Source organism: Emydura macquarii, unplaced genomic scaffold (genome assembly GCF_026122565.2).
Source record: "Emydura macquarii macquarii isolate MOO-44397 ecotype Brisbane River unplaced genomic scaffold, CSIRO-AGI_Emac_v2 contig_3517, whole genome shotgun sequence".
Lineage (NCBI taxonomy): Eukaryota > Metazoa > Chordata > Testudines > Chelidae > Emydura > Emydura macquarii.
In genome coordinates, this window is record NW_027133654.1 from 10,546,173 (window position 1) to 10,834,530 (window position 288,358).

A 288,358-nucleotide genomic window follows, 5' to 3' on the forward strand; every position below is an offset into this window, starting at 1 on the left:
CTGATCCGGGGCAAGTCCAGGGTCCATGTGAGGAACAGCTTGGCTCTTATCTGCCCCACATGCACCAGACTGGGGCTGCTCATCAACGAGCAGAAGTCCACTCTTACCCCGGTGCAGCGCATAGAGTTCATAGGGGCCACATTGGATGCCATCCAGGCCAGAGCTTTCCTCTCTCAGACTCGGTTTGAGACAATGACCGCCATAATCAACGATCTGCACAAGTCTCCCACGACGACAGCCAGGCACTGCCTTCAGCTGTTGGGACACATGGCGGCATGTACTTATGTGGTGAGGCTGGCTTGCCTCAAGCTCAGGCCTTTCCAAGGGTGGCTGGCCATAGTCTATGCACCGGCCAGACACCGGCTGAACAAGGTGGTCACAGTTCCCACCCAGGTACTGTCCTCCCTGGACTGGTGGAGGGACCCCGGGGAGGTTCTGAGGGGCGTCCCTTTCAGAGACTTGGCCCCCTCTCAGTGACCCTGATAATGGACACCTCAGACGAGGGTTGAGGGGCCCACATCAGCAAGGACCTGAGCACCCAAGGGCTATGGTCACCAGATGAGAGGACTCTCCATATAAATGTCAGAGAGCTCAGGGCAGTCCGCTTGGCCTGCAAGGTCTTCATCAAATTTCTGAAGGGCAGGATGGTCCAGGTCCTTATAGACAACACGGCGGCCATGTTTTATATAAACAGACAGGGGGGAGTGCGCTCCTCGGCTCTTTGCCAGGAGGCTACTCTTCTTTGGGACCTGGTGGTGAGACACAATTTTCACATATCTGCCTCTCACCTCCCGGGGGTCAGGAACGACGAGGCGGACCGCCTCAGCAGGTCGTTCTTACTCTGCCACGACTGGTCACTACACCCGGAGGTGGTGACTTGAATCTTCCGAAAGTGGGGGGTTCCCCAACTGGACCTGTTTGCGTCGTCCTGGAACAGGAAGTGCCCGAGGTGCTGGTCGCTCCTGGGTCGCAAGCCGGGCTCCCTCTCCGACGCGTTCCTCATAGACTGGAAGGGGACCCTTCAATATGCGTTTCCCCCCATTCCACTCCTGCCCAGGGTCCTTTTGAAAATAAAAAGGGACAGGGCGGACATGATACTGATTGCACCAGCCTGGCCGCGGCAGCACTGGTACAGTATGCTGCTCGACCTGTCCATCGACACACTGATCCCGCTCCCGAGGCGTTAAGACCTGCTCTCACAGGACCAGGGTTGCCTGCTGCACCTAGACCTGGACTCCCTCCACCTGACGGCATGAAGACTCTGTGGCTGACGGAGGGAGAGAGAGCCTGCTCGACGCAGGTCCAACAGATTCTGCTGGGCAGCAGAAAACCTTCCACTCAGGTTGTGTACCGGGCCAAGTGGAAGCGTTTTACCTGTTGGGCGGAGTCCTGGGGTATCCCACCGTCCGGATCGCCCATACAGGCGATCTTGGAGTACCTGCTCCACCTGAAGCTTCAGGGTTTATCACTGGCTTCCATAAAAGTGCACCTGGCAGCTATCTAGGCTTTTCACCAGCCGATGGAAGGGCATTCCCTGTTCTCCCACCCCATGTCAGCTAGGTTCCTCAAGGGGGTGGAGAGGCTGAATCCCCAGGTCCATCACCCAGTGCCTCCCTGGGATCTAAACCTGGTCCTCGGCATGTTGACAGGACCCCCCTTCAAGCCCATGGCCACATACCCGCTGCTCATCCTCTCCTGGAAGGTAGCCTTCCTGGTGGCCATTACATCGGCTAGGAGGGTCTCTGAGATAAGAGTTTTGACCTTGGAGCCCTCCTACATGGTCTTCTACAAAGATAAGGTCCGACTGAGACCCCACCCGGCTTTCCTGCCTAAGGTGGTGTCTCAGTTTCATTATAACCAGGATATCTTCCTCCCTGTGTTTTTTCCTAAACCGCACAGTTCGGAGGAGGAGTGGAGATGGCACTCCCTGGATGTCAGACGAGGACTGGCCTACTGCATCGAGCGGACCAGGCCATTCCGAAAGTCAACACAGCTGTTCGTGGCAGTGGCAGACCGGATGAAGGGCTCACCTGTCTCCACCCAGTGCATATCCACCTGGATCACTGCCTGCATCAGGACCTGTTACGAGTGGGCGAAGGTGCCGCTTCCAGGAGCTGTGACAGCGCACTCAACAAGAGCCCAGGCCTCATCGGCGGCCTACCTGGGAAGAGTGCCCCTGCAGGACATCTGCAGAGCAGCGACCTGGTCGTCGGTCCACACCTTCACATCCCACTACGCCATAGTGCAGCAGGCGAGAGAGGACACGGGCCTAATCTCGCTTTCATCGTGTGACCAATTTAGTGTACTGAGAGAAATGTTTCCATCATACGCAATGTATAGCTTTGACCAGTATAAAGCTGTGACATCCACGTTCTCATCAATGAATGATTGTTTTGACTGCATCAAGTTCTTTCCTCTTGGTTTTTCTTCTTTCTTTACTGCCTTTACCATCTGTTGAGCATTTACATAAAAGAATCAAAACGAAGTTTCTTCCGTTTATCCCCCATTCCAAGTGACCTTTTCAATATTATCCTTTAACATCTTCGTACAAGGAGGATGTTATCTTCAAAATCAGTGGCTGAAAGTTCAGGCACAAGAGGACAAACAAGTTTCCTCTAAGTCACAACTGGGAGCTCACAGACAGAACTCGGGGGCTAACTTGAATTTTGGGCACCTCTGGTCTCCTTTCAATATCCTAATGTGAGTTCATTTCCATTTTTGCAATTCTTTCATTTTTCAGTGCTTCTGCAGTTCCCTTATAACTAAAGTCTAGAATGTTCTCATTAGCGCCTTTTTTAAAAAAAGATTCCTTGATTTCCAAGGTTGTGTTATATTTTTTCCATTCAATTTTTCTAATTGTAATCATCAGTAGGATTTTCTGTTTTTCTTGAAATGTCTGAGGTTTTAATTTTCCAAAAAATACATAAAATTTTTGAAGGAAGCAGAAATATGCAATTAAAATTTTAATTTAGTTGAAAACCACTGAATTTTCCACTGAAAAAAGGTTGACAAAATTTCTTTGGCCAGCCCTAATGAAGAGGGGTAGGACTCAGAACTGCACAAAAACTGGCAGCTACCTTTGGGCAGGTAAGGGCTAGAGCTGCCTAAGGGTGCTGGTGTTGGCGGGTACTTGTGCTGGTGGACACTAGAAATTCAAAGATGAAAAAGGACAAAAAAGAGTTAAGTAAACTGACACATATTCTCAACCAAAAGTATGAGTTACACTTGATCTCTCTGCTTAAATTTCTCCAGCACTCCAAAGCTTCTTGGTTACTTTAAAATGTAGATTTATTTCTAGGCTGAAGAGTATTGATATTTGGTACTGAACCGTAATATACAAACAATATACAAAGGCACTTCAACTTTCTATTTTGACTTTTTGCTAGGTTGTCATAATAGATGCTTCTGTAATAAGCAAGCGCTATACATCCTTTAGGGCTAAAAACGCTTGTCCCCGAGTCCAAGCAGCACAAAGATACAGTTTCTCTTTATTAGGAGTTTTTACATCCTTCCCCCCTTCTGCTTTGAGCTGCATATTCAGCTGACAGGAGGAATTCACCTGCAAAACTCTTCTTTGCTGTTTACTGTCCACCCCTCACGGCCAAAGTCTTTTGTCTTCTTTAGTGTTCCACTCTAGTCTGTCTGGTGTTGATGGGCCTTCCGTGTCAGGCAGGACATAACACCTTCTGTTAGAGATCAACATGTCAGACCAGTTAATCTCTCTCTTGTCTGGTGATTTACACAGTTAAAGAGGCTTACATTACAAACACTAATATTACCTTACCGCATGGGATACAGATTCCACAAGTAAGATCAGTGCAGGCAGCAACTCAACAAGCATTCCATAATATGCCTTGATACACTTACGGAAAATTAGCAGATTACTGCATTTGTGCTATCAGATTGGATTTACAAACTTTTACTCACCTATTACTGTATTTTACCTACTTTAACCTCTCAGTAAATCATTTCTTAGCTAATAAATCTTTAGTTAGTTTACTAGAGAAATTGTCTGTCAGCATTGTCTTTGGTGTGAGATCCAGAGTATCCATTGACCTGGGGTAAGTGACTGACCCTTTGGGGTTGTGAGTAACCTAATGTAAGATGATTTTTGGTTTTAAATAACCTTACATCAGAGAGTCTAGTTTGTCTGTGTGACAAAATGGGCTAGAGAACCTAAGGGGACTGTTTGACTACATGGTAAAGCTAATACAGTAATCCAGGAGTACACATCTCTTACTGGCTTGGTGAACTTTAAGTATAGAGTATACCACCACTTGGGGTATCTGCCCTGTTTTCTGACAGTCTGACCTGATATTGGCACACTCATTTATGAGCTACTCTAGACAGCGTGACTGGAGGATCCTTGAGCTCCACCTTTTCTTCCCTTGGCTACTTCCAAAGCTTTTAGCTCCAGAATAGGGGCTTTCATTTGACAGAACATTCCCCTCTGCAAACAAACTTTCAAGATCTTTTCTCACAAGACCATCATACAACTGGTTCACTCTGTGTCTATTCTTTGAACTTTAAAACTACCAATATCAAGTTTAAACTTTTAACAGCTTTATGATCTATAAACTTAATTGACCTGGTATGTGAAGCCTGCCAATTACACCAGTGTTGAGCTGCTCTGCAGTGGCTCAAGCACGTGAGCAGGAACTTCAGGGCAAACTGTAGGAAAGGGCACAAACCGCAAATTGGTGGTGAGTTCTATATTTACATTTCACCAGCCAATCATCAAGTGTAAACTCCTCAGACACGGTAACAGCCTTAACACGGGTCACAGACTGTCCCTTTGGATACTCTGATACATCATGCCACCCTGGTAAGCCTGCCTTTTTTGACAGCTGGTGCCTTACACCAAAGATCACAGCAATATTCTGGTTACTCCCAGTCCCGAAGCATCAATCACTTACCCCAGGGTCAGTTGCACTTTAAATCTCACACCAAAGAATGCTTGTAGCCCATCCTATAATAAACTATTTAACGATTTATTATATAGAAGGAAACAGTTATTTATAAGATTAAAGCAGGTAAACATGCATACACGAGTTCCAATCTTAAGCTTCAAAAAGTAATAGAAGCATCTATAATAAGCAAGTGCTATACATATGTCCTTTAGGGCTAACACAAGCTAAGCATTGGGGATCTTCAGCTTATGCCTAGAGATCCTTATTCCCCTGAGTCCAAGCAGCATAAAGATACAGTTCCTCCTTGTTTGGGTCTTTTATACTCTGCCCTCCTTTTGCTTTGAGTTGCAAACTCAGCTGTTGGGAGGAGTTCACTTGCAAGACTCATTCATGGGGGGTGAGATGAATAAATTTTGTTGTCCTCTTAATGGTCAGCTCTAGTCCAACTGATGTCGATGGGCCTTCATTGTCAGGAAGGACATAACACCTTTTGCCAGAGATCAGTATGTCAGACCAGTTAATGTCTCTCTCCTGCCTGTAATTTACATAGTTAGAGGCTTATATTGCAAACATTACTCAAATAGTACCTTATAATATGGGATACAGATGTTATAAATCAGATTAATGCAGGCAGCCACTTACAAGCATTCAATAAAATCTAAACACTCAATTTTAATACCTATAACAATAATAGTAATACAGAGGTGAGCTTAACAGATTCCAGCTGTGTATTTGTCAGTATTCAACTGAGGCCTAGGAACCTTGGCATGAGCTGGCATCTGATCTCCCAGAATCACAGTTACTAATAGCTAAATCTTTCCAGGAACAACACCACTGCATTAACAGGTTTGTCTAATCACGTGGTTAACACATGCTATGCCATAGAGGGTTCACTACTGAATAACTGGCACCTTTTAATGAATACATTTTTTTCAATGTTATACTAAACGCTTCTTTTCACCTCAAGGAGGGGTAGTGTTGATTTTCCAAACAGTTATTTTAGGAACATTTGCTGAATATGGAAGTTGTCTCTTCATTTTGGCAATGAGACAAGCCTGTGGTTATGTCCTCTCATTGCTCTTGTTTTTGCCCTAAATTTTTGGAAGTAGTCTAAAGATTTCTTACCAAAAAACACCATGGCACACGTGCTATTTGGTAGGCAAACTACTGCATGAACTAACCTCTCTCAGTGCAATTCTGTAAGAAAAAGGAAGCTGGTGGGTGGCAAGAAAGAAATAGTTTTATAAAATTACATGTTAGAAGTATCTTTTTTAAGATAAGGAATTTAGCATGGCTAGGCAGAGACTTCTGCTCATTTTACCATTAGCTTGTTTCTCCTACTCTGCTTAATCGACCTGTTGTTTCATGTCTTTTCTAATGAGACTAGCACCATGTTTAATTGCTATGATTACTAAATGAAATAGGATTTATAGATTCCAAGGTCAGAAGGGACCATTGTGATGATCTAGTCTGACCTTCGGTATAACACAGACCTTAGACCTTCCCCAAATCTTTTTCGGAGTTATTGCTTCCCAGGACAAAGTCCCCCATCCTTTAAGTCTGGTTTATGTCCTTTGTCCTTAGGTGTATACGTTTACATTTTGTCATATTAAAACACACTGTTTGCTTACACTTAAGTTATCAAGCGACCCATATGGCTCTGTATCAGTGACCTGGCCTATATTGTTTACCACTCTCTCAGTTTTTGTGTCATCTGCAAACTGTGATGAAGTGAGGAAAAAGGTTAAACTTAATTATTTCTGAAAGGTAGAGATAAGTAAAATTGTCTAAAGCTTTGCATGGTGCTCCTGTAAGACATCATGCAACCTTCTTTGTAATAATTTTCATAGACTTTAAGGCCATAAGAAACTATTATGATCTAATCTTACCTCCTGCATAACACAGGCCAAAGAACCTCACCCAATAACTCTGTTTGAGTTAGATCATAGCTTTAAGAAAGATATCCAGTCTTGATTTCAAAGTTTAAATGAAAGAGAACCACATCCAACCACATCCTTTGGTAAGTTATTCCAATGGTAAATTTACCCTCTCTGTTAACAGTTTGTGCCTTGTTTCCAGTCTGAGTTTGTCTAGCTTCAACTTTCAACCACTGGATTTCATTATTCCTTTTTCTGCTAAAGTGTCATCTAATATCAGAAACCTCTTCCCTATGTAGGTACTTGTAGACTATGATCAAATCACCTCTTCTCTTGGATAAACTAATAAATTGAGCTTCTTAACTCTCTCACTGCTTGTTTTTATTCTTGTAGCCCTTTTCTGAAGACTTTCAGAAGTGTGGATGCCAGAGTTGGACATGTATTCCAGTAAGGGGCCTCACTAATGGCGTATACAGAGGTAATGTCTTTCTACTCCAATACTCTGCTTATATACATCGAAGATTGTGTTCATCCTCAACACACTGCAAGCTCATGTTGAGGTGGTTATCTACCATGACCCCTAAATCCTTTTCACAATGTCACTGCATTGAAGGTTAGTGTCTCCGATCTTATAACTGCAATCCCCATTCTTTGTCCCCAGATGTATGACTTTCCATTTAGATGTATTAAGATATGTCATTCACCTTACCACCAATTTAAGTCAATCTTTATAACTGACCTGTCCATACCATTTACCACCTCACCAATTTGTATGTCAACTTCCAATTTTTCCAGTAATGATTTTACATTTTTGGTCACAAGATTATTGATAAAAATATTAAATAGCATTAGGCCAAGAACAAATCCTGTGGGATTACATTAGAATCAACCTCTTTGGAGGATTCCCCATTTAAAATTACTTTTTGGGATCTATCAGTTAACCAGTATTTATTCTATTTAATGTGGGCTACAATGATTTTGTATATACTCTTTTTTTTTTTTTTAAACAAGGAATGTATCCATTCTTTGAATGCCTGTAAGGTAACTGTACAACAATAAAGATTATTAGTAATGTATGGTATGAAAGTGTTATTAATATAGCATTAAATAAAATGCACTTAAATACAAAAAGGTCTATAAAACACACATTAAATACAATACAAAGTTTATTAAAAATAGGTTGCAAGTGAAATACAGTAGAAATGGGAAACTACAGCAGTTTTGATGTTTTTCCATAATAATGCACAGACAAATATGAAAAGCACTTTTACTCATATTCACACTTGACCGGAATGCCCAATAGCGGCCAAATCCACTCAACTGAAGGTTATATGTATTTTTTTGCTAAGCCTTTTCAGATTCTAGCAGCAACAGTATTCCAGCCACAGTATACTTTTTTTTCTTAAAAAACAATATTTTGTCACTGTAAGGCTGCTAGTGTTCTCAAGGTAAATTGGGAGAGGCTTGCTTTTCCTGATTAACAGACACAGCAAGCATGCAAATCCTTCATTAACACTTTGAATTAGTTTAATCGCCTACTTCATATTTAACAGGTGAAAAGGTAAAAGCACACTTTCAAATAAGAAACCTGAAATATGTAAAAAAACAAATATTTACACTCCAATTTTCATTAACTTGCATTTATTTATCATACAACTCTTATTAAAAGTGATTTCTTTTCTAAGGCAGTGAAAGTCTACCCCTCTGTATTTGGAAGTGTGCGTAATTCCCTAAATATATATTTATAAGAGAACAATATGATACAGAAAAATCATCTAAAGCCCAATTTAGGGCTTTGCAAATAGAAAATTTGTTTGGAATCACAATAATATATTTTGTCTTAACGTCACACAAACAGAAAAACTCTGAGGAGGTCCTTATCCCCGACATCAGCCATATATGCACAGCTGAAGAAACAACAATGGGAGGGACAAAAAAAGAATACAACATTTTAAAATTAAATAAGGCTATTATAGTGTGTAAAAATAGCTTGAACTGCCGAGAAGATTCTCTACAGTATATAACAATATAAGAGGATGCAAGTAAAGCCAGATAGATTGAAGGACAGCTTGACTAGTATTACTTTATCAATATAAATAATGATGATGATGTGCTGCCAGGACAATAAGTCAAGCCATCTCACTGTCAAATTCCTATTCACAGCCAGCAATACTGAATTTGATATGTCAAACATCAGTCTTACTCCATTTTTCTTCAAAAGCCACATGTAGCTCAGCTGCTATTACGAACTCCATGAATGATGCTCCATGGCTAGTTGCTTAATACTATCTATACTATACTCCATGGAAAATGCATGCCTTAGTTCTGCTAGCTTTGGAATTGGAATCATTTCCATCTTGAACATTTAACATTTTGGTCCTAGCTATGATTGGGCCACTAAGGTAGCCTATTATCTATTGCTTGTTGCATTCTGGTATTTCCATACAGTGTTAAACAAAACAAAACCCTAAAGTTTTTCATCTCCACAGTTTTGTTATTTTTTAAAGGAGGTTTGTAAACCAGACACTTCATTTACAAGAGAGATGTATATATGTCTATGCATTTCCATGATTATGGATTAAACAAGTTTCTGTTATGCATCCATTTTAGACCCAAACAAAACACCTATAGAATTAAAATTGTTTCATTCAAAGACTTTTTCCAGGCAAACCCCATTACTGTAATACTAGGTAATGATAAGAGGTTTGTACTGATATGCTAATAGTCTGTATGAACAGCATACAGTATATCATGAACTTGTATATATAAACTTAGACCTTTGCAAAACAGCCCAGAGATGGCTTCTACATCAAACAACCCCTATAGATATCAACAGCTAGTGCACAGATTGATTTAGGCAGTTCAAGCTATTCTCACTCTCTCTGCTCAGCAGCTAAAACAAAGTGTGTCTGTAAAAGACCAGGAAACAGAACTTATCTTTGACAAGCACTACATGGTCTATTGCAGAAAAAGTTAACCCCCAAAACAAAAGAAAAAAGTGACCTTCACGTGATTCATATCATTACAATTTTACAGTGCTTCAATTGTATAAACCACAAACTCTTGGTAAAGTAATCAGTTTTCTTGCTATTGCAACATCTCTAAATCTCAATTAACAGTCTTAGATACAGAGGACTTGAACTCAATCTTTACAGACAATACACTCTTTCTAGTCTTGAACAGCCCCATCCCATTCCCTTGATTTAGAGATCTTTCAGTAACATTTGATAAGGTGCTTTTATCTTATTTTGTGTTCAACTCATTTTCCAGTTCCATTAATTTCCTAGAAGCCTTTACTTTATTGGATACATCCTGGCCCTGGGAAAAAAGTCGTTGGCGCTCCCTGAATGTCAAGTTCTCTGGTGCTCCAGGTAAATCTGAATCTTGACTGGAAGAAAAAAAGGGTTGTTACAAAACCTAATTTTAAAATCCTTGTATATAAAAGCTTTGCATCTATATAAGCCTGTCTGGTATCCTCTTGCCTTCTAATTGGAAGATCTGGGTTCAAGTCCTGAAAGGCTCTTTCTTAATGATGACAGTACAGGGTTGTCATTCACATGAGCCACTAAACAGAGATAATTTATGACAATCTCTGGTAACTGAACACCTAAATGAGATTACCTGGCACTTTTCAAAAAGGAGTCAAGGGGTGACTAAGGCCTTTGCTGATATAGCTATACTGGTAAGCTCTCCTTATATACTGCCAAAAAAAAACTTTTTGGATTATAGTTCATACTGGTTTTGAGTGAAATAAGATATACCAGCAAAAGCACTTTTATTCATTTCAACTCTATCTGCACTAGGGCTTTTGCTGGTATGGAAATGTCACCAAAATTAAAAAACCAACCAACCAAATTTAAAAAACCCAAAAACTAAACAAAAAAAAAAAAAAAAAATCAAACCCAGGATGACATTGATATACTGGCGAAAGTTTCTAGTGTAGATGTGGCCGAAGTACTTCGGCTGTCTTCGTCTTCATCCTTGCTGCCACCTACTTCTTTGGTTAACTATTCCCACCACACCAAGAGAAGACTCAATTCTCTGTGTCCTCCTGCCACACCACCTTGTGTGTCTAGAACTCTGTCTCTTACCCAATCAGACTTGGCTTCACTTAAGGCTCACCAGAGTGGGTCTCTATGTGAACCTTACCAAGTGCACAGTGGCCATCACATTTTTGCACCGTATGAAGTGCATGAATTAAGTTAAAGGCTCCTATAGTATCCTTGCCTCAGCCAGTATGTATGCACCTTCAATGCACTATGGAGCTAAAATAGCCACACATGCATGTGCAATGCAGTTTTTGTTAGCTGCCCACTTTACAAAAACACCCATGTAAAGTGTACTGTGCTTGCAGAACTCTGGTTGAGGTAGTGAAAAAACCAAAACTATCTTACTGCTGTTTACTCACACAATCATAACACTAATTGACTTTAAAATACTGTATATGAAAAAGCATCATATAAAACCAAATTATATTTTGTGATAATCTAAAATATCCCAGAACCAACTGTAAAATTGTTTTATGCTGTTTTGCATATTCTTAGCACTGTTTGAAAATATCTTTTCTGTGCTTAAATAAGAGCTTTTGGAATTCACTATTGGGAAAGATTTACATAGATTTTTTGTATGAAATGGTATTATCAGAAGAACTGAAAATATTCCAGAGATCATCAGCTAGTTAGTATGAATAGAGGTTAATATTTCATGAGTCTCTTTCATTTCACCTTTTAGATCTTTTCTCTCTTGGATCCTGATAAACTTCATGGGCTCCAACAATTGCTCCTGTTGATCCAGTGTAAGAATTTGGTCCTTATGCAAAAGAATATACAAGTTACAGTTGAAGGATAGCAGTTGTAATACAAAGAAGTTTGCTTATTTTTCAAAAGATGCAGTGCTCTTTGCGAAAGTAAAACTCTCAAACTATGATTTCTAAACTTCATAAAAGGAATAAAAATCCTGTTTTGGAGGGTTTCCTAAATGCCAAATAATGATTTCAGTTAAGAGCAGTCAGTCTCTTCCCAAACTGCAACTTTGCTTGATAAATAATAAAATTAGGGGAAAGAAAGCAAGTTATATTTGGAACAAACTGTGACATGTATCAAATCATGATAAAGTTATTTATCTTGTGGCTTATTATAATACAGAAATGAAATCAAATATTCAATGGCTAGAAGGATATAGTTAAGTGCAGCATACAATTTTTCTGTGCAACTCTGTCACAAGCCTTTATTGAAGCAAGTAAGAATATCAACTCCAGCTAAGTTAACTAGGATAAATATTACTAGCATTAGTATGTGCCAGTATGACAATTCCAATGTTCCTAAATGGTAAAATTTAGAGCATTTCTGTAGCTATCTGTCTTGTTTCATACAAACAGCTTACAGCACTGCAACTTTAATTTTAGTTCATATAAAATACACAGTTCTATATAATATATTCATCCTCTCCAGAGGTCACAAGACTAAACACAGGTTTCCAAGGTTTAAAAAAAGTTTTATCATCATAGTCAGCTTAACTATGTTTCTTAATCATCAGTATTGTTAGGACAGTCAAAATTAACTGTCATGATTCTCAAATTTGTTTTCAGATATTTTTGGTCTCCTGACATGGTATGTGTCATGTCTTGTGAGCTTTTCTCCAAACAGAAGGAAATGTTTGCTTCTTCCACTGGTGAATTTTGAACCTCAGATAATTAGAAGGTTAAATGTCAGTAAAAGAAAAGAGCTTGTTTGGATATTTGTATATTGTACTCATTTAATAATTTAATACTGTACATTACAATAGTTAGCTAAGGAGTAGCTGAAATCATATTTAAAGAAATAAATACATAAGTAATATGAAGAATTAATTACCTTTTTTCAGACCTAAAGCCCATATATCTGACCACTACCATCCCCTCCAACTTTGAAAAAGTCTAGGTCTGAACACTGTCTCTCAAATCCATATCTAATTTTGTTAAAACTGGTCAGATTTTATGTCCCAATTTGATGGAGCCAGTGTTTTAAATCAGTTCCTTAAGTAACGCAGTGGAAGAAGCTGGGAGAATGCAGTTTGCAGAAGCGTGTTTTACCAGTGTTAATATTTATAGCAGGAAAGAGTTGTAAAGAACAGTAATGTGACAGTGCTAGTGAGATGGACAGATGGCAAACTGCACAGCAAATTCTGCATTTTGTGCAAACGGCTTTGTACTTTACGCAGGCAGTCTTTACAGAAGCTTGAGCAATCAGGTGGAGTTTTTAGCCTGTTCCTACAGGTTATTTTAAAAGTATGAAATAAAATAATCAGAATTACCGTATTTCCCCATGTATAAGATGCACCTTTTTTTGAAAAATTTGGGGTCTAAAAACTGGGTGCGTCTTATACAGTGGTTTTAGATTTTTTTACCGTAATACATTTTTTTTCAAATTTCAGGCCCCAAAATTAAGGTGCGTCTTATACATGGGAGCATCTTATACATGGGGAAATACGGTAGTTGTATGTCTTATGTATTAAAGTTATTAAAGGTGAAGTATCATACTACAATGTTCCTCAGTTGTTACCAGAACCCATATAAATGTATCTGACTTGGAAATGGTCCTGATTGTTTACTGAAAAACAAATGCTACTGGATGTCTCGTGAGAATCCAGGGTTGGAAAATTTAATTAAAAGGCAAAGTCTTTATTGGTTGGAGGATGAGTGGGAGTGGATGGAGAGTGAATAGTGGTTCCCGAGTTACAACTTAAACAACTTAAACTTTGAAGTACCAAATCAGAAAGAAGTAACAGCATCTATATTACGACAGAAGGCATGTTTTACATTTAATCTCAAAATGAGTGTAGTTGAGAATTTCAAGTGTAGAGAAAAGGAAAATATTTTGAAAGGATAAAAATATAGTACTAATTTATTAATTTTGTAAGAGGCTTTAAGGGCTGGGTCCTGTTCCAGCAAACTATATAGAATAAACATATTGACTCATTGATTGCATTTCTGATATTTAAGGAGAATGTTTATTACAGGCATCTTTTCTTTCAGATTAAGAGTCCCAAACATTCAGCAGCTCAAGTCCAAACACTTTTGATGTGGAACTATGCTTTGAAAAAGAATGGTTACTTACCCTACAGTAAATGTGATTTTTTGAGATGTCATTAGTATGGATCTCACTATAGGTGCGCATGCACCTCATGCATACAAGATTGAATTTTTTGAATAGCAGCACGTCTGGGCTGTGCAGGCACCCTGTGCCTCCTTGGGCTCCCCTGCAAGGGTGTAAAAGGCACAGCGGTCACATTCTCCTTTTCCCTAGCAACTCAAACTCTCATGTCATCTGAGGTCTCAGTGAGGGGACAGAGGGCAGATCATGAGATCCACACCAACTAGAATATCTCAAAGAACCACAGTAACTGTAGGATAAATGCTTCTTCGGGTATTTTGTTGGTGTGGATTTCATTGGAGGTGACTGGCAAGAAGCATCCCCTCAGAATGGTGGGAACGAGGTCTGCCAGCTGTATCAATTGAACAGCTATTGCAGTACTGCACTTTTGAACTTCACATCTGAGCTGCCAACTAAGTCCAAGGCAGGCATAGTCTTTGAAAAAAGTCAGTTTGTTATTCCACATTGCTGCCTTACATATTTCTGAGATTGGTACATCACTGAAGCATGCAGGGAATGTTGTTTGCACTCTGGTGCAGTGAGCCTTGAGGTCTGGTGGGAGATGTATACCAGCCAGCCAGCAACACGAGATGCATTGTGTTACCCATTTCAGTATCCTTTACAATGAGACAACTTGACATTAAGAATACCCTGCTAAAGCTAGAAATAGAGAGGGCAATAGCCTGAATGGCTTTAGTCCTGTCAATGTGATCAAGTGCTGGATACGTCCAGTGAGTGTAATTTCTTTTTCCATAGTACAGCGTGGCTTGGAAGACAACAGACAGGATGGCTGATTTGTTTAAACTAAATTCCAAGACCACTTTAGGAATGAACCTGGGGTATTGTAGGGTCCCAGCACCACCATGTCCCTATAGAAAATCATATAGGGAGGTTTGGCCATAAGAGCCTGAACTTCATTCATTCTTCTGACTACAGTTATAGCTATTAGGAAGAATGTCTAGTGAGAGGTGATGCAAGAAGCATTCAGAGAGCTTCCAATGGAGGCGCCATGAGTCTTGGGAGGAATATACTGAGGTCTCAGGCAAGGGTAATTCTCTCACCAGTGGGGCCTTGAGAAACTTCAGTACTGTTCTGTTTAGGTGTGTTCTTATCCATGACTGAACAGGATGGTAAGATGTTGCCACAAAATGGACCTTAATTGAGGTCAAGGTAAGGCCATCTGATTTTAAACTCAATAGGCAGTCAAGCATCCTATGGTCAGGGGCCTGGATTGGATTCAGACCATGTTGAGCTACCCATATCAAGAGCCTCAGTACATGGCTTCCTGCTCTGTAACAAGATCTATTCTTGTAGGGAACAGTATCTGTCAGTGGTACTCAGCCAGCCAACAGCCACACTGTCAAGTACAGTGACGGGATCCGGAGGGAGCATTTGACTGTGGTGCTAGGAGATCAGATCCAGAATAGGTAGATGAATGGACATCTGTAATAGGTCTGTTAGCCAAAATTGCTTTGGCCAACATGGAGCTATGAGAACTACCATGGCCATGTCCTTTTTGTTCTTGGAAATCACCCTGGGAATACAGAGAATTGTTAGAAAGGCATAGGAGCAGTCCTCTGTTCTACTGCAGGAGAAAGGCATCCAGCAATGATCCTGGACTCAGACCCCCTCTGAAGCAGAAGTTCTGACACATGACATTGTCCCTGGTGGCTAACAAGTCTATTATGGGGGACTTCCCATGATGGAATATCATTCCTCTGATTAATTTGTGCAGGGACCATTATTGGTCACAGATTGCCTGCTTAGGAAGCCTGCTAAATTGGCACCGACTCCTGGGAGGAGTCTATTCTGATGGCAACAGAATTTGATTGCCTTCATGCAAAGGGGTGAGGATCAGGTGCCCTATTTATATAGTTCATGGCTGTCATGCTGTGTGAGAAAATCTGTACTACTGAGCATGAGGACAGGCAGGAATGCCAGACAGGTTAGTTTGATGGCTCGGAGCTCCAGCACATTCATAGATAAACTCATATTGCGTAAAGATCAGGTGCCTCTAATTTGTATTTGGTCCAAATGAGTCCCCAAATCTGTTCCTGATCTGTTCCATGATCGGTGTCTTTGTCAGGGATGGGTACTGAGAAGCGTATCCATTTCTGTGTTTTTATGGGTTTTAGCCACCAAACGAATTCTGCAGTAATATGATGATACAGAGATCTTCCTTTCATCTCATGTCTCAGAGAGTACACTGTCCTGAACCAGAGCTGAAGGGACCACAGGTGAAGTCTGTCAAGTGGTGTTACTTACATACATGCCAACTTGTGGCCTAACACGGCAAGACTTATTTGTAGTCAGCCATGTTTGATGTTAGCTGAAGTACAAGTGCTTGTAATGACTAGGACCTGTCTTTAAGCAGGTATGTACTTTGTGATGAGTCCTTCACGTTGTTCACAAGGAGGCCTAGTTTGCAAATGGAGTAGTGCATTCCAGGCTTGCTCATGCCTTCTAGTGGGATCTGCCTTTGATCAGCCAGTCATCCAGCCTTGCCTTCTCACAGGCACCACTGCCACTGGTAGGCATCCCATGGATATTTTCGGTGCTACAAAGAATCTGAATAGCAGATCCTTGTACTGGTAAGAATTTGGTACAACTGTAAATCTCAGGTAGTTTCTGTGGGCTGGAAGTATGCATCTTGCAGGCTGAGAACATGAAAGCAATCTTGAGCCTGAAGAGACAGGAAGTTTGGGGGCAAGACTTATCCTGAACCTGAGGTGGTGTACGTATTTGTTGTCATCTAGAGCATAAAATATAAAACACCCTTTCTATTACTGATACTTCCTTATCCAGAAGAAGAAAGGCTCTTGCTCTGTAATCCTGATGAACATCTGTGGCTTCCAGATGAAAGAAAGCAACTTTTTATAACAGGCTCTGGTAAGAAGGGTTCCTTAAGACGGACAGGAAAGAATTGATGGAGGATGGGAATGAATGGAATAGCTGTAGGCAACTGCCAATACCCATTTGATGGAGGTGATATTGGACCAAGACCAATGGAGCAGAGCAAGGCTGCTCCAAAGACTGCTGATGTCACCTGATGTGGCTCCTCACGGTCCCATCAAATGTGCTGCCTAATTGATGGGATGGGTCACAGAAAAGGCAGAAGGTACTGATACTCTGGGAGATGACCATCATTTTCGTGGTGGGTACTCTGGTTGCCTATCCTGAGAATAAGAATGAGCCCACCGTCTTTGCTGAGGCTATTTGTATGGCATCTTCAAGACATTTGTATATAAATCTCCAGTGATCTCAGGTGGACCATGAGTCTTAAGAAGTGAACCACTTAATCCGTTCCTCTGCTGAAGAGCTTCATTCCCTCGAACAGGAGGTCTTTTATGGTCTCTCAGCTCTCTCTTAGTATCCCAGATGCTAACAGCCAAGAGACCTGCCTCATGTGTCTCAGCCTTGTTATCAACCTCACAGATGTATCAGAGGCATTCATGGATAGCTGTAGGACTATTCTGACAACCTTAAGGAATGATTTTTAATTCCTCGGTGTCCTGAGATACTTTTGACAAGAAGAGGGAGTCACCTTTTCCCACATTAGGAAGTCAACTGGCAAACGCCACTTTAATTTACCACATGGAGCTGCAGTGAGGTGGATGAGTAGGCTTTGCATTCAAACAGGTCTAGCTTTTTGGGATTTTTAATCTTTGGGTTCATTGCCTTCATCAATTTAGACATTTCCTACATTACTGAAACTACCAACAATCAATCACTTCCACCAAATCCAAGAAAGTAGCCAAAGCTTTTTGGGAGCACCTGATAACACTTCTCCACCCACTTAGATGTGGACTGAATGGTAGCTGGAGTTTGTCAGAGCTCCTTAGATGGCGAGTGCAATCCTAGGTGACAAGTCAAAATGTTAAGTTTATGGATTTTTTTGTATGACTGTTTCAAGCTCTATGATACAATACAAGCTAAGAAATCCTCCAAGGCTTTAAAATAGTCAACTGCTGGGGCAGAGGCTGTTGTCTCATCGAGCAACAAATGATGATTCTTTCAGTGGAGACTGGGGATTTTGCTGCTCACACCCTTGGGTGCTGGCACTGTGATCTGTTGGTGGCCTGGATAGTGATGCCACTTGGCTGCCTAATCGCTTCCTGGACATACAGAAGGGGGATATGCTGCAAGACACCTCAGATGATGGTCCCCACATGGCCAGGGTGGCATGTTATATCAGTACTGACCTGGTTGCAACTGTTTGGCTCATTGCCACTACCATCTCATTTGTGTTGACACCTTGTGAGAAGGCTCTCCATACAGGTTTCTCGAGTTGCTCTCAAAAAGCAGAGGAGAGGCATGATTGCTTGATACAAGGAAGAGGGCATAATCTGACATTGGGGAAGACAAGTAATGCTCTTCAAATGGTGTTTTGGAGTAGTATCTCAAAGCCAGCTCCAGTGCCAGGTGCCACTCTTATCGACAGTGTCAATGGAGGGATCTCGATGCTTCTTTCAGAGCATCTCTTTGGCCACTAACTGGCACTGGTTGCCAATGCCAACTTCCTGTGCATCACTCCTGATTTAGCAGAGGTATTAGACATCCTGTCCTTGGGAAGAATGGTACTTCTCCTGATTACAGGACGGAATCAAAGTCTGAAGTCATATGTGGACTCCGCCTTTTGATTTTGTCCTTGTGTTGGGGTACCAGTTTCAGCTCTGAATCTGCCAGTCTGACGATGAGCTTATTGGAAGTGGTGGTGGAGCGGCAACCTGAACCGAAGGCCTCAGTGCCAAGGCACTGTGTGATGTGACTGGTGCTGATTTTCATGACGTCTTTTCCTGCTTTTCTTTCACTGCTGGACCCTAGGCTGTACTGTCAGATTAAGGGAACAATAGCCAACAATGACCCTTTTGGTACCTTGGAAGTGGTAGTTTCCTTCAGGTCTGAAGAGACACTCATAGATCATTCAAGTAGGTGTAGTTTTAGCCACGTCTTTTGACTTGTGGAGTCCTCGAGGAGCACTTGCACACTGAATACTCATGGCATTGCCTCAGACAAACCAGGCAGATTGTGCCCATTGACCAAGAGGATGGGGAGTCTGTTGCATGCTGGACAGTGTTTAAACCCTGAAGATTTAGAGTCCACCATGATGGTTGATGTGAGAGGCACTACCCCACCGTACAGTTTTGGAGTATTTTTTAACCACCCAAATTAAAGAAAATAAAGGACAAGGGGGATGAAGATAGATTTTATTTACCAAAACGAGTTGAGAAAAGGACAAATATAAATAGCAGAAAGTCAGATACTCATTGGATTCCACTTGCTGCCATGGGCCGTTCCCTGTGCCAAGTGGTCACTCCACTTCCATGTCCTCACACAGGAACACAAAGGCACAGGATGCATGTGCAGCCCTGCTTGACAGGATTTTAAAAAATCCTGTGCCTGATGCACACGCACACCTACAATGAGATCCACAACAAACATACTCAAAGACTCAAGTTTCGTGAACTTTCTCCTATTTAGCAATGGTATCAAAAAATCTAGCATTGAACGTCAGTCTGTGATAGGGTACAGTTGGAAGGAAAACTGTAGTGCCCTGCAGGCAATAGATGGTGCTAAAATTAATACAACTGAATTGCTAATAAAGCTCTAATTACCAGTGTAGCTGTGGGCTTGCAGTGTAAAGGGAAAGAGGAGGAGACAAAGGAACATAAGACAGGCTGGGGAGAGAGAAGGAGCAGAAAGAAAAGCACTTTATGATGGAAAAATAGGTTCTAGCCCCCAGGCATAAAGTAAACTGCACTATAAAGCAGAAATACGACTACTACGTGCTGCCTAAAAATTGTTTTTATTACATCAATAAGTCCAAAATACCTTTAATTTTGAATATATAAGATTTTAAAATGTACGAGGGTCCTTTTAAAGCCATTTGCACACTGTATTTACATCAATAAGAGTCCCCCCTTGTGCCAAGTAGTGAAAGTACAAGAAAACCCCCTCCACCCCAATTAATTGATCAGAAAAGATTTTATATTTGCATGGAAAACGTATGGAAGCATTAAGAGCACAATCAACAAAAGAAAGAAAGAAACCATTACTGAGAAAGTGCAGAATGAAAGCCAAAACCAACAGTACTTGGAGCTGGTAGAGCAACAGTGAAAATGATTATTTTTCCTTCACTGTGTGAAAGATGGGATTTTTAGAGAGTTTGGTAAGGAATAAGAAAATTTGACAGATTAAAATATTTAAAAATAGGAGCATTCACATTGATTTCAGGATTGAAGTTAGATCACACAGAGAATAGTGACCAACTGGGAAAAAAACTGATCAGAGTAAGTGATTATATCTACAGCACCACAGTGGGAAATATGCAGATAGTTTTGTAACAAAAGATTGATTTCATTTTTTGTGTCTACCTTTTGAGCTGCTGGGATAGAAGAAACTTGGTTTGTTTGATGGGGGAGAGGGATGGCTTGTTTTGAAAGCAGTACTGTTGGCATTGACCAAGGGTAGCTGGAATGAGTTGGAAAGAAAGATGCCATCTGAGACTGGGCGCGGCTGGCGGAAGAGCTGTGGTGGCTTAAGGGTGGTAGGAGGAAGATCACCATAAGAATTTCTTGTGCTGGAGTAATTATCCTGACCTGCCAGAGTGGAATCCTCCTCATCATCATTGTATGCAACAAACTTGGCAGTATAAACCGTGTCAGGGGAGAGGACCTGTGTTTTGAGGTAAGAGGTGTTTCGCTGAGGTGGGGGAGGAGGAGCATTAGATGAAGGGGATGGGGGTGGGAGCTCATATTCCCGTGGAAGCGGAGGTCTGTACAGACCAGGCTCATCAGGTTCCAGTAATCTTCGTTCTGCCTCATCATGCTGTCTGCGCCTTTCAGCTTCCAAACGGTTGTAATATTCCTCTTCCTGTCGCCTCTGTAGGCCCATGGGAAAGAAAAGTGCAGTGATCAGAACAAGAGAAACATTTAAATATAGAATGGATTCAAAAATTTTCCTCCACAAGAGCACTGAACAGATCCCTCATCTCCCTTCCCCTGCAATGAGTAATGAAGCCACACCAAATCAATATACAAAGAGTATATTTACTAGTGTGAAAATGACAGAATTGTCCTGTAATACAACATTAATTCTGAGTTATTTCTGGAGTTGCTGCATGCCCTATGCTGACAACATACTTGTGTTAAAAGAAATAAAGCTGTATTGACTAATGGAATTCCCTGCACTGATCTTTTAAAAAAAGTTAGAGTTGATAAAGTAAGGATTTAGTAAAGCTGCAAAGTATTTAAGAAAGAATGAAAGACAAATAAGATGGGTCATCAGCTAAGAAAGGATTTTTGGAAGAGAGGACAACTCTGCCTTATCCCTGCTGAATAGCAGGTCATCAAAAGAGCTTTGGAACTCACTGATTCTACAAGCCTGCTGTAGACATTAGAAAAATAACTTTTCAATCAAGGACAAATGGCGAGTTCTGCAGTTTAACTCGTCTTTAAAAAATGCTTTCTTTACTAAATCTCTGGAAGTGTCTTCTACAAGTTCATGAAGAAAATCCTATGCACATGATGTTTCTATAGGGCCATAATAAAGAATCTGCACTGAAGGCTTAGGTGAAGCTGACAAAAATAGGTGTGTGAGATGTTAGGAGCTACCATATGACTCTACCATATGTGAACAAATTTTTCTATATGTTTCCAGTTTAAAGGGTTTTTGTTCTGTGGAATAAAACCACTTAATTTTCATCAACACCTGTCAGAACTTTATTGTGAACTAATAGATACATATCTATTTTGGACTTTCAGTACAAACTGTGAAGGTCAATTCTATCATTTCTTGATTAACTGACTAGTGAATGTATTTTGTAATCAGACGTGTAAAACATTATTTCTTGTTAAATTAAGGGGATATAGTATTGCTTCTTGTAATTTGTGACAGGGTGCCTAGAGTTTTGGATATACATTTCTCTTGACTATAAATACAAAAAAACCAAAAACAAACAAACAAAACCCTTTTTACACAGCATGAGAATCTTTTTAACTAAAGAAATCAGAGCCTGTCACCCTTGTATTGGCTATGCATAAAATACTGTTTTCCCTTTTGAAGGCTCTAAAGTATTTAGGTGGCACTAAATTTGTAATTACCTCTGCAACTGATGTGGAACTGTCTCAGGGATGGATCAGATTTGCCAGTCATAAAAGCCTTTCAACTGTAGGTGACTCAAATATTAGGATGTACCACATCTCTGAAGTTAGAGATGGAGAAGATCTATTACTGATTAATCTGATCCACCCTCCACCTCTTACTTCCCTATGATATGAACTCCAGTACTTTGCGGAATCCAGTTGTGTGTGTGTGACCCCAGTGATGGGGTTGTTACCACTTCTCTTGGAAAAAAGTGTTCTAGATTTTCTTTTGCTCATTGTCAGCCCATTACTCCTAGATCACTGAAAAATAGGGCTTAGAGCATTTAAACTTTTTTCCCCCACTTCATCTTCTCAGCAGAAGCTTCTCCTACCATTAAAACATCCTTCTCTATTCTGAAATCACAGTTTTACTACAATCCAAGGTTTGATTCTGAAGAAACCTGACTGTCACTGCTCAAGTGAAATCTTACAGTGGGTAGGATAGTTCTACATCTACCACATACACTGAGAGTCAAGTAAAATGATCCATCTCTGAATTCCATACAATATATTCTTTTTGTATAAAAAGTCTTTCTAAAGCTTACTAGATAAATCAAACTTGGCAATTTTTTTGTTTTTGCTTTTAAGAGAGGGTTACTCACCTTATGCAGTCACTGAGGTTCTTTGAGATGTTAGTTCCTGTGGGTGGTTCCACTTTAGGTGATTGTGTGCCCCTGCACCTCCAGTTGAGGAATCACCTGTGTGCTGGGTGTATGGTGATGTCAAAACATGCATCTTGAAGGTCGAGGGCTGCAAACCAATCCCCCCATTCCAGCGTAAAGTGGACACCCACAGGGATTCCACTCAAAGAAGAGAGGGTTACTTACCTTATGCAGTCACTGAGGTTCTTTGAGATGCGAGTCCCTGTGGGTGTCCACTTTTGACTGGAACAAGGGAATTGGTTTGCAGCCCTCAACCAGCATGACGCCTATTTTCACATCACCAGCACATAGGCAATTCCTCGACTAGAGGCACAGGGGCGCGCAATCACCTAAAGTGGATCACCACAGGAACGCCACTCAAAGAAGAACAGTGAATTATAATAAAGTATCCAACTAAGACAATGCAAGGCTCTTTTACTGAGTCACCAATGGTCTCAGGTGCTAAAACTCTGCACTGAGTTCCAGGATGATTACTACTGTGATATGCTGGCAGGTCAGTCCAGTCTAGTCAGCTCCAACCCAGACAAAAGTAGTGTGGGAATGTCTCTTTGGGGCAGAGGAAACTAGAAAGCCAAGGTAGAGAAGGCTCTGAAGGTAAAGTTTAGCAGCAACAATCAAGCTCAGGGAGAATGCTTAGCTTTAGATTTCTGCTGTGTTATTGAGAGTTACCAATAAATTCCAAACCCAGGAATGACATGAGTCTGAACATTAACTCAGGGTCTATATGTTCTATTTTGGATGGTATAGGGACTCAGCCCATGAATATCACCATCATGTTAATATATTCACTTCCCCCCAACAGGAAAACCAAATTGTTAATGGTCAGGCTAAGTAGGTGAAGCCTACAAAGAATTTGTGCTGCACTCAGATAACCTTTTCTTCAGCCTCTCTCTTGGTCCGCTCCTCCTCCTGGCGCCGGCGCTCTTCTTCTTGCCTGGCCCTGTCTTCTGCTTCTCGTTTACGCATCTCTTCTAACTGTTGCTGCCGTCGGCGCTCTTCATCCTGTAACTAACAAAGACTCGTCTTTAATTGTTTATTAAATCACCTCCCCTTGGATAAGTCCGAGAGCACATACCTGGAGCATTCATTTTAAAAACTGATAAGTTTAATGCAAAAAACACTACACTATTGTCACTGGAACAGACCAATAATGCCTTCTCTGTCCCACTGTGATTTACTACATTATATTAATCCCTGGAAGTCCCTAAAAAATACACAGAACTTCTAATAACTGTGGCACAAAGGATGAGAAATGTATAGGAGGGAATTCACTGCTGAATTTTACAACAGCTGTACACAACTAGATAGACTTTTGGGGACACAGGTGATTTATTTCCACCTACATTTTGGCGTTATGGGAAATTCTACATACTGTTAACTAAAATGAATCAGCAGAACTCCATTAAATGCAACCTACCTTGCTAGCATGATTGTATATATGCATACTGGACCCCTACAGAGGTACAGTTTGACTTTCATTCCAGACTGCTTCAGTAACAAGAGTCTCACAGGTACAGTGAACTGAAATTAAATACTTGGAATCAATAGTCCACTGCTCCTACAGCCAATTGCATGTTCATTTTGGATTAGGATTTAAGCACTGGAAAAATCAGGACTTTTTAGTTAAAGGTCAATCCATTTAAAGTAAGAGGCTCATGTGGCAAGTCTACAAATACCCTCAAAAGATAAATAAAAAGTCTCACTGTGTATCTGCAACAGTTGCCCACTAGAAAAATGGACAACAAAGCAAGTCTTTGGCTACTTGAATCTAACATTGCTAATACATGAACCTTAAATAAGTGTAATGTCTATCAAACATTATAAACAGTGCACCGATCAGACAAATTAGCACCACTACAAAAATACTTTTGCATAGTTCACTGAAGCTGTTCAGGAACTGGTGTCTATGACAGAGAGTTTATTCATTGGGATACATCATCTCTCTAAAATACAGAAATTATCTGCCATCTAAGGTGAGTTATGTTTCTTATTGCTATGAGCTTATGTTTTTACATGAAGTTGTCATAATGTTTACATGTGGTTTTCTGCTAAATATATTCAATCTGCTCTTGTTCATAGTCAAGTGGTTTATAGACATACACGGTATATGTCGACACTGCAATTAGACACTCGCTGTTGGCCTGTACCAGCTGACTTGGGCCAAGGGACTGGTTAATTGCAGTGTAGACACTGGAGCTTGGGCTCCAGCCCAAGCTCTGGGACCCTCCCACCAGGGTCCTAGAGCACAGGCCAACTGCAGGTTTTAATTGCAGTACAGACATGCCCTGAGAGAACACAGCAATAGTGGAAAAGCAGAACTTTTGAGAGAATAGTACTTCTGCAGGGAATCTTCATGTAAGGGATCTAAATTTTTTCCCTATTTCCCATCTCTTTGAGCATGTAACTCCCAACACCACCAACAAAAGGGAGGATATGCATTTGAAGACAGAAGACCCTTTAAACTTTTACTTTGATATCCAGTCTGTCAAATATTGACTGAAGGCTTCCTAATGTTGCAATGGAATTTTTTTTAACTGAATCTAAACTATTCTGTTGTTCCATGAAAGGATTGCCATCAGATTTATAACTACACAAGTTCTTGCTAAAATATTTAACCTAACCATTGAAATACCTAGGTCAAATTCTGTAAAAACAGACCTTTTAAAAATCATTCAGTTTCTCATTTATCTAATTAATCTGTCCTTAGCTAGCAGTTTCTTCACTAATGCTGTCAAAACTGGAATTTATTTATATGTATCTGGTGTGGTCTGATAGGTCTCTATAGAACACTGTTGTCTTATATGCCCTTCTTACATGCACAACCAAGTCAGCTGATTATTAAGCATGCATTTCAAAGCTGAGAATTCCTCTGATTAGATGGTCAAAGTTACAAACATCTAAGTGCGCAAATCTTTCAACACCAGTCCATGGTCAACAAAGTGATGGGAGATTTTTTTTTTTTTTTTTTAAATAAAAACTCATTAGCATTCACATGGGCAGGTATTTCGTGAATATGTATCAGAGGATGCTACCTCTGAACTCCAGTTACAGGAAAGTAAGTAGCTTTTATAGTTCCTGTCTCTATACTATACAAAGGTAGAGGGAAGGCTCAAATATACACTCAGTACAATAGGAAAAGCAATTAAACAAGTTTTTATAAGATTTCTGTAGTAAAAGAATAGATCTATTAATAAATAAAAAACCTATAACAATTAAAAGCCTATTGGAATGATCTCTTCCCCTCCCTCTTTTACAAAAAAAACCCAATTCACTAATTTAGCATCAGAATAAATCTTATGATACCAAATAATGCTATGGAAAGACAGGAGAGATGAAAAATTCAGAAAAAATGTCCCCAAAGAAAATATTTATCTTCTACTCAAGAAAAAATTGACAAAAAAGTCTTAATGAGAGAATAAAGGAGAATTTTTGACTTTATCCCAAACACTTAAAGATAAATATTATTTGTATTACTGGAGCACCAAAATAGGAAGAAAAAAATCCAACGCAATGTGCCAATTTTGGAGTGGATGTCAATGTGTTGACCACAATAATTTTGGAAGGACAGCTGCATCATGTTGGAATGTGCCAGCAAGATCAGAGGCTATTCTAGACCTAAATCCTAGGAAACAGGCCAAGAATGATAAATAAGGCTGAAGTGGAAGAGGATTGAGTGACCACTATAAGATGACACATCATTTCTGTATGACCTAAATAACTAGCTTCTATTTAGCAGTAGTCACAGACCAAGAAAGGACTGCTGAGATGGCAAGGCACTCCATACTGCTTGAAGCAATTAGTTTTTGTTACTGTATACAACAATATACTAAAACCTACAAGTGGTGAGTGACGTGCATTTAACTCCTACATTTTCAAAACAGGAAAATTTACCCACAGGTCCCATTTACATCAGTAGGACTCTTGCAATTAGATTCCCATGAACTAGTTTGAATATTTAGAGCCATGTCTTTTCTAAACCATTTTTTTTTTAATTTACACATCAGTCTGGTCTCACATTCGGTTAAAGGGACACTTGTCAACGTAACTTCTCAAGTCCCACAGTACAGCTCAAGACCCTTAGTACTGCTTAAGTGAAGAGAGACATGTTACATGTAATATGAAAACAAGTTCATTTGCTTTATTTTCACTGCCTTCCCTGAAGTATTTTATGTTTAAGTAGTAAAGGATAGAAAAGAGTAGTATATACAGACATCCAAGAGTAACTGTAATAGAAGCATCACCCGTCTCTTCTCTATCCTGGGTAGGTTAGTCTAGCATATAAGAATGTCAAGAGTTCATCTGGTCCCATCATCCTTTGTTTCCTGTGTGGCCAGCCTGGACTTCCAACACTCTCTATCTCAGGATGGGAGTCAGTTGCTCCCTCTAATAGGGGACTATATCATGACATTGCTAATTCTTCTCCTATGGTACTGCTGTGATGTGCTAAGTGTGTATTAGCCCAGACTGCACAAGTACCAATTATGTCCCAGTTCTCTCAGGGCAGCATGATGGGCCTCTGCTCAAAACTTAATACACAGCATTAATAAATGGAATATCTGATCTTTAATTAGATAGCCTATTTCCCTTACCTGACAACTCAAAGGGCAAAAAAAGAAATCAGTGCTAGAATATTAGGAGCTGTTGAGCTTGATTCATTGGAATGGCTTGTGCGCACTGGGCTTCAAAACTTACAAAATAAAGATGGGTTGTTAGAAACAGGAACTTTAAAGTTATAAAAATATTTTAAATTCATCTTTATATAGTTGTTTAAAACAGGGGATGCTCAGAATCAATAATGGCCCCACAGAATTTAAAAGGAAAAACTTAGTTTTCATGATGCGTGCTTCAAATTTTTCATTAACTGCTTTATGGCCTTCTTAAACATTCAAGTTACACTGCTCATTCTACAGGTCTAAATACACAGTGACTGTCCTTTCAACTTCATTTTCCTGTAGAAAGCAAAGAATCTTGGGTACTAGATGCAACAAAAATGTATGGGGTATTATCACTAAAGTTCAATACTGCCATCCCCAACCATTCAAAAATCATTAAACAGGATTTAAAAAACTCATGAGATTGGCTTAAAAATGATGACATTTTTAAAATAAAACATTTGGTACTCTATCTGTCTTCTGCTTTTTCACCTTTAAGGTTCACATTTTTGAGCTTTTCACTAGAACAAGGGCTAAAACCTTGCTTTGTAAAAGTGAAAACTGAGATTCTCAACGACAATGACTCCAGGAACTTGGGTTTAAGAAAAAACACCAAATATTGCAAGATGTGCGATAAAAACCTTGAGAGAGATAACACCGAAAGCTGGAAAATCCATTACTTTTCTGAATGTACTCTTCTCATTCAGAAAAAAGCTGAGAAAGCTCACCTGTTTTGTTGCTGCCAGAGAACTTTGAGATGGTTATAATAATAATAATCTGGCACCCAGATAATACAATAGTGAGTGTTATAAATACATGTTATAAGTTATCTGAAGCATACATTTTATAAATTGGTTTTATATAAAGCAGTGTTCGCACTCCAATACCAAAATTGGACAACATTTTGAACAGTCACTTTTTATCTTTTGAGTGGTACAGATAATCTGTATTTACTGGATCTGTCTCAAGCATTGCTTCAGATTATAACCAATTATACAGTAACTCATTTTAAAGGTGAGATTTTTTTCTCTAATGACCTATAGGAAACTATTTTAATTCTCTGCCTATTCTCAATGTTGGCAATAGGTAAACCTTTATGTACTGGTTTAGCAATTACTGCCCCAGTTAAAACAATCACTTAAACAAGAGATTTTCCATCTTAATTTTAAATGTAAACGAATGGTATTGATCCAAATGAGCAGGCAGCTTAGGGAAAGAAAGAAAAAGAAAGAAAGAAAGCAAAGTTTTCTCAGTGTGTGAGAATTAGTTGGACATACTAGTTCAGGAGCTGTTGCCCAGAGTTAGTGTTTCATTCTATTATAGAAAAATGTAAGACACTAATAAAATGTAGTTTACTGCCAATTAATGGAGAAACTAAACTGGTATGCAAAGCCATCATGAGGAAGGATAGGGAACGTGACTTCTTAAAGAAGTAGGTCATGTATGTTTATGGTGTCAATTTAAAAATCTTGTGTATTTAAGCTGCTAAAACAAGTTCATTTACATCTCTGAAGAATGGCAGGGCAAGAGGTTTTCTATGGCTCAGAACTTAAACTGAGAAAAATCTCATCCACAATTTGTTCCTTCCAACTGCTTAATAAGATTTTATAAATATATAGTTACATAGAAATATCAAATACACACAGTTTTATATTAGATCACAGCTGCAAACAATTCAAAGCCACAGGCAAAACACAACATTTAAAGAAGAGAAGCAGAGGGAGAGCAATAAGAACAGATTTAGAAACATCCAAAATGCATGCTTACAGTTAGCTTTCTGTATCACACCCTGATTCAGAACACTCCAGAGATGGCAAAGACAACACCTAATGCATATTGGATCATTATTAATAAAGAAAACAAAACAAAAATATCAAGGCAGGGGAAGAGGTATTGAAGAGAAAGAAACAAGAACATACCAAATCTAGAACAGAGATTGCTGGCACAGCAGTCTGCTGCAGGTAATAAGAGAAGGGAAAAAAGAAAGATGCACAGTGAAAATAAAGGTAATTTTAGATTTGCACTATGCCAAAAGCATTTTCCTTTGATTTGCTACTTCAGCTGTTTTAAAAAGGTATTAAAAAACCAAAAAAGAACTGAAGAATTTTGGACACTATTGCTGAACTCTATGAACAGTGAAAATCCCAGTGCCCTAATTATGATAATTTTCAAGTCAACTATTCAGACACTCAAAAGACAAAGCTAATGATGATCTTCCTTAGAGATACCATTTTTATTTGTATCTCTGGCATTAGAGATAATGACATACAACAGAAATGCAGACATTATCTTTAAAAAAAAGAGCAAGCAAACAGCTAACTTTAGTCACTGTAGATAATTTTTTACATGTTATAATTCAGGCTAGGACTGTATAAAACCATTAGAGTTCTAAAATTGTGGAAAACCTCACTAACAATTAATATTTAAAATCCAGCCCTTATGGAGAAGAACAATCTAATATGTTATACAATACAGTTGGCTATACGACTTATTAATTATGTGGCTTTTTAAATCAAGCGTTAATAAAAATGTTACCACCAAGATTTTTTTGTGCAAATGGCAGTTTTATATGGAATTTAATGTCCCTAGGTAACTTATGTGTTACAGTCACAAAGTTAGCAACACAATCAGTTTGCCAAGGATATACTTAGCCTTTCCTTTTCTCAGTTTGTAAGTGTGGGGTATCTATTGCTTCAAACAGTAATAAAGTTAGCCACAGGGTAAAACAAAAGCAACACAGACTATGGCAGGGCACAAAGATTAAGTTCAGGAATTCAACTAGCAAGGCTTTCCTATGTCATTAGTGCCAATGGAGGTAATACAAAACCAAAAGCTGCCAAAAAAGAATCCGGAAGTCAAATACTGCTCTTAATCTGACAGTCATTCTATAATGTCAAACAAATGTACACAAATATTTCTTAGCGTGCGGCATTTGCTATGGAATTGATTAGGTCATCTCTTAGAAAGACAAGTAGCAGTAAAGATGCTCAACAGACTAAGGAGATAGTTTATAAGCACTTCAAAGCAAAACTGTCAACTTGCAAATTTGGTATCAGTTCCTGGGGTTATGATTCATAAGAAAAAAATTAGTTTCTACATGGAAACAGTCTCTCAGTGAAGACAGAAAGGGCAGAATCATTTTAACAGATAGTATACAGTTGCTTTATCTTTTTTCATTTACCAGCTGTAAATACCACAGGCTTTCACCAGTAAAGAAGTCAAGTAAGAGCTATTAGAGTTAATAAAGACACTGTCTGTTTTTGTACCCTCCCCAAAGACCTTCATAATTTATTTTACCCACCATAGGTAAAATTTCCAGAGCAAACACCAGGCAACCACTTGTGTATGTTACTTAGAGGAAATTACAGTTAATGACTATCTCTCCCTCTTACCCTATCTACACAGAGAACACCAGAGAATCTCTGAAGGAAAAGTTTTACAGCCAGGGAAAGAGATTCCGTGCTCATCTTGGGCTTTGCAGTTAATAGCTTCATACTTTTATAATACATCACTTAACTGGCCAAACCAAGGTAGTTTACATTTTTCTTTAGCATTTTCTATATAATGAAAGACAGGGACATTAAGACAGTCCAGTCCTCCTTTATCCTGTGACAATTTCAAATTTAACCAGTCTACTAGAGAACACAAGTTAAAATAAACGTTTGCTATACTTGTGCCTAGAAAGGATTACCCCCTTTTACCCTTGCTCTTCTTTCAGCCTCCAGTCGCTGCATAATTAGCATGGTATCCACATCGTCGTCTTCTTCCTCATCATCATCCTCATCCTTTTGCTTTGACTCTTGGAGTCGTTTCTGGAACTGCCACTCGAGCATAAGTTTGCGTAGACGGTCGTTCTCTTCTGCTGTACGATCGGGCTTGTTCTGAAGTTCCTGAATCTCTTTACTCAGCATGTCCACAATGTGCATCTGTTGTTGCTTCTCTAGCTTCTCCTTAGCATCCCGTTTCCAGGGATCAGGAGACAAACTATCACTGGAGGACAGCTCTTCTTTGCTGATGGTGATGTACTGCAGATCTCTTCGTTCAATGGTTCGGGGTTGCTGTTGGGGCTGTAGCTCTCGAATGACAGTTTCCTGGGACCTCTGCAACGTTGAAGGCTTTTCCGGTTTCACTGGCTGCACAGAAACAGGAGGAAGCATGGGCTGAGCAGGAATTAGTGGCTGAGTACGCATCTGGCCCAATTTCCTTTCCTGCTCACGACGCTTCCTCTCTCGCTCTTCCTCTAGACGGGCTTTTTCCTTTTCATACCACCGCTGATGCTCCTCTCTCTTTTTACGCTCTGCAGCAGCTACATGGGAAGATACCTGCATTCCTAGCTGGTGTGGAGGGGGAGGTGGAGGCAGAGGCAAAGGCAAATCCATTTGCAGTCCATCAAAATCAGCTGCATAGTGCACTGGGGGAGGAGGGGGAGGTGGAGGAAGGTCTGTTCTGATGGGCTGGGAAACTGCCACTGGGGTTGGCTGGCTGATAGCTGGCGTTTTCCAACGGCCAGGTCCACTTTTGTTTAAACAAGAACCAGGGGAAATAGATTTGGAGGAATGGTTCAGATGCTCTTGGCTAGACGTGCTGGAATCCACAGATGAATTCATCCAAGGATCACTGTCTGCCTTTCGATCAATGTACTCTACATCCTTCCTTATAACCACCTCCAGACGACTCCTTTCTGGTTGGAAAACTTTATCATCTCGCAGTTCTTCCTGGGAATGAGCTGCACGCTGGAAGAAATAAAATAAAGTATGTCTATTAGTTAATCTGCATGTAATAACATTTATATCCAACAAAAAAAACTAATGGACATCAAAAAATGCATTTCTACAAAACAAAATGCCTTCCTATCAATAAGGTTTAAATCTTTTTGGTAGAGAACTTCCACAACTAGCAAGCTTCCCAAGAGTTTAATATCCACACCACAAAATTACTAAGCCATTTAAATCATGCAAGCCCAGGAAGACTTTGTAAGCTCTGAAGCAGAGTTGTCAAGCTACACTGAGAGAATGATGAAAACAAAGCAGAGTTCATGCCAACAAATTCCCCATCTCACACAAGTTCTCAGGGCTCTCTCTAAAAGCTCCCCCCTGCTTACTTTTGCAGGCTGCCTGTGTGTTTGTAACTCAAGTGCAATAACTCTCCAATTCAGCCTATTGCTGGGCTGGCAAACATTTTTCTTTCAAGAACACGGACACACACAAACATTAGGCGTGCCAAAGGAAGTGGGGAATCATTTACCCACCCTATTGGGTGCATTTGCCCCTTTCTTGTCACTGTGGGAATCATTTGGGGTAGAGGATTTGTGTGCTTAGATGTCCCACCTTTACCCACCTATCTCACAGAGATATTAAGCATTTAGTAATTTGTACACTTAAAGCATTTTACAGATGTCAAGCACTAATTACTATTACTGCATAGAAAGTGGGAATGCAATTTTATTACAAGACATCTTGGGTATGAAAAATATTCAAACATGATTAGGATGATGAAGTCTATAAAGTAAACATTTTATTTTTTCTTGAAGCAAATATTCATATTTTTGAGCATTAGAAAATTTTTAGCATTGACAAAGAACATACCAACTTGCAACAAGTGACATTGGAGGAGACTAACAAGGCAAAATTCTCCATATTTCCCCACCAATGACCTTAACTATGAACTAGAAAGAACGCCTTGTTTGGGATGAAAGGGTGTATTTTTTATGCTCTATTAGTTCTGCAGCTCTGAACACAAAGCTACTTGTGTCAAAAATACTGGGTAGATGCGATGACTTATGCATTTAGATAATAAAACAGGCATTTTAAGTCAGCCATTAGTTACTGCAACTTTCATGACTATGGCTCCAAATGTAATTTAAATGAAACTGCTCCTTAAAAGTGAATAACTAGTTAATTTGACAAAAAAATAACCAGTAGAGATCATTCACTAAAATATAATTTTACAATAATGAAAGTCTTCTGAAACTGTGACAAAAATAAAGCTTTTTAAAATAAAAATAAAACCCTCTAAGAACAGCAGCATATGGATTTCGTTAAAAAGTAATCAATGCTGAGAGATTTTTAAAGCTGGTTTTATAACACTGAAATTAAAAAGAGCCATATATATGGTGTGAAAACCTAATATTGATTTTTCAAGTACTTGTGAAAAACAAACTCCCACCAATTTGCTTTTTTCCTGGCAGAACCAGGGTTTTAAAATGGCAAGTTCAAGTCTATACCTATCATCAGGGGGTAGTTAGGTGTTGATGTTTAGCTAATATTTTCATGGCAATTAGCTATTAATGATGCATTAATTTCCATCTTAAAGCCTCAAATAAAGTTAAATGAACACTAGGACTGCGTTCTAAATTCTTAACAGGTGTGAAAACAGAAATGCATTATAGGCACCAACTACATATCAGCACAATCACACTAGACTTTTACCCGCAATCCTTACTCAAGTGATTATTCTCACCAACTTCAGTGGCACTACTGGCATTAGTGAGGATTACTCTCAGGTAAGGTTTCCAGTGTCAGTTTCCTACTTTGCTTGTAGGATTGCTACCTCAAGAATTGAGAAAGAACAGCTGTTCTAACAGCAGAGTAGGTTTTAGCACCCACTTCTGAACCTTTTCTGTGCTTATTATGAATGCTGATGGACTCTGTATGGTGGTTTTACAGAGGCAGATGGTGGGTGGGCACTAGGCTATGAGATGGGAGACCCTGGTCCACAACAAATTTCTTTTGATGCTTTGGGCAAGTCTGTGCCTCAGTTTCCCCATCTGCAAAATGGAGATAACTGTACTTGGAGAATTGTGAGGACAAATACATTAAAGATTGGGAGGATGTCAGACTCTGTGGTAGATGGGGACCATAACAATATAACTGATACAATGCTATTATAACCGGAGGCACAATTTACAAGTGACTAAAGTAAATACATTTCACTGTAGATCTTGGGTTGGTCTCCAAAAAAAAAAAAAAAGCCATCTAACGAAGCTCCATGCAGACGCGGGTTTAAAACTTCTTATGAACCTGGGTCCTTATTTAATATTTTGGTAAAAAGCATACTGTTTTGAAAGAGAAACCCTGATATTTAGTATTACTTTGTCTTCAGCAACCTGCAAGTGGAAGAGAAAGGTTTTTAAATTCTTGAGAGATTATTTCTAACCTGCACTGCAGCACTAATTGAGTGATTACTCTCTGCCTGGATCTGTGGTTTGTCTTCATAATTTGGCCACTGATTCTGAGCAGGACCCATTCGATCCTGGGATTTTGAAGCTGGGAATGTGAAATATTCTCTGGTATAGGTTTGCGTTGGGATAGGATAAGCTTCAGGTCTTGGTGGCAGTGTCTGCTCCTATAAAAGGCAGAGAGGACAGATTAAATTTTACCTATCATACACAGATTTCTGCAGATTTTATTTTAACCTCTAATTTCTTTTTTTTTAAATTTATTTTCTAGACACTATTTTTAATTTCAGCTTCATCCAAATAAATATGATTCTAAGGTTTTCTAAGAACACTCAAATATAAACTAAAAATTATGGTTCATGGTATGAGTGCTCTGGAATACAATGTTTATTGCATAAATTTACTTGTAACAATCAAAAATTTGAATAGCAATGCAATAACCAAAATTGTGACAATTTTTGTTGCTGACCGAGCAACAATATCAAATTAAGCAACAGTGAAGAAGAATACACACACATCAGGAAACAGTGGCATTCTATTAAAAACCTTCAGTAAAACCTCTGCTTAACCCAAGCACACTACTTCTATTGAAATTTAAGTGATGTTAACAGCCAATCCTTTTCATGTCACTTCTGACCTCTGTACAAAGATTTCCAGTAGAGACCGAAGTTATCTTGGTGGTAGTTCCAGCAGCATAAGCGTTCTTCCCTCCAGGACTTGGTGGCTGATCTATTAGAGGTTAAAGTAAGTACTGTTAAACATTAGTAACAGGAATTTATCATTTTAATAGAACAAACCAATTAAACTTCCTAATGTGGCAATAATAAAGCATTCATTAAATTAGCTGTAATATCTCTTTAATGAATGACATTCCCCACATTTTGTTGCCTTTTTTACTGTCAGTATTTCAAATGTATTCCACATTTTAATAAAATTTTCTTCCTATTTTTAGATTTCAAAGACAACTAATAATTTGTATGAAAAATATTCTTAAAAAGAAGAACAGAAGTGAAGTTTAGCTTACTTGCTACATTGGGACTGGAGCGGTGATCAGCTCGATTCTTCATCAGTCTGTCATCTCCGGACAGCTTCTTTGGTTCATTATACTCTGTCCAAGGCAGCTGAGGGCTCTCAGGTGACCCATTTTGAGCAGAATTATTATATAGCTCAAAACCTTCACTCTTTGGTCGGGGTTTACCTGAGCCACGGCGGTCTGAAACTACCACAGATTAAAACCTTTAAATTTTTGTTCTTGTCCACTTGAACAACTGTTTCCTATTTTATTTCTTTAAAAAAAAGCTACTTAACTTTTATAGCTAAAATGAATCTTCTAGTAAAACATACCCTGGATTTTAAAAGTTAGAATTCTTCAGATACACAATCCCATTCTGTAGTGCTGACAGTTCAAGATTCCTTTGATTTACAAGCTTCAAAAAGGTTTTTGAAACAAAGACACCACAATATTTAGCAAAGCCAGATGCACTTTTACTGAAAGAAGTCTCTTGATTAATCTGAAAGGCTTATGGTGTCTCGAGTGGCGATGTAAACTGTGGTAATAAGGGTTTATTGTTTTAACTCTTTCCTTCCTATATTGCAGCATTCTTTATTAATATTTAGAAAGCTCTCATACCATAATAAATCAAAATTTATATAAAGTTGCTACATGATCATTAAAATATCACCTCTGAAACAAAATTTTAATTTATATTGGGGGAAAGCAATTATTTGGAAAAAAATACCAAAGAACCCTAGTTTTTAAAGGATCAGATATAGAAAATTAAGAAATTTCAACAGGATTCTCAGTTGAAAATCAATGACCAAACACGGCCCAATGATTTCTGTTTTAAATTTGTTTTACTAGTAGTCACAAATATTACAGCCTCTTTACAATCAGTGGTCTTTTGGAGAGGGAAGAAAAGTGTACTGAATTCCTGGTCCCTTTGTGAATTTTGTGTATTCCATTTATTTAGATTGTAAATTCCTCTTACACTTGAATAAATTATATAGTATTTCTACTTAAGTACAGATAAAACATTTACTTATGATTACAATTGTGTCTATAATATAAAACTTTAAACAATGTTTAAAACTGAGCTGACTCCTTGGTAAGAGAAGTTGCATTTCCATTCCATGGATTCTACATCTGTTTAAAATATAAAATTTTGGGTATAAAATGCTAACCCACTATCAACAGGATGTATATGTATATATTTTCTTCCACCTCTCCATCCTACTGCTAAAAGCATGTGTGCAACTCTTTATGAGATGAATTATGCAACTAATGTAAATTAAAGGAGTAAAATGCTACATTTCCTAATTGTTCATATTCAGTGTGGAATTGAGGGGTTATTTCTCTCTTTCACTAATGTGGAGGGATAAAGGGCCTACAATTTTTCTAGGGCCCCAATTCAGGTAAGCGTTCCTATTTAGAACAGCACTTAAGTACGTAGTTAAAAGTTAAACATGGGCTTCGTTGCTTTCCAGAACCAGAGTTTAGGGGAAGAGAAGAGGTTACATAGCTAGTATTTCTAAATTCTACCTTCCACACTTGAATTTATAAAAAATTCATAAGCATCACTTCTGTAGTACAAACTACTAGCAAATTACTACATTTTCTACATTCACAGCATGGTCTTACAAAAATATTAAATTGGTTATTTATTTTACCTCTTTGCATCATTGGGGACGGTTGGTTAAGCAGGGTTGCCAGACCATGGTAAATTGCTCCTTGTTTTGCTACTTCTAGGGTCACTACAGAACCTGTTCTTGTCATGAGCTCCGCTGCCCTGTGACAAAAGTCAAACAAACAGAAGAGAACTAAGCATAGTGTTATTTAGTTTGTACCTTTCTATACAATTCTTTTTATGTCATTGTTGCTAAACCAAGCATTCAACAATATTTTCTGTCTCCCCATAGCACTCCCTTTTTATTATTCAAGCTTCCCACTTAAGTCATTTATCCTCTTTGGACAACTAGAAAATAGCACCTAGAGGACTTATGAATATAAAATGGGCAATGTACGCAGGCAGCTACTATTCCTAATTTCCACAGTCCAATGCCAGATGCCAAAATGTTCAAGATAAAAGCTAGGGCCCGTTTGCTTAACAAACTTTACAGTGTGAATGAGAGTATACACTTTAAGAATTTAATACAATAATATTTCTATATAGATACCTGTATTACAACTATAGGAATATTTGTTCTGAACATAATAAAATAATGGAGAGTGACCTCTTGGAATCACTATAAACCAACATAGATTTAAGGATATTTCTCTCACAAAACTAACCAAGCTCTTTGTTCACTGCAATCTCTCTCTCTCTATTTTTACAAAGAATATTCGCTTCCTCAACTCACATCACATGAAAGCAATACTGTACCTTTCTTGGGACAGACCCACCAAACTTCGACCATCCACGCTGAGCAACTGATCCCCTGCAGCTAGCCGGCCATCCTAATTACACATTCAAGAAATAAAAAAACTTTAGATACACAACCCTTTCATGGGCTTAAATCAGATAAATATAAATACATTTTATTAGTCCAATAAAGAGAATTGCAAAATGTTTTTATTGAAGGAATTGCTACATTTGGCTTTTTGATATTTTAACCACTTTAATATTTACAAACATTACTAACCACATCTGCAGCGCCTCCTTTTACAACAGACTTGACATAGATTCCAAGTTTATCTTGACCTGCACCCTGCAGATAAAAAGATTTACGAGGTTACATTTAAATCTACTCTTTTGTAAGAAACTGCTCTGTGAATCTGAATCAGACTGCTACATTAATGTATCAACTCTGAAGTCTCACTATTTTTAAACTTCCCCAATTTAGGAAGCCAGGGATATAGAAATGGTTCACATCTTCGTGACACCAAAGAAAGAAAGAAAAGAGGTTAATATAAGGCCTCTTGAAACTGTAGCAACTACAGTACAGGCAAAGGTTATTTGGTTCCAGGACAAACAAAAGACTGAATAATCCAACAAGAAAAACGACTTATTATATCCATGCTTAACAGTGAGATTTTAATCCTTTTTTAATGAAAGAATTTGTAGTTTTACAGGTATATTTATTAATCCAGTACAAGGGACTGGTTGTATCCTCAACATCCCATGGCACACCAAAACATTAAAAACGGCTCCTCTGGCCATCTTGCTGGTCAAACAGAGGGTTGTTTGGAGGTGACTTATTTAACCTTGAAATGACACAAAGGAAAGGGAGAAAAGTGCATTGTAAGTTCTGTGGGGCAGAATATGACTCCTACCACATATCTGTGAAGCAACTAGCACAATGGGGCCCAGATATGAATGGGGTCTGTAGGTGCTAATGTAACAAATAATGAATACAGAAGAAAGGAAATGCAATAAAAAAATCCACTTTCATAGTTAAGTCCAAAATTTAAATCTACTGTAAAATGTACATTTTTATTCAGAATGCCTCCTTCTTGGTCTATAAATGTATCCATAACAAACCTAGGGAAGATGTGTGTAAGCATACATTCAAGTTATGCTGTTGCACAATCATGCACCTGCAAACTACCATGCAGTGGCTTAATCCAATGTTGTGGCTACCAGCTTCAAAAGTATCACACTAAGTGATTGTGACATTATTATTTACCAAAGTGATCTTAAGCCGCTCTATCACTTGAAATCTACCAAGGGCATTGCTAAAGAAATAACGTATTTTCAGCTGAGATAATGCATATACAAAATGTTCCTCCTCAGAACAGAATCCCACTTTGTTATAGCACAGAGCAGCGGTTCTCAACCTTTTTTTCCCCCCGAGTACCACTCGGGGGGAAAAAAAAGGGGGGGGAGGGGGGTGGGGGCTTTCGGCGGCGGTGGGGTTTTGCGCCAGGAACAATGCCCTCCGCCGAAACCCTTCCACCGTTTGCCCCTTTTCGGCGGCAGAGTTTCGCGAGGGTGGGCGGGAGGGCACTTCCGACGGCAAATTCGGCAGCGCGGTATAGCTCACGTACCACCCAGCCTTCTTCGGCGTACCACCGGTTGAGAACCGCTGGCACAGAGGATCTCAAACTGGGAGGCGCGCAGAACATATTTTGAGGGGTGGGAGAGAAGCTTTAGGAAAGCAGTGGCTGCTGGCTGGGCGCCCAGTTCTGAAGGCAGCACCACCGCTGCCTTCAGAGCTGGGCGCCCAGCCAGTAGGCAGCACCACCGCTGCCTTCAGAGCTGGGCGCCCAGCCAGTAGGCACCAGTCTCTACTCTGCCTCCAGAGCTGGGCGCCAGTATATGTACGTGTGTGGCAGAAGTGGGGTAGGAAGGAGGGGCAGGGAAATGATTACAGACACAAAGAAGGGGGCATGATCAAATAAGTTTGAGAATCACTGTATAGGGAATGCACCTATACTACTTACCAGCAGAAACTCATCTCTACATTTTTATTTATGTATTTGTGATATTTTGGTAGCAGTACTATTTGTGGTATTTCCCGCTTAAGCATGATAAGATCTCCCTTTATAAGCCACTTCCATTTTAATTTCAAGCCAATCATGCTAAAAACTGAATGTAACAGTTTTTTGGAGGGGTGGAGGAAGTCTGGATATGTATTAATGAAAACAATAAGATGGAATTTACACAAGTTAACCCAGGTGTCTCTTATTCTAGGTTTCAAAAATTCTCAAACACAAACAAGATAATTCTTCTGAGCTCTAAAATACTCAAATGACTAGCTGATCATCATGGAATCAGAGTTGGAAGGGACCTCAGGAGATCATCTAGTCCAACCCCCTGCTCAAAGCAGGACTAACCTCAGCTATATCATCCCAGCCAGGGCTTGTCAAGCCGCAGCTTAAGAACCTCCAAAGATGGAAATTCCATCACCTCCCTAGGTAACCCATTCCAGTGCTTCACCACCCTCCTAGTGAAAAACTTTTTCCTAGTGTCCAACCTAGACCTCCCGCCCTGCAACTTCAGACCGTTGCTCCTTGTTTTGTCATCTACTGCCACTGAGAGCAGCCTAGCTCCATCCTCCCTGGAACCCCCTTTCAGGTAGTTAAAGGCTGCTATCAAATCCCCCCTCATTCTTCTCTTCTGCAGACTAAACAAGCCTAGTTCCCTCAGCCTCTCCTCATAAATCTTGTGCTCCAGTCCCTAATCATTCTTGTTGCCCTCCGCTGGACTCTCTCCAACTTCTCCACATCCTTTTTGTAGCGGGGGGCCCAAAACTGGACACAATACTCCAAATGCGGCCTCACCAATGCCGAATAGAGGAGAATAAGCACACTTCTCGCGATCTGCTGGCAATGCTCCTATTAATGCAGCCCAATATGCTATTAGCCTTCTTGGCAACCAGGGCACACTGCTGACTCATATCCAGCTTCTTATCCACTGTAACCCCCAGGTCCTTTTCTGCAGAACTGCTGCTTAGCTCATCGGTCCCCAGTCTGTAACTGTGCATGGGATTCTTCTGTCCTAAGTGCAGGACTCTACACTTGTCCTTGTTGAACCTCATTAGATTTCTTTTGTCCCAATCCTCCAGTTTGTTTAGGTCCTTCTGTATCCTATCCCTACTTTCCAGGGTATCTACCACTCCCCCCCCAGCTTAGTGTCATCTGCAAACTTGCTGAGGGTGCAATCTACCCCATCCTCCAGATCATTAATGAAAATGTTGAACAAAACCGGCCCCAGGACCGACGCCTGGGGCACTCTGCTTGTGACCGGCTGCCAGCTAGACATGGAGCCATTGATCACTACTCGTTGAGCCCTATGCTCTAGCCAGTTCTCTATCCATTTTATAGTCCATTCATCCAACCCATACTTCTTTAACTTGCTGATAAGAATACTGTGAGATCGTATCAAAAGCTTTGCTAAAGTCAAGGTATATCACATCCACCGCTTTCCCCACATCCTCCACATCATGATTTCTTCAAGTTTATTTTGATTCTTACTCCCAATAATGCTTTTTCAAAACATCTGGAATGAGTAATAAAATACAGAAAGCAATAAATCCAATCATTCAAACAAGATATTACAAATATTTTCTATATACTACCTACAGCCATATAAATATTCACTTTAAAACCAGTCAAATATACAGCTTTATGCAAGAGTAACCTTTAAAGTTTAAAAAGCAATCACTTGCTCAACTGCACTAAGCTCACTGCCCCTTCCCTGAAACATCTTTTTGCAATCTACACAGTTGGGCAATTACAAAGCTGCACTGCCAGGTATCCTCCTCAACTATAAGTCAGCACACTTACAGAATGCTATTGAATGTTAAGAGTACCAAAGAAAAATTACATTTTTAAACGGCTTCTACTCATTCAGACCCTTTCACAACCTATCCTCACCCATCCCCTCATGTGCAATTGAGATGTCAACTCCCACCTCTGCTCTGCCAATGATGCCATCCTTAACGGCCTACTTGTTAAATTTTTCCAACAAGCACTTTTGTGTTGTCTCCCATGCTGCACTTCATGCACTGGAAGAGCTCCTAGTAAAGATGCTCAAAGCCACCTCATTGTCCTTCAAAAAACTTGACAATATTTAGGGCAGCTACTGTGTTGAGACTGCTGCCCATCAAACTGACCAATATTATCACACTGTTTCCCAGTGTACCAATTCTGTCTGTATCCGCTAGCTGCCTCTTTTCTTATACTTAGATAGTATGCTCTTTGGGGAAAGGACTATCTTTTTGTTGCATACTTTGTACAGTGCCTATCACGATGGGTCCCTGGAGCATGACTGGGGCTTCTAGGCACTATCATAAAACTTATAATATGAAGCAACATCCTTCCAAATGCATGGATATCAACATCCAGGACCTACATTTTGAATACTTTTACACAGTCCAGAACAAATAAGTGACAAGAGGCACTAGTAGCTTAGGATTTGGGAAACACAGGTTCAGATCCCTTCTGAGCCACAGACTTCCTGTATGACCTTGGGCACTTAGCCTCTCTGTGCCTCAGTTCCTCATCTGTAAAATGGAGATAAATAGCACTGCCTATCTCACAGGGGTATTGTATGGAAAAATATCTTAAAAATTGAGACATATTCAGACACCACAGTGATGGGTGCTATCAAGGTACTTAAGATACAGAGACACTTGTCATTATGCCCAAAGAACACCTTTTAAAACACTGGTTCCCAACCTGTGGCCCGCAGGGGTTTTCAAAGCAGCCCGCTGCCCCTCTCCCGCTGGCTGAAGAAGGGAGCCGCTGCCTAAGGACCCAGGCGGAGCGCACTGCCGCAGGGCTAAAAGACCGGTGCAGGCTCCTTGCTGCAGCCAACGGGACAGATCATCAGTGCTCGCCTCCCCGTGACTGTAGAAGGGAGCACGGCAAAGCACTCTGCCTGGGTCCCTAGGTGCTGGTGTCCCTGCTGGAGTCAGAAAGAGGGGAGCACTGATCTCCCATCCCATGGGGCTACAGGATGCATGCCGTTTCCCTGCTGCAGCCAGGGGACGGGACAGCCTCCTCCCTGAACTCCATCTGCCTGCGGGCAGGGATGGTGGACTGCTGGAAGAGACTGGTAGCCCTTCAGGGTAGTAAAAATTATATCTGTGGCCCTCAAGCCAAAAAGGTTGGGAACCACTGTTTTAAAATGTGACTGACTATGAAAACATACTGTATCACCCGTATGTTATTTCCCTGAGTATCATTTAAGGAAGATACACTACACTAATATTTGGTCCTCTGTGGACAGGATATATTGTAATACTTTTACCCCAAGTGAAGAACAACATGGTAAAGTATTCCCTTAAATACAAACTGTGTACACTAGTATAAATTTGTCAATCAGCTATTGCTAAATTGGAAGTTAATATTTAGACAACTTTCTAAAAGAATTCTTTCCAATGGCAGAAGCTTAACATTTTTCCTCCGATCAAAAAAACTACTGCACATTTATCTATGAAAATGGTGAATATGCCCAAAAAGTAGAATTGCAGTATTAAAATATATTTGTTGATAGAAAGTGAGGCAGTTTAACATGGGGGGGGAAAAAACAGGATTGGGAAAACCAGGTCTCCCAGGAGCATACTACAGGCAAAAATTCAAAATTATTTAGAGCTACATGGGTATCAAAAGGTATATAAAAGAGCAGGACAAAACAAGAACGTCTACAATACTCATTTGTAGACCAAAATTTTTCACTTCTGTAACCATAATTTCATCTGCAGAAGCTAACTTGGGAGTTTTAGACAGTTTCCTCTGTCTTTCCTCCCACTCAAAATATAATTTTTCAATATCCTTGCATGTGAAAGAATGAAATTTTCCAAGGAAAACAAGAATACTAAGAGGTCCCCCACTTCCAAAACTTCTGTTAAATAGTATTTACATTTGTCTAAAACTAAAAAAAACATACCAAAATATCACTGACAAAATACTAGCTAGTTTTTAGCATTAATTAAAAAAAAAAATCTTATTTTCAACGAAGGGATTGTCTGTGGGAAGTGCCCAATTAACTGAGGGAAGCCTATTTCACAACTCCGTAACAAAATAGAAGGAACAATCTTATTAGTTATTTAAACTTCACAATATTCTGGATTTATATTAAATGCACCACGTGTAAGGAATATTAATTACTGTTACTATTTCTCTCTATAAAGACAGCAACAACAAAAGGGAAACATATGGATCCCGTTAATAAATCTGTAAGTTCAAGTTCTCTGGTAGGAGTCCTGCAAGAAAAAAGGAAAAGCAAAAAACAGCAAAAATATTAATATGACATGCAAATAGACTACAAGCAGCAGTTTCACTGAATTATGTATAATAGTTCAAACCTCTTCAGAGCTCACAAGTTTTGGGCAGTTCTATTCCATGTGTTATGTTTTAAGAAATTTTGTATATTACACAAAAACTTATATTAAAAGAAAATTAAGGTTGCCAAGTAAAGCACTTAAAATTGGTGGTATTACCCATTTTATAGATAGGGAACTGAGGCACAGATTAGTGAAAACTTTCACCTTAATTTTGAGTGCCCAATCTGAGATAACGAGTGCCTGATTTTTCAACTAGTTAGCATTAAACTGCAATTTACATGTTCAAGCACAGCTCCCACTGATTTCAGTTGCAGCTGAGAGTGCTCAGCACCACTGTAAATCAGACCCTTTATGTCAGACGTCCAGAAAATGAGGAACACACAATTAATGGCCACTTGGGAAATGTGTGGTTTAAGTTACTCGACCAACATCACACAGGAACTCTGTGGGTAGAGGATGGGATAAAATCCAACTCGCTAAGGCAGCATTCAACTGCCTTAACCATCCTCTCTCTCTTTCTCCCATCCCCTGCCTCATTGACTACACACCTTCCAACTCTTGCAACAAACAGGCGTCCTAAAAAGTGTCCTTCTTAATGAAAAAGCTTTATTCATCCCCTGAGCAGGTCTATGCTGTGTGCTGAATGAGGCAGGGGTCCTGTGGGGAAAAGAAGCAGCGTGTGCTTTAATAAAAGACCATTTCGTAATACATATGCAAGTGGTTGGGGGGGGGGGGGGGGGGCAAATTAAGTTTGCAGAGGCAACAGTCTAAGAAGTCTCTATTGAGCATGTCTGAATTGCATTTTTTCAAAGGCTTATAACTTGGCCAAATTAGGGCAGATTTTCACAGGGATGGCAAAAGGTACATCTTTGATACAAAAGCCACCTTCCAACAAATTTCAAGTCCGTGCTCCAAAGAATAGGGGTGCTTAGAGCTTTTTAAGGGTTGCTACAAGGGCACATGTATTTTTTCCTAGTCTCCTTCTAAGAAACAGCAGAACCATTATGGCTGGATTTTTCCAAGCAAATTCAGCCTGGAGCAGAATTTCCCGACATGGAAAATTTCAGCACAAAGACTTAACATTTGGCAAAGTAACTGTAAACAGGGTCTTATTAACAAGAGTGTGGTAGATAAGATATGAGAGGTAATTGTTTTGCTCTACTCAGCACCGGCAAAGCCTCAGCTGGAGTACTGTGTCCAGCTTTGGGTGCTCCATGTTAAGAAAGATGGGGACAAACTGGAGAGAGTACAAAGAAAAGCAACAAAAACTATAAAAGGTTTAGACAACCTGATCTATAAGAAAAGGTTTAAAGAACTGGGTGGGCAAGGTTTGTCTTGAGAAAAGAGGACTATTGGGGGGACCTGATAACAGTCTTCAAATATATTAAGGGCTATTATAAAGAGGACAGTGATCAACTGTTCTCCATGTCCACTGAAGGTAGAACAAGAAGCAATGGCTTAATCTGCAGCAAGGGAGATTTAGGTTCAGTATTAGGAAAATTTTTCTAAACCATAAGGATACTGGAATAGATTACCAAAGGAGGTTGTAGAATCCCCATCTTTGGAGGTTTTAAAGAACAGGTTGGACAACTACCTATAAAGGAATGGTCTTGGTACATTTGGTCTTGCCTCTTAAGGTCTCTTCCAGCCCTACGTCTGTGATTCTATAATGGGAAGTGTCAGGAAACCTTAATAGCCTAATGAGTAAACTGTGCCAGCGTGCCTTTAAACGTCCAAATGCACATTCTACAACCATTCCGCACTTGCTGAGCCTATTATTGAACCTCTCCTTCTCGCTGTCCAGACTGCTACCGGTCAGTTGGGAATCAATTTGGAGTCAAATAAATCCACCATGGGAGCTGGTGTTAGTGAGTGTTCCTGCGTTTCAGGGCTGGGGAGAGCTCGCTGCAAAGTTCCAAGAAAGTGGCCTTTCACATACGGAAGTTCTGCAGCCACTGCTCATCATCCCACATCTTCATAACTATATGATCCCACCAATCAGTGCTTGTTTCGTGGGACCAGAAGCAGCACTCCACCAACTGCAGATGGTGCCTGGCAGCCAGCAACAAATGGGGATTGTTTCGTTCTATGGCTTGTAGCAGGGCGTCTTGAGTAACATCGCAATTTTCAGCGCTGCGGCCCGTCTTGCCCTTGAAAATACTGCAGGATAAGAGGTGAAGTGTTTGTGATGTACACAATGATAGTGCAGAGCTGAGCGGGCTCCATGCCTCTCTGGCAATGGCGTACGTGCAGCACAGATTGAAGAGTTTAGAAAGATGGTGCAAAAAAGCATTAGTTTGTTTGTTTGGGACAAGAAGGGAAGGGGAGGAAGAACGTTGCATCATAAGAGGATGACAAGCTTCCCAAAAGCCTCTGCGGCTAGTTGCACTGTGGGATAGCTACCCACAGTGCACTGCTTTGATTGTCAACCCAAGCACAGCTATTGGGGACGCAATCCCCTGACAGAATGAGTATGGTGTGATCACACTCCTGTGTCTTCTAAAATTTGGCGGGTGAAGGTCGATTTAAAATAAATTGACTTCACTCCGCAGGGTAGACATACCTTAAGGTTTGCAGGTAATGCTACAATGGAATAATTTGTACCACTGAGAATAGAGAAATACAAGTGATCTAGAGAGATTAGAAAATGAACACAGACTACAAGACTCAACTTGGAAGAATACAAGCTAATAGAAGAGAGCAAAATCATTCAACACAAATATTTAATGAGAGAAAACTAGAAATTAGCTCTGCTGAGAGTTTTATGGTTGACAGTGACAGCAAATTAGATGTAATGACTTTGTATATGCAGTACAAAATTACATCAGCCCTTTTTACTACCAACACATAGAGAAACTCATGTCATGTGAGTTGCAATGTTCTAGCCTTCACTACAAAGTTAGCAAGTTAAAACAACCATGAAGAGTTTTGTTAGCTAACAATGCTAAACATGACTCTGCAGTCAATGTAGATAAGGACAAGTCACATTCAGCATCATTCCAGCTATTCAGTTAAGCCCTTCTGTCTTGTATCACATTAGTTAACATGATTTCAAAGTTGTGTTTTAACATAACGTGATTTGGAAGCCCTCTATTGCCGTGATGTGACTAACTAGAATACAGCACTTATTTCTGAGAAACTCATTACTAAATATGGACAAATTGGATGGGGTGCAAAAATGCTACAGAAACTTTTAGGGGAGAAACAGACTGATTTATGAAGGGAAAATATTAATAGATTAACCAGTTAATGGGGATTTGGGAGAAAACTAACATAACAGTCCTGAGATATCTGAAGAATCTAAACCAAAGAAGGAGAAGAATATAGTAATAACAAGCAAGTAAAAGCTAGGAATAATAGTGTTAATCTAAAGGAATATTTAAGCAGAAGAGCAAAAAATACAGTGAGATTGATTAATAAAACTGTAAATTAGACTCCAAAGTGAAGTCACAGAAGTTGCACCACTTGGGATACTTTAAATTAGACTGGCCACAGAACTAGAAGATATACCATATGGAACAATTCAGTCTGGTTTTGAAGCTGGGAGAATGGCAGTGGGTTACCATTTCCCTACTGGTTATAGTAATGGTGACTGGACTATGATTAGCTAACCAATTACCAAGAAGATCTTAAAGGTAGGTACAAGATAGAGGTCTCAACCTCTTTCCTGCCCTATGCTGCTGGATTAAATATCAAGAAGAGTAGGGTGAGGATCAAGGGTTCCAACTTCTAGTGGGAGTCACTGTTCCCATAGCTTCCAAAGCGGACCATTTGAGGTGATGGATACTTAGGCAGGGAGGAGCTGAAACTGTCACTATGAGGAATGGATTTGTTTAAACATTGGTGTGCAAAGTGGTTGACCCAGGAAGCCACAATAGTGCCCCAGTCCAGTGCATCAAAGTGGGATTGCACAGTCTATGTTCAGTTAAGAAGATGGTAGTGAGGGCAAGTGCCCACCCCTAAGTCATTTGCAAGGACTCTCTCTACTCTTCTGGCACTAGCAATTTGTTTTAATAAAGCTGTGCAATGGCATAGACTGGCCATAAAACACTTGGTGAGCATCTCACTGGGCCCACAGCACTCATGCATTGTCAGTAGATAGGCTAGATGACTTAACAGAGTTTTCCCATCTTTAATTTCTATGGTTAAAACTAAACTTTATAAAAACTGTTTTGGAAGCGTTTTTCCAGAGGTCAGGAGAAATGTACCAAAAGTTAACATTAGACAGTCTCAGACGTGAACTTAGGCATCTGTATAATACATTTCTATATGCAGGTACTGCAGCTAAACCTGTAATTCTGCAGGTAATTACTGGTAATGCCTCATCACTACAAGTTTTAGACAACTATTTTTTGCCTATACCTGTTCAGCTTCACACACCTTGTTTTCTATTCAGTTAAAAAAATCCAATAAAACTGGTAAAGCTAAGAATCAGGCTTGACTACAGGGTGCAAAAATTAATACACACATGCATTATGTTATTACAGTCAGTTAACTCTATTAACATCTATTTTAGGTTATAGGAAATATATTCAAGTTTTACAAGGGATGTGAGTGAGGACTTGAAGATTTCTGTTTTAACTCCGTGGTATCTTTCAGTGGTTTGAGAATTCACTTTCTTAGCACTCTGGGGAAACAGCTTTAAAATAAAAGATACTACATTTTCCTGTTATAATATAACTGAAACAGCTAGAATTTTTGAAGTTGTATTGGGCTCAGTTCCCCAATCATTCTATGAATAGTATTCCCACTAAAATGGTTTCAAAGATCAGGCCTACATATCAAGCCAGAAGTCTAGAATGAAAAAAAAACTTTGTTAATCGGAAGTCAGATTAACCCTGCCTTTTTGTTAATGACAATCATGAATGTTATGTACAGGAAATATATATTTCGGAGAACATAAGAAAGAGCTGAGCTCAAAAAAAAAAACAAAAAAAACCCACCACCACCATTTTAAAAAGTAAATGGAATAATTGGTATGTACTGTTCACACCATTCAGCCATGGGAATAATATCATGTTTGTTCTTGTCATGGATAATTTTTTTATACAACCTATTTGGGAAGGAAGGAGGGAATCATACAGAAAGGAATGTAGATACAAGAGCATAAGACATTGGTTTGATCAATTTTTTATATTGAAAAAACATGCTATCTGAAATGGATTTCTGAAAAGATTAAGCACAAAACTTTTGCTTGGAATAAGCATGGTCCTAAAACAAGTGATCCGAAGAATAGCTTAAAACTAACATTATTTTATTACATTTATTTTAGATTAATCCAAAATATTGTTAGATGATCAGTCCACGCAACTGAACTGATAATAAAAATCTCACTTCCTTCCATGCTGCTTCATAAGTGAGGATACCATAATATAGGGCAAAAGAAAAAACAAAACAGAAAACTCCGTATGTGTATATTTGGATAAGGTGGTTTATTTTTGTGCATCGTACTAATTGAGAATATTTTCAGGGATACAAACTAATCTGTGTAACTAGAACATTTTAGCAAACCCATGTAACGTCTGCTCCATGGTAAGAGTGTCCAGGCTTGATAGCCAGATTTTTACTCCACTCTTCCCCATCCCTCAAAATGGTAGTAATTCACTAGTTTCATCAAGGATAATTCTCATTTTCCAGTCTCTGTAAGTTTACGCAGATCATCAGAAGTTTTATAAACACCCTTAAAGGCAAGTTTATGCAATAGAATCAGTCTCAGCTTGACTTGTCAGGCAAGTAGTAAGTCTACAAATATTTAAATAAGCTACATTTATAAGCATTCTAAGAGTATGCCAGGTTTACTAAAATACTCCAGCTGGTTTACATATGCACTCAGTGTAAAGAAAAGGCTTCTGAAAAACAAAACCATATTCCCCAAAAGTTGTATGATTTCACAGGTCAGCCCTGGTCAAGAATAAGCATGTAAATCTGCTTATCGATGTACAGAATATGTGACCCTGATTAATTTTTTAATTTGCCATCAGTTCAGGAGAATGGGGGGAGACTATAACTCAGTAGCTACTGGTTATGCATTTAAAATGAGGACAGAAAACTGTTGGATTTGAAGGTCAAAAACTCTTTGGCAGAGAAGTTCAATCCCCCCCAAGTTTAATTTCAAATTTGGAAATCTATCATCATTAGACAAAATACTCTAAACCACACTCCACATAATCTCCCAATATAAATGAGAGGAACCAGCTTGCTTTATGTAAAACTGCTTCCTTTAATTGTGGCTACAGCTGCTTTGTTTCATGTGGTGCTCTTTAAAAAAAAAAAAAAAAAAAAAAAAAGCATACTGATTTTTTTAAACTGACTCATGCTCAATATGCAAACTTTTGTTTCCCACTCTCTTCCATCCTTCCTTAAAAAAAAAAAAACATTTTAGGAATTAAAGGAAGTACAGCTGTAAGCAAAGAAAACCCCTCCAATAAAATGAAGGCATATTCAAACACTAGCATCAAACAACATCACCAGGTGGAACAGACACTTAATGCACCTTAATGATGGTGAGCATATGAACATAATTTTGTTGAAGTACTAAGTAGCGTGGGGTTGGAAGACAGACATATTCAAACACCTAAAGAGCTGGAAAAATGCCACACTTCATACATGCACAATTTTTTAGAGTTCAAAAAGCATCCAATGGATCTATTCGAACATATTAAATATTTACAAACAACCCCAAGGAGAAGGGAATAAAAACCAGGGCTAATTCAGAGTGAATTTGGTCACTGATTTTAACAGAACCAGGATTTCACATTAGGTATTTATGAATGTTATAAAAAATTTTCCAGTGAAAACACTATAGGCTCAAGCACAACAAAATAATAAGTTAACTGGACAACACCTATATTTTCATAAGACTTGCTTCTCAAAGTAGATTGAAAGGAAAAGAATAATCATCACATCTCAAAAAATGATGCTTTTCTTCTATTAAAAACAGTATCAAACCTATCTTATGTTCCTTCATTCGTAGCTTTATTTTTACGTGGTTTTGGACTCCATCTGGTTTAACTGCCTTGCTATTATTTCTAATATGGTAGTTAGATTCTGGCAAGTAATATCTATTGATCTAGACAAATGTACATTGACTTTAGATGCCAAATCATCTTTGTCTCAACACTAAGTCGCACCCATCTAGAAACCAATCTGTTCTGAATAATCTTTCTTTACTGATAAAAAGACAACACCACTATTTCTCTCTAATTGCTAAGGAATCTGGATTTCAGAAATTAAAATTCAGTATGAAACCGTTTTTTACCTACTTGAATTTTACTCTTATTTTAAAAGACATTGGAAAAACAAGAAAAAATGAGAAGAGAAAATACTTCAGTGGACTTAATCTTTCCTTAACTTGACAGTCCCGAGAAGGTTCAGGTATATTATTCAGTATTCCCCAGCTTTTGTAAACAGAAACCTAAAACTTAATTCTGCATGGAACACTTAACTTACCTCCAAATTATGAACTTTCAAAATACAAAAATCCGATTTTTTGTTGAGACCTTCTGAGCTCAAAGTTTACTAAATGAGGACTTTTTAACAAACACTTTCAACTAATATTCAGATCTGTAAAGCACAGAGATATTTGGAGTCATGTCATTTACCCGAAGTGATACTACTATTGATTCAGTGGCACGGCACTCTTCTCTTGTGAGTCAGGTCTGACCTGAAATAATGCCTCAGTCAGAATGAGTGGCTGATGGTGCTGCTTTTTGGGTGAGACATTAATTGGGGAAGACCCGTTTTACAATCAAAATATCTAGTGCACCTTTTTGCAAAAGATTTGTCTTAGCCTCTCGTGTTGAAATTGAAAAAATTACATTCTGCGTCTCTCAATTTACCCTGCAGTTCAGGTGGACAGAGCTGAAAGTCACATGTAAAGTTGCTGGGTCCTGTTAAACTGTCTAGCAGAATTACGAATTTAAGTTACCAGACTCATCTTTTGAAGGTGTTGTGCAGGTTTCCTTTGAGGACAAGGACTGAGACTTCAAATATGGAGTGATCATTTTGTGAAAATGAATTGGGTGACTTGGTGTTTTTGTGGTCTATAATTTTTCTGTGCAAGTTCATTCGAGAATGTAGTGATTGTTTGGTTTCACCCACATAGTTGCTGGAGCATTTAGTGCACTGGAGGAGGTACACTACATGTTGTAACAGGCATGTGTAGACCCCATGGATTTTGATAGGTCCAATAAAGTTATCCAAAAGAAGCTGGCCCAATTAAACCCACCTTGTCTCTATTATTTACTACGTGTATCTAAAAGGCGTTTATACAATAAATTTCTTTAGTGCCAGAGTTAATCAAAGTCTGGTAGATGAGTACCAGTTAAACCTTCTACACTTATTACTCTTTTCTCCACCATCCCAGCTTAATCAACAGGAAAAACATTTGAATGCTGTTCTTGTTGTTTACTAAATTGAACAGGTTCCTCACACACGTATCATTCTGTACTTATAACAGATATAATCTGTTTGTTACCGTCTTAATTATAAAAACAGAACATCTTAGATAGATGCAGAGGGGTAGCTGTGTTAGCCTGTATACAGCAAAAACAACAGAGTCCTGTAGCATTTTAAAGACTAACAAATTTAAGCTTTCGTGGGCTGTAACCCACTTCGTCTGACATCTGAAGAAGTGGGTTACAGCCCACGAAAGCTTATGCCTGCAGAAATTAAATTTGTTAGTCTTTAAAGTGCTACAGGTCTTGTGTTTTTTTTCTTAAATAGATGGTAATTCTTGGATTCTTCCTTTGTGGTTTTCCTCCTTCCAACACGCTGCAGTCTTTGGAGTGGACAGAGAAAGGAAGCAATCAGAATAAAATCAAATCTTTTGTAATATGCTAGGAAGTGCCTGAGTACTGGAGCTATAATGGCACAAGTACAATTGGCATATCCACCTTATTTTGCAAGGAGCTTAGCTCCAGGGAAAATGCTTTCCCAGCAGACGATATTAAAACAAACATGTGGGTGACCCATTTGCAATGTATAGTCTAAACTAACATTGAAAAAATCTTACTTGTCCACCTGAGTCAGATCTGTGGCCTCTGATAAAGAGAAGGAAGAGAGAGAACATGGAACTTCCCTCAGTACCAGAAGCTACAAAAACTGCTGAAAATGATGGGTTGGCAGGAAGCAAGTCACTTACCACCATGTTAGCTGCTTATTTGTTTGTCCCATGGGCATGAGTTAAACTGGCAGCTTCCATGCTTGCTTACTTACTTCTGAGGCATGAAAAAGCCTGTGGTGACAATGCTAACTAAACGTTCTTAGTTCTAAGAGATTACTAAGAAGCATAGGTAGTTGAGGTGCCTGATCTGAAATAATATTAGGCACCAGAAAAACACTCTTTGCTCCAAAACCTCAAATAATGCATACTAGAAGAAGGGGCAACAAGATTTGCTTTACGCATGTAAAATAATGTTCAGACTGATCAAGTACAAATTTATCCACATCCAGAGGATGTCAAAACCCTAGAATTCTACCACAAAAGATGCTTGTATGTCAACAACGAAATACTGAACTGTACAAAAGTATATCAATGCTTTGCAGTTTGTTAACTCATGGTAAATGTATTCATACGTATTTGTCAACATATACTGGTGAAGGTAAGATCTTAAAAGTACTACTGGTGACAGAAGAATCAGATTTTAAAGTTTTTCTGGTAAGTCAGTTAATTCTTGATTGCCTAACGAGCAGGTTCTCTACACCCACACCCTATGTGAAATCTCAGAGAAATCCCAGATTTGCATAGATATCCCACAATAAAGTCAAAATACCTGATATTAAAATCAATCCCATTCTCAGCCCCTTTTTACAACACCAGGTTATATTGATGTAAATTGCTGGCTAACCAACAGCCAGTAGCTCTTAGTACAAGTAATTTATCAGTTAAAACAATTATTAATACACTCTAGACTAGAAAATAACTTATTCCACATTCTGATTAATTCATCCTTTTTTAAAAACAAAGTTACATAATCAAAATCATCTGTTTTAGAAAGGCATGCCTTTTTCTACATTATCTAAGGGCAAGACTTGTCATGTTCAGATTCTGAAATGCTTGTAATTTTTTTTAAAAGCTTGTATATATCATCAGGTTATCACTTTATTTCAGTAAATTCAATGGAAATACTTTGTCCAATTACCGTATTTTTACCAAAAAAACCCCCACTTTATTTGTGTTTGCATTTTGAAAGAAATGTTTTTCCCAACTCAGTTTTGTTGACTAACTTTTTCCCTTGTGGTTGTAGCAAATGACTAATTTTAATAAATGGAAGAGAAAGGTCCCATATGCTTCAAAGTACAAAATCATAACATGTTTAAGTCAACTAGTCTTCACACACTAGAAGAAGCTGCTGATTAATGAACACAACTGAACAATTTGTGCCCTACTGTGCTTGCAGAAGACTCTGAAACCCTACCTTGTTTTGTATAGTATCAATCTAAATGGAATTTAAATTTTTCCATGCTGTAAATATACCTTAAATTAAAGAAATAATTTGACTCACTGGAGCAAATTTTCTAGGTCTGTTAGTTATTCTATTCACAGACCAGGTCCACAAAATATTAAAATATCTTAAAAGTATTGTTTAGGACGTCAATTTTAATTATTCTTATAACACTTTATAAATGGAAAACAGGGACGTCTACAGGAATCTGGATTAAAGCCAGTTAATATGACAAGCAGGCATATCACAAGTCATACTATTCATGCTCTTTTTATGTAAAATAGTAGCAACCAATGCTGATATTTAAACAGTAAAAAGCTAAAAACTATCACTACCACCAGTCTCTCTTTTGAGAAGTACATAAAAAGAAAGGATTTAAAATTAATGTATAGGGTTTTTTTCCCCTTCTAATTTTTGAAAAGTTAGCCACTAACCCAACTGTATAATTGGATGCTACATGAAATAGCTGCTATAAGAATAAATAGCTACTGACAGGTTTAAACAAGCAAGAGTACCAGGAAAACATTTAAAACTTTACAGCAAAACAGTCCCAAATAGAGCCCTGAACAAACTTACCATGGACTCTGCTCTTCCAACAACAGAAAACCACATTTTGATCTCCGGGACTACAGATCCTTGGAGAAGGGGGGGAAAAAACCCAACGAACAATTCTCCACTTCTCTCTCTCAGCCCTCAACAGCAACCAACACTACAGTCTGCTGGATTTTCCAAGACACTCATCAAGATAGTTCTGAGCTGGATGCTATGATACTGTATGGCATTTATCAACACTAGCTATAACCAATACAATATTCAGACTCTTACGTAATCAGTTATGTGGCTCTGACTTTCATTTACTTTAGGAGCTTTATTAAACTTTGAAAACTGCTAGAAAAATAAAAAGGGGACCTCCTGTACAAAAGACAAAAAACTCCAAATTAAACAGGAAGCAATGTGCTGGCCCACAGATGGGTAAGAAGTCACATGCTAACCCCCCCCAAAGTGATATATTTTTAAAGTCAACTGCATGCACATACTGCTTCCAAATCATCTGGATTTCATAAAATGTAACCGCAATGTGGTTGAGAGTCAGGGTGCTTTTAACATCAAAACATCTTTCAGGGTTAGAACAACCAAATTCTGCACTCAACCTCAAAAATCAGTACTGCCACTGATGCCCAACCACTCCCATCTCCCTAAAAATCAATGCCCCTATGATGCTATTCAAGGCACAATTACAAAAGGCTTTACTACACAAAAATATGCAACATTACAATAGCAGTGGAGCAGCAGTTAGACTTTCTGGATAACAATACTGGACAATCTGTATAACAAGCTTTTTAATCTGAATACAACTATTCATAGTTTTAAAAAGATATTGCAAGGTATTTTTCCTAACTCTTAAAATTATTTTAATAATCTTAATCTCAAAACAGGTGTTTCGTTACTAAAATTTGTTTTTAATTCTCTGCACATGGCACACTCGTTTGTCGAATGGTTTCTCAAAAGCTGTGTTGCTTAAACATACCATTGATTTATATGCAAAATAACAAACAAGTTAGTTGAAGGGTAGGGCAAATTCTGAACCATATTTACAACCTTTTTGTCACAATAATGTACCAGTTAAAACATTAACATTGGAATTAAAAGAGAAGCTGTTAATATTGTAGACTCTAAGTGGAAAGAGGACCAAATACACTGCTGCTCAGTGACCGAATAAATGTTTCATTCTTACATTATATCCCTGCTTCCCTCCTTCTTAATTTAACATTTGGGTTTGCTATCCCATCTACTACAAATGGAACTCCTCTACCATAAGGACAAGCAGTTGCAGCAAATTTCAGTGAAAATTCTGTTATTTCTTTTCTTACAACTTTAAATTTGACCAGGCCAGACTACCCTTTGAGACTGCAGATAATTCTTTCTGTAGGAGGAAATTACAGTGGACAGTGTCACTGGAGTCTTTGTTCTTAATTAGCAGAAGTTTCACAAGTTTTCCATTATGACTCAACTTTCTGGGATTTTAATTCCTTGAAACAGGAAGTTTTGAATACATGAGCCCAGAAAAGAATTTTAACATTTTAAAAATACAAACTACTTCATATGTCATTTAAATTTTGCTGTGATTTGAGAACAAAGTAACTAAAACTTTGGATTTTGGGAAGAGATGAAAGGGAAAAAGAAAGAGTGAAAATGATGGCATTTTCTTTATCAGTCTGAGAATCTGCCCACTTCCGTCTCGCTTCCAAAAATGCCTGTGACCGTGCATTACAGTCATGTTCCTACTGGCAAATCTTGACTAGACAGGAGTCCATCCAGAGCTAATCAGTTTCACTCACTAGGTGAAAGAGATCAGCCTTGAGATGACAAAGCACTCCCTTCCTCCTTTATGGCCTGGTATGAGTGCAATCCTTTTGTCATTTAAGTCAGAAACAGGAGTTGCATTCATAATTTAAACTTTAGCACTGGAAGTATGAAAGATCTCCGGCAAAGTAAATTGATACCTGCATTATCCGGAACAGTGCCATCTACTGACCAAATCTTGTAATTTTCAGTTTTTTATTGCAGTTTTTGAAGCACGCCTATCACATAATGGCCCAAGAGTTCCCTATATGACAGCAGTAAGTGCTTCCTTCCACCTCTGGCACAGAGACAAGTCTTCACTTCTTACAATAAAATATAATTTTACATAATTATTTGAAAGTTATTGATTATTTGCTTTTTCGATTTGCAAGAGAAATGCTACAAAAACAATTTGCAAAATATTAACTATGGTGTGCAAGAGCAACCGCCAAATTAATTCCACTCTCACAACGTGACATTTCAGATTTTTTGGATACTCCATACATTTGAGTTTAAGAACTTCATTTCACAGCTTAATTATTTCTTGCAGACATGGCAAATTTCAATCAATATTATCTCGGTTCTCCTTGTTTTTTGCAGGGAAAAAACCAACAAACCAATACCACCTCTCCCACTCCCCAATTTCAGAATATCAATTTCTGTATCAATATAACATTTTTGATTGAAATCCACTGGGAAAAAAAACCCCAAAATCAATAGATAAGGGAAGTAACAAAAAATGAAAAAGTACATTCACTGTTACCGCTTCTCAAAAACCATTTACCTGTTCCGAATCGCTCTTTTCTGCGCAGCCTTGGAAAATGCACTGCCTGTGCACTTTCTTGCACCTTTTATTACAATACATGAAAACTGAAACAGCAGTTCTCTCTAATAAGCAATTCTCTGTTCTAAGCAACCACTTGAAAAATATCCCCATTTTATTTCTAGGACAATTTAATTCAGCTTTAAATGAAATACCACCTCTTTTATGCAACCAATAGTCTACTGGTTTCTTAAGTAGTCACATAACAAGTTTCACTATTTTACTTTGCTATTTCAAATATGCATTAGCTGAGCAAAAGAGATTTTCTACATCTCCATAGATTATTAAAAATATCAGGATAAGTAGTCAACTTCTGCTTCTTACTAATTTTTACACATCGGAGAATTTTTTTTTAAGCGTCAATTTTTAAAAATTTATTTTGACCCTACCCAGTAGCACAGTTGTGTACTGCTGCTGTAAATTAGGAGTATGCTGCCAGCTAAAACTGTGTGCCTGAAAGGTAAGTCAGTTCTAGTGGAAACTGCAATTTCCCTCATCTCATATTCCTGCTCCTTCTTACATGAGAAAGTTTTTTCATGCTTAATTATGACTTCCCGTTGATTTAATAAACCAGTTCCACTTCACATTTCCAAGTCCATCTACAGCAAATACTAAACTAAACTATAGTTGGCAGTCAGAAGTCTGATGTACAAATAAACTGGGGTACTCTCAATGCTCATGTACTTAGTCTTTCAGTCTAATGTCTTACTGCAATACATGTCAATAGCACAAAAATAAATTTTTATAGTCACCAATTTATCAGATTTTGAACGTATTTTCTTGCAGTCACAAGATGATCATTAGCTGTATACTCCTGAAACCTCCCACCCCTTTACAGGTGGCAGGAACAGAACATTAAAAATAGATACAAAACAACTAAATCAACACCACCACATCAAGCAGGAACACATTCTGAAATATGCAAAAGTTGCATCAAAAAGAAAAACCTTGAGAAGTACTCAACCACGTCTGATAGTTTAAAAGCAGTCAAGTAACATCTTTAGGATGTAAACTCGTTGGGACCGGCAACTTAATTGTTTTGATACAGGCATCCATTGCACAGCAAAAAGGCACTATAAAGGATTGTCTTCATCTGTTTGTACATGGCCTACTCATGATTGGGGCTTTTGGGCACGAATTACACTAATATTAAGCTGAAAACCAAGAGAATGTTATGTCTGCTATGTAAATCCCATATAACAGACAGACCTAACCAATAGGTAGAGTCCTCCATCTGGTGGCTGGAGTCATATGTGCATTCTTTATGTTACCACAGTCTAGGGTGACCAGATGTCCCACTTTTATAGGGAGAGTCCCGATATTTAAGGCTTTTTCTTATACAGGCGCCTATTACTTCCCCATCCCTCGCCCCGATTTTTCACACTTACTATCTGGTCTCCCTACCATAGCCAAGACTACTCCGTCTATAGCACCAGGACCCCCTATAAGGCAAACTTTCAAAAGGGAACCTCCTCTTGGCCAAGCTACTCTGCATATAGTATTTTAAAGATCAATAAGATGAAAAAACAAAGCTAAACTAAACTAAAAATCACACAAGCACCTAAGTTCAGTGCACAGAAAAATAAGGTCTTATCTTCCTTACAGAGTAGCTAGAAACTTCCATTTACATACTTGAATCTTCTTTTTCTATGAACTCATTTTTAAATTTTAATGCATATAAAAAATATAACACTTCCATAAAAATTCTCTTCGTTTATTACTCTCTCTTCTAAAGCGTTTCTGCTACTTTTTAGCAGTGAATCGGTTTTAAGTATTTTTTCATACTCAGATCAAAACCAAAATATCCAAATACAAAGGGTTTGTGGCATCAATTTTTAACTTTCTTAAAAAATTGAAGTATGTATGTAACATATTAACAATTACTGTGATATGGTTAAATATTAGGAGTGCCAAATTACAAAATTAGTCCAAAAATTCATTATAGGTCACAACTTCAGTATTAACATTTTCTGATTTAACTTGTTTCTCTTACTTTGTTCACATTCTGTGCATTTTGTAGACCAGCATTTCATAGCCAGGACTCTGGTAGGCTAAATATGGTATGCAACATATATACTTCCCAGGACATGTTTAAGGAAATAATATGATTTTTCCAAAACTAAGTGTTGCTTGATCATTTTACTGCAATGTGTTTTCATACCTTAGCAGCAACAATGCTTAGACCCATTCCATTTTGTTTCTTTAATGTTACTGTGATGATTTCAGGTTCTTTCCTCAAAGGCTGAGCCTATCAAATGGGAAAAAAACCAGACAAATATACAAATTTGCATTAACAGAAAAACTAAGGAGAAAGATTACTGCAAAAAATAGTCTAAATCAATAAAATAAATAATGAATGATTGGATGGAATACCTGTTGACACACAAAAGTTCCTTTTACAAATCATTTTCACTTTAACACCTGTAACTCTTGATTAGTATTAGTTTAGAAAGAGCAGTTACATTTGTGCTCAAAGCACTGCCAAAGAAAAAAGTCAAGTTATTAAGTTACCTACAAACTTGTTTTTTTTGGGTGGCCTGATTCAATAATCAAGTTACAATAAAGATTGAGTTTATAAACAGTTCCCAAATTGAGGTCTGAGTTCTAAAATCATTTTATTTTTTTTAAAGCTGAAAACTAGTTAAACCATTTTGTGATACCTGTGCTCTTTGAACCTGGTTTCAAAATGTTTTAACTCAACCTCTAGAAAATAAAATGAATGTGCAATAATACTGTCAATTTTTAAGAGCAGATTAAAACCTTTAAATACTTTTTAAAAAGTAAGCAAGATATTTAAGTTTGAAAAAAAATCACTAGTGGATATTTGCAGTGGGTAATTTTCATGGTATTTTGTGATGGTGCCAATTCTCTCCATTAGTCAATGGATGTGATATTACAATAGTAAGTATATGAAGCCCATGCTGGTGTCCAAATTAAGCAAAACTCTGTCACCACAAGTTTCATAAGACAAAAGTTACAGTTTCAAAAAAAGAACCACCACTGTGGTTAAGTTAAAACATTTTTACAAAGCAAGGAAATTCTAAGCTAAGTTGACCCCACTACTCTTGTGCCAAAGACTGCAACAAAACAGTAGCCTGCTCCCAATTTGTTTGACAGGCATTTTCCATTCATTTAAGTGGGAACACAATCAAGCTTCAAGTCCATTAAAATCCCACAGGAGAAGAGACTCCTTCAAAAATACTGTGTCAAGGAAAAAGCAATAAGACCCTAAAGAACATTTAGCTGTCACTGCTTCCATCTTTCAGTTTCTTTTCAAACCAAGGATAAAAAGCTAAGTCAATGTAAAGCAAATCTTAAGAAGTATTTAATTTTTATAATTTTACAGACTTCCACTAGGAGTAAAACTCAATTTTAACTCTAAAAAAATTGATGTCTCAAAAAGATGATTTCATCACCTGCTCTAGAATGAAATGATCCACTGCATGATGGATTTCACCAAGTGCAATTATTGTCAAAAAAATAACTAAAAATAGCACTTTCTTTCTTTCTCATGAGATCTACTTCTTGTGTGTAATTCAGGATGATATCTTATATTAGTGACAAATGGATAATGTGTTATTTGATTACTTTCATTTTGGGACTGATCTCTAGTTAGTCTAAGACATCTGGGTTATTGGCCCTCTGTTTCCAAATACTGGAGGCAGTTCAGATTTGTTCACTTTTTAACTGTAAAATCTTATTCCACTATGTCAATTATATATTGGAAGGCATTTCTAACTTTTTGCTTGGCTAGACACATTGCCCCAAGGAGCCTCAATACCATTAGACTTGGATGAGCCTGCATTTATGGCATTATTTAATGAGGAGACATGAGGTATAATGGGCAGAGGTCTTAGGCCTTTTTATAAAAAATCCCAAAGAGCTGGAAAACACTTTGTTTGTTTGTTATTTCTTTTTGTCCACACTGCTGTATAGTTGGAGATGGTGGAATGCCTGCATGTGGCCCGAAGAATTCTTTACCTTGTAGGAGCATCTTATGTTTTTTTAGGACTTATCATTGAATAGCCAATCAATCAGACAAAGTTCAGTAGAACCTCAAAGATACGAAAATCAGAGTTACCAACTGACCGGTCAACCGAACACCCTGTGAAACTGGAAGTACTGTAAGCAATCAGGTAGAGGGTGGGTGGGTGTGTGTGTGTGTGTGTGTGTGTGTGTGTGTGTGTGTGTGTGTAATACTGTGCCTGTATTGCAAGGTCGGCATGGAGAGCAGAAACAGTTCAGGGTCTGTACTGTTCCTATAAGCTAAGGGCGCAGGTGCATCCCTCTCCCACCTCACCCCACTGGGAGGGGGGAGTTATTTTCTCCACCAACCACCTCCAGAGCCTGGGAAAGAAAGCTCCCGGCTGATGCTGCTGCAAGAAACGGAAGGTTGCAGCCAAAGCCTGGTCTGGAGATAGAGTGGGAGTCAGCTGTGCGCTCTGGAGGAGTTTTAAAGGGCCACAGCCTGTGCACGGATGAGGCCCAAGCTTTACCCATGGCTCCACTCCTGGATCTGCCAGCACCTCTGGGAGTGCAAAAGGCAAGGGAGGGAGGGGCGTTGGCAGCTAGCTGGCACCAACTGCCTGCCAAATGCTGCCTCTGGAGTGTGAGTGCACTGAGTCCAGTGAGCCCTGGGGAGAGGTGGCTGAGGGCTTGGGGCTTGTATTGCCAAGGGTGTGGGGCAGGCCCCCCTAGTTCAGCCCAAAGGCAAGAAACAGGAATAAGGCAGGGAGCTGCCTGTAAGCCAGGCAGTGCTTCCAGATACCACCTTTGCAGAGATATCTCCCATCCTCAGCTGGAAGGCACTGACTGCAGGGTATTGTATCATAATGTTTCGTTCAGAGCTAGGAACGTTTCAGAGTTATGAACAACCTCCATTCCTGAGGTATTCGTATCTTTGAGTTTCTACTATAGTATGAATTGGGATACATAAGCAAACTATCTATCCCATCTATTCAGAAGATGGAGAGCAGACCCTTGCAATAACTCCATTAGTGTTAACTGTGTCATGAAGAGATATACCATCTAATAACTAGTACAAACAAGTTCCTAGACAAGTCATCTAGGCTATTATTATTATTATTATTATTTATTATTATTATTATTACCTTTGTGAACACTCTTGGAAGGGAAGTCAGATCAAAGAGTAATGTTTTGTATCAGTAACAACAACTGCCATGGGTGAATTGAAAACCTGACTGATGAAAGGGTCATAGTATATTCTCTGACAGGTTCCCTGGAGAGAACAGGTTCCCCTTATAGCAACAGACAAAGACAGTCTCCATCCTTATTTTTATTTTTTTTATCGACCCATTCAGCCTTTTGACTGTACAGCCCAGACCCCTACAGAGCTTTTTCTTACTATGAGGAATATAGAGTAAAACTCTTGTTTTCTTGAGGGACAAGTTCTACCGCCCCTAGCTCTAAGGCATACAAGATTTTCTTCAGGATGAGTTGATATTTTTTCGTCACTGCTTGAGATGAAGAGATGAAAAGATGGTGTGGAAGAACCTGAAGCCCCAGAGAGTATCTCAGCTGCACTAACTACCTCTTGTACCCACTTTTCTGATGCCTATTAGCACCAGATGTCTTACGTGAGATATCATTGCCTCAAAGCCATTTTAGGACCAAGGCAGAATTGATCTCAGTAATAGTGACTGTCTGAATTGGAAGATTTTCTTCTTTACTATTCACTTGAAGGGGCCAAGCTTCTTTATGCTATTGCACCCAGGATATTGTGGTTTTAACAAAACAGAATTGTCAGTCAGGCTCTTAAAGACAGTTTTGGAAATCCTATCTAATGATGATTTCTATCTTCCTGTCTGTAGGGTCTTTTGGGAAGGAATCCCTTTGGGCAGAAATTGCCATTTTCTTTGTCAGGGATACCACTGCTGCACTGGCTTTAGAAAGGATGAAGAAAAAAATCTTTATGTTCAGGACTTGTTGAGACCCCACCCCTCAGTTACTTCGAAGAAGTTCTGTAGGGGGATGGCAAGTCCTACTTTAGCTCTGGTTCTCTTGATTTCATCATATTATATTTTTGGTAAACCAATGCAATTTTAACAAATATTAAATGTCAATTCCAAAGAAATGAAAAAGAATCGAGAATACATTTGCCTGAAGATTTGGCGAAAACAAAAGCAAGTATTAGATTACTGAATATTCAATACTAATATTTAATTGCTGACTGCTGGTTTACATAGCCCAAAGTAGAAAAAAAATACACAAGAAAAATAAACAGGAAGCCCTGTACACAAATTAAAAATATACTTTCCAAATCTTTTAATAGTATTTTTGAGGAAAATCCCTTTGTCTTCTGCTCCTCCTTGAAAAATTATTTACATTATAATAGGCATTATATGACAAAGATTGGGAAACACTGATATAAGCCGATCTTGAAACATTTCCACAATTTGTTATTTTTCTTTGCTAAGAAGCCACGTATTAAACAGCAACGAAATCTATTCTTTGGAATAAGGATGAAGACTGGGTACAAACAAAATATGGTTTACTGCACGTTAATGCTTGTAGACTCACTCTGAATTACCCCAAAATGAATACCTACTAGCTCAGCATTCTCACGTAACAGGTGACTTTCATAGTCTGCACCTTCAAAATATATTGTCCAAGTGCCTGGTGAACGTGGATGAGGTGTCAGCCTGCAAAAGCCTACAGGGGAAAAAAGCACAAGTGAACATTGCCTCTTACTTGAAGAATCAGCTGGTGAAACAGCTAAAAATAAGTTGTGCTGGTGCACTAATACCATACAGCAATATTTATCCTTATCTGTTTAAATGTTTTGAACTGTATATGCTGAACAAAAGATTACAGGCATGTAAAAATTACACAGTGACAACAAGCACAAGCTAACAGTTCTTTATAGCATCTTCCACCCAATGCACTCTGCAAACATTAAAGAATCATTTATGACTTATGAGCTTGAGCAGTTCCACAGAGGGAAGACTGGCTGTACTCAAGCAGCAGTTCTTGGAAGTACTGTGCCTTTGAAAGACCTGGTGGAACACAGAAGTGGCACTCAGCACTATCCTTATGCACAGCCATCAGACTTGCACTTCTGGTCAATTTCCTCTTCTTGCATATCCAGTAGCGGGATCTAGATTATGTCTGGTTTCTGAATAGATGAGCTAGGAAGCCAGGCTTCCTGATATTTCTTCCCTCTTTTAGTGCACCCATGCGACTGAAAGCCTAACTGGAGCATTAAAGATTATTCAATCTCCCTGGGAGGATGCAAGGAACAATTTTTTTTTTTTTTTTTTTTTAAAAGAAGATGCAACTGAAGCAGAGAGATTAAGTGACTTGCTAAAGGTCACAATTAAAAAAAAAATCTATGGCAGAGAGGGGAACTAAGCACTAAGATCTTCTGTCAGTCCTATGCTTTTGCCCATCGAGTGTTCTCACCCTAATCATGGCTAGTGAAAACCTAAGTTATAGGTCAAACTGCAGATCAATAAAAAATACACCATAAATGCCAACCACTACCTTACAGAAGTATAGCTTTTACTGCTCGCACAAAAAGAAACTTTCAGCAATTTATTTCATTTTAAGTTTATTTTAAACCAATCATTCAGAATTAACCTAATTGGAGTTCTGTTAGAGAGAATTTTGCAGAATATCTAAACAAAGAAAAAATTACTTAAATAATGGCTTACATATGCTGCTTTAAGAATGGATTAGTTTAATCAGTTAAGACACTTTTTACTCTCAAATCTACGCATACTTTACAATTCACTTAATCTTAACAGTAAACAAACTTCCTCTTGCTAAAAAATATCACTTCACTCCTAGAAATTAAGCAGCTAGAAGAGGAAATTTCAAACCTCTTCCATAATATAGACTGCATCATAACAGAAAGATTTGTCTTGTGAACCACCTCCACTTTCCTATCAATTTACAATCATATAATATCCTTGAGAAAACTATAATTGTTTACATGAGAAAATAATATTAGGAAAATATATAATGCATTTTAGCTGTCTTTTAAGGCAATTTTATGTGATATTTTCAGCTGTTACTATTTTAATACAGATTTACTGAAAAATAAATATTGCTCATGGAATAATTTAATATCTTATAGGAATGGGCATTTCTTATATCAGCATTAAATCAGCAAACATGAATTTTCATATACCCATTAACATACTGCTCTCACCAAAAATCAGTCAAAGAAATTTTTGTCTAAAGTACAAAATGGATTTTCCCCATAAATATAGCTTAATATGCCAGGAACTAGCAAGGAATAAAGATGAACAGGAGGTAGAGTTGTGCCAGGTAGCTCAGGTGTTTCTGTAAAGCCACTGGGTGACAAAATAAACCTTTCGCCTCCTACATGATGCTTACACCTTCTCTTCCCAACTGCACTGTTTACATACAGCCTCCTGCCTCTGCTGCCAACAGATGCTATGTGTCCACTCCACTTTTGTTCTCCAGCTCAAGATGTGCCTACGGAACAAAATGGCACACAAATCTGCTCTCTCCCCTTTCCCTCTCCTCTTCTAGTTTATGCATTTTCTCCCAATTTTCTTTCATGCCATGTTTTTCTGTCTTTCTTGTTATTTTTCATTTCTGGAGGATCAGAAGTGGTACAAAAGGAAGGGCCACACAGGGAATGTTTCTCTCTGTCTACAGGTCCATGTATAAAGACTTTGATGTAGGTGGTTACTAAATACACGCTGCCAACACATAGAAGCTCATTTCAATTATATAAAAGCCTGAAATCAACAAGTACTACGCCAAGGGGATTCACAATGTCATAAGAAAGTAAAATTCAGAAAAGTATATAGAAGATTTACATACCATTAAGTGGGGTAAATCTAAATAGTTTAATGAAAGTGTAATGCAAAGGATAATGAAATGAGGATTGAACAATATTGTGATAAGAGGAGGAAAAATTAAAAATTAATAAATACCTCTAAACATACCTTGAGTTCTGTGCTTACTATACTAGAGAAAAACAAATTAGTATACAGTTTAACAGTAGCAGGACTGACCTCTCTGGCATAGTGGATCTAAAAATTCTTGTAAACCATTTGGAATGTTTCTGACCACATCACATGAATAGCCATCTTCTGGCAAAAGAAAAGGAAGCTGTAGATCAGGATCCTCTTCCAGCTGGACTTCTCTGCCATCACTACGAGCTAATTCATCAGCTGTATTTTCTGCAACAGCCACTACATTCTCTATCAACTCCTGGACATAAGACAAAAGGATATTGTTATGTTTAAAGGGCTTCATTAATTACACTACTAAAATACATGTTATCAGAACTTCATGGTTAACTATCCAAAATTCAGGAAATTACAAAGCTAAAATTGCACAATGTACAACCACAACTCTGCCCCCATGCATGGGTCTGTATATTTCGATATAATCTTTATCAAATTCAATATCGTTCAACTTCATTCTCCAACCTTGTGTAGCATCTTCTAATATTTTCTCTTTTTTAACATAAAAGTCAATATACCAATGAACATGTATTAGATATTTTACATGAGGGCTGTATTTTGAGAAATAGTACGTAATCATGTAATTAGAAACAATACTGTAACGCATATGCATGAACAACCAAGTTAAAGTGCACATGCAATCTTACTTTTGATATTTCCTGTCTTGGGTGTAACAAAGTCCAGGATAATTTTTGTACAAGATAGTCTCATTTTATACAAAAAAGATAGGGAAAAAATGCATTAAAATGGGTTGCTTATTCCAGGACATAAAACGTCTGGTGGCTCACTAAAAAATTGATAGTGTAATTCCATAATTTGGGATTAGTTAGCTATTTACCACCAGTATGCCCTGTTCCACACTTCTTAGAAGATTCACTTGAGGAAGAGCCCTTACCCTGCACTATAGTAAATAAATCCACAAGAACCCATATCATAAAAACGTTTGGAATAACCAAAGGTGCAGAGTGAGGCTACCACCTCAACATACTATATAGTGCAAAGCAGCCCTTCATATCTCTCAAAGTTTCATGTACAATTTCAGAACATTTTTCATTGTGCAACTAAATTGGCAACATATGTGTACACAGTGAGGTCTTCCTTAATTGAGCTATTTATGAGCTTAGCTAAAGAAATTCAAAAGCTAACAACTGTCACATCAAGGTCACTTTTCACTGAAATATTCAAAGGGAGGACCATCTCTATGCCATCATTCTCTCTCTGGTTCTTTCCACTCTAATGCTATTCAACCACCACCACATTTTTAAAAATAAATAAGACATTTTGTGTGTCTCTTCTTGTATTCAACCTGCTGAACCATTTTTACTCAAATCTTCTAAAAATGTCACTGCTGGTCAGAGAAAGCCAGGAAAATTTTAACCTGAAATGTGAAAGTTCTGATGCTCCTGAAATACAGCGTTTAAGAAGCAGATATAAAAGACCCCGCCATCCTAACCGTGCCTCAGTTCCTCTCCAAATCAGAAGAAATTAATGTAACACTCCACAGTAGAACAGAGGGAGGGTTAAATAAGGATATACAGAAGCAAAACATTTGTTACTGACATTTGTTACTTTTCTTATGACTGCCTCTGCAGATCCCCTCTGCAATAGACTAACTTGCTAGCAGTGATAATCCTCAAGAGAATTGCTGAGAAGTATGGATGACAGGTACCATCAGCACATGAAAATGCTTTCTTTCACTTCCAGCTTCTTAGCAAATGAGATCCTTTCTACAATGCTCCATGCATTTGTCACCCCCAGGATGAATTACTGTAACTCTTTGTATCTGAAGGTGAATGTCAAGATGATGTACAGGTTTCAGCTGGTACAGAAAGTGGTTCCTGCCTTCTCCATGATTTAGGTCACCATGAGCACATCAGACTGCTGTTTGAGTCCCTCCACTGGCTTCCAGTCAGTTTCCAATGCCAGTTTAAGAATTTGGTCCTAATCTTCAAAGCAATTAATGGATCAAACCCCAGCTCTAAATTACAGCCCAAATTTTGATCTATGAACCATTTTGACAGCTGTGCAGATCTGGAACAACACAGATCACAATGCCCAAGACAAAGTACATGAGAACAGGGATACAGGATTCTCAGTTGAGGGGATCCAGCTACGGAACAAACTTCTAGAAGAGATCAAGCAAATCCAGAGTGACTGTCTTTAGGTAATAATACAAAACCTCTTTGCCATAAGAATGACAGACAAAACAATTAAACACTCCCCATGAAAAAAAAAACCCAATAAAAAAAGTTGAACTAAATCAACCTTAAAAAACAAATAAAATCGAAAAGAAATCGAAACCAAAACCCCACCTTATGCATATTTTCACCCCTAAAAGGGAAAAATGCCAGAGACTCCGTGAAGTCCATTAGGGACTTTGCTATTGCTATGATTTTACATGGAAGACATTCAGATACAACAGTGATACACGACTGTATAAAACTAAGATAGATGGTACCATTAGATAAGAGTCTAAAGTACTGCTCTCTCAAACTAATGTCTGGTCAACATTAAAAAGTTAGATTGACCCAACTACATTGCCTAGGGGTGTGAGAAGTCCATACACACCATGAGCGGAATAGTTAAGCAGATCTAATTCCAAGATGCAGATATCATTAAGTTGACCTCCATCAATCTAGCTGCCACCTCTTTGGATTACCTATGCTGATGGGAGAACCCCTACCCTATTGGTGTAGGCAGCATCTACACTGAAGAGCTACAGCAGCGCTGCTGTAGCATTTCAAGCGTAGGCAAACCCTAAGCATCTGTTCTGTATTGATAATTTAGAGAACAGAGCTTCATGAAAGTATGAATTGAAATCTAGGCAGCAGCTGCAATTTTCAAGCATGCCACAGGAGCTTTAGAGAGTGAGGAGGATTCAGGATCAAAGACTGATGTGCATCACTCAGTACCTCACAGTGCAGAGCCTGGAAAGACCTCAAAGTAAGGCCCCAAAAGAGATGTTGGTTCAAGAACATAAGCAACTAAAAAATCTTGGATCTGAAAAAAATCCCAACTCCCTCAGGTCTCCCAAGTATCCAATGTGGGTGAGTTCAGAGCAACTTGGATCCTTTTCTGTTAGAATCTAGGGCAGTGGTCCCCAAACTGTGGGGCATGCCCCCCTAGGGAGGTATGGAGGCACATTTGGGGGGGGGGGGGGGGAAGGAGCACCCTCCAGCCCAGTTCTGGCCCCAGAGGCAGCTCCACTCCACCCCCAGACCAGTTCTGCCTCTAGCCGCAGCTCTTCTTCCATCCCCAGTTCTGCCCCCCAGCTCCCCCTTCAGCCCGAGTCCCTCTGCTGAGCCAACTGTGCAAATAATGGGGGGTGGGGGGAAGATGGTGGGCAGAATAGATGGGGGAGCGCAGACAGATTCCACTACTAGTAAGGGGGAACATGACAGGAAAAAGTTTGGGCACCACTGATCTAGGGTCCTCTTTTCAGACTTTAAAAATCCCTTTCAGGCTATAACTGACACCTTGCTCTTCATTAAAAAGGAGGTCTTCATGGATTTTAAGGCTTTTAAGAACATCTTGAAGATAAAAAAAGCCACAGGCTGAGAGCTCTTTTAAGGTTCAAGGTGCAAATGCTTCATGTGCTAAACTGCCACCTTGCCTAACTGTTTGAACAGCAGGGGTACTTGCCTAATATTGACATTTTAGTAGAGCAAAAAGCTAATTCTTTGATGCCAGACCTTTTCTCCTCTGAAGCCTTGATAGAGGATAAACCAGCAAAACAAAACAAAAAAGTCCTGCCACACATTATCAAAACTACTATCATAGCTACGTACAATGCATTCATAAAAAAAACCCTCCAAATCTAATTTGAAACCTGCAAAGAATTCAGACTGTTTTCATGAATTAAGCGCTAGCAGAAAGAGGAACAGAAGGACAGTTAATGGGTGGGATCTTTTATGCCCTATGTTCTAGAAATTTTCATCCAAATTGAATGTACGTTCAAGCTGTAATGACTTCACTGCTTTGAACAGTCCCATGGCTGGATGTGCAAATCCTACCTATGAAATAGATCTGCTGAAGAAGTGAGACAGGAGAAAAAATTCATTCTGTAAGTATCAGAGGGGTAGCCGTGTTAGTCTGTGTACAGCAAAAACAACGCGAGTCCTGTAGCACTTTAAAGACTAACAGATTTAATTTCTGCAGGCATAAGCTTCTGGATGTGACATCTGATGAAGTGGGTTACAGCCCACGAAAGCTTATGCCTGCAGAAATTAAATTTGTTAGTCTTTAAAGTGCTACAGGACTCGCGTTTTTATTCTGTAAGTAAATATTTTAGGAACAGAGTTACAAGGAACATTTTAGGAACAGAGTTACAAGGGAGAAAAGTTCTTGATTCAAAAACGCACAGCTCCTTCAGCGATTAATAATAGCACAAGTTACAACATGATAAATTACTTTTTATACTCTCAGGTTTGCACCAGCATGAAAATTACTCCTTCAAGTATTTATGAAGGAGTAAGTAGGAGAAAAAAAATGTATGCAGGATCCTTTCTAGAATAAGATTTAATGCTGTGCTACAATGTATTGTATGTAAAGGTGTATTTACAGGTAGCCCACTGATTCTTTCTAGAATATTTCAATGGGGCAACAGCTCTATTAAGTATTTGCGTCTTCAATTTTTTTTAAGCAGACAATTTAAACTCAAGCCTTCCTCACTGTTGTCTAATTCTTTTATAAATACATGAAGATCAACAGCATTAAATTTATTTATAATCCTTTCATAATGCAGCAAGTATCTCACAGTCTTCTAAAGTTTCAATAGCATATTTGGGGTATTTCCAGATGTACTGAGTTTTCTCTAGTATAAAATGAATTCTGGTATCCTGAATACCACTATGAAGTAACTACCGATACAGGCTGTTGCCTTTTTTTTTTTTTTTTTTTAAGCAAACAGCAAACACTTATTACTGCAAAGAAGATAATTTAATAAATTTTTCCAGGTTTCTAGCAGCACATGAATGAATAAAAAAAACGATGGGTGAATCTTGCCTGTAAACTGGCAGTTTAAATGAAGCTATGTTTCGTAGTAAAGAAGGGAGTATGGGAAATTGTGTTTATTTTCAAGTCTAGGCCATATTCGCAGAATTTCAGTTGGTAGAGTCAGCTCTACCCAAGTTATGACAACTTCACAAACGGTTCAGAGCAGGAACACTTCTAAACAACAAGCGCTTGCATGTGTACACTAACATATTTGTTGCCGCTATTAAAATCAAGTGTTTAGAACACTAAAAACATTGCTTAAACTTTTACCTTTTTAATATGAAAAAATTCCTCTGAGAACGAGAAAAAGCTATCCTGTGACTTATGGCTTACTCCAAGACTTTAGGGTATGTCTAAATTGCAGGTGGGAGATGTGATTCCCAGCACAGGCAGACAGACTTCGGCTAGCTCAGCTGGAGTTAGCACACTAAAAATAGCAATACAAACCTTATGCCACGCATGGCTGGCAGACTGGGCTAGCCACCGCCAGCACGACTGCTATTTTTTAACTATTTCCCTGCTACTTTTAGCGCACTAGCTCACACAGAGCTAGCTCAAGGCTGTCTACCGGTGCTGGAAATCAAACTTCACAGATGCAATGTGGACATACCCTTAGTGTGCTTAAACCCCAGCTGCAATTCTGCACACACAAAAATCCACTGGCTTTTGCACCAAAAAAATTTCCAGACTTCTTGTTATTGGGCAAGATTTATAGTATTAGACATTATTCAAGTAATTGTTTGGCCTTAACCTTCGAACCTTCAGCAGACCAAAGACATAGGTATGTATCCATTTGTTTACCTAAAGATGTTTCCAACAGCCTGTTTTGACTCAGATGAAGAATTTGCACCTACTCTTTAGAGAAAATGAAATATCTGATCCTTTCATTTAATTTCTACATGTTCTCACTACAACAGCTATAAAGGTGATGCTATTCAATCAATATATTTATTATTTTACAGGCAAATGGTAATTAAATTCTTTAGACAAAATATTTTCCCCAGAAATGTTGAACAATGCATTAAATGCCAAGATTGACTTACTGTTGGGATAAATGGTTCATCTGGAGCACAGTGATAATTCTGCAACAATGCCTGTAGCTGTAGAGAATTCAACTTAAAACAGGTACTGTTAATATTTGGAATATCATCATGTGAGTACTTATCCATGGTAAGTAGTGTAGTTGCCTGAAAAAAAAAAATCGGCAGAGACTTAATTATAATTTAAGAATGGAATATAAAATCATAGCCCTTATTAATTTCACAGTTTCCTTTCATCTAGAGGTAAGGCAGAGCAAAGGACACCATGCAGCAAGAAGCCAGAATTGCAGAATAAGTGATGTAAATTTCATTTTCAAAGTTTCTCTCCTCTTCTGCAACACAAATACTCTGTCTCTTAGTTCAGGAACCAAGGGAACCCGAAATGAGGTAACAGTTTAATTTCCCAGCTACTATATCTGTGCAAACTAACCAAACTCAATGTATCAGGGAGAAACAAATTTGATTCTGTTGGGAAAAAAACATACATCCAGATATTCATTTTCAGTAAATGGCACACTAATATTCTAGGAGAGGTTTTACAACTCTATACACCAAAGCAGGGTTCTAGAATACATTTACACAATTACACTGTGTTGTATTCCAGAAGGAAAAAACCTTAAGGAGTACATGTTTCACTGAGAACCAAGAACACAAATTCTCACCTGCACTATCCTGCTTAGGTGGCAATCAGCAGCCAGCTCTAGGCCCTGTTTTTCTGCCCAGGCCTCAATATGTCCCAACTGCTGACGGATGATGGCTCCCCAGTAATGTGAACACAATCCTGAATCTGGGTCAGTAACCAATCTATTAAAAAGCCACATGTTGATAAAGTGAAAGAGCTGGGAGAAGAGCTGTATAGTCAGTGCAGCATTCACTCTACATCGTCGCAAAAGGGACATAGCTCCAGTTAGTGTATGCAAGACATCATCTACAGAGACAAAGAATGTTTTAGTACAAATTAGTATTTATGGTTTAACAGAACAGTAGGTTGAGGCACCCAACCTGAATTTAATATTGATATTAGGTACTACTACATGAATTATGAAAGACAAATTAGACCACTGTTCCAGAACACCTACCTACTTGACATTTATTCCATAATATATTTCAAGAACTTAGCTGATAAATATCTATTTTAAAAATAGAAAGCTAAGTGTATAAAACTGAATCTTCATAGCTTTTTTTAAAGCTATGCAAGTACAACCACCAACTAATTATACTTTTTAGATTCCAACACAAAATGCATTAAAAAATTCTTGTAAGTTAGAGTTCCTACGCATACAACATATTTTAGCTGTTTCATACTAGTAATAAGCAGCATGCATTTTGGCAGAAGACGAATAAGTATTGTTTTTCCTCTTCTAATGGAATATAGCCAAGGATTGAATTTGTAAGCCCAAATTAATATATGGCACATAAAGTAGTTAAAATTGCATAAAATGTCCTCTTGCTCACAAATGCTTCCGTTTTTTAAAATTCTAATTCCTCCTTTCTACCACTACATTATATAACAGACACTTTGCACTTCTACGAGCTTTAACTCAAGCAGGTAACTAAAAAAACTGATAGAAATTTCCTGACAGGGAAGTTTATTAATAGTCTATAGAGCACGTTTAGCTTTTCAGATAAAAAACACTATCACTAATGCCCAAAGATGATGGTGGTTGTTGGGGCGGGGGATGTTTTGTTTTGTTTTTTTAAAACATATATATGGAATTATTAGCACTAGAAGTTCTTATTAAATAAATCAGCCATATTTTCACCTTTGCTCAAAAATATAAAAGAAATGTGGTTAACAAAAATAATCTCCTAAATGTTTCAGTGCTAAAACCTAAAAAGTTACTTGAAAATACTTAGTACCTAGACAGTGAATACCAGGATAGACTTTAATGTGAAAAATGTAAATCGAGTCACATCTGAATGTGTAGAGCAGATTCACATTATTACCTACTCAGCTTTATATGAATTCAGATCTCAGAAAGAAGTAAACATATCCTTTTGCTCCACAGTGCAGGTCACCATGTGAGAGCACAGTACATTTTTCAGTCAAATCAGAATATTGTATCTTTCGTTGCATACAATATTATAATTATGACGACAGACATTTTTCCTGAGATTTTAAGGTATTTGCCAGCAAATTTGCGAGCAAAAGATCAAAATGAAGGTTGAATACTTTTTAAATTGTAAAGAAGGGGTTTCACACTTGAACAAGCTTTAATATGTACTAAAAAAAGCCTTTTCCTAGTTTCTCATTTTTCTTCATATATGCTAGTTTGTAAAACTATTTTTTAAATAAGAGTTTTTTCTAGAGTAGCCCTTCTTTCTGCCCCCACTTGATCCTACAGTTAAAACATAATGCTAAATTTTTTTTTATTTCCATACAACCATTTGTAATATTAAATGTAAACTTATGACTATCTATATATATGGTACCCATCACCATAGCAAATGACTATTTCAGGATCATGCAAGAGAGGAAGCTAGACAATGACACAAACTCTTACTCAAGCCAAATACCTGAGGTAAGAGTAAACTACAAGGTGAAAAACTGCTTTTTAGTCAATATTTTTGTATTTTTTAAAAAATTCCTTAACACAGAAAACTTCTAATTTCAGAATGACTTTCAATCTTCCTATCCAAAAGAGTTAAACTTTATATTTTATTTTTAGACTAACGTAAATGTTTTACCTAAAAGTATATTATTTAATAATTTTGGCAGTGAAAGACATACTAGTAAATGCTAATCACCTAGAATTCCAGCTATTACGTGGATATACTCCCCACTTTCCAAAAGCAATTTCTTAATCTAAAACACTGACTAGACAAACATTTCAAGTGTTCTTCCCAAGACACTGGCTAATGTGAGTGTCTTTTTAAAATAAAGAATATTGTTCATGTAAATTCCAACCCTAAGAGCCTAGTCTATTATCCAATAGTGGATTTACACACCACTAAGGTGTTAGTAAGAAAATGTAAATTTCACATCAATGGTAAAATATACCTCAACTAAATCCATTAACAGTGGCTGTTAATAGCAAGAGGAAAAAAAAAACACAAATGAGTCTAACCTATTTTAGGCCTTTGAGGATTATTTTCGTCTGGATCATCAAGGAATGCTGGCATGTAATTATTAAGCTCTGACTGAAGACAGTGAACTAAATATCTGAAAAAGAACACAATTTTGATTATTCAATACAAGATAAATTGCTCCATGTCTAGCTGGCAGCCGGTAACAAGCGGAGTGCCCCAGGGGTCGGTCCTGGGGCCGGTTTTGTTCAACATCTTCATTAATGATCTGGAGGATGGGGTAGATTGCACCCTCAGCAAGTTTGCAGATGACACTAAGCTAGGGGGAGTGGTAGATACTCTGGAAGGTAGGGATAGGATACAGAGTGACCTAGACAAATTGGAAGATTGTGCCAAAAGAAATCTGATGAGGTTCAACAAGGACAAGTGTAGAGTCCTGCACTTAGGACAGAAGAATCCCATGCACAGATACAGACTGGGGACGGACGGGCTAGGAAGCAGTTCTGCAAAAAAGGACCTGGGGGTTACAGCGGATAAGCAGCTGGATATGAGTTAGCAGTGTGCCCTTGTTGCCAAGAAGGCTAAAAGCATATTGGGCTGCATTAATAGGAGCATTGCCAGCAGATCGCGGGAAGTGATTATTCCCCTCTATTCGGCATTGGTGAGGCCGCATTTGGAGTATTGTGTCCAGTTTTGGGCCCCCCCCTACAAAAAGGATTTGGAGAAGTTGGAGAGAGTCCAGCGGAGGGCAACGAAAATGATTAAGGGGCTGGAGCACAAGACTTATGAGGAGAGACTGAGGGAAGGAGGCTTGTTTAGTCTGCAAAAGTGAAGAATGGGGGGAGGGGGGGGGATTTGATTGCAACCTTTAACTACCTTAAAGGTGGTTCCAGGGAGGATGGAGCTAGGCTGTCCTCAAATGGTAGTAGATGACAGACTAAGAAGCAATGGTCTCAAGTTGCAATGGGGGAGGTCTAGGTTGGATATTAGGAAAAAGTTTTTCACTAGGAGGGTGGTGAAGCACTGAAATGGTTACCTGGGGAGGTGCTGGAATCTCCATCTTTAGAGGTTTTTAAGCTGTGGCTTGACAAGCCCTGGCTGGGATGATTTAGCTGAGGTTAGTCCTGCTTTGAGCAGGGGGTTGGACTAGATGACCTCAAGAGGTCTCTTTCAACTCTAATCGTCTATGATTCTATGATACTTGAAAACTCATTAAAAATCTTATGTACATGTCAAGGTTTTCTGAGCAACTATCTTAGAAAAACCCTCAACATCAGATGGCCAGAAAGGAGAAAAAAAATCACAAATGAAAAGCTTTGGTGGAGGATCAAACAAAAATTCATAGTACAGCAAATTATGGAATGAAACTGGAGACAGCTAAGACACATACAGAGGAAAGAACTGAACAACGTAACAAGACAGACACTGGACCAGAATCCCCAGAACAAGAAGCAGACCAATGACAACTTGGAATCACAACAGAAGCAGAACTGAAAAGCATCAGAATGACATGGGAAGAAGTGAAGACTGCAGCAAGAAACTGCCAATGGAAGATGGTGATGAAGGCCCTGTGATCCGTTTGGAAAAAAGAGTTAAGTCTAGTAAGTCTATCTTGCCAACGCCTGTTATTTGCTTATTATGACTTTTTCTTTTAGTCGGTTAAGTGATGTTTTGAATTTTTATTCAAATTTTCTTTACCAAAAATTAAAGAAAAATAATGGAGGAAACCTTCCAGCTTCAGAGGGCAGGAGAGGTGAGTGTGGATCTACACATAATACTGAGGTCTAAAAGAATTCTGCTTTCATACGTCATTATTCTGAGATCATGAAGTTACAGCTGTCTTTTCCAATAAAAACCCCTCAATACCAGAAATGATTATGAAAATGTGTGTTTACAGAACAAAACATAACTCCACCTAAATCACTTCATTAGAACATTTGAAAATGACAGACCATAAACATATTGCAAAGACATCCCAATACTAAAAACCAGAATTTGGAACAGCTGGTTTACCTTCATGAAACACAAGAGGGGCAGTATGCAACCATTTAAACTAAACAATAAAAGAGAAATTAGTGCTGAACAATGCCTTCATGTTACAAAAACTGAGCATTAAATTGCATCCTCTTAAACTATGGTAATACTCGATCCAAAAATTACAACACAGAAAAACATTTGAAGGCACAGTCAGGTTTCACAGCAATCAGCTTGAGGAAAAGGAATTATCAGGATTACAATGATTTGTTAACACAGTATATACTCTAAGGGTAGGTTATGTACATCTTACAAGGTTTGACTTGTCTGGATAGTTCCATGAACACCGTTAGTGCCATATAATTTATATAAATAAGTATAAAAATAAAGTTAACCAACCTATTTCCACCCCTAAAGACAAAAATATATAGATTTTATAGTAAGAAAGGATTAAATACAAACTAAAATAAAAAAGGAAACCTTTATTATTGCCATTTTTATGAATAGCTCCAACTATTATTATGGGCTAGTACAATGCTACAGATAACTATTGATTAATCCACAAACCACCTAACTGGGGATATTAAGCTACATGGCGGCAGATGCTGACCAAAATGTCAGAAACAATATGTAGTTAATAGCAACTTTGACTGGTATTTCAATATTTTCATGATCAGAGGTGTAAAAATAATTGGCTAGCTACTGTTCACAATTATAAAAAGGTATGTATACTGATTTAAGCAAATATAGCTAGCACCTAACCACCAAGAAAGATAGGATCTCTGTCGAATTTGCTTAGCAAAGAACATGAGGAAGTGATGCAGTTTACATTCTCACTATAGCCCAAATGATCCATCTCCATGAAATAATTAAGGGAATGGAATTCTTATCCACTCCCCATGTATTAAAACCACTTTGTAAAGAAACACAATTAAAGAATCATGACATGTACAACTTAGAAAAATGCACAGTACTTTTCAAAATTATAGCAATAAAGCCTAATACTTCCACATGGCAAATACACAAAAGAAACAAAATTCTGATGTCCTTACTTGAAAGCCATTTGAACCAAATGTGCCAAAACGTCTTGTGCATCTAAAGTAATTCGGCTAAGGTCTCGGTCTTGCTTAATGAAGTTCAGCAATTCAGATGCATTTGCCATCCAAAAGGCAAGTGCCCCAGCAATATTCTTCTGCTTCTGTAAGTAGAAAGAAAAGTAGCAAACAATACAAGGCAGGTCCTTTCTGATCAGAAATTATTAGATTAGAAGAGCTCCAAAGATAGACCAGTACCTTTCCCATCTCAGATACCAGATATTTGCAAAATATTTTTCTATATATATAATAAATGATAATACTGCAATTGTGCCAACAAAAGTTATGTTTTAAATATATACAGTATGTACAAAATTCTGTCCTGTTGCCAACAGTGAAATCAATGGAACAATGGTATTAGCATCTAGTCAGTCAATGCTGAAAGCTTAGCTATATGCATTATCTGGTAATCTGTGTGCACATAGGCACGTATTTGCGGTTACCCACTGCCACCCTGATACTGCTAGTCACTGGCTTTGACACCAGGCAACTCAGTATCAAGTACTGATCTATCTCACCATCTCCCGACCACAAATGCCAGGTTAGGCAACCTCAGATGAGATCCAAAGAATAGGAACCACAGACAAAAAAAATAAATAAAGGGAAGAAAAAGAACTTTGGTCATTTCATATCCACACTGAAGTGCGTTAAGCAGAAATTATGGAATGCCGATAAAGGTTGCGCAGTCAAAAAAGAATTTTAGTACTGCATGTTCCAGTTGCTGAATGAGTGTTATGAACTGTTCAGTCCAGCTGTTTGAGTATTGTATTTTAACATGGAAGCAGCATGAGAAACTGAGCTAAGCCAACATAGCTAGGATCAGTTCCCAGCAGTATATCCTACCTGATCAACCTGGTCTACCTCCTGGAGAAAAACGGACGAAGGAAATCAAACAGAATAGAAGAAAGAAACTTGTGAACAATCATGGTAGTTTTAGAAATCAAACACTAAATATGAAGGTATAACACTTATGTTCACAAATATATCTAAAATCATTTAATCAGTGGCTGTGATACAACTGAGACCATTTATATTTTAGGTGGACCCAGTAATATGACAGTAAAGAACCAAAGTGCCAATCTGGGATATTTAATTCAAGGAATGCCCTTGAACTTCGGGCTGTTCCAGAGTCAATGCATCACAGATATTCTGTAGCGCATCCTTCAAATCACTCTGTAGCAGCATGAATACAAACACCAGACAACTACTTGCCCACAGTACTGAAATGAAGATAATGTACAAACACAAACAGGGACAAAAGGAAAAATTAAAAAATAAAATACAAAGGGGGAACAGATTAATACATGGTTTTCAATTTTAAACAATGGTTTGGGTTTTTTAAACACAATGAAAAATACTGAGTCAAATAAAATACAGTGCCGACAACTTCCAAAGTTCTACAATGCTCAACCTACGCTAACTATGAATTAAAGCAGAAGGCAAAATATAGAGATGCCTAATATGTATTAAGATAATTGACTATTAACAACAAAGCTCTTACCTTACTATTTCCTTATTATTTTGTATTTCTAAGGTATTGACTGACATTGCCAATTCTAACTCTTTAAACTCTACTGGAAATTGTCCCCCCACAGAACTCTGAACTGACCTATGACCAGTAGTTTATTACCTACAAAGGAGATACTCTGAAAGCAGACATTTGGAAATCTTGGTGGGTCAGTGACACATATAATGATTTAAGATCAGCAAAACACAAAACCAGGTTTGTTTATAAAATAATGAAAATAGGTTGCCATGTTGCTATTCAATAAACATATTTTACTTCATTACTCAGCTTTTTCAAATCCCTCTATACAATTACTCCCTATCACATGAAATCTTAACCTTCTGTGCTGTTGATCATTCCTACCACGAAAGATTGTGAAAATACTTCAAAAAATAATTTTAAGAGTAGCTTTTGGAAATTATGCTAGAAGTATCAAGTCTCTTTATAATTCTGATAGGCAAAATCAGAATTTTGACAATTTCCTCCCAGTCCCTGGCACAGATGTTTGTGTGCCTTCCTCCTCTAGCTCCTCCATCCGGCTCCAGTGACTTCATCCTATCTACTGGTCTCTCTTGCCCCTCTCATCAGTTCCATTTATCCTTTTCCTCAACCTCTCCCTCACCTCAGGATCTTCCTCTCAAAATACAAGCATGGTTTTAGTCTCTCATCCTAAAAACCGCCACCCTTGACTCCATTTGCCTCATCAACAACTGTCCTATCTCCTTTCTTCACTTCATTTCTTAGCTCACTGTACATACACTATCTAGAGCTCCTCTCTTCCAACTGCATCCTGTATGTCCCTCCAAAATAGCTTCCACCAATAGCTCTCAAAGTCTCCAATAACCTCTTCCTGGCCAAAACTAAGAATTAGTATACTCTGTCTTTATCCTCAACCTGCCAGCCACCTTCAGTACAAGTAACCATGCTCCTCCTGAAATCTTTGCTTCCATGACTGTCCTTTTCTGGTTCTTCTCTTAGCTCTCTAATCACTCATTCTCCTCATCCTCCCTCTTCTGCAGTGGGTTCCCCAGGGTTCAGTCCTTGATTCTCTCTTCTCCCTTCGTACCTGTCTCAGAATGATCTCATTCACAAATATAAATTCAACTATCATCTCTATGCTGATGTGTCTCAGATCTACCTCTCCACTCCTGACTTGTCTCCTTACATCAAAACTGAAGTATCAACCTCTCTGACATCTCCTCATTGATGTCCAGCCATCAGCTTAAGCTCAACACGGCCTCAACAGTGGAAAACAATACCATCTTCCCTGTCATTCATCTTTCACTCATGCTTCTCTCTAGATGTTCACACCCAGACCATATCTAAAGCCTGCCACTTCATCCTGCATAACATTTGTAAGATCAGACCTTTTCCTCTCCATTCATACAGCTAAGCCTCTTATCTTGGACCTCATTTCATATCTTGACATCCTCTTCAATGACCAACATGAATTCCCTCTTGCTCCACCTACCTCCATTCAAATTTCTGTTGCAAAGATAATCTTCCTAGCTTGCCACCTCAGTCATCATCACTCTTTAAATCCCTCCATTTGCTACCTCTTCTCCACCACATCAAACTCAAACTAATTGTCTTCACTTTTAGGGCTCCTCAGGGTCTATGAGTGCCCCACTTATTATCTCGAGACATGAGCCTCTGCTCTCATTCTTCAAATGTCAAGTCTTGATTTCCCGTTTATAAAAATTCTTACAAACACCATTGCACTTTCTCCATTGCCACCTTATGCATGGAGGAGTACTTTGTAAATGTCTGCAAAGCCACCTCATTGTTCTTCTTAAAACTCTTCTCCACTGTAATGCCTATGAAAAGTTTAACAGTTGGTTTGCTGTGATCACAGTTCTTCATGCTGACCAGCACAATTTCATTGTTTCCCTATCCTCCACCCATCTATTTGTTTTATCCACATGTTGTTTATAGTTTTAAATTTAGATTGCAAATTCTTTTGGGGACAAGGATTGTGTCTCTGTTATATATGTGTACAATGCCTATCACAATGAGGCCCTTAGCCCCTAGGCATCAATGAAAACAAATGATAATACACAAATTTAAGTATAATGGTCATTGATTTCTTGATAATTTTTAAGAGAACACTTATGTAATCTTATGTTGTATGTATTATGAAGAATATGGACTTTAATGCTCGTGCTGAGAAAAAAACCTGCAACTGCCGAGTTAGTGCTATTAGTAATAAAACACATGAAATATAACTACTTTCTCAAGATATTGTGGGAAAATTAAATACAGTAGAAGCAAATTTTAACAACAGTGAAGAGATAGTACAAGATATTCCTTTCTAGATTTCAAAGACAAGGCTGTGGACCTGATCCTTAGAACAGCAAAAATGTCATAGGCTTCAGTGGTATTTTTGTATATGCAAGATCAGGTTTCTTATTATATACTAAAACTTTTATCCTGATATCTTAAATTTCTCTTTGTGCAAGACTGGTGTCGATATCAAATAGGTCAAGAAAAAAAAAATTCTGAATGTTGTAATATCTTTATGTGTACACAGTAAAAGGAACAGGGCCAAAACATTCCTTTTTTAAATTAAGTATTTTCAATACGCCACTCCACTGATCAACAAATACCTGTATTTATCAGGCTTTACTAAAAAAAACAATTACAATACGCTTCAGAATTGGTTAAGGATCAGAAATATTTCAAGGAAAAAAGACTGCTTTCAGAATTGTTTGGGGTGTGATGGATTTTTTTTGGTGGGGAGGCTTTGCTATGAGGAATGGGGAAACGTAATGTGGAGGTGGAAAAAATAACCCTTACTCTTGTCCTATCGGTATCCATCAAAGCCACAAATTTCTCCTGGGGAAATGTAGCTTACTATCTCTCAAGAAAAAAAAAAAAATCTTTACAAGAAAAATAAATAAATACTTTACAGGCTGAAACTCAGCAACCTTTTGAGTGAAGCCCTAGCAGGGAAAGGGAAGGGAAGAAAAAAAAAAAAAAAAAAAAAAAAAGACTTTTCTGCAGAAATTTTAGTTACAGTCTGCAATGTATATATTTTCCTCTGACTTGTCTGCACATCAAAACTCACCTGTATAACTCCTTCCATCATGCTCACCATCTTGTTGACAATTGCAATGACTTTGTGAGTACGCTCAGTAGGACTGATGTCAGGTCTGTACTGGTTTGACAATACATACCGACATGTCATGTACAAAACATAAGTGGGTGATAATTTAAAATGAACTGTCGAGCTGTTGGTATAATTAATAATGGCAGATAAGAAGGCATCTTCAGCTGTGGAAACACAAAAAAAAAAGTCACCCAAGGATGGGAAGAATAAAATAAAACTTCATACTTCAATGAAATAAGGTGGGTTTCTATTGTTTTGTGTTTGTTTTATTTAGCTCATATGTTCCTAATTGTCTAAATTATGTACTGCAACTACTGAGATAGGACAATAAAGCATCAGGATATATGCTAGGAGACTTTATGAATGAGGAAATGGCTCTACATTATTTCCCATTTATGTACCAAGTCAACTGCTCCAGGGACAGTACTGTTTATTAAAAAAAAAAAAAAAAAAAAAAATTCCTTTTCACTCTGCCCCTCCAAAAGCTCTTTTATAGTACATTTTAGCCAGAACAGTTTCTCTTGCTCACCAAATGTCCTAGTTACAGCTTTCTAATAATGGTAGGTTTCAGACAATCACTGGCCTGAACTTTTCTTATACAATTGATAGAAGTTTTAAAAAATCCATAACAATGTGGCACAGCCCAGAGTCTATAATTTTTTTTTTGACAGTAAAAAAACCTATCATCATCTTCGCAAAAGTTTTAATTGATACTCTTTATGGAATATAAACTGAACTAACCATCTAACCAAGATCTAGTTTATTAACAACTTACTAGCCAGTATATGGAGAACTTTTATTAAAAGTCTCCATCTGATATATCTTTTCAGATAACTAATTCTAAATTAATTAATTTTGGAGACAAGGGATTCCAATGTGGTTGCAAGAAAATACACATGGGCCCATTTAGTACTTGAATCATTTTTCTCTCCTCTCCACCAAGCCAGTCATACTGGTAAAATAAACTTATTTTTTAAAGTAATTTCCAAATTTTATTGATAAGTTTCCTTTTGAGTTTTCGAAGTGATTGACTAACCAAAAAGTTAACTTTTTTTTACTCTAATATTATATTTACTATTTTATTTTAAATGGTAGTCAAAGCTTTGTGGAATACTCACAACTTTCCTTGAATTCGATGCTTGCAGGTAGTATCAGTTCTGGCCCAACCACATCCTGAGGTCTAAAGGAAGAGGGTAGATATTAAAAAAAACAATTCACATAGATAAAGTTAATTCAACTGTCAAATGATGTGGAATTCTCCACAAGGCTTTGTTTTTGAATCTCTAATACAAAGTTTTCCAAAAACTTGTACACTACAAATATACTTTGCTTTTATATTCAACTGTTTTAGATTCACTCCTGAGTTGTCCTTGCTTGCAAGAAAACAGATCACTGTAAAACTGAATGGTGGAGTATATTATTAATGAATGTCCTCCTTTGCACTGTATGCCATAACGTTCAAGTCAGCCTGCCATCTGCCATTGACATGACTCAAATTTCACAATTAAAAATACCTCAGGGATACATGGGGGAAAAAGTAATCAAATTCAGCCTAAAGAGCCAGCCTACTTGTAAAGATTTACTATACGAGCTATTATGAAGCAACTACACTAGCTATTTCAGAAGCAGCTTGGGACTCCATTTCCTATTTCTAAGAGTGATGAAACAAGTTCCCCTTAATCTTCATCTAATTTAAATTACAGTGCTTTCCTGCAAAGTGACTCTAAAGTTGGCATTATGGGGTTCAGTGTTCACTGCCTTAATGATTTCTTTATTGTCTATGTCATGTTCACAATTAAACGTTTTTGCCCTCCCTCAACTGTCAGCCTTACAAATGTAGCCTAGGATCTGAAAGTCACTAGGTACTTTTCTACTCATGCATCATAATAAAAAATGTTCTCTCATGCTGTCAGTGACAACTATGTAACCCTTTAGCCTCTGATGGTTCACACAGATTTAACTGTTTGGAGCTCAGTAAACGCTTCTGTTAATGATGCACAAGATAGGAGAGAATCCAGTTCACATGGTCATACGTGTGATGACTCTGCAGGGCTAACAGAAGTAAAGAATAGCAAGCTACTAAAGCAAACAAACAGATGGAATTATGCATGCATATTGGAAACAAATCCATTGGGTAAGACAAGATGACATTTTTACATAGTCACTTTTCAAAGAAGAACCACATTTTATTATTGACTTTAAGAGACAGAATCGATGCTGGCAGGTCTACAGTTAGATAGACTAGCTACAACTTGCTTTGAGAACACATGAACAATCCTTCTACTTTTCTACATTAAAATATTTTGCCAGTTCGCTAAAGTAGACACACATGATTTCATGCCCTCTATTTAATGTTTTATCATGAGGTTGCTCAACAAAGTCATTTCAACTTTAAGATAGTTACAGGACAAGGCTAAGACAGATTTGCAGACAGAGGTAGGCAGTACATATAGAAATATTTAAGTTCCGTTAAATTTTGAATCAAATCAGCATAACCATGATACCTATATAAAGGACTTTTAATGGTGTTTAAGACTCTACCTCCCCCCATCATTCACAATCTGTTAAAACATGACACTAAAATGTCTGACTAATCTCCCCCTTTCACATTATGAAATATATGGCTATATTTCAATTACTGTTAAGACAGACAGGTTCAGGAAATATCAGTAGTCCAGGTTCAAGGAAGAAGAAAGGGGCTGGCCACCAAGGAGCTGGGGAGAAAGGAAATCAGAGAAGTGCTATGGAAGTTCTTAGCCACCAGAGGCAAAAGGTCACAGCGGCATTGTACATAGCTGGAGATAGACAAGGATAGGCAGGCTTTAGCCACCAGAGTGAAGAGGACAGGAGGAATTCCATATAGCTAGAAGTTTCCTTTTGATACTAGGTCCTCAACATGGAAATTGTGGAAGATATATCACAAGATCAAGCTAGTCCAAGAGAATGAAGAGATGTACAGGACACATCTATAGATTGCAGTGTGGCCCAACCTGTAAGAAAAAAGTCAAGCTTGTCCACTAAGTGTTTTCCAATCACTCAAGGAAGACAGATGATCCTTGCTGGCGATTCAATACTCAGAAGAATCTAAAGAACATTTTGCAAGGGCTACATGGACAACAGGACAGTGTGCTGCCTTCCTAGAGCCAAGACATGACATATTACTAAGACTGGATGGGCTTCTGAAGTCGATGGGCAAGGATCCATTGGCCATGATCCATATCGGCACGAATGACACAGCATGACAAGATATCTCACAGATCATGGATGAGTTCAGGGAAATTGGAAGTGTGCTGAAGAAGAATGTCCAAACAATCTTCACTGAGATCCTTCCTATCACACGAGTGAAGAAAGACAGAAGGCAGCTGATTCTGAAAGTTAACCACTGGCTAGGTAAAGTGGGATAGGGTGGAGAGTTTTGGTTTTTGTGGAACATTGGTCCACCTTCTATGGGGATAGGAGACTGTATACTTAGGATGGATCCCTTGCAGAACGGCCTCCACCTCAGTAGAAGGGGAACCAATATCTTCAGAGACAGGTTGGCTAGAGTAGTCAGGAAGGTATTCAACTATTAACAAAAGGAGAGGGTAAAAAAAAAAAAGAGGGAAGAAATGAGCATTCATTAAGCATAGAAATCGAGATGTTGAGAACAAAATTAGTCAAGGAACCAAAGAACATGGAGAAAAAATTCATGAATTGTCTACACACCAATGCTAGGTGTCTGGGTAACAAACAAGAGGAACTGGAACTGCTCATTTAGAAGCATAAATTCAGTATAGTTGGTATTACTGAAACCTGGCAGGATGATTTGCATGACTGGAATGTTATAATCAATGGTTAAAACCTATTTAGGAAGGAACAAGTGGGCAAAAGGGGAGAGGGAGTGGCACTGTCAAAAATGTCATGACCTGTTATCAATTCAGTCATAACTTGGAAAAAAATGATCTTGAATGCTTATGGATCAATGTCCTAACAGATAAAGCATAAGATGGGGTACTAGATGGCATCTGTAACAGACCACCAAATCACACCAGGCAACATGTGTAGGAAAGAAAGCTGCGGAATCATGAGGGACTTCAATTAGAGTGACATATGCTGGAGATCTTATGTTGCCAGTACTAAAACATCCTTGGAATTTCTAAATATTACAGAAGACAACTTCCTAACTCGAAAAGTGTTGCCGCCAACACAGAGGAATTCTATATTAGACCTCATTTTGACAGAAAAAGAGGAACTGATCACAGAACTAACAATTAATGATAACTTAGGTACACGTGACCAAGACTTGATCACATTTTTAACATGCAAACAAAATCAAGTCCAGACCACGGATATATACACTTGGCCCTTTTAAAGCACCATTTTTACAAAGATTTTCAATAAGTCTTGGAACATCAAATGGGTGTGTTTCTAGTGAGGTCCTTTCTTGGCCCTATTCTATTTAATGGTTTTATTAATTACCTGGAAGAAAACAAAACCATCATCATCATCAGGTTGGCAGATGACACAAAAATTGGGGGAGTGGTTAATAATGAAGAGGACAGGTCACTAACAGAGAGTTATCTGAATCACATGGTAAACTGGGTGCAAGGAAACAACATGCATTTTAATATGGCAAAATGTAAATGTATTCATTTAGAAACAAAGAATGCAGGTCATCCTTACAGAATGGGGGACTCTATCCTGAACAGCAGTGACTCTGAAAAAGATTTGAGGGTCACTGTGGATAACCATCTGAACATAAGATCCCAGTGCAATGTTCTGGCCAAAAGAGCTAATGCAATCTTGGATGCATAAATAAGGGAAGCTTCAGTAGGGAGATTATGTTACCTCTGTATTTGGCACTGCTGTTGACTGGTACTGGAATACTGCATCTAGTTCTGGTGTCCACACTTCAAGAAGGATGTTGATAAGTTGGAGAGATTCTGAGAAGGGCTACAAGAATGATTAAAGGAGCAGAAAGCCTGCCTTACAGTGATAGACTCAAGGAGCTCAATCTACTTAGCTTAACAAAGAGAAAGTTGTGACTTGATTACAGTCTATAAGTACCAACATGGTGAACAAATATTTGATAATGGCTCTTCAGTCTAGCAGAGAAAGGTATAATATGATCCAATGACAGCATATTGAAGACAGTTTCAGACTGGAAATAAGATGTAATTTTTTTTAAACAATGGAGTAATTAATCATTGGAACAACTTACCAAGGGTAGTGGTAGATTCTCCATCATTGACAATTTCTAACTCAAGATTAGATTTTTTTTTTTAAAGATATGCTCTAGGAATTATTTTGGGGAAGTACTATTATCTGTGTTATACATAAGGTCAGACTAGATGATCACAATGGTCCATTCTGGCCTCAAAATCTATGAAAGACAGCATTTGACTGAGACAAACAGTTTTCTATTACATATTTGTTTTCTGTGAGGTGGTAGTACACATTACATATAGAATTGAACCACTTTAATCTATAAGCTATATTATCCCCATCACAGAGAAATTAACCACTAACAATATCATTTCCCTACAAATGCTCATTAACAAACCTGTAAAAACAGGAGACAATATCTGCCCATTTCATGGGGTTAAAAAAAAGCTTATGACTCAATATGTCACCAACAATCTTTAATTGCTAAAGATGGAACTAGAGGGAAGACATAGGATCTAATTAATTCTATGGACCATTCCATCAAATGCAGGATAAAAAAACAAACAATATGCAAATCAGTCTTCAAGTAAGGAAGGAGAATACAACGGGAATGTAACTACGTGCCAAACTTCAACCCATATAGCAACGGCCTACCAGCTTTACTGGAAAAATCCTCAAAACCTAGGACCTCCTGCTATACAACCAATAAAATGCCTGCTTTATGCTGCTGATCTTCTCATGTCATCACCTACTTAAGATGGTTTCAAGGGCAATTAACACCTGCTAGAAATCTACTGCACTGCATAGCACTATGGGTCAATCTTAAAAAAAGAAAGGCTATTTCAGAAAAAGCCCCAAAATAAGGAAAACTGAGTAAAATTTTCTTACAAAGACAAAGGAATTGACCACAAACTTAAATTATACATATTTTGGCCTCATACTAAATGAGTCTGAGCATCAGACTGGCTGTCAAAGCATCATGAGGAAAATTGTGTGCCTTCTACACTATGAAGAAGCCACTGGAGATATACAACTCTCCAATAAAAAACAGTATTAAAACTTTACCATCATAACTCAAACTTTATAATTAAAACTCCCTATATATGGGAGTTAAACCTGGGGCAATCCCAACAGAAACTCTACTTCCACAGGTGTGTAAACAAACACTCCATATGCACTGCCTGCAGAGCACAGCTGTATTGATACGTCCTGCAAATCAATATACAGAAAAAACTTCCAATACAACCTCACCCAAAGTAGTAAATTGTCGCTCCACTGCAAACACTAGAGAATCAAAAATTAAAATCCAAATGGAAGCACAATCTGTTCCCTTATAGCGTGATGCTGTGCACACATCTCTTTCCTTTTCCTCAGTGTCACACACAGGTTTTTCTCTTTTTGACTGCTTTACTGGAGTGGGTTTACAGCTTGGAAGGTCAAGAATACGACTCTGGAGAAGGCTGTATGGATATGCATTTCATTATACAATGCAATAGGACATGAGTGGACACCCTCATCTCTCTGAAAAGGAGAGACCTACACTTATTAAAACTTTTTGTAATGTTACAGTAAAATTTGATATCCCTTCAGATATACAAGTTGTCACATTGTCTCAGACTTTTCTAGCCCAGGGCTTGTGAAAAGCTGGGAAGGCAGATCCCTTAGCTAAGGTGGAAAACAGAGACTACTTTTGGGAGAACACTGGTACTAAGCGTTCCAGATGAGTTTAAAGTTAAAAGTTGAGTTTGGACAAGGTATTGATTGGTTGCCCAGAACCTTATGGAAGCCAACTAAGGAAGGAAAAAAATGTCATCTAAGTAAAAGACACCAATGCTTTCTTTCAGTGAGGCAGAGACCAAAAGAAGAAGTTTATTTGCAGTGAGTGGAAAATCATATTCTGGGCTTGGAAAAAAGATTTATCCAGATTGGCTAACAGACCAAGACAACACAATCCACCATCTATGCTCTCAGAAGGGGGTCCCTTCCAACCCTAATCTTCTATGATTCTAGGACAGTCACATCACTGAAAAGAAACTTAGAGAGACATCAACCGGAGTTATTTGAGACGTGTGATCCCTATCTGTACATCACCACAGGTGAACATGAGCTCCAGGTGCCTGATACCAAAAGATTTTTGCTAGCAGTATCCATTGGTCCCTGCCTGTGCCCTTTTTCTTGTGCTCTGAACCAAAGACAGAAAGCATGGTGTAGACCAACCATCTCTCCAGTTATCCTTCTGCCCAGCACAGCCCTAATATATAGCTCCGCAGAAGAGGGGAAGGAGAGCAGATAGTGGAATACAGATATGGACCACAGATCTCAGAGAACTCAAGTTATGGTACCAGTGGGTAGAAGACCAATGGCATAACATCCCTGATCCAAAAGTATCGGTGACTGAGTCCATGTAATTTGTAATGTTCTCCAAGGCAGTGTACCTAGCTCCTGATACTGGAAAATGGATGTGGATTCTGTCCCTTGGTAACACCAATGGTACCTATTTCAGGTGGGTCAAGGTCTTTGGTACTGATGACGACTCCTCTCCGCATTGCCAGCAAGCATATAGGAGGCATCCACTGTCTTCTTTTCCTCACCAGTACTTAGGATGATCCTGCCCCTGCAGCTAGTACCAATTTTGGGGCACTCCTGCCCTTCAAGGCTGGGAAACTAGTACTATGCTCCTTGTAAGCTCCTGACACTTTGGCCCCAGGGCACAGAGTCTCACCTGACTTCGAGGGTGCGAGGCAGGAGGTGCTCTTTTTGGATGAGGGCTTGAAAGAGGATTTCTCACAATTTCTTGTGAACATGTTTGCTCTTACCCCCTCATAATTTTCTTTGGAACAGTCTTTAGCCCTGGTCTGATTATCCCCAGAGCTGAAGATCACTGAGCTTGAAGAGATGCTTCTTGGTGCCTCTGCCTGATGCGTGCGTGCGATGGGCCGAAATCAGACTGAGGCCTCATTACATCTTCCATCAGGAATCTTCTATAACTGACCTGTACATGAGGACTTGATGGGTTCAGCTAGAAAAGGACTTGCAGATAGGATACGAACTTCCCCAGGGCAACAGAGGCATGTGTCATGTTTGTTGCTAATCAGGAGAGCCTGGCTGCAGGCCACACACATCTTGAGTTCTGGAATCCTGGACATACTAGGCACCCCACACACAGGTGGCTATGTCTGGGTAGGGGGGACTCCCCCCAAAGCTCCTAAGACTACAAAACTACTCTAACTGTAAAGTAGCTAAAAACAGGTTTCGTGAACTATTTACAACTAACTACACTTTTTGATGAATGCTAACTAATGCTGCAGACACTGAAGTGGTTCTGTCTCAGATCATGAGTGGTAGAAAGGAACTGGAGAGGTCGTCACTCCACATCACCCCTTCTATTTGGTGCTTGAGGAGGAAAAAGGTGCAGGCACAGACCAGTGAACACTGCTAGCAAGCATCTTCCGGTTTTAATTGCATGGAGTGCATATGCACCTCAAGTACTATATATATATAGGGATCATCACTAAAAGAACTTAAGAATAGGTTTTATGAAGATTCAGAGACAAACAGCATACTTTGATTATTTTATCAGGTTGTGATAAATGTTTTACAAATTAGAAAAGAATTAAATAAATAACTAGAGGCTGAAACTGCCTCTCCACAAGCTTTGCCAACTGCATTGCTACAAGGAATAAAAACAGCTTACAGCTGTGTTTTTCTGTCTGACTATCGGGCACATCAACCCACCCTTGACAAATGTGGAAGCCCAACCATTAGATGTCAAGAAATTAAAATACTCCATTAGATGTGTGTTTAAATTACCTCCACCCCCCACCCACAAATCAACAGCGGTCTAACAAATTCAGAAAATAGCAATTTCTCTGGAAAAACCAGATACACAAATTAAAGAAAAATTAAAACTAACAGAAAAATAAGATATTTTAATATTCTCTTAATTTCATCCTTTATCTTGGAAAGGATTAGGGTGGATCTCTTCACGAAACATTTCTTTTCCCAGGCAAAAACCAGGCACATACCTACTCTTGTAATAGAACTTGGTTGAAACCTCGCTTCATGTTTCAAGAAAAATGTCTGTTTATTAATATTAGAAATGATAGAATCTGTATTTCCTACCTGCCATCCTGTCTGCGATAATCTTGCTGATGTTCTACTCTGATCATTGGTTTCACCATTCCTCGTTCAGCTGTGCTGGATGCTGATGAAGTTCTGTCACCATCCAGTCTGTTGGTGCTCTAACTCAAACAGGAAGACAGATCTTTAATATGCATGCATTGGTCCAGCCAAGACTTATGTTCATCACTTGTTAAGTCAAGGCTGCCAGAAGGGGATAGGGAGCACAAAAGACTACAAAACAGAGGAGAGCAACGCAGCAGGTTCTCACCAAATTTTCAATAGCACACTAGCCATTCAAACATCAAAATAGCCAGCTAGAAACAAATTTTTAGCAAAGTACTGGCAGGAATTTTAAAGCCAACAAACTTAACATTAACTAAAAGCCAATAAAAGTGCTTATAATAATGCAAAGATTCTACAGATCCTTGCTTAAACAGCTTTAATATATAATAATTCTAAAACTAGGAATAACAGGCTGCCTTTCTCCAAAATGTTAGTTATTGAGATCATCTAAAACCTCAGTAATAAAATAAAATAAAAAGTTTTAAAAAACAGCCTGATTAAAAAGCCTTTTCCCTCTCAATTGCTCAGTGTTCATAATACTGACTTATGCTGTTATTTCACTAGTCTTCCAGTACTTAGTCCCCTACCTCAAGCTAAATGGGACCTGAATTTCTAATGTTTAAAAAAAGGGAACACTCCTATTTTTGAAAACTTTTGCTGTTCTTATTCATACATCATAAAGAAGCATAAAAGGGCACACAAATCAATTTTTTCCTTTTTATAGGTCAACTACAGTCAGTATTATGGGCATCCGTCTTACAGGCAGCTATACAATTCATTCTTCCCAACTTCATTTCATTATCTTTCTTGTGGTGATGTAAGGATAAGTACTGTGCAAGATCTAAAAAGCACAATTGTGCTGTACTTTCCTACTATATACATTGAAAAAATATCATGAAGTATAATATGTTAACCTCCAAGAAACCTTAAAGTGTCACGAATTGTATTTCTATAAAAAGCTTTCAATATTAATCTACATTTTTTCCACTGTTCAAGCAAGCAATTTAGTGCCTATGGAATAGACTTGCAAAGATTAGCCGTTTAAAGAAGCCCAGTTCGTCAAACTCATGGTTCAACATAAATGATCCTCTCATGCACTGTAAAAAGCACATCTCATCCAGTATGCAAATTAAAATATACCCAACTTCAATCTAATAAAATATTTAAATAGATATAATTAAGTACATTTTTGCTAGTATGTTTTGAAAGGATATTAGAGTATGTGATGTAGTAACGGCAGCACTTACATGTCTCTGAGCAGTTTTGGAACATTGTCTTAATTTACTTACATGTTTCTCTCAGATTCATTTTTTCAGTTTTCATATTGTAAGATGAAAGCATCCAACCAAGAGACATGAAACTATTGCCACTGACAGCCATAAGGCAAGGTGGCGGCAAGAGGAAATGTAATTTTTTTGGATAAACCATGGTCACGTTATATGGTACTGATACATAAAAGTTACTGACAGACTAAGATATTTAACAGAAATCTATCAGTCACTATTGCAGGAGCAATGCCACTAATGAATTACTGCCTTTCAGATTGCTGAAATAATTAAATCAGGTTCACAGAATTCAGCTGAAGTGTATGATACCACCACCAAGAAAGGCATTAACAGTTGTATCATTTTACTCAATCTCTTGGCATCAAGAAAATGTGACTCCTGATGCAAAATATATTATAAGAAACATCAGAGAAAGCCACCGGCACAAAAGGATTACCAGCTCATAAGATGTCAACAGCTTCTTTTGCAAAAGACAATATTTTTGTGCATGGAAAATTTGTGCATAGCAATTTTATTTAAGCCAAGTAAAGCTACCTTTAAAAACTTAAAATCCCATTTAGAATTTTTAAATCAGTTAGTCATTCAAATTTTACAGAAACACCCCCATATCTGTTGGCAATATTTATATGATAAATGTAGAATCATGATTAATTCATTTGCTCATGCACCTTTAACTGTGTAACCTGTCCTTTACCCAGTAAACCATTCCTTCCAGAACTTATGTTAATACTCCAAATCTCCGACATTTCAAAATATTGTTAAAAATTGATTTTTTTTTTTGGGGGGGGGAAGAAAAATGTTTTTTTCCCCATAAACAATAAGTATGCTGGATGCTATACAGACATAAAAAATAGTCACTCCCTGAAAAACTTACTTAGTACCACTCGAGAACCACACTCAGTTGGTGAGAATTAGGAACAAACTGGGAATATAAACTATGAATTTAATCCTTTTTGACCAGTCTAGTAGTAGTCTGATACCTTGCTTGCTGGTAATGCTGTTCCACTGTGAACATCTCCCTCCAAATCAAACGTCGTTTCCTGAACAATCCTGAGAAGATTAAGACCAAAAAAAAAAATCGCTAGTAACTTTCAACAAGAAATTACAAATACGTGGCATGAACAAGCGATAATACAGGATAACTAAGCAAACACACCGCAAACCAACAGCTTTGCCATGCCACTTTATTTTTAATATTTGCATTTAAAATACTGTATTTACAAAAGCGTGGCAGAATTCAATTTTTATTTTTTATAATTTTGATGTTTCAATATTAATGTTTATTTTTAAGCATTTGTTCTGTTTTTATTGATTTAAATTTTCACAGTTGTGCAAAATGGTGTTTTAAGCTTTTTTTTTTCTTTTTTTTTTAACAATTTATCATTTATTTAAATTTTCACAATTGTGGGAAACTATGGGGGGGGGATAAGAAAAATAATTTAATGACAGACATTGAAATTCAAGAAGTGAAAGCTTTATAACCATTAAAACAAAAATTGGATATTTTGACATGTGATGTTGACAAAGTAAATATCCTTAAACAGAACTCTAACAAGTTCTTAAGCAGCACTTTTCTTACTTTGCCAATCTGTAAATTTCAGTTATTGAAATATTTTTCCTTGGTTTGTGTGTGTATGGTGAAACTGATTTTTTACTGACATTTACAGATAAAAATCTACAACTTCCAAGTCTCTTTACATATATGAAGCAATGCAATATTTACAGATGATATTCCCCTACATTTACTGTACAAGGGCCTTACAAAGCTAAGTGCAAATAGGCAGAACACTATTAAGGCACTTAGAAAGTACCATTTTTATTACAACATATTAGTATAAGGGTTTGGTCCAGACTTCAATACAGAACTATCATTTAAATGAGGTGTGAATCAGAACACGTGCGATTCTCCTCTCATTTATGTCAAAGTAAACCATTTTTAATGATTTGATCCATCTCATTTTGATACCACCATCTCGGAGATTCCGCAATATAGTATACATTAGTGGTAGGAGCAGCCTACCATTGAGCAGCCTGCATTGAGCTTCTTCAGTCCCTGGTAGGTAGACTAATTTGAACAACGAACCTGAACACACATACATTTATTTTTAGTGAAGTGCAATCCTTTTTGCCTACTGATAGATAAAAAAGGCTACACGCTTAAAACACCTGTACATGATAGGGAACAGGTAAATTATCCTGGGTTTTGAGAACACCATTATAAAACATTAATTCTTCAATGAAGATATCATCCATAAACTAAGAAAGATCTGATTAGCACCTAAGACAGGGCCCTTCTTTGTATCGCCTTATCCTATTCCCTGACAACAAACTTCTCTAGTATGTGAAATTTGAAGCAATTAGACACTCCTACAAGCAATGGGAGTTTGCAGGATGACAAAACGAGGGAGTTTGAAACCAAATCCCAGAACAAGGTGAAAGTCAATGAAAATATAACCTTGTTTGTGTTTTTGGTACCCCCATTGCATACAAAGGTTTCTTTTGCAGCAGTATTACAACATCCACTCTATAAGGACAGACATTGGAGATTAATTGTAACAAACAATTTATATTTCTGAACCAGAGCACAGCTACCCAAGTCACAAAGAGAAGTCCTACTTTCTAATTACTGCAATAGCCCTGAGTCCTGTAGAGAAAAAAGCAGCATCTCAATTATAAAACTATCAATTTTACAGACTTGATCTGATATGAATTGAGAAAAAATAGGCATGGCAACAGATCTCAACTAAAACTTGAAGTGAGTATATCCTTTTTGCAAAAGAAACTACGAGTTTCAAATATTACAATAGACTGTTAATATCACTCAGATCATAATTTAAAATGATCATTAAACAGTAGTTTTTACCCGCGGGACAGAAATCTCCTTCCCTTTAAGTTCTCAGCCTTCTGTTTATTTAGCTGAATAATATATAATAGTTTTAACTGCATAAGTTAAACAAGGCATACAAGTTTTACAAAGGAGACATTTTCTCTTTGCTCTGTTAGGATTACATTTCTGAATGTTGGCCAAGGAGAGGAATTCCTTCTCCACATTCAATGAGCTGGGTCCATCTTTGGACCATTCTTTTTTTTTTTTTTTTTTTTTTTTAAAATGATAAAAATTCACAAGTATGGTACCATCCAAGTGTTGACAGATTGTATTTTGGGACCTTGAAAGGAATGTAACATCTATAATCTGTACTTTAAGAGTTCACCATGACTTCCTCTGATGGGGGGGAGGGGGGAGAGGGGGATATCACAAAAAAAAAAAAAAAAAGGACAGAAACCTGTTGACTGACTGATCCTGGACCAATGACTGAAGGATTAACCTTTCATCCATAAACAAGATCACAAAAAAGTAGCTTTCACAAAATTTTCTTTAACTTCTTATACCAAATGCACACATTTTAAACATCTCTCAAGATGTATTTTGAGTTTTAAACAAAAATTCAGAATAGGAAGAGGACTGTGGTAAAAAATATAGATATTAAAAATGAACTGGCAATTCAATGACAGCATAACAATACCTCCTTCTCACCCAATGTGTTTCACAATGGATAATTTCTTACAGAATCAATTTTTGTGCCTCAATTTCTTCCACCCACATCCTACTCTAGTAGTTTCCTTTCTACACATCAAACAAGACAGCAGATAATCAATATTTTACATCTTCCAAATAGCTCTATTTGGTTCTAATCTTGTGGTTCTCTGTATATTTCTAATACCAAAGAACATGAAACCCTGAGGCCATGCAATATTTGCCCATATATCTAATCTATGTTTTTATACTGCACCCATCAAAACATCTGAGCACAAACAATTTTGTATTGCTGGACCACACACACAGAGAAGTAACTGCTATGCATTTGAAAGACAGGGCCACAACGTAAAATATTGGGCTCCCTATTCTGACATCTCAAATAGAGTTTTGCAGTCATCCATTTCAGTTTCTGAGGGGGAATCTAGATATTTTAATAAAACTCTTGTTACACTGTATCTGGATTTTAAGGGGCAAACAGCAGAGATGCACCCAAAGTACACTGTTTTCTCATTTGCTTATTCACATCCAGCATAATAAAACTTCCAAAGTTACTGTCTAAGGAAAAAGACTAGCATGGGAAATGAGAGAACCAGACTCACTATATAAGGTTAGCAAATTCCTTATGGTCCTGGTGGTTGACTGAGCTGCCATGAAATGTGAGACAATTTTAATTATTTTTCTTTTTTCCATTTTGGACTGGTGAATTGGAGTCATAAGAAAAATATACCTGTATATTTAATAATGAAACAAACATATGCAAGTCCTAAAAACTTCACAAGGTGGCGATAAAGTATTATAGTTATTTCTACTATAAATTTAACTTAGAACAATTAGGAGTAGCTAATCAGCGCCTGATGGTTTTACATATAGTAAGTTATTTTCAAAGCTCTATTATTTCCCCCAAAAAATATGATTGGTGTACTCACCCAGTTTTGTGCCTTGGACCTTTGACCATGAGACCTGCATCTAGAGTTCTTTTAGGAATAGTGTGATCCTGACTAGGATCCACAAATTTAAATACATGAGAAGATCCAAACTGAACTTTCATGCCGCTTTGCAGCATCGTGGTTTCTGAAATACGCTGACCTTCCACATAAGTCTCAGCTTCAATGCTTCTTGGTGTAACAGTAACAACTCCATCCATATTGGTGAGGTCACAGTGATGAGGCTGAATTCCTGGACCAAACAACTGGAAATACAAATATTCAATAGTTCTAAAATTACCTAACTCTCAGGGACAGCGGGTATAATAGGCCAGGGGAGGCTAAGCCTCCATTGGTGCAGCTGCTGCCGACCTGCCACCGGACACCAGGGCCATGGTGGCCCCTCCTCTTCCCCTCATGGGCAGCAGGTAATGGAGGTTGGCGGGCCGGGCCCCAGCAAGTCTCAGTGCTCCTCTGGCCAGATGGGGCTCTGGGTTGCTCTAGGTGCCGCCAGACTGCCTCAGCTTGCCTCAGCTGAAAGGGGCAGGACAGGGGGCTAGCCTCCCCAAAAGGAGGGTTGCACGCACCGCCCATGCTAACTCTGCATCACTGCAGAAACAAAGCATAACTGTGAACTGCGAGTCACCCCAATTGCAGTATACCGATATAGTTTTACTTCTGCTTCTGAATTTTCAACAGAAATTTATCAATTAAAACGTCAGTAATTTAATCTTCATTTAAGATTTGCTCCAAGTAAAGACAACCATAAGTTTTGGCAGCATATTTTAGCTAAATATTTCTGCTCAAAATACACTTTGCACATTAACACATTGTTTTGCTATAAATATGCTGCCCATAATTATGTTACAAAGGGAATGAGGGGCCCAAGTCTGAGTTCTCGGTTACCACTGTGATCCACACAAAACTGCCACTTAGCTGCTGTCTAAACTCATAGGTTCCTTTGGTGCCTAAATTTTTGTTGTAGAAGTTTCTTAGGTGGCTAAAATTCTGCCTCTGGGCATGCACACAGCTGCCTGACACTTCAACCCCAGCACAATTCTCAACCAAGGGGAAGACAGGCACTGACCTACCTAGCTTGCCTGTGGAGTCTGATCTGGTAGGCAAGCTCTGAGCCTGCCTAAAAGACTCAGGTTCAATTCCCTCCTGTCTGATAAGAGATTTGAACATGGGTCTACCAACACCCTATGAGTGTCCTAGTCACTGGACTATAGAGTGATTCTCACTGTTTGTGGCCCAAATAGTATTTAATTAAAGTGGAATGGCTTCAGCAAGAGAGACAGAGAGGCCCACATCAGATTATCCCATAGGCCAGTGATTAGGCACTCACCTGAGATATGGGATATCCCTGCTCAAATGCCTTCCTATGAGGCAGAGGGGGGAATTGAAAAGGGGTCTCCCACATCCTGGTGAGTACCCTAACCACTGGGCTTAGGGAGGTCTCTCCCCCCACAGCCATTTGTGTGGAGTTAGCCTTACTTGCAAGAAACTACTTAATTGCCTAAGCTGCCTGACTCCTGGAGAGGGGTTCCCAGCTGTGGCTCATTAGAAGAGATTGGGCTGCAGGGAAGTGCCTGACTTCACTATGGAACTCCAAAAGAGACGTGGCTCCCCACTGAAGTAAGCAGGCTGGCTTTTGTGGATCCCGTTCTCAGGTGACTATCTCTTCCTATTCATTTTATAGGGAGCTTAGGCACCTCTCTCAGTGTTTGTGGATTCCAGTAATTTTCAAAGCATCAAAAGAAGTAGACCTTGCAACACCTGAGTCCTTTTGTGGATCTAGATCTAAAAGGCTTGAACTTGCAATACATACCAATAAAGTGGATGAGGATGGATGATTCAGTGGTTAGGGGGATATTCTGGGACATGAGAGACTCCTTTGCCAGAAACATCATGAATGACCTAAGGCAAGTTACAGTCTCTCTGTGCCTCAGTTCCCCATCTGTAAAATGAGGATAACAGTACTTTTCTCTAGATGACGAGGTTGTTGTGAGGATAAATATGTTAAAGACTGTGAGGCACTCTGATGCCACAGTAGTTGCAGCCAACCAAGAGCGTATGGTAAGATGAGAAATTTTTCTCAGTAGGACTATTCAATTTTATGCTTAAAGGATCAAGCCTTCAATTTCGTCTTTAAGCAAAACAGGGGGTGGGGGGAATCAAAGCATTCTGATCAACAGGAAATCATTTGTCTTTACATTTAGATTTATCTACCCTTCTGACTTCTAGGGGGTAAGTCAGTTTGGCCAGATGTAGTCAGGATGATGCCAATTGAAATGGACAGAGTGGATTTTTTTTTAAAATGCATTTTGCATTAATGCTTACTAACAAGAAAGCCTGAGGCCCATGCTGAGGGGCTTAAATAATTAAATAGCATGGTCCTCAGTGTACTGAGCTAGTTCCCATGATTACACATGTGACTGGTTGAAGTTTAGATCAGCTCTTTCACTTGAGGCTGTTTTTCCTCACCTGGATGGAACTGTCATCAAATTTTTCTGTTCCAACTTCAGTGACACTTAATTGTAGACGATAGAGCTTTGGCTTATCTCTGGAGTCAGAACCATCTGTAGAGTGAACGTAAAGCACTTAATTTGCAAATATTATTATAGCTTGATTATTTTAATTCATATTACAAAACTCAAAACATTTCATTCTGAATTAACAACATTAACCAAAAGTTCATCTCATTTGTGTCCTTAAACTTCTTTAGAAACACTGAAGAGTTACTTAAGTTTATGTGAAAAAAGTTTATATGGATCGTGAATATTAAAGAGGAAAGCCCATGCAACAGAAAATTGCTTTAGCAACTCCAGAAAGGAAAATAATCTTTCCCTTAGAATTTCCTATTGTTCATATTCTTTTGTATTTTCATTTGTGCTTAAATGGTAGTTTGCAGTATAGAGAAAGTCATTTTCCTCAGGCTCCTGGTTATACTAACAGAAAGAAAAAATATGGATTTCACAAATATCTGTATGAAATGTGTAGATGTCAGTATCACAGACAGAAGGAAGCTTTATATAGGTCTGAGTCTCATCTCTCTCACAGCAATTCTAATGAAATGCATGTTGCCATCAATACCATCACTGTCAGGTAGCCTGTGAGAAACTTTTTTCCCCTTTTATCAGATGCTGAAACACAACAAAAAGCCAAAAAGAAAAAGTTTATTGTAAAAACCCTGTTACTCTACTATACATGTTCCTGTATGTCAGCTTCTTCCTCCTGGATGAGGAATGACCATTAAGATTCATTCTAAGAGGACATGATTGCAGTAAGATTCCATCTGAGCTTATCTTCAGTCCCAGTGATCTATACTTTCTTTGATCTCGCAGAAAATGAAACGGGGGATTAAGAGCAACCGGAGACCCTAAGAATATTACTCTTTATAATGTACACACTAACCCTTACCCTGTCTTTCCCACAAAAGAAAAACAAATGTGCGCACACACTCCTTTTAGTGAGACATATTAAAGAGAAGATAACTTGGCTTCCACCTCCTCAAATCATCTACAATTGATTTTCATGCACACATACCTACCTTAAAATAAGGATATGTATTACAGCTTTTAGTGCTAATGGAAAATTAAGCATCTTACTTTCCCCTCTCAAGAACAAGTGCAGAATCTCTGTCTGATACCTAGAATGGGACAAAGCTGGCCACAAGATACAAAATATTGTTGCCTACAAATAGCATACCTATTACTTTTAGTGTAAGTCTGCACACAAAAGCACTAGAGGAAGTTATTCAAATTACAGCACATGTAGAAATGCTCTATCTTCAACGGAGTACTTGTAAGCTTGTAAGTTAAAATGGAAGCAGATACACATGGGATCTTCACAGGGCTAAAAGCCAGTGGAAATATCCCCAAATTATTGCATTACAACTCAGTATGGGGAACAACTGTATGTCTAGAATGCATGTCATTTAAACAGCCCCATTACAGTTTTTATAGCAAACAAAAATGTATACTTGCTTCAGCATCTAAAAACAAGAGGTATTCATAGTATGTATCCACATTCTTCCACACCCATGATTAATTTGACAATGTTCTGTCATTAGTCAGACATTTAAATTTTATTCACAGTCCAGAACTAAATTCTACAGTTTAGCCCAGATTCCTGAAAGCTCCTTAAAACAGGTATCACTTCTAATTCCTGAGCTTTTGTTAAACTACGTTTTCAGGTCTTCGTCTAGGAACACACGAACTGCCAGACTAGATCAATCAAACTAGATAAACAGCCCATTTAGTCCAGTATCCTGTCTTTGACAGCAACCAACACTTGATGCAGCAGAGAAAGGTGTAAGAAGCCCCCACTGTAGGCAGATTTGGGATTACTTTCCCCTCACCCCCAATCTCTAATTGATATTGGTTTAAGACCTGAAGCATGAAATTATATATCCATTTTAATATTTTTGTTCACATTAGCAAAATTTCAGATATTCTTATTATCCATATGAATCCATATCTAATCCATTTTTGCTATATTCTTGGCTTCAAAAGACATCTTGTGGCAACAAATTCCATAGTCTAATTATGCTTTGTGTAGAGACAGCATTTCCTTTTACCTGTTTTGAATCTGCTACCTTTCAATTTAATTGAACACCCTTTGTTTTTGCATTATGAAATACAGAGAATAGAAATGCCTGATCTACTTTCTCTATACCATTCAATTAATATACCTTTCTGATGTCCCCTCGTAGTCATCTCTTTTTTAAGGTAAACAATCCCATTCTTTTCAAGTTTCTCTAGATATACAAGTTTCTCCTTACCAGCAGATCACTGAATACATGACTGTTTTAGAAGTCATTGTCCTTAAGGGCACTTCACTTGCAGATTCACCTTCTTGTTGATCGCCTCAACCAAGCTGCTTTACTTCCACCACAATACTGCTGTCTGCACTGCCCATAAAGTTCACAAGAATTCAAACACTATATGCCAGTGCTTTATTGTACAGGTACTAATGAACTACACTTAACTGCCAGCACCAGAAGAGCAGGTGATGAGAGCCACATACAGACCAAAAGAGGAAGACATGGGAGAAAGGGGTAAGTGATAATGTAGTAGAAGAGAGAACAAAGAGTGTGAAAGTGGATAAGAGAAAAAGCAGAACAGAAAGAAACAAGACAATGTGCTAAAAATTAGAGAACATTTACCTGACGTGTCCTTCAAATGTGGCATGCCCAAGAGGCAAAAAGCTAACCATACGTTTGATACCAGAGATACATAACTCAAGTCACTGCATTCTACTGAAATTTACTATGTTAACTTTGGTAAATACAGTAGTTCTGAAAGGTGTGCATTTTGTTAATTTAAATGGGTAAAAGTTACAGATCTACAGAAATCTAAACTATCACCATATGAAGTTTAAAGGAAAACTCCAGGCATTTGTTTATAGTATCTTAGACAGCTATTAAACCAGGAATGGGCAAAATACGGCTCACGGACCACATCCAGCCCGCTTAACATCTGCATCCGGCCCACCGTGCAGGAGCACTACCCTGGAGTGTCAGGCAGCTTTTGGCCAGTCACTACCCAAACTTCCGGCTTCTGGTCACAGGACCAGAAGCAGGAAGTTCAGGAAGCAACTGGCTGAGAATCACTAAGCTGTCCGATGCTCCAGTTGCCAAGGTAACTGGAGCATTGGGCAGCTTAGTTTCTCAGCCAGTTACTTTCCGAACTTCCTGCTTCCTGTTATGGGACCAGAAATGGTCCAGGCCCGCAACAACTTACCACAATTCATGGAGTGGCCCCTCTGTGAAAATTATTGCCCACACCTGTATTAAACAATCCTTTACACACACACACAAAATATGCAGAGGCAACATCCATATGATAAATGGCAGACGTGATGATTTTTCATATACACTCTTTGACCGTCTCACCTGCCCTTTAATCTGTCTCCCCCAGACCTATTTTTACTTTCCAAAATTCAAACAGCAAAGTTTTGTTTTTAAACCTATATGTGTTTCCACCTCCTCCTACTAAATACATAATCCTCACCTCCCCAGCTCCAAATTACACCTGACTGAGGCCCTTAAGATGAAAGATTCAGGCCCTCACTATTGGCAGCTATTCCACATCTAAAAATACCACTACTTTAAAGACCAATAACTCAAGACTCTGCAGTGCTAGTTTACTTAAATGTTTTTATAGCTCCCTCAGTTTTCTCTGAGTTGGACTCCAGATGAAATCCTGGCCCCCTTGAAGTTAATGAAAGTTTTGCTACGGACTTCATCTGGGGCCAGGATTTCAATCATGCTAACAAAGACACCTATGTTTTAATGGAGAGATAAACAAAAATTGGGGTCCTTTTTCCTAAAAACCCCTCTAAAATGTTCCCAAAAAAGTTCTTCTGTAATGTATGCAAGAGTAAACGAATGGCATAAATGTAGGCACTTGCTTGGGATGAGATCTGCATCTCTCATTCATGACAATCTCTTGTGAGTAGTGCACCCATATCAAACTCTTACTATTAAAACCTTATATCATACTATCAGGTATTCCCTAAACAGAATATAAACTATAAAACATGTAATCGCACACACAAGTACAAAATATGGTGTCACAATTTTTTTTGTTTATCTAAATTAGATGGTCTTCATTGCTCATTGAGCGTCCAAGCCAAAAAACCTTTATGTCAAACAAAATCACCATGTATATGCCACATATTTTATAGTTCCTCAAATTGGTTCTTCTTTTAATCCATCCACCAATAAAGTCAGGTGCCATAGTTACGAGGACAATTTTACAGACTGCACAGGGAGAGAAAACTAAAATGAATAAAATTTAAAAAAAAACATTTGACGAGTACTTTTCCATTCATCACAATTCCACCACTTTAAGGTCTGTAACTCAGGATTTTCGATAGACAGAAGCAAACACCGCATTTCTCATTGGAAAGCTCATAACACTCCCATTCCAATGGTGTTAATTATTACAATGGGTTAGGTCTTGTTCACATATATAAAATACAATCCCTGTCCCCAAAATCTTAGTCTAAGAAAGCTGTTCCTTTCCCTAATTGGTCAAAGGTATCAAACTTTAAACCTGTCACTATTACAGAATGAAAATATTTTTCATCTTGGACCTCAGACCCACCCCATCTTTTTTCAGGGGGAGAAAATGATTGTGTGTCAAGGGGGAATTATATATTTGGGATTAAAAGGAAATAAAACTTTTTTTTTTTTAAGCTTAGAACTTTGAAATGTAAAACTCCTAGGGAGATGTGCATTATTGGGCACAGTGTATGTAAAGTAGTAAAAGGTGCATAATAAAAGACTTGTATTACGCTGATCTGTGTTTTATTTTGTACACATACAAATAAATGATAGTATAGTCTAAAGTGTTTACTGGGGTAAACATATGAACAGTCTGGTAAAGATGCCTGAATCTCATCTGTACTACAGCTGCCACTATTGGCAGCATTAGCAGAGATGAACAGGTTCAGAAGAATGATTACAGATTCTCACTGTACCCACAACTGGTTAGAGCTACATCACAGGCATCATAAACCAATATGAAAGTATAAACTTTAGGGAGATCAAATGAGCCTTGACTGTGTATTTTAAACTTGGTTATTCATGTGGCTCAGACCTTTCTAGATCACTATGTAGGGGGTGAGCTGTATCTTTTCTAACTTGGCATTTTACACATTTCAAATGTCTTGATATTTTCTCTACAGCTTCCTTAAAAAGTATGGATTTCTTCAAGGATTTGTATTTGCATGCACATATTCCTATAGTGCCTGCTAGCACCTGAAAAGTTAGTATTATGTGAAGTAATAAAAACCTGACACTATTCAGTGAATAGTTATTTATGAAGATTTCTGATTTACCAATATACTGCCTAACAAGACTACATTGTCATTAGAGCTGGCTGGAAATTTGATCAGCTCTAGTCATAAAAAACACATACTGCACAGTAAAAAAACATAATGCCCACCACAGATACTTTGTTATTAAAATACAGCAACAATCTGCTAACATAGGAGGAACTATTCACTTTCATACTGTTCTGCCTTTGATCTTTTAGCTTAAAAATGCAAAATGAAAAAATTTCATACTATATTTGCTTTGCAAAACCAGTTTTGATTTAAATTTTCGTATTTTATTTGTTTAATCATGCTACAAAAAAATTGGTGCAATGCAACAGCAATATATAGCAACTTTCATAACTGCACAATTCAAAGATATTACAAATTCAATTTATAATTTTGAGGAAGGTAGATTCTTGAAAGTATTCTATCCTCCAGTATTACATCATCTGGATAGATAAATTATTTAGTTAGCTACGCACAGTAGCACCAGTTTAACTAAAGGTGCAATTTCAAACAGATTTAGTTAAACCTGTATAGAAGGCAATGTTGGACATGCACATCTGTTTAAACCAGGTAGGCTTACTTCATATATTCCAAAACCAGAAGGGACTATTGTGATCACCTAAGTCTGACCTCCTATGTAACACAAGCCATAGAACTTCCCCAAAATAATTCCTAGAGTATATCTTTTAGAAAAACATCTAACCTTGATTTAAAAATAATCAATGACAGAGAAACCACCATGACCCTCGGTAAGGTCTTTTATTTTTATTTTTTTTTAAACCGATATGGCCTTCTTACTCGATTGTGGCATTGTGGCTTTTTGGGCAATCGTTCTGTGGATCTAGCTGCTTCTACACCAGGGGTTATGTTGACCTAAAAGTATGGTGCTCATAGTGTGAAATTTTTCACAGCCCTCAGCAACACAGCTAGGTTGACCTAAAGTTTTAGGTATAAACCAGGCCCCATTTTTTTGTTTTTTGTTTTTTTAATGAGAATACAAGTTTGGCTGATAAAGTTAATAGTGTTGATGTAATATATTTAGACTTCTGTAAGTTGTTTTGACTTGGTGTGTCAAAGTATTTTGATAAAAAATAGAATGATATAAATTAACATCGCTCATATTAAATGGATTAAACACTGGCTAACTGATAGGTCTCAAAATGTAATTGTAAAAACAGAGAATCACCGCTGAGCTGAGGTGTTGATAGTAGGGTCCCTGGATATCTCTGCAGCTCTTCTCAGACTCTATAAGTCCTTTCCTCCGTAGTTGTACCTCCTGCTTCTGTTTCCCTGTGTTGCCAATTCTCACAATATTTCATGTTTTTTTTAAAAGCTTGAACTCCTGGAGTTAAATTATTGTATAAGTCATGAGCTTTTATTTAAAAATAAGTTTCTAGACCTCTGGATGCAGAGCAAATCTTGAAAACAAGAGTTCTAATGGCTCCACACCACCAAGCATATTCACAACTGGGAAGTTTGTTCTGAAACCAGCCTGGTCAGGAGCCCTGAACCCAAGCAGCAATCAGATGCCTTTTCTCCTCTTATTTTGCTGTTTCTGACCGGACCAGCAGCAGGTCAAACAACGCTACCATAGCTCTCCTCAGTTCACCATTACAAGGTGTTTAATTACCAGATAAATGGTGCTGGTAAATTGAGACGAGTTATGGCAGAATTCTGAAGAGCAATGATGTTGCCTGGACGACTTGTGCCCATCAATCCAACCGTGGGTTTGTGAGGGAGTCCTATGAGCTGGAGGGCCAGCTGCAAATTCTTTCTTTGGGTAGAAGGAATTATTTAAAACCGGGATTGTGATTGTGCCAGAGCATATACTGTAGCCTCCTATATACATCAGTCATTCTGCATCTCCAGCTGTAGCAGCTCACAACCTCTCCCCTCGTAATTTGGTCACTGGGCCCTTACCCTTAATAACTTCCCACTGTTTATGTGAGAACTAAACTTCAGAAACATCCAGCAGAAACAAAGCAAGGGATAGTACCGAAGAGAAATTAATGTACTATTTTTGCATCCCAACTGATTAATCAACTGCTCTTATGAATGCAACAACCTGTAAGGCTAACAAGGTTATACACTAGACAGAGCATGAGGGGTGCATCTGGCAGCAAAATGCGCAACTATCAAGCGGCAGTTGCAATTTTGGCATGAATCTAGTCAGTATAAAGTCTACCAGGCCCTTATAGCAAGACAGCCTAGACTGTCAAGATTTTGACAACAGTACATATCCAGTGATGAAGTAACTTCTACTATAAACAGAAGACCTAAAAAGTTGGTAAACAACTTACTGAAGATGGATGTACCAGACATCAATATATGAAGAGATACTACGTTAGGAAACTCCTCTCCTTGGATGTAATTGATGAAAATTTCATTACAAAATATATTTTCAGAAACAAAAACGACGTTAGTGGAAAACCTGCAATTGTAATAGGCGTTATTCCTCCAGAATGAAATCTACTCTCTTCAATCAACCACAATTTCACAAGGATTTTAAATTCTATGGGATGATGCTCTTTGTGATATTACAGTAAGTTCCATAAAACATTGGGGCCAGATGCCAAATGTCTGGAGAGGAGTTTATTATTTCACCAAGCAAAGATACTACAGTCATACATTATAATAGCACCGCTAATAAAAAACTACTGCGGCCTTAGAAGTACCTTGTGGAATAAAGACAGAAGATAACTAAATAAATTGGGAAACGATGTACTGGGAAAGGTTTTACCATAGTAATTCCTTAAGTAGTAAGGAAGCTGCTTTGCACTCTTCTCCTGTTTGCCAAAATAGGGTGTGTGACTGCAGATTATGTTACATTACCAAGAGAATCAAACAACACTGCAATGATTTATAAAGTAGGTTAGGTTACGAACAGAGCTTTAAAATTGGAAACATTTAACTGAGTGCAGCCCTGCTGTGACTTCTCATCTTATTCCCTATGGAATTTTACATTAATTAGATTTTTTTTTTTTTTTTTTTTTGGTAAAAATATTTTGGCAATAACCGAGAAGGCCTATGTTTAGATACATTTCCATTGGCTCAGAATGGGGGATTCTGTCCTAGGAAGCAGTGACTCTGAAAAAAAAATTTGGAGGCAATCAGATGAACATGAGCTCCCAGAGTGACATTGTGGCCAAAAGGGCTAATGTGATCCCTGGGTGCATAGACAGAGGAATCTCTAGTAGGAGTAGAGAGGTTATTTTAGCTGTATATGTGGCACTGGTGAGACCACTGCTGTAATACTGTGTCCAGTTCTGGTGTCCACAATTCAAGGAAGATGTTGATAAATTGGAGAGGTCCAGAGATTAGCCATGAGAATGATTAAAGGATTAGACAACATGCCTTCTAGCAATAGGCTCAAGGAGCTCAGTCTATTTAACTTAAAGAGAAAGTTAAGGGGTTACTTGATTACAGTTTAAAAGTACCTACATGAGGAACAAATATTTGATAATGGGTTCTTCAATCTAGCAGAGGAAGATATAACAAGACCCACTAGCCGGAAGTTGAAGCTAGATATACTCAGACTGAAAATAAGGCCTAATTTTTAAACAGTCCGAGGGGTAATTAACCATTGGAACATTTTACCAAGGCAATGGTGGATTTTCCATCACTGGGAATTTTTACATCAAATCAAATGTTTAAATTAAGACTGGACGCTTTTATAAAAAGATATGCTCTAGGGATTATTTTTGGGACGTTTTATGGCTTGTGTAACAACAGGAAGTCAGACTAGATGATCAAAATGGTCCCTTCTGGCCGTGGAATCTATGTGGCTGAGTCCCTCTGATCAATGCTCTGCTTACTAAATGTATCATGCAGAGCAGGGAGTAGAACATCCAGCTTATGAGAGAAATACTGAAGAATGCCACTGGGACTCTAAGGAAGACAGAAGAGACGGTTCATCCTGTGGTCCAAGCACCCACCTAAGCAGCAAAGATTATTGAATACTTCATCCCCCACTCAAACAGCCAAGAGAGAGCATTAAGAAAAACTCCTTTACCTCTACAGTCAGGGAGAGAGAAGTTAAAAAAATCACTCCCATGTGTTCTGCAACAAGGTGGATAAGGGACTGTTTTCATTCACAGAAGATTCCTGCTCTTTAACCACAGGGAAAGGCCTTACTTCACCAGTAAGTAGATTATTTAATATTAATCTGATATATCCAAGAAAATAAGTGCTTCAAATAATAAACAGCCCTTTTCAAAAACAAGGATGGTGTTTCATTCATTGGGGAAAAATTTTTTTTTGCTAGCACTGTTTTTAGTGAATGGTGAGAAAGAACAGTATTAAATATAGCATTACCTTCGTAAGTGTGATAGTTGTAGTAGGCAAAGTGATTCCTTCTCCCTGGGGTTAGAAACACATGCACAGGACCCAGGTGAAGGCAGCACCAGCAGGACAGATACCATGCAGAACATGCGGAAGAAGACAGAAAAAGAAGACAGGAAAGGGTGAAACTGTAACCAGACACCGCTTATTCAATTTAAAAGGATGCAGTGCATTTAACTCTTTCAACTTTAAAACCTACACAGACATTAATCCTGCAAAGCAAGTGGATGGATTAATTTCTATTATTTAAGAAGCCAACAACGAGCTGTTAGAAGAAAGCACATAAACAGATCAGTGTCCAAGCAATGTGCAAAGGCTGTAGTTAGTTAACTGTATACAGAGTTGCCACCCATCTCATTTTAAGGTTTTTTGTTTTGTTTTTTTAATTATTAGATGTCTCATTCCTCTGGTTAGATACACAGTGTTTTAATACTAAAACAATTAGGCTCCATAAGCAGAAAATTTAGACCGGAACCAAAAAAGATGAAATTACTAAAGAAATTTAAAGGCTTATAAAAACACAAAGGCAAATCTCACTAACTTTAGTCTCCCCAAAAACATAAAAAATATTTCTGGCATATACCACATGTTCTGCTGACCTCACCAGCCATGATCTGAATTTTTACTGATTTAAATACAACCATGGATTTAAAAGAGCAGCACAGGGTACAAAAAGTTAACTGATTCAAAATAACTTAATACAAAGAGTGTCCCATCCTTGTATCATGAAAGTTAACAGATCACTACAACTTTCAAATTCCAGAACAAATACACCAAATTACATCTACTGAAAGAACCAATCTATGTACAAAAAACACTACAGCCAAATTACATAACCAATAAAATATACATTGGAAAAAACAAATTATACATTTGTTTAATAAAACCAAAACAAACAAAAAACCCTGATATGCTATAAAGAGGTTACTCACTCAGTGCAGTAACTGTACTTCAAGATGTGTGCCCCTATGGGTGCTCCATTTCAGGTGCTCATGCGCTGTATGCACCTTGATCAGAGATTTTCAGTAGCAATGTCCCTTCAGCCTGCCCATGTACTGTTGATATCCTCATGCCTCACACGTAGGCTACAAACAGGCTGCATGGGCAAACTGTCCTCAGTCCTCTTCCATTGCGGAGTCTCCGAAGGAAATGCCAAAGCAAAGGAGGAGAGTGGGTAGGCAGCATTCCCATTGGGATACACATCTCAAAGAACTTGAGTTATTGCACTGGGTGAGTAACCTCTCTTCTTTCTTCGAGTAGTGCCCCTACTGGTTGGCTCCACCTCAGGTGACACTGGAGTAGTACCCCTGTCAGGAGGAGGGAGCTTCAGAGTTGAGTCCATTACAGAGGAAAGGACTGCACTGCCAACTGCTGCATCAAATCTGGAGCGCACAGTGTCTGGAGAAATTAGGTACCGAAGACCATGTAGCAGCTCTGCTGATCTCAGCAACATCAACATTTTTAAGTAGAGCCACAGATGTAGATTGGGACCTCATCCTGTGAGCTGACACACACTCAGGAGCTGAAATGCTAGCAACACTGTAACAAGCTGAAATCCATTTTGATAACCTCTGGATAGAAATGGCAGAGCCCTTTGATCAGTCTGGAAACAAAACTAACAGTCTAAGGGATTTATGAAATGGTTTAGTTCTATGTAGGTAGAACGATAAATGCCCTTCTGACATCTAACATGCAGAGCACAGTCTCCACGCTGCTCTCATGCAGTTTCAGAAAGAAAACTGGCAGGTAAATTATCTGATTTTAAGCTGCGGCTTGACAAAACCCTCGCTGGGATTATTTAGCTGAGGACAGTCCTGCTTTGAGCAGGGGGTTGGACTAGTTGACCTCATGAGGTCCCTTCCAACTCTACGATTCTATGAAACTCAGAAGACACTTTAGGAATGAACCTGGCATGCAGATGTAAGAAAACCTTATCTTGGTAGAAAACTGAAAGGAGGGTCCACCATTAAGGCCCCGATCTCTCCATCTCCATGGGCTGAGGTACAGTCACTAGGAAGGCTGGTTTCACAGACAAATTCAATAAGGAGCTAGTCACCATCGGTTCAAAGGGAAGTTTCATGAGACTTTTAAGAACCAGATTAAAGTCCCAAACAGGAGCAAGGACTTTCACAGGTGGAAAGATTTTCCAAGCCTTTCATGAACCTTGCGGTTGCAGGGTGAGCAAATGCATGTAACACCTCAATAGTGTCATGAAAGGCTGTTCGGGCTGCCAGATGAACCTTGAGAGAACTAAATGAAAGTCCTGTTTTCACTGAATGCAATGGGTATTCCAGAATGAGTGGAAAAAAGGGGCAGAATGCGGGAAAGTGTTCTAAAGTTCCCACCAGTAAACAAATCTCCATTTCTGAAGGTAAGTATTTCTGGTACAGTTTTTCCTACTATATAATAGCATGTGCCATACCTCAGGATGGACTTGAGCCCTGCGACCCATCAAGGAGCCAAGCCTTGAGGCGGAGAATGTTCAGATTGGGATGCAGCAGTTGACCAGCATCCTGGAAGAGGAGAGGAGTGACTGGGAGTGACTGGGAGATTTATTGGTGGACAGAGCTAGGTGGAACAGGCAAGGAAACCACCCTTGCCTCAGTGCATCAGTGAATGTGAAAGGTCAAGGTGTGTCCCCCCATCCTAAAAAGAGATGCATCTGTAGTTAGGGTTACTGCTGGAGTTAATTAAAGATAAGGAACCCTTGCCCCTACTTTGCAATGAACCGTCCACCAGTCTAGCGAATGCTTCACCTGCTGGGGAACTGACAGCCAAGACAAGCAGATGTTTGTTTGGTGAGCAAATTCATATGAGCCACCTCTGGAAACAAAAAAGGCCCTGGCTGCTAAATAATCCAGGCATGCCCCTATAAATTGTATATTCTGACTGGGAGTCAGTGTGGATTTTTTCCACAGTCAACTGCAGACCCAAGTCTAAGAACAGGGAAAGCATTTCTGCTGTGGCATGACACCTCTTGGTATGATTGATCCTTGAGCAGTTGAGGTATGGGAATACTATGATTGCCTGATGATGCAGGTAGGCAGCCATCACCAACAGAACCTTTCAAAACACTCTTGTAGCTGAAGAGAGACCAAATGGGATCATCTGATACAAACAATGATCCTGGCCTATGACAAAATGCAGGAAAATTCTGTGAGACAGATGTATCACTATAATGGAAGTATGTGTCTTGAAATCAATCAAAAATCAATCTCTGCATTTAAAGAAAGAATTATAGCTTCCAGAGTCATCATCCTGAACTTCTGAGGCTTCATGAATTTGTTTAGGAGTCTTAGATCTAAGATTGATCTCTACCCTCTGTTTTTCTTTGGTACGAGGAAATAACTCTAGAAGAAGCCTCCCCCCCATGTACGGAGTAGAGAGACTGATTTTCTCACTCCTAAACAAAGAAGAGAGTTTATTTCCTGTCTTAACAGGGATTCATGAAAGGCATTGCTGGAGAGGATAGGGAAGAGAAATGAGGCAGAGGGAGGGAGGTGAAATGGACAGGTAGTCTGATATTACTTCCATCACCCATTTGTCCAAGACGATACGCTCCCATGCTTGTTGGAAATGGGAGAGATGGTTTCCAGATGAGGAGAGATGGGCAAAACATTGAAGTTGGCAAGCTAACGGAAGTGGGGGGTTTGAACCTTTGACCATCCTATCAAAACCGATGATTTCATAATGAAGGCTGCTACGTAGATGCATTAAGTGGGTTAAAAGGTCTCTTTCTCTGGAAGCTCTCTTTTTTCTAGGAGGTTCCATCAGTCTTTGAAACCCAGAGAATTGCATCAGATTGGATCTTTGAACCATCTGTGATCTACTAAACTTCCATTTGTTTACAGGAGTGTAGATACCCAAAGAGTGTAATGTGGCCCTGGAATCCTTAAGGATATGGAATGACTCATCACTATTTTCTGCATACAGCTTCAGCCCATCTAAGCAGAAAGTCTTCTACCATATTCCAGACTTCCCTGGGAGAACAGATACCTGTGACCAAGAAGCCCAGCACATCACCACTGCCATAGAGATGGAGCAGCCCATGATATCTGCAGTATTCAGTGCTGCCTGAAAAGATGTTCTGGCTGATAATTATCCCTCAGTAGTAGTGGCCTGAAATTGTTCCTTTTGGTCCAGAGGAAGGTGTTCAATGAACAATCCAAACTTTGTATAGTTTATATAGCTGTACTTTGCCATCAGCACCTGGCATTTTGCAGTATGGAACTGTAGGGTTGCCAATGAACAGGCTTTTCTCCCTGGCAGGTCCAGGTGCTTCTGGGAATCCGTTGTCTGAGATGGAATCATAACATTGTTATTTGCCCCATCCGTTAAGCACATCAACCACCAGAATTAGGAGGAGAGAGGGAGAATACGAACTCGGAGTTCTTAGTGGGTATATAATATAATCAGCCCTCTTACATGTGGATGTTACTATAGTCAGGATTTGGTTTTCACAGATTCCAGGAGAGCTTCATTGATAAGAAGGGCAATTCTGGATGGCGTTGCAGAGTTCAGAATATCCAGCAGCTTGTCTTGGGATTCTCTGACCTCTTCAAGAAGTATCTGTAGGGATTCTGCCACCCGCCTAACGAGATGATGGTACTGTCGAAAGTCATCACCGATAGATGGATGAAGCTGTCATGCCACCTCCTCCAGTGAGAATGACGAAATGGCAGTTTAAGAAATGGATTCTTCACCTGCCCTAGTTTCCTGGGCTTCAAATGTTTCCTACTACTGCTGGGGAGGAGTTGCCCTATCTTCTCAATGGTAGAGGGTTGGAGCCCAGGAAAAGTGTCTGTGATAAGTTACCCAGAAATACCAATATGGCCATTGAGAACCATACAGGGAAGGGAACAGCATCCCAGGCTGCTCCCATCAGAAGTGGTGAGACCCTTGAGTATCATCCCATCCTTCCAAGAAAGCGGATTCCTAGATAGATACTTGGAAACATGAACAGAAATCAATGATACTGAACGAAAATCCTCCTCCTATTCTTCTTCTACTGGTGGAGTTCCAACCAAAAAGGGCGGTGATAGTACCGGGGATGTATAGAGCTCTGAAAACCGAGCAGCTCTCTGTATCAAAAGGAGCTTGGTCCCCGCCAGCAATGGGAACTCTGGTTCTATAGTCACCGGTAAGTCCCGTGTGTATCTAAAATCTTGTGGCACCAAATGACGTTGTGGCACCGAAATTTGTTACGGCCCTGAAAGGTACTGTGGTACCTACAGATGCTGTGGCATTAACGAATCAGTATGCTGGTCCTTACCGGTCTGTACTGATTGCTTAGGGCACTTCACAGATGGAACTTATATGGCTAGAGGCTTATACATGATACCAAAGAACTCAATGGGGTGCTGGGAGAGAAGGTAAGTCCGACAGTACTGTTCCTCTCTGTTTGCTCTGTCCATCTCCAGTAAACAGTACACCAGGACCTTCTCAGCACCATGCCTAGACTTAGAGCTGCAGGGCTTTTCCACTTCACCAGTACCATAGGAGCTTTTTGCCTCCATGGTACCGAGCTTTGAGGACATGTTCTCTGAGGTTGTTGACCAGGTCAAGGAATCCGGTCTTTCTGGGAAGGGTTCCTTAGGAGGATAATTAAAGCCCCTCTTCTTAGGATGTTTAGAGGAGGACTCAGGATTTCCCCCTTCTGGGAGAGTGATGCGCCAAGGTTGAAGGGGGACTAAGAGCTCCAGAGGAGGGATGCAGAGTTCCCCCCCCCCCCCGATCTCACTCTGAAGTAGGGCAAAGGGAATCCTCCAACATCAGTAGTCCAAGCCCTAGACTCGAGGGCTAAACAGAAGTTACACTCCTGAGGAACATGCAAGTCTCCCAAGCAGCAAATAAACTTTAAGTGTCCACTGCTGATCAGAACAGCCTCTCTACATAAAAGGAACATTTTAACCTTTGTGAACCACGCATGAGCTCCAGTGGGAGGATTTCCTGGGAGGAAAAAAAAAATTAAGAAAAGAAATTACAAACTATTACTAAAAACTAAGAACCAACTAGCTATCTCAGTTGGGATAACAAAGCACAGCAAAAGCCAAGGCACACACCAAGCAGACAAGCTAACCTCAGTCTCAGGCCTGGTCTACACTGGCAATGGAGATCGACGTAATGCCGCTTACATCGACCCCCTAAAGCATGCATCTCTACTGGCACGTAAGTTCCGTCAACATAAAGCGCAACAAAAGTCAACCTAATAAAATCACCTCTGCAAGTGGCTTAGTGCTGAATTCGAATTCCATGGCTCAAATTTACATCAGCGTAGGCAAAAGCGCAATGTAAATATCGACGTCACTGGCCTCCAGGAGTTATCCCATAATGCCCTGTTGTGACCACTCTGGACATTCACGCTCAGCTGTAACGTGGCCATGTACACAGGAAATAGCTCCTCCCCTCAAGCCCTAGGACATTTTGAATTCCCATTTCCAGTTTAGACAGCGTGGAAAGAGCTTTGTAGCTGAACTGCTCATGGTGACTGCATGGCCCAAACACACTCCAGCTTGGAGCTGACCAGAGGTCTTGAATCTCATCAGTCTGTGAAGCGAAGAGATGCAAGGGAAGGCACATCTGATGGGTGTGTGGGGCAAATTTTTTTTGTGGTTATGTCCCCAGTCCAGCTTCTTCAAAGGAGTTTGTGTTTTTGAGGGAAGGGTCTTACTGGGTGTTGGCAAACTTCAGTGGAGGGTTACTCCCACAACAGACTATTTATGTGCAGAGGTATGCTCCATGGATCCTCTGTGGATCTCTCAAGGAAACTTTCATGTAGGTAATCTGTTAGCCTTTGAAAAAAGGTTTTTGGGGAGGGCAGCCTTATTTCTTCCAGCAGGGTAGGATACTTTTCCCTGCCACTCTGCTATTAAATGAACAGGCATCATCGCAATACACAGCATAGCAGCATATGGATCAGGCCTGTACCCCGATGCTTGCAGCAAATCTTCCCTTTCCACCTGTGTTACCCGCAGGAGACTGATATCACACGTGGTCACCTAGGGAAGATGGTGCAAGTTTAAAGTACCCGACCAATACAGTCACTCCATTTTATTCCTCTGCCGTGGATGGGGTCCCTGGGTGCCTCCCCAAGACTAGTCCTAGTACTGTTGCAATGGGCATTATGGGTTGGGACACTGATTGCCCTATGTTTTGTGCCACTACAATTCCACTCGCAGTGTCCTCTAATCTGTTCTGCCCACCTCCTCCCAAACCGGTCTTTGGCATGTTACAGGGGAGCCTGGGGAGCCCTCTCCTTGCTCAAGTGTGGATCGTGTGCTAATGAAGCCTCTCTATAACAAATGCAACGGCCCCTTGCTTACCAAGTCTGTAACGCAAGTCCGACCCGTCCGAGATGTACAGAATGGAATGCAGGTCTGGCTTAGCCTTGTGAACATGAAGGGGAGTACTTTTTACATTGTAACATTTCCTTTACTACTTGGGTCAGCTAACAATGGTAACTTGGTGCTTGGCTTATCTTACAATAGACACCTCAGCCTTTGGCCTCCCTTGCCCAACTCCAGTTGAAATACTTTCCCAGGTTAGAAAGCTGGGGGAAAAAAAATGTGGGGCGACATGTTAAGCGAACTAATGAACACCTCCACGGCTGCTGACACAGAGCCCAGAGCCTGAAGGATGCCCTTGCCTGAAAAACTAGACATGGAATACAGAAGATCTGCACAGAAGCAGGAGTGTGATACCCAACAGGAGATGTTGCGTATTATGAGGGATCAGTCCGACATGAGGCATCTGGTAGAGCTCCAGGAAGAGCAGCGGCAGGACAGATTCTCTCTGCAGCCCCTCCAAAATGCTCCACTGCCTACCGCTTTGTTATGAGCCCCCACCCTCCCAAGCGATCTAGAAGAAGACTGAGCAGGGTGGAGTAAGAGCAGTGGAGATGAGCAGAAGGATGCAACACCCCTTTAACAACTGCACGCAAGCACAGCTGCTTGCACAGTGACACTTTCCAATACTAAGTTATCCTCCTTTCCACCCATTCCAATGGGTCAGAAATAAAACTTTGCAGCATTAAAAAAACATCTGTCTTTATTCATTCATAGTTTGAGTGGGGAGAGAAGGGGAGGGGGCCACTAGAGCGAGGGTAGGGGATGGGAAATAAAGGCACAGCAGAGACATACATTACTGCAGTTCATTGCAAAACTGGTTTTTCAATGCTTCCCAAAGCCGAAGCGCTCCGCAGTTGGCTCTGAGCGTAGCACTGGAATCCGGCTGCTCAAAATTTGCAGCCAGCCTATCAGCCTCCATGGCCCAACCCTGGGGGAACCTCTCCCCCTTTGTTTCACACAAATTATGGAGCACACAGCACGCAGATATAACTAATAGGATGTTCTTTTCACTGATGTAAAGCCTAATAGGCAGACATCTCTATCTGGCTTTTAAACAGCCAAATGCACATTCCACAACCTTTCTGCACTTGCTGGGCCTGTTATTGAAACACTCCATCTCGCTCTCCAGGTGCCCGGTGTACAGCTTCATTGGCCAAGGGGTAGGCAGGATCCCTCAGGATCACTATTGGCTTTTCCACATCCCCAATGTTTATTTTTTGGTCAAGGAAGGAAGTGCCCGCCTGCATCTTATTAAACAGACCTGAGTTCCTAAAGATGCACACATCACGCACCCTTCCACCTGACACTGATGTCGGTGAAAGGTCTCCTGTGATCCACAAGCGCCTGAGAACTATCCCTTCCGGTTTATGTACTCTATGGCAAGGTGGTCAGGTGCTAGATAAGAATATGCATGCCATCTATTGCCCCTCACCTGTTTGGGAACCCCATTGCAGCAAATCCATCCACTATGTCCTCCACGTTTCCCAAAGTCACTACCCTTCTTAGCAGAAGCCTATTAATGGCCCTGCACCCTTGCATCACAGCAGCTCCAAAGGTGGATTTACGGACTCCGAATTGATTCCCAACTGACTGGTAGCAGTCTGGGATGCCAACTTCCACAGAGCGATGGCCACTCGCTTCTTTACTGTCAGAGCTGGTCTCAAGCGAGTATTCACGCGCTTCAGGGCTGGACAGCTCCGCGCAAAGTTCAAAGAAAGTGGCCTTTTGCACACGAAAGTTCTGCAGCCACTGCTCATCATCCCACACCTTCGTAATGATGCAATCCCACCAATCTGTGCTTGTTTCCCGGGACCAGAACCGGCGCTCCATGGACTTAAGATGATGTGTGACAGACTGCAGCAAACATGAGTTGTTCTGCTATATGGCTTGTACGACGGTGGCCTCAGTAACATCACTATTTTCCGTGCTGTGGCTCCTCTCTAGCCTTTGAAAATACTGCAGGATAAGCAGTGAGGTATTTGTGATGCTCACAATGATAGTGCAGAGCTGAGCGGGCTCCATGTCTCTCCTGCAATGGCATGCACGCGGCACAGAAAAACAGCACAAAAAAGCGTTTGCAGTTTGTTTGGGATAAGACAGGAGGGTGAAGGAGCATGTTGCATCATGGGAGGACGACAAGCTTCCAAAAAAGCCTCTGTGGCTAGTTGCACTGTGGGATAGCTACCCATGGTGCACTGCTTTGAAAATCAACCCAAGCATGGTGAGTGGGGATGCAAGAGCCCGGCGCAACGAGCGTGATGTGATCACGCTCCTGCAACTTCTAAAATTCAGCAGGTGAAAGTCAATTTGAAGTAAATCGACTTCAGTCTGCAGTGTAGACATACTCATAGCCAATCATAATGGCCTTGTTGTTATCTTGTGCTCCACCTATCTGTTTGTTTTATCCAGCTATTGGCTCTTGTCTCATAGTTAGGTCCTGATCCTGCAAACACTTATGCATGTGTTTGACTTTACTACCATGAGCAGCCTCCTTGAAATTCATGAGACTAATAATTGTAGCAAAGTTATGTAAGTGTTTGCAGGTTTGGTGCCTTAGACTAATTTGGTGGGCATAAGGGCCATCAATTTTGGTTGGTGTGTATTGTACCAAGTAGAGTGCAGTCCTGGTCCTTGACTGGGGAATCTCGGAGATACCACAATACAAATAAATAATCATTTATAAATCAATAGTACAATTAATTTGGGTGGATGTCTACCTGATCCTTTTTCCAGTTAACTGCAATAACTGAGTCATATTAAGGACAGATGTTACAAGGTTAATGGCAGATAAACAATAACATTGGGCTATTTTATATCAATGGAGGGACTTTTCTAGTCAGTTAATCTGTGGACACTTTGCCCTCTCTGTTCAGCAGCTTCTCTTTTTGTTTTGTTGGTAATTTCATATCTTTTGCTTTTAGAGGAAAGAAAGCAAAATGGGGGGAAACTGTTTTTGATTCAAACAACAAACACCACCGACACCAAACTGGAAAGCCGCTCAGATTAAAAAAATACTTTCTAAACAGAGTGTCCTAGAGAGTTTAGTGTGGAGTTTAGTGCTATCATGCAGTAGCTAAATGGAGCAGGTGCCCTTCAGTGACAACTTTGTGAGAGGTGAGAAAGCTGTTTGCAGAGAGTGAGAAACTATGGATAAAAATAGCAGAGCTTCACCATCAAATGGGGATAAGAAGAACTTACATGTTAACTTCATTCTGTATGGAATTTAGAAGCTGACAGAGAGACAGAAAAAGATAACCACGAACACCTACTAAGTGACCGAAAGTGGGGAAGGAAGTGAAGTATAAGACGATAATGGTTGTACAGTTGGACCACGTTTCCTCAAGGTTTATCAGAGGATACCACTTCTTAAAAGAGAAATATTTTCACGGATAACCTCCCAATCACTATTCTCTTCATGATCCCACCCTATCCCTTTAGACAACTGTACTATTTGGGGCCTGATCCAAAGCCCATTGCAGACAATGGGAGTCTTTTCTTTCACTTCAGGGGGTTTGCCTCAGGCTGTTGATGGTTTTGTACCTGTACAGTTATTACTGTCACTAACAATCAAAGTAGTTTCCTTCCCAAAATTCTAATTCTGATGGCTTCTCTCTCTCAATTTAATCTCCCACTTACTCCCATCAGTCTGCTTCAGTCACCACTGCATCCCAGTGCCTCTGCTATCCCCGCACCTCCTGTCTGAAGTACCTCAGTGAGGAATCATCTGGCTATAGCCTTGCAGGCAATCTTGTTAATGGATTTTTTTCTCACTGGTCTTCAGTCTCCTCCTCTCTATCCTCCTTTTAAGGCTCCTGAAGCCCTTTGTGGAGGCTGCTAGAATGCGCCTTTCTTACAACTGCTTCTGCTGTTGGCCAGACTCTTCACTGAGCCTGGACAACAGAAGAAATAACAGTAAAGGAGGAGGTGCTATGGCCTGCATCCACAAAGGGACTTGGGCATCTAGAAAAACCCAGGGAACACTCTGCGATCTATATAGCCTGAGTTAGGTGCCTAGGATCCCTATACAGTGAATGCAGTGGAGCACCCACAGGGAGACTACTCGAAGAAGCAACAGCAGATACAAGCTCTTCAGGATGTTTCTCATAAAATTATTCATAGATCATGGAGCAGCCTGAAGAATGGCAATAGAATCTGCACAATAAAACCTTATTTTTGCTGATGTTTTGGAGACCCAGTGTAGATTACAGAATTTTTGTATATTAGAAAATTAAAAATTATTTTTAAGAAACTCAGAAATACACTCAAGTATTATAAATGCAGTGATTTTAACAAGTATACTTTTATGTATTATACTCCACAGTACATAGTAATGTTTTAATAAGTATGCTGCAGTATGTGTCAAAGCAATTAGGTAATTCAAATTTTAGCAATAGAAGTTTTTAAAAGAAATAATGTTTACAGTAGAACCAGTTACATGATTCTACTTCAACCAATCTGCTGAAGCGTAAAATACGTACATAATCTATACACTTGTAAAGCACAAAAGAACTAAATTTATATGAAAGCCTCAATTTATTAAGGTGGCAACCCTATGTATAACTACTTTTCCATACTGAGTTGTCGACCGAAAGACATCTATAAAGTGTTAAAAGACGATTTAAGTGTATAAGAAGCCTAAATACAGTGATATAGTTCAGGTTTATGCTTTCTTTTTAATACTGAACACTTCATATGTAACTAAAGACTAAAAATGAAGCATTAAAATTTTCTTCAGACCTATCAAGTACAGTTTGATTGAACTGTTTTTCCCTTTTATAAAATTCTCACTTTCAATACACACTAAGTCCAACAACCTTTTGCAGCAGTATTATACTCTCTCAATTTATCTTGACAAATCCAAATTCCTATTGAAGACAAGCAGTCTAATGTTCTTCCACTGTCAGTTATTAAAATGTCATCTCTCTTCAGTGAGCTTATTTTTAGAGATTAATCTTGAAATATGGAAAATTAAAGAATACTGAACAAAGGTTCTTTTGCTACACTTTGAAGCTCATTTATCTAACTAGCCAGTAAAAATTCAGGAACCATCTGCTGTTGAAGTGATATCCATTAAGTGTTTTAACTACTTTACTCTATATACTCTGAAAGGTAAATACAACAAATCTATAATTCAGTTACAAAAACTCCATCAATTATAAACCAGAACTCTTACCTGGGCTTAATTCCACCAGGTAGGGTAATTTCTCAGGAGGAAGGGAAGAGCCATAGCCAGACCCGTCAACTCTTTCCTTCCCTTTTAATGGCTTTCCATCAGTTTGTTTCTTGAGTTTCTTTGGGATATAGTCAGGAGGCCGTCTTTTCAACTGAAAGACTAGTATTCCTAAAACACAAACACATTTTACATGTCCACAGAGTCCTACTACCAATGTATAAACAAATTTAACATCCATGAAGCTGTAAAATGTTCTTCATATTGAATATATTGCGTTTCTTATTTTTTATTGTTTATTTAAGATAAATTATTTAAGTTTAATGAAACCACAGATTTTTTTTATATTTGTAATATATATTACCTCACTGGTCAATTTTAGGGACTTTAGTAAACTTTTCCACTTAAATACATTCTCAAAAGTACAATGAACAGTAAAGAATGGAAAATAAATACTGTATGCCCTGAAATTCATCCTGGAAAATTCTGGACATGGACTTTTTTTTTTTTTTTTTTTTTTTTTTAAAAGGACAGAACATAAGTACAATACAACTGAACACTATAAAATGGAATTAAAATGAAACTCCTACTTTATACCGTTTCATACTGATGGACTGTAATACCAAATTTCTGTATAATATTTTAAAATGTACCTTTATCACTAGACCATTCCCTGAATATCTGAAGTGGGCACTCATCATCATCAAGGATAATTTCTTTAGCACCTTTATCATCAGAGTGTTGAACACCAGGAGGAAGCATAACCTATAGAAGAAAGTTAACTATGAGTTTCCACTGAACAGTTATCATTGGATTAGTACCGAGGACCTAGGGATGGATTTTCCTCACTACATCTTCTATTTTGTTTATATTATGAGATAGTGAATTATGCCAGTGGTTCTCAACCTTTCCAGACTACTGTACCCCTTTCAGGAGTATGATTTGTCTTGTGTATCCCAAGTTTCACCTCACTTAAAAACTACTTGCTTACAAAATCAGACACAAAAATACAGAAGTGTCACAGCACACTTGCTGAAAAATTGCTTACATTCTCATTTTGTCTGAATGAAATTTTAGTTTGTACTGACTTCGCTAGTGCTTTTTATGTAGCCTGTTGTAAAACTAGGTAAGTATCTAGATGAGCTGATGTACCCCCGGAAGACCTCTGTGTACCCCAGGTGTATACGTACCCCTTGTTGAGAACCATTGAATTAGGTAACTTAAAACAAACTGTGGCAAGCAACACATTAACCTATTTTCTGATTCCCTCCCTTTGCCCTTGGTTGAAGTAGGATCAATTTCACTTTCAAGGCACCAAGGAAAAATAAATTTCACTCAAGATACACTGTCATCCTCTGATAAAGCAATTCATTTTGTCTTCACAGTTTGTAAATCAGAATCAAATGCATGTTTATTATCCCCTACCCCACACACTCTTAATTCTCATTTTATAATTCCCGCTACACATACACCCACCATAAAATTCTTTTGACCAATGGAATTAATATACTGGACTAGATCTCTGGCCCCCTTAATGCAACTGTGTGCCACTCTGGCAATGCAAAGCAATCTTAAAGTTGGCTTGTTAGGCTGGTAGAGGATTACCGTTGCTGGAATCTTCAGAAAATACTGCAAACCTCTAACAAACCACTACTGAGCATGTACTAACTGATTTTTTCAGAGGTGTATAACTTAGTCAAATTTGAGAAGAATTTTCATGGGTGCAGCAAGGGGTGCATCACTGACACCAGGTTATCCCTGCAGCCAAATTGCAAGCCCCCACTTCAAAACAAAGCAGCATTATAGCATTTCAATGAAACTGATGTTTAAAAAAAAAAAAAATTAACATGGACAAAATAGATTTTCCCTAACCTTGTTCTCTGAAATGTCAACCATTTTAGCCAAAACTTCCCAAGAAAATTTCAGCCTGAAGCAGATAACCAGCATGGAAAATTTCAACCTGAACAGTAAAAATTTGACAAAGTTATAAGCTACTGAAAGCAGCGTCTTATAATGGGAAGTGTTAGGCAACTTAAACTACAGGAAAAGCTACCAGCTATACCTCTAACATATGATGCAAAAAAAACCAAACAATGCTACAGTAGAGTTTCCACAAGCTGTGTTTTTGCTGTGGCACTGTCTTTTGTCAACAAACCATTGTTAAAAATTTCATCAACTTGTCAGTTATAATCTTTGTAATATTGTATCATGAAGATCAGCTCAGTGCCAATACATTTTTTCATATCACTTTGATAGAATTAAAGGTCACTGACACTGCTGCTCCGCCCCCCCAAAAAGCTACTAACATTTATGTTAACATACTAGAGAATAAAAAAAATTCATGTCATCTACAAAAAGTTGTAATTTTTCTTTGAATATGATCCTTCAGCATGTGTATGTTTTCATTTTATGTTATAAGGAAAAAAGTTAATTCATCGGAGGATAAGGAATAAAAGAAATAAAGCATCCTAAATTAAGCATTTAATCCTGATACCACCTGAATCTTGTATGCCACACACCATTTTCTAAGTTTTAGGTCACATTGAAATGTACGTGCACACAGCTGTCTAATTAATTTGACATCTTGAGAGATGTACAGTGAACCTCATGATAAGCAATACATGTCAAAATTAACATGCTGAAAAACAAAGAAATATGAGTATCTGGACAAAAACTTGTATTCACCTAATGTTTAGTTAGAATGGCACCATTCTTGTACCTTGTAAAGTTGCAGTATAAAGATATATTTTCTGTTACATAGGCTGAGAGGATAAATGAGGAATACAGATCCACTGAGCCATGCCCAATAAAAGTCAGCACTGGCAAAATATGGATCTTGGTCTTTCAAGTGAAACTTCAGAACAGATGAAGTGAACTGTATTATGGATATTTTATGACGCATTATAAAGGGTCTTGCCTCACTAAAACAATTTCAACCACTTAAATCCTCTCCAAAGATATTTCAACTACTACCAACAAAAAGACAAAGAACCATATTTTCAAGATCCTAACCAACAGGAGAGCAAAGTATGTTACTTTTGTTGAGTTTAATGCAGCCTTTTCAAAGGCTGTTTAAAATGAATAACATAACATGTACAAGATAATTTCAATATAGTACTATCATTTACAAAACTGGAGGAATAGGGGAACTTGTTCCCTGCATGCTGAAAGAGAGCTATGATTCACTAAAGTTCCTGTAAATAATTTTAAAGAAGCTACAATGAAGCCAGAACTATTTAATCTATTTAGCACAGTATTTATTCGCATGTTTTCAATTCAGGAAAATAATGATGTATGTAGGCTAAGCTGAATCAAGGACATTTAAAGAATTCAAGAAATTATTTACAGGAAAGATTAGTTTTATGAAACGTTTAGCTAGAATTAAGTGTTCAAGTTATTTCAGTCCAACAGTAAGTCACTTCCACATTTAAGTCCATATGCTGTGTGGTCAGAAGCACAGCAAATTCAGATCACTTAATGAAGCATACAAGATATTATCCAACTACATTGACTCTGGAGACCCAGAAAAGCAGGTTTGCCACATTTCTGAACATACAGCATAAAACAAGCCTATAACTTCCTATGAAAATCACCAATCAACTCCTTTAAAAAAAAAAACCACACACACATGAAGGCATATTATATATATATATTATACAAAGAAGAGTCAATTCACTGAGTAAAGTTTCCACTTTCCAAACTAAATGCTTTTCCACAATGCTACAAAATTAAAGCAGCAACTTGCTTCTTTGGTAAGACCAGCAAAATCATTGCGAAAATTAATGCAAAATTCCTTAACTACAAGTTCTCTATTTTAGTTAATCATACATGATAAGGCTTGAAAAATTCACCATCGTATAGAATATTTCTCTGGCATGCATACGAGACTTAAGACATTTACTTCTGCAAAATATTTTTTTTTAATTCTTAAAACATTATGATTACCTTTGGTTTACTGTGGAGGGTGACTGATTCAGTGCTATCTATCTTCCTGCATCTGAGGAGGGCTGCAGAATCACTGCAGCTACGCACAGTTCTCTCAAACATCAAGAGAACAAAACTCAAAAATCTCTAGTCAGCTTCCCTGATGCTGCTCTTTAGTCACATGGAGGAAAAACATGAAACTCTCAAAAATCAGTTTCATGCTGATGACAGTATTTAGAGTTATGAGCATCACAGATTTAGATACTTAGGTTACTCATAGCAGGAAAAAACCCCTACAGCAGTGCCCAGAGAAGATTAGGATGGCAGCAACAGCTCCCCACCTGCCCCCTTCACCACAATTAGGAGACTAAAAAAGGAGCAGAGCAGAATGATCCTCTCTGCTTCCCACCAGCAGCTATAAGTCTTAGGGAAGGCAAGAAGAAAGAAGTCTTTACTCCCTCTAGTTGCTGGAAGGGAGAAACAGCTTCAAATTTATCAGACAGGTACTAGCCAGCGACTAATACAATGGCTGGAGCTCACAAGCAAGATCCAGAGGCAGCACCCTCTTTCAAATCCCACCACTCTCTCCTTCCTCAGCAGCTAGCATGGGCAGATGGGCTGTATTTTTAATCAGTGTTTTGCCTGTTGATCTCCCTGGTGAAGCCACACCATTCAGCTAGTAGGCAAATTAAAGACAAATTCTATATTAAAAAGTTAGGTTTCTTTTAATTAATTTGGAAAAAAATCCATGTTAAGTGTCATTGTCATATCATTCAATGAGATGCTTAAGTTTTTTTAATTAGACCTCCTTAAAATATATATTGAGCTTCTGAAAGTTACATACCAAACAAATTCAATCTGAGCTTCAGTAACAGCTTTCTTATTATACATTATTCAACAACTTCTGAAAATATCCCAAAATGTGTACTTTATCAGACTTAGGTCTGATCCTGCAGACACTTACGTCTTGAGTAATCCCATTTAGTTCAGTGGAACCAATCATACATATAGTTACTCACTGATTTAAATGTCGGAAGGACTGGGATATTAATTTAAAACCTTTGCTAAATTTATGTGATATAGTTTCATAAGACCGCAGTATTAATTTAAGTATAAAAATTTATTTCCATCAGTTACACATTGCTATGCAAAGTATAAACTTTGAAAAAAATTCAAATATAGACATCAGGAGTGTTTTGATGTTAGTAGCTTTACTTACACGAGCAATACAGTAATCCTTCGGATTTTCCTTTTCCAGACCATACTTCTCTAGTGCTTCAATAACTGCAAAGTCTGCAGTATCTGTAGTGGACAGCAGGATGGTCTTGTATGGTATATTTGGTTTTAAACTGTCTGCATAAATCCTCAGGGTCCCACCTTGAAAATATATTTAATTACTATTTTATCTGAGCAAGAAAATATGCAACCACAGACTTCAGAATCCTAAACATTTGAACAGACTTCCTTGATAGCTCTTAACACCAAGAATCTACAAATTCCTCCTTTCATAAATTCCATCTCTTGCCCATCCTATATACAAATGCTGTAGTCCCCCCAAATATCAAAAGCTGTATCTTTTACCACATTATATAAAGAGATTTTCATTTGTTACTCTACTCTAAATATTTAATTTCATGTATCTAAAAAAAGACTCGCTTATACAGCTTCTTCCAAATTTCCCTAAGAGCTCCATTTCTCCCTCCTTTTAAAGAAAACGCCGCCTTGGGATAAGAAAGAGCATGCTATCGCTGTATCAAAAGTAAAATAGCTTCCCAGAATCCTTTTCTGAAATGTAAATGACACATGAATGGAAACCACTCATTGTAGCAATAGATCTTACTACTTTCTGACTGTTAAATCCAGTTACACACAGCAGAATTGTGATAAACAGGGACACAGAAGAGCTTAAGTTATCCTACTTTACCTGAATTCCCTAACACTGCCCCACACTGGTACATTGAAGTCCAGGAATTTTACAGAAGAAATGGTTACTGACCTTGCGTAACTGTTGTTCTTCAAGATGTGTTGCTCCTATCCATTCCATGCTAGGTGTGTGCGTCCACATGCACAGCTACCCAAAATCTTTTGTCTTAGCAGAATCCATAGGGCCAGTTCTGGCGCCCTCTGGAGTCCCACACTCATGCGCTGGTATATGAAACACCGCCAGCCCTGCACCCTCTCAGTTTTTTCTTGCCCTCCACTCCGATGATGGGGATGCAAAGTGGATCATAGAATGGACATGAACAACACATCTCAAAGAACAATCGTTATGGAAGGTCAGTAACCATTTTTTCTTCTCTGAGTGCTTGCTCATGTTGATTCCATGCTAGGTGACTGACAAGCAGTGTCTCTGGAGCTGAGTTCATGGAGGTACTGTCTGCAGCACTGCTTTGCTGAAGCTGGCATCGTCCCAAGCCTGCTTGATGATGGTGTAATGGGACGCAAGGGTATGGACTGAGCACCAGGTAGCAGCTCTACAGATGTCTTGGATTGGCACCTGTGCCAGGAAGGCTGCCAATGAGGTTTGCGCTCTGGTAGAATGGAATGCAATAATCTCTGGTGAAGACACCTTTGCCTGCTCATAACAAACTTGATGCAGCAGGTTAATCATGAGGGGATCCTTTGGGAGGAAGCCAGCACACCTTTCATCCTTTCCGTCACTGCAACGAAGAACTGTGTGGGCTTGCAGAAGGGTTTAGTCCTTTCAGTGTAGAAAACCAAAACCTGTCTAACATCCAGGGTGTGCCCTCTACGCTCCTCATTAGATCTGTGTGGTTTCAGGAAGAACACTGGAAGGAATACATCCTGGTTATTATGAAACTGACACCACCTTCAGTAAGAAGGCGGAGTGGGGTCGCAGCTGGACCTTTGTCCTTATAAAACACAGTATATATAGTGGTTTCGAAGTAAGTGCTCTGATCTCAGATTACCTCAGCACAAAGGGTATCTCCAGTAAGAAGGTTACCTTCCAGGAAAGGAGCGGTAGGGAGTGAGGGGCTAAGGGTTCAAAGGAGAGGGGGGGGTGGGGGGACGACCTATGAGCCTTAACAGGATTAGGTTCAGGTCCCATGAAGATATAGGATCCCTGACTTGAGGGTAAAGTCTCTCAAGGCCTTTAAGGAACCTGATTTTCACACTGTGGGGAAAGACCTTGGGCAAAAGGCTGAGATGGCCAGCAGGTGAATCTTTGATGATGAGAGGGCTGGACCTTGATGCTTAAGATGCAACAAGTAGTCTAATGGAGACTGAACTGGAGCCTGGTAAAGTGAGATTTTCTGTCTCAAAGCCCAACAGGAGAATCTTTTCCATTTGGCCAGATATGTCACTCTGGTGGAGTACTTTCTACTGCCCATCAGGATCTTTTGGACCAGAGTCGAGCAAGCCCGCTCGTCAGCATTTAGCCACTCAGCTGCCATGCCATCAGCTACAGGGATGCTAGGTCCAGGTATAGAAGCTGGCCCTGGTTCTGGGAAAGGAGACCAGGCCCTCATTACAGTTCCCGCGGGGGTGTGGTTAATAGTTCCAGTAGCGTGCAAAATCAGTGCTATTATGGCGACGTGGGAGTTATTAGGATCACATTTGCCTTGTCGCTTTTGATCTTTATCAGGACCTTGTGAATCAGTAGTATTGGCGGGAAGGCATACATGAGCGCTCCTGCCCATAGAAGAAGGAAGGCATTAGATAGGGAGTCCTTGTCGAGTCTGCGGATTGAGCAGAACTGGCAGCACTTCTAGTTCTGTTTGTATGCGAAAAAGATGCACTTGGGGAGTCCCCCACTTTCAGAAGATCATGCCAGCAATCTCTGGGTTGAGAGACCACTCATAGCTAGATGAGAAGGACCTACTGAGAAAGTCCACTAGTGCGTTCCTGGTGCCCAGGAGAGGCGAAGCCATGATATGAATGTTGTTTTGTACAGCGAAGTTCCACAAGCGGAGAGCCTCTTGACACAGAGATGATGAACAACTTGCTTGTTGATGTCAAACATCACAGCGGCACTGTCCATTAGAATCTGGACTACTTTGCTCGCCACATAAGGAAGGAACACTTGGCAAGCTACATATATTGCCTTGAGTGCTGTGACATTTGTGTGGAAGTCGTGGTCCTCCTGTAATCAGATTCCTTGTGTGCGGAGGCTGCTGGATGTGGGCTCCCCAAGGCCCACACAAGTCCAAGGCATCGGAGACCAGTGTCACCGAGGGGGATAACCCCTTGAAGGGCATGCCCGCCATCACTGAGCGCTGATTCGTCCACCAGCTCAAGGATGACAGGACATGTGGCAGTAGCACCAGTCCAAGCTGTTTCTACTCAGGGTGTACACTAAGGCCAGCCACAACTGTAGAGGTCTGAGACGTAGACACATGTGGCATACCATGTAAGTGCAGGCTGACATATACCCCAGCAGCTTGAAGCATGTCCATGCTATCGTGAGGGGGGTAGGCTCAAATATTCCTGATGACATCTGACATGGCTCAGACCCGAGGCTTTGGGAGGAAGGCCCTGGCTTGAGTGGAGTCGAGGACCGCACCTATAAACTCTTATCTGCTTGACCAGAAATAGCCTACTTCTGCTCATTTACGATTAAGCCCAGATGCTGGCAGATGGCCCTTACCAGACAGACTGTGTTGGACATGAGTCTGCAACCTGCCCTTGATAAGCCAGTCGTCCAGGTGAGGGTAGATCTGTACTTGCCGATGTCTCAGGTAAGCAGCCACTACCATCATGCACATTGTGAAGACGCTTGGGGCGGATGAAAGGCCAAAGGGCAGTGCCGTAAATTGATAATGGGTTTGATTCACCATGAACCGGAGCAATTTCCTGTGACTGAGGAAAATTGAGATGTGGAAATACACACCTTTTAAGTCGAGGGCAGAGTACCAGTCCCCTAGAACCAAGGAAGGGATGATGGAGGCTAGGGAGACCATGTTGAACTTCAGCCTCTTGAGATACTTGCTGAGGCAGCACAGCTCTAGGATAGGTCTGAGGTCCCCTTTTACTTGGGGGATAAGAAAGTAACAGGGGGAGGGGGCAGGAGCAGAGAGGAAAACCGCAGTCTGTAGCCCATTGATATCGTGTTGAGGACCCAATAGTCTGATGTAATCCAGGCCCATGCAGGGAGGAAGGGCAACAGGCGATTCAGAAATAAAAGGGAGAGTGGATCCTGAGATGAAACTGGAGCATCGTCCTAGGGTGCACCCTCAAAACGGCTGACGTTGCCCACTTGGCTGTGTGAGGGGCCTAGCTGAATCACGGAGGAGGTTGGAGAAGGGCAATGATGCTTAAAGTCTCTGTCTTTCTCTTTCCTCCTGTACCAACCATATTGCAGAGGGCCTGGAAATCTAGGCTGTTGTGGCAAAGAGCGAAACTGTCTCCTAGAGGCCTGTGGCATGTAGAAACCTAGCTAATGCAAGGTGGCCCTAGAATCCTTAAGGCCATGGAGCCTAGCAACAGACCTGAAAAAAGGGCATTGCCCTCAAAAGTCTTGAATTGATTGCTGCACCTCCTGGGATAACCCTGATGACTACAGCCATGAAAGTCTGCTCATAGACACCGCAGATGCCATTAATCTTGCTGCCTGCAGGGTAGACCTGGCTACCACCTTGCCCTCCTCCAAGATAGCGGCAAAGTCCTGTCTGGAATCACGTGGCAATAGGTCCTTAAATTTTGTCAAGGAATCCCAGATATTCTATCTCCCCAGCAGCGCTTGCTGGTTAGATTCTGAACTGAAGGTTGGCTGTGGAATAAATCTTCTTTCTGAACAGATCCAGCTTTGAGTCATTATTCTTCAGGGTCGAGCTTGCCTGATACCGCCTGTCCTGTTTGTTCATGGCCACGACCACTTGGGGCAGGTGTTGGAAAAGATACTCAAATCCCTTGGCTGCAATGTAGTATTTCTTTTTGGCTCTCTGATGTTGGTGGCAGGAAAGATGGTGTTTGCCACAGGGTCTTGACCACTTTAAGCACCTCTGTGCACTGGTAGCATGACCCGAGCTGGCACCGCAGCCATTAGCACATCAAAAGGGTTGTTCATGGGCACCTTGAATTCCACTGCCTCTAGGCCTAAGTTGGAGGCAACCCTTTTGAGGAGCTCCTAGTGGTCCTCAAAGTTATCCAACAGGATTGCGGGGGTCCGTGTCAGCAACCACTCGTCCAGGGATGATGACGATGACAGAGCCAGAGGAAGCAGTGGCATCTCCTCCACTTGTAGGGGGCTGCTATGGCTGCCAGGTCCTGTGATTCAGTGCCCAGGTCGGAAAGGGAACCTTGACCTTCCACCAGGGTCAATGGTATCGCAGATCGTTTCCCAGATAACTGGTAGGAGTAGCAGCCCGGTGCCATAGGAATCCTCCATGGGTTCCAGTATGGCCACTGGACATGCCATTGACCCGGTGGCCAACCTGTAGTTGTGGGTCCCGCATCAAAAACTTTTGTCCCTGATGGCTGGTGTTGATGGGGTCAAGGGCTCAGTTCCCCTTCTGAGTCCAAGGAGGATAGATCTTCCCTCAGGGACCAAGGTGGAGCTGATGGTGCTTTTCTCTCACTGCAATGGGGTACCTGAGAGGAGTGCAATGGGGAGGAAGATCAGCGCCAGGCTGTCCAGGATCCATGCCACTCTGGTGCGGAGAACCAATGATGTGGTGAATGGCGTGGCGTCAAGGAACGAGGTGCTGGGGATTGGTGCCGGGAATCCTGTGCTCAGTACCATGTCATCGGTGACAAGTGTCGAGAATCAGCAACACCCCACTGGAGACGAGTGTCTTGGCGCCATGGAACAGAGTGTCTCCCCTTTGGGACTGGCACCGCAAAGATGGGAACGTTCTCCATCCTGGTGACCGGGGCTGAGGCGATAGAGATCGGCACCAGGATTCCGGGGAGCAGTGCCTGTCTAATGTCCACTGCGGATTTTCCCCTAAAAATCGGTGCTTTCACTGACTCCAGGGCCAGGGGGATGCATAAAAGTGGGAGGTAGTGGTAGGGCCCTCAGGTCCCTGGCCACCTGAAATACCTCTGGCATCGATAGCACCACTAGCTGGAGGGGACCCCTTCTGCTCACGGGAGTCAGGGTGGTTCCCTTGTTGGGCTTGGAGTCCTAGGCAGAGAAGTTGTTTCTTGCTGCCCCAACGTAGGCAACTGGCCCAACAAGGGTCCTGAGCCCAGTCCTGCTTTCTTGTCCTTTTTGCGTGCGGGGGAACACCCTCTATCTGAGCGCTGCTGCTTCTGCCGCTTCTTCAGTGCCGGAGAAGCAGAATTGCATTGAGAGGGGTCCAGAGCTAGTGATGCGCTCTGCACAGACGCTGACATACTCAACACAGAGTCGGAACAAGGTGGTTCCGAGGCTGGTCTCAGTGCCGCCTCCAGGAGCAGAGCTTTCAAACAGATGTCTCTATCCTTTTTGGTTCTTTGCCAGAAGCCCTTGCAGATCCTACACTTATACCTTCTGTATGTCTCCCCTAAGTACTTCAAACAGCTATCATGGGGATCATTGGGCAGGAAGGGCTTGTAGTAGGTAGAACATGGTTTGAAGCCCAGGGAACAGGGCATGCCCCACTCCAAGGCAACATCCCTAATGGGACTAATACTTAATTTCCAACTATATACAAAATTAAAAAACTATATTACAATGACTATGAGAGTAACTCTGAAGCACTTTCAACTGCAAGAGAGAAGGAGTTCCAGTAACCATCACGGTGGGAAAAAGGAATTTAGAGGGCACAGAGCTGGTGGCACCTCATATACCAGCACATGAGCGCGGGTCTCCAGAGGGCACCAGAGCTGGCCCTACAGATACTGCTAAGGCAAAAGATTTCCAGTAGCTATGCACGTGGGCGCACACACACGTAGCATGGAATCAACATGAGCAAGCACTCAAAGAACTAATTTTTACTTACTAGTTTGGCAGTAGATTTTTACAAATTCAAGCTAGATAGTTCTTTTAAACTGTTACTAGCAACAAAATCAAAGTAAACAATTGGTTACCAGATACTGGAACTGGCTTTAGTGTGAGTAAATTAAAAAAGAGGAAAGTTAGATTTCACTGGACTAATTTAATAGACAAACTTTTAAGAATTGTTGGCCATGTGAAAATGGGCTAAGCTTCTTCCCAAGTGGTTTATCATCAAATCAGAAACATACAGAAAGCAAACCTGAATCACTACCTGAGTCTGGCCGGCCATCAGAGCTGCGGAACTCCTGCATTCTCTTTTCTAGCTTCTGCTGTCGCCGTCGTTTCATGACTACCTCAGGATTGGATATTGTGCGAGTGAAGCTAGTCTCAGGCATATCTTTGTACACCTCTGCTGCAAGACGAGAATTCTCACTGTAAAATTAATTTAAGGAAATATATCATTCAATACCTTGAAACATCTAAACACATCCTAAACACCAACACATGAAGTATTAAACAATCAATGAGTTAGAGCACATGACTATTCAAGGATCTTTTCACTCACTTTACGTGTTAGAGTGTTATTCACATGCTTGCATTCACAAACAATAAATAGTAACCAAGTGATTTCTATATTAGTCAGTCATTTTACAAAAGCAAGAGAATAAAAGTCTTTTTCTAGAAAAAAAAACTAAAATTATGAAACGCTAGTCAGATTTTCACATATATTCAATTTTATTCTGGTCTGCAAGTGTTGTAAGATCAACTGGAAGCAACTAGAGTTCATATGTGTTTTGCTACTCAAAATTCATTTTATTTCATTCAACTTGAATCACAAAATCAAGTTCAAGCAAAATTACATTAGGGAAGGCTAACAAGATTATTTTGAATTTGAAGGCAAAACAACAAACCAATATGCAGAAAGTACTCCGGACAAAAAGGAAACGTTTGTATTCTACTAAAAATTCAAATCAACAATTAAATCCACGGACATGTCAGCCAATATTTCTTTTTATTAACGTAAAAACATTAAAATGGTGCCAAAAAAGAAATTCAATTAAGTTAAAACTCCAGCATTAATAGACAAGAACACTGTACTGTGCGCAGCTAAGATTGCTCTATATTTCATATGTTTAACAAATTAAAGGATGTTGATAAATCGGAGAGGATTCAGAGAAGAGCCATGACAATTAAAGGATTAAGAAAAGATGCCTTATATTGATTGACCTTCTTGAGTCAATGTATTTAGATTAACAAAGAAGATTAAGGGGTGACTTTATTACAGTCTAAGAGTACCTACATGGGGAACAAATATTTAATAATGGACTCTTCAATCTAGCAGAGAAAGGCATAACATAATAGAATGGCTGGAAGTTGAAGCTAAACAAACTCAGACAAGAAATAAGGTGTAAATATTTAACAGTAAGTTGTAACAATTTACCAAGGGTTGTGATGGATTCTCCATCATAAGCCATTTTAAAATCAAGACAATGTTTTTACAAAAGATATGCTCTAGGAATCATTTTGGGGAAATTCTATGGCCTGTGTTATATAGGAGGTCAGACTAGATGATCACAATAGTCCCTTCTGGTCTTAAAAATCTATGAAAACCTAAAAAAAAGCAAGGTTTTTAAGGCTACCAACAGTAGTATATTCCCTCACCCTGAGGCATCCCAAACCACCATACACTTCAGAGAATGCACCACAAAACCTTCGCTCTGTCTATGGAAGAATGCCAGCATTCCATCACCTCTTCCCCAAATCCCATCCACATATCCCGCATACACCACACACAGAGCAGGGTCTTCCCTCTAACCCCCATTGTCCCTTTTGCACAATTCCATGAAGTTACATATACTCAGGAAAGTGTCAAAGAACTTGATTGTCATGGAACTGTTCAGCTGCTTCCACCAAAAAAAGCATATCTTCTGTGTCAAAGATCCCGATTGCCATAAAATGCATCAAGATTCTGGTTTTCTGCAAAGTAGCTGCAATTTTGTGAAAGATCTGATGCAATACAAACTACCCTTGACTAGACAAACTCATTCCCCATACACGTTAGCCCCCATATTGGGATACAGGGAACATTACTGGGAACATATGTAAAAGGCAATTGTATAGTCCTCTCCTAAGCCATTTAAAATGGCTTTGCATACAGCACTGGAGAAAGAAAGTAGTTAACTACAATAAAATTAAGTTATGTTTACCAAAAAAAATAGTGTTATATTTTGAAAGTTACAGCCCTATAAAGTAACCAAACATTTACTAGTCATAGTAGTTTCGATTTTTATACTGGGTAGTTTTTCAGCTAGAGGGGCTTGAAAAGTCATGAGACAATGAGATTTTCCCCCCAAAACTTTACCCAGAGATCATATAGTTATTCCTGAAGTTCATAAAGTGCATGTAGAAATTTTCATACCAGATTACACCAAAGGTCCATCTAGTCCAGTATCCTATTTCTGCCAGTGGCCATTACCAGATGTTTCCAAATCAAGTTCAAGAAACCTCACAATGAATAATTATGCAATAACATGCCTACAGGAGAAGTTTCTTGCTAACATCAGACCGTAGTAGCTGGCTTACACCATAAAGCACGAGCGGTTAGATCCTCCTTTTTATCTTATTCTAATTTTTTTGAATTTTTTGAATCCTCATAAGCTCTTTGCTTCAATGATAGCTGTGTAATTCACGTCCACAAAGTGTTATCGATGGTGTAAAAAACTATTTTCTTTTAGCAGTTTTAAATTTGCCTTTCCATTTATACTAATTGTCCATTTGCCCTTGTATTATGAAAAGGGTTAACAGGTGTACCTAATTCACCATCTATATCATTCTTTTTTATTTAGTTCATATATCCTGTTTGACTCCTCTCTAAACAAAGGAGTTATCTTTTCAATCGCTCCTCATGTGGTAGCTTCACCAGGTTTCCATTTTCCCCGCTTATCTCTGGACCTCTTAATTCTGCTCCATCATTCTGTAATAGGATAACCAGAACTGAACATGGTGTTCTGGGTTAAGATGTACTATTATTTATATAAAGGAATATTTCAGTATTTTTTTCTATTCCATTCTTTATACATTTTAATATTTTGCTTCTTCACCAAAGGTGAGCATCGAGAAAATATTTTCATTGAGATGTCCACAATGAGGCTTATGCGCATACAAAAAGTTTCTGTTAAATCTCTGCTGCAAACAAAGCTGCAAAGCAGGAGCGGGAAGAAAACTGGTGTTCTGAAGTCCCACGGCGAGCTACTTCAGGCACCTGCTGGCTGGGGAGAGCTGAGGGAAGAAAACTACCATTATGAAGTGAATGACCCCAAATTTTCTATTCAGATGAAAGTGTTTGTGCCCAATCAAATATCCAAGTCCAAAAACTGGGAAAAAGGAAAGAGGAAGAAAAACCCTGCAGGCAAAAGATTCTGAGGGAACAAAAGAAGAAGATACTTCTGTCCACAGAAGATGTGGAGTGGGGCTCCAAAAAGAAATACAAAGCAATACTAGCATTGTAGCTGGTAACAATGGAAAAGGAATTCTCATAGCTGCCTCTGGACCAGATAAAATGGGCAGCAAGTAAGTAGTCAGTCGTGGATTAGAAAAATGAGAAATGTTATGGCACATCTTTAAAAGAACAACAGGATTTAAAGACATATATGCATGCCATTTGACTGAATTAAAATTACTATGAGAACCTTAACTTTCATTTCATAGCTTGAAAATTCATAAGCTTACGCTAATATAATATTAAGGTTATAAGGGTATGATTTTGTATTTTAAATTTTCCTGTAAACCCCAGATTTATTGTGATTACAAGTTTTCAATCTGCAGAGCTGAAGGCAAATTTTTTTTTAAATGGGTGCCTTTAGGCACCTAAAATCCATATTTAGGCACCTAAATAAGTGGCTTGATTTTCAAAGTAATCAGTACCCATCTGCTGCTTCAACAGGACAGAATGGATGCTCAGCACTTTTGAAAGTCAGGCATCTTATTTAGGTGCCTGAATGAGAGTTCAGAACCCTAACTTCTGGCATTCATTTCTAAAAGAATTGGCCTTAAGTTTACCACATTACCATAAGCTACAATAATTTAGTTCCTTGGTTATCACAGCTCCCAGTATAAGCCAAGACTACAAGTATGCATTTGTGAAACATTCAAATTTACAATACATTTATGTGTGTCTTTAGTTTTTTTAATATTAAATTAGCAAAACAACCACCTCCATGACTGCAAACCTACCTAAACATTTCAATTTTTAAAGTTTAGACATTTGAATAGTGGGGCCAAATCCCATGCATTTTACTAATGCCTTTTAAATATGTATTTCTCTTGAACGCACAATACTAAAGAAATGGACAGAATAAGAAAATAAGATAGTATTCTTATGTTACACTTGAGTTAAATATCAATTGTAAGAGTCCAGTGTATTCCACAGTTCAGCAGAATTCATCCTTAACTGACAATGTGTTTCAAAATCTGAGTTTTTGTAAGTAATGATTCTAGCCTTTACAACTGCAGCGATAACCTTGAAAACAAAATGTGACTCAAGTATAAAACATGAATACTGATTACAAGGCTACAAAAAGTGGCACATTTGCCACGGAATTTAGCACATCCTCCACAGAAATCATCATTTTCCAGCGTTTTTTGTTTTGTTTGTCTCTGAGCTCTACGGAGACCTGCCTACACCTGACTTTTGCTCTCCAGTTTTCCCAACCAAGAGCTATACAAGAATTAATAGTGCATGCTCCCTGAACTGTTCCACTAAACTAGGCAGTAATATATGTGGGAGTTAGAGATGGAGTCCAGTTTGCAATCAGAGAACTGCAGGAGCCAGAATTTATAGGCTGGTGAGTTAAGCAACCCGGGGAACAGTGAATAGCCAAGCCCCAGGGAGCTAAGGAGATGAGCCACTGAAAGCTCACTACAAGCGCCTCCATTTCCTAACAGAAGCACATGTGGAGGAGAGACAGTTCTCAGCTCGGTCGCATGGACAAGATCATAAGAGCCAAGGCCTGGATCCAGGTTAACTGGAGAGCAAAAGGAAAAACACATCTTTGAAAATACTCATTTTAAAAAATAATTTCTCCAAAGTATTTTCACCTACAATCAATAGCTGTGGATGTTTGTATGGGAAGGGAGAGATAGGAGTGAAAGATGTCTCATGACAACAATTTTGCTGTGAAATTTACCAATTGTTGCAGACTTTAGGACCAAATTTTAAGATAGGAATTCCTATTGTGCCAGCCAATTGCTACTTATTTTTAATTATTCCCTCTTCATCCCTTAATGTTAAGTGGATACTTATGCTTTTATGTTGTGTGTGAGATAATCATGATATAAATTAGTTGTATTATTAACTGATCAAAATGAAAATAAACTTACATATCATCTCCATGAAAAGGTCTATCATCTCTATCTGATGTTTGTCGCAATGCCTCTTTCTCTCGCCTCTTCTTTTCTTTTTTTTCTTTCTTTGATAGAGTCCGTTTGAAGTTCTGGATTACTCCCTCTTTTTCTTGTTTCTCAGGCCCATTGCTCTGAGCCTTCTGAAATTAATCAAGTTAAACTGCTTTTGTCACTTGATCAACTGCAAAGTTGCGATGATCTCAAATTACCATCAGAAACTAGATTTAGTAGTTTTAAGTTTGGAAAGCAAAAGCCAAAACACATAGTAACGCCACACTAGAAATAGACACAGGAAAAACAACAAACCCTCCATTACAGAGGGGAAGGTGCCATTAACAATTAAGCATCTGATTTCTAAGTCTAAATGACTAAACACATTCTGAAAAAATGTATGAAGTTATTACAAACCTTGTAGCAAGTGCAGTAACTCACTACCACCTCCCCAACTAACTTACAGTACTTACTGGCACCTTAATTTTACTCCCTTTTGTTATACTTTAATGGAACTATGAAGGTGAATACATTGATTTTTTCGTCGTATAATATGCCCTCCTGTCTTTTTATTTAGAAGGTTCTGACAAAGTTCTTTCCTTCTTTCACCACATGGAATAAGATCAGTCAATGGCTCTTTGCAGCAGAAGCTATATTTCATGCAGCTTCTTTTTCTGGTAAGATTGTCCCAAGTGCATTTTTGGGGAAAACATATAATCAATAAGCAATACTAAACAGTATGTCAGGAGTGTCCAGGAGCCATCAGTAATAAAAGGCTCCCTGACTGCCTCTGATGAGGAGAAACTTGCAGGCTACTGAGAATGGCAGGCTGACTAACTGCTTAGGAACCTTTTCAAAAAACTCTTCAGTTTTTGATAGATCTAGAAAGGGAATCTAGACCCTATAGACTGCTATTCTTGCTAGCAAGTCCAAGCACCTACACAGGGAAGTATTTATTTCCCTTGATTGGGCATCAGTGTGAATGCTGGCTTCCTCTCCTCTCACCACAAGAGGGGATTTGTTGATAGGACAGACCCAGGAGAATGCAGGATGGCCTTTGAGGAGGCCTCCAGTTATTCTATAAAGAGGTTCACCAGGTCCCCAAGCTTCTTCTGGACCTCTTGGAGATGCATAGAGACCTGCAGCCAGAGAAGATATGCAAGGATCTATTCTGAGGCACCATACCAACCAGTGGAAAAAAAAAAATGGGCTATAAAATCCAATTCAAGTTTCACATTACCATTACACAAATGGAATGTGGGCCCTCGATCAGTCTGGGAACTTACTGCCTTTCTTATAGGCAAATCTGAGGTTCCTAGAGAAAAAACACTGAAGAAAGGTATCTTGGAAATGATGCTATGGCCTGTCAGAGAAGATACTGAGAAAGAAGAGTCCAGATAAATAAAAATAAAGATGTCCAGTGCTTAGAGTACTCTGATCCACCACTGATTTCCTGTGAAACCTTGGGGAAATCATTTATCATCTCTGTGCCTCAGTTCCCTATCAATAAAATGGTGAAACAATTCTTCCCTACCTCACAGGAGCATTGTAAATATAAAATAAATTAAAGACTATGCATTACGTATACCGTAGTAACAGGGGCCATATAAGTACCTAAGAAAGCAATGTCCTTTGATCCACACATGTGCAGCAACTCTCATGCTCCTGACCAAAGATATAAGAGGCAGTGCAAGTTGATGCCTCTCCAGTTCCTCTTCTTACCGCAATCCAATTGGAGCCAAAGCATAGGGGATGGAGGGTAGATAGTGGAATACAGATAAGGACCCCACATCTCAGAGAACCTCCAGTTACAGAAGTAACTTCCATTTCTTTTTTGAGTGATGGCCCCTATGTGTATTCCTCACATAGTTGACTACCAAGCAGTGTTCAGACTGGAGGAGGGCGAGAGGAAACTGGAAGCAGAGATTTGTAGTACTGCCATTCCTACAGCTGCATCCGCCATTGCTGTTTGAGTTAGAGCGTAGTGTGGCATGAAAATATGGCCAGAAATCCAAGTCACCACTCTGCAGATGTTCTGCAGCAGAATGTCTGATAAGGATGCCACTGAGGCGGCTTCTGCCCAGATGGAGGGAGGTGTGATATGACCAGGAAGGGGAAGCTTTGCTATTTTATAGTATTCTAAGATGCATCCTGAAACACAGTTTGAAATCCTCTGAAGATATGGCTTGTCCCCACCTTTTCTGCCAAGGTAACAGTCTAGGGGATTTTCTAATGGGTTTGGTTCTCTGAAGGTAGAATGCCAGGGCGTGTCTGATATCAAGGGAGTGAAGTCTCTTCTCAGAAGAAGTGTGGAGTTTTGGGAAGAATTCAGGTAAAGTCTATTGATTATATCTGAGTTCCACAATTAATCAATCTTGGAGAGGAATTTGGGGTGTAACCTGAGGGAAATCTTCTCCCTATGAAATACTGTATAAGGAGGGTCTGCCATCCTGGCTCCCAGTTCACTGACCTTTCTCGCTGAAGCAACAGCTACTACGAATGCTAACTTCATGGACAGGTGGATCATGGTGCATATCGCCAGTGGTTTGAAGAGTGAGCCTTTGAGTGTTAAAAGGACAAGATTAAGATCCCATTGAGACATAAGTTTAATGATTGGTGGGGAGGTTCTGATCAAGCCCTTCATAAATCGAACCATGGTCAAGTCAGGTGTGTGAAGACAGAACATCCTTACACTGGGGGTAGAAAGGCACTGACTGCTGTTAGGTGTACTCACAGTGAATTGAGGGCTAAACCTGAGTTCTTTCAGAAAATAATCTAGGACAGTGGTTCTCAACCTGCGGCCCAATCAGCTCACAGCTGCAGCCCATGTGACATCCTCAGGGCCATTAGATAGTATTGAATGCGGTTCACAACGGTAAATAGGTTGAGAACCACTGGTCTAGGATAACTGCAATGCCCACAGTATCAAGTGCATGCAGATGGGGATGCGCCCAGGCTAAACAGCACTGCCATTTAGCTAGGTAGCAAAGTCTAGCAGAATTGTTCCTGCTTTGGGTCAGGATTTCCTGAACAGCGGCAGAGCATGAGCGTTCTATGTCCGACGCCCATCTAAACACCAGACTGTAAGGTGGAGTGAGCTCGGGTTGGGGTGCTTGACTTTTCTCCGCATCCCAAATTAGGGGATCCTGAAATGCCTGGATCCTGATAGGAGGGCATGTGGACATCATTCAGGAATTCTATAAACCAGAACTGACTGGGTAAGTAGGGTGCTAGGAGGAAGATGGTGGCTTTGTCACACCAGATTTTGCATATAACTTGTGGTAGTAGAGGCATGGGAGGAAAAGAGTGTCTGAGGTTGTCTGTCCAGAAAAGCATCCCCGAGAGTCTTGGTCGATGGCTCCCCTGGAGCAATACATGGAAAGCTTCTTGTTCATCTGGGACACAAAAAGTGGAGTTCCCTATTGAGAGTATATGGTGGTTAGGACTGTCATGGGTCTCCCAATTAGTGGCCTGCAGAAAAGCTTTTGCTTAGTCCATCTGCTAGGGAGTTCTGAACACCTAGGAGGTATGCAGCCTGTATGGTAACATGATTTCTGACACACCAGTTCCAACGTCTGATTGCACTACTCCCCTGTTCGTTTATATAGACCACTGTAGTGATATTGTTTGACATTACTTGTATGTTGAACGAGCATATGTAGGGAAGAAAGGCCTTGCATGCCAGGTGGACCACTCTTGGCTTCAATAAGTTTATATGTAGCCTGGGTTCTCATGGGTTCTAGGTATTCTGAGCAATGTGGCAGTCCAAGTGACTGCCCCATCCTGTAAGGGAGGTAGCCATCAAGATGGTGGCCCATGACATGCGAGGGCTGAAGTGAGTTCCCACCAGGACTTTGTTCAGGTTAGACCACCAAGCAAAGGAGGTGAGAACTCTGGAGGGAATGGTGACTTTGGGGTTGATGTGATCCTTGCCCGGTTGGTAGGTTGAGTGAAGCCAAGCTTGTACGCACCACAAGTGGAGTCTGGAGAAAGGTGTCATGTAGGTGCACGTGGCCTAACAGGGAGAGGCACCAGCACACCGTAGATCGAAGTTTGCATGCAAAGCAAGAGACCAGATAGCTTGTCGCATAAAATCAAAATCATAAAAACAAAAAGCTCTCACAGAGACTGAGTCCAGCTGTATTCCTATAAAATTTATCATCCTCATGAGTGACAAAACAGATTTGTCTTAGTTTACGCAAACACCTAAGGTGTCAAGAAGGCGCCGAAGAAACTCTGTCGCTGATATAAGCTCTTGGATTGGACTACCAGTAGCTTGTTGTTCAGGTATGGAAATAACATATATTCCTGATGTTTCATCTGGGCTGCTACCACTGTAAAAAAAATGTTGTGAACCCCTCGGCTGCTGTCGCGAGTCCAAAGGGAAGGATGAAGAATTGCTAGCACTGCTGGGCAACCATAAAATACAGGAACTTCCTGTCTAATGGGTGAATGCTCATGTGAAAATATGCATCCTTCATGCCAAGAGCTATGAACAATGCTTCCTCCTGAAGGAATGCCAACGTTACCATCCTGGATTTCAGCTTTTGGATAAAGATGTTGAGCTGCTCAAGATCCAGGATTGGGTTCCATGCTCCATCCTTTCAATGAATTAGCAAATATGGGAAGTAGAACCCTCTTCTACAGTACTGTGCAGGGATGCGCTCTATCACTCCTGGAGTAACAGGGATTCTACTTCCTGTTGAAGAATCAATTGGTGAGAGGGATTCCCCAAAGGGGTTCAGGAAGGTAATTTGTGAAGAAGGAAGGAGAGAAACCATGGAGTATCCCTGATGGATCATCTCCAGAACCCAACTGTATCTGGTGATCTTGTCCAACTGTGGGCAAAGAAAGTAAGATGGCCTCCAAAGATGAAGACAGGAGATGTAGCTGGTACCAGTGGTGGAACATGGATCTTGATGTACATATCAAAAATGTCCCCTGGCCTGAGTATGAGAGAACATGGAGAGTGCAGTGGTGGAGGGAACAGAGAAACAGGACCTTAATCCTCTGTCACTTACAAGGAAATTCAGGTGAATGCGAGTAGTATGGGGTATGTAATGGGTTAATCATAGATGAATGGACTGTTTCTGGTGTTTCCTCCTGGGGACTGGAGTGTAAATCCTCAGGGATTGCAGGGTGGATCTCAAGTCCTTGAGAGAATGTAAAGACTTATCTGCATTTTCATTAAAAAGGTTGGACTCATTGAAGGGGGAGAGGGGCGCACCTTGGACAGTATTTTGGACCTCTCTAAGAAAGCCCTACAATCGAAGCTATGAGTCCCTTTGCATAACCAGATCTATGGCTAAAGAGCTGGAAGCTGTACCTGGGGCATCTACCGCAGCTTGGAGAGTCACCTTTGCTACCAACCTCCGCTCATCCAGAGAGGACAGGAACTGGGCTTGGTCTTCCACAGGTAGCTTGTCTTTAAATTCAACAAGCCTAGTGTAAATGTTAAAATCATGTTTTTCTAATAAGGCTTGTTTGAGGAAACAACCTGGACCTGCTTCGGGAGGAAACATTTCTTTTGGACAGTTTGCCACAGAGATCTGTCCTTATGCCCATTCAAGTGTCTCTTACTCTCACTGAAGCTGTGCTGGTTTATACTATTATGGTCCCCACTTTTACAAGACTATGATAAATTTTCTACAAAGTATGCCTTGTGAGATATCATTTGAAAACTGAATCATCTGAATATTGTTGTCCTGGCAAAATGTGTGTACCAACATTTTATGAGAAATTTTATTCTATTATGTACCATTTTTATAACAACATGCTCCAGGTTAAGACAAGTAGGTCTAAACCAATTTTTCAGAGACAAAGACACACTAGCACTCCAAACAGATGTTAAAAAGCAGCCATTCTTCAGCAAGGGGAAGATGTAAACAAGAAATTTACATTGCATCACAGGAAGGTTTCAACCCTCATGTGGACTACATGTTGCCTATACTCCAGTGGGGGGTAATCCTCAAAGAGCGGAAGGGTGGTATAAGAGAGAGACAGTGACCTCCCACTCACCTCTCCTCCTCCCCCCATCTCTCTGCTCAGGACATCAGCGAACACCTGAAGGACTCTGAACTGTGGGAGAAGTCTCTGGCTAAAAGGAAATCCACAGAGATCTGCATATCTGCAGATATCCGCTATATATTTGTGGAGCATTTTTGCAGATCGCGAATCGCAGTGGATACAAATTTTGTATCTGTGCAGGGCTCTAGAAATCCAGCCTGTGAACTATTACAACTTGTGGTGAGAGAAAGACACTTGCTGTAAATCCTATTAACTTGTTAAAGTTTAGGAATTAGCTTGTGTTTTTATCTTTTTATTTTCTTTTGTAATCAATCCTGACTTTTCTACATTATCACTTGCAAATACTTAAAATCCAACTTTCTGTAGCTAATAAACCTCATTGTTTTATCTTAATGTCTGTTTGAATTCAACATGGAAAACTCCATTTGGGAGTGGGAAACTCCATTTGAGATAACAAGATTGGTGCATTATCATTTTCCTTTGATGAAATGATGGACTTTCTATGAGCTTGCATTGTTCAGTAGTGTACTGGACAGTACAAGATACACATTTCTGGGGGAAAATCTGGGACTAGGAATTTGTGGGTGTTGCCCTGTATGTAATTCACGAGTTACTGATCAGCGTGCTCATGTATTTAGCGGAGAGTGAATTTAGATGCTGAAGGCCACGTGAGCAGGCCAAGGGTGGCGGTTCTGGCAGTAAAGCAGTGTAGAAAGCACCCCAGGCTAGAGAATTAAGGGGACACTGCTATTTAAACAGTCCAGTTTGTACCCTGGGGAATGTCACAGAAGCCTTATGTGATGAGCCCTTAGGCCTTGATGTCAATGGCTCTTCTCTGAGGTTCGTGCTTGGAGGGGCAGTACTGGTCAGCTGAGGCAGACGTATAGGATAGCTGCCTGGGCCTCGGTCCAAGTGGGGCCTCATAGCTTCTTCCATCAGGAACTTTTTCAGTCAGAGCTCCCGGGCCTCTCAAGTTCGGGTGGGAAGAATTTGCAGATACTGCACTCAGCAGAAATATGTGCCTTGCCCTAGACAGTACAGGTACCAGTGATGCTCGTGCTTGCTGCTGAGAGAGGAACAATGGCAGGAAACAATTCTTGAATCCCAGGATCCTAGGCATAGTCCTGGGACCGGGGGGGAAGATATTCTATTATGTACTAAATTATATATTAACTAGAAGCTAACTAAGATATACACTATTTTTATTTATTTAAAACAGGTACTGCAATAGCAAAGGAAGACAATTCCAACTTAGGCCATGCAGCAGAAAGGAGGAATTGGAAAGATATTGACCCACACTGCCTCATACTCTTGATCAAGAGCACAAGCAAAGTTTCTGTGCATGTGCGGGTTAATGGACACTGCTCTGAAGAATTTCCAGACTCCAGTGCATGCGTACCCATATGTGGAATACACACAGGGACCATCACTTGAAGAACTAACTTCACCAATAGAAATCAGCGGACCCTTATGAAGTCAAGTTAAAACTGATGTGGGTACTTTCACAAGAAACATGTCAGTCTCATCGTTGCTAATATCAGACACAAACTCAGTTGCCCACAAACACTAGAAATCAGCTTGTGCTCTTCATGGGATACCACCATAGAAGTGCAAGTGCAAAACATGGCAGTCTTCTGGATGCAAGGATATTAAACCCGTTCTCCACAATCTACACTGTCTGCCAGTGGATTTGCATGTAAGGTTTAAGTGGTCGTTTTGACCTGTAAAGCCCTAAGTATGGACACAGCTACCCGAGAAACTCTCTTCTCATGCCGCACTTCCAAAGTTGGGATCAGCAGAAGTGCTCAAACTGGGACACCGAAGTGTAAACCAGCAGGGGTGGCTGGCAAGGCATTCTTTTGAAAAATCTTCTTAGCTTTAGAATTCATTCTCTCTGTACCGACAGTGGGTTAATGTAAGTTGTACTGAAGCACTTAAGCTATTTTTAAGTAATCTCATGGGTACCTACAGCATATGAATAGGCACACTTTTTATAAATTAAAATATTTGTTGAATTTGAACAAGTCATACAAATCACAACAGCACTTTCTTAGAAACTAAAACCATCACCGCCACCTTGCATATTATTTCCTTACCTTTGGAGGAAGTGTATCATTTTCATTCTTGAGAACAAACCTCCCCTCTCGGTCATCTTTATTCCAATTTAATTGTACAACAAGAGGCTTCTCATCTATATCTAATCTTCTTTCCTCTTCAAAATATGAAAGAGAAAATTGAAAACTAATGGTTAATTCAAGCATCTCAAGATTCAACAACAATTGTTACTATGTTACTTTGGCTTAGACCAAGTTGACAATTTAGGATAAAACTGATTCACACTTGAAAGAAAGGTTTGATGTGCAGCAGGAAGTGTGCTTTTGCTTTCCTGCAGCTATGGAGGCAGAACGCAAACTGATGGGTTTCTCAGTGTGGCGAGCTGTGTCTTTTCCTGCTAGTTATTAACAGGTTAATTTTTTCCCCTATAGCTGCACAAATCCATTATAAGCATGTCTGTGAATCCTGTCTGACAGAGACAGTAAAATTTGGGAAGTACAAACTTCCCATGCATAACTATAGGTGGAGCACATAGAAGTAACTACAGTTAAGAATGCCTAAAGCACTGCTGTTTTAAAAGACCTTTTAACTTTTGCTTTTCAACTTTTTAAAATATTCACCTATCAGACTGAAATTAACCAATCTGTATCTACACACACGTGAATGTGTTTGGGAAGGTTGAACAAAAAAAAAAAAAATCAAGCAATTTGAGAGTATGAAAAAAGTGAAAAACCCCACTCTGCACCTATATAAGGGAGCAGAGTTTAAATTGCACATAAAAGCTAAATTCTTGTTATTTCTGGATTTCATTTGCTTTTCTTGGTATTTTGAATGTTCTTTTAACATAGTTTTTGTATGGAATTTTAGTGTGTGTTTTAAAGCGAAAAACAAAAACATAGCAATTCTATTATGTGGATCTATGTGCCAGACAGCAGGGGAAAGATGTGCATCATGATATCTTGGTTCTGTGCACAGTTATGCCTCACTGAATGTGCAATGCTGTACATTGAATGAGGCAGAGCTCCCAGATACTATTCTCATACGTCAGCGTTTACTCCCAAGATCGTACTTTTTACTCATCTGTCCTGGGAATTCAGCCACAGTCATTTGATTTTCTTATGCACACATTCTGTGCCTAAGACAAAGTGGAATTTTTTGTAATATTCTTATGAATCCTATTGTGCCTCAGTTTCCTTTGCATTCCTACCCAGTGGGGGAGGCGGGAATAAGTTTGTTCTCAGGGCAGACTAAGGAGCACAGGTGTGCATGTCATGTCCCTGTCTGAGTAGAAAAGATGATTACTCCCCTTGTAATTGTTGTTCTTCGAGATGTGTTTCTCATCCTTTCCATTCTAGATGTGCATGCCTCCTTACACGGTTACTGGAATATTTTTCCCTTCAGCAGTACCCACAGGGCCGGCTTTGGCACCCCCTGGAGTCCCACGCTGGCCCGACATACACCCCCCCAGTTCCTTCTTGCTGTTAACTCCGACAGCTGGGACGGGGTGCGGGTCATGGAATGGACAAGAGCAAGGCATCTCAAAGAACAGTTACAAGGTGAGTAACTGTCTTTTCCTCTCTGAGTGCTTGCTCAGGTCGATTCCATTCTAGGTGACTTACAAGAAAGACCTTGGAGGTGGGCCCAGAGTTACAGATGAGCTGCCTGCAGTACCACTCTGCTGAAGCTGGCATCATCCCGTGCTTGCTGGACAATAGCATACTGGGACATGAAGGTGTGCACCGATGACCAGGTGACAGTTCTACAGATGTTCTGCACCTGCGTTAGAAAGGCCACCTAGGAATCTTGTGCTCTGGTGGAGTGGGCTGTGACAAACACCCGGTAGAGGCACCATTTCCTGCTTGTAACAAAACTTGATGCAGGAAGTTATCCAGGATGAAATGCGCTGGGCAGAGACAGGTAAGTCTTTCATCCTATCCGCCACTGCAACAAAGAGTTGCACAGTTTTCCGGAAAGACTTAGTGGGTTCAATGTAGAAAGATAACACTCGCCTAATGTTGAGCATGTGCCACCTCCATTCTTCCTCAGAGCCATGCAGCTTGGGAAAGAACACTAGGAGAAATATATCTTCGTTACAATGAAATTGAGACACTACCTTGCGTAAGAAAAAGGGATGAGGCCGCAACTGGACTTTGTCCATATAGCAGTTTGTGTATGGTGGCTCTGAGGTAAGTGCCCTAATCTCAGAGACACTTTTCACCAAGGGAATCGCTACCAGGAAGGATACCTTCCAGGAGAGCAACAGTAATGGACAGGTAGCCAAAGGCTTGAAGGGGGGACCCGTGAGCTGAGACAGAACTAGGTTTAAATCCCAAGGAGGCACCGGGTCTTGAACCTGAGGGTAGAGCCTCTCTATTCCTTTCAGGAACCTAGCCATCATGGAATGGGAAATGACCGATTTCCCATCTAGTGGAGGGTGAAAGGCCGAGATAGCCACCAGGTGAACCTTCAACGAGGCCATAGCTAGGCCTTGCAGCTTAAGGTGCAATAAGTACTCCAGAATAGCCTGGATCGATGACAGCTCGGGTGGAATTCCATGGGACATTGCCAGGCAGGTCAAGCATTTCCACTTAGCCAGGTATGAAGCACGAGTGGAAGACTTTCTACTGCCCAGCAGAATTTGCTGAACCTGAGACGAACAGACCCGTTCATCTGGGTGCAGCCATGGAGTCTCCATGCCATCAGAAGCAAGGACTCTAGACCGGGTGCAATAAGTGGCCTTGGTCCTGGGAGAGGAGAAGGTGAAGAGGCTCCCTTCTGCTCCCAAGGTTGCACTTTAGGTGGCGATCCTCTCTCCTGCAGGCCCTCAATCGGCTGGTCCAGAACAGGTCCTGCACTCGATCTCACTTTCCTGGACTTTTTCAGTGCAGAGGAGTGGCCTCTCTCCACATGTTGCTTCGTTTGTTTCTTCCTTGATAGGTAAGAGGAAAAAGTCTGCTGCTGTGGCGGGGCCGGTGCCGAATGGGCACTTTGCCCCAACACCTTACTCTGCACAGAGGTGGATCATGCCGGTTTGGAGGCCAGTCTTAGCACTGCCTCCATCAGCAAGGCCTTCAGCCGGATTTCCCTCTCCTTCTGAGGCCGCGGTCTGAAAGCCTTACAGATCTTAACATTTCTCCTTCCTGTGATCTTCCCCGAGGCACTTTAGACCATAGTTTCTCAACCTGTGGTTCGTGTACCCCCAGGGGTTCGTGTACCCCCAGGGGTTCGTGAGACACAGGCAGGGGGTACACAGCAAGAAACCCAGTGAAGGGAAGCCAGGTGGCAGCCACCCGTGTCCCGCCTGGTCCCAGCTCCCAGGTGGGAGCCCAGCATCAGCCTCCTGCGCCTTGCGAGCAGGGCTCGCAGATGTGTGGCTGCCACCGTGCCCCGAGTCTGAGTCGAGAGACAGCCTCCCACACCCTGGCTTGACGATGGGCAGCAGCTGCCTGCCACCTGCCCACATCCCTGGGTCCCAGGCTGCACGGAAGCCTCCTCTGCCCCAGCTAAGAGCAGGTGGCTGTCGCCCATCTCCTGAGCTGGCAGCCAGGCGGCAGCCACCTGCAACTTGCCCAAGTGGTAGCTCCCCTCCCCAGCTCAAAGTCTGGTGTCCAGAAAGCCAGGCAGAGCGCCCAGCGACTTGCCCAGTTCTGGAGCCAGGCTCGACCTGCAGGTTTATCTGTCAATTTCACTGCTCTAGCTGAGCACTGAAATTGACAACTATGACAGCCCCAGATTTTACCAGTATACAAATCTTAAGAAGGGACCACACAGTGTGATTTTGCCCCAGGCCTGCACCTCCCCTACGGACGGCCATGGGGAGCGCAGCTATCCACTCTGCTGGACTGCTAGTGCCTGCTCATATCTCACAAGATCCCACATGTGAGGAGAACACCAGGTGACCCTGCCATCACACCATCGTGATTGGCTGGCGTTGACCTTTGCTTCTATATGGAGGAAGGGGAGGAAGAAGGAGGAGAGAAACAGCAGGGGGTTTTGTGATCTGCCACAGCCACACAGTACTGCAGAACTCAGAACTCTCCTGCTTTACGAAAAATACAGTTGTCCAGTAGTAAAGGGGAAAAGATTGTATTTCTCAGAGTGGAAAATTGAGTGTTGGGGTAATTATTAAAATTTTCAGAAGTTAGGGGGTACTTGCTACTTAAAAGGTTGAGAAACACTGCTTTAGACAACTGTTGTGGGGGTCACTAAGAGGGAATGGCTTACTGCAGGAGACGCAGGACTTGAAACCCTAAGACTAGGGCATGCCCCACTCCCAGGCGAGGGCTATTCCTAACTTAACTATCAACTATTAACAACTACTTAACTAACAAAGAACAAAATAATCAACAACTACTGAAGAAGCACTTGTGAAGCAAGTAGAGCAGTTCCAGCAACTGTCACAGGCGAAAAGAAGGAACTGAGGCGGCGCATGTTATACCACGGCATATGCACGGGACGCCAGTGGGTGCTGGAGCCAGCCCTACGGGTCCTGGTGAAGGGAAAAAAAATTCCAGTAGCTGTACACAGAGGTGCACACATGCGTAGAATGGAACTGACATAAGCAAGCCCTCGAAGAAGAATGAATAGTTTCATTAAGAAATTGACTGAAACCGACCCAGATCAACAAGGGGCCCAGAGAGACAACACAAGCTACAATGACTCACAAATTGTCTCTCAACAGAGGAAAGCTCTGGCTAGGGCAGTTGTGAATTCAGGATGACCCTGCCGGGAGAACAAAGGACAGATATGTTCAGCAGGGAATAAAATGTGGGCTCTGAAAGAAGCACATAGTTCTCACCTGGAACTAAAGGACACAGATTCCATCACAGCTTAGCTGACTGCACTTGCTTGACCAAGACCGACTATGCTGTAACTTCTCTCTTTGCTAACCTTAAGCACTAACAAAGCTGTGTTCCAGTGACTAATAAATTTTACTCTGTTTTGAAAATGCTGTTTGGAGTGTCACTGCAAATACCAGCGGGGGTGCTTTGGTCTGAAGAGTGTACAAATCTCTACCAGGAGTCTACCTCATGGTAGACTCTCTGAGCAGAGCTCACCATGTAAACCAGGAATAGGGGCCCCAGTAGCTGAGTTTAGGAGGTGATGAGGCTGGATAGCCAACCCTGAAGGAAAAGTGAGTCCGTCTTGGGAGCGAGGCACACTAAAGGGGTTACTCCAAGAGATCCTGTGGATCTGTGATAGTGCCAACAAAAATTTTTTGAGATGCTTAGTAAAAAGCCAAGCATTTATTAAAAACCTGTGCTCATGAACAACTTTTTTAAACCCTTACAACTCATCCAAATCAAAACATTTCAGTGCACCACCAAAAAGCACATCTCCCTAAAAAATTTCAAGTTTCTACCCCAAACCACACATGTGATTTCAACTGTGGAAAAACTAGACGGAGAAGTTTTACTCTTTTTATACTCCGATGGTTGGACTGGATTTCGCTCATGTTTTCAAAAACCAGATATGGAAAGTTTCAGCCTGGAATAGAAGAGTTAGAAAATTTAGGAGCTGAAACATTTAAGTAACATAAAAGCACCACTGTCTACGTTAAATCCAGTAATTTTCTAGAAGTGCTTCAGGTACTGCTACTCCCCTGAATCTTCCTCCTAGGTTTTTAAATGGCTTTACAACAGGGTGGATAAAATTTGACTTCTTTGAAAAAATTTTCGAGGGGGGGGGGGGCGGCGCGCGCGGCGGAGGAAGAGAGAAGACACTGGCAAAGTCATCACAGCTTTGAGACCTGGCCTCAGACTCGAGGAGACACCAACACGGATCATCCACTGCCCACATGGGTGGTTTCATCCTCCTATTTTATCCTCTCCCTGAGCTCTGATTGGCTCAGTTCTCAAATTATGATTATTTATGACTGCACCCATCTGGGAAATTCTCTGTCCAACTCAGGGAAGACAGTAATCTGACTCATGAGTACCAGCCCTTGCTTCTGGATGGTTTTGGGCACTTCAAGTGAATGGCCTCCATCTGTCTCCTTGCATGTATACACTGACAGAGATACAAACAGAAATCCATTAATTTCTCAACTGCCTCCCTCTCGGTTTCTAAAATAAATAAATATTGCAGGGCTAATACAAAAGCAAAACTCTCAGATTGCTGTTTTTTTATTTTTCTGGGGATAGGGTATGGCTGGGGAGTTATGTAACAAGGGAGAAAGAGTAGACTGTGCAACCAGACAAGAGAAATACTGGGGTCAAGGCAGGACACTGTGGGAAGAAGAGAGACCAACATTCTTCGGAGGGCAGCCTCTAGTACTGATTTCAACACCTGGGAACAGGAAGAAAAAAACTGCCATGGCTGCAGCTCATAATAAAGACCCTATCTGGGAATCTTTCCAAGAAATTCCTATACTTCGGGGTAAAAAAAAAAACAAAAAAAAACAACAACCATGTGCCAAATGTAAACAACGCAACAAAAAGATACAAGGCCTGGCTGTCAGAATGAAATACTATGAAAAAAGCTCCTCAGAACGCAACAACTTTGAAGACTATTATATCGACATGTCTGAACAATCTGGATCAGCTGGTTAATAAACATACTTTGCACCATTCTTATGGATTGCCTACCATGTCTTACTATCCTAGTAAATAACATAACAACTGTGTTGGTCCCAGGATATTAGAGAGACAAGGTGGGTGAGGTAGTATTTTTTAGTGGACCAGCTTCAGGTGTAGCTCAAAATCTTCTCTCTTTTACCTGCAGAAACTGATTTAATAAAAGACATTACTTCACCCACCTTGTGTCTCCAACTTAAATTACTGTCAAATGTGTGTTTTGGGGTGCTTATGAATTTCAAAATGTTTCTGTTCAAAATATAATTGGTATGTATGTTTGTTGTGAGCCCAATTATCAATTATATTTTTCTGTTATTGCTGGACTTTCTGAAATGCTTTCCATTGCTCAGTATAATCAAACATCTTCAGTAAAGATTTCCTGTTTAAAAATTAAAATTTTATTAGGGATTTATGAATTTTAACATTTAGAAAAAGTTTTTCTTTTCCCAAGCTATTTGGTACATTGCTAGAAACAAAGGTTTAAATAGATTTAGATCACCATTATTATTTATTAATTTTTTCCCTATAAAAATGGGTTTAGAATAAATCATCATTACATAGTGGTACAAACCAGCTGCAGGAGGAGTTTTTTCTATTTACAATCCCCTTCTAAAAAAAAAAAAGCAGTGCACTAAGTAATGAATGAGTGTGACTTTTTTACCTTTTTGTTTCAGGGTCCAGCTTAAACATAAGAAGCTACGAACATGCATCATATGCAATGTTTACAAATTCAGACACACCTGCTGGTACCAACAGCGCTGCAACTAAACACACATCACAGTGAATTACCTTATTAAAAAAAAGCCTTCATCGTCATCCACTAAAATCATGGATGATTTCATAACCTGGACCAGCAAATTCCAGCAATATTGCTCAGTTCATTTATGCAACAAATTCTTCCTTTCAGCTTATTCAGAACTAACATTTAATTGATGAGATTCAATCATTATGACCAGGCTGCACTCCACCCAGCAATGCAAAAAGCACTGATGGTAAATTTGTTAATCTGAGTCTTGATGGATGGAGCAATATACGATCTGTGCTTGTGTGACAACAGAAGATGGGGTTATCTATTTCACAGAAACAACTGATATATCAGGAAATGCTTAAAAGAAGTAAAAAAAGCAAAAAAGCAGTAAAAGCTATATCAAACAGTGAACAAAAATTCAAGCGTCAAGTGTGTTGCTGTGTCACAGACAATGATGCAAATGTAGCAAAGATGAGGAGAAAACTAGAAGACAATGAAAGGAATCTGAAACATGGGTGCCATGTTCACATGATGCATCTTTTACCCAAAGACTTAAGTACAACTCGAGGAATAAAAGAAAAGGTTGCTGAAATTGTAAAACTACTTCTGTAACAGCCACTTTGCTTCAAGCTTTGCTGAAAAGTGCAGGAGGATCCAACATAATTATCCCCCAAGATGTACACTGGAATTCAGTGGTTGACTTTTTTTGAGCTACTAAGAACTGACCTATTTTGATGACAATGTGTGAAGAAAATCATGACAAAATAGATGGAGCTATCACACCCAAAGCAGTCAACATCAATGCTGAATAAACTAAAATCTATTTCCATAAAAAACATTCCGAGGCTGACCTGAAATAATCAGTTTAATTCACTGACTACAGTTAATCCTTCTGTTCCTTTAATAAATCATTTATTTGTAAACGTGAAATATGTCTTGATAAGAGAAGTTTACATAACCAAAACATTTAAGGCTGCTGTGTTTAATAAAAATAAAATTGTATATGCTGTTGTGTGTTTATTAAATTCCAGTTACCATCCTAATACAGCTTGATATAAATCATGAGCAGAAAGTTAATTATCTAGTAAATAAGCAGTATTAGTCACCATTTTCTAACATACTTAAAATATACAATTAACATGAATCTAAAAATATTAAGCTATGCAACAGCTTATATAAACATATACAGTTATAGTGTTCCCTCCTAGGTGGCAAAAAGGTGTACCAAATCTAGTGTAAAGGCTCTATTTAGATGTTAATCAACATGTTTTAATAGTTATATCAATCAATAAGAATGCACCTTTCTTTAAAAAGGAACTGAAGTACAAATGGAAAAGTTGATTAAAACGGATTTAAAAAGAGGATTTCCACTTAGTGATTTGAATCACTGATTTAAATTGCCTTGATTAAACCAATCCATCCAGTTTTACAATCAACCTTTCTCTATTTAAAAAAAGTTTTCCTCTTGATAGGTGAAAGAGGCACAACAGGGGAAACTAAATGAATATACAACTGAAAAAGAAAAACTGACTATACACCAAATGCTAACAAATGCACCAACAAACATTATCCCCTCTAATCTTTCAGTCACTGTAAACTTAGATGCTACTTATAAGAGCAGGTTAAAAAACAACCCATTCTGACAGAAATATGTTTTTTAACATGACAGTGATCTTTAACTATAGCTGTGCTGAATACTCCATCTAAGTTAGCTTGGTTGTTTTTGAATGAAGGATTTGTATTTAGAAATGAATATTCCCACACTGTTATCACCCAACTACCGGATAACACGTATAACATTTTCACAAAAGATCATAATATAATCACAATTTACACAAATTGTATCCATGTTATAGCCCCTTGTATTTTGAAATACTACCACCACCAGCTAAGAACCTTTTGCAGTTATATATTTAAGTGACAAAGAAACTGAAGTATATTTAACATCTTTCTGTATTCTTTTAACAAAATAAAATAGGAACAAGACCCAGACAGCATATACTAACCTCCACTGACGTGCACTTCATAAAGTGAGTATTTAGGGGACGACAACATTCGCATGTCTGGCCGAAATTTCTCTGCAAGGGTTTCTATTACATCTTGTGTTGTGGCAGTGCTAGAAACACGAATACATTTTGTAGCAAAGTTTCCAGCTGCTTTGTCTTGAAAATAAAATCTCATTACTCCATGAAACTCCAGATCCTGTAATGAAATAAGAAGTGAATGTAATTCTGATTTTTTTCTTGGAAAAAGGGGGCTGGAGGAAATTATTCCAACCATACACCATTGATTTATGTCTGTATAATTTACTAAATTTCCTGAAGTATTCTGAACACACTACATTTCGTTAACCAGAGGAAAGTAAAGTTGGAAAAGCCTAGGATATTCTATCAATGCAAGTGTTTATTTTTAAATACTCCATAGTGTTAGGAATGGTCTTCTGAGCAAGACACCCAAGAATCATCAGTTTTAACTGAAGAAGAATTAACTCAGCCCTTCATCCATCCAGAGTAGACAGATGAATAGACAGTTTACTCAGTAACATGCTCTTTTAAATGAGATCTTAAATACCAAGATCCTGTCTGTTTTGTATGGACATTAAATATCCCAATGCATTTTCATCACCATTTGTTCCCTGGTGTCCTTGTCCAAAATTTCTGGGATGTTGTTGTCTAAAGTTCTGAGTCAAGAGCCAGTTTATATCCTCCTGAATATTAATCAATTTAATAGAACTGTTGAGTGCACCTTTAGTGTGCAGAGAATTAACAGTAGGTGACCACCAAGACAAACCTAAATGGAGCATTAAACCTCTGTAATAAACTGAGTGGAGCTTCCACTGACACCTTGTTAGAAGCAGAACAGGCATAATCTTGGTAATATTTTCCCTAAACCAGAGATACTGAAATACACATGAACATTGTTTTTACTCTAAGGTGTTAGTGGCAGAGAACGTGTTATACTCTAGCCCTGTAAAAGACAATACTTAAGCCAACAAGGTGTATATGTACCAGTTTTATTGCAAACACTATTCTTCCCATAGCACGTCTCCTTGCTCTCCTCTCCCCCCTTCATTAAATAGACTAAGGTTCTTCAGGTAGGAACCCACCTTCATCTGTCTGTAAAGAACCAGGCACATTTAACACATTACAGAAATTAACAGAAGTACAGTGACTCATAGACCATAAGGTCAGAAGAGACCATTATGATCATCTAGTCTGACCTCCTACACAACGCAGGCCACACAACTTCACCCACCCACTCCTGTAATAGACCCCTAACCTAAGACTGAGTTATTGAAGTCCTCAAATAATGATTTAAAGACTTCAAGGTCAAGAGAATCCACAAGCAAGTGATCGGCGCCTCATACTACAGAGGAAGGCAAAACACCCCCAGGGCCTATGCCAATCTGCCCTGAGGGAAAATTCCTTCCCCAGCCCAAATATGGCGATCAGTTAAACCCTGAGCATGTGGGTAAGACTCACCAGACAGTCAGGAAGAATTCTCTGTAGTAACTCAGAATCCACCCCATCTAACATCCCTTCACAGGCCATTGAGCATATTTACCGCTAGTAGTCAAAGATCAGTCAACTGCCAAATTAGGCTGTCCCATCATACCATCCCTTCCATAAACTTATCAAGCTCAGTCTTGAGGCCAGTTAGGTTTCTTGCCGCCACTGCTCCCCTTGGAAGGCTGTTCCAGAACTTCACTCCCCTGATAGAAACCTCCATCTAATTTCAAGTTTAAACTTCCTGATGGCCAGTTTATATCCATTTGTTCTTGTGTCCACATTGGCACTGAACTTAAATAATTCCTCTCATCCTTGGTATTTATCCCACTGATATATTTATAGAGAGCAATCATATCTCCCCTCAACCTTCTTTTGGTTAGGCTAAACAAACCAAGCTCTTTGAGTCTCCTCCCATAAGGCAAGTAGCCCTTCTCTGCACCTGTTCCAGTTTTGAATTCATCTTTCTTAAACATGGGAGACCAGACCTGCACACAGTATTCCAGATGAGGTCTGACCAATGCCTTATATAACGGTACTAACACCTCCCTATCTCTACTGGAAATACCTCGCCTGATGCATCCTATGACTGCATTAGCTTTTTTCATGGCCACATCACATTGGCGGCTCAGTCATCCTGTGATCAACCAATACGCCCAGGTCCTTCTCTTCCTCTGTCACTTCCAACTGATGCGTCCCCAGCTTATAGCAAAAGTTCTTGTTATTAGTCCTTAAGTGCATGACCTTGCACTTTCCACTGTTAAATTTAATCCTATTTCTATTACTCCAGTTTACATGGTCATCCAGATCTTGTTGTATGATAGCCTGGTCTTTCTCTGTATTAGCAATACCTCCCAACTTTATATCATTTGCAAACTTTATTAGCATACTCCCACTTTGTGCGCCAAGGTCAGTAATAAAAAGGTTAAATAAGATTGGTCCCAAGACCAATCCCTGAGGAACTCCATTAGTAACCTCCCTCCAGCCTGACAGTTCACCTTTCAATATGACTCACTGTAGTCTCCCTGTCCCTTTAACCAGTTCCTTATCCACCTTCCAATTTTCATATAAATCCCCATCTTTTCCAATTTAATAATTCCCCACGTGGAATCATATCAAATGCCTTACAGAAAACTGGGTAAATTAGATCCATTGCATCCCCTTTGTCTAAAAAAATGTTATCTTCTCAAAAAAAGAGATCATGTTGGTCTGGCATGATCTACCTGTTGTAAAGCCATGTTGTATTTTATCCCAATTACCGTTAACCTCAATGTCTTTACTACTTTCTCTTTCAAAAATTTTCCAACACTTTGCATACTACTGAGGTCAAACTAACGACTAACTGTAATTACCCGGATCGCTTTTTTCCCCTTTCTTAAAAATAGGAACTATGTTACCAATTCTCCAGTCATTCAATACAACCCAAGTTTACAGATTCATTAAAAATCCTTGTTAACGGGCTTGCAATTTCACGTGCCAGTTTCTTTAATATCTTTGGATAGAGTTTATCTGGCCCACCCAATTTAGTCCCATTAAGCACTTCGAGTTTGGCTTCTACCTCGGATGTGGTAATTTCTACCTCCATATCCTCAAACCCATTAGTCCCCCTTGCCACTATCCCTAGGCTCTTCATTAGCCTCATTAAAAACTGAGGAAAAATATTTGTTTAGATATTGGGCCATGCCTAGATTATCCTTAACCTCCATCCAATTCTCAGTGCTTAGTGGTCCCATTTTTTTCTTGGTTTTCTTCCTGTTTATATGGCTATAGAACCTTTTAGCATCTGTTTTAATTCCCTTTGCAAGGTCCAACTCCACTAGGCTTTTGGCCTTTCTCACTTTGTCTCTACATGTTCTGACCTCCAAGAGATACCTTTCCTTGCTGCTTCCTCCCATCTTCCACTCCTTGTAGGTTTTCTGCTTTCTCTAAATAACCTGTTTGAGATACTTGCTCATCCAGCTTGGTCTACATCCTTCGCCTATGAATTTTTTTCCACTTCCTTGGGATGCAGGCTTCAGATAGTTCCTGCAACTCTGACCTGAAATAATTCTAAGCCTCCTCCACCTGCCTTTAGATCCATGAGTTCTTCAGTCCAGTCCACTTCCTAATTAATTCCCTTAATTTTTTTAAAGTTAGCCCTTTTGAAATCAAAGACCTATTTTTGTTTATCCTTCCATTTAGTTGACTGAATTAGCTCATGGTCGCTCGAACCAAGGTTGTCCCCTACAACCAGTTCTTCTACGAGATCCTCACCACTCACCCATACCAAATGTAAAATGGCATCCCCTCTTGTTGGTTCAGCACCTATTTGATGAAGGAATCTGTCAGCTATCACATCTAGGAAAATCTGAACCCTATTATTATTAGCACTAATCTTCCAGTCTATATCTAGGAAATTAAAATCTCCCATAATCACGCAGTTCCCAGTAGTATTTACCTCATTAAAAACATTAAGGAGGTCTCTATCTATATCCAAATCGGATCCCGGTGGTCTGTACCATACCTCAAGCACTATCCCAGAGGAAGCTCTAGTAGTTTTCTTCCCCACTGTGATTTTTGCCCAGATAGACACTCTCTTATCCATTGCATCACTTCTAATTTCTTTACAGTCTACTTCATCATTGATATATAATACTACTCCACCACCTTTGGCTTTATATCTGTCTTTCATAAACAGCACATACCCTTCAATACTTGTATACCAGTCGTGACTACTATTCCACCATGTTTCTGTTATCCCTATAACATCTGGTTTCACTTCCTGCACCAGTAGCTCTAGTTCCTCAATTTTGTTACCCCGGTTCCTCACATTGGTATACAAACATTTTAATTTTTGCGGTTTGGCGTCGCTCATATTCCTTACAAGATTCACCACAGTCATTCTACCGCCAGTATCCCCTACTAGACTGGCATCTACACCACCTTTCCTCTTCGTGTCCATTCTCCTACCCACTGCTATACTCTTTCCTATTTCATTTTCCTCCCTCTCAATATCAAAATCAGGCATGGAGATCATCTAGGCATCTCCCAACCATCTCCCCCAAATTCCTAGTTTAAAGCTCTCAATCAGTTGTGCCAACCTCCATCCTAGAAGTCTATTTTCCTGTTCAGGTGAAGTCCATCCCAAGAAAACAGTCCTCTGTCCGTGAAATGCCTCCCAGTGACCATACATCCCAAAGCCCTCCTTATAGCACCACTGCCTGAGCCATCTGTTAATCATCATAATCTTGTCATGCCTTTGTTGTCCTCTTCTAGGGACAGGCAGAATCCCACTGAAGATCGCCCGAGCCTCCATTTCCTTAAGAGTCTTCCCCAGGCTGGCATAGCCTCCCTTGATTTGTTCCAATGAGAAATCTAGCCGTATCATTTGTTCTCACAAAGGACAATCAGTGGATTCTTTCCCGCTCCTGTTAGGATCCTCTCCAGCCTCAGGTCCACATCTCGTATCCTAGCACCAGGCAGATAACACACCATCCTGCTCTCTGGATCAACTCTGGTTACAGGCCTGTCTGTTCTTCTCAGGAGGGAGTCCCCAATCACGTAGACCTGCCTGGTTACTTCTTTATTAGAGATGCACTCTAGGCTAGGTATTCTGTATAAGTAGACAGAATATTATGGTAATGTTATCTAAAGCAAAACAGGAAAGCTTTTGAAGGGGAAGCACTTTAAAGCACCATATTAATTACAATGTAAAAAGGCAGACTTAAAAGGAGAAAAATGGCAGCCCACATTAAAGGAGAGAAGCAGATTAAAACTAAAGGACCCCATCAGCCTACCCATGCATATACACTGGTTTGATAGGATTCCTCTTGAAATACATTTTCCTCTTCCATTATACTAGACTAAAAGTGTAACAGTAAGTGAAAATAGCTGCCACAAAAGGTTGTTTTATTCTTAAAATCAGCAGGATTTTTTTTCATATCCATTTATCTGAGAAAAGCATTGGCTCCAAAGGTGTTAATTCCTGTGCAGACTTTCGGTCTGTGCATTAAGGGTCTCCTCTCCTATTCAGGTTTATCTTTCCAGTTCAAATTTAATCTCTTCCCCTAAATTCTGGGAATTTCAATTTTCTATGCAATGTAAAAGCTTACAGAACTTTTTATTTTCACAATTTGTCATAAAAATCAATGGACACACAGACATCTAATGTGAGTTTTAAACTTGCATTATGTTTTTATTTCCTTCTATTCATATTCATTCACCTAAATTTTAGATTTTGCAGTGCCGTGTAGATGTGCCAGACAATTTCATGAAAAAAAGTTGCAAAGACACTCTAATCAGACCAATTACAATTCTCCAGAAAAATGACCAGTATGTATGTACATGCAGGTACAAATGACCAAAAAAAATTTTTTTTTAAAGGGAGGGATGCAGTATGCCACATTTCCCAGACAAATTTCACTTGGCTACTATGTATTGCTTTATTTGAGAATTCTTATTAATGTGGGCCTTATTCTTTTCAGCAAGATTTCATTGACTATTATGCTCTATTTCTAAATATAAATGCACCATTCTTTGGTAGGAAATGTGGACAACTGAACAGTTTACAATCTAGGACTTAAATTCACTGATCCCAAATTAACAGCAAGTTCCAGAAAGCACTCTTGCCATCAATACAGTAGATCCCCTTAGCAAGAGTCAGGTAAGGACATGCATCAGCAAGAATCTGAACGTACATTGACATTTAGCTGGAAATTTATTTTTTAGTTTTGGATACTACAGAAGACAGTAGTAAGCCACTAAATTCAACTGATAGCAAGGGGGATAAAAAAGTTAAGTAGTTCGTGATTAGCTGTTTGAATGTAAAGGATGCTTAATTTTCCCCAGCCTTCACTCTTTAATAAATAATATGGATTACAAATTGAAAGTCAAATTACTAACTGTCTAACATGGGTTTTATTTTGGGTGTGTGTGAAAGATGGGGGAATGGATGAAGTGTCCTGGGAGCTTTTGTCCCTAAAGCCACCCTCTACTAAGGCATCTGAGAAGAACCCTTAATACTCTTTCACTGTAGCAGTAGGGTTGACAGGAAGAATCAGCCCAATACCACTCTGGAGGACAGCCTCTCCCAAAATAACTGCCAACTGGTGTGTATGAAGGAAGGAATGGTTAGAAGTGAGGGAAAAAAATATGTTCTCTGTTATACAAGGGGCAAAGTACATGTGTTTGGCTGAATTCCTCATTAACTGAAGCACATTAGAAAAGATGTGAAGACAGAACAGATACCACTGATCCTACACCTTTATACTCAGCAGCAATGGAGGGAGCAATCATCCCAATGACACACTAAAATCTGCTTAGTGGAGCTACAAAGGCTGACTGCACTACAAAGTTAAGTTGACTTTAGTTATGTCAACATATGGCCACCGCTATAATTAAACCACTGTTGCATGTCCACACTACGCCCCTTGTCTCGGAAGAATGCATCTACAGTAGCAGCTCTTGCGTCAAAACAGTGAGCAATGCACCCCGGATAGGTATCACATTGTGCAACTGGCCGCAGGGTGTTTTGGGAAGGGTTTGTAATGCCTCATGGGGGCAGGTTCACAGTTACGCAGATTTCTCAATCTGATCGTTCCAAGGCATCTTAACTAGGTTTCCGGCTACTTTTCAACTGCCCTTGTAACCTGCAAGCCAGTCATTTCTGTCAAAGCATGGATCCTACACTGCTCTTCGGTATTGTGTTGTGAACACAAGGCTATAAGAGGAGCTGCAGGAAGGGGATTATTCGACTGAGGGAGGCCTTGAAGGAGCATTTTAACACTGAGCCACAGTAATGAACTCAACTTGGCATTGTTTGTTTGCACTGTGCTACGAACCTTGTAACGATTGCTGTGTGCCCCCGAAAAGTAACACATTTTAAATCACTTTTTAAAGTAGCACTCGGTAATTTGTCCAAACTGACACTGCTGAACAGTAACACAAGAAGCCAAAAGAAATTTGAGTGTGGGCGGTAAGAGGGAGGGGAGAGAGTGAGAGTGTGCATGTGAGAGAGGGTGTTGGCACGCTGTCTCTTTAAGCAGAGCACTCACCAGCCTGAACATTTGTTCAGACAGCAGCTGACAGCAACCACTCCTGAGCCAGAGGCTGGTGTATAATCACCCCACCCCACCTCCACCCCCACCCCCACACACACACCAGCTGGGCGGAGACTAGGTACAACTGCAGATCAGACTGGGACACCTTAACATCAGCCTCCCGCCCCCAGCTCAGCACAGCAGATCAGGGAGCTCCCGACCCAGAGCAGTCTGACTTCTCTTGAGTGAGGCTGCACTGATCTTAGCCCTGCAACCAGCCCTGCCTGTGGGGAGCTGGCATGCTCAGCTGGGCAGTTTTGTGAGCTCTCCACATGGCACAAAACAGGAAGAGCAATTCCAAAACTTCCTAGGGCTTTGAAAGGGGAGGGGCACATGCCTGTTACCTGGCCACAGTGTAGTTCAAAACAATGACCAGAACACTAACTGTGGGATACCTCCTGAAGGCCACTTAAAGAGATGTAAGCAAGGACCCTATGTTGCTCTAATTTCTTTGTAAAAAGCTCCATGTCTCTTGTTGAGGTGGTTTTATGATGTCAATGTAACAGGAGAGTTAAATTGGCAGGAAGAGCATTGCAGAGCATACACCTCCACTGTTTTGTCAACAAAAGCTACCTGGTCTACACTATAGAATTAGATCGATGTAAGGCAACTTACGTCAACCTAACTCTGTAAGCATCTACACTAAAACATAGCTCCCTCCGATGTAACACACCCACTACATTGACTTCATAATTCCCGCTCCACGAGAGGTGCAGCATTTAGGCTGGTGTAGTTAGGTCAACGCATTGTCAGGGTAGACCATTGCTGCCTTTCAAAAACTATCCCACAATGCCCCACATTAGCATTTAAATCAGTGCAAGTGTTCCTGGTGAGAACGCGCACTGCCCACACAAGGAGCGTAGTGTGGATGTGTAAAATCAATTAAATGACTGAAGAGGCTGTATGTAGACATAACTGAGATCAATTTAATTTTGTAGTGTAGATTTGCCCCCCGTTTCCTTGAGAGTGGAGAGAGTTTCTGGTAGCACATCTTCATTAGGAAAAAAGATGTATTCTTACCTAGTTTTACCTAAAATGTGATAAGAGATAAAAACCTAGTGAAGACACAGACAGAGCTTGTAGTTTTTGCATGAGTTAGCATATCAAGGTAAGCCCTAGGCTCCAACACTAACTCATCCTGCTAATGTGTGAAAATGACAAACTGCCTAGTTTTCCTAGGATTTTGACTTACGTTAATTAACAAAAGTTACTAACTTGAGGTAAGAACACACCTTTTTTCCTAATGAAGACAAAGCCTGTGAGACAAACAGACTAGGAGGGGTCCCCAAGAGCTCCTAAAAGAATGCAAGTTGGTTCTGTTCTGTTCCTGTAACTTTCAAGAGAAATGCAATCTAGCTTAGTTTGTACTGAAGCATATGTTTGGATGAGACTAAGGCTTGGTCTACACTACCACTTAGGTCAGTATAACTTATGTCACTCAGGTGTGTGAATAAGCCATCCCTTTGAGTGACACAGACTAAGAACTGGTGTGGACAGTGCTATGTTGGCAGGAGATCTTCACTTGTCGACATAGCTACCACCTCTCACAAACAGGATTTATTATGCTGACAGGAGAGCTCTAGCCACAATTAAACATTCACAGCTGGCCCAGATCAGCTGACTCAGACTCAAGGGGCTCGGCTGCAGGGCTGTAAAATTGCTGGGTAGACATACAGGCTCAGGCTGGAGCCCAAGCTCTGGGACCCTGCAAGGGGGAGGATCCCAGAGCCTGGGCTCCAGCCTGAGCCCAAATGTCCATACAGCAATTTTTAGTTCCACACCTCAAGCCCTGCAAGCCAAATCAGCTGAACTAGGCCAATCATGGTTATGCCATTAGTCATTTATTCCAGTGTAGACGTACTCAGAGAGCGCAGGTGTATCTCAGACGGATTTCCTGTTTCACTGCTAAAAATACTTTCCTTTTCCAAATTTTAGAGGAAGTATGCAACTATAAAATTATGTAAGTTGCAAGCATTCACAGTGCTTAGCTAGAGATAATAAGATATAGTACTACAGATAAAGCAAAGCAAGCTGTCTGCAACACTGTTCCTTCAGAGATTTGCAGAGAATTCTGGATTATACATTAATATGTCAGTGCTCTATGGTCAATTAGAGAGAGCACTTATCACTACCATCCTATTTTCCCCTTAAATTTTCATAGAAATCATAGAAATGTAGGCCTGGAAGGGACCTTGAGAAGTCATCAAGTCCAACCCCCTTTGCTGAGGCAGAACCAAGTAAACTTAGACCACCCCTGAAAGGTATTTGTCCTATCTGTTCTTAAAATCCTCCAGTGACGGGGATTCCACAATCTCCCTTGGAAGCCTATTCCACTGCTTACCTAGCCTTACAGTTAGAAAGCTTTTCCTAATATCAAACCTGAATCTCCCTTGATGAAGATTAAGCCCATTACTTCTTGTCCTATCTTCAGTGGACATGGAGAATAATTGATCTCAGTCCTCTTTATAAACAGCCCTTAACATATCTGAAGGCTTAACAGGTCCCCCATCATTCTTCTTTTCTCAAGACTAACCATGCACAGTTTTTTAAACCTTTCCGCATAGGTCAGGTTTTCTAAACCCTTTATCATTTTAGTTGCTCTCCTCTGGATTCTCTCCAGTTTATTTATTTTATATATATATATATTTACTAAAGTGTGGCACTCAGAATTGACACAGTACTCCAGCTGAGGTCTCACCAGTGCTGAGCAGATCCGGACAAATACCTCCCATGTCTTACACAGGATACTCCTGTTAATATAGCCCAAAATAATATTAGCCTTTTTAAACAACTTCATCACATTGTTGACTCATTCAATTTGTGTTCTACAACCCTCAGATCTTCAGCAGTACTATCATCTTGCCAGTTATTCCTCATTTTGTAGCTATGCTTTTGATTTTTCCTTCTTAGGTGTAGTACTTTGCACTTGTCTTTATTGAATTCCATCTTGCGGATTTCAGGCCAATTATCCAACTTGTCAAGGTCATTTTGTATTCTAATCTCGTCCTTCAACGTACTTGCAACCCTCCCATCTTGGTGTCATGCACAAAATATTATATACTTACTCTCCCCACTCTATTATCCATATTATAAGTGAACATATTGAATAGTACTGGGACCCAAGACTGACCCCTGGAGGACCCCACTAGATATACCCTCCCTCTGACATCAATTAATTGACAACTACACTCAGCAGTCTTTCAACCAGTTGTGCATCCACCTTATAGTAATTTCATCTAGACCCCCATTTCCTTAATTTGCTTATGAGAATGCTATGTGGGACAGTGTCAAATGCCTTTTTTTTTTTTTTTTTTTTTTATAATAAAGAAAGAAAATCAAGATGCATTGACTCTTCTCCTCAACCCTATCTACAAGGCCAGTAACCCTGTTAAAGGAAGCTGGGTTGGTTCGGCATGATTTCTTCTTGATAAATCCATGCTGGCTATTCCTTAGAACCCTATTACCCTCTAGGTGCTTACAAACTTGATTGTTAAACAATCTGTTCCAGCATCTTTCCAGGTACCAAAGTTAGGTGACTAGTCTGCAATTCCTCAGGTCCTCCTTGTTCCTCTTTCAAAAGTAGGCACCATGTTCTTGAAGATATTTGCTAACTGTTCCAAGATTACTTCAGCCAATTCCTTAAGAACTCTAGGATGATTTCATCCAGCCCTGCCATCTTGAACACTTCTAACTTATCTAAATATTTTTTAACTTGTTCTTTCCCTATTTTGGTTTGCTGTCCCTTTCCACCTTGTTAATATTAAATGTCTTGTGTATCTGATCACCATTAACTTTATTAGTGAAGACTGATGCAAAATATGAATTAAACACCTCAGACTTTTTGATGTCCTCAGTTATTAGCTCTCCTTCCCTGCTAAGTAGAGTATCTACAAATCATCTCTCTCTCACTCCTAATGTATTTAAAGAACCTCTTCTTACTGCCTTTTATGTCCCTTGCTACTTGTAACTCATTTTGTGCCTCAGCCTTTCTGATTGTGTGTCTATATACTTGTTCTGGCTTTCTGTAGTCCTCCTTAACAATTCGTCCATGTTTCCACTTTTCGTAGGATTCCTTTTTGATTTTCAGGTCATTAAAGAGGTCTTCATGGACCCATATTGTCTCTTACTATTCTTTTCTTCACATCAAGATGGAGGCCAAAAATAATACTGTTCCCTTGAGAAACTTCCAGCTCTCCTCCATCCCCTAAACTTTCCTCCCAGGGGACCTCACCCACCAGCTCTCTGAGCTAGCCAAAGTCAGCTTTACTGCAATTCATCATCCCCACTCTGCTGCTCACTCTCTCTTTCCCCAGAATCACAAACTCTATTAGTTCATGATCACTTCTGCTCAAATTGCCTTCCACCTTCAGATTCACAACCAATTCCTCCATTAGTCACAGTCAAGTCTAAAATGGCTGTCCCCTGGTAACAGACGCCATTTTCTGAAACAAAAAGTTGACCACAATACATTTCAGCAACATATTTGAAATTATGTTTTGCCATAGTACCTCAAAACAGATGTCCACGCAGTAAGTCTCCCATTACTACTAGTCCCATAACTCAGATATCTGCCATTTATTCTAGAAATGCCTAATCCATCTTCTTTTCATTTAGTTGTCTATAGCAGACCCCCTACTGCGATGTCACCCCCATTCTTTTTCCACTATTTCAGTCTCTCCCACCTCTCCCGTGTGTGCTTTCCCACATGCCAAGATGGCAGAAAAAGACCAGTCAGCACAACTGCATCTATGCTGTCACACATTAACAACTCCTCAACAACAATGGTAAGGGCAGCATAAAACTAACTAGAATGGTATTATTTTAATATGTTTCAAGCTGTTCCTATGGGCACTGCTAGGAGGAAGTATTCCTGTACAGGAGCACACGTGTGGGTATTTGAAGAAAATGTTTCTACAGCAGTCTTCCCACTTCAGGGAAAACCAAAGAGTGAAAGAATGAGACGGGGAGGAGACCCTGGGATGTCAGTGCTTCTGTACTATATTTATGTCCCCAGAATGTACATACTAAAAGGTGCATTTAGTATTCGTGCCATGCGCACCTCTGTCCACAGAACAGGCAGCAATCCCTTAACTTTCACCCCACCATACCAATTCTCTACTGGAGAACCCATTTTTAGAAATAAGTATAGATTAGTCTCCAAACTCAGTAATATCTGAAGTTTTTCCTGGCTGGGATGATTTAGCTGGGATTGGGTCCTGCTTTGAGCAGGGGATTTTGACTAGATGACCTCCTGAGGTCCCTTCCAACCCCAATCTTCTATGATTCTGCTGACACTGTCAACTGGAGTGATAGCACTTGGTAATATGGACTCATTTTTAGAAGCAGAAGAATCAATTAATCTTACATAGGTCAATAAGCAAAGATGGTAAAACACTGAATCACTCCTAATTAATGCTAAATTGCGAGTAAAAGAGGTGAAAGTCTCCAAATACTATTAGTAACGCCCTGAACACTCATGCATCCCACAATTCAAACCTTTAAAAAAGTATTGTTTTTATGGAAGAAACTGAGCACTTCATTTTATTATATATAACACTTTTCATAAATTCAAAATGCTTTACAGATTTTTCAATGATATAGTATGTATGTATGTATGTATGTATATATAATGTTGGTTTACAACTTTTCTTCCAAGAGGAATTAGAGAATGTTTCCTATTTGGAGCCATTCATTTAGCTGACGTATTGTATACTAGAAACAAAGTTAGTTCATTAAACTTCTCCTGTAGCAATGCTTTAGATGGAGAAATAAATAGAAATGATGAATCAGATGTGTATATGGTAACTTTAAAAAAGTTAATTTGCCAAGAGACAAAAGTAGTGTATCATATTGTTCAGCGTATATAGTGAGTAATTTATGGCCTCTTCCACAGATACTCTTGGATATTGAGTTATGCCTTCAAAACAAATACAACTGATTGTCACAAAAATTTCACTTGTGATTAACTGCACTGAACTTTAATCAGTTTATTTGTACCACCTAAACAGTTTAAACTGGCTTACTTTAAACCACTGCAACCCCATACACAATGGACAAAAGAATTTTGCTTTTCCAATAAAGCCAAAATCTGATTTTAAGTATGGCATACATTAAGTACTAATTATCCTCCTTTATGAAGCAGAATAAAACATAGTAATTTGCACAAAATGTTTTACTAACCTCTCCCAAAAAAAGGTTCAAAATTCCACCATAATTTTAACAAAACAATGAAGACATGAATAATGTGAACATAAATGTTGGGGATTTGCAGTTTCCAAGTAAAAATCAAAATAAAGCATATGTCCCCTGTAATGAGCACAAAAGGGTAGGTAACATTAGGCTGCCAAATTTCTTCCTGCTTCCTGTATAATAATGTGACTAACTGATCAATATTGTCTCACACTGCCAATCAGACCTGCCTATCACCACATCCAAAACAATTTCACAGTTTCATTTATGACTTGTTTACTGAAAATTAAAGCAGCAGTAAATACCATGTGCCACAGGAGAAAGTAATTTTTAAAATGTCAATATCTTTATATAGATAAAAGCATGTACAAGTGTCAACAAGAAGGTCATACACAAGCTAGCTACACCACAACAGACAAAAGATTCCAAAATAAAATGACACCTCATGAAAAGCTTTTAAAAATACCTTGTTTTACAACAATTCTGATTGTGCGTCAATGTGTTACTATGGGTATTTGCATGAAAACAGCATCTCCTACTTTAGTCTTCAGTCTTTTCACATCAAATAATTGTGACTTCAAGTAGATAAATAGGAAATAATTAAGCTTTTAAAATATGCATACATGTATATGAATGTATCAAGAATCTCCAGTAGCCATACAAATCACGTTAGCTGTAAATAAAGGAAGGTAACTAAACATGGGACATGGGTTAAATTCTTTCTAATACACAACATTTTTCCTGTGTTTTCTATGAGGAATGAATAAACTGTTTTTAATTTAACCTCACATTTTCTTGACCTTTAATATAGCTCTGGATCCCAGTTATTTATTGTCACACACTGCTAAGTCTTACTTTCAGCAGAAAGGTGAGCGGTACTTTAGGGGACAGCCAATGGCAATCCAGATGTCAAAGAGATCCTACCCAAAAAACTGCAAGACAGACTATAGGTCAACATGGGATGAATATGACACACACAAATTCAGCTAGCTATGATATATGTTCAATATATTCTCCTACTTGAAAACCCGTTGGGAAAAAGGTCCTTGATGGTCTTTTAATTTCCACAGGAAAATATAGGCAAATAGCAAGAAGAAAAGATTCAAGGAGAGAACAGTGCTAATAAACTTCTGCACTCTGAAGCAGGAAGTGAAAGGAGTCTAAACATGATACAGTGGTCTGTGCAGACAAGAGAACCTAGACTTCCCAAAAAGTGGAACAAAAAAGATTCGTGCAGACAGACTGATTGTACTCAGCAGTGCATGTCCATATCTGTGGATGCTCATGTTTGAGAAAACAGAGCGCTCCATTCCAGCAACTGATGTGATAAGGATGTTATCTTTTCTCAACAACTAGACCAGGATAGTGAACAAGGAGACTGGAGTTCATCATTCCAAGGAGCCAAGGGAATGAATGGGGAACAGGCCTATTTTTATTTTAAATGTTTTCTTTCACATTTTAATTACAAAACAATAATGGTATTATTAAATGACATCTGAACTAAGATTAACACATACAAGACCCAATTTTGGACAAAGTTGTATTCCTTTAAAGCATAGCATATATGGGTTTCCTTTTAGGAGACTGCCACTGGAATCTGGCTGAAAGGCCCCTGACGGAACATACTTTTGGCATCAGCCTTGGCTAGCAGAGTTGTTGGTTTTTGGTTTTGGCCCCGTAAGTGATGAAGTATTTTCTAGCCCCAATTGCAGTAGTAAGCATTTTTACTTCCCAATATCCTTCAGACAACAGGTAATCATGCAAGTATTACTGCAATGACAGCATTAATCCCAACTCTATCTGTTATCTATCTGTTCTCCTCCTTCTGGCTCTGCAGAGATCTAAACAGGACAGAACTCAAAGCCAGACTTCTAATCTCTGATGGTATTCAAATAAATACACAAATATTTTCTCCAAATACACTGCAAACTTAATATAAATACCATCATCAAAAACTTTTGAACGTTGAGTGACAATTAGTCTTAATTAATTTAAAATTAATACATATTAATTTCAGGACACACCATACATACAAAACCAGGCATAACAATAGAACTCCAACTGGAGACATTGCTGGGAAAACTCATGGAATGCCTGCACTATAACTGACCTGTAGAAAAATGCTTGATAAATTCCATTGGAATCTGTCCCTCCCTCTCTCCATAACCACAAATATGCATTGATTCAGTCATCTGTTAGTCAACCATTGACAACATAAAGGAAAAGGGAGTAATCCTTACAAGATTTTAAAACTAAAGATGTTTAGCCATCATGCGAGTCAGCATTTATGTCTGAATCATGCATAAAACAGCAAGCAGCTACATCAGACTTTAAAGACAGGCTAGATTTCAGTGTACACCGTCGCTGCACTCAAGTATTTAAATATCCTAATTGGACTGGAAAAGACAGAGATGGTACTATTAGTGTTAGTTTCATTAAACTGCCTTCCATCTACACCTGCATGATTTTTGCCTACCTACAACATTCAGCCAACTTTTTAAAAACTATGCAGCTTTAGGATCAAGTTAACCTTTTGAACAGTTAGCAGTCTCAAAATGTGACTATAAAAGTTCTTACATAGATCTTTCTGAACCCACTCACATGGTTCAAAATATTCAACAGTTGCATGAAAAAAAACCAAGGCAGAGTGATTTTAAAACAAAGTAAATCACTATTTTTAATCATAATTTTAAAAGGACAATAACTTTATTTAAAATAGAATTGTAGTAATTTCTCTCTCTCTTTTTCTTTTCCCCCCGTTTCCTAAAGTACATTCTTTTTGGTTAGTATCAAGGGCAAAACATTTTGGTCATCTATTTGATGTATTAAAAGTGTAGTTATCTATCTACCAGTTCTTTCTGAGGAGACACTGTTAACCTCCTTCCCCTGCAAAAGGCTGATATGTAGTAAAACTAAAAATGTAACAAGCTATTTCTGCAATATTGACATAAAAATAGCCAAGTTATTAAAGAGAAGACCAATTATCTCCACAAAGCTGATTTGCTCCAAAACTGTTCTTTATCATTTACATCACAATAATCACTCCGAGCATATAATGGAAACATACCATGTTCTAGATTTTATCAATACAAAAATATTCTGCAGTAATTACCAAAATGAAAGAAGTAACACTACCACAGACTTTCCTAAGGGTCTGTACTGCACCGTATTTGTGGGCAGACATGGTCACCAAACACACATCACAATAGATTTTGACTTACTCCTCCATAGCCACACGCGCATATCATGTTATAAAAAGTGGTAATGCCTTTTAAACAACATGAAGATTACCTTGACTACAGTGTGAGCAAAGATAGACATGTTAATTGGTCCTGGTTAACTTTAGTATTTAACATTTTTTAGTTAAAAAACATTCACATTTCCTTCACAATGCATTTTTGAAGTATAGACAAGCCCCTATGGGGAAAATTTCTGCCAAGCCCAAACAGGCCTGACAATGGGGGAGCCCCAAGAGTCTGTGGCAGGAGAAAATCCTTCCACAGATCACGAATATAGTCACAGGACTGCAGCAGCAAAAGGCCCCACAACTTTCCTTCCCTCAGCCCAAGTGCCTGGACAGTTCCATCCTAAAAACCATAGTGCAATGCTCAAACAGCTGAGTGAAAAGATTAATGCCATTGTGCAAACGAACTGGATGGAAGACTCAAAAAGGTAGAAACTGTATGGTGCCAAAGGAAGAGATGCAAAGTCAGATACATAAAACACCCACTTCTCTAAACTAAATGATTTTCTTTTTTCATCTATCCTCCTTTCCTCTTTTGTTCTTGGATGTCTGGTCACCAAATATATACCACAATAGAACATAACTGGCTCCCTCACAGCCACACGTAAGATAAGAACTAAAATATACAGAAGGAGGTGGTATTTTTTAAATAGTCATTTTTCTGAAAAGAACTGCACTTTACAAGAACCATTTCTGCTAGTTAGATCTACAGAGGCAGAATCTAGCTCCACTGAAGTCAGTGAGGACATGGTCTACATGGACACAGAGTTTACCTATATAAAAATTCAACTCTGGGACTGGCATATAAGAGTTTGTCTACTCAAAGTTGCACCAGTTTAACTGAAGCTGTGTTCTTAATTCACTTTTGTTATATCAGAGCTCCTGGACAATGGTGTATGAATACTGAGGTGTTTTGATTGTAACTAGGGTCCTGGAAGATAAAAAAGTAATAAACCAATTTAACGGAAACAATTAAAAAGAACAGCTATTCTTCTAAAACAGATTTGATTACCCCTATTAACGCATAAACATTAAATGCAGCTTTTTATTCATGCAGTTCATAAGTGTTATCACTAACAGAAACTGCATACAACACTGATATGAAATAATTACACACATGTAATCTTCCAAGTGTCTATACCTTTTCATGTAACATTTACAATGCAGTAAAACAAGTGTAGCTATTTTAAAGGTACACTTTATTTGTCTTCTCTTCCTCCTCTGTGGAGAACTGATTAGTTGCTCTGTAGGAAAGCTTGCAACATTTAGCACAACAGAATGTAAATTATTGTAATTAAATAAGCATTCATGAGTTCTCTATAAAGCAATCGACAGTGAAGTTACACATTCAATTTCATCTCAGTTTAAAAGCAGTATAAAACTTTACTGGGGTTCTTAATTCCAGGTTCATAACAGAACTGCATAAACTAATTAATTTGTCAAAGATTTCTTATGATTGCTAACACCGTTCAAGCTTCACAATCATTAGTGACACTGGACATATACCTCACATTATATTAAGAATTTATTTCATGATAATACTTTGGCATAAATATTTGTATACAACAGTCAGTAATCACCATCATATTAAGTAACTGAAAATCAAACAGTTTTTGGTTTGAAATTAGTTATTTTTTGAAAATAAGTGTTATATAAGTTACAGCTGAACAAACATCTTCAAACAGAAAATTTCACGACATCAGAAGCAAACAGCACAATAATACAAGATATATTGCCTATTAAACAGAGTACTATATGGGATCTCTTCCATTATTCTCACAGGATTATACCTAACGTTTCTTGACACTCTTCATAAGCAGAGTGTTTTCTATTTCATATCCCTTTAAATCCACTTTATAAAATTATTCTTCCTGATTAAAATTCTTCCTTAAAATATCAAAAGGCATTTACCTTTAAAAAAAAAAAAAAAAAAAAGTGATCCAAGAGAACTACAGACAGACAAAATTCTTTAGCCAAGTCTAGGGGCACTATGGCACATGGTCAGTTTTCACCTTGCATTTTTTGGTGATGTCGCCCATTTAGAAATCAGTCCACAAATATCTGAATTATCTTCCTTGAACAAACAAACAATATTTAATAATGTTTAAACATATAAGGCACTGTATCTTAAGTCAATTGAGGTAATCCTGTTTTAATCAAAGACGGTTTGTTGTAACACGCACAATGATGCATCAATAAAGATGTACTGAACATAAAGATTGACTGCCACCTAGGGGTTGCTCTTCATAAACTACAGTTTTTTCAATAGCAGCAAATCAAAAAACAATAGAGCTTCAACTTCATACTTGTGATAGGAAAAACAGCCTACTACAGGCAAGTGCACAGTGATTACATCTCAGAGTGCACAGCAGAGAAAATTGATTATAGCAGGCAAAAGCATAAAAACGTTGTTTAGAAATCTAGATCTAATCAATTTTTAAATATGAAGTCGTTCTTATTCTGTTCATATGATCAAAAATCTTATCTCAACCAAGTTATTACAGCAGGCACATATCTAGTTATATTTTTGATTGAAAAAACAAAAACAAAAAATACAATACATCGTATGCAATATCCTTTAAAGATAATGATTAGATTAAAGTTAGATTCTGAAGACCTGAGTTAGGAAATCAAAACCCCTGGAGTCAGTATGGAGGCTAAACATACTAAATCAGAGTTACATAAACTTGATGCCTAGATGCCAGTGTGATTGCACAATAGACAGGACAAAAAAGGAAGCAGAAAAGACAAGGAAAATATATAGTTAAGTGGGAAAATAAAGTTTATTCAAACCAATAAGATATTCCTTCAAACCATGGAAATGATGCTAACAGAAAGCAACATACCACAACAGGGTAAAATGCAAGGTGTAAATTAAGAGAAAAAACAAACAAATTCTTTAACTTTATCGGAGATAGAAAGCCTACTAAACAGATCACTTGCTCTCCAGGTCAATGAGTAAAAAGAACATTCAAAGAAGAGTATAATCATTACAGAGAAAAGTTAGACAACTACTACTTCTTTGAATCAAGTCATCACAGAGGGTGATAGAAAGATACCCAGTACAGATGCTACACTTTGCAGCGACGACAGACAGACGGTATTGTCACTAAGCTTGAGGTGTCAGGAAAGTGGTACTGGAACATCAAAAGGGTATGTCTCAAGCAGATCATAAAAGGGAAACTGGCAGAGAAAGCAAAAATTAATTTTGGTACTAAAAATTTGGTCTCTCTTTTGCACTACTGCTTGTCATTCACTTGAAGAGCTGTAACCCTGGTACTCCAAGATATATATATATTTTTTTAAATGAGCAGCACAAGTTAAAATTACATTCTATAAGCATTTGATTAAACATCCCAATAGTAAATCAGAACAAGAAAAGAAATGTCTCGACAACTTGCGTAATGTTTCTGAATCATTTTAATGTCCAACATCTCTCTGAAAAGTCGCCAACTGCTGTCCATTTCACATCTGTTGAATATGCAGCTTTCATCACCACAAAACTTTCACTCTATTTACAAAACCTGAGTGACAAACCAGATTTCTACTTTTTGATGTACCTTGTGTATTTCTGAAGAATTAAAGTACTGTAGTGATGTTTATATTTTTCTTGGCAATTTCATTTTAAGGCTCTATTTTAGTTGCTTACATTTTTTTTCAAACCAACCATCACCTCATTACCTACTGAACAAAGATTTCTAAAGTTTAATATAAGTGAGGATATTTTTGAATTATGATTTTTTTTAAATGGTGTTGGAATTCAATGAAATCTAGCTCAGTCACTTCAGTTACCCAGTACAATGCCAGAGATGAGATTTTAGTCATAACACCTTGGATATCCATGTTATGGTTCCTGTACAGCAACTTTAATTCCAACTCCTTGCATATATGCAAATTATAAAAGGACAGGGACACCATCTTATCATATAATTAAACAGACAAACAAAAACTGCTGGATAATTGCCTCTAAGCCAGGGCTCAACAAGTTTGTTTTAGAGCTAGGAACCAGCCCCAAAATTAAGGAGTCAGACAACGTGGGCTCAGCGGCGGGGCGCCCTGGCCGGAGCGCAGCAGCCACTCTCCCCTCCCGGCCCTGCCCCTTCCTCCCGCCCCTCTCCCACAACGTGGGCCCAGCAGCGGGGCGCCCTGGCTGGAGCACAGCAGCCACATCCCTGCCCTGCCACATTGGCGCAGTGACGCCCTGGCCAGAGTGCGGTGGCCACTCCCCCTGGAGAAATACTAGGCGCCAGACTTAAATTTCTAGGCGCCATGGAGACCTGGCGCCCGGGGTTTGTTGAGCCCTGCACTAAGCAGTGTCATTGTACTGAATCATCTCAAGCAGTTTCCATGGTGGGTGGAATCAAGTCCTAACACTGACTGACAGTTTTGGCTCTGACAAAATGTTGAGCAGAAACTTTAACCCACTGTAGAAGTGGCAGACCTGGATATGAAAAAGCAGTGTTCTAAGCTAACGGATCATTCCCCATCCAAAAAGAAAAAAATATTCATTCATGAATTATACAAGAGATAATCAGCTAATCCTAAAAACTCAGTATATTGTTCCTGGACATGTATATTTTCCCTCATAAATTCTAGAACTCTGACATACTGTCAAAAAAAAAAAAAAAAAAGTACTAACTACAGATGACTTTCTGTAAATTTAAAAAATGTAACAGGTTGGTTAAAATTGTTTTCCACAATGATTAAGTTTTGACAAATTAACCATTAAGAACTCTCTCAAACCTAGGAGTGATGACAGGGAATTAGCATCTTCAGGAACAGTGCTTTTTTTGATTAATTGTCATTAAAGTGGATGAAGGATGGTAATGAAATTAACTACCTCAGCATATGGTGAATCCATTAACAGTTCTACTCTACTGTTCTGGTAGACAGTGAGAAACTGATGTATAAAGACTCATTCTTGAGTTATTTTTAATACTACCTACTGACTTCCTGTATTAACTTAATTTTAATACGCTGTGTGTACTAACAGCAAATCCAATCAATCAAGGTTCATGCTTAAAATAGCCATGCTGTTTTCAAAACCTGATAACTAATTTTAGCAATAAATACTGATATGGAGATAGCAGGAATATTTACTTATAAACTGAAGTTTTAAGAAGCTAAAACTAAGCCAAATTCTGCTCTGTTACACATATGAAACTCACTGAATGCACTGGTCATGTTCATGTATCTTGGATGGCAATATCAGTAATTTCATGATAGTCCCTCAAACATCTTGGTGAGCAGTACATGGACAGACCGGTTTAGAAGGTGTGTTTTGTTTGTAAGAATGCACTCACAGAGAAGTACACCAAACAGTATAGAAAATCTCCATTCTCTCTATCAATTAGCATAAGTGATCTATGCCGAACAAAACTGATGCAAGAATCAGGCACTCCGTCTTTAAAGTCACAAGGGAATAACTTCTAGTAAGTCTACATTATAGTGTAGCTGACCATGAGGAAATGGGGCTTATCACTAATCTGATGTGCCCTCCAACCATTACTCCGGGTTATTTTTAGTTGTAAAAACAAAAATAACCAAGCAGTTAGATGACACTTTAAATAATCCATAATTGTCATCGGTGATCCACACTCAAAACAATTCCAGTTATACTCAGATTTGCAGACCTATTACTGTCTTATGGTAGGAAAAAAAAAAAAAGCAGACTGCACTTTAAAGGAGGTACAGTCACCCAAAAGCAAGGAAATGCAGAAAGTTAGGTTTACACCTAGAAAAACCACCACTGAAAAGTATGGAAATACAAAATTAGTGCATCTTAATTTTGCATCACCAGATATGCACCACCCTGAGTGCTCTTCATGGGAGGAAGGAAAGGGAAGCACAACAGGTTTATGGCAATTATAACCTATTGAATCACAAATACTTAGGCCAGATCTACACTTAAAACTTGTATCAGCATAGCTGTGCGCCAGGGGAGTGAAAAACCACACCCCAGTGACATAGTTATGCTGACAAAAAACAAAAAATAGTGCAGATGCAGCTATGCCGACAGAAGAGTGCTTGTGTTGGCACAGCTAATGTTCTCTAAACTGCTAGGAGTTCCTACACCTGCAGAAAATCTATCAGCATATGCTGTCTACACTAGAAGGTTATGCCAGCATAGGCGCTGTAGTGAAGACACTCTCTCACACACACCAATGTATGCAACAAAACTGCAAAACATTTTAAACTCTGTACATCTCAGGGCTTTGTCTTCATGTACAGTGCAGCTATGCTGATGTAGAGCTTTAGTGAAGACACTACACAGACAGAACTTCTCCAGTCAGCATAATTAAATCACCTCCCCAAGAGACAGTAGCTATTTTGACAGGAGAAGCTCTCTGATAGACATCGCGTTGTCTACCCGGGGGCTAGGGCAGTATAACTACATTGCTGGAGGTGTGTGAATTATTCACACCTCTGAGCAATGTAGTTATACTGTTATAGGTTTGTAGTGTAGACATGGCCTCACTGTTTTGCCTGCAGCTGCAGGCATCAAACCACATTCAGTGAGGTTTACCATGCAGAATACAGGTAACCAGACCACAAAGGCACACAGGCTTTTAGATGTCTGCAACTGCAAGTAACTCTCTGTATAGTAAAGGGTTAAAATAGTTGTAAAATTTCCAACCCTTGATGTGAGGGAAGCTTATTATAAAGGTGACTGGGTCTCGTGTCAGAAGCATACTAATACTTCGTGCTTAATTCCATCTAATGATCTCAACACAGTTTGAAAATATTAATGCAGTAAAGATGCCCCCTGCAATTCATTACCTCATTTTTTCAGATGAGAAAATGGAGTTATAAGACGTTAAGTGACTTAACCAAGGTCACACAAAGTCTGTCAGAGTTAGGAACAGAACCAAGATCTCCTTGAATTACAGCATGCAGCAATACTAGAACTTCATTCATCATGAGTGACTGCAGCTGCTATTACCAGTCTAGCTGTAATTTACAAAGGATTTCTAAAATAGTTCAAATTAACTTAATTTTCCACCACACTTCCAAGTGATCGATCTACTTTATTCCTCAACATTTTAAAGTTACATTTTTAATGTGTGAAATAAATTGAATATCATAGGTTTGACAAAATTAAGAAAACAGTAGTCCTTTAATCCTGCACCACATAGATTAGTTTCTTTGTAATCAGCCCTATGTATTTTTATAGTATTAGCTTCAGAACTACTAGGTTACATGCAACAGTACCATAATAAGATGAAGCACAGATGTAATGTCTAAAGAAAAATAGTGCCCCTTACTCATGAGGACCTCTGGTTACAATCTCACTTATTCTTTTCCACTGAGAATCAGAAAACAGAGTGATTGATCAAAGCTTTAAGTCTACAGTAATATATGAACTTTGTGAACAACATATCTACTTGTGACAGGTTGGACTCTCCATTTCAGGGCATTAAAACGTACAGCAAGACATTCTGCAAGCATTAATGACCTGCAGGGAGGCTGGTACCTCACACACTGGCTGTAAACTCTCTGGCAGCCAGCCCTAATTAGTCAGGAGTTCCACAGAGGAATGCTGACAACCCTAGTAAGAAAAACACCTGACTTTCCAGAGTAGAGAGAACAAACAGCAGCAAGGAGTGAGCTCAAAAAAGTCTGATGGCTTGAAAACACCAGATATACTGAGTCACTCACTCCTTTGGAGTGTGGAGTTGAAAGAAAGATTAATCCCTTCATTATATTTTAATCACAGATTTCATACTTTTGCATACCAAAGTGTATTTTAAGTAAATACATCTGTTCATAAAACCAAGTGTAAACTGTGTCTTATCCTTTTTTCTTTTGTGGCTTTGGCTATAAGGAATCCTAGCCTCCTCTGCTGGAGACTTGAGTCACAGGTAGCCTCTTTCCATCTGATCACCGTCTATGAAATAGACCAGGATTCTAAAGTGCGCAGGTTCTTTTGGAAAAAAAAATTTGGTACCTACCTACCTGTTCACACCGTTCAAGTGCAACACATGCTGTCACAATGGGCCACGAACTTTGTTAGACTATTAGCCAGTTTCATTAAGCCTTATTTACTGATTTAACTATCTAAAGAGGCATTTATGTACAATACTTTGTTCCAATTACAAAACTTATGTGACAGCTGGTCAGAATGCGGTTTTACAATCAGGTATCAGATTCCCATACTTCTGATGACCCAAATGCACCACACTCTGGCTAAAATTCATCTTAGAACTAGTGAAAAAAAGCCAAGTAAAACCTATTTTCAAATACCACTGATAGATACATGTCTCACTGGTAGTTCAATGGACTCCCAAAAGAAATACCACTCCGATATTTTGACTAACAATCCTTAGGGCACAAATTGTGTTGTCAACAGTTACAAAAGAAAACAGATTTTTAGATGTGGAAAGCATTTTTGAATCTCCTTTTGATTTTGTGATTTTCCTTTAAATGTTCATGATAACCACAAAACAAAAGTAGTCTCAATTCAGCATACAAACATGCACTCTGAGACCTGCACTATTAGGTGAAATTCATTAAGACTGATTTATGTTAGTCTATTTCACTCAAACAGTATTTCTAAGCAGATGTTACCCTGAACATTAAATACAAGGAAGCAGCTAGGGGGTGTGGGGGGAGGGGAGGAGGGAGAGGAGAAAGGAGGCAGAGACAGGCATGCCACCTCCTCTCTCAGACATCAAACCGAGAAAAGGAAAAAGGAGGTAGTTCACCCTCTCCAGCTACTGCTGAGATGGGGGAACCAGGTTTATTTTCTCCTGAACGCAATATTCAGTGAAAACATGGTTGGAAGCTCTGATCACTATGTGAACATTTAGAATATAGAGAAAGAGATGCTATTTCCTCCCGTACAATTATTGAAAATGAGGAAAATACCTAGCAAGTACACTTTTAGACTTTTTTAAAACAGTGATCAGATACCATTAGTTAACATCAACTGGAGGAATTTAACATGCTAATTCTATTTGAAGTCAGTCAAGTCACACCCCATGCTCCATAAAATAGTAAATTAATGTCACTCAAATTATTTTCTGGTTGCTGATATCAATACTAGGGTAACTCAGGATAGAGTTACCCTGAAAATTCTTTTATACAGTAGCTGTAACACACCAGCAAATTTTATCTGCTAACAGCCTTCCCTCTATAAATCCTACTTAATCCTGTTGTATAATCATTGGCAACCATTTCTTCAGGCATTATGCATCAACTTGCTTAACACTGTATAGCTTCAGGTAATTATATTTACCCCAAGGAGGGCTCCCATTTTTCACATTTCAACAATTGTTTTAAAACAGTGACTACAAAGGTTTCATGCTGATTTTAAATTCCCAATCCACAGTCCTCTAAAGCATTGTACATTCTATTCTTATTCAAACATGCTAAAACCAAATTCTTCGGTTCCAACGTGGAAACTCATTTCAAGAAAACCAAATTATACTATACATAATCTTACATATCATTTTAAAAGATCTCCCCTTGCATTATGAATTAACGTTTTTATTTAAACAAAAAACATTGAGTTGGTTCTGCTTCTTCTGCCAGACTCTCCAGATAATTAACTGTATAATCTTCAACATACCAGGAGGATACCAGCATTGTGTAGTTGACCTGGGCTTCTTTATTTCATGACCATAAATTAAATATTTTACCCTCCACACCACACCTGAAATTTTTTGTCCTAAAAAGCTATCCACTGGTTGCTTGATTACAATGAGCATCTCAAAATTCTTCAGACAAGGAAAAAGACTCATTAGCTGATTGATGTATCTTATTCATTAACAGGCTTCTTTTGCATTCAGATCTCCACGGCTCCAAATTCTCTCTCCAAACAAATCCCACAGGCTTTGTCCTGTATCTTACTCAGCTATATTTACCAGCAGATTTTATATTAAAGGAGACCTAGAATTCAAACCAAAGCTCATTTTCCTTTTCCAGTTATGTTTGCAACAACAGAGATGACACTTTGCCAATTACTTCAGAACCTTGCATACTGACCTCAAATTTGTTTGTTTGAAAAACAACTGGCAAAGGCACCTAGCCAATAATTCTGCAAACATCTTTTCTCAAAGTTTTTTATTGGCTAAACTTTCAGATTATGCGATTAATTTTGAATAGATCTAATATTTAGCTTTTAGAACTAAAGTACAGATGGAGGATACATCTAAAATCCAGTCATGCTTTCCATTATCTGCTAGTTTCAAGCATATCTTCTGTTCAATAGAAAATTAAAATAGTACTGATAAGCAATTTCAGAAAAAACCTTTGAATGCATCAAAACGCACTGAAGTCAGAGAATACTATTTACTTAATCTATTACATTTAGACATTTCTTCTACAAAAATTGTGTTAAAAATAAGGAAAAATGTAACTTACACTAGTAAATAAACCACAAGAGAACAGTACAATTTATTAATTTAACTTAATGATAACATTCATTTTCATCCAATTTGTATTTAACATGCACTATCTGTATGGGAAGCTATGTGGCCAAGTGTCCAGAGCACTGGACTGGGAGTCAGGCGACCTACATTCTATTCTTACTTCTGAAACTAACCTGCTAGGTGATCTAGGGCAAATAGGGGGTCTCTCCCCACTTAAGTGCCCTAACCACGGGGCTATGGAGTCATTCTCTCTCTCTTTCTCCTCATGAAGCAGAGGGGGAAAATTGAACCTGGGTCTCCCACATCCCAGATAAGTACCCTAATTACTAGGCTAAAGATTATAAGGGAGGCCTCCTCTTCCTCCCCACTCAAAGGCCATTCTGTGTGGAGTCAGGCATGTACCACCACTGTTCTCATAAGAAATCACTTAAGCACCTAGAATGACTGACTTCAAAAGAGGGTTTTCACAGCTGCTGATCCCAAGCAGAGACTGATGCCTAATTTCCTAATGGGCTAGTTCAGGCATCTTGCTACTTACTGTGCTGTCTTTTGTGGATCTCTCGCTCAGGCACCTATCACTTCCATAGCATTGTATAGGGAACCTATGTGCCTACCTCAGGGTTTGCTGATTCCACTAAGTGGCTAGGAGCTTAAGTCCCTTTTTGGATGTAGGCTCTCTCCTCTATGCCTCTGTTTCCTCATTTGTACAATGGGAACAATAATACTGATCTCCCTTGTAAAGCAGTTTGAGATCTAAAAGACTGTTATAAATAATACCACCTAACTACCACATGATTTTATGGGGCACTGATGCTCTTGAAAGTTATTTCATCTTGTACTTTTACCGTATTACCCAGAGTTTAGAGTCATCTGTCACACATCTCAAGGTTCTTCAGAGACTCCCAAAAGGCTCTCTACTCTAGAGGATATTACATTTAAAGAGCACATTTTTAATACTTAGACATTTTCTTTTCAGGTCCAGGCATGTAAAATATTCTGATGCCCACCTTTGTGTGTCCAGCAACATGATGGCAACATTAGGTAGGGCTAGCTCAGTGAGTCATGAAACTCAAAACAAACTCAGGAACTACTTTAGACTCCCCGGTATCTTAGGAGAGACCAATTACATTAGAGGTGATCTGCTGAAAGGAGAAGGAATGAGTGACAATGGCAATGGAGAGGAATGTCATTTTGTTTTATCTGATTTGCAAAACTAAGTTCAGCCTATCAAAAAACCCCACTAATCTTCAAGTGTTCACACTCCAGTATGAATCTGGCCAACTTAAATCAATTTCTGCAAGATGAAGAGGCTTCCTAAAAAAAAAAAAAATGTAGCACCATGTGAAAATGTAATGTGTGCACTGTGGTCTCCAAGACCATTAAAGTGATACTGCCCCTTCTGATTTTGTTTAAGATAAGAGGAAATTACTTTATTGCTCTCTGACAGTAATTAAGCTAGACCCACCTGTTTTGGGGGGTGAAACTGGAGAATGAAAAGGGGGGAGGGGAAATCAATATACCTGAACATGATAGGAAACAGAATTCTTCACAGAACATAACTCACATCACCAACCCATTAACTAGTGATGCAGTTCAACATCCGATTTTTAGTTTCACCTTTTTATTGTCAACCTAGTTACTAACAAGAAAAAACTAGTAATGCCCAGTTTAGGAGACTGAGCAAAAGAAAGTCTAATAAACCAGTAAAATGAAATTACACTTTTTCCCTCACCAAACAGTATTTGCTACAGAGCCACACTCACAGAAACTAGAGCTCCAGTATTGTGTCTATTAAAAACAAAAAGTTAATGCAGTGTCAAGGATGCCCTTTGATGAATACAATCATTCATGTGTTGAGGATTCTAAGGGGTTATTTTGTATTTCAGCACTCATATTGATGTGTCAATATTTAATAGTTTCCTACTAATCTAGAGATAGAAAGCAAGGTTTTGTTTCCCAATCAGCTCCACTAGATGACCATCTAGGCCAAATCCAGTGGGACTGCAAACTTTGCACCATTTGATAAATGGGGAACCAACAACTTTCAATGGAAGGGAGGTTGGTGTCCTGGCTAATTCATAGAATTTTCCTCCTCCAATTAGTATCATTTCTATGTTGCCTGGGTTGAAGTGGAGCTAGCTTTATATCCAGGAGCTGATTTCTTGTCAGTATTATGACATCCTTTTGATGGTGCTGTGAAAACTGAGAGACAGCTGAGTATCATTGGCCTATCATTGGCAAAAGTAGTAATGTCTCACCATCTCCCCAAACAGTCCCATAACAGTACTGGGGGGTGGGGTGGGAGAGACAGAAAGATCCCTGCAAAATTCCATGTGAAAACCTTAGGGAAAGAGAAGCAGTTCTCCAAGAGGGCACAGAGCGTGGTAACAGAGAAGAATAACTGCACTCAATGTAGTACTGCACCATTTAATCCAACAAGGTCAAGAAAACAGATTTTTAGTACTTTGCTTGCAAGTGAGTGGTAAGGTGTGCAGAAGTCAAGAAACATGAGCACTGAGAGATAGCTTTCATCCATTGCTGCTGTGCTGTGTCTTGATCTGAAGCCCAAATGAAAAGCAGCCAGATGTTGGTGTCACAGGTGGTCAGAGATTAGTTGCACTACTTTCCCAATGATTCTGTCTAGTAACAGGAGGCTGGAGACAGGACAGGCTGGAGAAAAGACAGAGGTTACAGTGTTTTTCTGCATCAAGTAGTGGCTTTTTCAAGGTAAGGTAAACTATTGCATTTTCCGAGTGGATGACAGGTTCACTTCTCAAAGCAGAAGCTGATAATTTCTGTTATAAGTGGAGGTCTTTGCTGAGTTTCCCCAATCCAGAATGTCACAGATCTGTTTCACAGCTTAAATATTCCTAAAGATTTCTAAAGCCTCCTATGGGATGGATCCAAATTCACTCAGGAATCTTTTGACAATTTGGGAAGCTAGTAATGAAAAGAAGGAAAAATCCAAAGAAGATACTGGAATGGAACTGAAGGCAGAAAGAAATAAAAGCTAAAGAATTACATGACAAGGACACTGTCCATCTAGCAATAAATAGGAAGAAAACCAAGAACTTTGATACCTTGGAGTCTCTCTGTTAAACACACTTCTGACGAGAAATGGTACAGATCTACTGAAAGCAATGATACTGATTTACACCAGCTGAGAATGTGGCCCTTTAGTCAATCCTTTATCTCACTGAAGTTGATCAATAGCTGGCCAGTTTTCAAAAGGAACGGTCTTAACCTGGATGCGAAATATCCTTCCTTCCACTGTCTAAAACAAGTCACATTCTCCTGTTGATGAAAGACTATCAAACTTCAGACTGACACTTATTCCATCAATCTGAAACTACCTATATAACATTACAGAAGTTAAAGTACATAAATTTGAATCTTGCAATGTAAGAGATCTCTTCTTTCATTCCTATTTGTGGAATTTTATAATCCTGCTCCTTTTAAAAATAGTATGCTACTAAATATTCTTATTTATGTCAAAACAATGGAAAAATAGCATTTGTGAGAATGTAACAGTGGTAGTCTATGATTAATCACCAAAGAGAACAAAAAGGTATAATATACTGGCATTACAGGAAATAAGCTTATCCTTGCATTATTTAAAGATTTAGCTTCATCTACCAGGTAGAAATTTTTAAAATGTTGTGTAACAAGGTGGTTACAAACAGAGGAATATTGTAAAACGTTTTTTATCATAAGAAGTCTTTCTTCATATCTTAAGAACTACAGAAAACAAAGTTGCTATTAACACCTACCCCTACCATCAGCCACTCTCAAACACATTTTTGAAGCCCTATAACAAAAGGGTTTTATTGGAATGAGTTCAAGTAATAGTCAAGCCACAAGTTGTGAAGTAATTACTCCGTGATACCAACAAAACTTTCTAAGATGTCACATCACCATACATTTTGTTTTATGCAATACCTTACATAATTTGCTTTTACTATTTGGATTTATTACATGCATATGATTTTGTATTCCTCTATCTGCAAAGCCAATATATCTTGGTACTAAGAGTCCAACAGAAAATGGAAAGAGGATCATTAGTTAATACATATCATTGCATGCTGAAAGTGATTTGAGGAAAGCAGGACAGAAAAAAGCCTACAAATGAGATGCATCCTGCTGCAAATAATTTGGACTACAACCTATTACATCTGCAGTAAATTAAGTCTGTTAACAGGCCTAGTTTTATAAACATCAAACCTTTCACAAATCAACAAGGATGACTTGAGCTCCCCATAACTACACTAATCAAAACCTTTTATTTTTGTTTTTTTTTAAATCAATAGTTCAGCCATTAACTTCACATCTTCTCTCACCCTTAGTTAAGATACTGTTTAAAAGACTATTTTCCAAACTCAGGGCAACACTGCAAATTTAGTGACTCAGTAATAGCCACTTCTATTCCCTATAGAGGAAACAGCAGTTGACCACTTGATTACACTGGAAACTCCCCATTTCCTGTGCAGTTCTCACCATAACTTGTACAAATAATCAAGAAAAAGATATCATGTGGTGTGCACACACAAACCATTTTTAGTGACTAACTTGTCAAATGACATTTCATCAGAAATTATAACATTAACCTTTTGGTCTGAGCTTTTCAAAACACTGGAGTTCAGATATTTGCACAGCAAATGTTTCAGTGAATAGTGGCCTGAGGTTATTATTTGCAGATCCTGGATTAGAAAGTATTTTTACTGAAAGCCTGTTCAGGTTAAAATCCCCTCAATTTCTATGAAAGACTGAAATGACTTGATTATAAGATGGGAGAAAGAAAATAGCCATGAAAGACACTATCTTTTAAATAGAATCATAGAATATTAGAGTTGGAAGGGACCTCAAGAAATCATCTAGTCCAACCCCCTGCTCAAAGCAGGACTAACCTCAGTTAAATCATCCCAGCCAGGGCTTTGTCAAGTCGCAGCTTAAAAACCTCTAAAGATGGAGATTCCACCACTTCCCTTGGTAAGCCATTCCAGTGCTTCACCACCCTCCTAGTGAAAAACTTTTTCCTAATATCCAACTAGACCTCCCCCATTGCAACTTGAGACCATTGCTCCTTGTTCTGTCATCTACTACCATTGAGAATAGTCTAGCTACATCCTCCCTGGTACCCCCTTTCAGGTAGTTAAAGGCTGTTATCAAATCCCCCCTCATTCTTCGCTTTTGCAGACTAAACAAACCTAGTTCCCTCAACCTCTCCTCATAAGTCTTGTGCTCTAGTCCCCTCTCTCCAACTTCTCCACATCCTTTTTGTAGTGGGGAGCCCAAAACTGGACACACTACTCTAAATGCGGCTTCACCAATGCCGAACAGAGGGGAATAATCACTTCCCGCGACCTGCTGGCAATGCTCCTACTAATGCAGCCCAATATGCTATTAGCCTTCTTGGCAACCAGGGCACACTGCTGACTCATATCCAGCTTCTTATCCACTGTTACTCCCAGGTCCTTTTCTGCAGAACTGCTGTCTAGCCTGTCGGTCCCCAGTCTGTAGCTGTGCATGGGATTCTTCCATCCTAAGTGGAGGACTCTGCACTTGTCCTTATTGAACCTCATCAGATTTCTTTTGGCCCAATCCTCCAATTTGTCTAGGTCCTTCTGTATCCCATCCCTACCTTCCAAGGTATCTACCACTCCCCCTAGCTTAGTGTTATCTGCAAACTTGCTGAGAGTGCAATCTACCCCATCCTCCAGATCATTAATTAAGATGTTGAACAAAACCGGCCCCAGGACCGATCCCTGGGGCACTCTGCCTGTGACCGGCTGCCAGCTAGACATGGAGCAATTTATCTTGTATTGAATAATCAAAATTGTGTTCTTTTTCAGATATACTGGATCTCCAGTTGCTGTTAAATGATCATTGTCACACTGTCTCGAGTGGTTGACAACCATGAGCACCAACCTCAAGGCAGGCTGTCAAAAAGCAGGGCAGACATTCAAAACTGGTTATTTGTTCTATAATGAAATTTCACCAACCCAAAAACAAGTGTGAACTCCTGAAGCAGTAGAACAGTCTTATGGTGGTATCTCAAACTATCAGTCACATGGGGCCCTCCAATTTTTCTCACTACCTAGGTAAGCTGGACTGAGTGATCTTTGGTGTATGGCAACCAACCATCACAGAAGATTCTGGTTCCTTCCAGTCCCAAGAGACCAGTCACTTATTCCAGGTCAATTTGTACCTCGGATCTCACACCAAAGACAATGCTTATAGACAATCTAATAGTAAGATAATTAGGGATGTATTAACTAGAAAAGAGAAATAAAGGTTATTTACAGGTTACACACAAATAAGTTACAGTCTGTGGCTCCAAAAGGTAACAGAGTTGTGATAGTCTGTCAGCAGTGAATGTCTTTTAGGGCTAACCCAGCAGGGTATGTCTACAAAGCAAAGAAAAACCTACAGCTGGCCTATGCCCGCCAAGTCAGGCTCACTGGGCTGTTTCACTGCTGTGTAGACTTCCGGGCTCGGGCTGAAGCCTGTGTTCTAGGACCTGTGAGGTGGGAGGCTCCCGGAGTTCAGACTCGAGTCCAAGCTGGAAAGTCTAGAACACAATTAAACAGCCCCACAGCTGGAGTCCCAGTAGCCTGAGTCACTTGGCACAGGCCAGTCGCAGTGTCTAATTGTAGCATACACATAGCCTCTTTATCCAGGCATATGGGGGAAAAGGCTGGATTGTGAGCAGTCAGGATAGGGATAACTGGCTGAATTCATGTTTTCTTCCTCCTCCATCCACCCCTTGTTTCAGTTTTTAGGAAAGCTGGTGTGTTTTTTGCTTGGTTGGCTTGCTTTTTATTTTGGTAAAGGTGCTTAAGGGCAAATGAGAAGAATCTTCTAATTTTTAGGTTTAAAATCTAATAATTAATCTTCATCTATATGCCAGGTTTTGCTTAAAGTGTGTTTTGGTTTTTTGCTCGCTTGTTTTAGTTTTTTAAATAAATGTCATGTCAATACCTTCCTGGAAAAAGGCACTAAATTTATAATGAAGTCTAAAAGTGCACAACTTTTACAATAATAGTGAAAACATTACTGGTGTAAATATCACCTTTACAACTGAAGATGGTTACGCTAACAAACAGACACTCAATCTTAAGAAGTTACAGTCTGTTGTGGGAATAGTTCTAATTTATAGAATCAATTTCTTCAACACTTCCGTGCTCACATGCAGCAGAACTATATCTTCATACTCAAACTGTACAGAGAGTTTGGAATTCTGCAACCCTGATATAGATCCTTGTGCAACAGCTGAAAAATTCCTAAAAGGCATTCAAACATGGTTCACACAAATTAGGGAGGAAAGCAATAGCTGCTGAGCCCTCTCCAGTCATCTGCCACTTCAAAACTAGAAAAACTAAGGGCACAGCTACACTATTTTATAAAGGGGCAGATGCACTGATGCAGCTGTGACATTGTAAACTCTCTAATACAGTCGCGGTAAACTGATGGGAGAGAGCTCTACTCTTGTCTTAACTACACCGGCCCCTGCAAGCTGCACTATCTATATTGGCATGAGAAGCTCTCCCACCGACATAGCACTGTCCACACCAGCGCTTATATCGATATAACTTTTGTTGTTCGGGGGGGGTGGAGGGGAATGATTTATTCACCCCTCTGAGCAACATAAATTATGCCAACAAACATTTAGGCTATGTCTACACTACAGCTTAATATTCAGGTCTTTAAAATATCTTCACATCAGTGTTTAGCTGTAGTGATATTATTTGTATTATGCTAGCATCTAGGAACTCAAATCAACAATCAGTATCTCATGGTGCTACACGCTAGTTATGGTCTAACTTGAAAACTAAAATCACACTTCCCAGGGATTAAATATTATACTGGTGCAAATCTTGGGGCCCGTGTCTAATCCTTGATGTCTCAGCTTCCCAGTGATTTAAAGCATTTGACTGTAACCTGGCAAGTCAAAGTAGCAGACCTTAAAATCGTGTTCTGATTATCAGTTATTTTCTAACCACTTGAATTCAGCTCTCGTATTGATTGCTGCCTCGGGAATTGCTATCTGAAGGATAAGAATCCCAGTTTTCAAATGGTATAAAGCATTCATTTCTAACACTACTGGTTTGTGAGATACTAGCTAATTATATCTTTTCAAAACTAAAAAGGGGAGTTTAGGAAACAGAAAAACATGGACAGTAGTACAGGATTTTAAGTTATTTCATGGTCTGCTGAGGCTGAAGCATTAAGAGGCCTCTAAAATTTTTCAAAATAGTCCTATACCGCAGCTCAAGAAGAACTTTAATCACGGTCCTTCCCATACTATACAACAGAGATGCACTTGCAGAATTCTATAGCATGACCTGGACATATCTGCAATAACTATGAACAAAATAATTGGGTGGGCCTTTTGTAAATGACATTATCTAGTATGACAGAATATATGGTGAAAGTGAAAGAGCCATATTCATTGAAGGTTAGTATTACTGAGACATAGGAAATTGGTGGGGGAAGTGGAGACAGAGGGGGAAATCGCATTACAACTAAGACTAGAACTGAAAAGAGAATGACCTTCTGTCTAGCATTTCAGCAAAAGAAACGATCCCCCAGAAAGAAAGACTCCTTTTACAATACAATCAGAAATGTACTTTGACCCAAGGAGCAGGCAAAGAAAACATAACTGTTGATCCAACAAGATCAAGGAGCTTTGGAAATGCTAACGGATTTCCAATGTCAAAACTGGGAAAATAACCATAGTAGTAGGCCGCAAATCGGCAAAGCATTTAAGTGTGTGCTTAAATCCACCATTATTCAGTCATGCTCTTAAGCACCTGCTTCTCTTTAAGCACAAGACTTACACACATGCTAAAACGCTTTGCTGAATAAGGGTGAACTGCTGTACTGGATAAAAGAGGGATTTCCCCCTCCCCCACCCATTAAATACGCATATAATAGCCTATTGTACCAGGATAAAGGACACTTTTAAAGCCACTTTTCAAGACATTTCATCTCTGCAAGCCTTATTCCAAGATGCTCATAACCATACTAGCCAGGAAGGCATCATAAACATTCACAAGTTGACACCTGGTCACAAAGTAGTAAGAGGACTAAACGAATAGCAGAGGTTGACACTCCAAGATGACCTAGATGTAATGTGTCATGTAAAGAGGCACGAGTCTCTAATAGCCTGGAGAAACTCTTGAAGTGGCAGCAACATTTCTGATTTCTCTCAATGTGTTTGAACCTATTTAAGGGAGATGAGAGCATCTTAAATCTAGGTATAGTTTTTATGCTATATATCTTGGAGTTGCATTTGATCTTCCAATTTGTCAAAAACTGTTAAGACAAAGATTGTTTCCAAAATAATATGACACAAACCATCCTAAAGAGTAGTAACAAAGTGCGATGTGCGCCTAAGCCACATTCTGATTCTTCATCAATTGCACAGATCAATGGATCCAATTCCATATGAACGATCAGTGCTCTGGCTAGAGTCACATGGAAGCAGAGGATAACCTTAAGATCATGAATCAGATTTGAGAGGCATAGGTGCCAACTAGAAAATCTAATTTTTGCTAGAAAGACTTTTAGTTAACACGATGCATGAAATATTTTAGCACTTGTGATACAAAAAATGAACTGCAAGTCTAAAAATATGGTTCTACAGCAATCAAATATTGTCAGATTTCAATGGCTCAAAGTGAGAAGTCCACTAGTGACTAAAAATGTATAAATGACAAATGGTTAAATGACCCTACCCTTTTATTTTCCTTTGAGGATACAAGGGGACTTTTCATCTGGTCTGCCAGAAGACTTTGGACTGATTACCAACTGTCAAGCACAAACCCTTAAAGTTGCAAGGTTACCTTCAAGTCATTCAAAAATAAATAAATAAATAAAATAAAATGTAACATTTAAAATTGGGGTTTTACAATTGATGCAGTGCTTTCGTTGGTCACATTTTCCTCAGTGTTCCCTCACCATTCATTTAAGTTTTTCTTGGAATCCTCCACAACACTTAGTTGGTGGCTCTAGTAGGCACAGCAACAGAATGAAACTCATGAAATATTGTCAGCTTCGCTGTGCTATTTTTCCAGGGATGCAGGGAAATCTGAATGAAGGAGCAGCAGTGAAAGCTTGATCCTGAAGGAGAGGGAGGAAAGTTGTGTGATAGACAAGAGACAAGCTGGGAAAGCAGGAACAAAGGGATAATGAAGCGGGGTGAGGAAAGAAAAAGGAAGACCCCAGAAAAGAGTAGATTAGCACACACTAGGCTAGTCACTGCATCAGCTGAGTACCAAACTTGCTCTTTCACTTCAGATAGCAACAATTCAAGTGCCCCTGCTAAGGCAGCACATTAAGCACAGAAGGGAAAGATGTTTCTCACATTGTTCTGTAGGGACCTCAGACGAACTGAAAGAGCAAGACCAATCAACCAAGGACCATCATTCCAGAACCAGAGAGAAGATGGCTGCTAGGTGTTGCTTTAAAGGAATGAAAGAATGGGGAGAGAATGGCAGAAATAAATTAAGAAGGGGTATGAGACAATAAATAGCTTTATTTTAAACAGAGAAATGCATTTAAGGTTGATTTACCAATTCCATATCTTGAAATACTAGCCAATCAACTCAACCTTAAAGACTCCCTCTAAATTGTTAAACCTCCATCACCTCAAAGTATTGCAGAAAAGGACAAGTGCCATCTTATTATGTGAAAGTGAAATTAAGCACTTAAAAGTACCAAAGGATGCAGCTAATATTGTTTAAAATGTTAAATACAGCATAACACACATTCAGGAGCAACTGAAACACCATCTGGTCTATAAAACTGTTTCTAAAATTTATATTTCATGTCTTATTTTATAGATGACAAGAATACAATAATGACTACACACTATTTGACAGTTAAAATTGGCATGTCTTCAACACATACTTTCAGCCTTTCTAGATTGCTGTATTTTGTAGGAAAATCTATGGTGAATCAGACATCATGTTAATTAACGTATTTGCTGTAACCAATTCTGCAAACAGCTACAGCAAAGGTGAAGGTAGATGAAAGTAATTTACAGGGAAAAGGAAAATCAAGTAAATGGAACCCTCTTGTGCAGATTAGACCTTTGCACACAATGCAAAGGCTATAACCTTTTAAAAATTCCAAAACCCAAGTGATTTTTATTAATGGGTCTACCTGATAATCTGAGACCCTTTCTATCTTGGACAGTAGTTCCCAAACTGTGGTTCACTGATGGTATACAGACTACATCCACTTGGTCAGTGCATAACAACATTCACAATCACTCAATTAGACACTGTTGAGCAACATCAAACCCAGAACAGCAGCAGGATGAGACAATATTTCGCCAGAGTTCCTGAATCACCTTGGAATCAATGTCCGTCAATTGTTATCCAAATTCCTGAGCAGGTTCTTAGTAAGGGTAACCTACCAAAGATCTGAAGAATGTCTAAAGTGATCATCCTTCTAACCCAGAAAGGACCCACAATGCAGCAAGCTACTGAGCAATCTCTCTGCTGTCATCTTCAAAGTTTCTCCAGCATATATCTCCAGAGGTAGAGATAACTCTCCACAACAACAAAGGCAGCTTTAGAAGAGACAAAGCACATGTGACCAAGTCCTAGCCCTTGCTACATATACAGAGAACAGAATTCAATAGAACTTGAAGACAGCAGCCTACAATACAGTATGGCATACTGGTCTTCTAGTAAAACTGCCAAGAGCTCTCCCAGTATGGGTGGTGGACATTGTTGAACTTCTACTTCGTGACTGGAGTTTTCGGGTACATATGGGAGATGGATTGTCTTCTCTATGCACTTGTTCTAACAGTTTACCTGAAGGCTCTGTGCTTGCACCACCCCATTCAATGCATACACAACCTGCCATTGACTCTGTCACACAAGTTTATCCATGTGGATATCACACTCTTTCACCAAATTGGAGAACATCTATCTCAAATGCCGACTTGGTCAAGATGCCAGACTACTGTAGCAGTTGGCGCCTCCAACCAAGTGTGACCAAGACAGTTTCAAGCTTCTTCCACCTCCACCACACAAGTGTTAAATGTGAGTTAGATGCCTTCCTCTACAGGAAACGAGAGAAACACAAGGCAAAAATCGGTTTACCCTGGTGTCACACTGGCCCACTCTGACTTTCCACGACCTTTTAAAAAAAAAAAAAAAAAAAAAAAAAAAAAAAGGACCCCTGCCAAATCCAGGACCAGGAATAATCTAATCAGCAAATTATCCAATTCCACGTTTCTTTGCACTTCGTTTCTGGCACTGTCCTATGGAATACTGTGCCCCTGTGCGGTGTCATTCGTCCAACACTACATTGGCTGACATCTAACTGAACTCAACTACGTTTATCACCACAGGCACCCTGCACCCCACTCCTATCCCATGGTTACCAGTTCTGAGCAATGCAGTAGTTCCTCCACCCATTCATCACAGATAGTCTACAGCCAGACTGCTGGAAAAGCTACCTGCCAATCCAGGTCTCCCACTGTACAGAGACGTTTTCAGTCACCCCAGAGCATGACTTATGTTGAGGTGTCCACTGGGGTCTCAACTCCCAGCAGCAACCCTATGGCGCGATGAGTGGTCAGCTAATGACATTTGGAACAGTTTCCTTGTCGCTGATCCTACTGTTTGACTGCCAGGATTTGACCTGCCGCCATGTCATCTTTGAATTCTGCTGAACAAAGCTCCAAACTGGCCAAGGAATATGTGCAGCCAACCTCTACACATGGAGTCTGCACAACGACCCTCTTTTTCAATGTGGCCTCCACCAGTCAATGGCACATTTTGTTGACGAGTGTGAAATGACTATTCCACAAGACTCCACACTACAAAAAAAGTTGGGTAACTAGAAGATAGTATTTGAACACAACAGCTACTACCATAAAGGATTTCACATCAGTTTCTCCATAAATTCTTGTTTTTCTCTTAAAAAAATTACCTTCCTAAGTGATTTAATTATTTAAACAAAACACTGGCAATTGCTGAACTAGTGACTGACGTCGCAAGAGACAAAGCTGAACAACTGAAAGGTGAAGGAATTTTTAGTCAAGACTCATACTTTTGATTTCAAGGGGTGTCACTTATTTTAGATCCAAAATTATGTAATGGTCTACAAAAATTTAGTTTCCTCTGATTTTTTGTTGAATATTATTTATACCAGAAATAAAGAAAACTCCACTCATCACCAGAAACTAAAAACTTTTAATATATTTATTCCAAAAGGCACAAGCCCAATCTCTTCCCTTACAGGTCACCTGTAAGAAAATAGTTTCCAATCCTATTTGAGTAGTTCCCTGCCAATTATGTCAATGGGGCTCTCCACAAATGTGGGGACCTGGGCACATGGAACTGCTTGCAGTATCAGGCTGTTCACTACTGCTTGTATATAATGATCCTCAAGACATACAAGACTTCCCCATGTCACCTTCCCTATGCATTGCCAATGTTTTACCAAAGTCTGTTTTTCACATTTAAGATGGCATCTGCTTTATCTACCTTTCACACTTTTCTGACAATGAAATGGAAGGTTCCATGTTTATTCCATCAACAAAATGTGCTCTCAAAGATTCCAAGATAAATTCTAACACATTTTTATATTAATGAGGCAAAAAGAATACCTTTAGACTGAAGCTAAACAGTTTTATAAACAAAACCTTTATGGGATGTACTTTAGCTTTAACCCAAATGTTTAAGAATAAAAACCAATTTAAAAAAGGCATAAAAGACTTCAATGTATTAGAAGTTACATTTTTTACAATTTTACATTCCACATTTTAACAGATGTCAGTTATATTAATAACCTGAAGAAAAGAGGTTCATGTATGCTACTCTGCATCTCTCTCTCTGACACTTATGTACAACCAGCAAATCATTGTGTGCTGGGATAGTCTTACTTCTAAAGAAAAAGCATTTTCTCTAAAAACTGCTCCTTTGATTACTGCATGAGTTGTGAACTTTAAAACTAAACATGAAAATCTTGTAAAACAGATCTATGTAATTGGTACAACACAGGTCAACTACATGATGTATCATGCAGCACAGATTACTGAAGCAGGGAACAGCAGTCAAGTTAATCAGGAGGCACCAGAAGAAAATGTTTGCCAGTGCCCATTGTGTATGAAATCCTGAACTCAGCAGGTGGCTTCGCTCTTTCCTGCGGGTGACTTTGCTCTCAGCTGCACTACTTACAACTTTGGTTAGCTCAGTTCTATGGGATCTAAAAACCATTTTGTCACCACACTACTACTATATACAACCAAAAATAATAAATCTGCTTTTAAAAGTTCTACCATATGCAAACTGTTTATTAAATATAAACAAATTGTCTTGCCCAAGTTTTTATTAAATCACCCTCTATTCCTATCAAAGGAATTGTACTTCCATTTCAATGGCATGTAGACCAAGGACAAGTTACAGTCCAAGGCCCCAATCCCGCAAACAGGCACATGACTAACTATGCATGTGAGTGTTCCCACTGAATAAAACAGGACTGCTCAAGTCAGTAAAAGTTACACAAGTGTAAACAGAAGCAGAGCCTAAGTTACCAGATACACCCTGCAATAAAATAACTGCACTTTATTCAATGAAGCTACCATGCAAGTTCTCACAGCATCTTCTGACACATCAGGAAGTAATTTGGAATTTAATCTGTGTCACTGTCCAAGGACTCCTACCAGCAGCGCAAGGTTACTTTAGCGGATAAAAGATCTCGGGTTTAAACCAATTTAGGTCTATTCTCCCATCAATAGAGTGAGGCATTTTAAATGAGCACTAAAAAGTAATCTATAAAGGAAAAACAATTAGTTTGTGCTCTTTTTTTGCTTCTAAGAACGTAGAAAGGTGGCCATAACAATTCTTCCATACACACACACAGAAGTATTCTGTGGCTGGGTGTTTGTTAAAAATCAGGAATTCCTAGCATGATCACTCTTCTCTGGTTGATGGGTTCTCATGAGGAAACTTGGCTGTTGATCAGGAACCTTCTCAGCTCCTATTTTAAGGATCAGAGTATTGGATCTTTAACAAAAACTTGAACAACAGTCACATCTCCAATCAATTTATGTTTCACTTGCTTGGTAGCTAGCTGAAATATTATCTTACATGTTACCCACAGAGTCTTTCTTGGAAGGAGATGGTAGACCTGACCTGAATTTGCAATATAAACAAGCACATTTCTAACTGACTTTTCAAGCCTCCTTTATATATCATAAATTAGCAACTGCTACAGCTCTGAGGGACTGTTGGGATCTTCAATTAGTACTGCAACACTTAGATTAGATCAGTGGTTCTTAACCTTTCCAAACTACTGTACCCCTGAAGCCTGAGTCCCACCCCCACGGGGCTGAGGCATGTAACTTAGTTTCATGGCGCCCCTGTGGCTCCAGGCAATTGCCTTTCTTGCCACCCCCAATACCAGCTCTGCACTTGCGACCCCTCTAAACCCCCAGGTTGAGAAACACTGGATTAGATCTTTGCTAATTTTGGATACTATCAAGAGAAGTATGCTTTCTTGAAGGTTAATTTATCTAGGTCAGTTAAGTTCAAATAAATATAAAGACTGAACTGATTGCCTGTTTATCAAATTAGAGTTTGGTTTTATTATTTCTTTTGTAAAACATTCCAAGATATTTCACAAGGGTTAGTATTGCATATTATCAGTTAAAATGATTGTTAATTATTGAGCCACCAAAATTAATTCATTAAATTCTAAACATTTCAGACACTTGAAAGCAGAACTGTTTTTGTAGGTCAGGAAGTTTTTTCTTTAAGTGAAAACATGAGATAAATTGTCAAATCATTCTCCATACGAAGGGCCCATGACTGCTTTTTGTCCTACATTACTATCACATGCAAAAAAAGATCAATGTTCTCAACTAAATGATAAATATGAATACAAATTGCTTAGTTTAAGTTTTGTATTCAGAGGCCTACATAAATTAAAGAGGGATAATTATTAAAACAAATAAGGTATGTTTTTTAGGATAACATCTATAACTGTAGTGGGGTCTAGAATAGAATAACTGGATGGAGAGTCAGGAGAGCATTCTGGTTCTGCACTATCCATGTGATTTGGACAAGGTACTTCACCTCTCTATGCTTCTGTTCCCCAACCCATCCTTCGTACACGCTTCAGGACTCTCACCTAATGCAATGGAACTTCCACCTCAGTTAGGTCCTCTAGGTGTTACCATAATATAAACAACACTCACACACACAGACAATTGAAGAACAAGAGGGAAGATGAAAGTGAGTACGAGAAAGCAACATATTTAATCATAAAGTTCAAGAAATGCAGACTACATATCTACATACAATTTAACAGAGGTAGAAGAAAGATCAGAGATCCATATAACTATAGCACATGAGGTGCAATTATAATAAAATGAATCATTAGAAATAATCAATTATAAGCCCTGCTAATAACCACACTTCTGGAAAATGGGCTCTTTACTACACAACAATTTAGATCTACCTGTAAAAGTAGCATCAAACATTCTTAAGTCTGTATCAAAGGAAAGCTGCAGGCTAATGAATAAAAGATCCTAATCAATACAAGCCATAATTTAAGCAGCAGTTATGGCAAACCTACATTTAATAGAGTGGCATTTCCAAACACTGATAAGGATAAAAGGAAATATATCTTCATCTGCATATGTAAGAAATAAAAGTTTAGGAACATTCAAATTTACATGGCCTTTTTGTATTTCAAAATGATATTTGGGCCACAAAGGAGCTTTGACTCAGATCACTTCACAGGAAGCAATATTTGGTTAAATAACTCAGAACATTAAGCAGAAGACAAATTTCTAAACATTTCAACTGCTCTGAGGGATAAGAGCTTCATTAAACCAAAGAGAATACCCAAGTTGGCCAAAATAAGAAAACTCAAAAGTTGTGAAAACTAAAACAAAAGGTAAGAAGAGGGGGACTGGGGGGTGGGGCGCCCAAAGCGGTCAAGGTAATTATTAGGGCTCCAACAGGAAATTTAAGACTGTGAAGATTAGATTAATAGATTCTAGGGCCAGAAGGGACTACAGGGATCATCTAGTCTGGCCTCCTGTTATTCCACAGGCCATAGACCTTCCCCAAAATCATTCCTAGATCATATATTTTAGAAAAACACATATCTAGATTTTAAAATGGTCAATGATGGAAAATCTACCAGGACCTTGGGTAAATTGTTCCAATGCTTAATTACCCTGAATGTTAATAATTGAAATCTTATTTCCAATCTGAGTTTGTCTATCTCTAATTTCCAGCCACTGGATTCTGTCATACCTTTCTCTGCTAGACTGAAGAACACACTGTCAAATATTTATTTGTTTCCTACGTAGGCACTTTTGGCCTGTAATCAAGTCACCTATTAGCCTTCTCTGTGTTAAGCTAAATAGATTGAGCTCCTTGAGTTTATCAATATAAAACATGTTTTCTAATCTTTTAATCATTTTCATGGCTCTTCTCTGAATCTTCTTGAACTTATGAACATTCTTTTTGAATTGTGGACACCAGAACTGTACACAGTATTCCAGTAGCGGTAACACCAGTGCCAAATACAAAGATAAAATAGCCTCATTACATCTAAGCAAGAATCCAATTTATGCATCCAAGAATCATAATAGCCCTGTAGGCCACGGGGTCACACTAGAGCTCACATTCATCTGATTGTCCACCATGATTCCCAAATCTTTTTCAAAGTTACTGCTTCCCAGGAAAGAGTCCCCCATCCAGGACTCAGGGAAATATATCCAAAACATCAGGCCATTTTGGTTGTTGACAAGTTTTTTGTTTTTTTAAACACCACAAATAAATTCTAATTTAATAATCACAATGCAAAATTCCATGGGAAAGGATTTATGGATCCTATCCACCTCACTACAGTGTCATTTCTATAGAACAATTACAAACCAAAAACTGTAAAAGCTGACCAATCTTAGATTTAACCCTTAAACTTATCAATACATTCAATTTTTAAGTACAAGGATGAAAAGCAATAAATCACCTCCACATAAGAACTATCTCCTTGAAGTGCAAAGATGCTCTTGTATGTAAGACAGGTTGTCATTTAAAAATGTATTTAAGGGTGCTAAGGTCACAGTGCTGTAATCTATACATTGAACAGGCTGAATAAAAAACTAAATACTGCAAGAAATGTTTATTTTTTGGGGAAAAATATTTACACTGAAATCAACAAAGAAAGATGTAAAAAACATTACTAACACCTAAATCATACTACAGCTTTTAATTTAACCAACTGCTAATGAAATAAGTTTCTGACTTCAGCTAAGAAATGGAGTGATAATTCCCTGTCCCATAACAAAAAATTAATATCTATTGTAATTGAAGCAATACATATTTGGGAATCCTACCAATGGCATTATATATTTTTATTTTACCAACCTGTTTGTACAGAATGCCTGACCTAAAGTTTATGCCTTTTATAATCTTTTTTGTAATATCACTAGCATTTTAGACAAACCCATATTTTTCACTGCACAGTCAATGTACTTTGCATATTTAGTTCAATCCAGCCCTCCTACTTATAAAATTGCTATAGTCATTAGGCAATGTAAGGAAAGCAGGAGATTGGAATGTAATTTGGTACAGACATAAAAACAAACATTTAAAGCTCAGTGCTTGAAAAATCCATTTGCCAACAACAAATAGAAAGCTTTACCTGGCAAATGCTATCGACATCTGCAGAGTCTAAGTTTGCCTACAGATAATTTTTCTTAACTAATTAGATTTCTTTCACACAATGAGATTGTCAAGATAACCTTCCAAACACCAAATAAGAGTGAACCAAAGCAGTGCAGCCTTCTAAGTCACCAAGCAGACATCTCAAGTATCTTTATTGCTGCTCATTGTTTTTCCAAGGTGCAAAAGAATAAATGTTGACAAGATTCTGGTCAGTTTTTACTGCTAATATTCAGAACCATTGGGAGGCCATAACATTGACAAGAATCAGGTCAATGTTATTTCTGCTGTTACTTGAGAAAGCTATTAACATCAACAAAGGCAGACAACAAAGCTATCCACTAAAGAAGAAATTCAAAGAGGGAGGATGAGAGCAGAGATAGTGAGCAGTGATACTCAGATGGAGGCTTGCGAGCCACAAGTGGCTCTTTAGTGTGTCTCCTGTGCCTCTCTGCAGCACATGATATTAAAACATTGTTTAAATTATTAACCAATCAGGATGCTTTTACTTGGTCAGTCATTTTGCTGTGAGAATTCTTATATGAATGAATGGAGAGAAAATGAAACAACTAATTCACACTACTGTGGCTCTTTTGCGTAATGTTGATCACTAATTTGGAGCCTGAATAACTGAGGTCTGAGTATCACTGCTTTAGAGTGTCAGAGAGCTACCACCTTACATCAATCAGAAGGCTAAGACAGGGCAAAAACTCAGCACTAACTCACACTGTGGTCCAAAGGTTCAGGAGTGGGAGTAGGTGCAGAAGAATGAAAATGCTCCCCCTTCCTTCTATTAGCCAGAGGAATTTGAGGGAGTTTTAAGTTCATCTGCCATCTATTAGTCAAAGACTCATATGAAAGATGAAATTCACGGGACAGCCCAGAGACAGCACCTTCATATGAACCCATGAACCTTTGACAACAGATGTTTGGGGGGAGAGGGGGAGTGTCTTCAACTAGTTTGTAATTGATAATGATACTCGGGGGGAGGGGGGGCACAAGAGTAGGCTGGTAAATATGAGAATAAATACAGGGAAGAGGGTGGCAAAAAAAAAAAAAAGAGCAGAAAGAAAGAAACACTGAAAAGAGTATCAGAAGAGTTACAACATGATCTATTAAAGGGGGAAAAAAGGAGTGAAGCCAGGAAGTGTAAAAAGGTACAAAAGCAACACATAATAAATTAATTTAAAAGTGTATTATAGGAAATGTATAACATTACAGTTAAATATAATGTACAACAGCACATACTTGCCACCCAGTCTCAGAGGTGGGGGAGGAGCCATCAGAAAGAAAAACCCTTGACCCTTTTAACAACTGCACTCACTCCCCTCCTGGCGCACTAGGGAAAGAGGCTCTGTGGCTAATTGGTTGGATACAGGTGTACCATAAACCCACTGGCTCCCATGCACCCAAGGGGGGGATTTATAAGTCCTTCCCACTGCCCTATGGCACCATTCTGCACTGGGAAAAAAAGTCTCCCCTCCCCCACCTTGGGATTAGAGTAGGACTGGATTTGGGGATGTTGCTATGGAGACCATGCTAGTCACTTTTTTGGGGTTGGGAAGGAATTGTTCCCTCGCTGCCAGACTGGTAGTGTGGGTTTTTGCCTTCCTCTCAGCAGCGCAGGGACACAGTGGGTAAGTTAGGTTGTAAAATCCATTTTGCCAGAACTTGGCTTGTGCCAGTGCAGAGGGTTTGGCTCCCGAAACACTGCAACTGGAAGCAGATTAGCAAAAGGCACCTCCCAAACAAAATGGGGAGTGGGGCTGGAGCTCCTAATGTCTGCTACAGCAAGGACATAACCCCTCTCTTCCCCACTCCAGAAATCCTTGAACAAGGGAGAGTAATGGGGTCCGAACAATGATGTGGGGACCTGGTGGATTGGATTACAAAGGAAGGATGACCTGCACTGGACAAATTATTGCTTGATAGTTCTCAGATGTGCTAATGAATACAGGTGTGGCCTAATTAAACCACATTGCTTCTGTCTTGTCTTTTTTTCCTGCAGTGTCCTGGTCAACTATTTATTTCTTCAAACTGCAGGATGTGCACATTTGTAGGATATGGCCATGGGGGTTGGGGAGTGCCAGCAACAATTTTTCACTGTGACTAATTCTACGCTGGGATGTTTACCAACAGAACTAAACTGGTATAAATACACTGGTAACTCATGTGGATACAACAGTTTCAGTAGAAGAGTGTCCACATGGGAGATATACAAGTTTGCACAATCAAAGAAATCATCAGGAAACTAGAAAGTGGGATATTTGTTTAAATTAAGACAGACACTTAGTTTCCCAATAACTGAATTTTATTAGGTTTTTAAAACCTCAAATTCCCATACTGAGACTGCTGCAGCACATTTTATTTTAGTACTTATTACAGTACTCAGTTTTAAGTTTCAAATCTGCATATTAATATTATACTGCTCCTCACATCCATTAACCTCATTTAAATGATAAATCATTACTTCTGTAAATAGTTACTTCATAGTCAGTTATATTATCTTATGCACCTTTGTGAGATAATTCATTTTACCTACAATGTATATAAATAATCTACATTTATGACACAGGTCTACTGCTATCAGAGTTTTCTTCTGCCCCCCATCCTTATGGTATCTGAACACAATTCAGTCTCACCGTAAAAGCTGAAACTTAAAGAGTTTCATGTATGTCCAACCTTTATTTATAACCTTAATTATGCTCTTATTCTAGAGGTGCATGCTTTTGATTAGTTTCCACTGAAAAACCCGTTTTTCAGAATACAAATGTGGTATCTAGTATGGAGAATACCATTGAATTTGCTATCCTAAAAACTGCAATCATTTAATCAAAGGATTAAATAATGGGAAAATTTCCAATTAAAACAGCTAGGATTATCTCCAATGTTACATGCTATTAGGCAAGTCACACTATGACAATATCAGATTGAGTGGGTTACATCTCCACTAAAAACAGTTTTACATCTTTAGAAAAAAAGCTATGTATAGAAGAATCAGTATTAATATGTTGTAATAGCAAGACTAATAAACTTATAAATCTGTTTGAAATGCTGTTTTGATGAACAACAGTCCTCTCTCTAGAGGCCACCTTTGGTCAAAGCTCTTTATATTCAGATTACAAGCAGATGTTAACCAGAACACAGTAACAAGCCAGTCTTCCTTTCTTATTGTGAATCCTGACAAGAGTTCTAGGAGACACACAAGAGAAAAAGAAAAACCCAGCATTTTTCCTGTTAAAAGGCTAAAAGATAATGACAGATTGCAACCAAAACGTCAACATCTTCCAAAAAAAAATTAATAGAGGTGTATCAATTGCTCAACAAAAGGATGACTAGTTTTTCAGGGACTTCTTACTGGCTCCAATAAACTGATGGCACCTACCAGTACGCCAAGCAAATTATAAAAACTACTTTTTTCCTATGATTTTTTTGTAGAATGCATGTGTGATGCTAACAGCACCCCAACACCAGTTAGATACCAGTATATACCCAAAAGATGGCAAGTAATATATAACTGGAAAGCTAATAACTCACTGATTGTTAATATTCTTGCGTGATATATGTATGGTAAATGCACAAATGACATTATAGACATGTGCTGCAAATATGTTTTTAAAATGTATTTGGCAAGAAATGCCTAAGCCATGCCTGCTCCAGATCAAAGAACGTGGTTCCACCTGCTTGAATGTTATCTCCAATGTAGCTTAAGCAAGGTGTGACCAAAAACAAAGAAAAGCATATTTACATGCATGGTAAATGAGTCATCAGGGAGCAAGGGGAAAAAGATGACCATTTAATCTTGACAGAGGATGGAGACTGGACCCCCAAGAAGCCTTCCTACATCATGAAGCAGGTTAAATTAACTCTGGGAAAATATAAGAAAAAAGCCATTTTAGCATCCTTCACCCAAAGTGATAACAAAAATGAGCACTTTGAGCTTCGTGAAGGGTCATGGCCAGAGTGTCGTCAGCCATCCTGAAAAGAGACTTGGTGAGAAACATTTCTTTGAACAAGAGATTCTAGTTTGTTAAATCAGATTTTAGTCTTAGAAGTGTATTTTTACTTTTATTTGCATGTAACCCTTTCTGTCTTTACTCCTTATACTTGCTATCACTTTAACCTATGTCTTTTTGCTTAATAAACTTGTTTTACTTTCATTATAAACCAGTTCAGTGCTTTGATTACAACAGGTTTGTTAACCCCAGTTAAGGTAATCAGCTGCTGGGTACTGTCTCTTTAATGGAGAAGCAAACAACTTCTGTAAGTGTTGTGTGAGAGGACTGGACCATACAGGGTGGATGGTTTGGGGGAAATCTGGGACTGGGAGGGCGTTGGGAGCAGAGGCGTAGCTATTGGTGGGCCTGTACGCCATGGCCCACCAACTCTGAAAGCAGGCCCACCCAATCCAGTTGCAGAAATTCTGCTACCGACACGCCACTTAAGCTACCTTGGCAACTGGAGTGTCGGGCAGTTCAGTTTCTCGGCCACTCACTTCCTGAACTGCTTGCTTCCAGTCACGTGGCCGGAAACAGGAAATTCAGGAAGTGCTTGTTTTTTGGCCGGCCCACCCATGTCAACCACAGGCCCTGCCAAAAAAAAACAAACTTTTAGCTACGCCCCTGGTTGCGGGTCACCCTATCAGAAGAGTAACCAAAGCCAGGGTGAGGTTATTGTGCTGTGAGCATGCTCCTGGGGCCACGGCTCTGAATCAATGCTGCACAGCACAGCACACACAGAGAGACACCACAGGGCTGTCAGTGACACACATTACCAGTTTGGGTTGAACCCCAAAACGTCACAGCATGTCAATCCTTACCTGTCTGAAAATGGTTGGGTAACACATTACAACCAATACAAAGCTCAACTTATGCCTTGTGTGCCCTGCAATGACTGTAAAGTCATATTTTAATACCACACACAACTTGAAATATTCAAAACATTCTACAGCTCCAGACCATTCATTTTAAAAAGACAGCTCTGGTCTTTCATTCCTTGCTTTGGAATTGTTCAGTTTTTTTTACATTTTCCTCTTAATTTAAAAAAAGCAGTGTTCAACAAGACTAATGGAATTAGATGGCAGTGTATGTCACATTAACATTAAATAACTCATGTCATCTTTTGAGTTTCCTTGTAAGTTTAAAGCTACAATGCTTCCCCTAAAACTACAAATCAAGTTAGTCCACCAAAACAGAAATTATCTGGGTTAAGTAATTTGTTTTAATTGCCAGAATTATAAAATAATTAACTAACTTTAAAATGCCAATTAACCACCATTACATAATTTGACTAATTTTTCAGGTTGTAAGTATGAAAAGTACTTCTCCCAAGTACAGATGGCCCTCTGTACAAATTTATCTTGCTACAGAATATATTTGTCATGAAAAGTTATATCTTTTAAATATAGACAAAATAGAAGTGATACTTACATTTAAGTCATCCATAATTGGAATGTGGAAAAATCTTATTTCATTCCCGCCTTCCACATTTCTGTCATAGAATGCACTAGGAAATATGTACTGTTTAGACATACTTTATTAATTGAACCAAGATTAATAAAATTATCTTGATATAATAATTACTGATACATCAAGGAGAAGTGTATCTTTCACATGTGCTCTTTCCTAGATTTGGCTTAGATAATTCAAGTAGTTTAAACCAAAAATATTTGGAAAGATTTATAACATTTTATATTAGAAATGTTTTCTTTTCTTCCATTTCAATGTGAATACTTCTAATTGAATATTCCTCTCCAAGTCTGGATCTAAACAGCATTTCACTAATGCTTGTGAACCACAAAGCAGAAGTGACCAATTATTAAAATGTGCATTTTGAGTACATACAAATGAATAGACTATATGGTCATATGTAAATATTTTTCAAAATGTTAATGTAAGTTTAGTAAAAGTAAGATTTTTAGTTTGTGTCATTTTGTACCCAATGCTGTGGCGCAGGAAATGTCTTCCTTGTTACTTTTCTGTACGGCTATTAGGACAATGGGCCCCTCCTCCTCAATTGGGGTTCCCAGGCAATACCATTGTACACATAATGCAGAATAATAAATCACTGTTAAGAAGTCTAAAAACACCAATACACAAACGTTTTTAGCAGCAAGAAAACCTCTCAGTGTGGACTTAAACATGAAAAGGCAGCTTATCAGACTAGCGGGAGGAAAAATGCTAGTGGAGCATCTATTAAAAACTAGTTAGTTATAATTCCATCTAGCTTGCTAGAACAACCAAGGACAACGTATTCTGGCAACATATACTTGCCTAACCTACAGATGATTCATTTGCTACTTCATTTGTTTTGCCATGAAGCTGCTCTCAACCTTTGGGCAGATACGTTGTTTTACCCATGCACTGGAATGGAGACTATATCCAGGGCAAACATCAAAAAAACACAGCTCACCAAGAAATTTTACTGACACATCAGTCAGTAACTTACTAGTTAACTCTAGTTACAACAGTAGAACATCACATTATAAAATGTTAAAAACAAAAAAGTAAAAATAGACATGAGTGAAGAAAACAACTTGGGTCCTAATCCAACATACCTACTGCAAAATAAACTATTCCTCACTAGCTATTCCTGAATAGCTCCCCATAAGGGTACTCTATTCCAGAATAAGAGTAATTTTTATTCTGGAATAATTCTTCTGCTTTTAACTAAATAAAATGCTCTGGTTTTGAATTTGCATGAAGAAATAATACAATTAGTAGAGTAAATGTTGTGTTATTTAATAACAAACAATTTTCAATTTTGGAAAATGTTCTAGTTTTACCGTACCCTCAAATTTTCAATGTAGAGGAGAATTTGATATTAACACCACATAACTGAATTTTATGAATTGTCAGAAGTCTGGAGGTTTTAATCAACTGAGTAAGGGACAGTTTCTATTTTTACCACTCAGGTATTTTTACAACAGAAAAATGGGATACCTATTTGCTTTCCCTTTATTTATGGACAAACAGACAAGAAAATTTTTTTTGTGAAGCTTGAACTAATATTTCCACACCTCAATCTTTTCTGATAGCAACCAATTACTCAACTACCACTCCTGCCCCACACATCTGTATCCAACAATGGGGTCCTGATCCATGACTGGGGCTCCTAGACACTACAATAATATAAATAATTAATAACCACAACAATAATAATAATAATAATGCATAAAGACTACCTGGGTGATTTTGTTAAAATGCATGTCAGATGATTAATGCTGATTGTTAAATGGAAATTCGGTTTCAGAATGAGCGCTTAATTTGAAGGAGTTAGGCAGTTCATACAGCTCAGAGCTTCTGTTCCTGGCTTTCTGTAGACTCAAAAGACAACTGGGGAAAGCTGTAACTTTCTGGTGGGGCTTTTCCAGTGAGAAGACGGTCTAGGTAGGACTTGAGGTGTAGTTCCCTCTTGAAAAAGAACAAGGGTAAGGAACTGGGCTAAAGATGCTCTGAGGAAGAGTTGGACAGAAGGCCTAAGCAGCAGTAAAGTAAGCATGCCAGGCAAGGAAGTAGTCCAGGAGAGTGATGTGGGGAAGTGAAATAGAAACGGAAGGCTGGAATAATTAGTCACTTCACTGTTGTGGGCCCCAAAGCTGGAGCCCACTGTCAAAGAAGGGCACAGGTGCCTCTGTGGCAGAGAGAGACCCCTTCCACTCAAGGATAAAGGTGTGTTAACCTCCTAATGCAAGGGGAAAAGGAGCAGGAAGAGGTCACAGACTGACTAGAGGGATGGAGCTCAAATATAGTAAAAGACTTTTTGGAAAAGCCTTTGCTTTGGGATTTCTGTTTAACCAGGAAGAGGGAGGGATTAATTAGTTTAACCAGTGAGGCACACTACCATACCAGTGAAAAGAAACAGGTATGGCTGCAAGCCGGTGACTAAGGGGTAAGCAATTCTGTTAAATTATACGGTGAAGAAATTCTTCTCCCATTGAGAGAATATATGTCGTCTTCTTGATGCTGAATAAATAATTTTCAAGAAGTGCACAAGGCATCATATAATCCCATATCTAAAAAAAAAAAAAAAAAAAAAAAACACGCCACACACACCCCTCTGTTCCTGTCCCATAGCGCTTCCATTCTAAATATAAAAATGAAGTTCCAAAAGATTAGAAGACAAGGAGAGAGCAGGCAACTAACTACAAGATTACATAGTTTCTGAAGGTGTGGGTGTAGCTTTTTTTTGAAAAACATTAAATAAGTCTTGGTCAATTCATTTCTTGTCAGCAATGTGATAAAAATGGGGTTTAAGGTGGGATTTAAACATGTAAAGAAGGATAGCAGTTCAGAAAGGTATTTCCACGTCTAGGGAGCAGCACAGAAAAACAGTTGTGAAAAATCAAAAAAACTGGTGTGTTGACATAGCAATCACTAGAACAGAATGTGTAGAGAAGATTAAGCAATAATTGAGAGTAGGTCAGGTAAGTAAATAGTGGCAAGTGTTGTGCTGGGATGAAGAGGCTTGAATTTAGTGCAGTGGAGCAGAAAGAGCCAGCAGAGTGATTCAAATGGGTAACATGGACAAGTAAAATTATATTTTAACACAGATACACAAGGGGACAGAGTTAAGGTTGAGCAGTTGGCCTTAATTCTGCGTTTCTTGACTTTGAAGTAGTTAGCTTTTCAACCTTAAATTTTGCATTAGTTTGTTTGAATGGAATTATCCATATTTTGGACACACAACTATGACTACTGCATTTCTGATGAGTGGGTGCACACTATACTTTGAAAAGCAGGAGTGACACGGATAGTCATATCACTTTCATATTTGCTAATATGAGCAGGAGCAATGAAATTTCACTCTCCAGTTGTTTGGGAATTCTTGAACCTGTTCATATTGTGTGATCTCTTCTTGTCTTCCTGCGGTTAAGCATCTTTTAAAAATTTTATATAGTTGATTATTAACAATATTGTTAACCTTTTTTAATACAAAACCAATACTGAGGAAAAAGTTGTTAATATGGTCATGAAGATACAATGGGGAAACAATTTCAACAGTAGAAGTCAATACTCTGCTAATTCATTTACAAGTGAACAGTAAAATCTCTCATATACTTTCTGAATTTTTAGCTCACTGAAATGAGCTTTACATAACTGTATTATGTATAAAAACTCTGCCATACATTAGGCACAAATATATTTTGCTCAAAAATATTTCAAGAGACTTCAGTTGAAATTTAAAATATTTAGGTTTTGGAAAAAAAAAAAAAAAAACAGAACTGCTCTCCTACATACCTAAAGTATCTGAAATCTAACTTCACTGACAGCATGGCATATCATTCAATTATTACTTCATCCTGTGGCTTCCTACTACACCCTTCAGCAACACAACAGACTTGCCAAACTAGAATGTATTTCTCACACACCTCTCCGGGTTTTGTGAGTCACCATCTTACTTCCCTTAATTAATAAAGTATCTGTTCAAATAAAAAAAAACATTTTGACACAGCAAAGTTAAATGCAAGAGTGTTTTTCTTCAGAGCCATATACTCACTATCTATACTGCTGAAATTAAAAGCAAGCCAAGATGAAATGTAGCCAATCTGTCCAATTCTTAAACTTATTTTACGTTTCAGATGATCTTCATAACCCATCTGGATGAACATTTTTTTTTTTTTTTTAAATTAGGAGGGACAAAATTTGTTATTCTGCTATCTTTGCATTACTGTGGCACGATTATGTAACAAAAATTTACAAGAGTGTTCAATTTCCTTTATTTTGTTAAATGTGTTTTAAATAGAAGACAAGAGGACTCATGTTTTACCGTCAGAAAAAGCACATTTGTGTAAACATATAATAAAGCCCTAATATTTCAAAAGGACTCATTTTTCTCAATGAAAAATAACACTTGTCAGTAGCACTTTAATCAATAACAGATTCACCCATCAGGAGGGACTTCTTTAAAAAAAACTACTTGTCTGAACCTTACAGGAATTAATTATCCATTAACCAAAGTCATAACTTACATAAGAAATATTCAGAGGAAAACATAGTGCATCTTCTTTCAATGAAAAACCTTCAAGCTGCTCAGTTATGTTGCCTTTGCCATGTTCTACACAGTGGTCAAGAATTTACATTTATTATGGTTCTCAAGGCAGCTTACAAAATATTCTGCTTGCAAAGACTGCATATTCAGTTGATGGGAAGCTGCTGTAAGTAAAGCATTCCTCAATAAAATCAAGCAGACTTTCATGACCTGCTTTTCGGTAAATTGTCTTTTCAACCCAGCTTTCATGCAAAATTGTGAATCAATGGTGAGCAAAATGAACTAACTCCATAGTACAAATTTAAATGTAACTGAATTACAGATCATTAAACAAAAACTTCAAAAAGTACCACTACTTGTATCCTTTGTCAAATAGTAAATGGTCTCAGTCTGAAATCACTGAAAAGTCTTCTATTCACTAACAAATAGGTACAGCACAGGTAGTTGCACTTTAAGATTTCCCGGAACACTTTGCCAATTTCTCTAAAATCCACCCTGCAAAGAGAATTCATTTTCCATGTTCATTCTGCTTTTGGTAATCTCTGGTAAATCTTTGGTAAACACAGCCTTAAGCTTTTTCAGACCCATAATTTCTAGCGGAGAAGCTCCTCAATGGGCAGAATTGGTGGAAGCTGTAATGTGCACAAACAAGGTACAAGTTTTTCTGATACCATGTTGTCTCATCTTGTTCTGTGCAGGGTTGGATGACAGAACAGTAAAAATGCACAATTCTTGCCTATACTTCAGCTTCCAACGGTCCTACCATTCACGGAGCTGCATGGATTGAGAATTATGGGTCTAAAAACCTTGAGTGTTCAAAAAGCCTAAGACTATCAACTCACTTCATATAAGCTCTATCACACATCCCTCAAATGGTCATGACTTTTAACTTCTATCAGTCACCCAGGACCAGATCTGAATCCATAACCTACCAGTGAAAAATTGTATCTCATTTCCAACCTCCCCCATGCTACCTAATCCATCTCACCATTTTTCCTAAACATACACTCACACACCACAATTTAAAAGACAATTATGTAAGTTTAGAGTTGTACTGCCTAGACTAAGTTTCTGTTTGAACTTACATGGCCTCTCAATGAGCAAAAAAATCAAGTCAACCCCTCAATATTGAGATTTGAACCAGAGTTAGCTTAATATATGCTGCAGTTGAAACGACAAAGGCAGGTTTGATATCTGTAGGCAAAAGTCTCTAACAGCTGACAAATGAAACTAGACAATTCTTTCAGAAATTTGCTTTTTAAAAACAGACTACTAAATGTGAAACCACCATCTCTTTGATTTCAGAAGCTAGATTTAACACAAAAAAGATTAACAAAAGCTTTGCATAAATTTGTAGATATGCGTGAAAATTACAATACATGTTAATGAATGAAAATATCATTAGATAAATTAAAATAGTTTTTCTGGAAAACCAAAATAAAATACATTTTGGTTCCTGACTACAATCCTACTCAAACCCTCAGACAAGCTTAAAACTGCTCTGAAATGTTTCTACAAAAATCAGTGTAACTCAATATGTAAGTTAGCTTTGTAGGATAAGGAAGATGAATCATCAATATGAACATCGCAAACCTTTTTACCTTTTTCACTTTGCTGTGAGAGTAAGATACATAGTGAAGTTAAAGCTGTATTGTCATCAAGACAATTAATCTCTAGTTCTTACATAGAGCTCTTAATCAGTAAATTTCAATGCTCTTCACAAAAAAAAAAAAAAAAAAAGGAGGTACGCTATTAGCTCTGGGCGAATAACAGATTTTTCAGTTTGTTGGCATTTCTGAAAAGTCAAAAAAAAATTCAAGTCAAAGTTGAACCAAAACTGAATATTCAAAAGCATCACTGAATCAAAAAAGTCAAGAAAGATTTTATTTTGCCTAAATGAAACATTTCTTTTGACCCTAGATTGACTAAATAGCCAGAGGACAACAACAACGATGAGGTAGTTGTGGCGATGCCTCTCTTATAACCTTTAGCCCAGCAGTTAGGACACTCACCCAAGATGTGGGAGACCCAGTTCGATTCCCTCTCTTCCCCCAAGCTGATGTGAAGGAGAAATTTGAACTTGGGTCTCCTACCTCCCAGGAGAACGCCCTAGCCACTGGGCTATGGGATATTTTAGGAAGGCCTCAATTTTTCCTGTTAAAGCTGTTCCTCTTTGTATAAATAAATCATTGAGAAGGGGAATTAGAACCTTTGACTCCCAACTCCTAACCACTGAACTATGGAGTTATTTTAATTTTCTCTGGCCTAATGAAAATGTTTCCCTTCAAAACTCAAACTGCATATTTTAAACAAAGTGACTACGGTAGATATTTTCATTGCAAAAACTTAAGAGTCAAAAACTCTTATAGTGAACTGAATTTAAGAAATGGCACCTATAATCTACAAACAGTTTAAAAGACAAAATATTTGCTACTCGGTAATATTTTTATCTGGTTTAGGATAGTATCCAAAGCATCAAATCAATATCAAAGCCCCACTATGCTTGGTGATATCGAAGTACATAACATGACATAGGCAAAAAGCTCAAATTCTAAAAGATAAGATGGAAACCCAGCAAGCGAGTAACAAGCAAAATGTGAAGAGTACAAGAATTTGTGGTTCCATTTTCTTTTTGGAGGGTGGCTGTTTTATTTTGGACTTTTTTGGTTCTTTGTTGATTCCTTCAAACCATAACATACACGTTTCTTGGTCCACATGTCCCAAACAACCTGCTGTACCTTAGCTGTCCCAACATTCTTTAAAATGTTGTTGCATAGTAAACTAGATCATTAAAAACCTTCTTTATTAGCTCTAGTTTAATCCAAATTCAAACAAGTCTCTCAATATTGCATAAACCACAGCAAAGGAAAACTCCTTAGAACTATGAAATGAAAGCATCCCATTATTTGCAGCAATTCTGACAATGTAAGAATTTAATTATATTAGCTGGTCTGATATTAAATTAAGTTATAACATGCAGTATTTTATATTCATTCATAAACTTTTTGGGCCAGGAACCTAGTCTTATTTGATACCTCTAAGTATCACATGCTGCACATCTGTGACACTAATAAGTAATATGGATTATTAAAAAGACTTCTGAAACACCCATTAATGTTTAAAAAAAAAATGTTAAATGCCTACAATGCTATTAAGTGTAAACATTACCTTACTTTCAGTAAGTCCACATGGTATTTATGTGATATTTGTATTTAAAGAGGTTTGTTCATAGTGTAACAAAATATGAACCCATGTGTACTATTCACTTTACTTGGCAAAAAAAAATCTTGAACTTTCACCATGTAAAATACAATCAAAATACTTCACAACTTTCATCCACAAAACTTAAAGACCTTTTGTAAAATGTTACTTTAAAAGAAAAATCCAAAAAGCATGTATGGGAAACAGAAATAAAGAAAAGTTAAGTAACTTGCTTAGATCATACATCAAGCCAGGGAGAACTGGGAATAGAAACCAAACCCTATATCCTACCCAATGGATCACACTGTCCCAAACTCCGTGGAGGACTTATTTTTACAGCTAGGATTTTCAAAGAAGTCCAAAGGGAGTGAAAACTGTCGGTGGAATTTGGACACTTAATCCCCTTAGGACTGATCCACACAAACTTGCACTGAAATAATATGCATTCCAAAGTAAGACTGTCCAACACAGGCTTGCACTGAAACACCACAAGATGTGAATTAAAACTGATTTAGTTATTTCAGCACAAGTTCCTGTGTGGACCAATCTTCAGGCTCTTTTGAAAACCCGAGTCTACCTGTCTATAAAACAGCACTACATTCACAGCCTTTAGTCTCCACTTGGATGCCAAAAAGAGTGATGGACATAAAAACTGAATGATCACCTCTGCCAAAGCTGTAGCCTTTTCAAATTAACATTGAGGCACACTAGCAGGTAGCATAGGGAAATCTTTCACGATAACAGTCTACACTGAACTTGTTCTGGGAAAAGACGACATTAGTCTCCAGAATTGTAAATCATTATGTTACTCTCAAATTCCCTTTTTTTTGTTGTTGTTGTTGTTGAATCCAATAATCTGCCAATAACTCTAGTATTGCAGCTGGTGGCCAGGTCCTTTGAAAATGCCTACCCCATACATACAGAACATATCTGAGGCAGATCATCTAAACCAGATTGTTTGTATCACAGTAGCACCTGAAGTTCCTGATCAGGGATCAGGCACTGCTCTAGGCACTGTACATACACAAAAGACAGGCCTTGCCCCAGAAAGATTACAATGCGAGTATGTCTTCACTGAAGACTTAACTCAGTTGACTGGAACACAGGCTAAGCACCAGGATTAATTTAGCCCAGTAGTTCTCAACCCATTTACCATTGTGGGCCACATCCAATATGACCTGTATGGTCCTGAGGATGCCACATGGGCCACAGCTGTGTGCCAACTCGGGCCACAGGTTGAGAACCACTAACTTAGCCCCTATATGTAGCGTGGCTGCTCAAAGCCATAACCAAGTTACTGTGTTCTCACTGCTGCTTCACTCATTCATGTTTCTCACTAAGACTTCTGGTGGCACGTCCACAAAAAGTGGAGCCACTATATGACTCTTTCCCAGTGAATTGTGAGAAAATTTGTCTGTTCTGGACATACAGTAGGAACTGCAGGAAAGCACTGGAAGACTTAACATTCACTCAATTTACCTTGCATCCTCACTACAAAATGGGCATGTCACCAATCCAACCATAAGCACACAGATTTTAGCCTATTGCCCCAGATAAGACAGCTAGCTCAGGGTTGAAAGGACCACTAAACCAGGACTGGGGTTTGTGTGTGTGGATGGGAGGTGAGTTAGAGGCAACACACTCGAGTAAGAGCCCAGATTAAATCTGCAGTTACCTTATAAGGCCTCCTGTAAACCCTTGTGCACATGCTCAACTTTACTCTAGTGAATAGCCCCAATTAAATCAATAGGACTACACACAGTAGTAAAATTAAGCATATGCATTTGCAAGATCTGGGCCTAAATTGAACATCTATTTCCCCAGGGTGAGTAAAATATAATTTCTCATTACAATCATGTAAAGGGCAAGCAAGTAGCTTATGTACAAGGACTGGTAAATCTCCAGAGTAAATGCGCAAAGCCAACCTACAGTAATATTTTTTTCAAGTTGGCTGTCACCAGCACAATAACACTGCACAAACATAATTTGCCATAAATGGGAAGAAAGAGGGATGAGATAGGAAACACTGGGGGGGGGGGGAGGGGATAACAGGGAATAGGTAAAAATTCAGCTATTGATATTGTGTTAACTCTATAGATCTACATTTGAGAGCAAAGTATTCTCCCCAACAGGCGATGAAAACTGCATTAGTGGTAGCTCCTACATTTTTAAATAAATGCCTATAGGATATCAATGTATTCCATAACACGCAGTAAATAAAAAGCAAAGAGTTGGGATTACGATAAACACGGCAAGATCAAATTACACAGAACCCTTATCTTAGTAATATTTATAGCACAAGAAACAGTTCACAAGAGTGTATGGAACAGAAAACGTCCAATTAAATATATTACTTTTTTTTTTAACTCTAAAAATTTAAAGATATTAGATTGCTTTTAGCTTTTTCATGGTTACACATTTTACCTGGGACTCAAAATGGGATTGAAATGTAAAGACGACAACATGATTCTTTCTGGGATCTTTGTTAATAAACAACACAAACAGGCCCAGGCCAAAAGCAAGTGCTAATTTCCCTCTTTTCCCTGGGAAAGCACATGATCAATCTCCACCCTATGAGAGCAGTGAGCCCACTGTCACAGACAAATAGGACTATAACCTACCTACCCAAACCCTCCCCCACACCCTTTCAAACCAGACACACAACACTGACCAGCCGAAGCGAGTATGACAAGGGGTAGCGGAGAGGTGTGGTTTGAGTGTTAGTTTTTAAAAAGCAACCCCAGCTTCTTTCCAGTTATAAAAACCGCCCATTTCATTGGGAAGAAATCGCCCACTGTGTTTTTCCGGTACAACGTGAACTCTCAGGACTAGGAATCCGCCCGATATTTACTTTAAACTGAACGCTGGCAACCTCGAAAGTTTTCAAACACGTTGAGCTAAAAAGGCTCCCTCCGTCACGCCCTTTGAAAGCCGAGCAGGAGATTTCACCAACAGCTCACCCTGAGCTGGGAAGTCAAAGAAGCTGCGTGTGAAAGGTGGCGTTTTCCGCACCCAAGGGATCATTTCAAACACGGCCAGCGCCTCTCTCGCCGGCCCTCCCTCCCTCCTGCAAGCGCTACAAAGCGCAGCCCCTTCCCTTCCCTCCCCTGCCCCCGGACCATCCTCCCGGGTGCACCAGTCCCACGCAGCACCTCGAGACCCAGGGGGTCCCTCCCTCCCTCCCACTTGGCCGCGGGGTGCCGGCCATCCCTCTCCCGCCTCTTCTCGGTCCCAAACCTGCCCCCCCTACCCCAGACGCTCATCAGGGCATTTCAACGGCGAAAACCCCCCCTCTCCCCCCGCCTGGCCGTCCCACTACCGGGCACCAGCAGCCCCACCTCGGCCAGGGGAAAAGTCACCTTCAGGGAGTGGGGGCGGGGAGTGGTTGGGGGGGGATTTCATTTCTCTCCTGCCCGAGCCAGCGTTGCCCCAGCGCCTCTCGTCAGGGCAGAGCCGGGGGGGCTGCTCTGTATCGCCCCCCCCCCCCCCCATGAGAGGGAGAGTCTCGGGGAGGGGCTCGCCAGCCTGACCCGGCTGGCTACGGGCGCGGCCTGTGCCGGGCGCGGCGTCTCACCTCGCGGGGGGGGAGGGCAAGGGGGGGGGGTCCCAGCGGCCGGGCCGGGCCGGGTCGCGCCGGGCGCAGGTGGGATCCGGGCGCAGCAGAGGGGCCGGTGCGGGGCGGGGGGCAGGTGGCGGGTCGGGTCTCACCTCGGTGGGGGGGCTGATCTCGAACAGGTCCAGGCGGTTCGCGTTCCAGTGGTTGATGATATCGGCGAGTTTCCGCCGCTCCTCCTCCCGGCTGCCGCCGCCGCCGCCGCCCGACATCCTCCGGGGCGCTCGGGGCCGGGCCGGGCCGGGCCGGGCCTCTGGGGGTCTCCTGGTCCGGGGGGCGGGGGCGGGGCGCTCCTCGCTCTGTGGTGGTTTTTATCCCGGTCCCGCGGCGCGCCCTGCTCTGTCCCTTCCTCGGGGATAACGCGGGGTGGCGAAGGCGGCGGCGGCGGCGTCTTCCCCAGGCGAGCGCAGCCGCTTCCCCTGCCCGGTGTCTCCCTCTCACACACACACCGTCGCCCGTGCGCGCCTCCGCCTCTGCGCGCGCTCCCGCGCCAGTCACCTCCCTCCCCGCGCCCGGCTGCGCGGCCGCAAGCTGGGCGGCTGCGGCGGGAGCGCGCCTCGGCAAGGTTCGGCCCCGCTACTGCAGCCAGGGCAGCGCGCGGGGCGGGGCGGGCAGCGATGCGCTCTCCCGGCGGCGGGGATGCCGAGCCGAGCCGCGCCGCGCCGCGCCCCTGGGCGGGCGGGGGTAGCGCGTGCTCCTGATAAATAATAAGGCCCAGCGCCTGCTGCAGGAAGAACTGGAGCGGAGCAGGGATCCGACGTCCTGGTCCCAGGGCGGCGAGATCGGGGCCGCTCCTAGGTGTTCAACTCCCAGTAATAAAGGGCGGACCCACTCCACCCCTTTCCCTGAGCCCGGCCCCCAAAGGCTCGGTTTAAGAGACTCGTTGTGCCCGTATTAGAATGGGTAACAGGTCTGCTCTTTGTATTTCTTTGCTATGTTGGAAATCTCACGCTTTGAACAAACAAACCCCCCCCGCAATTGGAGCACATGGCTGGGAGAGAAGCTGCGGGGGGGGATTCCCGGGCTCTCTGTGATGCTCTGCCCCCTGGCTCACCCTGTGGCCCTGAACAAGTCACTTCACCTCTCTATCCCTCAACCTTTCTTCCCTGTAAAACCAGGGTAATAGTACCGTGCTGGCTCACAGCGGTATTGCAGCGTTTAATAACATTTCTCCACCCTTGATAGCCTTGCATGAAAGCAGCTCTATAAGAGAAAGTGTTGATATAAATGTTCACAGCTTCAGATAAATCCGAGATGACATTAAAGTGTCAGGTTTTTGTTTTTTTTTTTTTTTTTAAATACAGACACGTATTTTATGCAAAATCTATTGGATACATATGTCCAATGGTACTTGTGTTAGATCTTGGAATGGAGCAAGATTTCTTTCATGGTGGAGTTACGAGCCTTGGACTAGTTGCAATCCCTACTGTATTGCGTGTTTGTAGAACTGCAACCTTTTTATTTAGTTTGCATTAGAAAATGTAAACAAAACGAAATCCTGCCTTGACTGACCACTCCTGGTCCTATTATCAAAACATTTTTCAGTTTTGTTCAATATTTGAAATAACAAGAAACTAATAATATATAGTGTCTGTTGTGACAGAGCTGTGAAATGTACTTGGCAGAGTATTTCAAATCCCTCCTTAGCTAAACAGTTCAGATTAATTGTTTTTGTTGATGAGGTTTTCATTTGCTGGGCTATTTTAAAATGGAGATTCTACTACTCAGAGACCTAGTCCACACTAAAGAATTAAATCATTGTTATTTTAACTAGTGGGATGGTACCAATGTAAGTCCAAGCAATAGTGGGTGTCTATGGCCAGTGCTTTTACAAGTGCAAGTCAGTTACAATTTTGCCCCATCTCTATAGTTGTGCTGTATCACACCTTTGCAGTTGCACAGCCCTGTGGGAACCTATGCCACAGTTCCCAGGAAGCAACGACCTCTGGGAGATTTTAAAATACTTTCTGGAAGCTCTGGTGACTTGTAAGAGAAGAAATTAAGCTCCATAGTCTACTATGAAACTCATAAATCCCCTAATACCAGCAACCTTTCTTAGTCCTTTAGCAAAATGGAAAATTTAGCCCTTCTTATTCAGCAGGAAAAGTTTCTGTTAGAGTTTTTAAAAAGCAGCCTGGCTGTGGCCAGATAACAGAGGATGTTCTGGCAGTGCCTGCAGAGAGCTAGAGACCACATGAACTTCATGCTATAATAGTTGGGCAGCCACTACTGCCCAAGCGGATAGCTGCATGCTTTGCTTGCAGATTACATTTGCTGAGTGGAGTGCTACTTTTGGGTCTGCACCCCTTCCACAGCCTGGTGAAACCAAGTTGTTCTCAAGACCTGTGATGAATAATAGTGGCTCTTTAACTTCGGGATTAGGAAGGAGGCTTTTCTGTGCCTGTTGTAAATTGGTCCCAACATTGCTGTGCCAGACCATAAGGATGATACTAATAAATGGAATTATTTAACAGTTTCAGAGGTATTATCGAAAGTCATCTTCCTTTAAGGAAGATGGGATTTATTTGGGACTATTAACAAAAACATTTTCTGGAATCTTTCTATTTTGAGATTGTTTGTTTTCTCCTTTGTCACTTATATAGTGCCATAAATGGACATGATGCTTCATATGCAACTGAGAAGACAAGGTCTCTGCCAGAGGAGATTATAATTTAATGCCCAATCCTACTAAAATTACTTCCACAAAATAGCTCCACTGAAATCGATGGGACAACTGGAGTTGACTCTAAATTAGATTAATCATCAAACAATTGATGACAAATAATGAAGCAAGGCTGGCAAAAGCAACAGAAGAAAAGGGAAAAGGAAAATTGCCCTAAGGAGCATATTATTTACAAGATGTAAAATTGCTTTTTCAAGTTTTATTTTCCCTTACATGAACAATACAATGTTTGATTTACTTTGTAAAAGAAATCATTGATGATTAGGTATTTAAACTACCATAAAAAGCCATTATTGTTGTTATTTATACAGTTCCCAATGCGTGACAGGCACTTTACTGAACAAATAAAAAATGCCCTTCCCTTTGGAGCTTACAGTCTAATTTTAGTCCTGACCATGACTGAACACAACAAACAGAAGTGGTGGTGTAGAAGGGAGAATAGGAAAGATGATGGTTAAAAATATTAAAAGTATGTGGTTCATTATGAGTACATCTTGATGGTTCTGTTATTTTAGATTATTATTTTCTTTTCCCTGAAATTTGTTTGTAGGACTCACAGAAGAAATAAGTCTTTAGGAATGATTTGAATGAAGAGAGGAAGGGTGCCTGGCACATCGGAGTGGATTGGTCATTTTACACAGAGGGAACAGCATGGAAGAAAGTCATGATGCAGGTCTCAAGGCTAGCAGAGCTAAAGGGTGCTTAGGGGGATATATACTAAAAAATGAGTTTTGAAGCATAGGCCATGGCAGAGTTATGTGTCTTGAAGGTGGTGAGACCAAGAAATTTAAACTTAATATGATGGACAATGGAGAGACAGTGAAGATATTCGAGTGGGGGGTGCCATGGCCTGATTGTAGCAGCTGCATTTCAGACCAATTGGCAGGGATCTATTAGGGAGGCCATAATGGAGGAGAAATCAAGACAAAAGATTACCAGAGTGTAGACTAGTGTCTCGGCTGTTGATGGAAAGACATTTTTGAAATATTGGAGGGGGAAAAGCAGCAAGACTTGCTAAAGGTCTTGGTGTGTGGTAAGAAGGAGGGAGAAGTTAAAGATTATCTGTAGGCTGAGTGACTAAGAAAATAGTTGTGTTATTAACCACAATACTGGAGAAGAGTGGAGGCAAAGAGCTTGGGAATTAAAAAATAAACAGCTCAGTTTTGGCAGCAGATATGTAGCTAGCACCTTCAAATATACAGGACAGAAGACAGATGAAGTTATAGTTGTCTGGGCCAATACTGGACAGGGGCAGACCTTGGAGACCTGCCCTCTTTAGTGATCATATGTGGGAAAGGGAGATTGCAGCAGGCACCCCCTATGACGTGTACAGAAGGTAGGCCAACCAGTGATTTAAAGGGAGCTGCCTACTGGCCATGATCCCAGGAATCAGCCCCAGCTGGGGAGTGTTCTTACTGTGGGCGTGGAGTTACCACATCTCTGTTCCTGTCCCTGGCTGCTCACTGACTGCTAAATCCAAATTCTTGGGGCCAGTTAAGGACAGGATGAGAGTAGGGCACTGCTTGGAGAGCTACCCTCTTTTGAGATTCTGGCTGCTAGTCACCAGCTGATATGGTGCCAGTGGCCAGAATTCAATATATACATTTTAAAAATTTACCTAGCGCCACACCTCAGACACTAGTGCCATACCATATAAATCAGTACACTGTTGGAGGTTATGAAGAAATTCAGGGTGAAACTCTGAGCTAACCCTACTTGAAGCCGCGCACTTTTGTGTTTGTGTGTGTGTGTATTGTAATTTTATATAATGAAATGCAACTCCTATATTAAAGCAACATTAACTTTGCAAACTTAGGGCATCAAGCAGCAGTCTTTACTTAGGCAAAACATCCATTGAAGTCAACAAAGAAGCCTGAGTAAGGACTGCACGTTTGGACAGTATAAAATTACAGGAGTCAGATAGGGAAAAAGCTGTCTTTCATAGCAACATTAACTGATCTGCCTGAACTGAACACACTGTATACATTAAAGTATCACTTTATCAGCCTAATTACTAAACAAACGTACTACATATGTGCTCTGTGGGCAAATTAATATTGCACTGAAAATCTCTTATTTTGTATGGCTGTAGTATGTTTAAATCTGCAGCCTTACCCTTGCAGCAATGTAGAGGCTTGCATTTAATTTCTTTAACTTTTTTTCTTAAATAACCAAGTGGAGGGGGTAAACACTATCAAGTTATGCAATTGTGTTTTGTGGAACTCTTTAGGTTATAAATTCAACCATCCTCAGTCTTTCTGTTTTTGGGGGACCCCGAATGCCATACAGTTGCAGGTAAATAACCAACTTAATAAATATCAAGCCTAGTTTTGTAGATTGAAGAATCACAAAAGAGTTAAATGGATTTCCCTAAGCAAAATGCTTAACTTTTATAAAACAAAAACAAACAAAAAAAGATCCTAGGTAGTTTAGCGGTAAAAACAGCCAGTTTTCTCTAACTCAGCTGGTTTCTCTAACTCAAAAACTCTTGAAACTCTTCTGCACAGCTACTTTTCTACTAGGGGCGTCCAGTCCTGAAACAATTTATTCCCCTGATTAATCCCATTGACAATGGCACAGCTCAGGCATATAAAAGTTTGCAGGATCAGGGTCCAAGATCTCAATTCTGCTCCCACTGAAGTCAATTATTTGTCTTGAATTCACAAGGCACTTAAGCATGTACCTATCTTTAAGCATATGAGTAGTTCTATTGACTGCAACAATGTACTTAAGATCATGCCTGACTTCAGTGAGACTTCAGTTAGAAAGCAGAAACACACTTAGGCATCTTGGTGAACGGGGGACTTTAATGGGAGGAGGGTCAAGTCCTAGTTAAAGATTCACTATCATTAACCATTGAAATAAACTGTCAAGGGAAGGGGGGATTCTCCATCTCTTGATGTGTTCAAGTCAAGTCTGGTTGCCTTCCGGGAAGATATGCTTTAGCCAAACACAAGTTATTTATCTCAGTACAGGAGTAAATGGTGAAATTTGATGACCTGTGCTATAGAGGAGGTCAGATTAGAAGATCTAATGGTCTTTCTGGCCTTAAAATCTATTTTTACAAATGTTTAAGTACTCCTAAGGCTCCCTGCAATTTGTGTGGGGTTTAAATGATATTTTCTTATTTTAAAATGTTTTTCTCTACTCTGTTGCTTTATGAAAGACCCACACAAACAATAGAGGAAATTAAGTGACCATGAAGAAGAAAAAAACAAATAGACTTTATATACAGTGCCATCAAACACAAAATGTAAACAAACAGGAAGAAACCCACCAGAAATATGTAACCGCTAATCTCTGTGTGATGTTAGGTATCACTTGTAACAACAGTAGGTAAAAATGTTTAGACAAAGATTTTATTTTTAAATTGATGGTGACATCAATTATGAAGGTCAAACTACTTGATTAGTTGCAATAATGTATGATTGTTCTAGGTACTTGTAGCCAGACTGAGCAGGTACTGGTTGTTCTTATTAGCCCACCCCACTTGCCCTGCTTCCTGTCAGCTCTTTAATTACTTGACTAAAATATTACACTGTTTAAATCATGCACTGTATCTAACATGCCTTTACTAAAATACTAAAAACATTTTATATACTCACACAGTGATTACATGTGAAGTTCTAAAGATCAGCGGTTTTCAAGTTCTTTGTGCAAGAGGAAATCTTACATGTCTTTTTAAAGAAGAAAAAGATGTGGTGGTGGAGGGAATATGGGCAGGAAGCAGGGGTGTTCTTTCAACAGCTAACCCAAAAATGACTGAAGGGATTTCTTCAAAAATAATTTACCATTGGGCTGAGAATGTGGCTCAGTCTTGGAACTCCTTATTCCACCAAAACACCTGGGGAAATCAGTGAAACTTTTGCTCAGCTAAAGACTACAGGATCAGGTCCTGAGCATAGTTTTAACCTCAGAAGAAAATGTTTCAGAAAGTTATAAATATATGTAAAAACATGGACGTAAACTGGGGGAGTGAATCAGCTGGTTCAGCTGGAAAAGAACTGTCCTTCAGTTGGCAAGTTTTCCTTAATAATCCCTTAATAATTCTTGAGGCCTTAGAATGTTTTGGTTACAAGAGTAACAAAGAGTTGTTTTCATAGGTAGAAAAGAACTACAAAAAACTCCAGGGAAATCCCACTCATGTAACAACTTAGTATCATGTTCTACCTTCTCAAAGACTTCCCCAACCTTCTGGCAAAGCATTTAGCTTCTCTTTTAGCGTATTCTAATACAATTTCTCACAGAACATGAGTGGGTTTTCAGGCCAACAGTCTTACCTGATCACACAGCCACCTACATCTATGAAAAAGCTAAGCAAGGAATTCCTGGCTTGCCACTTTAATTACAGCAGACTCTGTCCTCCTTCAAATCCCTCTACTGACTTCCCCTTCTCCACTCTATCAAACACAAACTTTTAAGAAACGTCACAGTTTAGTCCCATCCTCGTGATTATCTCATATATGCTTTTGATTGGTTGCCCCCTGACTCTGCATTATTAATGACCCCAGCCTTTAATACCAGTTAGTCCAGTTTTATCTTCAAATGTCTTCACATTTCTCCCCATGCCATGCCTTAATCACAGAAGGAGCACCTCATAAAAATCCACAAAGCTACTATAATGTCATCCTTCAAACTCATCTCTGTCAGGATGCCTACAAATCACTTGACAATGGCTAAGTATCTGGTGTACCATGACAACTGCTTATTATGCTAGTCATGAGCACTGCACTATTACCTTATCTTCCCACGCACACCCCACATACACTCTGTCTGTCATTGTGTCTCAACAGGCTCTTAGATTGCATACTCTTTGGGGCAGGGGTCATCTTTTCATTGTGTGTGTGTGTACTGTGCTTAGCACAATGGAGCTCAAATAGCTGATTTAGCCTCTAGGCTTTACAAAGAATAAATAAATAATAATAATGCTTTCTAGTAATCAGGTGCAGCCACCAGATCTTATTATAATAATAATCATCTTGTATCCTTAACTATAGTATTCTCTACTGCAAATGTTATAATTTATGCCAGAACATCCATTAGAAAAATAAAAATATCTCTTGGAAGTATATGAAAGCGTACACCAGGGCTCCTAGAGCTTTTTGTTAATAGCCATAACAGTCTGTCATGTACTCTCTCTCTCTCTCTCTCTCTCTCTCTCTCTCTCTATATATATATATATATATCTATAGACAGACGCATATGTAATTTTTTAATGGGTAGTACTGTACTTCCTTGATAGCTCCGAAAGAGGCATTATGGTCTATTTATACAAGTTTTTTAAAAGATTATGTACTCTACTCTACAAGTTCCTTCAGAGTCATCAACACCTATCATGTAAACTGCATTTAAACATTTTTTTAAATGTATAATTTGGCTTAGATACGATCACATTTCTCATTCTAAAAATGTATTTAGTCACTTAAAAAAATACACACACAGAGTTAGGATCTGATCCAGCTCAAACAATCCACAATCTTTGAAGATGCACAAGCCATAGAAGGCTGTGCAGCCTGGTTCTGCAGCAAGCTGAGCTATTCAGAGGAAAGACCAATCTGTCGTGAAAATAAAAAACACAGCTCCCTAGACAAAAACTGCGGAGTTATCCAGGCCTCTGGGAGAAGATCTCCTGAACTACACTCCTTCCAGTTCTCAGAACAGGAAGGTCAACACTTCCAAACTTGGCCCAGATCCTCAAACGTATTTGAGTGCCTAACTCCCATTGATTTCCATGAGAGTAAGCTGGTGAAATATCTTTCAGAATCCGAGCCATAAATCTATATTTAGATACTCATGTTAATTGCCTGATTTTCAGATGTTTTGAACACCTGTAGCTATTGAATTCACCTTTGAATCTTCAGCATTGATTTAGCTATCTGAGTATAAATCCCTAAATTTGAAAAATTTGGCCTATGTGTCCCAGCAGCAACTGCTCAAAGCCATGGGAGTTCATCATATAGCACTGTGGAAACTCTCCATGACTATATGATTTATAGAGACAAGGTAAGTGGAGATGATATCTTTTATTGGACCAACGTCTGATAGTGAGAGAGACAAGCTTTCGAATTTACTCAGAGCTCTTCTCCAGACCTGACACGCACCTTGTCTCTTTAATATCCTGAGACCAATATGGCTACAACAACCACACTGCATACAATGTATGGATTATAACAGATGGACAAAGATTGTTTAATTTTTAAAATTGCTGGATGTAGAGACACCCTCCTGAAGCCAATAGCCAGGAAGTGATGGGAGACTTCTTTCCTTGACTCCCAGAGAAAACTGCATTCTCCTCACATAATCTGGAGAGTGCTGAGGGCAGCAGGACCCTTTGTTGTTTTAAAATCTCAGATGAACATAACCTGTATGGTTCACTTCCCTTTCCTTGGCTGATCACCGGAATAGATCGTTCACCCAGGGAGAGCACAGTACCTTGAGGTTGCAGCCCCTTTAAACTATTTATAGCCATTTGACTGATAGTCAAAAGGCTAAGTAAGAACACTACCCCAGTTAAAACATCTTACAATTCCATGTCTCAGGCATTATTATCACTGGGAACAGGGTGGGTTACAAAGTCTAATCCATAGATTAATAGATTTTAAGGCCAGAAGTGATCATTTAATTCTCTAGTCTGACCTCCTGTATAACGTGTGCTATAGAGTTTAATCCAGCTACTCATGTACAGAGCCTAATAATTTGTGTTTGACTAAAGCATATCTTCCAGAAATATATCAGTCTTGAAGACCTCAAGAGATAGACAATGAACTACTTCCCTTAGTAGTTTGTTCCAGTGGTTAACCGCACTCACTATTACAAATTTGTGCCTTATTTCTAATTTCAGTTTGCCTAACTTGAACTTCCAGCCATTGGGTCTTGTTATGCCTTTCTCTGCTAGATTAAAGAGCCCATATAATTTACTCCATTGACTGTAACTCTCCTCTTGAACCATTACAACACATTATTGTTTCCATCCAGAGTACAGTGCAGTTACAAGATTAATACAGAAATATATGTTATGAAAATGTTGCTGCATGTGCACAGTAGCTGCCTTTTAAATACAGTATTAAATATAAAGCATCTTTTAAAAATAACTTAAAATATTTAAAGTGTTGTATATGCAGTACTGTAATTAATTTAATTCTAAAATCAGAGTTGATTTGAAATTGTGGAAGTGTGGCAAGCCTCTGAAACCAACACACCTTTATTTTGTACATAATTATATAAAAATAAATACATAAAAACAAAATAAAAATGGACCAAACATATTTTAAAATTTCGGATGAGCTTTTATATGCCAAATTACATTCTGAGACAGACTTTTTACAATTGAGTACTAAATTCCTGAGTGACATTTATAATGGAAATGCTAAAAGATCCTTAATGAAAGCAGTGCTGTTTGGTGCTGTTATAGTTATTTTCAATGGATCACAAACTACAATGCCTACAACGACCATACAGATTGTGTACGTATGACAACTCTTCTTTTGTCAGGGATTATAGGATGCTCTATTACCTGTTAAATACAGTACAAGAATTACTGTAGATCTGAGAGTACTGTCATTGTTTAAAAATTACTGCAATCCACAGTTTTACACAGCTGCCAAGTTTAAGGTTTCCAATCTCATAAAAAGCTACATCGCACATACAGTGAAGGTGGGGGGAGGGGGAATTCAGAGATATTAAAATGTAAATAGTTTCTGAAGGCACAAGATCTTCTAAATCCCTAGTTATTTCAATGTATCCTTGGAAAGCAGACATACAGAGCCAGAGCCTTTAGCCTTTCAATATGCACAACACATTTTATGCGCTACACTAGTTTTGAAACTGATTTTAAGAAAATAAAAGCTTAATACAGTCATCTAAAAAGAAAGTGTTGGGCTCTAAAGCCTCTGCTAGTAGACTGAAGAAGAGAAAAATAAGACCTTCATTATTCCCTTTAAAAATAACAATTTTCCTTTAGCAGCATATTGGAAAAATATGTACTCTGGCCAGGCTTTCTGAGACATTTGTACAGTACATCCTGTTGTATTAATTGAATATGGGATTTAAGAGAGCTGGGTTACCACTGTTTTATTCTCCTTCTCATGCCAGTTCTGAAATCACAGAGCTAACCAGCTCAAAACTGGAATAAGGCAGTTGTTATGAATAAAGCCCAATATGTTAAAAGATCCTTCTCTTTACTGACACAACATTTTCCAACTTAGAGCCTGATCCTACTTCTCTTGAAGTAAGTGAAAGGTTTGCTGTTTAGTGAGAGCAGGACTGAGCAAACATTTTCCAAGTTAGAGTCTGATCCTACTTCTCTTGAAGTAAGTGAAAGGTTTGCTGTTTAGTGAGAGCAGGACTTTTAAGCATTTATATATGGGGTTTAAGAGTTTTTGCAAAGGGACTTGCCTTACTTATTTTAAGCAATGACATAAAAGAAGCATTTGAAAGCTTATTAGGCACATAGAGAAGAAAATAAATAAATACAATTAAAATATCTGAAACTCAAAAAATAAATGAATATTCAGTTTAGAAGAATACTTCCTTCTCTTCTTTAAGACCGTGGTTCGAGAAAGTTCAGGAAGGCACTTAAACATGTGCTGAGGTCCATCCCTGTTCAGAAACATTGTTAAGTTCATGCTTAAAGTTAAAGATGTGCTTAAGCACCCATCCTGAATAAGGATAATTTTTTGAATTGAGATCTTAATTAGGATTTTTACCTAAAGACTTCTGTTAACTCTGTTAACTGACTGTCCCTCTTGGGGAGAAGGAAGAGCCAGTTGAATGCTCGAGATTGGCTTATCAGTCCTTTTTATTAATATTAATTCTGCTTTTAGAACAAGCATGACAAATGCATACCAGGAAAAAAGAGAAAGGATAGAAAGGAATAGGAACTTATGTCTGAGACCTGCCTTGGGATGTGATGAATTCTCCCTCACTTGAAGATCTTTAATGAAGTCTTTATATCAAGATTGACTGTCTTTCTAAAAGCTGTGCTCTGGCTGAGTCAGAAGGTATTGGCTTGTTGAAGGAATCTCTGAGAGAGGTTCTTTGGCCTGTGTTATGCAGGAGGTCAGACTAGTTAATCATAATGACCTTAAAAAGAAATCTATGAATATTAATTAACTCTACATCCTAGGACCTTGAGGTTACTTGAGACCCAGCAGTGTTGGTTGCAATGACCCAATGTTCTTTTTGGTCCCTGTCCTGAATTCTGGTTCCTCAGTGGGTGGGATGTGTAGGGAAAAGTCCCGCACAGTCCACAGGCAAATGCCTCCCCAAATCCAAAGACAAAAGATGGTGTTGTGGGAAATAGGAGCCTGCTTTCAAAAGGCTTTTGCTCCTCAAGAGAAATGTTCAAAAGTGGGAGTGGTCAACAATATTTTTCTTTATTGTTGGAACTTTTCTTTATTTGAACTACAATAAATTAAATTCTACTGATTTTAGAAAAGGATGGATCTTCCTTAGCAATTTAGAGAATGATTTAATAAGCATGGAAGCAAGAGGAGTTCTTCTAACAGCTTTTGTGACCCAGGAGAGGGATGGGTGAAATATCCTAGTGATTGGGTCTGACCAGGAAGGATGAGATGAACAAAGGCCAGAAGCAAGTCCTTAGATTCCTGGGTCCAGGAGGGATCTATCTTATGCAAATTCATGTACACATTGGGGATGGGGAGTGTCATGGATTCACAGGATCAGTGCTATGCTCTGCAGTTTTGGAACCATCTCTTGGAGGAATCCCTTTGATGTGCCAGACCCCTATAGTGGTCTCACTCATCCTTTAGTGTAGGCCAGGCCCATGCAGCCTCCTCATCTGCTACACTGAACAATTGGACTCCACATGCGTCACACCATGAGGTCTGCTCAGTGAGTCCAACTGAGACAGACTACTGATAGAGACTAATGCACCTAACCAAGCATTTACAGTGACTCTTAAGCAGCATTTTCAAAACCATTATCAGTCAACTGGAATGCATTGGAAGCCCTTAGGTTAGCACAGAGAAATAAAGGTTAAAGCATAGTCCATTCTGGTCAGCCCAGAGCAATTCACCAACCAAGCTACAATGAGCTCTATTTTGAGGCTCTGGGTGTCTCTGTCTCGGACTTCCTTCCTGATCAATTCCCAGGTGAGAGAGCTTTGAGCTTCTTCCACAGCCCACACTTATTCCCCCACCTCACACTTCACACTCCTTTGTTCTCGAGCTGGGGTCGCTGCTAAGTCACTTGTCCAAGGTAACAGAGTGAGTCAGTAGCAGAGTCCGAAAGAGAAAGCAGGCCTCCTGTCTCCCAGGTTTGTGGCCTACCCGCTCGGCCACTATGTCTCTAATGTGCTTTGTTGTATCCTCCATTTTTCTTTTGTGCTACAACTTTGGCCCTGTTAACTATTGCTATGGTTGTTAATTATTTGTATTGAAGTAACATCTAAAGCTCCAATCAGGGCTAAGTGTCCTTTTATGCTAGGCACTGTACATATATCTAACAGTTGAGTTAGGCAGTCCCTGCCCCACAGAGCTCACAGTCTAGGCTTATGATAAGATGTGGTTGAGGCACACAGTCCGTGGATGGGGGTAAATATAAGAAAACACTAAATTAATGCATTTTACCTCATAGGCAGTAGCGTCAGCTCACTACCTGCCCAGCCAAAGTCAAATTCTCTTTGATTGCATTGTATGTGAGGATCCCCTCACTCACAATCTCTCTCTGAGGCATATTACTCAAGGGTGAAATGATTCATTATGGATAGGGCTACAGTTTGTCACAGAGGTCATGGAAATGATGAATTTGAATAAAATGAGTGAAATTTTGGACATGGCTGTGAAAACACCTTTGATTAGGCCCGCAAACTGAGTGGCACTTCAACCTAGTGCCTGGGGTCACAGTGCCACTCAGGTTTGGCCAATCTTTCCCTCAGTCTCCATCTACGGAGGGATGGACAGGCCAAACCGGAGTGGTACTATGACCCTGTGCTTTAGGTCACAACACCTGAAGTGAGGAGCTGGGCCCACCCTCTGGGACAGGAGCTGCCCTTGCAGGGTGTGTGTGGGATGGTCTTGCCCTCCAATCCTCCTGTGTCTCCCCTTTCAGCACTGCTACTATACTCTTGTATATGTTGCTGTAATGAAAAGTTGACCTTTGCATGACTTATGTTTTATTCCCTGCACATCGCCATGAAATTTATTAAACATTTCCATGCCAAAATTGTAGCCTTAATTATGGATGGAGCTATTATGACCTCAGCTAGACAGACAGGAGTGTGTTTTAATGTCAGCACTAGATAGACTTGTATCATTCTAAGCCAAAGCAGGGAAACTGTACCTCTGTGATATGTCCTAAATTGTTCAATAAAGGACAGATACAACTCCTTTTAAAATAAAAGAAACTCCCCAATTGACTCGGTCAGAGCTAGATGAGTTCCTAAAAATTCAGGCTGTCACATGGATGAGTGCTGAAAGAGGTCTGAAAGAGAAGCTAGTAATAAAGACCATAATAGAGACATGTCCAAAATAATAGAATGAGAAATTCAAAGATAATTTTTAAGGGTTACTCAGATGATAAACTCGTGTCTGTCAGCGGTGCAGACAGTTTGCCATTCTAGATTTGTGCATGAAAAAGATTTCAGAACTGGGAGTTGGTGTTATTATGTTAGGAATCATTAGGAAAGGGATAGACAATAAGACAGAAAATATCATAATGCCACTATATACATCCATAGTATGCCCACACCTTGAATATTGCATGCAGTTCTGATAGCCCCATCTCAAAAAAAGATATATTAGAATTGGAAAAGGTACAGAGATGGGCAACTAAAATGATTAAGGGTATGAAACAGCTTCATATGAGGAGAGATTAAAATGACTGGGACTGTTCAGTTTAGAAAAAAGATTACTAAAGGGGAATATGATAGAGGTCTACAAAATCATGAATGGGGTGGAGAACATGAATAGGGAAATGTTATTTACCCCTTCACATAACACAAGAACCAGGGGTCACCTGATGAAATTGGTAGGCAGCTGGTTTAAAACAACATAAAGTACTTCTTCACACAGTGCACAGTCTGTGGAATCATTGCCAGGGGATGTTGTGAAGGCCAATAGTATAACTGGGTTCAAAAAGGAATTAGATAAGTTCATGGAGGATAGGTCCAGCCATGGCTATTAGTCAAGATGGTCAGGGAAGCAACTCCATGTGTTGGGTGTCCCTAATCTCTGACTGCCAGAAGCTGGAATTAGACACCGGGGATGGATCACTCAATGACTGCCTGTTCTGTTCATTCCCTCTGAAGCACCTGACATTGGCCCCTGTCAGAAGACAGGATAGTGGGATAGATCGACAACTGGTCTGACCCAATATGACTGTTTTTATGTTCTTATTTATTTTATGGTACCCTACAAAGAGAATGTACTTACTTACAAAGCTTTGAAGAAAAAAGAAGTTTGTGAATTCAATACAAATTGACCTGTCCTTTAGACTGGAACAAATCAGCCTGTTATTTTGTTAACAAATTCAATAAAAATAATCACTTTATCAATACATAATAGTACCCTGAGTTTATCATCAGACAAGCAAAGCTACAGTTGTACAGATAAGCACTGGAAGAAATCATTAGCAACAGAGTAAAAGTTTTAACAGTTTTCTGTTTATCTCCCATGAGGAATTTAATACATTATCAGCATCTTTTAAAAATTAATTTTTAGCAACCAAATGCAAGCTATTATATATAGATAGATTCATCAGCCTAATTTAGACTAAGCTTCTTGTGACATTAGGAATCAGAGTAGGTGTAGATTTATGCTTTTTAGTCCAGATCCTCAGCTTCTGTAAAACATTGAAGTATAACTTCAATGACTCAGCTCTGAATTATATTCATGCACAAGACGAAAAGGCAAACAGATTTCAGTGGAGCTGCATGGATTTACACCAGCTGAAGATCTAATGCAACTCTTAGTAGTCACATAAATAAAGTGAAAAATCAGTGAGAAATGATTGCTACTCATGTAAGATATGAATTTTACTATACAAATTTAAAATGTGTATTTATATTTATACACAGTATATATATATATATATATATATATATATACACACACACACACATACGTAAACTGAAAATATATATACACACACACATCCCAGTCTAATACCTATCCTGAGGTTAATGTGAGTGAGGAAAGCTGAAGGACCACACATCCACCGACTATACACACTTGCAGTGTGCTACTGCATCTGCAGGTAAAGCAGCAGCTGGCTTCTTGTACTGCACCCACTTCACCTCCCTATTTTTATTGAGATTCTTAGTATAGCCAGCTGTGGAAGCTTGTATGTACAGGACTGTTGGCTCATTCAGTAGCCCACCAGTCCAAGCAAGCTTTTCTTCTTTAATACTATGGCAGTGGCACGTGGCTCAGTCTTGAGGGATACCAATGGACAACCCCCATTCCCAGGAGCATGGAGCCTTCCAGTGACTTTAAGAAAGGTAAGAGGGATTGGGGCTGCTGGAAAGAAAGGGAAGAAGATTCATAAAAAAAATGCAAAAAAGTAAAGAACTAAAGAAAAAGGCAAAAGAGAGGAAAAGAAAGAATGAAGAGAATGGACAAAAGAAGAAAAACAAAAGGCAATGGGAAGAAATAGGAGAGATGGTAATAACTGTGTCAGGACATGGTACAAGGAGGCAATGGTGGGTTCCTATTTGCCAAGCTATCTCAAGTAGAGAGTCCAGGGAAAATGCCTGAGAACCACTCTTGTAAGGACTTTTTTAGATTGTGGCCATTAGCTGTGCTCCTCTAACAGCTTGTCTGGGTCCCCAGGCCTGTAGGTTCTTTCTTTCTCAGTTTTGGCAGACTGTGAGCATGTTTTTATTTGCTCTTCTGTTCCCACTGTGTATAAGGGAAGAACCCTGCCCTCTAATCTAGCAGTGCATTAGGATCCCCATAAAGGTACCTGTGGAAGCACAGCCCTGTCAGCAGCTTATGTTATCTCTGTTACTTAGACTGTGCATATAATTAGCTGGAGTTTATCCTTCCATTCCTCATAAGAAAAGCCACAGGTGTTATGTTTTGTATCTTATTTAAGCACCATAGGGCAACACTTCTTACTAGAACTGATTTTATTTTCATCTGCTGGGTCTGACTCCAAACATAAGTCTCTCTGTAAAGGAGTGGTGTAAAACAAGCTAATCAGATTCACTCAAACAACAGCACATGCTGTTACAACAAACACCTGAAAAATGGTGTCAACCCAGTGAAGTCAGTTCCTAACTGGTAGGTCATGACAGGAGAAGCTTCTACCATCCCTGTTCTCTATTACAACCATTCCCAGTCATTAATGGCAGAACCAGCTATGGAATCTAGATCTTCTGAGTGAGAGGAATAGTTTATATGGGACTACAGGCCTTATGTAACATTTCAAAAATTAGGCTTTAAACAGGTTTAGTTTCGGTGTGCTTTAAAGTAATTTTTCCTCTATCAACATGAAGATTCCAGTAGATAAACAGTTAGACTTACAGCCCAGCTCAAAACCAGAAAAATTACTGTGAATCCTTTGTCTCAGAAGGAAATGGAGGTGAGGAAACTGATAACTGATCATAACTATTCAACTCTACTTTTAATTTTGCGGACGGATGAATGCTGAATGACGCGTTGCTGCTAGCATTCTTTTTCAATCAATTATTTTTATAGGATTTTTATGTTTAACTTTCTATAAACTTGTGACATGGTTTTATTTCACCTGGATAAGACCAAGCCAGCTTCTGCAAAACTTTCTCCTGTGTCCAGATTTTTGTTGTTTGTTTTTTTTGAGGGGGAAGAGGATGGGGAGAACAGTCACAAACGTGAGTCCCTGTGGTATGCAAAAACATCAAATATTTTTAAAATTGCTGATATAAGCAGGATTTTCTCCAAGTGGCTGCTGGCTAAGGATGAGCTAATTCAAACCTGATTGAACCAACTTGCAGGACTCCAAATTAGGCCTTGCACCTGATTTGTCCAAGACCTTGAAGGGAGGATCTGTAAGGTAGAATCAGAGAAGTTAAAAAATATATAAGAATCAAGGGTAAGGCTAAGAAGTCTCTGTTTTCAGGTGAACAAACTGCCTCCAGGAAGGCAATACCCAAGACCCCCTTGAGGAAATTAAAACTGTATCAATTAGACTATGGCAACCTTTGGACATAGGTTGCGCGCAGAGTCCAGATATCTGCAAGAGCAAAAGAGTTTGCAAAATCCTTTATATTAAGTATCTTATTTTCCTTTTTCTATTTTTATTGGCTAGGAGATGTCCCAGCCTTTTTAATAGTCTTTAATATTAGGGTGTGAAAGTGTTATGTGCATGCAGGTGTATGAGCACCTATAGAGTTCACAAAGGGAAGGCACCAGAAACGAAAATTCCCTAGATTTAAACAGCCCTAAATAGTATCTCATCAGATTATTCATCAGAGTGTGTTTTATGTTTAGAAGTCCTGACCCACTTGAAATTGTCATGTAATTTCTGGTAAATAAAAGAGTTGTCAAATTTCTGCTTATCAAGAGTGTCTTGTTAAAATAAATCTGTATTATAATATCTTAATTAGGGGTAGAAGAGTAAAGGGTTAGGGCCAGATAATACTTTTGAAAAAATCTAAGTACCCATGGGCCATGGGTGCTTTTGAATATCCCACTAGGCACCTCTTTGCATGTTTGGGCAGCTAAATACCTTTGAAAAGCTGGTCCTCAGCCACACTTCAGAATAGAATTCTAAGAAGAAAGCTTTATAACTGGCTCTGCGGTTCTGGTTTAAATGTTAGTTAGTTTGATTTCAGTATAAGATATTTAACTACTGACATTAAAGTTTCTATTTACTATGATTACATTATTTACTTGGGATTTATAGCCAAAAGGACAGCTACCTTCTGAGACTCTTAGAATGTGTAAGTATGATTATCTTTGGTGCTAGTTTGATGATTTAACTAATTTGACGCTTTAATTACAACCAATATTGAGACTAACTTGTTTTATTTTATCTTGATCTGATTTTGATTTGACAGATATAATGCTTTACTGCCAGTTTTTTAATGTTATTAATAGCTTAGCTTTGGTGATATATTTTCTTGATTTTATCTTTTGTTTAAGTATTTTAATGTATTTAATAAAACTGAGTCATATTTCTTGCAACATGGGTCCACAATATCAGAAACCAAGGAGTGGATGGTCAGGCCTAGGGATTACAGCCAATGGTCAGAGCCAGAATCAGGGAGGTCAACAGCAGGTTTGGAACAAGGCAAGAATAGGGGTGAGAGCTAGGCTACAGCCAGAAAACAACAAGAGACAAGACTGGAGGAAGACCAGGGCTAGGGCAGGCTGAGGCCTATGAAGTCTGTCACCTCTATCAGGCAGAGAAGAGTATCAAGTCACAAAATGACACTAAGCAGACTGAGCTGCTGTTTCTCCTGTGAGGCTTATATACCTGCTCTGAATCAGCTGCTGGCTTGAGGATTGGCTAGTGCCTAACCCAGGAATATGTGCATCACTGTGTATGTCCTTATCAGGGATGACTCGCCACCTCAAAGAATCTTTGAGGACCTGAGGGAATAGCAGCTGATGGACCTAAAAGCTTTTCCAGCTCCCCTTAATTAGTCTTTGGATCTCACACCTGGTCCCCAGCCTATTTTATTATGGCTTTTCTACGTACTGTTGCACCGGTTTAACGTAAAGTGTGATTTTGAAAACTTGTTTAAAGCAGTGTAAAAGGCTATGTGGACACTCTTACTTTGGTTCAAACAAAGCTTATTTTGATTTAGTTTAAGTTAATTAGGAAAGGTTTAAACTAAATCAAAATAAATCACTCTTAGACCAAAGTAAGGATCTCCACACAGAGGTTTGCACTAGTTGAACTAAACTTGTACAAGTTTGTGTGTAGACAAGTTTTTACCACAGACCACCAATGCCTTCACAACAACACAGACTTGAAAAATCCTATTTGCCCACTTGGGCAGGGCAAGTAGTTTTCTTGGATGTACAAGTTAGAGTAAAATATAATCAGTTTTTCCATTGTCATCGTGACAAAGGACAGATGAGTCAATTTTGTGCCTGGGCTAGTACATTTTTATGAAAATGTTGCAAGGCTGCAATAGCACATGTGAACGTAATCTTAACAAAAATTATAATACCTTGTTTAGATTGCAAGCTCCATGGTTCAGGGCCTCAACTCCCATTGTGTTTCATCCGGGGTTGAGTACTTTGCCAATATTTAACAAATAATAAATATATGGACTTTGAACATTCTTGAATTGTTTTATGTTCCAAGTCCAAACTGACAGTGTAGAACAGATATGACCTTTCTTCTACATGTGGCAGGCTGTTTAAAAAGGAACTGTGCCAATTTTTCAAGAGATTTCTCTCTTGAATATCATTCACGCAAAGTTCTAAAATTATAGCATTTATTATACAGCTATTAACAAGGCAAAGTCATGGAAGGAATAGGACAAAGAATCAGAAATATAGAAACGAATACGTATATTGAGTTACTGTGGGTTTGCTTGATTAAAGGGGCATCATCTGAAAAAAATCACATTTTGTACCTTCTGTTGTTACAAGTCACCCCAAGGTCATTATGACAGAATGAGGTAACAGGAAAAATGACTTCTCTATAGTCTCAGTTTGTTTGCATTGTACCTTTAAACAGCACTTTGTGTTTAGTCAGTTTCACTGTTATGTTGATGCACCAGCATGGCAACATCATTTTTGTACATGGCTCTGGAGAAAGCTCATGTACATGTTCTTGTCTCCAAGTTCCGCTAGTGTTTACCAGGAACAGCCTCAGCAAAGTGGAAACTGAAGGCAGAAGTGCACAGAGCAGAAGAAGAGGGAGAGGAAGAGGTGGGTCCAAGTCCACCAACTGCTCTTGTGGCTGCTCTTGTGTTCACCAACAAGACTCTTTTAAACATATCCAGTGGAGCAGAAAAACAGATATTTTAAATATATGTACATATTTGTCACAGTTAAGGGCAACTGCACCTGTATTCCCCTCTATGATCCAGCTGTCGCCTCTTGTGGTTGGAGACATGCATTTCTCTCCCTCCTGCCTGGGCTGCACTCTTCCCTGCCTTCACTGTGAATTCCCCAGCAAAATCAGACTTCCTAAGCTGGCCTGCTTTACTTTTCCCCTCAGAGATAGCAATTGTCACAGTTAAATTACCACACGGTTGGTTCTAAGGAAGCACATTAATTCTTAAGGTAAAAACATTCCAGAGAAAACATACTAAAAACAATAAAAGAAGCTATATGCATGCTAATAGCTTACCAGAGATCAACCCCTCACTCCAGAAAGGGTCTCATATAAACAATCGTTCAAACCCTACCAAGGGATTTTCTGTGGTCACAAGTTCATAACAGCTGTTCACTCTGAATAAGCACACAGACTGGACCAAGTCCATCCAACCCTTCCCAGAAGGACTGCCCCCGCCCGCTTGAACCTCAAGTCCTGTCCTTTTATTGAACTAGAAAGAAGGCCCTGACTCAGTTTTAACTCAGGCTACTTAGCCAAAAGTCCTTTCTTTGTCTGTTGGTTCCTGGAGAATCCAATTTGAACCAGCATATGCGAGCCTCTCTCCAGGTGCTGGTAGCTGTCTGGTGGTGCTACAACCTGAGTGAATTTGCTTCATCACACCCCACTATTCTTTGTTCCTGGAGGGCTGTGATCCTCTTCCCCATGGAAATATACACAGTCCCTGGCCCACAATGATACATAAACTTCATTCAGTAGGGTTTGTCCAGGATATGCAAGAAATTGCCATATCTGTCCCAATACCATTTAAAGTGATCCCATGCAAATGTCAATTTAAAAAAATTCAAGTCATAACAACAACATGTCACCCACCTACTTTTTGGCTAGGGTATGCCATATAGGGTTGCTTATGTAAAGGATTGACAGCTCACAATACCTCCCAATTTTGTTTCAGTTTAGTCTTCAATCGTTCAAATTACTGAATAACTGCAAAATACATATCACATAAAAAACGCAAAGCAAATACCTTTGAAAATATTTAGAAGGTATTGGAACAAGAACAAATCACTGTTACATCACTTTTACCAAATGTAAAAGTGAAAACCACAGCAGGAAACCACCAAAACCAACTGTGTTGAATCTTCCTGTCTACAGTGGTTAGTTCTCACAACATGTAGCTTGTGTAGAATCTTTTTCATCTGATTACTTACTTGAAAAAACCTATCAAATGGAATGTCTCCAGATCATTATTTCTGGTGCCATGGACATACCTTCTTTCTTGATCAAAAGTATCATTTTTCTATCTGTACGTCTATAAAAAAATGTTAATCAAAATTTAAGTAAAAAGTAAGACTTGAACCTGGGTCTCCTACAATCCACCTGAGTGCCCTAACCATGGAGTTATTGGCTATTCTGAAATAGTGCTATCTCATTTCTCTGTCTCTATCTCAAAAAATTTCAAAAAGTCTTATTTTTGTTCCACTGCAGAGCAAAAACAATTGTTGAAGCTCTGAAAAATTTTGCTAAATGGAAATCTTGTTTTCTGGCCAGTCGTACTCTCTGGCACCTGGCCTGTAGTCTCCAGCTATATATCGAGGATGGTGCTTTCCTTTTGTAGCTCTAGCTGTCTCATTTGAACAGGCTCCTTTGTCATTTCTTGAAGAGACATCAGTTGACCAGCAAATGAACTACACTCTTTACCATCTGTAAGAAAAAAATACGAACATTGAGGGACGAACAGCTATGGAGGAAAAGGCTAAAACATACAACTGAAACATCAGCCTACAAGCTCACAAACTACATTTCCATAGGAGATGTTGATGGCCAAAGGAAAGTTCTGAACCACCCATCTTATCTGTGTCATTTAGGATTTAAAAGGGGCCTATTAACTTGCTATCTAATTCAGCAGCTTCCATATTCAAGATTCTGTGAAGGAAATGAGCCTTGACCTGATGTATTTTCCTCTGATGTCAGAGGGATGAGAAAAGCTGGTGGAGGTTTGTCTCATTATTGTCATAAATACATCCATATCTCAAGATCTGTTTGTCTCAGATGACAGCATAAGAACAGCACAGTTGGCTAAAACTCCCTGCTTTTGGTTAAAACATGTCTTTTTGGAGATGTGCCATCACAATCATTGAGGACATACAGATGTGATGAAGTCCACCCTTTGAAAGATGTATGAATCCAGGAGGATCCTCATGGAGTCTGCTGCTAGCCCTGTTAATACAGGTTTAACATTTTGGTGAGTAGGCATAGGCAGAACTAAACTCTTTAAAGAGTGTGAAACACAGTCATCCTATCAGAAAGCTTGTTAGTCTTAAATTGTTTTGATATTGGTAGATTGAATATGTCACAGGTATATAGAATGGAGCTAAATTGTAATGGCTGAATTAAACTGGGGGAGCCACATTACACTATATAGAATTAAAAAGCAAAAACCTGTATAACTTGCCATTACAAGCCTGAAAGCCATGCTTGTAGTTAAAGTCATGACATTTTCTAAATACTACTGGCAGTGGATTAACAGAAATTTCTCAAATAATAAAAGTTAGTGTATAGCTTTTACACAGGACCAGTATGTACACATGAGGAATCGAAGGAAGGCTGTTTCTGCTGCTATTATGGGCATTTTAAACTAATGTACTGCTCTGTTTATATGCCCAGATGCCACAGTGCTAGATGCATAATAAAATCTTTACACAACAATGATCAGTGGCCTGCATTATAACAATAATATCTGATTTTTTTCATAGCTACAAAGATCTTCTTGTGTTAACGTAATGCTGATCTATATTTACTTGTCAGTGACAAATTTTTTTTTCTTACCAGTTTCATAGCCTCGCATAGCTAATTCCAAAGTATCAATATTTTTGTGTGCTATGCTAAGAGTGGCCTAATTTTGTCCAGCTGAAAGAAGCATTGACACTAGCCAAGAATCTGAGGTCTGTGTCTAACTTGGGTAATATGGATCAGACTGAAGACATCCTCATTTTACATTTGTATTTATTTATAGGCATTTTATAGCTCCCACCATTACAGAATTGAGCACATCACAAACGAATTATAGCTCTCCTGCCAGGTATGGAAGCACTTTTGATCCCAATTTTACAGATGGAAAAACTGAAGCACACAGGTACTAAGTGACTTACCCAAGATCACACTGGATGTTTATATTATTGCTGGGAATAGGACTCTGATCTCTTGACTGCCCCACCTGTGCTTTAACCACAAGTCCATTCTTTCTTACATAGGGCTAGCTTCTGATGTACTCTTCAGTACCAGGAAGGTCTTATCTCATAAATAGTTACATTTACTCCATTGTGACTGCTTGTGTAGTAATGTGCTTCTAAATGAGTGAGGATATCAGAATCTAGCCTTCAATAAGTAAAATCTGAGACTTATGGAGACTTCAGGTCCTACATGTAATCCTCCACTCTGATCCAAGCACAGACTTCTCAGATCAAGATGGAGCATTGCATGTTACACGCTGTACTAGCATTGCCACTCATTTGAACTTATCCAAAGGGACACACTTATGAATCAAGATGTCAACCCTGAGCCTGCGCATCATGGTATAATGTGATGCACTTTATCAGTGCAACACTACTGTGTTACATCAGAATGTGACCACATCGCATCAACTGTGTGATGACGTTGCATCAAAATGTTGTTATGACACATTGCATTAGGAGTGATGAGATTTCATGGGACCCAGAAAGAGACTGTGGGACCTGCTAATGTCCCATCAGCTAGAATTATATATTGGGGGACTACCCCAGTCAAATCTCCCAGATATCAAAAGAGTAGTGAACATAGACTTGTACTCTTGAGGCCTTTTTCCAAATCAGGGTTATAAATGCAAAAAAACAAGGTAGTGCAAAAAAAAAAAAAAAAAAAAAAGGATAGGAACCAAAAATCCTAACTCCCACCACTTGCAAAAAACCACCCAATGTCCACATTACCTTTTTTCTTCAGAAAGCTCCAGAGATTATTGTAGTAGTTTTAGGAGTTAGAAATGGAGAAGTCCTATTTACGTATGTAGTCCGTCCCACTGATCTAGTCCATCCCTCTGTGACTGCAGGGATCATTTTGTTTTAAACATCTTACCGTAACAAGATGATTTAGGTTTAATACACAAGCTAGTGATGAAATATAATCATTATGCTTGTATACACAAATAATTTGCTCTCATTTGTTTTACAAAATTAAAATAGTTCAATATCCTTCAGTACTGCTACTAATAAAATACTACTACACCTACGTTCTTGTATAGCATTTCTTATCCCTGGGTCTCAAAGTATCTTTACCAGTATCTTGGGCTGTTCCTTTTCTTATACCCCAACTACCATTCGCTCACAAAGAATTATCTGATATTTCACTATGGCAATTTTTCAATGTAGAAACAGTCTTTATTCCAAAAGGTTTGGATTGGAGGGCAGTTGGAGCTGCAGCTAGACACACTAGAGTATAAGTCGAGGGGGTATCATGAATGAATTAACCCTTCTTTCTCATTTTGGCCAAGACTAACCAGGGCCCAGATCCTCAAAAACTATTTAGGTGCCTCACTCCCGGGAGTGAGACACCTAAATAGCTTTGAGGATCTGGGCCCAGTGTCCTTCATTAACCACTACCTGTGCTTTGAGAGCTAAAGGTTGCTTGGTATTGACACTATAGTACTCAGACTTGGGGCTTTCACATCACTGGTTTAACTAACATGTAGCAAGAAGTTACAGATCTCCTTCTTTTACACATGCAAGGCAGCATATACTGGTGACTGACTGACTCCCATGATGAATGTATTCAGAAAGAACAGCAAGACAGACAATATGTTACCACAGTGACAGTCATTGCCTTCAAATGCCCTCTATTTTTGTCACTGTGAGCATCTTATAAAGCCAAGAGCACTCAAACAAGGGAGATAGCTTCCTGCAGCTAAGCAGCTCCACAGAGAAACAGATAACATTCTGAGTTAAATGGGGCTATGCTCTGTTAAGAACCATGCGCAGGCTCTGACTCGTGATAGCTGTCACTGCTGTGTTGATATACCTCTACCCACAGACTGACTAAAGGTACAGAAGACTCTTTTCGTTGTGCTTTGCTTAGACAGGGCTAATTTTCAGGCAGAACAAATTTTATTGCCATCAACAGATATGAAAAGGGCAGGGGTCACATGCCCTAGTGCTGACTGCTCTGGATTGTGCTCTCCCAGCTGGGAGTTCACTGTCTGCAACAAATGCTTGATCCATCCTTTAAGTTCTGATGGATTTGTTCCTTTGTGGTTCTAGGTGTTATATGATGTCACCTGATAGAAGGCTGTATTTATCCAAATTCACTGCTGGCAGCATTTGCATGGTACCTACCTTTGACATCTGGCTGAATTGTAATTTTCCTGCTGAAAAGAAGGTTTCTACAAGATCTAACAGTCTGCCCATTTAAAACTACCAGAGTTATGCACTTACAACTCAGAGACAAGTTTGAAGGATTAGCAGGAATCAACTCTCCAGAAGCTCTCTGCTGCTTGGTTATGTTTTTATGTTTTGTGATTAGGTGTGGAAATGCACTTCAGAGTCTTCTTAGGTGCTCTATTACTCACAAACACAATTCATAGATTTTAAGGCCAGTAGAGACCATTATGTTAATCAGAATCGCAGTCCCTGCATTGAACTACTCATATGCACCATTCAAACAAGCTGATTAGGTACTGAAAATGCTTCAGTTGCAAACCCCTAACGTAGTTTTCTCATAAATTCTCCTTACAAATTTTGGAACTATAGTCAATTATCTTTTCTTCCTCCCCTCCTCTTCTTCACCTTCAGGCACTACAGAGAACATCAGCAGCCCTTTAGAAGTGACGAATGATTACATCTTGTTCAATCATTTATCAAATTGCTTATGATTTTCCATATGCCACACATTCCATCTTGTTGGAGCAGCTGAAGGAAATGGGGAGGAGAGGACGGGAGATAAGAGGATACAGGGAAGAAGGGAGAATGGAGAGGGGAAGGAAGGTAGCAATGAGAGGGAAGAGGAGGATGTGTGAGAGACAATCAGGGTGAAGAGCAGCAGAGGCACAACATGGAAAAAAGGGGCAGAGGCTGACGCAGGGAGAGACTAGGGGAGAAGATGGAGAGGCAGCAGATATGTAGAGGAAAGAGAAAAGTAAAACAGGCAAATGAGTTACAGTTGGTAAACAGCAATGAATAGCAACAAAGTAGATAAATGGCAATTAATAGCAGTCAACTAACAGCATAGAACAGTGGGCAAATGATGATGAACTAGCAATCAATTAAAGGCAGAAAACAGGCCATCTACTTAAGGCAGTGAGAGCGAGCACTCAGCCAATCAATAGCAATGCAGATCTGGAAGATGGAGAACAAACAATACTAATGGTGAGCAGGTACCACAAACAGTGATCTCTTGAAAAATCACAGTGTGTGTTTGGGAGATTCATACGCATGTGGAGAGAATGTATGTTGACAGGGTGCAGAAGTCTACAACATTTTTCTGCAGGCTTCTGCACAGCAAAGAGGTGTAAAATTGTAATTGAAGATAAGATCCCAATAGCAACTCTGCATCAGCTCTTAGATACCGCTGAACTAATGTTACACTGCTATGAGACGCACAATTGGCTAATAATGTAGTTTTGCCCCTCCACAAGATGTTGGCAGGTGTGAAGTTGGAGCACCCAGCCACGTGGGCAATCTCAGTGGCAGCTGTTGCCCAAAATAAATAGCAGGGCTTGGCTAGCATTTAGATAACCCTTCCCTCCCTAACTATATATTTCTGATCACCCACTCTTCCATACATACGCACAAATCATTTATGAGCTCCCTTCAAAAGTCAATTAAACCATTTGGAGTCCTTCCCTCCACCCCCCAAAATAAATTTTACCACCACAATCGCTCCACTGCTGTAATTCCCATCATTGCTCCTCCTGAAAGTGAGCAGACAAACCTTCTTCCCCTCTATGCCATATCCCCTTCTTTCATTTCTTTCTTCCCCTCTATGCCATATCCCCTTTCATTCTCCCATTTCCAGGCTGCAGAACCCCTCTTCTCTGGTCACAGAACCTCTCCCTAGCTGCTGCCTCCTTTCAATTACAGGCAGCCAGCTCCTCACTCCCTGCCTCAGCTCTCTCCTACCTGAGTCCTTCCTACTGCACCTGCGATGGTGGAGCTCTGCCCTGGAGCCATGCCTGCGCTTAGACGCTAGGGCTACTATGATTCTGTCCCAAAGGGAATTGAAAAGGAGGCCCTTGAACATGCTCCAATGTCAGCAGTGCTCTATTCTTTCCATGGAGGGAAGAGCTCTTAGTGACTAGGCTCTGTCTCTTCTTCCTGAGATTGCACTCCAGCAGGCCCGATGACAGGAATCCCAGGCCCCAGGGCAGAACAGTCCCACCCCACCTCTTCCACCCACAGCCCCGCCCCTCGTCTGCCCCAGGCCCTGCCCCCTCACCGCCGAATCCCTCCTCTCCCCCATTGCTCGGTCCTCCTCCTGTCTTCCATACTACCTCTTGCCCCAGGCAGCGAGCAAAAGCTGGAGGGGCTGAGCAGGGAGCAGGGGAGGAGGCTCGCAGCAAGTGACAACGGGGGTGGGGGGTTTGAGCAGGGAAAGGGAGCTGTGGAAGAGAAGAGGGGGGGCAAAGCGGGTAGGGGAGCTGGTGGGGAGGGATGCGGGAGCAAGCGGGCTAGGTCTGGGGCCTGGAGCCTGGGGTGGAGTGGGGGTGGACTGTGGGCGGGGGCCATGGATGGAAGAGGTGGGACATGGAGCTAGCCTCCCTGAGGGCAAGCTTTCACCCCACTACCCATGGCCTGGCCCCCTTTTAAAATCGCCAGGTCCCCTTAAAATCACCCGGGCCCTGGGCAATTTGCCCCCCGCCCTCCCGTCGGAGAGCCTGCACTTCATAGTGTTGTACTGAAGGCTTCCAACCAGTGCTTAATTTGTGCTAGGACTTGCCAGGGCTGAGTGCCAGCACCTCTGGGCTTGCTGTATCAGTTATGAATGTAAAAAAATTACTTGTGCCCCAGCATCTAATTGCTTGAGCCCTGGCACTTCTTTCATTACAAATTAAGCAGTGCTTCCAACACCGTCACCTCTCCCTCAACAGCTGCTGTCTCCATTGTGCTGCTGGAGAGAAGGGAGAAAAGATGGCATCTGCCAAAGAGGGTTGTTTGTTTAAACCAAGGAGGGGGAGATTTAATTGGTGGGACATAACTCTATTAGTATCTCAACACCAGATACCACAAGACACCGCCTTCTGTTTTCTGAGTGAGTTTGACTCTGATGAGGCAAAAATCATAGGTTTCATTTACAATTTCTAGCACCTTCAAAATTAGGTGTAATCGTTTTTGTGGTATTGGTGTGATTATCATTGCTGGATATAATTTCTGTTATGTCCAGTTCATTGGCATCCAAGGCCTTGGGTCTGTATGTGCCCTAAAAACATAAATAAAACAAGATCACAAGTAATCAGGCAACATGCCCTAATACACTGCCACAATGGAGAGGAACTCAAAACAAAACCCTACATCCCTTTCCTGAAACATAATACACATCATCAAAATAGTACAACTCACAAACCAACAAAATAAACTGAGAATTCAAGGGGAAACAAATTTTTCAATCTTTCCCTACTAGATAACAAAGATGTAGATTATTGGCTATGCAGGAGAGAGAGAACCGGGCCTGGTCTTTTTGGTACTGAGCACTTTCAAATCCTAGTGAAATCCAGAAGAGGAAATAGCACTAATCACTTCAACACTTCAAAGGATCAGGCCCTAAGAGAGCGATAGGTCCTCAGTGGAAAAGACCATGTTTCCTCCTTTCTCTCCTATACTTTTCAAGATTGTATCTTGGGGTGGTCAGTGGTACCAGTTCTACTAATCTCAGTGGCCTCAGTCTTTACTTGAGCTGATCCTGTATTATTTGGAGCTTTAAATATCGATACAAAATGTAAAACCTTGCCAGCGTAAAATTGTGAAGTGCTCTTGTTGACTTACAGCTAATCCGTGCAGTCTGAGGAAAGAAAGCATCATGACTCTTGCAAGCCAAGTAGGCAATGATCTTGAGAAGCTTTTCTGTCATAATCTGCAGCAGCTGCATTCTCGGGTGCAGCTTTCAAGGGTAGGTCAAATAAAGATCATTAGAATATTCTACCTCTTCGCCACAAAAACCTCAGCAGTCAAGCAGTTTTATCAATACCTCCAAAACCAACCAAAACCAACACCACCTCATGAACGCACATGCTGGGCAATGGGTCTCTGTCATCAGTGCAACACATATAGCACTTGAGTAAAATCAAACCTTTAATTCACTTACCACATCAATGTGGGTGAGTCCGCATGAGTTACGGAAATAGAGCAGTAAATGCCTCTTTGGCACAGGACTGCAGCTGTTCTTTTCAGTGGAGTGTCACATATCCACATGACATTGACCCGTGATGTTGCTAAGATGGCTCAACCCACTGAAGCTTGTCTTTCTGGACAATCCTTCCCAAGCATCTTGTATCCCTTCACTACTCATCAGAAAGAACAAAAAGGGATATAACTGGTAACGCCTAGGGCACAGAATGGTGTATGGAGCGCCCAAAGATAGTGGCTCATGTGCCTTTTTCTAGTCCAAGTAGCACTTGGAGTAAACCGGCAAATTGTACATCATAAGTGTGGTGTCTTAGAAAGGTGTGACTGAATGGTGTCTAGGGCTAACACTTCACCTGTTTTTGTAAGCCACGAGTCTCTCTCTGATATTTTTGCAGTCTGTGCAATGGGCTTGCATACACCACCTAACATGCTTTTTGTAGCATGGCAAGAATCCAGTGCAGAGACAGCTAAAGATCTAAAGTGATGGAAGCCGTGTAATGCACATTATTCTTCTTTGCAAAAACATGCATGTGTGCCTCAGACACTCATAGCAAGCCCTAAGAGTCAACGCTGTGAATTAAAAAAATCTATATTTTACATTTTTTTTGTTCATGATCATGTGTGTTTGACCTAATTTAATTTGCCTGTAGCCAATCTGAGAAGAGACCTATTATTTCCTGCCTGAAGACATGGGGTCCCAAATCTACAGGAGAGCCAAATTCAGAAACAATATTGAAGAATGTGATGGGCCAAATCCTTAGCTGATGCAAGTGGGCACAGATCAGCTATGGGGCAGATCCCCAGCCGGTGTAAATTGTCATAGCTCCATTGACTTCAGTGAAGCTACAACAATTTACATCACCTAAGGTTCTGAATTTGTGTATACTTAACCACAGTAGATGATGCCATGGCCTTGCAGATATTTTTTTCACAATTTTAATCTGATCATATTGTTTACTCTTTAATTAGTCCCTCAAAACGTTGGTAGAGAAGATAATAAAAATGAAAGAACTCTGCTTTCTCTATCAGAATCTTGGCACAAATCTCAGCAGAGAGCATCATTCTTTTTGGCAATGAGATCTTTTTTCTATCCCAATAAAAAGAGCCTCTAGAGAGCAAATAAGATGAACAACTTTGCTCAAGTAGTTTATTATAGCACATGTCGCCCCAGATGGCCATAGCACAATGTGAACTTCTGCCCCCTTTCATGTGCTGGAGTTGATATTTTGGCAAGTCCTAATGTTTTCAAACAATTATATGTTTAGTTTTCTGGTCAAAGAGGGGAAACCACTCCAGTAGTAAATAAGATGAAGTGATAAAACTATTGTAGAATTAAGGGTTGAATGAATATACAGAGGTTTCAATGAACATACAAAATATGCAATGGAAATACAAATAAGCAGGATTTATAAATAGTATACAGTTATCCATTTGTTAGCTGTTTCTCTCCAATTATTATTGTATAGGATTTCCATAAGGATGTTTTTCTTGAGCCTATTTAATGGCTTTATGCATTTATAAAATAAGCTATTTCATTAATGTAAAATAAGCATCTTTGTATGAGGCTTCTCATTTTAATGTAATGAATTCTGTTGTTAGTCTAGTTTATGATAAACAAATAATTTGTCCTATTTTTTCTCTTCCTAGTGACAGGGAGCAATGTAAATTCTGAGTGAAATCCTGCTCTTCTCACTGTGCTTACAGAAGAGTCCAAATTTATGATAGGGGGAAACATGCAAGAAGAAACCACACGAGAGATTTTACAGCCCCTAGATTCCATTAATCTGCTCCTTGGTCTCCTCCTCCTGAGCATCTCTTTTATTTTGTCCTTTTATCAAAATGTTTTGGAGGAATGATAATCTATTTATTTAAGGACTTCTAATGCACCCATCACAATATAATCTAGGTATCATTAAAATACTTTGCACTTCTTTAGCACTTTCCATTCAGGGATGTCAAAGCATTTTGCAAACATTAATTTCAACATCATAACACTCCTGTGAAGTGGGTCAGTACCAATGTCCCAATTTTATAGCGGAGGAAATCGAAGTGCAGAAAGATTAGTACAGGAATTTTCCAAAGCACTCAAAGTTGGTCTAACTCTTCTCCTATTGGAGGAACAGGTTTAGGCCAACTGCGAGCACTTTTAAAAATTTCCAGTTTAAGTGACTTGCTCAAGGTCACACAGGATGTGAGTAGCAGATTCCAAACTAGAAATTAGAACTTCAAACTCACACCTGTTCCTTACCCGTAGGATGTTCTTCCTCTGGCAAATAACGAAGACTTATATAGTGTCAAATGAAAAACGTTGGCCACGATTTTCAAAAGTGGCTAGTCAGTTTGTGCAATTCGTGTGTGCCCTGCTTGAGACAAGCAGTCTGATTTTCAGAAGGAGTGGCATACCCACCTTCTGGAAAACAAACAAACAAGTCCTTTAAGGGTCTCAAATTGGGCACCCAAAAAGTGAGAAACTCAAAATCACTAGTCACTTTTGAAAATCTTAATCTACCGTTTTAAATGGTAAGATTTCAACTATGCATTGGCCTTTAGCCAAAAAATAAAAGAAAAGAAAATAAAAAGAAAAGAAAAGAAAGAAAATTCTATTAATTTTAAGAAGTGTATGATGTCATATTTGAAATGTCAACAGATAGACTAAGTTTAGACTAAATCCCTAAAAGATGACCTACTTGAGGGTGTTTTACAACTTATGCAATCACTGCAGACAGAGTCAACAAGTGACATTTAATGGACCTGGATTTTAAATGCATCAGATTTTGTGCAAAACAGACTTATTATTGGATCCCATTTTGATTTTTTTAATTTAATATTTAAGGAAGAAAGTGTTAAAGAGACAATATTTTCATTCTCAGTAAGCTCTGCCTTCAGATCTGACACTTTCATGCGTCTTTAATTTATTTTGATCTCAGTTGTTCTTTTTTATTACCACAGATGTGAAGCTATAATTTTCTTAGAATTATATTTCTTTCCGTAGGGTAACTCCCTCCTGCTTACGTGTTTACTTCCATTACAGTCAATGGGAAGTTTGCCCTAGACTCCAGTGGAAGCAGAAGTGGGCCCTAAAGGACTGAGATAAAAATTACAGTGCAGCATAATTCATATTTGTAATTTGAGTGAAAAAGAAAACCAATCTAGACCTTGCCAATTAACCAGCTTTTGTTCAGTGTAGGTATTTTTACACAGACCACTAAGCCCAGAGCAAATAGTGTTACTTAGAGTCATAAAAATGCCGTCTGAGTGAAATGCAGCACTATTCAGAGGGCCAGCACATGGTCTTAAAGTGATGCATAGGCCTTGCACTGACCCTCAGCCCAGAAGTGAATTTCATCTTCTGTGCAAATAAAATGGATAGCTTTGTCGGCATTGAGACTGAGAAGAGGCACACGGTCAGAGTGGTTATATAGACAGATATTTTGTTAATTTACTTGTTTCCTCAGTGCTTTTGGCTTAAATAGAATGTTCTCTGAATATGTTATTAAGAAATCCTGCCAAATCAGATATATTTAGGCTGAGATAATTACACATAAAACATTGGGAAGCTGATTTTGCAAATGAGAAAGGGGGGAAATTGAGCTGCATAAGGAGAAGCAGAGCACACCCAGAAGGGTTACCATTTGAGATAGCTACCACAGTAACTTTGATAATATACTTTCACATTGCAGGGAATGTAGAAGGTGTGTTGAAGTTAGTATATACCTAGGGAAATACATTCATATTTACAATAAGCAGACCTCCAATTAAGTCATTGGGCACATAAACCTGTTCTGTAGCCTGTTAGCAAAGTGAGGAGGGACTGTACTGATTCTAATGTACATAAAAAGCTAGATCAATCAATGGTTTAATTTAAATGCAACAGAATAGTGATAGCATGATATTGAGTCAAGCATCAAGAAATCGGGAACTTCCAATAGTTAAGGTTACCCCAGTAATATTAATTTGGCACAATGTATGTATAGAACATTTTATAGAATGCATTAATGGTAAAGACACTAGGAACAGAAAACATTACATATGTGTAAGCAGCTGTGTTGACACTGATTGCTTATGCAGGCACAGCCAAGGATATGCATAGAATATACAGATTCAGATTTATTCAGGTTCATATTCATGTCTTTATCTGCCTGGTTTGGTTTCAGTAGAAAACTATTGCTTTTTTTTTTTTTTTTTTTTTTTTGAGCTGCAGAAGTAGTAAAGGAAAACAATTTTGAAGTTTGTCTCTCTTTCGCATCCAATACTACACTTTTAAATAAAAGAAAAGTTTGATGCTTTTGTGAATGAGATGTACATCTCACTACCCCTTTTTCTACCTATAGTGGATAAATTAGAGGTAGCTTTAGAAATATTTATGTATCCGTCTGTCTTAAAAGAACATCAAAAATGAAAATTTAAAGAATGGGGTAGGCAATAGATAAACAGAAAATGGAACAATGTACTCTCTATAATTTAGAAGTGCTGGGTATTTAATGAGATATATATTTATAAAGAATCTCTCTGTTGTTTATGAAGAATATCAAGATATTCAAAACCGAAACATTTCACTGACAACTTGCTAGATCAGGGGTTCTCAACCGGTGGTACGCGTACCACTAGTGGTACGCGGAGGAAGGCTTGGTGGTACGCAAGACGTACCTGCCGCTTCTGCCAAATTTTCCCCCGCCGCTGCCGAAATCCCCCTCCGCCGCCGAAACCTCCCTGCCACTGCCGACGAATCCCCCCCGCCGCCACTGCTTCCTCCTTTTTTTATTCGGGTACCTCTTGGTTCAGGACCAGTGGTACTTGACCTGACTCGACTGGTACTGGGGAAAAAAAGGTTGAGAGCCGCTGTGCTAGATAGTTAAGTCAAGTTATAGAGATAAGCTCTTTTGAGAAAGACTTGATAAAGTCAAGCAAAGACTAGTATTTTTGAACCACAAATAGGCACAAACAGAATGCTCAGCTAAGCTTCCTATGGACTGGCAGTTGCTGATGAGGCAAACTAGAAGCATATTTATTATAACACCACAATTAACCAAGCTTCATGATGAAGTTTAGACCAGCTAACTAGTTGTTTTCCTTGAGTTTCCATGTAATCCTAATGTTTGACTTTCTGTGGTCTGAACTATGATTATTTTACTGAGCCAGTGAAAACCTTCTTTTTGTTTATGATTATCTGTATTCCCCTAAGAGACCATCAGCACTATGTTATTATTGAAGACACATGTCAGGAAGAGAGCTTCGGTTCCCTCCCTCCTCTTAAAATTGCAATGTAATTTGTGGAGAGAGATCATTATGACTTTACCTGAATTGGAATTTTACCAACACCTCATTTGGCAAGAAAAGGAAAAGTATGCACTAGACATATTTAGACATATACTGCTTTGAATATGTTGCTGGATTGCAGAAATTTATTCACCTTTGGGATTTCTTTGCGGTATATAATTTTATGTTCTCAGTACTATAGTACGAAACAGCAGATATATAAAGATGCAGTTCTAGGAAGAGATATAATGGTTTTATCCTCATTACTAGGAGAGAAAATAAGTATGTTTTTTCCATTACACTGCACAATACTCTTGATATACAATGATTATTTTAACTTTGCTCCTCTTATACTTCTTCTGCACTGCATCAATAGTGGATTTGTATAGTCTCATTTATAGGGCCTCATTTAATATTTACCCTTGTGGAATACATAGCTACCCATATGTATACACACTCAACACATGATAGGGGTTATTTTTCCTTCACCAGGAAAATTAATAAACTTGAAATAGCTAGTCAAAAAGACTAAGAGATTGAAGACACACAGGCGTTTAACCTTTTGTAGAATGTAAGAAGATTGGAAACTTTGAACAAAGAAGAACAAAGTTTCTATTTTTCTGAGAACATTACTCGGAGGGTATCTTTCCACATGAAATATGTTTATTAAATAAGGACTTAAAAGTCATTTGGGGTTGCAGAAATGTTTAGCGCAGGTTTTTCTAAACTGGCTGCAGAGGTGGTTATATTGGTTGGTAGAAAGTCAGTTTTCCTTCTACTTTATCAGTGCATATCCAAGCTGAGGTCAATAGAGGCTGAAGGCTGAAAGTCATTACTCCTTGAGATGCAAGAAAAAAAAGCAAAAAAACCCTACTCCCATCTCCACTTTCCTCAAGATATATAAATAGGGGTCAGGAGTCAGCCCTTAGGACATTTTGCATTTTTTAATACTCTGATCCTCTATTGCAGTAGCTACGACCAGGCACATGACAAGTGTTTCAGAACCTGGGGACAGAACTGTCTTGTGAGATTTGTCACCAATGCATTTTTGCATGCAGGAAGAACCAAAGGACACTATTCAAAAAAGGAAGTCTTTGTAGGGAACATTTTAAAAAAGTAACTCCAAAATAGGCCATGCACAGTGACATTAAAGGCATGCACAAGGTCATTATACTGGGCAAGATTTCAGCAATGAATCTCCTTTTTGAAATTAATCATTTTTTAAAAGATAGTTTCAGGGAATTTTGTATAAAAATGTTACAAAATGATGACTTTAGAAGGTCAAGATGACTCTGCCATTAGCAAAACAAAGTGAAACTAACTGCATGTATTGAAATGCTTTACTGTTTGTGCCTACACATGCAATACAAATGTGATCTGAGTACTCTAGGGCAGCATAGCTGCTCCATAGTTAAAGCTGCAGCTAGGTTTTAGCTGATTTTCTAAATTCCAGATTCCCCCAAAGAAATTGATCCCACTGAAATCTCACATGCCACATCTCATTCAAGGGTGCAGTCTTTCTGGGACATTTGGAAAAAAAAACCAGAAGGGAAATTTTAAGTTTATGGCATTTATTTCAAAATGTCTGTTGCCTTAAAAAAAAAAAGCAAATTTTTTGGGCACAGAATATCTGTTAAGTCGTTCCAAATTTATTTTGTTGGTCTATCTAAGAAGGGTCTTTTAGGGTTTGTGGGAAGAATAGAGGGGAAATTACCAGAACTTTCCACAATATCATCTGTGCAGGAGACAGACCTTTCTCTGGGGTTTGTCTGAGATTGTGGAATGAACTTCTCTAGCAATTAACGACCATCACAAACCTCACCACCTCCAACTATAAGGTGCATTTCTTTCATCTTGCCTTTTCCAATAAAAAACACATATATTTTAAAACAAGCTAAAATTCTGCCAAAACAATAAACACTCACCTACACACACTTCTCCCCTGGAGAGAAGATCAGAGAATCATAGCAGCGTTAAGGTTGATAGAGACCTCAGGAAATCATCAAATCCAGCACTCTGTGCTGAGGCAGAGCCAAGTAAATCTAGACCATCCCTGACAGCTGTTTGTCTAACCTGTACTTAAACGACTCTAATGACAGGGATTCCATAACTCTCTTGGGAACCTATTCCAGAGCTTAACTACCCTTATAGCTAGATAATTTTTTCTGATATCTAACAAACCTTCTTTGCTCCAGATTAAGCCCATAACTTGTTGTCTGACTCCTATCTCTAGTGGATATGGAGAACAATTGATCATAGTCCTCTTTGTAACAGCCCTTAACGTGAGGGGACAAACACCACATGACAGCTATGCAATCATGTTACTTAATGCACTATGGGAAGTTGCTCAGAAATTACAGTGATGAATGAGATACAAGAACCTACACAGAATAAAGTAGAATAGACTTTTTAGCACCAATGCTTTATAACAAACTCGGCATTAAAGGAGGCAGAGAAGGAGTTTAGTAAGGGCTCATTAGAGCAAGGATATATATAGGAGGTACAAGAAAGCTGGAGGACAGACCCTGAGGAGAAGTATATATAATCAATAATATTTATTCATCTGAAATACCCACAATGGCTACGCTAGATTCCCCAAAAGACAAATACCTGCCCTTACTGTTCATAGTCTGGAACCTGGATGTCCTGATGAGTTTCTTCTGATGACTACCAGAACAGTCTGACCCTTTCCAGGTGGGCTGCTAGCAAATTTGGCTCCAGTCACTCCCGTTTTCCCTTTCCATCTTTGAGCGCCTTTATTGATTTGTGTTCTTAGCTGAAACTTACCATTTTCAGCACTTCAGATCTTTTCTCTGAGAAGTCATTTTGATTTCTGAACACCCCATTAGCTGATGAATGACTGGGCTTTATGCCTCAATGAGAGGCCACCAGTCTTCTCATTCCACTAATCTCTGCATCAAAAATAATTGCTGTGTAGGTTTAATATAGTAGAGGTAAGCTATTCGGTTCTTTAAAATAGGGCACTTCAAGCATTTCCTCTTTAATTAAGACTGTGAATCAATGGCAGGTTCATTTTAAGTGCTGCAATTGTTCTTCAAATGTTTTGGAGTCTTTCACTGCATCTAACAGATGCAGCAGGTGCAAGACACTAGCACAGGACCCTGATTTCAAAGGGAGTTAGGCACTTAGGTGCTTTTGAAAATCCCACTATGTGCCTAATACAAAATCTGGCTCAAAGAGTCCTTCCCAGGGGCCTTTTTCTGCTCTCCCCCACTAACCTGAGTGAAAGGCAACAAATCCCAGGTGGAGGAGAAAAGGGCTATCTATATCTTGGAAAATAGAAGTGTGGGAGCAGTAGCACTTCAGCTACATTTCCTGATTCTATAGAAGCCCCTCCAAATGTGAGAATGGGGTCCAAGGATTGGGAAGAACCATTGCTGGGTGGAGATGGGGGGACAGCCAGGAGGATGGCTGCTCCCTATCAGAACTGGGGATTTTTCAATGTAGAGGAATGCTGACAAAATAGGGGTGCTTAGTAATATTCTTCTGGAGGGAGCTTGTAAGAAGTTGTGGGCATAGTTGGGATAGTGGCAAGGAGAAACCCAGTGATCAGTGGGATGGCACTGAACCTAAGTGTAAAAGCTCCAAGCTTTGGTGGATGTCTGAAGAGCCTCTTCATTTCCTTCTAAACTTTGGGATCGCTGCAAATTTGGAGGCAAAGGCACCTGTCTGCTTCACAGAGAGCAAATGTTGCCCACTCTCCCCAATGGGATAAGTGCATGGAAATGCCACAAATTGAAATTTGGTGAATTTCCTGTCTTTTACCAGTGTTTTCCCACTCAGGATATACTCTTGCCCTAAGCCATTGGAAATGATCCTGATGCTCCACAGCATGTTCTTAAAGCAGCTAGAACATCTTCGTTTCATGGCAAAGGATACTTGGTAACTGATTCAGATTCCAATAATCAATACGGAAGTGTAATTATGTTGGAGCAGCTGAAGGTCTAACTCACAAATCATGTTGGCATCTCATCTTCTTGTTCACTTTCTTCACTGATTAATGTGGGAGAAGGTACAAAATCTTTCATTGATATCAGGATGGATGCTTTGATGAGTTATTTCTGAAATACACCCAAAATCCAAAGGGTGATGAGGGCTTTACTGTTCCTACTAATTAGTTGTAGCAACTTTTCCTTCTCTTATACTCTCTCAGTACCAATACTCTTTGTCAATTAGGTTAATATACCATTTAATAATTAACCTCTTCATCATGATTTTCTGCTTTAGTTTTGGTTTTACTGATTGTAGGCAGAAATTTATCTATATGTACACTAAAACGCTGGATTTCACTCCATGAGTATTCAGTTAAGTGACTCAAACTGTACTTTTCAAAGCACTTTCTATTGCTGATGTTGTTTATGACTCTCTCTTATGGTAATTGAGACTTCTGGTCCAATATGATCAGAAAGGAAACAGGTTTTTTTTTTGGTATTTCACAAGCAAGAAATACTCCTCTTTTTCGAGTGAGAGTCACTTGACTGCAGGTAAGGAACATTACAGCTTGTGGCATGCCAGCTAGAGTGAATAATAAGCTGACTGGCCTGCCTTAGTATTAAAATACCTCACAGAATTCACTCTGTCCTTGCAACATGGAAATTTTGTTTTTCTGCATGTCTGACTTAGGAGGCTCATAGTTTCATGTGCCTGTAGTGATTGTTGATGAACAGCTCATAGCAGACCCAGATTTGTCTTTAGAACAGAAATCCACTGTATCTGATACAGTGTGACTCACTGCTGGAGTACAAAGTGAGGGGAAGGAAACCAAATTCTGCAGTGTGAGGAGGTTATTAAACTAGTAGGTAACATAACTAGGTTTAGTACAACTTTATTTCAGTATTAGCTACCAAAATTATCGTGAGTGGCAGTTAAGATTGTGGCAGGACACACTCCATCCACCTAAAACTTTTAAAGAATGTAAATAAGAAGGGCAAAGACTTGTGTATTCCTTTCCACCATCACATTGTTATCAACAGCATTGTAGGCACACTCCAATATTCCATAAGGTTTTCCTTTCCATATTCACATATAAAAAGCAATATGCTTCCAAATATCACCAAACCTGCACTCGAATGCAAAACCTAAGTGATGATGTCATGTTGTTTTATATCAATTATATCAACAGATCAGCACATCTGACTGTCAAACATTCCATGCATTTGGGAAGTTAGTCTATCTTAACATTGCTGAGGTCACTGCTAAAGTTCTGAGTATAGATCTTTCCTAAATCTTTTCTAGGTTGGGGTCCATGGGCTTAGTCATTAATAAAGATACTGAATTGCATGGGAACTTAAACAGCAGTCAGAACAGAGGAGATGTGAACTCCTGGTCACCTCTTTTGTAGCTCAGGCAGCTTTCTCCAGACTACAGCAGTACTTGGTGACAGTCTCTTTTTAGCTTCCAGTAATGAGTGGTGACCTGCATGCTGTAGTCCATTTGTCTTCAAATTAAAATTCAGCTGGTTCACCTTGGTGCAGATATTTTCCATTGTGTCTCAAATGTTACAACATGCTGTACAGATAAACCTTATCTCTGTAGCACTGACATTCTAGGAATCAGCCCATGTGTAGCAACAATCCGGTCAAAGGACACATCCCAGAGTGTTTTACATTTCTTGCAAAAGGGGTACAAATAAAAGTGAAACAATAAATCAATAAAATAAATCTCATGATTTTGTGGGATCTGACTTATGATTTTTGATCTCGTCTTTGGCATTACTACAGTTGCTGCTACCCTAGGACTTTTGCCGGTATACCTATGTTGGCTTGGGGTGTGATTTTTTTTTCTTTTTTTATATATAAAACAATCCTAACTGACATTGCTATGCCAACAAACTTTTCAGTGTAGACCAGGCCACAGACATTCTTAACAGATTTCCATAGGCAGAAGCAGGGCTTTCCAACATTTTGGCTAGATGACCTATGAATATCAAAAAGTCCACAAAGCGTTTTTGGAATGATGGAAGGGGGAGTTGCATTAGTCAAAGAATAATCCACATCACTCCTATATTTTAATCAAGTCCCACACCCCTCCCCAATCTTGCTAGCAATTTTGGGCAACATCAACAGATAGCAATTATGTCTGCTGCCAAAATACTCCTTGTAGTAGGCGTCTCTGCATGTATTGCAGCCTGGCAGAGCTAAGGTGGAAAGGAATGTTTATCAGCACAGTCTACTGGACTGAGCATGGGGCTGGAAACCAGGAGCTCCTGGGATCTGATTTGCTGTGTGGCTTTGGCAAACTATTGAATCTCTGTGTCTCTATTTCACTTTTAGTAGAGTGGGATTAAAATAATAATGATAATACCTACCTACCTCCCAAGTGTGCTCAAAGATCAGTTAGATAATGGCTGTGAATAATGGCTTTGAAAAGAGTAGATGCCTTTTGTTTCTATTATTGTTATTAGTGCTACTACTATAGGGATCTCAGGAGCAGACCCAGCAGCATCAGAGAAGTGTGAGGATATTTCAGCAAGACTGATGGGATGGTGGGGTTCACTGACAGTAGAAGACAACTGTAAGGTGTTACTTATACTAGAAAGCTACATCAAGTTACTTATGCTTTTATTACACCTACGTACATTCCTATCTTTCTTGGTGTTTATACTTTTCAAGTCCTTATAGACCATTTTCATATCCTCCTTTGCTAATTGATAACCTAAGTTATACAACTGAATTCAACCTCCTCATACATTAATTCCTCCACCCTACTAACAATTTTTGTTATGCTTCTTTGAATACTTTCCAATTCAGCAATGTTTTTCTGGTCAGGAAGAATACAGAACTGAACATAATAGCTCAAGTATGGTTGCACTAGAGCTATAGAAAAGAGGAATATTATCTCCTGATTACATGATGTAACTTCAAAACTTCCATAGACTTCAGTGGGGTCAGGATATCACCCATATAGAGTCCAAAGTTATATTGGCCATTTTTGTCACCATATTACATTAGAAACTTATCACCTCTAGGTCTCTTAAGACCTAATTCAGCAATTATTTAATCACATACATAATTTTAGCCATATAAGTGACCCCAATGATTTTGCTGGACTTATACATGTATTTAAATACCTTGCTGAACAAGAACCTTAATGTACTGTAGGAAAGAACATTCAAACCTTAAACCATTTAACTTAATGAGTAGTTAATGTGTCCATCCAGGATGAAAGTGCACAAGTGTCTACCAATTTGCCTGGGGGAGCTCATATTTTTCAGTGAATAGTTAGCACCAACCAAGTTCTCATTGATTTAAAAAATAATAATAAAATGAAAGTTTTAAAATTGCTAGATGATGTTTATTAGGCTTGACTATGATAATACCTTTAGAAAATATGCCTGGAATACTGGTTTGGGTGGAGTAGTAGTTCTTATTAAATCTCTTATCTAACCTATTCATCACCTCCTAATATAACAGTAATTAACTAGTATCTCACACCACTGAGCACAAGCTAAAGAACTGGCTAAGCAAGTCTCGCAGCATCGAATGAATGATAAAGAATTCAGAATCATGAGGTGTGCCACAAAGTTGGCTCTCCCTTCTCAGTGATGTGATGAGTGAACTCCCCCAGAAGAAAGACAAAGTTCCAACTCCTCTCCTATTCAGGATCCAGCTAAAAGCCTTGTTTTCCAAAGACTAGGAAATGTCCAAATGAAGGGCCACCCCTTTTCAGACCGCACAAAAATATCAGAGTCTCTTCCTGAGTTGAGTCTGTTCTCATCCATCCCAAATTCATCACTTTTGTCTTCCTCTTGTTTTACACATGTTAGTTTGGCTGGGTAGGTAATGAGTTTCATCTGCATCCACTCCCTCCAAACACTTATCTTTCTCTAGCTGGCTTCAAACCCACTGGGAGTTGAGAATGGGAACAAAGACATAGGCTTTAGTTCTACCAATGACCTAGGGCCCAGATACCATGCTGATGAGCAATCCCTAAAACCTAATTAGATACCCAGTGGCAAGGTATAAACTCTCATTTTAAAGAGAGGGGAGACATCTGGGAAAGGCTAACTTGCAAACAATAACTAAGGCCCAAATCCACAAAAGGGACTTCGGCACCTAGAAAAGAAATCCCAGGAACACCACTGTGATCCACAAACCCTGGGTTAGGTGCCTTAGAATACAATCCTCAAAATCTGCATGCTAGGCAGCTCCCCACTAGCGCTAGCCAATGGGAGGTGCCCATAAGAAGGATGCGTCCTAAACCCATTCCCTCTCACGGAGATAGGCACCTAAGCCCAGGCTGCAGGGAGGTTCCTCTCTCTGCTTGTGATTCACAAAGTGAGGCAAGATAGACGTTTGGCTGCCTAAGTTGCATTAGGGGCTTGATTTGCTAGGAGTACTCAAAGGATGCTCATCAGATTGAACCCTTCAGTCATGTTCACACAAAATAGCCAGCAGGAAGTGGGAGATGAAGGATTCCCTCCCTTAAAACCTTTAGCCCACTGGCTAGCATGTTCACCTGGGATGTGGGAGACCCCTTGTTCAAGTCCCCCCTTCTGCTTGTGGAGAAGGAATTTGAATAAGGATCTACCACTGCTGAAGTGAGGGCCCTAACTACTAGGCTAAGGAGTTATTCAATTATTTAAAGTGGAACAACTTGAATAGGAGAGATTGAAGGAAAGCCACATCAAAATATTCCTTATCCTAGAGGTTAAGGCATTCACCTGAGAATTGGCAAACCCCTCTTCAAATCCCTTCTCCTCATAAGGCAGAGTGGGACTTGAACTGGGGGGTCTCCCACAGTCTAGGTGAGTGCTCTAACTACTGGTTAGAGAGTGGGAGGTGGGTGGTTGTGCCTTGTGGTTGGAGCAGAAGTCACACCTAGGAATCAGAGCCAAGGGGTACACCCAAATCAGAAGCCAGAACAGGAATCAGAGCTGAGGGTCAGTGCTGAGTTACCTGGAGCGAGGCAAGATAGGAGTAGGACTGGAACAAGGCTGCAAACAAGCAGGAGCTATCATAGCTGTGGGTAAATGTTTTGACCATCCACCAACATCCTGCTGCTGGGCTTAAGAGCCAATCTGCTGGCTCTTCCACCAGTCAGACAGTGTAGCCAATCAGGCAGCCTACTATAGGCCAGCTGTGCTCATTAGGTTGCCTGGAGACCTGCCATCACTGAGCTAGAGTTAGTAGGAAGTTCTTCTTCCCCAGCTGTTTTGTGTTAATTTGCCTGAGGGACTGATTTAAGTTTTGGGCCATCTGGGGGTATTCTAAGTTCTTGTAGTCTGTGAAGACCTTAATTGGGAATTGGGCTCCTTCCAGGAGATGGCACACTCTTCAAAGGCCGTCTTGATCACCAGTAACTCTTTATCCCAAATGTTGTAGTTTCTCTGTGTCGGGACTAACTTTTAGGAATAAAAGGAGTGCGGGTGGAGCTGATTATGTGGACCCATTAGCCACAACAGGCTGGCTCTGGCTCTTACAGCAAAATTAGATGCATAGGCCACAGTGAATGGTTTGTTGGGGTCTGTATGGATGAGAATGGGAGTGTTGTGGGGTAAGTCCACCCCGTCCTCCCTTGGTGGTGAAGTTAGGGGAGTGACGGGGCTGCAGAATGTCCCCGCAGTTGCAGTCTAAGTGACTGGCCTCTCCCTAGTCATGTATCTCAAGGAACTGAGTCAGAGTGACTGCCCTTGTCAAAGTCAATGGTCGCTCACGCATCAGGGCTGCACGGCCTAAGGCCCGGAGTCCATAGTCGCCCATGCATCAGGGCTGTGGAATCACACCGAAGGCAGTGGCAGAGGGAGGTAGGGGGACACGGGCCCACCCAACTCCACCGCATCCCAGTCCAGGGCCCTGTCCATGGCAGGGGTAGCCCCCACCCAGGTCAGTGGGGATCCCTCCTCAACATGCTGACCTGCCACAGGCGGGAGGTACCACTCACTCCATGCCCCTGGGCCACTTCCTACTGTTTCTCCTGCCGCAGTTGTCTGGGGCTCATCTGGTTCTCGGGGTCCCCTTGCATCGACGTCTCACTGGGTGTGTACATCCAGACTGTTGATAGCATCCCACAGGCCTTAGTTCGGCTCTCCAGAGTCTCTGGTTCCTCCAGTTCAGGGCTGAAGCGGTTCACAACCAGGAGCTCTTGCTGGGCATCCTTCCTCCTCAGTAGTCTCTCCTTTTATCCTAGGGCAACAGTTGGAGCATGCCCAGCAGAGTTGGGAGGTGGGATTTCCGCCACCCACAGAGTATGGTTAACTCTTTTAGTGTGTGGTAAGCCCACCTTGTCACAAGGAGCCATAGTGAAAGATTTCTTCAGCTGGTTAAAGTCAGATTGATTGTCACCTGAGGTCCAAATTAGACTCCCTTTCAGAGGGATGCCATCATAAGGGCTACCAGATGGGAAAAGCCCTTAATAAAATGCCATTAAAAGTCAGAAAAACCAAGGAACAATTGTACTCCTCACTTGTCCCTTGGAGCCACCCACTCAGAGATGGCAGATACCTTATATAGATCCATAGTCAGCCCTTTGGGCAAAATGATGTATACAAGGAACTCCATTGTGCTGTGGTCAAATTCACTATTTTCTAACTTAGGCTCCACAAGAGCTACCTTTATGCTTTCTAGGATGCAGTATATGGGTTGATCATGGAGGACCTGGTTCTCAGGGAAGATGAGAATATCATTAAGATAGATCATGATGTACTGATCCAGTGTATCTCTAAAAATATCACTGATGAAGTGTTGGAATGTTGCAGGGGCATTGCAAAATCCAATTGACATGACAAAGTATTTGAAGTGTCTGTATTGGGTGTAGAAGGCAGTCTGCCACTCATTCCCTTCCCAAATATGGACCAGGTTATAAGCACCACAGAAGTCCAGCTGATAAATATCTTTGCAGAGCCTCTCAAGCAGCTCACTGATTAGCAGTAGAGGGTATAGATTCCAGATGGTTACCTTTTTCCAAGGCTCGATATTGTGCAGGGAGCCATTTTTTTGGCCACAAAGAAAATTGGGATGCGGACATGAATAGCAGAATGAACCCCTTTTCCAGATTCTCTGGGAGGTATTCATAAAGAGCCTGAAGCTCAGACTCTGAGAGGGAATAGATACATCCAAAAGTAACCTCAGCTCCTGGCTGGAGATTGATGGGGCAAGAGTAGCAATGATGTGGTGGCAGTATATCAGCCTTCTTTTTATCAATCACATCTGCCAGATCCCTGTACTTTGCCAGTACAACTGGGAGCTGTGGGTGCTGATGATGGTTTTGCTGATCTGATCTGTTCTGTTCAAGGATCCCTGAGGATCTCGGGTTTCCTCAGATTTAAACTATGGATGGCCTCTGGCATGGAACCAGATTTAGGGAGACCAAAATGGCAAGCAAAAACAGACTGTGTCTGTCCCCCAGTGAATATGTAGTGAGCAAAGAAATGCCAAGGATGACCAGGAAATGCAGGGAGCAAACTAAGCCAAACTGTAAGATTTCATGATGGTCCAAAAGAGTTGTGACTTCCAAGGGCACTCCCTCTTGCATGATGAGAGAAGGGATCTGTCAACTGATTTCATGAGGTAAGGGATGGCCTTGCACTATGCCTGGGCAAACTTCAAGTTCATAATGTTACTAGCATGCCAGAGTTGACCAGTGCTTCTTTACTGACCTCTTGCATAGCAGGATGCCACAAAGTAGAAGCTGAAGGGCTGTTGGCTGCTGGTTGGAACCTCAAGAGACCCTGTGGTTAGGTGCAGGCTCTTGTGCTAAAATGAGGGGAGGAAAACTAGCCCAGCCTGGACTCATCTATCAGTACTGGAGTGAGGCATTTCCTGACTGAAATGTGGGCCTTCCCTGGGCAGGACAAAACACAGTGCTTGGATTGTTCACACCGTCTCCCCTTCAGTGGGGTGAGTCTGGGCCATATCAACTTGCATAGGTTTGGGCTGGGTGCAGGAGATTGACTGGTCAGAGATGTCAAAACCAGCATGGTTTAGAGTCATGGTTTACTCCTCTTTTGCAGTATTGAGATAGATTGTGCATTAAAATTGACAACTGACTGATAAAAGAGTCCACACTGGCCAGAGGTTCTACCCCCACCAGCTCACCTTTAATGCTGTCCTTAAGACTGTGCTGAAAACAATGGTTCTGAGCAGCCTCATTCCATTCTGTGTCTGCCTCTAGGTGCTGAAAGTCAGTGGCCAGCCAGTGTCCCTGCCTTAGGATCTGAAGCATGGTCTCTGACATGCAAGTCCTGTTCAGGCTGCCAAAGATCACCAACATGGCTTGAACAAATTCTTTGAACCATTTGAAGAGGGGGTTGGACTTTCAAGGAGCAGGGAGGCCCAGACCAATGCCTCCCTGGTCATCAAGCCAGTGATAAGACCAAGGTGGGGCTTATTGGTGGGAAACGTCTGTGGGTGCAGCAGAAACAGGAGATGGCACTGGTTTAGAAACCTGTGGAACTTCCCTACATCACCATCGAACACCATCGGCTCAAGTACTAGTTAGGCTATTCAATATATTAAATTGCAGCTCTGTTCTGGAAAGTGCCTATGTAAAAACTGGCATTTTGTAGCTCAACAGATCTGCTTCTTGTGTACATTCACAATCATATCTACTGATTTTAGTGAGAAACAATCCCTAGGCTAAATTCTGCCCACACTTACACTTGTGCCATTGTCTTCAAATTAATCCCTCTGTGACACATTGATAACCCTGTTGCCTTCATTGGGTTTGCACATGTATAAGTGATTGGGCTTGACTGGATCTTAGTAGACATTTCTGTCAGTGAACAAAAGGAACAGGCTCCAGCTCTTTCTCCTTTAGCTGTGTTGGCTCTGCAGGGTCCAGCAGAGAAAAAGCAATAAAGACTTGTTTTGTCCATGAGTTGGTTATATACTTGATTTTCAGACCTGTTCTAGAGTTTGCAGTTTTGCTAGTTTTTTTGCCCCCCCTTTTTTTTAAACCAAAACCAAAACCTTTTTACTTATAAACTGAGCACGTGATTTGGAAATTATTGACAGACAAAAAAGTTGGGACCCCAGAATGCTCTTGGAGCAGGGATTTTCATAACTTCTACTTTCCCCATCAAAGTCCTGGCTCCAAGGCCCTGCTGCTTCATTTGGTCACCTCTCTCCTCCTACTCTTACTTTGCGTTCATGCCCTGAAAATATTCTTCTCTCCAGTTTGTGACCTGACTTACTGCCCCATGCTATCAGATCTTTTTGTGTACCTCTTGATTCCACCAAAGGAGGTGATCCACTCCATTGCAAGACAATTGTCTCCTGCCTTACCTCTGACCTTCAGCAAGGATGAAGTTTCCACAGTCAAGCTAGTTCTTCATGGAGTCTATAAGTCTCAGTGTTGCCAACTGTTTTGATTGTATCCTGAGTTTTATAATGTTTGGTATTTTCCCTAAACCCCCAGATCCTATAGTTATATGATCACATGAGAATCTTAGCATTCATTTCAATGAGGAAACCCTCTAAGTTTCTAGACCTCTTGGTTGCAGTTAAAGCCTGAAAATGTGAACACTAAAAAATCAAAACCAAGAAGGCCAATAAAAAGATCATACATTTATTATTTTTTAAAATCTAATGATTTTGAGGGGCCTGACACATGATACTTTGAATGCTTGGGGGTGGCAAACCCAGGTAATCCTAGAGTGAGATTATTGCATTAAGACCCCCTAGCATGCTGACTTGCTGCTTCAGGCTGCTCATCCCCAGGTCTCCAATTCTAAGTGAGTAGGAGTAAGGAGGTGATTTTACTTCTCTATACAGCATTGGGGAGATCAATTCTTGCATAGGATCTCCAGTGCTGGGGTCCACATTTTAACAAGGATATTGAAAAATTGGAGAGGGTGCAGAGAAAGTCACAAAACATTTTTTGAATGCTTGAAAATATGCCTTGAAATGAGAGACTCAAGGAGCTCAATCTGTTTAGTTTATCAAAATGAAGATTGGAAGATGACTCAATTACTGTGTAGAAGAATCCTCATGGGGATCAAAATATCAAGTAGTAAGGGGCTCTTTAACCTAGCAGAGAATGGCATAACAAGAACCAATAGCTGAAAGTTAAAACCAGACAAATTCAATTTAGAAATAAGGTACACATTTTTAGGTGAGGCTGATTTCCAATGGAACAAACTACCAGGGGAAGTGGTGCATTCTCCATATCTTGAAGTATTCAAATCAAGACTGGATGCCTTTCTGGAAGATATGCTTTTGCCAAGCATAAATTATTGGGCTCAGTACCGGGGTAACTGGGTGAAATTTGATGGCTTGTGATATACAGGAGGTCAGACTAGATGAATTTTTCTGACCTTACATCTATGAATATGAAAATAAACCCAAGAAGTGTACCCTGATTTCCCTTTGCCTGAAGAGTACTTCTTCAACAGTGTTATCTTCTAAGCACATCCAGAACTGTCTAAACACATTCTAGTTCTCCACTTCCATCTCCTGGCTCATGGAGTGCTCCCCCAATGCAGAAATTTCACTGAGGTATCTGGCACCAGTAATACACCACTGGGATTGTCACAAAGTACAATAGACTAGTCCACCACTCCCCTTCAACAAATATTGAATGATGGTGAAACAGAGAGACTTCTCTGTAACAATAGACAAGAAACATTCTTAATTTACAAGCTTTGTCTATTCAGGAACCCTTTCCAAGAAAGAGAGAGCTGCGGAACATGTTCTGAGCGTGTCTGTGAAATCCAATTAGCTTTTGGTCATGAAACTGTCATTTTCAGTTACTGTCCTACTTCTGAATTAGATACTAAAAACATTGTTATTATTCTATGGCCATATACAAGTTGGAGGGAAAAATACTACCTTCAGTTAAAACTGTTCAACCCCACTGAAATCAATGGAGCTGAATGGGTTTTTGAGGACAGGCTGTATACTCTCAGGGTATGTCTATGCTACAATTAAAAACCTGCTGCTGGCCCATGTCAGGGGCTCAGGCTAAGGGGCTGTTTAATTGCAGTGTAGATGTCTGGGCTCGGATTGAAGCCTGATCTCTGAGACCCTGCCCCTTGCGGGGTCCCAGAGTTCAGGCTCCAGCCTGAGCCCAAACATGTACACTGCAATTAAATAGTCTGTTAGCTCAAGCCCTGCAAGCCTGAGTCAGCTGACATGGGCCTGCCGCCGGTGTCTAATGCAGTGTAGACCTATCCTCAAGGTCTTGAGCTTTCCATAAATATTATTTAATTTTTTAATCATATGACTAAGTTTATAGGAAATTTCTCTTGAAAATGTAAATTCCCATGAGGGAACACATGCAATAAAGCATTCAGAAGTGGACAGAGATATGCTGTAGCAAATTCAGATGCGGATGGGATGGATTAAATGATCAAATATGTCTTTCCCATTTTTAATGTCTATGATTCCCATAGAATATAAAAAAGTTTATTGTACCTACACAAGAAGATATTTCCTTATTTGATTTGTATTACAAGTATCACCTGGCAGCTTGATTATAGCCTTGCATCTCATCTGACTACACGTATGCTGATCTCTCCCTGATAACAGTCTCCCTGCTAAGGATTAGTATAAAAATGCACATCCCTCCCAAAGCTTTATTATATCTTCATTGCAAAGCCTGCATGAGCTCTTTTCTCTTATGACAGAATAGTTTCTCTCTCATTCCCTAATCTGCTAGCATTCTGTATAGAAAAGATGACAGGATTTGAAATTCATCCTCCAGGCTGGGTCAGCTAAATAAAAAACAAATCTGAACAGGACATATTTGTACCACATCCCCATTTTCTGCCCCAAACTTTGTAAAGGTAAGAGACACATCTTTCGTTAACACTTGATCCCTAAGCGATTATTTTATACTTAGTGACAGAGAAGAAACAAAGCATACATTTAGAACTGTGCTTTCACTTTGAGTTTTGTCAAATGTATATTGTAAAAAGCAAGTACTTTTTAAAACAGAAGTGAGTTCATAATCTGTGTAATAATAAATATTGTTACTGCAGTGGTATAGCCTAAAGAACAGTGAAATGCCTTTGATGTGCTGCCAGAATACTTTATGTAATATGCTAGGCTATTCCATGCTCCTCCCCACCCCCACTATGCCCATCTTTTTATTTGTTAGGGACATTAGAGGAAAGTATGTTTGAATATTTTCTGCTCAATTTTGTTATGCTTCAGTGCTATATAGATATAGCTGGCTGGATCAGAATAAAAATATAAAATATGGAATATAAACAAATATAAAACATGGAATTCATGTGCTTATAAGGATCATAAAACAATTAGTAGAACCTATCTGTTTGGTCCATACTTTCACTGAGGCTATGGCTACACTGACGGCGGCAAAGTTGCCGCCGTCAGATCGATTTCTCTGGATCGACTGAGCGGTCAGTGAAGACCCACTCAGTCAGTCCAGAAATCGATGTATTAAGACCACCTTCACAAGTGGCGTAGCGCTGAGTCGACAGGAACACGGTTCCCGTCAGCGCAGAGCAGTGAAGACGACGTACAGAAGAGGAGCAGAGAAGTCGACGGGAGTTACACAAGTTTTTTGCGTAACTTGTGTAGCTCCCGTCAATGGCTGCTGAATCCCGGAAGTAAGTGTAGACAGGGAATTACAGTTAGTGCACTTTGGCTGCTGCTTACTAAGGCTTGGTCTACACTGGCAGTGGAGTCAACATAACACCACTTAAGTTGACCTCCTAAACTATGTGTCTCCACTGGCAGGTAAGTTCCATTGATTTAAAGCACAGTAAGTCAACCTAATAAAACCACTTCTGTAAGTGTTATAGTGCTGAATTCCATGGGTCGAATTTGCATCAGTGTAGGCAGAGCACAACGTAAATTGACGCCATTGGCCTCTGGAAGGTATCACATAATGGCCTGTTGTGACTGCTCCAGATAATAACACTCTTATGTAACGTGGCCATGTAAACAAGAAATAGCTCCTCCTCTCAAGCCCTAGGAAATTTTGAATTCCCATTTCCGGTTTGGTCAGCATGGAGAGCGCTTTGTAGCTGAACTGCTCATGGCGACTGCATGGCCCAAATTCGCTCCAGCTTGGAGTCGATCAGAGGTCTTCGATCTCATCGGTCCGTGGGGCGAAGAGTCTGTTCTAGCTCAGCTCTGAGCCAGCAAAAGAAATTTAGATATAGACAAGAAGATATCTCACAGCAGGTTGGAAAAGGAGCACAACAGTGATGCGCAGGAGTGCCATGTTAAGATCAAAGAGCTTAGGCAGGCTTATCAGAAAACTAGGGAAGCTAACAGCCATTTTGGCTCCTCGCCCAAAACTGCCGCTTTTATGAGGAGCTGCATGCAATTCTCGGCAGGGACCCCACCACTGTGCCACCATGCATCATCGATACTCTGAAGTATCCCAGTCCAGGACGAATGAGGAGGACTCTGTGGACAAGGAGGATGAAGAGAGCAGGGTGCAGGAGAGTGGAGTATCCATTCTCCCTGAAAGCTAGGACCTGTTCGTTACCCCAGAGCAGTCCAGCCACACACAAGACAGTGGGACTGATCGAGATGCAGGGGAAGGCACATCTGGTGGGTGTGTGTGGCAAATCTTTTTTTTGCGGTTATGTCCCCAGTCCAGCTTCTTAAAAAGAGTTTGTTTTTGAGGGGAGGGTCTTACTGGGTGGTGGAAAACTTCAGTGGAGGCTTACTCCTAGAACAGACTATTTATGTGCAGAGGTATGCTCCAAGAATCCTCTGTGGATCTCTCAAGGAAACTTTCATGTAGGTAATCTGTTTGCCTTTGCAGAAGGTTTCTGGGGAGGGCAGCGTATTTCTTCCGCCATGGTAGGATACTTTTCCCTGCCACTCTGCTATTAAATGAACAGGCATCATCGTGGAACAGAACATAACAATGTAAGGGCCAGGCCTGTACCCCGAGGCTTGCAGCAAATCTTCCCTTTCTGCCTGCATTACTCTCAGGAGACTGATATCACATGTGGTCACCTAGGGAAGATGGTGCAAATTTAAAGTACCCGACCAATACAGTCACTCTGTTTTATTCCTCTGCCGTGGATGGGGTCCCTGGGTGCCTCCCTAAGACTAGTCCTAGTACTGTTGCAATGGGCATTATGGGTCAGGACACTGGTTGCCCTATGTTTTCTGCCACTACAATTCATCTGCAGTGTCCTCTAATCTGTTTTGCCCACCTCCTCCCAAACCAGTCTTTGGCGTGTTACAGGGGAGCCCGGGGATCCCTCTCCTTGCTCAAGTGTGGATTGTGTGCTAACGAAGCCTCTCTATAACAGATACAAGGGCCCCTTGCTTATCAAGTCTGCAACACCAGTTCGATCCTTCCGAGATGTACAGAATGGAATGTGGGTCTGGCTAAGCCTTGTGAACATGAAGGGGAATACTTTTTACATTGTAACATTTCCTTTACTACTTTGAGTCAGCTAACAATGGAAGCTTTGTGCTTTGCTTATCTTACAGTAGACACCTCAGCCTTCGGCCTTCCTTGCCAAACTCCAGTTGAAAGACTTCCCCAGATTAGGAAGTGGAAAAAAACAAACAAACATGGGATGACTTGTTAAGTGAACTAATAAATGCCTCCGTGGCTGCTGACAAAGAGCTCAGAGCCTGGAGGATGTCCTTGTCTGAAAAACTAGGCATGGACATGGAACACAGAAGATCTGCACAGGAGCATGATATGCAACAGGAGATGTTGCGTATTATGAGGGATCAATCCGACACGCTGAGGCATCTGGTAGAGCTCCAGGAAGAGCAGTGGCAGGACAGACTCCCTCTGCAGCCCCTCCAAAATGCTCTGCTGCCAACTGCTTTGTTATCAGCCCCCACCCCTATGTTGTCTAGGAGGAGACTGAGCAGGGTGCAGTATGTGCTGCACTTCCCACCGGTGGAGGCAAGCAGAAGGACTTGATAGCCCCTTTAAGAACTACATGCAAGCACAGTTACTTGCACATTAACACTTTATAATGTAAAGTTATCCTCCTTTTCCCCCATTAAAATGGGTCACAAATAAAACTTTTTAGCATAAAAAAAAATCAGTCTTTATTCATTCATAGCTTGAGCGGGGAGAGAAGGGGAGGGGGCCACTGGAGTGAGGGTTGGGGATGGGAAATAAAGGCACAGCAGAGACATACATTACTGCAGTTCATTGCAAAACCTGCTTTTCAATGTTTCCTTAAGCCGAAGCATTCCACGGTTGGCTCTGAGCATAGTGCTGGAATCTGGCTGCTCAAAATTTGCAGCCAGCCAATCACCCTCCACAGCTCAGCCCTGGGGGGAATTTTCCCCCCTTTGTTTCACACAAATTATGGAGCACACAGCACGCAGATATAACTGATGGGATGTTCTTTTCACTGACGTCAAGCCTAATAAGCAGACATCTCCATCTGGCTTTTAAACAGTCAAATACACATTCCACCACCATTCTGCGCTTGCTGAGCCTGTTATTGAAACGCTTCTTCTCACCGTCCAGGTGCCCAGTGTACAGCTTCATTAGCCAAGGGAGCAAGGGGTAGGCAGGATCCCCCAGGATCACTATTGGCATTTCCATATCAGCAATGTTTATTTTTTGGTCAGGGAAGAAAGTGCCCGCCTGCATCTTATTGAACAGACCCTAGTTCCTAAAGATGCACATGTCATGCACCTTTCCAGACCATCCCACATTGATGTCGGTGAAACATCCCCTATGATCCACAAGGATCTGCCATTAAGAAGTATCCCTTCCAGTTTATGTACTCTGTGGCAAGGTGGTCAGGTGCTAGGATAAGGATATGTGTGCCATCAATTCCCCCCTTCTCCCCCACCAGTTTGGGAACCCCATTGCGGCAAACCCATCCACTATGTCCTGCACATTTCCTAAAGTCACTACCCTTCTTAGCAGAACTCTATTGATGGCCCTGCACACTTGCATCACAACAGCTCCAACAGTGGATTTACAGACTCCCAACTGATTCCCAACTGACTGGTAGCAGTCTGGGGTGCCAATTTCCACAGAGCAATGCCCACTCGCTTCTCTACTGTCAGAGCTGGTCTCAAGCTAGTATTCACACACTTCAGGGCTGGGCAGCTCCGCGCAAAGTTCAAAGAAAGTGGCTTTTCGCATACAAAAGTTCTACAGCCACTGCGCATCATCCCACACCTTCATAAAGACGCGATCCCACCAATCTGTGCTTGTTTCCCGGGATCAGAACTGGCGCTCCACGGATTGAAGATGATGCATGACAGCTTGCAGCAATCGGGAATTATTCTGCTCTATGGCTTGTTGCAGGGCGGCCTCAGTAACATCGCTATTTTCTGTGCTGCGGCTCCTCTCTCGCCTTTGAAAATACTGCAGGATAAGCAATGAGGTATTTGTGATGGTCAGAATGATGGAGCCTGCTCAGCTCTGCACTATGTCTCTCCAGCAACGGTGTGCACGCGGCATAGAAAAACAGCGCAAAAAAGCGTTTGCAGTTGGTTTGGGACAAGAAGGGAAGGGGAGGGAAGCACGTTGCTTCATGGGAGGACAACAAGCTTCCCAAAAGCCTCTGCGGCTAGTTGCACTGTGGGATAGCTACCCACGGTGCACTGCTTTGAATGTCAACCTAAGCATGGCGGGGGGGGGAGGGGGGGATGCAAAAGCCTGGCGCAAGGAGCATGATGTGATCACGCTCCTGTGATGTCTAAACTTCAGCGGGTGAAAGTCGATTTAAAGTAAATCGACTTCAGTCTGCAGTGTAGACATACTCATGGCCAGTAATAATGTCCTTGTTGTTATCTTGTGCTCCACCTATCTGTTTGTTTTATCCAGCTGTTGGCTCTTGTCTCATAGTTAGGTCCTGATCCTGCAAACACTTATGCATGTGTTTGACTTTACTACCATGAGCAGCCTCCTTGAAATTCATGAGACTAATAATTGTAGCAAAGTTATGTAGGTGCGTAAGTGTTTGCAGGTTTGGTGCCTTAGACTAATTTGGTAGACATAAGGGCCATCTTTTTGTTAGGTGTGTATTGTACCAAGTAGAGTGCAGTCCTGGTCCTTGACTGGGGAATCTCGGAGATACCACAATACAAATAAATAATAATGTATAAATCAATAGTAAAATTAATTTGGGTGGATGTCTACCTGATCCTTTTTCCAGTTAACTGCAATAACTGAGTCATATTAAGGACAGATGTTACAAGGTTAATGGCAGATAAACAATAACATTGGGCTATTTTATATCAATGGAGGGACTTTTCTAGTCAGTTAATCTGTGGACACTTTGCCCTCTCTGTTCAGCAGCTTCTCTTTTTGTTTTGTTGGTAATTTCATATCTTTTGCTTTTAGAGGAAAGAAAGCAAAATGAGGGGAAACTGTTTTTGATTCAAACAACAAACACCACCACCACAAACTGGAACCCCGCTCAGATTACAAAAATACTTTCTAAACAGTGTCCTAGAGAGTTTAGTGTGGAGTTTAGTGCTATCATGCAGTAGCTAAATGGAGCAGGTGCCCTTCAGTGACAACTTTGTGAGAGGTGAGAAAGCTGTTTGCAGAGAGTGAGAAACTATGGCTAAAAATAGCAGAGCTTCACCATCAAATGGGGATAAGAAGAACTTACATGTTAACTTCATTCTGTATGGAATTTAGAAGCTGACAGAGAGACAGAAAAAGATAACCACGAACACCTACTAAGTGACCGAAAGTGGGGAAGGAAGTGAAGTATAAGACGATAATGGTTGTACAGTTGGACCACGTTTCCTCAAGGTTTATCAGAGTGTACCACTTCTTAAAAGAGAAATCTTTTCACGGATAACCTCCCAACCTCCTAATCACTATTCTCTTCATGATCCCACCCTATCCCTGTAGACAACTGTACTATTTGGGGCCTGATCCAAAGCCCATTGCAGACAATGGGAGTCTTTTCTTTTACTTCAAGGGGTTTGTCTCAGGCTGTTGATGGTTTTGTATCTATATAGTTATTACTGTCACTAACAATCAAAGTAGTTTCCTTCCCAAAATTCTAATTCTGATGGCTTCTCTCTCTAAATTTAATCTCCCACTCACTCCCATCAGTGTGCTTCAGTCACCACTGCATCCCAGTGCCTCTGCTATCCCCGCACCTCCTGTCTGAAGTACCTCAGTGAGGAATCTTCAGGCTATAGCCCTGCAGGAAATCTTGTTAATGGATTTTTTCTCACTGGTCTTCAGGCTTCTCCTCTCCTCACTGAGCCTGGACAACAGAAGAAACAATAGTAAAGGAGAAGGTGCAGTCAGTGCCATGGCCTGGATCCACAAAGGGACATCTAGAAAAACCCGGGGAGCACTCTGCGATCTACATAGCCTGAGTTAGGTGCCTAAGATCCCTATACAATGAATGGGGAGAGATAGGTGTCTAAGAGTGGGATCCAGAAAGAAATGGGATTCACACAAGGCAGGGTGCCAACTAAGCTAGCCAATAAGAGATACTGATTAGAAGGATATGTCTGAAGCCCATCCGCTCTCACGGAGTTCTGGGCTGTAGGGAAGTACCTATCTCAACTCTCCACAATCAGGAATCCCTCTCCTGGAGTCAGATGACTTAGGTGCCTCGTCATTTTTTGTGAGAGTAAGTTAGGCAGGCACCTAACTCCATACAAAATGGCCCAGAGATGGGGGGGAGGGGGTAGCAAGGTGGAAGAGCTTCCTAATAACCTTCAGTCCAGTGATTAGGGTACTCACCCAGAATGTGGGAGATCCCTGGTCACCCTTAAGTCACCCTCTACCTAATGCAGAGAAGGGATTTGACCAGGGTTCTGGCACTTCTCAAGTGAATGCTTTAAGCCCTCATTTATGGGACAGTCCAATCTGGGTCATTTTCAGTTTTTCTTGAAGTTGTTCAACTTCAATTAAATATTATTTGGGCCACAGAAAGAATGAAACTCACTCTATTACTCAGTGGTTCGGGCACTCACTTGAAGCCTGACCGATCCTTGTTCAAATCCCTTGTCCTCAGGCAGCGGGGGGACCTCCCACAACCTGGATGAGTACCCTTTCCACTAGCTTATGAGGGAGGTTAGCGTTGGTCTTTCCACAGCAGGTTTGTGTACAGCTAGACAGCATCTGAGTGTGCCTACAGGATCACGCCCGAGAAGCAGGCGGACACCAATCTTGCCTTGGTCCATTGAAGACATTGAGGCTTAGGCAGGAAATAGGTGTCCAGAGGCATAAACATAGGCACTTAGGGAACTGTTACCCTGAAAACTTAGGTGCTGAGTGAGGTTAGGGCACCTACAAGGAAAGGTGGAAGCTGAGTGGGGGTTTGTGGATTGAAGTGGTGCCTAAAAATAGAAATTTAGGTGCCTAAGTCTGGGATTAGATGCCTAAGTCCCTTTGTGAAGCTGGGCTTACGTGACTATCAGTATATAAGAATAGGATAATTTTCCTTTAAACAATTTGTAAGCCCTCTAGTGATGCCCACTGTGCTCTGTGTTTTAGAAACCAGCCAGTTTTAACCAGACAAGTTAACAACCAGCAAGTGCTCCCCAGTCTACAGTATGACTATGAGAACCTGTGACACAAACAGTGCAGGTGTTTTATAATGGGATCTTTATAATATTCAGTCAATTTCTATTCCAACCAGAATTCATTCAAAGAAGAATCAGTAAATAAAAATGTCTGGTTTCTTGAAACGTTTGCAAACCAATCCCTTTATTCCCAAACCTCATCAATATTCCAAAATATTCTAGGAAAGCACCAGTGACAAAATGGCAATCTGATATTGCTTTTTTCCAACTTCAAAACTGATCATGAATGTACTCTAGCAGGAAGAGCACATGTACTCTACTTTGAATACTGGCATCCATGATCAGATACCCATAACTGATGCTGAAGATGCATATTAGAAACTGAATACATGTATTCAGTGTTGACTCTGTGTATTCAAATGGAAACATGAAGACCAGTTTCAAAGTGTCATCAATACATGCATACCAGTAAGAAATGAGACAAAGTCCTGGCATCTCAATTTTTTACCCAGTATTCAGCCATCTCTACTTCTGACAGACAATGTACCATATCCAGTGAGTTGGAGTGTGAAATATGCATTAGCACTGAGTTCACCGAAACGGAATGGGGAGGAGAAGCATTTTAGCTGCTGAAGAGCTACCCTTTTCTGAGTATTGGATGAAGGACATTCATATTGCTAGATGATCTTCTAATTTCTGCCTCTTTTGGCACTGAAATTTCTCCTTCACTAATACGCCCCAGAACTTTGCGAACTACACAGTGAGACGTGTCCTGTCCTTAGACTGTAAGCTCCTTGGGGTAGGGGCTGTCTTTTTGTTGTGTGTTTGTAGAGTGCCTAGCACAGTGGGGCCTGGTCCATGATTAGGGCTCCTAAGTACTACGGTAATACAAATAAAGAATAATAATTTTTAATATGCCACTTTAGCAGTTCCACAATTAGGTCCTGATCCTAGGAACACTTCCACATGTTTTTAGCTTCACACACATGCAACACTCCACTGAAGTCAATAAGACTAGTCACAGTGTGTAATTTGAGCACATGCATAAGTCTTGCAGGACTGGGGCCTTAGGACTTTTTCAAGAAAAACAAATATGCTTTCAGATATTTTTTTCCATGTTGATTCTTTCAGAGAGCTTTCCTGACCATTTTGCTGACCATTGGCCGTCAGTTTTGGAGATGATGTATTCTGTTCAGAAGGTGAACTATTTGAGACAGGGACCTTGTCTTCATTGTGTCTTGCCACGCTGTTCAATAATAATTAATAAATACACCTACACTTGGGGACCAATATTATGTGTGACAAGGTGCAGGTGCATTGTTCCGAAAGGGGTTAATTCCACTTCAGCTTTCCCTCCCACCTGGGGGGGGGGGGAGGGAGGGGGCGGGGAATGAAGGGAAAAAAAACCCCAAAACTATGACTGCTTGGGAGACAGTTTGAGGAGACTGATTTTGAATGAGTTCTGAGCTCTCCTCCCACATAGGATGGGATTGACCCCCAGACTAGGGAGTTCTCGGTCAACCTTCTGATTATGTTAACTTAATTTACATTTGAATTATAAACCCAACTTTTAAGGAAAAGAACTTACTAACTGACATTTCCTCCCCTGCTGAGTCATTCCAATGACCTACATGTAATGTTAGGAATGAGTCTTTCAAACTGTGGTCTCCCACAGTGCCATTCTTATGTTATAGCCCTTCCCCTGAGCAAATGTGAAAGCAGAGGGAGGGGACCTTAGTTTGGAAATGAGGTGAGCACGGTGTTTCCTTGGGCCAAAGTTAGCTCCCTGCACTTGGTCAACAATACCCCTTCATCATTTTTATTTAGGACTCAGCAAATGCAGAGCAATTTACTGCCTACTCAATATTCTGTAGAGAGTTCCGTTCTTGCTGAGTTGTAAATGGAAGTGAGCCAAAAAGAGAGGAAACAATTAACAGCCAGCTCTGACCACCAGCTCAAAATACAATGCAAAATGAAAACAATCCCATGGGGAGAGTCCTCTGCATTAGAACCTTTCTATCACAGAGAGCTTGAATACCTTCTCCATACCTAGAGGAGGGCACCGTGTCAATGTTTGAGAAACTGTAACTTATGTCATTTCTTAAGAATCTTCCTTTCCAATTAACTTGATTCATTATTCAGACATTATATAATCTATATGAAATGAAAACTGTACTGTGCAGTAAGACTGTTTCTGAGGGCCAGAATGCAGAGGAATCCTAAGGTAGAACTGATATGAGTTCATGGCTCTATTTCATAGAGAGGTGGCCCAAACTGGAATGCTGGGTCCAATCATCCTCAAACTTTGAAGGAGTTTGGATCCAGATTTGGATCTGAACTTTGCAGTGTAGGCTCGTCTCTCTCTGATGGATCTGAGCTACAATACCAGATTCAAATCTACTTAAAGCTTGAGATCTGGACCAGAACTTTGCAGCTTGGGCTCTCTCAGGAAAGAAGTCAGGAAGGAATATTTTTTTAAAAAGTAGTCTGACAGTAATAGAGGGGCCTTATGTCACAAGGGAAGAATGCAGACCTACTGCAGTCAAAAAGGTATGAGAGGGCCTGAATGCTGCATGGCCCCCTTTAACTCTCAAACTTCAGAGTATTTCCCTAGGACCAAGATATTAGCAGGGCTGCCTATTGGCCAGATGACCAGCCGTGTTGCAGCTGTTTATGCTAAGCTACTAGTGCGAAACAATCATGATCCCAGCAGATAATGATCCCTCCCGCACCCCATTTCCCCAAAAGACATGTTCTGGCACAAATGAATTTTTTAAATAATGGAGAAGCTCCTTTTACATGTTCACCTTCCTCCATCAGACTCCATTCCAGGAAGCCAAACTAGAAAGATTTTAACCTAGTAAAATGATGTCTATACATTACATATATTTCACCCAGAACCACAACCACGTAAAGGAAAAAGGCTAAATTCTCCTCTCATTTACACACCCCATTGGAGAGGCACTAGTGTAACAGAGAGAAAAGCTTGGCTCTTCAATGCCTGATGACTGGTCAGTGGGTTATACAAAATAAGCTGTTGTGCTCAGCCTGGTTTCTAGTACACACCACAGAGGCCACCATCACACATCCTTTTTGGCAGTGTCAGCAGGGAAGCTAAGGATTCAAGAGATCAGGAGACCAGCAGTTCTTCCACCCAGAGAGGCGGTCTTTCTAAATCGGGGTTTGGTGCATTGGCAGGGCAGTCCAAGGGAAGCTTGTCCTGTCACTGCCCGTTCTGCTGACAAATAGATTTTGATCTTAAAGGTTGTTACTCTAGCACTTTTCAGCGAAAATACTTTTTAAAAGATAATCTGGCTGGCTCCCATTCTGGCACATGCTCCTGAGTCAGCCCAAATGCCCCTGATTACTACCTCTACATTTCCCCCACCAATGCAAGCTCTGCTTGTCAGTGCCAGAGTAGGACCTTAAGGAGGAATTTTTTCCCCCAGGTAACCAAAAGGACAAAACAAATTGAATTAAAGAGCTATGCAGGATATTAAGTAATTTAAAAGCTTGCAAGCTGGTATAAAGCTAATCACAAAAATAAATAGTTACCTAGTAGCTTCATTACATTAAAATAAAAGGCCTATACACTACATAATAGAATAACATGTCAGGGACCTGAAACCACTGAGAAGCCATACGTGATATTCTGAAACACGGGAAAGAGCCTGCATAGCTGTTGTGGTACATACTTTAGAGAAAGCAGATTAAGTTCTGGGCTATGTCTGTCAGAGGGCAGATGACACCCTGACATCCTCTTTAAATTACAAGACATGTGTGCCTCCAGGTACTGTGTCTATGGTCTGCATATGGATAGCTTGCATTGCTTACATTAGCTAGTTGTAGAGGGGAGATTATGCTGGAGGTGTATCATGTAACAACCAGCCTATGTTCTAAAAAGGTAACAAGCCCTGGAGCAAGCAATTTACCCTAGGAGATAGACTGTTAGAAATTGGCTGAATTCCACTCTCCAAGCAGAGGAAAAAAACCCCAACCTATTGCTAAATCAGTAATTTAATTTAAATTATTTGACACTGGTACTGTCCTAAGGCAATATCAGCATGCATTTCCTGGTCTTCGCATAGTATTGTCCCAAAGAACAAGTTACACCTGTTCTCCTTTTCTGTACAGAAAAAGGATAGAACAGAGAAGAGCTGTGACTGCTGAAACTAAACATTTTTCCAACACTATCATGGTGATTGAACACTGTATGCATCCATTCGCTCAATCCGCAGACACAACTCCCACTGATATCAATGGGAGTTCTACCATGGACTGACGGCCGTATATAGCTCGCTGTGTTAATGTCCTACTATGAACTGAATCAAAGGCGCATTTATTGTTCTAAAAGGCAGAATTCCAAGCACAGTACCTAAGTGTGGACTCGAGCAGCACTTATGAGCCCAAGCCAGAGAAGTGAGTGTAACTCTGACAAGAATAGGAACTAGACAATCAGTCAATGTAATCTGGAAAATTCCTCATGGAGCACAAACCAAATACTGATCTTTTGGATTCAGACCAGATCACAATATTCTGGAAATAGGTAATTTCCTGTGTTTTGCAGATACATTTTGACTCTAATTCTGTAGAAGCTTTATATTGCTGGTAGAACCAGCTGTCACACAAGCAGAAGAGAGATCTACATTCAAGGAGTGAAAATAACTCCATCCTCTCTATCTAAAAACAAAACTGAGACAATTACTTTAGCTGTAAGGCTGTTTAAATTTTAGCTAAATCTCTGGCTTTCAGACTAGAACAGATACTCCCATTTTGGCCAGATGAACATTATTTAAGGGAGACTAGCTGGCAACAGTTGTAGAAAGGTTTTGTTACCAATTCTATTATATACATTATTAAACAAAGCACATTTAACTTACTAAATGACCAGGCTATAAACAAGTTTTGTAAAGGTTAAGAATGATGATAATTTTTGTTATTCTACAATAAAATGGTGGTAACTGCTTGCAACTCTTCCAGCTTCCTCAATGACAAAGTAATGTGCCTTGTAAGAATCAGACTCATCCCAAACCAGTTCCCCTCTCTACATATCTCCTTTCTGTCCAATAAGGTCACGAGGTGAGGAGGACGGGGAAAGAGAACAAAGATGATCAGGACTATGATGCTGGAAGAATAACATTCTCACAATGCAGGAAGTCAGATTTGTGATATGTCTCAATTTCAGAATTCTTCCCTGCATATCAAGACATTTCTTCCTCTCGCTTATTCTTCAGGTTGTAAAGTTTGATTTTTCTGAAGTCCTTGAATTACTCAGGCTATGTCTACACTGATGGTGGCAAATTCACCACCGTCAGATCCATTTATCTGGTTCGATTGAGCGGAAGTGGAGACTCACTCAATTGGCCTGGAAATTGACGCTACTGATCCACCTCCGCCAGGTAGATTAACGCTGTGTCGATGGGAGGGCATTTCCCATCAGTGCAGCAAACTGAAGACACCGTGGTAAGTAGAGGTTAGGAAGTCGACAGGAGATATACCTGCTATGTAGAATAACTTGTGTATCTCCTGTTGACTGCTACCGAATTTCGCAGTAAGTGTAGACATAGTCTCAGTGTTCTTATAAATGAGGACCCCATCCCCCTCTGTTGATATCTGCAGATCTTTGGCTTTCTTCTTAGTCCCCTGCAGTTATGAGCCAACCCTTCAATTTCCAATCCATAAAAGTCAGGGCAGTTTAAATATTATTCAACATGCCAGAAATATCTGCTGCTTGTGTTCTGTAAATTAGGTCATGAGTGGCACCTTTTGCAGTTCCCCTGTCCTTATTGTAGGATATCAATGCAATGGTTGGCCTGGGGAGAAAATGGCAATCTAAACCAAAAACAGAGACAGTCACACACCGATGTTTAACTCTGCATTTGTGATGAGAGTCAACTGAAGCTAGTGAAATATACCGATTTGGTATTTTAGGTATTGGAACCTGATCCAAAGCCATTGAAATCAAAGGAAAAACTTCCACTGACATCAGTGAGATTAGATCAGGCCTCTTGAAAGTATTTTTTTCTGCTTTAAAATAAAGGTTCTGTGAACTTAGTGTCCAAGAAAAGCGCCCATGAGACAGAAGTCTTCTATGTCCACTGAACTGCATGGGCAGTGGCAGTACAAGCTTCTTACATTGACAGGGCAGGGCATCTCAACCCTCCTCACCTGAAGGAACTAGTTCAAGAGTTCTGAGAATAATTAAGTTTCTGTTCTCATTCAGGCCCCAGTTTAGTAAATCAAGTGCTTAATAGTTTTGCTGAATTGAGTTCCCAGTTCTCCTTTTCTCTGCTATGACTCTATAGAGGCACCAATTATTGCACACTTTGGCAGTGGACCAAAGTCAGCAAGCTCTCTCTACCAAGGTCACAGAAGAATGCAACATCACACAACAATTTTTTGTCACTATGGACATATCTATCACAGGTACTCATATGGCTCCCCCCCCCCATTACCTGTAGTACCCGAGTGCCTCACTATCTTTAATGTATTTATCCTCACAACTCCCCTGTTAGGCAGAATGAGGAACTGAGGCACAGCGACACCAAGAGTATGTCTACACAGCAGCTAGAGTATGCCTACATCTGTGCTGGCACATGCCAGCTGACTGGGACTTGCAGGGCTTGGGCTGTGGGGCTATTTCATTGCTGTGTAGACTTTTGGGCTTGGACTGCAGTCTGGGCTCTAGGATCCTGCAGGATGGGAGGGTCCCAGAGCCTGGGCTCCAGCCCAAACCCAGAAATGTGCACTGCAGTGAAATAGCCCAGCAGCCCAAGCCCCAAGGGCCTGTGTCAGCTGGAACAGGCCAGGCATGGGTTTTTCTTTGCTTTGTAGACATACCCCAAGTGACTCACTAGGGTCACACAGAATGTCTGTGAGCAAGCAGGATTAGAACCCAAGTCTTCTAGAGGCCAAGTTAAGACCCTGACCAGTTAAGATCCTTCTGCTGGGCTGGCTTTGAACTGGGCTGGCTTTGATGCAGAGGCTTTGATGCAGAGGTGATTATTGTTATGAAGAATAATGACTTCTAATCTTGTTGTAGGGTTTTTATATTATAAATGTGTTTAATTCTTTTCTGCCACTGTTCTAGAGGCTTGCACTTGTAAGAGAAGAGAGGAAGTTTGCAGAGTCAAATGTAATTGTGTGTCTCCAATTATACTGTTTCAAATATACAATGTGTTAAGAGCATAATATGCTAGTGACATAGTTAGTAATGAAACCCTACACGCTTTCACATTTCCATGATTTGGAGAAGTAGAGTCTTTGGTTGCATCTCTATACAAGTCAGTGAGTAGCAGTTAATTTTTTTCTGCAAGAGGAAGATGTGTGTTGTGTCCTGGGAGCTGGGAGTCTTTAATTAGCTCACTGACATTGAGGATTAACAGAAAGAATTATCACACAATGTGGGTTTTAGTTAGAGGCACAGATTAATTGCTGAGGGCCAGATGGGAACCTTAGGAGTAAATACTCACTGGTGTTGCCAGAGGTGTGCTGGGACAGAGTGTGCACATAGCTGTGCCGTCCAAGATAGCCAGCTAACAAGAAGAGAGTGCTATAGATCTGAGGCATTCTGCCTACACTGGGCAGATGTAGGCGGAATGACTCAGGGGTTCAGCGGAGTGAAGTACTCTGAGAAGGGCTTCTAACACCCCCACAGAAAGATGCACTGTTTGCTCCTCTTTTGCCTGTCTCAGGCAGTAGCCGGTGTTCATGGGGTAGTGAGTGATACAGCTATGCCTCAGTCTGGCTAGTGATTGTCCCATTGCGCCTATGGAGTGCTGCTGGATGCATTAGCATCACCTCCAGTTGTTAGGTATGTCTACACAGCAAAAAAAAAAAAGCCCCATGGCAGCGAGTCTCAGACTCCGGGTGTACAGACTTGGGCTCATGCTATGGTGCTAAAAATAGAGGTGTAGACGTTCTTGCTGGGGCTCTGAGACCCAGCCACCTCACCAGGCTTCAGAGTCTATGCTCCAGTGGTTATTTTTGGTACCATAATGTGAATCCGAGTTTGTAGAAATGGCTCTGAGATTCACTGCTGTGAGGTTTTTTGGGTTTTTTTGTGCGCTGTGTAGACACACTCTTTGTGACTCAGGGAGCATTGTTCCTGACATGGGCATGGTCCTCTTTTTCCTCTAGTCAGTGCACCTGTGCAAGACAAGGGAGAATACGGAACAGGATTTTGACAAATTCATTACTGTGTGTGGAGCAGGTTTTTAAATGACCTGGTGATGTCTGCCACACATCTGAAATTAGAGTCTTGGCCTGAAAGTGGCATTTGGATTAATAATTAGCACACTCAAAAAGGTGGCCATGAATGGCAGCAATGAGGCCATTGTTTGTGATTGCTATAGGTATTACAGGTGGGATAGTTTAACTGGTTTGCATAAAACCAACAACCCTAAACCTTTGCTCGAAACAAAAACTAACTTTTTTATGGTTCAAACATGGAAATAGGTTTTCTGAAGGAATTATTGCAGGAAGTTACTTTTTCCCTCTGCTAACACTGCTGCTCCCTCCAAAAATGGCTCTTGGAGTAAATATTTCAATAATTTGAATGTTGCTGAGTGCAATCATGAGAACCTGTGGCCATGTCAGTGGGCTTCTAACATAGTACATGTAAGTGTTATAAACATGGATAATGGTATGCCTAAAATACTCTCAAAACCACTACTCCCAAAGCGTTGAGAAAGACACAGGCAGAATGGTCCATATGGGAATATGAGGAACTGAAATGTCTGAGGGAATTGTCACTGTCAAGCCCAATTGGCATTGATATATGTCAGGGTTTTCTCCCTCCTTCCCCTACCACACTTTAGAGCCT

The 288,358-nt window shown here is 39.8% G+C and overlaps 1 protein-coding gene across 16 annotated transcripts; it reads right to left on the minus strand.

The window, feature by feature from the left end:
* Window positions 1-7,935: 7,935 nt before the first annotated feature.
* On the minus strand, window positions 7,936-221,483 carry AFDN (afadin, adherens junction formation factor). Of its 16 annotated transcripts, none has more exons than XM_067535930.1 (34): window positions 220,975-221,483; window positions 157,986-158,181; window positions 148,698-148,813; window positions 140,560-140,720; window positions 135,452-135,612; window positions 128,518-128,675; window positions 124,028-124,139; window positions 123,378-123,545; window positions 101,169-101,263; window positions 98,685-98,947; window positions 95,201-95,270; window positions 92,872-92,990; window positions 84,723-84,784; window positions 83,563-83,768; window positions 79,832-79,852; window positions 78,947-79,092; window positions 75,962-76,056; window positions 73,556-73,821; window positions 72,897-73,040; window positions 66,904-67,102; window positions 64,461-64,564; window positions 60,054-60,140; window positions 38,192-38,257; window positions 37,933-38,006; window positions 37,220-37,338; window positions 35,577-35,771; window positions 35,190-35,281; window positions 34,531-34,719; window positions 31,077-32,108; window positions 29,295-29,330; window positions 23,597-23,731; window positions 20,292-20,799; window positions 11,512-11,596; window positions 7,936-10,175 (listed from the first exon to the last, which is right to left on the minus strand). In XM_067535930.1, the coding sequence occupies exons 1-34, from the start codon at window positions 221,089-221,091 to the stop codon at window positions 10,031-10,033; spliced, it is 5,742 nt and encodes a 1,913-aa protein (XP_067392031.1). In that variant the 5' UTR covers window positions 221,092-221,483; the 3' UTR covers window positions 7,936-10,030. The 16 variants fall into 16 exon arrangements, with proteins under 16 accessions (XP_067392031.1, XP_067392040.1, XP_067392036.1 ...); XM_067535939.1 differs by having other exon boundaries at window positions 20,703-20,799; window positions 140,560-140,723; XM_067535935.1 differs by having other exon boundaries at window positions 20,517-20,799; window positions 140,560-140,723.
* Window positions 221,484-288,358: the final 66,875 nt, after the last annotated feature.

Coding starts and splice junctions, on each gene's coding strand:
- AFDN (XM_067535929.1), bottom strand. CDS start 221,091: ATGTCGGGCGGCGGCGGCGGCGGCAGCCGGGAGGAGGAGCGGCGGAAA. Junction 60,141..64,460: donor TACGTGAGAATGCTGAGCTA/GTAGGTATTCAT, acceptor CCCATTTGATAG/GCTCAGCCTTTGAGGAAAGA. Junction 20,800..23,596: donor AGAGAGAGGCTGAAGAAAAG/GTTATCTGAGTG, acceptor ATGGGCCTACAG/AGGCGACAGGAAGAGGAATA.